The 225,629-nt window shown below is 42.1% G+C and overlaps 2 protein-coding genes and 2 long non-coding RNA genes across 8 annotated transcripts; 2 read left to right on the forward strand and 2 right to left on the reverse strand.

Annotated features, from left to right (window-relative positions):
- Positions 1–11,572: 11,572 nt before the first annotated feature.
- LOC115645876 lies at positions 11,573–22,118 on the reverse strand. Its single transcript, XR_003998853.1, has 3 exons — positions 22,041–22,118; positions 17,212–17,215; positions 11,573–11,584 (listed from the first exon to the last, which is right to left on the reverse strand). It is a non-coding gene; the product is annotated as an uncharacterized LOC115645876 (long non-coding RNA).
- Positions 22,119–35,178: 13,060 nt separating this feature from the next.
- On the forward strand, positions 35,179–148,546 carry LOC115645873 (collagen alpha-6(VI) chain-like). 5 transcript variants are annotated; one of them, XM_030551086.1, is made up of 38 exons: positions 35,179–35,195; positions 55,061–55,156; positions 57,012–57,620; positions 58,188–58,802; positions 63,433–63,993; positions 65,338–65,895; positions 71,972–72,547; positions 76,578–77,141; positions 80,021–80,370; positions 80,474–80,552; positions 82,662–82,807; positions 83,359–83,451; positions 85,848–85,901; positions 87,913–87,984; positions 88,080–88,106; positions 90,068–90,112; positions 90,201–90,254; positions 98,831–98,893; positions 102,395–102,460; positions 104,127–104,180; positions 105,396–105,431; positions 107,146–107,208; positions 108,251–108,313; positions 110,962–111,024; positions 112,326–112,388; positions 112,589–112,639; positions 114,242–114,277; positions 117,066–117,128; positions 123,071–123,133; positions 124,277–124,312; positions 124,417–124,453; positions 125,766–125,777; positions 131,400–131,893; positions 135,093–135,189; positions 141,018–141,689; positions 143,553–143,649; positions 144,429–144,633; positions 146,350–148,546. In XM_030551086.1, the coding sequence occupies exons 2-38, from the start codon at positions 55,090–55,092 to the stop codon at positions 146,371–146,373; spliced, it is 6,828 nt and encodes a 2,275-aa protein (XP_030406946.1). In that variant the 5' UTR covers positions 35,179–35,195; positions 55,061–55,089; the 3' UTR covers positions 146,374–148,546. The 5 variants fall into 5 exon arrangements, with proteins under 5 accessions (XP_030406946.1, XP_030406943.1, XP_030406944.1 ...); XM_030551083.1 differs by lacking the exon at positions 35,179–35,195 and adding an exon at positions 42,715–42,846; XM_030551084.1 differs by lacking the exon at positions 35,179–35,195 and adding an exon at positions 42,715–42,846 and having other exon boundaries at positions 148,049–148,546.
- A 493-nt stretch (positions 148,547–149,039) lies between these two features.
- PIK3R4 (phosphoinositide-3-kinase regulatory subunit 4) lies at positions 149,040–180,280 on the reverse strand. Its single transcript, XM_030551088.1, has 20 exons — positions 180,160–180,280; positions 178,114–178,886; positions 176,620–176,753; positions 175,900–176,482; positions 172,106–172,240; positions 169,248–169,469; positions 168,035–168,208; positions 166,828–166,973; positions 165,610–165,813; positions 164,440–164,641; positions 162,838–163,031; positions 161,439–161,649; positions 157,916–158,081; positions 156,673–156,837; positions 155,260–155,471; positions 154,850–154,981; positions 153,105–153,205; positions 151,458–151,546; positions 150,844–150,952; positions 149,040–149,646 (listed from the first exon to the last, which is right to left on the reverse strand). The coding sequence occupies exons 2-20, from the start codon at positions 178,841–178,843 to the stop codon at positions 149,476–149,478; spliced, it is 4,080 nt and encodes a 1,359-aa protein (XP_030406948.1). The 5' UTR covers positions 178,844–178,886; positions 180,160–180,280; the 3' UTR covers positions 149,040–149,475.
- Positions 180,281–180,486: 206 nt separating this feature from the next.
- Positions 180,487–207,180, forward strand: LOC115645875. Its single transcript, XR_003998852.1, has 4 exons — positions 180,487–180,678; positions 181,292–181,372; positions 200,871–200,960; positions 204,046–207,180. It is a non-coding gene; the product is annotated as an uncharacterized LOC115645875 (long non-coding RNA).
- The last annotated feature ends 18,449 nt before the right edge of the window (positions 207,181–225,629 follow it).

The raw sequence follows: 225,629 nt of genomic DNA on the forward strand, positions 1-225,629 counted from the left end.
AATACTGTCTAAACCATCCCTAATAGACATTTATCTAACCTACTCTTAAATATCTCCAGCGATGGAGATTCCACAACTTCCCTAGGCAATCTATTCCAGTGTTTAACTACCCTGACAGTTAGGAACTTTTTCCTAATGTCCAACCTAAATCTCCCTTGCTGCAGTTTAAGCCCATTGCTTCTTGTTCTATCATTGGAGGCTAAGGTGAACAAGTTTTCTCCCTCCTCCTGATGACACCCTTTTAGATACCTGAAAACTGATATCAGGTCCCCTCTCAGTCTTCTCTTTTTCAAACTAAATAAACCCAATTCCTTCAGCCTTCCTTCATAGGTCATGTTCTCAAGACCTTTAATCATTCTTGTTGCTCTTCTCTGGACCCTCTCCAATTTCTCCACATCTTTCTTGAAATGCGGTGCCCAGAACTGGACACAATACTCCAGTTGAGGCCTAACCAGCGCAGAGTAAAGCGGAAGAATGACTTCTCGTGTCTTGTTTACAACACACCTGTTAATGCATCCCAGAATCATGTTTGCTTTTTTTGCAACAGTATCACACTGTTCACTCATATTAAGCTTGTGGTCCACTATGACCCCTAGATCTCTTTCTGCCATACTCCTTCCTAGACAGTCTCTTCCCATTCTGTATGTGTGAAACTGATTGTTCCTTCCTAAGTGGAGCACTTTGCATTTATCTTTATTGAACTTCATCCTGTTTACCTCAGACCATTTCTCCAATTTGTCCAGATCATTTTGAATTTTGACCCTGTCCTCCAGAGCAGTTGCAATCCCTCCCAGTTTGGTATCATCCGCAAACTTAATAAGCGTACTTTCTATGCCAACATCTAAATCGTTGATGAAGATATTGAACAGAACCGGTCCCAAAACAGACCCCTGCGGAACCCCACTTGTTATACCTTTCCAGCAGGATTGGGAGCCATTAACAACTACTCTCTGAGTACGGTTATCCAGCCAGTTATGCACCCACCTTATAGTAGCCCCATCTAAATTGTACTTTCCTAGCTTATCTATAAGAATATCATGCGAAACTGTATCAAATGCCTTACTAAAGTCTAGGTATATCACATCCACCGCTTCTCCCTTATCCACAAGGCTCGTTATCCTATCAAAGAACGTTATCAGATTAGTTTGACATGATTTGTTCTTTACAAATCCATGCTGGCTATTCCCTATCACCTTACCACCTTCCAAGTGTTTGCAGATGATTTCTTTGATTACCTGCTCCATTATCTTCCCTGGCACAGAAGTTAAACTAACTGGTCTGTAGTTTCCTGGGTTGTTTTTATTTCCCTTTTTATAGATAGGCACTATATTTGCCCCCTTCCAGTCTTCTGGAATCTCCCCCGTCTCCCATGATTTCCCAAAGATAATAGCTAGAGGCTCAGATACCTCCTCTATTAACTCCTTGAGTATTCTAGGATGCATTTCATCAGGCCCTGGTGACTTGCAGGCATCTAACTTTTCTAAGTGCTTTTTTACTTGCTCTTTCCTTATTTTCTCTTCTAAACCTACCCTCTTCCCGTAAGCATTCACTATACTAGACATTCCTTCAGACTTCTCAGTGAAGACCGAAACAAAGAAGTCATTAAGCATCTCTGCCATTTCCGAGTCTCCCGTTACTGTTACCCCCTCCTCATTGAGCAGTGGGCCTACCCTGTCCTTAGTCTTCCTCTTGCTTCTAATGTATTGATAAAAAGTCTTCTTGTTTCCCTTTATTCCCATAGCTAGTTTGAGTTCATTTTGTGCCTTTGCTTTTCTAATCTTGCCTCTGCATTCCTGTGTTATTTGCCTATATTCATCCTTCGTGATCTGACCTAGTTTCCATTTTTTATATGCCGCCTTTTTATTTTGTAGGTCACGCAAGATCTCAAGGGTAAGCCAAGGTGGTCTTTTGCCACATTTTCTATCTTTCCTAACCATCGGAATAACTTGCTTCTGTCACTTTACTTGTTTGTGAAGCACCAGGCAGACATATAGCATTGTATAAATAATACAAATAAACTTTTTTGTTAACAGTAAGATGTATGACATTGGTAAGTATTGCTGCTTATTTCACTAGCATCCACCATGTGCTAGGAACTGTGAACACACGCTCAGGAACGGACTGTCCGTGTCCTCAAAAGCATCCACTCTAATACACCAAACCATATGTGAAGGGTGGAGGAAATTGCTACAACAATTTTTATATACACTTTGATATTAAGTAAAAAAAGGCCTGCTATGCCTGACTGCACGTCAGTGTTTACAAATTCCCATTTGCAAAGAGGAAAATACTTTTCTGCCTCATTGAAGCTGATAGAATAGTTACACTTATTCAGAACATGATTTTAATATTTCCATGTGCTAGCATCAATCCCCTGTTGCTCTCAGCACATTGGCAGTCACACTGTTTTTATTGGGTTCTGTGATTCAGAAAAACCAAAAATAAATAGGGTCAATAACCTGAAGAGAAACACCAGAATGACATTTGTGAATACAACTGTGTCTGTACTTCTGTAAATTATGAGGACGAGAAATCAATGGGCTTGAGTTTCCCACTCTGTTACATGCTGTCATAAATATGAAGGGAAGGGTAACAACCTTCCTATATACAATACTATAAAATCCCTCCTGGCCAGAGGCACAAAATCCTTTTACCTGTAAAGGGTTAAGAAGCTCAGGTAACCTAGCTGGCACCTGACCAGAAGGACCAATAAGGGGACAAGATACTTTCAAATCGGGGGTGGGAATGTGGGGAGGCTTTGTTTTATCTGTTCTTTGTCTGTCTGTTCTGTGTGCTTGCCGAAGACAGATCAAGAAAGCAAGCAATCCAACTCCATTAAGATTAGTAAGTACTAGTAAGGGAATGTGTTAGCTTACTTTTATTTTGGCTTGTAGATTTTCTCTGTGCTGAGAGGGAGGTGTATTCCTGGTTTTCTTTTGGAACTTTAAAGTTTTGCTCAGAGGGAAATCCTCTGTGTTTTGAATCTGATGGCCCTGTGAGATTATCTTCCATTCTAATTTTACAGAGGTGCTTCCTTTAACTTTTTTCTTCTAATAAAGTTCTGTTTGTTTTTTGTTTTTTTAAATCTGATTGAGTTTTTTTAGTGGTCTGAAAAAACCCAAGGTTGGTTTGTGCTCATCGTGTTTATTCTCAAGCCTTCCCGGGAAAGGGGGTATAGGGTTTGGGGGGAATATTAGGGGAAAGTAGGAACTCCAAGTGGTCCTTTCTCTGAGTTTTGTCTAATCACTTGGTGGTGGCAGCATTACCTAATCCAAGATACAAGGGAGAATTTGTGCCTTGGGGAGTTTTTAATCTAAGCTGGTAGAAATAAACTTAGGGAGTCTTTCATGCAGGTCTCCACATCTGTACCCTAGAGTTCAGAGTGGGGAGGGAACCCTGACACATGCTCATGTAACTGCAGTTAACAAAATTATACTAGTTTACCCCGAGTGTAAATAGGTTCAATAGCTCTTTAAAAATGGAAACAAATTTCCAGGGCAGATTTTGGGCAACAGACCCTTTCCTTATATTGTATGAGAAGAATACAAAGAGCTCTTGTAAATATGGAAATCATCCATCTTTGTTCATCCATATTAGCAGAGCAAAAGGGGAAGCTTTTCAGCATGATGCACTTATTGCTTGTCATTTTAAAGGGAGCTGGCATACTTGCCTTCCCCCATCCTGCCCTCCAACACTGGGGACAGAGGGACTAGAAGGGGACATGGTTTGCCAGGGGAAATCGTGTGGTGAAGGCTGCTGGGGGAAAGAGGAGGAAATAGAATGGGAGACAAGCCATGGGATACCATATTGAAATTATCTGTGGGGGACTATCCATTAATTGTTAAATCCAACATCTCCACCAATGTACTCACCTTAAGGACCCTTATCCAGTAACGCAAGGGAGTTTTGAACTTAGAAGTCCACATTGGCCATGTAAACGCTATTATCATCATCAACACCAGGCATTTTGTCTTACTCTTCCCCCTATATCCTGATGGCTGGCACATAAGTGGGCAGAACCATGGAGGGAGGATGGAGTATGCAGCCTCTGCTTCCCCTCGCCACCCAGTACCTTGAGCCACAGTCCAGGCAGCATTAACATGGTGTGGCCATGTTAAACCAGGGTATAATCTAGCCTTGTATTGTTATAAACAGACCTTTAGAGAGAAGAGAATTTATTATGTAAAAAGTCAAAAATACTCAGATTTGTGGAAGTCAGGAAACAAAAATCTGACAGTGCTTAACTCTGCAATCACAATAGTCTGTTAACATCACGTTTTAGCAGGAAAATATGTAAGACTAGAATCAATAAATAGAAAAACTGTGATTGGTTTTCATTAATTGATTTGGTAATTGGTATTTTAATTGATATGATATAAAGATTATTTTAAAAACAAAGTAATTTTGAAATGAAAAATTGAAATATTCTGTTCCAAAAAAGTCAAAACACTACTTTTCATTTTTTTAACTTAATGAAAATATAATTGAAATCAAGATGTTCCTACATAATGTTTTGATTAGACTGATCAATATTTTCAGATAGAAAAATATTCTACTAGAATATAATTTTTGACTACCTCTAATTCTGTTTTATGCATTTAATAATAATAAAGTTAGAAACTATATATACATTGTAACTGACCACAGGCTGAATTACTGGAGGAACAATAGATTTTAAATTTCCTCATATTTGCCCCTTATTTTTACTGTGCAATCTTAAAGCTGCATGAACATAGTTTTTGTAGTTAATATTAAACACAGTTCCTGTCTAGTTACCTACCTGGTTCTGTGGTGTGGCTCCCAGTTATCTTACATCTCTAATGTGATAATGGGATAACTTTTCTTGAGCTAAAAATTGCTGGCTTCATTCATGTAATTAGTCATAATCAGGGGCAGCAAGTTATATGGGCCCATGGTGCCCGGGCTCTAGCAATATTCAGGGTCCGGGGGCCCGGCTCCACCAATGTTTGGGGCTGGGTCTCTCCCTCAGCCCTCCTCTGCCTCCCCTGCATGCCTCCCCCAAGTGTCCCCCAGCCCACACCTGCTGCCCTCGCACGCCTCCCCCAGGTACCAGAGCATCCTTGCCTCAAGCGGGTGGCTGCCCCCTGCAGCTCCACACTGCACTCTGCTCTGTTGGCTCTGGGCATCAACTGCCGCCTCAGGGTCCTAGTGCCCTCCCAACCACTAGTGCCAGGGCAGGCTGACCCTGCCTCTGCTCTTCTGCCTTGGACCCTTCCTTTTTCCAGGGGGACCCTCCACCAGCACAGGGGCCCCACTGCCTGTAGTCACCGCTCCACCCCATGCTGGGCAAGGGGCAGCCCCATCCCCCACCCCTAGTGAGGCTACAGTGAGGGGCAGCAGCAGGGCAGGAGATGCACATGTGATGGCACCCCTGCCCCCACCACAGGGCAGGCGAGGGGATTCCTGGATTTGAGAGGGGCCCTAGGAGCATGTGTGGTGACAGTGGGGAGAAGGCTGGGGGGAGTCGTCCTTTCTGGCTCCAGCCCCAGGGCAGCCTGCCTGAACCCCAAACTCCTCATCCCCACCTCACCCCAGAGCCCACACCCTCAGCCAGAGCTCTCATCCCCCCAGCCCTGAGCCCCCTCCTGCATCCTGAACCCTCATCCCTCACCCCACCCCTCAGCCCTGCATTCCATCCCTCTTCCCTAGCCCTGAGCCCCTCCCACACCCCAAAGCCCTCCTCCTAACCCCCAGCCAGAGCCCACATCCCCCCCGCACCCTAAACCTCTGCCCCAGCCCTGAGCCCCCTCCTGCACAGTGAACCCCTCATCTCTGGCCCAACCCCACAGCCCTCACCCCTCCACCCAAACCCTCTGCCTGAGCCCCTCGCACACCCCAAAACCCTCATCACCAGCCCCATCCCAGAGTCCTCACATTATTTAAAATATATATATTGGCTTACAAGGCAGGTATAGGGGGCAGGATTGGACCGTTCTGGGCTCCACCAAAAATTATACAAGCTTGACACCCCTGGTCAGAATGACATAGATGGGACTACTTGCCTGAGTTAAGTAACCAGGCTGTGACACCTTATATCACTTGCATTACATAGTGTTCTAAAAATTAACTTTCATTTTAGTTATTCTGTGGTACAATTTCTGCAGAAATCATTCTTTTTGACCTCATTTGCTGGAAAGGAGAAATGTCAGTGGGGATTTCATAGCTTTAGCATTCTGACTTTTTATCTCTCTATAAAAATATATCTACAAATACATGATTTCTGTATCCTGTTATGAATTTCTTAGGAAATTATGTAAGCTTGTGAAGAGAAGGGCAGGAATCCAATTACAGAAAGATAATGAAGAAACTCTTAGGAAACAATAGTTTTAACAAATGTGTGCAGAAAAAACCAAGCAATAACTGCAGCATTTGGTTTTAGAGTAAATCAGGAGCTAGGTAGTTGAGTGATCATAGAAGGGTTCTACATTAAATACATCCAAATCCATGTTTCTGGTATATCTGTGTAGACCTAAAATAAAATTAAACTGTAGGAATAATAATAGTACCCCCAAGTTTATATGTAGCACTTAAGGAAGTGTGCTTGATGTTCTAAAGTATGACCCCTTTTCCCCTATGCACCCCATTACAATTAAAAACTAGTTTGTGTTGTTCTGAATTTTTGAAAGCAATGTCTCCAGATTTTTTCACCAGCAATACACCTCTACTCGAATATAACACTGTCCTCGTGAGCCAAAAAATCTTACCGCGTTATAGGTAAAACCGTGTTATATTGAACTTGCTTTTATCTGCCAGAGGGCGTAGACCTGCCCCCCCCTCCCCCGGAGTGCTGCTTTATCATGATATATTGAAATTCATGTTATATCGGGTCACGATATATCGGGGTAGAGGTGTATCTCTATTCATTACCTTCAGATCTTTATGTAAATATGTACGACCATCATACACCACCATTCTCTCATAGTATCAAACTGCTCCTCACTCAACCCTAATTATCCTCTTAAATTGTTACTGACTCTGGTGACACTCACAGAACAAATTCAGACCTGCTTTAATCTCAGTCTATATCACAAGCCTTTTGTGTATCCATAATGTAAACCTTTGTCTTTCTTTTCTACCGTTTCTACAAATAGGGGCTATTTTGTTACATTGTCAAACAGTTGGAAAGGGTCTCAGGCTAAAAATGTCATCTCTAAATGTAGTGGGCCATATTTATCCAGGACATAACTGAAGTACATGGAGGTATGTCCGGATGAATTTGGCCAGCTATATTTTCATTCTAGCTTGTATTTGTAATACGTGGCTTGTAAGGCTATTAGATAACAAATGTGTCTGGGACAGAGATTATCAAACCAAATTGAGACTGAGCATGAGACTGTGTCAGGTGTAGTGTGTTTTCCTGTGAAAACACTCAAGGGTGCATTTCCCCACTAGCAATGGATTATTCCATCCTATTCATGCTATCCCCTGACATCGTCTCTGCTGCAGCTGTTATAGAAACCTAGTTCCAGTGGAAGCCTCTTGTGGCTGGGAGATAGAATCCAGCAGTGTCTGACCTGCAGTCTGTTGAAAAATTTATTTTCCTCTAAAAAGATCTTTGTCCAGTTGGATTTAATAAAGATACTGACTAATTCTGCAACCCCCTTATGTAATCCTTCTGTTAGTCAAGTTGGCAGCAACAAGGGCCTGTTCAGTGTCTAGGGGTTCCTTTTCAACAATACAACACAAATCGGCTCGAGCCCCCACCCAGTGACCTGGGACAATTACATATCACTCCCTGGGCGCCTCTAAGAGGCAATACTTCCCCTCTCGCAAGCACAGAGTCTGAATGTAGCAAAAAAATCTTTTAATAAGAGGAGGGAAATAAAGCAGAATTAATTTGGGAAAACACCACAAACAGGGTATATAAACATGAACAATGAGCAAAAGACCCACCACCAAGTAAGTTGGGCAGTGTCCTTTTCCCCTCAGATTCTTAAGTAAAGAAACCCAAAAGTATCTTTAACGTGCCTGTCCCTTCGCTACACCCCACTCACAGTTGCTGTCTTTGCATAGTGCAGACCCAGAGTTCAGAGGTGCATCTGCAGAGTTCACCTCCCACCCTGGGTGGAGGGGGAATAAGGAGACACCTACTTGTTCTGCTGTGGTACTCATTTGCTGCCACTCTCTGTGGGGCTTTACTCCTGCCCTCTTGGCCAGCTTCCCTGCTGGCCACTCACCGTACCTCTCAGCCAGCTGCCCTGCTGGCTGCTTGCTGCACCCTCTCTGCCAGCCGCCCTGTTGGCTGCACCTCTCCGCCAACTGCCCTGCTGGCTGTTGGCCATACCTCTCCACTAGCCAGGCCTTTCCACCAGCTGCCCTGATGGCAGCACCAAGATGTCTTCAGGGCTCCCCACTTACCATAGCTCTCAGTGATTTCAGCTGTTAGTGGGGGAGCCTCACTGCTGGTGCGCACTGAGCAGTCTCTTACATCAGAGACATTGTACCAAAGCAGGTCTAATACTTAGACACAGGTATCAGTGATTTCAGCTCTGCAGCATGTAAGAAAACTCTCACCTAGTCTAAATTAGCTCTATTACACAGTGGAGAGAGACAGGGTCAAATGATGTCTGGGGACCTTGGCAAAGGCAAACCACCAGGTACAAATATATGTCCCAATCCTCTCTCTACTCACGAGGCTTTGGAACCATGTCCCCTGCCTAATGAATGCTGTTTAGTTGAGAATCAGTCCCTCAATTGGGAAATGCCAAGTAAAGTTCTGCTACCCTTGATTCACATAGCAAGGATAACAACCTTTTATTACTCCTGCCCCAATAACAAGGAGACTGTGGATCTCACACCAGCCAAAAGTGGCAAGCAATCCCATCATGCTGAGCACCTAGGCAGGGTGGGTGTGCCCATGCAAACGAGATTAACTCCTGAAGTCCTTTTCTACAGCTCCCCACTAGATGTCAGGGGAGAGCTCATTCAGACCCTGCTTACCTCTACATAGTGGAGTCTGCTGCTTCATGCAAACTACCATGTCTAATGGCGGACTCTAAACCATCCAGATTTAAACCTTGTCCATCTTGTGACAGACTCATCCCACGCAGATGGGCACAACAGACAGAAGAGACAGCTTCATGAGAGTTGCATTCCAGATGGATGCTCAGTTTCCTCTAGGAACTGGAAGTCCAGAGACTCATCTCAAGCTGAATCTATGAGACCCGTCTGTGAGGGTCACTTGAGACAAGAAGGAACTGGCAGCTGCCAAATTGGAGAGACCCCTCAAGCAGGCACCCCACACATGGGTCCAGCCACAAGAAGTCAAAAAGGGCACTGAAGAGACTGACAGCCCCAGTATCCATAGCCTTGGCACTGGCAACCTCAGCTTTGACTCCAAGGATGACAGACCTGGTGCTGAGGACAGAGCATGAGCAAAAACTTGGCTCCAGGCACCAGTGCAGATCCTATGGTAATGAAGGACCTAAACACCAGTTTTCCAGAGACAAACTCTCCAAATTGTCTGTGTCAACTGCTAGAGATAGACGTTTAACTGCCAATGTAGCACAGAGAAAGTGTGGCCAGGTATCAACCTTGACAATGACATTGTCAACCTTACATGTGCAAAGCAGGCACTGATGTTTGAACCCACCATGGTCCCATAATATATACTGGCTGAAAAAGTCTGTATCCCTACCAGAGACATCCTCTACACCAAGACCACAGCTGGCACCAGCTCCCTCAGCACTGAGGTCTTGCTACCCTAGAGAATCAGCATTTGAAGAAATATACACTTCATTGCCCTCACCGAGACACTTGTTGTCACCAACATCAACTGAAGATTCATCCACCTGTGGTTGGGAGGGAGCACCATTGGAGGCTTCCTGTTCAGGGTCTCATCACAGACAAGGTTCAAGAGATGGTGGGCTGGCCAATACCCATACAACATGTCACTGTTTGCCCCATTAGCCATATTGGGGACCACCATCACAGATGCCTCAGTACAAATCCCCCTCACACTTCTCATGGAAGAGGAAGAGATCTCCCTCGGCCTCCCAGGTCTCTTCAGATAGATTGAGGCAACACTGGAGGAACCTCAGCAACCTCCTCATCTGCTGACACTCTTCATCCTCATCAGATGAAGCAGTGGCACTGGCACCTGATAACTTGAGAGTTCCAGGACCTTTTGACCCAAATCACTGAGACCATGGACATTGTTGAACTAGGAGAAGTTCCATGAGCTCATCAATATCCTGAGCTCATCAACCCTAGATAGGGCTGCTCAAACAGGTAATCTAGGACTGCATCAAAAAGGGCATACTTGAGCAGTGAAGGGACTTTGGCAAACCACAGCCACTCTTCCTCGTCTTCAGCTCTCATCCAAGAGGTTTGAAAAAAGGCCCTGTTTGCAAAAATATATATTTTTTTCATATGGGAGAGAGTGGCTGCCTTTCTATCAAAACTCCCATATGATAGTAAAGAGGAACTGAGAGATGTCATAAAGGTGGGCCAGGTGATCAAAAAAATCCTTTTAGATTTTACAACCATCATCATGAGACAGGCCTTGTGGCTTCAAGCTCTGGAATCCCTAGAAAAGAGCAACACAATATAGAGGACCTGCCATTGGGAGAGCTGGAGCTCTTCAGCAGCCAAACAGATGAAGCGCTTCTCTCTCAAAGGTTCTAAGGTCACACAGCAATCTCTGAGGATTTACACACGAGGGCCTACCCATACAACTACCAGCCCCAACAGAGGAAGAGAGCTCCCTTCTAGCACTAGATTCAACAACTGGAGCACTCTCAGAAAAAGACCCTGTACTCCAGGAAGCAACAATCATTCTCCTCTATTGCAAAAATGGTACACTCTCAAAGGCAGCACGTTTGTTGGGAATATTGGGAGCCACACCAGAGGAAACCTAGGGCTTCCCAACATCTGTTGGAAGCTACCTTGCACTCTTTCATTGGGTTTGGTCTACAATCACAGCCAACAAATGGGCACTGCACATCTCCCAAGGCTACCCCATCCATTTCCACTCCTTTCCCCTTATCTAGCCTCCCCTTTCCCATCCGTCCTCATGGACCTTTCTTACAAGAGATACTGCCAACATAAGTAGCCTCATGGCTTTGTCTAGGCACAATAGAAAATTACTGGAGGAGTACAAGAGAAGAGGTTTTCATTTCCAATATTTCCTTATTCTGAAGAAAAAGAGGGGTCTCTCTTCTATCCTAGACCTGAGGAGTGAATTACATAGGCTGCCTTTAGAATCAGGATGGTAATTCTTGCTCCATTATTCAGGCCTGCCGACAGCAATTCCGGACCCCAGGGCCAGGGCCATCTCTAGGGGTGTGTGGGGCCCGGGATGGAAGTGACGAATCCATCACTTCTGGGACTGACCATGCTGGCCAATCTCGCCGGTCTCTGGGGCCCCCCAAAGTGTGGAGCCTGGAGTGGTTGCACGCACCTAGAAGCCCTGCAGCCCACATGGGCAATTTAAAAGGGCCTAGGGCTCCTGGGTCCTTTTAAATCTCCCAGGTCTTTGGGCAATTGTCCCCTTTGCCCTACCCCTGCCATCAGCTGGCATGCCATCATTCCATCTCTTCAATCTCAAGACTGATTTGTGGCCCTGTCGTGGGGAGGTCACCCCTCTCCTGCCTGGAGGGGTTAAAAACAGCCCTGGAGAGGGCTGTGGCTGGGGAAAGACTGAGTGGGGAAGCAGCCACAGCTGAGGCCATGCCCCAATCAGGCCACAGCTGGCCCTATAAAAGGGCTGTGAGCCAGAAGCTCAAGAGGACATGCTTTTTCTAGCTTCTGAGAGAAAAGGACCAGGTTGCCTGGAAGCTGAGAAGGGTACTTGAGGTGGTGCAGTGCAGAAGGAGCTGGGGAGCTCCAGCCTAATAAAACACCAGGCTGCAGGCCTTGAAAAGGGCCTATGAAAGGTACTGGGGCTGGAGAGGGGCAACCCAGAGATAGACAAAGGCAGTTGGTCCAACCCCCTTTGCAAATAATGAGTAGTTTATAGACTGCAGTCTTTCCCAGTGAGCGGGGGCTAGATGGTGACTGGCAGTAGCCACTGAGGCAAGGTGGGGATGGGGGTTAGGGGTTCCCTGGGGAGGGGAGACCCAGCGAGACTGCGGGGTACTGCAAGGGGAAGAACCCCGAGAGAAGGGGCACTGGGGCCAGTGGCAAGTGAGACATCTGCCAGCAGAGGGCGTTCCGGAACTGGAAAAGAGCTAATTCCCTGGATGACCAGCAGAAGGCGCCACGCTGGTGAGTCTCAACCCCGCCACAGGCCCTCAACTTAGAAGTTGCACACTTCTACATAGCCATCCGCCTGTCCCACATGAAGTATCTGAGATTCACAATAATTCAACCAATATCAATAGAAGATATTGCCTTTCAGATTTTCCACAGCAACAAAGGTCTTCACAAAATACCTACCCAAGGTGACACATCTGAAGATAATTGCATCCACATCAACTTTATCTCTAGAGACTGCAAAGCATCAGAGTTGAGGCCTCTCTATATCTATGTCTGACTTGGCACATCAAGTTATCATATGAAGTAAAGGATGGTAGTCACTCCAGAGAGAGGGGTTGCTGCAGGAAGAAGGGGATTGCAGGATCACCAGGATTTGTCAGTGTAGAAGTGGATTCGTCAGTGTGGAAGCCATGTAAAATTGTCATTGGCTATGTATGACTCATGTTTGAACGTTTATGGGACTAACTTCTGTTAGTGAAAGAGACAAACTCTTGAGCTACACCCGTCTTTTCTTCAGGACTCAGTTGAGGTAGAACTTCTGGCATTTTTGTCATCGGAGTTAATGTGTGACTCTCTGAATGCCTGAAACATGATTTTATATTATATCAGGAAGTGATTGGGTACAAGCGTATGTGTGTAAATTCTACGGTGTTTTCACATCACATACCAGATTCAAAAACCAACCACACATAGTGCATTCTCTGAGTGTGGCCTCTGATTTTCATCTAAAAGTTTCTCTGAACACTGCAAGGAGGGTGGGGGTGTGGTGGACGGGTGTGTGCATGTGTGTGTGGTAAAAAAAAATCCCTACACAACAAAAAAGCAAAACTCACCATCTGTCCACTAATAAATAATCCACTAAAGCGTTCTCTTGTTGTTACTAGATGGATGATTCTGGTTTCTTTCAAGTAATAAATATGCCTCAAGAGGGAAATGATAAACCATTCTTTAAAAAATTCAGTTGAACAAATGGTTTATCATTTCCCTCTCACCATCTGTCCACTAATAAATAATCCACTAAAGCGTTCTCTTGTTGTTACTAGATGGATGATTCTGGATTCTTTCAAATAATAAATAAATGGTTATGGTAAGATCCATATTCTGTGTAAAATAATAATGCTAGATAACAATTAGAGGAAAACCACTATTGTTTGGTGGTGCCTGGGAAAGAGAAAGACACACTGGTAAAAGTTAGACAAAGCATTGAGGGCTTCCTGGGATTTTTAAATACCCATAACTGGATTATATGGCCCTGTTTTGTTCTTATGTTTTCCAAGGAATACAGTGCTTTGTAATGATTTACAGGCAATCTCTCGTCTCTGTTATCTATGTTGCCAAGTTTTTCTTATTAGGAAATAGGCTCAAAATTATAAAAAATGTTTGAAATTCTCTTTTATCTGGCATCACTGCTGGGTGGACTGCTCAGTACATCTGTGGATAGGGAAGGCAAAAGTGGCTTTAAACCACAATCCCCAAGGTTGCTGGAGTTCACTCCTGCCTCTAGTGCAATATAGAGCAGCCCAGAGATGCTCGTAATTACGTTGGCTTTTAACCCCCTATAGGCTTTTGCACCAGCTGCAGATTGCTGGAGCTGGTACCTTGTGCCACAGTAGGAGGAGGACATAGTGTCACCTCAGCAATTCTTTGTCACCTGATTCTATCCCTTTGTCTTCTGAAACATTTTTGTGAAGCCAGTCTTTTAAATAATGTATTGGGTCCTTTTCCAGAGCAGAAATTAGCTTGAAAACTTCCATGACCAACATGAATGCTTCACAGCTAATTCTCTGTGTAGTGTGTTGCTGATTTACCCTTGTATTTACCTTACAGAATATACAGAAAAACATGCCCATGAGTAGAGCGGATCAGAATTAAACAAAAAAAACTAACAGTTTTCAAGGTATTTCATGTCCAGGACAGAACTGAGAGAAAGTGTGTAAGTCTTTGAGAGAGAGAGGGAAGCCACCCACCAGACTCCAGAATAGCCACATGGTTAGAACACTCACGTGGGAGACCCTGTGCTGGAATTTGAACCTAGGTTCCCAACATCCCAGGTGAGTGCCCTAACTGCCTGCCTATTCTGGGGGTGGGGTCTTGTTCTGATTTTCTGTGAAAAAATTATAAAGGTCTCATTTTTGCCCCTTCCTCCACCTATGGAACAAAAAATCTTTTTAATATGTTGACAGTTTTAGCAGGATGAAAAATCCTTTGCACACCCTGCTCTACACAAAATGGGCCATGAAATACAGAAGCTGTAATAACATAAAATAAGAGGGGAAAAAAGATGTTCATCTGACAGTGGACTGTGATTCCCCCACCAAACTCTTATATTTGCTTTGCACACCTGTTTGCATGTAAACAGAGCTGGTGAGCAGAGCTGCCCAGCTTTCTGCAGTTCCAGGGGTGATATTTCACATTGATGCAAAGAAGTTACTAATGTGCCCCCATCTCCTCCTTCTTCTGTGATCAGTGAGAGCAAGTGTGAGGGAGGCAGGACCAGGGCCAGCCAATAACATTTTGGCACTTGAGGCAAGGAGCTCAAATGATGCCCTTGTGCTCCCTCTCTTGGGCCAAAACTTTGAAAGGTCTCAATTCTGCCTTATTCTGGTCTACTCCTCTCATGGTACTGCTCTGCTACCTACCCAATAAAGGAGAACTAACAACTTAAAATGCCTTGTTCAAAAATTTTAAGTAATATTTAACTTTCAAATGCCTGAACAGCAAATGAAACTTATTTTCTGAATAGTAAACACTAGCATTTTTATCTGTTTGAATAATCAAAGTGGTGCTTTCTGTGCCTTCTTGGTTGCAAAGATTTGAACTGCTTCCTGCTGAAGATCCACAGTCTGGGCCAGCTCATGCGCCATTGAGATGGTTGCAAGGCCAACTAGCCTCTCCTGTGTCATTGTGGAGCGAAGATGTGTTTTTATTAACTTCAGCTTGGAGAAGCTATGTTCTCACTGGCAACTGTTACAGGAAGTGTTAACTATGTGCAGAGCAACAAAAGCATTGGGAAAGAGAATGATCATCTTATTTGTGCACGTATATTCCAGAACAGCCTTTGAAGTTGATCCTGCTGAAATGTATCTTGAAAGGGTTTCAGTTCATCTCCTAAATCTCTCTCATCAATATCGCACATGTCATCATGTATCAATACTGTGTCTAGTGCCCTGCATTGCTGGTGTAGGTCTTCAGGTATAGTGAGGAGTTTTGGAATGTCATACAACATCCCAAATATACTGCTGTGTTCCTTAAGCTGCATGAAACGTTCTTCAACTGACTGTATTGCACAATCTAGCACCTGGTTAAAGAATTCAACTTTGAATTGTTGTTTGGGGTCTCTTATGGGATTATCCCGTGCCTTGTCATCAAAAAGTCTTTTTCTTCAGTGACTTTTGTATTCTTGAATGGGTGGAAAAATAGCTTCAGTGTGAAGTTCCTCTGCCAATTTCTGTGCACTCCTCAGAATGTTTTATAATCCCTCATATGACTTTGCTTTGTCCAGTCATTCCATTGTTCCACATATATCAAGGTCAACACCTTGGAGTCTCATGCTTATAACATTTATTTCAAACAGTATGTCATGCCACAACACTAAGCCACACAGAAATTTGAAGTTATGTATGTTTCTGTTGATTCCATTTCCTTCTGCCACTGCTCTTCCACAAATAGTTCCTGTCATAGCATTATCCTCCATAATGGCAACTATGGCATCATCTATCTTCCCAATCTGGTGTTTGATAGGCATTATCACCTCCACTCGACTTTCCCATCGTGTGGCACTCCCATCGTGTGGTTTCAGTGTCAGAGAGGATGTTCCCAGATATTGCTTCAAAATTTGCCATCGATGAGTTGATGCAGAGAAAAATACATAGATGCTTTGAATTACATTAAAAAACTTAGCAGCCTTACTAGAAGGTGATGCTGCATCACTAACCACCAAGTTCAATAAATGAGAACTGCATGGGACAAAAAAGCTCGAGGGTTTAACTCTCAAATCTGTGTCTGCTCCTCCTCCTCTCTCTTCCTGCAGCTCCTGCTGCTTTCTGTTATTCCTTCTCACCTTTTCTCCTGCCTGCCTGTTATGTCTCTTGTGCCCTCCTTCCTCCAGCACAGCACTCCACCATCTTGTGCATCTAGAGCAGAGAGAATACATATGCACCAGCAGCAGACACTCCTCTGTTTTTGTTCCTCTGTGCATGGTTACATCCATTTCAGATGGAGATATGAATGCTGCAGTAGCTGCCAGGTCACCTGCACTCTGACTAACTGGAAGATCAGGCAACTCCTCACCACTCACATCCTCACTGGGGCTGGAAGGGTCCCCGTGAACGTTTGTGTCTATGTATCTCAGGACACGTTTGTGTCTATGTACCTTCCTGCTTCGATAGAAATGCTTCCGTTGCTTGCTTTCTTTTTCTGAATGCTGCCCCAGAGGGGCGTTTTCTTCTTTCACTCATAACTGCTGTTCTGTGCCAGCTATAGTGGCTCTCAACATTCAATTGAAGGGGACAAATAAGCAGACTGGTAGCAGGTCCTGAATGAGGGAAGATATCAGCATCTTATGGGCCTAACTGGCTCCTAATACTTCGGTTGACTGCCTGTTCTCCTCAAGTGGGTTCAGGGAAGCAGCAGGAAACAGGAAGCTCCCTGAGAAGCTGGTGTTAATCAGTCCAGGCTCCTGGGGGTGCAAGAGAGGTACATAAAAGGCTCCTCCTCCTCTCTCTTCCTGCAGCTCCTGCTGCTTTCTGTTATTCCTTCTCACCTTTTCTCCTGCCTGCCTGTTATGTCTCTTGTGCCCTCCTTCCTCCAGCACAGCACTCCACCATCTCTGTGCATCTAGAGCAGAGAGAATACTTATGCACCAGCAGCAGACACAATTTTCTACACTCTGAGTCCTAGTGCCCTCCCTCCCCCCAACTGTCTGGCACCTGAGGCAGCCGCCTTAGTTCGTCTCATGGTAGGGCCAGCCCTGGGCAGGATCGTTTTCATCACATACCTCTGATGTAAGGGGACAAACCAGGGCAGTTGGAGGGAGGCTGGGGAAGCCAGCAGGGACCAGGATATTGGAGAAAGTCAAGGCCACTGTGGTGTGTTGCTGCGGGGTGGAGGATATAGGGGGAGAGACTCTGTAAGAGGGTTGGTGGGGAAAGAACTGGAGGGTAGAGGAAGCCTCAGAAGTGTTGGGCTGTGGGGGAACCTGAGATAGCTACCCTCATTCTGCCTATTAGCCTTTTCAGTCCTGCCCCCTTACTCTCTCCCTTCTCTCCCCCTTCCCTGGCACTGCTTTATCCTGGGGGCTCCAGATGTTATGGTTCCAGCAGGAGGAGCAGGAATAAGGGAGGCAGAGAGGACATTGGCTACATGAAGCCAATCACTATAGCAGCACTTAGGGGTTAGAATAAGCAGTGGCCTTGTCTGCCTGCAGCCCAGCCCAGCTGAATGTGTTACATCTCAGCTGAGATGCAGTCAGACATGAGAGGTCTGCCAAATCTATGTGTGTCATGTGAGATGTGTGACACTTGGCAGGCCTGGATAGACTGGCCCAGCTGAAGTGTGAAATAAAAGTAGGAGTTCTGGCGAATTAGGGCAGTGCAGAGGTTATAGAACTCCATTGGCAAGGGTCAGGAAGGGTTACTGCTTAAGAAGGTGGACACAGTAAGACGACAGTAGCAGAGAGCATGGATTTTACTCCAGGTCACTGTACAACTGCACATGCAGTCTTTCTGTAACACAAAGCAGCTGATTTTAAGGGCTCAGAGCTATAGGTTTACAGTTCATCTTATAGCAGCAGGAAGCCACCAGCATGGCTGCTGAGTTTTGTTCCTCATGATCCAATAAATAAACTGAGAGGAGCAGGTGCTTCTGGCTTTTGGGACAGCAAGAACAATATGCTAATATATCACAATACGCAATTATCTGCAATGTTTATAGTTTTCCAAAATACTCTCAGCTACACTTCTGTATTTGTGGCTGTGCTTCATGGCTGCTCTTGCTCTCAATTTCTTCTAAGGGCATGTCTACACTGTGAAATTAGGTCAATTTTATAGAAGTCAATCTTTAGTAACCGATTTTATACAGTCGATCATGTGTGTCCCCACTAAGCGCATTAGGTCTTCAGAGCGTGTCCTCAATACCGTGGCTAGCATTGACTCACAGAATGGTGCACTGTGGGTAGCTATCCCACAGTCCCCACTGGCCATTGGAATTCTGGGTTTAGCTTCCAATGCCTGATGAGGCAAAAATATTGTCACAGGTGGTTGCACATTGCATTTGTGAGCATTGTAAACACCTCGCACATTATCCTGCAGTATGTACAGAGCCTAGCTAGGAGCCGCCAGCACAAGAAAGATTGTGAGGAGAACATGGACACAGATGTTCCTGAAAGCACAGGATGTGGCAATTGGGATATCATGGTGGCATTGGGGTATGCTGATACAGTGGAACTCCAATTCTGGGCCTGGAAAACAAACACAGACTGTTTCTTAAATTTCATAGTGTTGCAGGTATGGGATGATTCCCAGTGGCTGCGAAACTTTTGCATGCGTAAGGCCACTTTCCTGGAACTTTGTGAGTTGCTTTCCCCCACTCTGAAGCCCAGGAATACCAAGATGAGACCTGCCCTGACAATTGAGAAGCGAGTGGTGATAGCCCTGTGGAAACTTGCAATGCCCGACTGCTACAGGTCAGTTGGGAATTAATTTGGAGTGGGCAAATCTACCATGGGATATGCTCTGATCCAAGTAGCCAAGACCATCAATAACCTTCTGCTAACAAGGGTAGTGACTCTGGGAAACGTGCAGGTCATAGTGGATGGCTTTGCTGCAATAGGGTTTCCTAACTCTGGTGGGGCGATAGATGGAACACACATCCCTATTTTGGCACTGGACCACCTTGCCAAAGAATACATAAACTGCAAGGAGTACTTCTCAATGGTGTTGCAAGCACTGGTGGATCACAAGGACCGTTTCACCAATATCAAGTGGGATGGTCAGGGAAGGTGCATGACGCTCGCATCTTTTGGAACTCCAGGTTGTTTGAAAAGCTAGCAGCAAGGGACTTTCTTCCCAGACCAGAAAATTACTGTTGGAGATGTTGAAATGCCAATAGTTATCCTTGGGGACTCAGCCTACCCCTTGCTCCCATGGCACAGGAAGCCTGGACAGCAGTAAGGAGCAGTTCAAGTACAGGCTAAGCAAGTGCAGAATGGTGGTAGAATGTGCCTTTGGACATTTAAAGGGGCACTGGTGCAGTTTGCTGAGTAGGTTAGACCTCAGCAAAAGCAATATTCCCATTGTTATTGCTGCTTGCTGTGTGCTCCATAATATCTGTGAGAGTAAGAGGGAGACATTTATAGTGGGGTGGGAGGTTGAGGCAAATCTCCTGACAGTCAGTTTTGAACAGCCAGACACCAGGGCAATTAAAAGAGCACAATGAGGTGCGCTGCACAACAGAAAGGCTTTGAAAAACAGTTTCATGACTCACCAAGTGTGACAGTTGTGTGTGTTTGTCCTGGATGCAAAGCTGCCCCCTTTGGTGAATGTACTTCCCTGAACGCCAGTTCCCCTCCCTGACTTCAACCACAGCTGGCACAGGAAATAAAGTTCCTATTGTTTTTAATCCATTCATTCTTTATTTATTAACAAAAACTTGAGATCACTGACAACATTGACTAGTAAAAGGTAACCCAGGTGGGGTGGAGGAGGAGGGAAGGACAAGGCCACATTGCTTGTTGTAGCCACACTACAAATCAAAGCTGTTTGAATGACAGCCTTCTGTTGCTTGGGCCATCCTCTGAAGTTGAGTGGTGGGTGCCTGGAGTCTCCCCCACTCCCTCTGCATTCTTGGGCGTCTGGGTGAGGAGGATATGAAACTTGGTAAGGAGAGCAGGTAGTTACACAAGCGATGCAGCAGGGGTCTGTACTCTAGTTGCCTTTCTTGCAGTTCCACCAAACACCTCATCATGTCTGTTTGCTCCCCCATTAGACTCAGCATCTCCTCCTTCATGTTCCGATCATGCTCACTATATGCTTTCCTGGCATCTGTCACTGAATGCTTCCATGATTTCAGCTATGCCCTATCAATGTGGGAGGACCGCATGAGCTCTGAAAACATGTCATCACGAGTGCGTATTTTTTGCCTTCTAATCTGCAATAACCTCAGAGACGGAGTTGATACAGGGAGCACAGAAACATTTGCAGCTGTGGGGGGGGGGAAGGGAGAGTAGAATTTAAGGATACATTTCTGAGAACAAAAGGGAGACTCTTTCACAGTGAATCAAGCAATTCACAGCAGATAGCATGTGTTTTAGGTACAACGTTACATTTTGCCTTCTATATTGAGCCCCTGCTGGTATGGTGGCACATCACACACAGCTGGACAACAGAATTCGGTTTCCAGGCAGCCATAGTAAGCCAAAGGCTATGCGAGATTGGCTTCTTCCATGTTCATAACATGTGGGAATGGCTTCAAACTGCAGCGTCCTCCTTTCCCATAGCAACCAATGCCAGTTGGTTTTGCCATTTAAAAGGAGGGCCTGCGGTTACCTTTTAAAGGAAAAGGCTGTGGGTTTCGGGGTGGATGTGCAGCACACCTGCCCCCCGGCATGGCTATTCTCCAGAATGATCCCTTTTAGCCAAGCGCATACAGCCCAGCATGACTGGGGTCTAATATGTCAGGGATCACCAAACAGAGGGTATTACTGTTCTCTTACAAAAATTTCAACCAGATGACAATGAATGATATCACTCTCCTGAGACTGACACAGAAAGATAAAGACTGAATGTTGCATGAATGTGACCAAAACCCAGGATCATTCTCGGCCATGCTTTGTGCTGCAATGATTCCAACTGCTTTCTACTGGCTTGGTGTGGTAAAGTGTCCTACTGTAGAGGACAAAATAAGGCAGCCCTCCCCAGGAACCTTCTGCAAAGGCTTTCAGAGACCTCCAGGAGAGCTTCATGGAGATGTCCCTGGAGGATTTCTGCTCCATCCCCAGACACATTAACAGACTTTTCCAGTAGCTGTACTGGCTGCGAATGCATCCCAATTGTTCAGGGCAAATCAAACATTAAACACAATTACTTTTAACCCCTGTAGTGTCGTTACAAATGTGCACTCACCAGCAGTGCCTTCTCTGCCTTCAGGGTCTGGGAACAATACACTCTGGGAGGGTATTGGCTTGAGGATGAGGAAAAGGTCCTGGCTGCTGGGAAGAACAGATTCTCCACTTGCCTGCTGCACATTCTCTTTTTCCTCTTCTTCCTCATCCACAAAATCCTCCTCTATGTTGCATGAGGCTGCCACCTTGCAGGTGTCCATGGACAGTGTTTGGGTACTGGTAGGATCCCCCCATAGAATGGCATGCAGCTGATCACGTCTGGGGCTCTGCCCTGGAGTGACCATTTGCCTCCTTTGTCTTTTGGTAGGCTTGCCTGAGCTCCTTAATTTTCATGCAACACTGCTGTGCATCCCTGGTGTAGCCTCTATCCACCATGCCGTGTGCAATTTTGGCATATATGTCAGCATTTCTTCTGCTGGATGGGAGTTCTGCCTGCACAGATTCTTCTCCCCATACTGCAATCAGATCCAGTGTCTCTCATTCACTCCAGGCTGGAGCTAGTTTGCAATTCTGGGACTGCATGGTCACCTGTTCTGCTGAGCTTGCCCGCTGAGCAAACAGGAAATGAAATTCCAAAGGCTTTTCCTGTATACCTGGCTAGTGCATCAAAGATGAAAGTCCTGTCCAGAGCAGTCACATTGGAGCACTCTGGGATAGTTCCTGGAAGCCAATACCATCAAATTGCACAGTGCTGCGTCTGCACTATTCCAAATTCGACCCAGGAAGGTCGATTTTAGTGCTACTCCCCTCGTCGGGGAGGAGTACAGCAGTCGATTTTAAGAGCCCTTTAGGTCAGCGGAATGGGATTGGTTGTGTAACTGCATCACTTATAAAAATTGATCTAATGTGGCTAAATTTGACCTAATCTCATAGTGTAGACCAGGCCTAAGTGTAGCTCTAAAGCATACTTGGCCATGGCTCTGGGCTTCTCATTGAAGTAACTTGAAATCCTCCAGCTGTCAGCCACATATGGCTTTGCCTTCACTGGCTTGAACTGAAATACCTATGCCCTCGCCACACTTTGCCTATACCCATCTTGCCCCCTTTCACCTCTACATAACCATTTTTTGTTACAATTAGGATACTGAGATTTGTTCTCATTTTTGATCACCGTGCACATTACTCCACTCTTTATGGAAGCTTCTCTATGCAGACACTAAACAAAATGAGGGCTAAGCCAACACTTCTGCTTTTTTCTCTCTGTGTATAAATATTTAAAAATAATAAAGCCTAGTCAGAAAAAGTGCCTGCAGGTTAGGGCTGAGGAAGCATTGTTAGGGTGCTAAGAGGTAGCTGGCATACTCCTGTATTGTAACTGTTCTGTGACTACAGAGGGGATTTTGCTGCTGGAATTCAAGGCTGTCAAATGGCACCTTTCAGTTTTAGAAAATCATTTTTTTAAATTACAGTGGACTCCCAGTGTACTACCACTGTCATTAGGGTTGGGTTGTGCATTCCATTCTGCGTAGAGGTTAATCATTGGTTCATGTAATAGCTGAAGAAAAGCTAGGAAGTAATAATTTTGGTTCAATCTCCTTCACATTAGATTAGCTGGGGGTGCATTAACAAAAACATTTCCTATTCCTGGCTTCCGTTTATTCCTAGCTTTGAAATAGGTGAAGATGTGTCAGGAGAAATTGACATAGCTGATGCTCCATTTGCTTCTGTGAGGCATTGAACAAGGATGATGAAGGATGGCAGAAGATATGTTTCACCCAGAAGACACATCAGCCCTTGGTAACTATCAATTTTAGGGCTCAATTTTAATAGAAGCTGAGCATTCGACTCAAGTTGAAGTCAACTGGAGCTATGGGTGAATACTGCCAAAACACAACATGAAAGAACGTTCAGTCTGTTTTTAATGTAAGTAAGTGGGATGGAATAACAGTATTTTCATTTACTTCATCAAGCAGCACTGACAGCTTGAACCCTTAAACTCCTATGAACAAGTCCAGTCATTCGTACAATACTAAACTGAGGCAAGGACTCTCCTTCTTTCCTTGGCTGCTTCCATCATCCTGACCCCTGCTCTTGCTTCCCTGCCTTTCTTGTTCATACATGAGAGTGGATGAAGAGCCTCTTTTCCTTTGCTCCCCTTCTCTCTCTCTCCGGCCAGCCACAAAGCACAGAGCCACTTCTTGGCTCCTTGAAGTTACTCCTGTTCCTCGCAGCCCCATTTCCTTTTGTGGAGGTGCAGATAGGCTGAGCTGCAGGCCAGAGAAGATAGTAGATTCTTGGCTAGAGAGAATACCTGATGGGTGTGTCTGGCCTTGTTCTGAAAGGACTTGTTGACTGTGATCAGCCTTCTTGATTCTTAACCTTCTTTTGGATAAACTAAATAGATTTTGTTTCTTAATTTTCTCATCATAAGGTAGGCTTTCCAGACCTGGAATCATTCTTGTAACTCTTTATTGAATCCTGGCTGATATTTCTGCAACATCCTTTTTGAAGTGTGAACACCAGGACTGGACACAGTATTCCAGTAATGGTCTCACTAATACCGAGGTAATACTGGCTCCTTACGGCTACTTGAGATTCCCCTGCTCATACTTCAAGGATTGTTAGCGCTCTGAGTGACAATATCCTTCTGGAGTCTCTAAAAACATGGTTGTTCATAAAAACTACAGTACATGAGATAGTTTATCTTATCGATAGATAGTGGCAATGAAAAAGTACTGAGCACGAGGCACAGATAGCGGCACTGTGGTGTAAGGGGTAGATCATTGGAACTGAAAGTTTAGATACCTGTCTTCAATACTCAGCTCTGGCTCTCAGTATGTGACCTTGAGCTAGTCATAGACAGGGCCGGCGCTTCCATTAGGTGGTCGCCTAGGGCACCAGGATTTGGGGGGCGGCATTTTGTGCACTCCCCATGCGGTGCATGGGAGCTTCCGGTTCCGCTCCCGTCGCACCACCGAAGAAGGACCTTCTGCCGACGTGCTGCACAAAACAGCGGCAGGCAATTGAGCTGCTCAATGACTGCCGCTGTCGCCTGCGGCATTTCGGCGGAGAGTCCTTCTTTGGCAACGCGATGGGAGTGGAATCAGAAGCTCTCGCGCGCCCCGTAGGGAGCGCACAAAATGCCGCCCCCCGAATTCTGCCTAGGGCGCCAGTAACTCTGGCGCCGCTCCTGGTCATAGAGGCCAAAATATTTAGATTTTCCGGGGTGCTGAGTACCCACAGCTCCCGTGGAAGTAAGTATTTTAGAAATACTTCCACTTTTCTTTTTTAGCTACTGAATTTTCCTTATAAATATCTTTGAAAACTTCAGTAGTACATTCTTATAATGTAGTGTGGATGCTCATTTGCTACTGCCTGTATGCCACCAGTCTTAAGATGTCTTTTGCCTTTGATATTCCTGTTAGTTTTAGGTCCATTTCTGATATATAGTTTTTGTTCACAACCTTAAGAATATCATAGCCCATTGGTTTTGACTTCTAAAGCTGTCATTTTCATAGGGGCCTCTAACTCCATGTCTCTGCACCAGCAGAACCAGAGCTGTTCCTCTGTGTTGGAATGGAGGTGAAATTTCAGCACACTAGAGATAGGTTGTTTGGAGAGGGATCAGACTGTAGGAGAATTTGAGGCACAATTGGTGGATGCACCACTTTACATATGTCACATTTTTCTTTCTTTCCCCTCATCCTGTGGAAGAGAGACAGGAACTAGCACAGACATGAGGCTGCATTAGCAGTGCAGAGGATTTGTTCCCTGCTGGTCCTTCTGCAGAGACAATGCACTCTCCATTACCTCAGTTGATGGGCGATAGCTGGGAATAGACTTCAGTGATTGTGCTGTAAAGGAACAAACTCCCTTAAATGCAAAGGTTATAGGAAAGAGGTACACAAAAGCAATATGATTCAGAAATGATCTTACAGCTTCATAAAGATGGGTGTTTTTTATCTTACATTGTAGATGGCTGGAAAGTTAGAACATTGTAAGTAAGAAGAAATAAACAACTCTCCATGGTTGTAGCATGAAAAGAGGTTGACAGTTATCCCTATTCTCCTCACTGTTCCATAAAATGATTCATTGCTGGGATCACCAGATCAAAGTCTGGGTGTTTGCTGTCAAGTATACCTAGTATCGCTCCCATATTTATTTTTAAAGGAACATAAGAATTCCATTGTCTTCAAAAACTTGAAGATGCCCTTAAGGTCTGGTCTTGCAAAGTGGTAAGTGCCTTAGGATCAGGCTCTTGAAGGACCATGTTCTGTCTCATTCTTCAGTTCAGTTGGGCTTTTTGATGGTCGGTAAGAAGTGTGACATGAGCTCTTTGTGTAACATTTTTATTTCAATTACTAAACTATACTGCAAGAATTGTGTTTCAATGGGACTTTACTTTCTATACTGCTTTTGCAGGTAAAAACTATGCTGTGTAAAGATAGTAAGAAGGAGTTTTTGCACCCTGTCATGCTTTTCCATACACACAGAAACCATATAATGTGTTTCTGAATGTAGTTTCCATTAACCTAAACTAATAAGTATACAACAAACTATTGTATTTATCAAAGAGCACAGCGTGTGTCTCTTCTTTAACATGCATTGTCAATTCTTCCTCACAAAATGGTAGATGTCCTTCCAGACAGGCATACTCCTAAAAATGTAAAGGTATATTACAAAGAAACCCCAAAATCTTATGTTTCATAGCTTCTTTGATCCCACTAATCCAATAATTGTATTTTAATGCAACTCCATTCTGAAAAATAATGTACTGAGATTTTTATATACCACACTATGTTACATTTCTTACTAATGCAATTGAAAATGTCATGAAAAAGAGAAACTACTACACACATCCAGGTTTATTATACATTTACAAAGTTTCAGAAGAGGGCTGGTGCACAGAGAAAATATGTAACAAGAAGTGGGCATGTGCTATTGTCATTTTAACCACAAAGCTAAAGAACTTGAGGGAGTGGTGAGCCCATCAAAATACCATTCTACTGTACAGTCGTTAACATTGCTGAAAAGTTCCTGGATTAAACTCTTGAACCTGGAATTATGTTGTTCCCAATGTAGCATGGAAAAAGTGCTTTAAAAATGTTTATATTTTTATCTATATTTTTACTCCAAAAGGAAAAATAAATTTTATTAGAATTACCACTGAAGTTAGCGGGAATTTAAACCATTGGCTTCAGTGGGCTCAGTCTTTGATCTTTAGTACACTTTAAGAATAGGGCTTCACATCACTACCATTCCTTCACACCTTACCCTTGTGAGTAGCCCCATTGAAGTCAGGTCCTTTTTACATGAGTAAGGTGGGTAGGATTTGAGCCCACGGTGTGTGTGAAAGAATGTGTGTAGGGGTGAATGCAAACATTGAAATTTGACAGTTTTTGGAGGGGCACATGAATACAACCAAAACCTAGGACCATTTGCTGTCATGCTTTGTGCTGCAATGATCCCAGACCACTTGCTACTGGCTTGGCATGGTAAAGTGTCCTACTGTGGAGGATGAAATAGGGCAGCCCTCCCCAGAAACCTTCTGCAAAGGCTTTCAGAGTACCCCTTGGAGAGCTTCATGCCCCCCTTGTTCTGGATTCTGAGTATTTGTATTTTATATATAACAAAATACTGTGGGAGATCGATAGAGGTGCACACAAATTATACTGTTATATAATTGATAAATAGTAATAATTAACCTCGTATATGGTCAGAGCAGCCGTTTAACAATTTATAATACTTCTGATTTTGAAGCAAGAGAAGAATTGTAGCTGTGTGCTCATCATGATAGTTAACAATAGAGTCTTGTCCTATTATCATGCTATGAGCAGGGAAATGGTGAGTATAGTGGAAAGTGAGAAGTTATGCACAATTCAATCAGTGGCTCAAGAGCTCTTTGCAACCACAGGTGAGTAGAGGATCAACAGTGAGGTGCTTAAGGAGTAATTTCTTTTCTGCACAATACCATCTTGCTTTCAGTTCTTTTTTAATACAATAGGCAAATAAAGTGACTACTGATCAGATTTGGCCCAGTTGGATATTGAGAGTCAGTCAACTCAAACAAATCGTCACAGAACGCTGCTAGAATTGACACACAAGGTAGAAACTTGGTTGTTGATGAGACCTCCTAAGACAATGATTGAAGTTTCATTTCTTATGTGATAAACATCATCCCATAAAAGTCATATGATTTCAGTTAAGAGTGTGGACTTAATACCTCACATAACTCTGCAAAGACTTTTCCTTGAAATTCTTTGCACATCAGTTAGAATTAGGGAAAAACTGGATTCTATACAAGGCTCTAACACATCCAATATGGTGGCGGGTGAATCACTTACACCAGAATTCTCAAGGGTGGATGTTAATGGTTTGTTCTGAGCTTTCTGGCCACTCAGCTAGAGACACCTGGAGCCTGATTTTTTTTTTCAGAAGTGCTAAGCATCTGTCCCTCCCTTTGGCTTACACTGGGAAATTTTAGTTAGGTGACTTATCCAACATCACACATGAAGTCTGTAGCAGAGCCAGAGAAAGGTTTGCCTGAGTCCCAGTTCAGTGCCTTAACACTACTGTTCTTTTTCTTGTAGCCCTCTCAGTCACTTGGACCCCTGCATCATTCAATGCAGAAAATTGTAAGGTATGTGTGCAATAGCTCATATTGGCTTACAATGCCACCCCTGGTCATAATGATGTAGATGGGGCTACTTGCCTGAGTTAAGTAACCAGGCTGTGACACCTTATATCACATAGTGTTCTAAAAATTAAATTTCATATTAGTTATTCTGTGGTACAGTTTCTGAAGAAATCATTCTTTTTGGCCTCATTTGCTGGAAAGGAGAAATGTCAGTGGGGATTTCATAGCTTTAACATACTGACTTTTTCTGTTCTATAAAAATAGATCTACAATAACATGATTTCTGTATCCAGTTATGAATTTCTTAGGAAATTATGTAAGCTTGTAAAGAGAAGGGCTGGAATCCAATTTCACAAAGCTCTAGACTCCATTTCCAATGAAGAAACTCTTAAAAAACGATAGTTTTAATGAAGGCGTGCAGAAAAAACCAAGCAATAACTGCAGCGTTTGGTTTTAGAGTAAATCAGGAGATAGGTAGTTGAGTGATCATGGAAGGGTTCTACATTAAATATATCCAAATCCAGGTTTCTGCTATATCAGAGTTGGCCTAAAATAAAAATAGATTGTAGGAATAATAATAATACCACCAAGTTTTTATTTAGCACGTTAGGAAGTGTGCTTGAAGTACTAAAGTATGACCCCTTTTTCTCTTCCCATCCCTATTACAATTAAAAACCAATTTGTGGTGTTCTGAATTTTTGGAAACAATGTCTCCAGTTTTTTTGGCCAGCAATATCTCTATCCACTACCTTCAGATCCTTATGTAAATATGAACAACCATCATATTTCACCATTCTCTCACAGTATCAAACTGCTCCTCACTCAGCCCTAATTATCCTCTGAAATTGTTACTGACTCTGGTAACACTCACAGAACAAATTCAGATCTGCTTTACTCACACTCTGTATCATAAGCCTTTTGTGTATCCATAACGTGAAACTTGGTCTTTCTTTTCTACCATTTCTACAAATAGGAGCTATTTTGTTATGTTGTCAAACAGTTGGAAAGGGTCTCAGGCTAAAAATGTCATCTCTAAATGTAGTGGGCCATATTTATCCAAGACATAACTGGAGTACATGGAGGTATGTCTGGATGAATTTGGCGCGCTATATTTTGGTTCTGGCTTGTATTTGTAATACACATCCTGTAAGGCGATTAGATAATCTCTGTTCCAGACACATTTGTTATCAAACCAAATTGAGACTGAGCATGAGACTGTACCAGGTGTAGTGCGTTTTCCTGTGAAAACACTCAAGGGTGTGTTTCCCCACTAGCAATGGATTATTCCATCTTATTCATACTATCCCCTGCTATGGTCTCTGCTGCAACTGTTATAGAAACCTAGTTCCAGTGTAAGCCTCTGTTTTGCTTTGAATATGTGTCTGTGTGGATCCTGCATGAGATGCACATGTTCCTCATCTGTGCAAAATCCATCTTTGGAATGGCCATATCTATTCAGGCTGCTCATGTGACCTGTGCTGCCTCATGTTCTTGTGTGATGGCATAAAGAGCAGAGCAGCCACGACCCTCCCTCATTTCTCTTACCCCTTGTGGCTGGGAGATAGAATCCAGCAGTGCCTGACCTGCAGTTTCTAGAAGAATTTATTCTCCTCTAAAAAGATCTTTGATCCAGTTGGACTTCATAAAGATACTGACTAATTCAACAAATCCCCTATATAGTGGTGTCTAGTGCTTCATGCCAACTGCCATGTCTAATGGTGGACTCTAAGCCATCCAGATTTGTCCATCTTGTGACAGACTCATCTCATGCATATGGGCACAGCAGGCAGAAGAGACAGTCAAATAGAGTCGCTTTTCAGATGGATGCTCAATTTCTTTCTGCTTTGCCTCCAGGAACTGTAAGTCCAGAGTCTCACCTCAAGCTACATCTATAAGACTGTCTGTGAGGGTCACCTGAGATCTGGAGGAACTGGCAGCTGCCTAACTGGAGAGAGCCCTCAAGCAGGTACCTCACATATGGGGCCAGTTGCAAGAAGTCAAAAAGGGCACTGAAGAGACTGACAGTGGCAGCCCCAGTATCCATAGCCTTGGCACTGGCAACTTCAGCCTTGACCCCAAGGACGACAGACCTGGTGCTGAAGACAAAGCAAAAGCAAAAACTTGGCTCCAGGCACCACTGCAGATCCTATGGTAATGAAGGACCTAAACACCAGTTTTCCAGAGACAAACTCTCCAAATTGTCTGTGTCAACTGCTAGAGATAGAAGTTTAACTGCCAATGTAGCACAGAGAAAGTGTGGCCAGGTATCAACCTTGACAATGACACTGTCAGCCTTACATGTGCAAAGCAGGCACAGATGTTTGAACCTACCATGGTTCCATGATATATACTGGCTGAAAAAGTCTGTATCCCTGTGTGACAAGGTTGGGACTCACCACCCAGCACCTCCTGCTGGTTGTGTCCGAGAATTAGCTCAGTCCAGTGGAGCGCCCTCTCCTGGTGGTGTCCCACCCGCTGTCTCACCCTTGGTTGGCATCTGAGCCTGCATCGCTCTCTAGCTCGCAGTGTCCTTTTCCGGACCACTGCCCTCCGGCAGTGCCCCTCAGTCCATCCACACTCGCTTCCAGGGAGGGTAGGTGGAGGTGATCAGCAGTATTCCTATGCCCCAGCCACCACGTCCAACCTCACTCCCCAAAGTCTAATTCCTCCTGTCAGGGATCTGGCGTAGTCTATGATGGCCGCTTCCCAAGGCTGATGGCTGGGTGTACTGCAATGGGAGAAGGGTGGGGGGGACACAGGCCCACCCTCGACTCAGGGTCCCAGCCCACGGACTCTCTGGCAGCAGCTTTCTTCTTAACCTGCTAGGCCCTTCCCTTCAGGGCCTGCAGCCTGGCAAGCTATGGGCTAGGGCTCCCTTCTGCTCCCCAAGCCCGGCCAGCACTGCGCTGTCCTCGGTGCTAGTCTCCCAGCTCTGGAGATTGATCTTCCCCTGTCAAAGACCTGGGACAGACAGACTGCTCCCTTCCTGGGCAGCCTTTATATAGGGCCAAGCTGTGCCTGACTGGCTGTCTCCAATCTTGGCTACGATTGTCTCCCAATAAGCCTTTCTCTAATTGGCTGTCAGTCTGCGCAGACCCACTGGCCCACTGCAGCCCACACTCTCAATGAGTGGGCAGTCGCCCCATTACACCCCACAAGAGACATCCTCCACACCAAGACTGCAGCTGGCACCAGTTCCCTCAGCACTGAGGTCATGCTACCCTAGAGAATCACCATTTCAAGAAATATACTCTTCATTGCACTCACCGAGACACTTGTTGTCACCAACATCAAGCCAAGATTCATCCACTTGTGGTTGGGAGGGAGCACCATTGGAGGCTTCCTGTTCAACGTCTCATTACAGACAAGGTTCAAGTGACAGTGGGCTGGACAAAACCTATACAGCATGTCATTGTTGGCCCTATTGGCCACACTGGGGACCACCATCACACATGCCTCAGTATAAATCCCCCTCCCACCTGTCATGGAAAAGGAAGAAATCTCACTGTCTAGCAGCATCGCTAGCCAGGCCTTCCATGCCAGATCCAAGATCAGGTCTCTGAAAATAGACTGAGGCAACACTGGAGGAACCTCCACAATCTCCTCATCTGCTGACAGTCTTCATCTTCATCAGATGAAGCAGTGGCACTGGTACCTGATAACATAAGTGTGCCAAAACCTTTTTGACCCAGATCACTGAGACCGTGGACATTGGTGAACCAGTAGAAGTCCCATGAGCTCACCAATATCCTGACCTCATCAACCCTTGATATGGCTGCCCCAACAGGCAATCATGGACTGCATCAAAAAGGGCATACTCGAGCCAGTGAAGAGACTTTGGCAAACCACAGCCACTCTTCCTCATCCTCAGCTCTCATCCAAGAGATTTGAAAAAAGGCCCTGTTTGCAAAAGTATGTATTTTTTTCATATGGGGGAGAGTGGCTGCCTTTCTACCAAAATTCCCATACGATAGTAAAGAGGAACTGAGAGATGTCATTAAGGTGGGCCACATGGTCAAAAAAATCCTTTTAGAAGTGGCCATGGATGCACTGGATGTGGTTGCCATGTTGCTGGCCACAGCCATCATCATGAGACAGGTCTTGTGGCTTCAAGCTCTGGAATCCTTAGAAAAGAGCAACACACTATAGAAGACCTGCCATTGGGAGAGCTGGAGCTCTTCAGCAGTCAAACAGATGAAGCGCATCTCTCTCAAAGATTCTTAGGTCACAAAGCAATCACTAAGGATTTATACACGAGGGCCTACCCATACAAATACCAGCCCCAACAGACAGAGAGAGTTCCCTTCTAGCACCAGATTCAACAACTGGAGAACTCTCTCAGAAAAAAATCCAGTACTCTAGGAAGTGACAGTCATTCTCCTCTATTGCAAAAACGGCACCCTCCCAGAGGCAGCAGGTTGATGGGAAGGATGGGAGCCACACCAGAGCAAACCTAGGACTTCCCAACATATTTTGGAATCTGCCTTGCACTCTTTCATTGGGCTTGGTCTACAATCATGGCCAACAAATGGTCACTGCACATCTCCCATGGCTTCTATCCCCTTATCCAGCTCCCACTCTTTATCATACTTCTTCATGGACCCTTCTTACAAGAGCTACTGCCAACATAAGTGGCCTCATTGCTTTATCTAGGAGCCATAGAAAATTACTGGAGGACTACAAGAGAAGAGGCTTCCACTTCCAATATTTCCTTATTTGGAAGAAAAAAGGGGGTCTCTTTTCTATCCTAGACCTGAGGAGAGTGAATTATTTAGGCTGCCTTAGAATCAGGATGGTCATTCTTGCTCCATCATTCAGGCCTGCTGACAGCAATTCCGGACCCCAGAGCCGTCCCTAGGGGGGTATGGGGCCCGGGATGGAAGTGATGAATCTGTCACTTCCAGGACTGATCATGCTGGCCAATCTTGCTGGTCCATGGGGCCCCCAAAGCAGGGGCTCGGAGCAGTCGTGCATGCCTAGAAGTACTGTGGCCAGGCCCTTTGCCTTCCCCCACTCCTCCCGTCAGCTGGCCTGCCATCATTCCATCTCTTCAAGCTCAAGACTGGTTTGTGGCCCTCAACTTAGAGGCTGCATATTTCCACATAACTATTCACCTGTCTCACATGAAGTACCTGAGATTCACTATAATTCAACCAATATCAGTAGAAGGTATTGCCTTTCAGATTTTCCATAGGACCAAAAGTCTTCACAAAATACCTACCCAAGGTGGTGACACATCTGAAGATAATTGCATCCACACCTACCTTATCTCTACAGAATGGAAAACTTCAGTGTTGATGTACCAAGTCAGAGCCCAGCATAGACATAGAGGGGCCTCAAGTTTATCATGTGAAGTAGGTGGGTGCAGAGTCTGGGATGGAAGTGTCAAATCCATTACTTCTAGGACCAGCCACGCTGGCCAATCACGCCTCCCAGAGTGCGGGGCCCAGAGCAGTCATGTGTGCCTAGGAGCCCTGTGGCCAACCTGGGCAATTTAAAAGGAGTCCAACAGCCTCATTTGACATGCAGACTTGCCTTATTCAGTGTCCATCCTGTACAGTGAATGGTTCTGTGGAAAATACAGCATATGCTCATATAATCAGTAGTTTCACTCAATTCAGTAAATTCACTAGAAACAACATATCCAGCATGATGTACAGAGGCTCACTTTGTAATATAACACCTGTAAAACAGAGTTGATTATATTACAGTGTAAAGTTTTCAAAAGGAAACACAAAAAAGTTCACTATTGTAATGATGATTGTTTTATCCCTGATATTTACATGATAATGATTTGCAAAGCGGTTAAAACTTCCTGAATAAAAAAGAGTGAGTTATTTAAAAATATAATGTGTAGTACTGGACTGAATCTTGGGTCCATTGAAGTCAACCTTTGAAATCAAGTCTCTCATTGACTGCACTGGGGCCAGGATGTACTGAAAGGAATAATGCTGCAAGAGACAGGAGGTCCGGCAGCCTGACCCATGTGTTTTTTCTGGCTCTGACTACAGTATTTGGCTGTGTAACCCAAATTTATATAAAATCTCTAAAGGTCATCAAAATGTTAGACTACTGAATATCATTTCCTTTCTGCATCTCTTCTGGCTATTCAGTTTGCCAGATATATTGGCCAACTTTAATACACACATGTAGATTTCTCTTATAAGTTATGCAAGTCACCTTGGCTCTTAGAATCAGATTCTTAACTCATCTGTCTCCCCACATCACTTCCCACTTTCTGTTTTACAACATGAAGTTCATGCTTCTTGCCTGCACTCTTAAGGTGTTTCACAGCTCTATCTTTCCCTACCTATCCTGCTCTTTTTCTCTCTCGTCATCTCCTGCCTCTCCCACTCTGCCAGCAATGCCAACCTCATCTTTCTGTTTGTCAGTTTTTCCACAGCATTCCCGGTCCTTCTTCCATGGCACCACTAGCAAAGAGAACCCCTTCCTGAATTAATTCCTACTGCTACTACTTTCCCCTCCTTCAAATTCTTCTCACGACATATCCCTGCTATGATGCCTACAAAAAATCAGCCAGCGAATGATGGTTTGTGCCCCAGTTGGGGATATAGGATTTTATTTAATTAAAATAAATTAAGAATAAAAAACTAACAAAATACTTGTTGTACAACAGCTCGCTTAAATATCTGTGATAGTTACCCTTGTCCTTCCTCTCTTGCTTTTGATCGTCATACTTGCAGTTACATCTTGTCTCAAACTCGGTGTGTACTGTGCCTAGTATAATGGGGTCATTTGGGGCCTGGAGAAAATATTTCAGTAGAGATAACAACAAAGAACTCAGTGCTAATATAGAGATTAAATTGTTGCTCCCAGTGCCAATGAACTTTTAGCAGTTTTAATGCTGTTAGCCAAAAGGAGATGTTTTCCCAGTCTCAGATGAACAACAAAGTAGGCAGGGTTGTTCTACAAAATAAACTCACTAACAAATATTTTGCTGTTGAGATAGAACAGCTGCTGTGGTCAGAAACTTAAAAGCCTGGAAGTGATTGTACTCTAAGTGTTAAATTGAGAACTTCTGCCTGTGCAGGGGAGTCAGGGAATACTGTTTCCTTCAACATCATAGCTTATGGGAAGTTCTGCTCTTCCCCTCATCCCCCAGTTCCTATTCCTGAAGTTGATACTTCACTGGCTGCCCTAGCAGAAGCTGCTGCATATAAATGAGCAAATGTGTCAGAGGGCACTTTCATATCAGGAAAAGAAAACTCAGTATCAGGTCACAAAAAGCAGAACTACCGGTGCCATGGGTCACTTGTCACTGTAAGTCCATAGCTCTTGAGGCTTCAAAGGCTATTTTATATCCGTTCTTCTGTTGTGCTCATCGCTATAGTATCTAAGTGCCTTCCAGTAGTGTACAGCACAACTTGACTAACATCTGTGCCATGTTGTTTGTTTTCTCATTCTCTCCTAGGGGGAAGAAGTGTGTGCAGGGAGTGTCTTGTTTTGGTAGGGTTTGATTTGTTTGTTTTAACATACATGTTGCTATGTGTTTGTTAGAGAATTCATGGACAAAGATAAGGGTCTTGCACTTGGAGCAGAAGTGATGAGATTTGTGAAGTCCTTAGCTTTACCCACAATCCACTTTAGTTATCTAAAGTGTGAAAGAGGTAATTTTGCAGAATGAAAGTTAAATTTTGTCCTCTGTTTTATCTGTGTAGTTCACATTGGTTTGAAATTTGGTGGTTTGGCTTAATTTGCATAAAAACTGAGAAAACGTGAAAGTACATAAAACATGCACAAACAAGGTAGACGAACAAAATGTTATCCAAAAAACCCTCAAGTCTGTTTAGCCTTATTTATAAATCAAATTGAGCGTTTGTGTTGAGTTGTGCAATTCTTAGCATTAATATAAACATTGAGATATTTTCTCTAGTTCAAGTAATTGTGGGTGGTCTGAGCTATTGGACCAATGGTGGTCACCCTTAAACTCATGCATTCCCATTCCAATCAGTGCAGTTGCATGGGTGTAAATGAGGACAGAATTTGGCCCTGGAAAGTAAAGCTGTAAAGCATATGTAAAACCTGTTGCTAAGTGAGATTTCGGATTCTGTTGTATTAATGGCATCGGAGAGCATCAATTTTGAAAATTACACAGCTCCACTCAGGTGGTTGATTTACTTTGGAATCCTAAATAGACTTTTATTGAAATATTTTCTTAGGTGCTGTTTGTCTGAACTTTGGAAGCTAGTGCCTTTGATAGCTTCATCCCTCCATGAAGAAGGGAAGGTAGGGCTGTAAGAGCGTCTCAAAGCGGCTATGCAAGAAGAACCACCTCCATTCTGAAGTGGCTCCAGTGCCCTCTACCATTTACCTCCCAAACATAAAGAGAGATCATATCAGCTTTGCTAAATTGTCACCAAAGTTTGCCAACCCAAAATAAAAATGACTAGCTCAGCCTGTTTGATCCAGAAAACTTTAGTGAGGATTTTGCAAGGCTGCCTTTAGTCATCCATACTCTTCATGTCACTGCTGCTTGGAGAGGAGAAAAAGGGAGGCAGGGAAGTGCTGGCGGTTATGGGAGAGTTGCTGGCTGGTGGGGATACAGGAAGTAGATGGGGAGAAGGTGGTGGAGCTGTCTCAGAATGCACAATGCTCCTTGTACAGGGTCTGGTTTCTGTGGGCTTTGGATCAATGGAAAGAGTCCCATTGACTTCAGCAGGCTGTGGATTAGGCTCCTATAGCAGTACTGAGATCCTCATACAGCCTGCCCACCTCCCAAGTCTAGCTATGTTTTGAGAATCTCTCAATATTTGGGTTAGCTAATGATTCTGATGAATTTCTGATTTACAGAATTGCCTGCCTTCATAGGTCAAAAGTCATGAGTCAAACTCCAAACATCGTGAGGTTCTTTTTTTAATTGTGTTGGCTTTCCAATACTGGAACAGTGGGAGTGAACTTTTCTCCACAGCCATGAGGGCTAGAAACTCAGCTTTGTTTTTTTAAGGAGATTCTCATGCAATCATTTGATTACTTGATTAAGGCAGCTGGGACTTTCAGTAAAACAATAAATATTGTGACACACACATTAATACAGCATTGCCAACTCTTGTGATTTCACCATGAGTAATATGATTTTTGGCTGTTGCTGGAGCCAGTCTCAATATGACAGGAGAAGGAGCAGCTCTCATGGAGTTTCCAGCTGGCTCAGGGGCAAAACCCTCTCTGATTGGCTGCCCTCCCCCAATCAGGGCTAGCACAAGAGGCTGGGTAGATTTGTCTTCCCTACCCTGGAGAGTAGATAGGAGATTTTTTGGGAAGGAAGCAGAAGAGGGAGCAGCTGATGATATTCTCATTGGGTGGCCTGGGAGAAGGAGGGAACTGCTGGAGGTTCCTACCCTCCCCCCAGGATTGGGAAGCAGAGAAGGGGACCCTGCAGCAGCTGCACCACCCCTCCTGCCTTGGAGAGGGACACGATGAACCACCAGAGGGACCAGAGGTATACTGGGTGGGGCAAGGGGCAGATGTGGAGTTGGAGGCCTAAAGTTGATGTAGGGGTTGTGGGGTGTATAATTAGTTGAGGGATGGACAGATGTGGGGCAGGGAACAGAGAAGAAAAATCAATGAGAACGTTGGTTTTGGGGGAAGAAACTAGAAGCTCCACACCATCAGGCAGCAGCTAAAGCTCCGTATCAGAGGCCAAAATCACCTTATGCACTATGTTTGAGAGAGCTGGGATCACTAACTGTCTCACACAGTGATTCACAAATTAAAAGACAGACCAAACACCACAACCTAATTTTTAAAAGTCATGATTTTGGGCCTTGTTTAGAGTTTTCAGCCCCCCATGACTGTCCTGGAGTCTCCCAGAATTAAAGATTAATCATGTGATGAAACCTCCAGGAATACATCCAGCCAAAATTGGCAACTCTAGCCTCGTTGGAAATAATTTTCCTAATAATTTTATTAAGGTTTACCATGACTCAGATTCCACACAAGCATTCCTTTGTTAGTCAAAGGCCACATCCAAAATATCAGCTGAAGTATTTACACCCTTACATTCTATATCCATGCAACAATACAGTTATAAGTATTAGCCAACGTACTTACAACAGGATCAGGAGGTGCCTTTCCATCATGGCATGACTCTAGAGCAGGTAAGAAAAGGCCTGACAAAGGATGGCTAGGATACCTTCCATTTTACACACTATAACAAACACGTGATGTTGCTGCTGGTTATTGGACCTTATTTAAAGCCAGCTGAATCACTTTAGGGCTGCACTCTGCTCTCTTCAAGGCTCATTTTTTTCCTTATCTCACTTTGCCATATTTTCCCCTAACTACTAGGCTAAGTATTTCTCTATAATAAATTAAACAAACAAACATATAACCAATTATTTACTGCACATGGTGCCCAATTAACCATGTTTTGTTTGTATTACTTCAGCTCAAACCTTCAATAAGATAATGCTGCTATTCCAAAGTGTCACTATACATTTAACACAAATAACCCTCCTTTCTCATGATTTCTTTTTTCTTTTTGCTCACATACTTTGGGCCTGTTGCTCATGCTAATATCCAAACTCAATTTAAAACCATTGTTCACTCAGGCCTAACATGGGTCTATATTCCTCCAGGCCGAGCTAATGCTATTTTGGAGTCTAACGCCTAACTTTTTGAAATTTTGGGGTTGGCAATACTAATAACATCACTCAAGTTAGTAACAGTGGATTTCTGCCTTCAGACCAGTGACATTTTGTCCTAACCCAAAATGGCCGCCAACTCCAGTTGCTATCAGTGGGACTGACTTCCCACAGCATGGTGGCTGCTGTTTCCCTACAACCTTTACACATCAAAGCGATGCTGCGCCCATTATAGAGGGCCACCATATCTGATTGTTTTTCAGGGGACTGAAGCCAGGTTCCCTAAGGGAAGTCAGGGTGACTCCTTAGTCACCATATGGGGACCAGGCAGGGGGCAAGAGAACATGAAGGAGCTGGAAATGAGATTGTGGTGGTGGTGGCCATAGGTGAGTGTTAAGAAACTGTACAGGAAACTGAGGAGTCTGAGGGAACAAAAGTAAGGCTAAGGAGACGCAGGAATATGTCTGGAATATGTGGAGACTGAGGGGGTGCAGAGGAGTGTAGAGAGCAGGCAGCAGATTGAAAGTGAGTTCAAGGCAGTGGGGAGGCAGATTGAGGGGGACTCAGCAGAGCATGGGGTCAGACTAAGAGGTGCAGAGGTATGTGGGGACAGGAGGAGCCTGGGGGGGCAGGAGAAAGTGGCATGACAGAGAAGGAGAATATGATGAGTAGGAGATTGAGAGGGGAAAGAGAAGGAATTAGTAGGTGTAGGATATAGGTGGTGGACAGGAGACTGGGTGAAAGGTGAGTGGCTATCCCGTCTAGTTAAGGAGGGAGACTGGCCTCCCAAACTGTACCATATTTCATTGTAGTTTTTGCCGTGGGGTATTTAAGGCTCATGGTTGTGCTGCTACACTCAGGCTAGGGGTCTTCTGGGGCTGGTACAACAGTTAGCAAAAGCTAATGAGAGAACAAGAGAAGACACAACCAAACAGCACGTGTCCTTTGATATGTGTGTGTGGTGAAATCACCATGAAGAGGACAGAGGCACGTACTAGCAGCACCTCTTCTCCTTGGGCGTTTGAGAGGAGCCACTGCGAGCCACTATCTGCTGCCAGCCTGTAGCTGGGGACAAGAGGACCGCAGAGCTGGGAACACTCTGTGGAGCTGCCCTCCACAACCACTGTCACTGCCTGATACAAGCCCACAGGCTGAGAGGGGGAGCGAGGAAGCCTGAAGAGGATCTGAACTACCACTGCCTTTACTGTTGCTGCTGCTCCCTGAAGGATTTGCAGGTAGTTTCCTGGCTCTTTTGGGGGTCGGGGATGGAGAGCAAAAGTAAGGGAGTTGGGGAAAACAGGAGGCAACAACGGTCAGTAAGGGGAATAAAGGGGAAAATAGGACTGGGGAGAGGAGGTGAGGGGGGCAAAGGATACTGTTTGTGAGAAGGACGTGGATAGACCAAAGGGGCTCTTTGGTAGTGAATTGTGCCATAACTGTTGGATTACAATGGTTCTTAAGTATAAAACCTGTTTGGGAAGGATGTTTTTTCACTGTTTGAGTCCAAATAAGCCAGTTTTGCAATTTAATTCAGCTAACGAGAAAAGATCCCTAAAATCAGGTTTGATGGCTAAAAGCCATTATAATCCATCACTTGCTGCACAATGGGCAAAAAAGCTCAGGTGTTTCACACATTGATCATTTGTCATGTATTTTGATGGCTTATGCCACATATTGGCAGGTTGAGAGGTTTGCTTGCATCCCTAACCCTCCCTTTCTTGCATGACAGGGAAAAACTCTAGGAGGAGCTCAGAGGTGATATCAGGGAACAACCTGCGCTCTGAGGCAGCTTCCAAGAGTGGTTGACACAGGGCTGCTCCAGGCTGCACTGCTCCCTGAGGCCTCCAAGCAGCCCTGGAGAGAGATGCACTGGATTTACCTCAAAGTAGCAAACAATACTGTTGGGAGATTAGCAATGAGAACCCTTCCCACACCAACCTCAGTGAACACTGAAGGACCAAAAGAATTTCCTAATGCAAAAAAAAATTGTGGGGAAAATGTAATTTAAATGACTGTATGGGAAGTTTCTAAACAAAAGGACACTTTCCATGTAATTTTGAATTGAATTTTTTGTTGTATTCAAACATGTTGGTTATTATTTGTGTTTTCCCTTCTTTGTCCCCTTTTCATTTTTGCCACTAAATGCAAGAGAATGAATAATTTCCAGCATGTGTATTCCCCACTCCCCCCTCGACTCCATAATTTTTCAAAATTTATCCCAGCTTTGAAAAAGTTAAGAGTGATAAAAGGAACAATAAAACACTGTTAATCTGCCCCTCTGTAACATCTCCAAATGTCCTTAAGTTTTAGTGGGAAAAGGAAAAAGGAAAAAAAAAAGAGAGAAGGGAAAACATTAATAAAATAAAACAAACCTGTAGATAACATTCATTCATTTGATTGCATTCAGTGGCAAAAAAGGAGGAGGGCTGGAAAAGTGGGGGCGGGGGGAGGTTGGGTTAACATTTAAAATTTCCATATAAAAAATTAAATCAAAACAAAATTTCTGCCATGAATCAAAACAAAAAATTCAATTTGAATCTAAACAAAACAAAAATTTTGATCTGAACCTTTTTGAAACTTTCTCACAAAATATTTTTTAAAAAGGTTTGCTTGAAATTTTTTTTCAGAGGAAGAAATGGGGTTTCTATGAGTTCTAGCTCAGTCCCCTTCCATCCAAGTGCTGGTTACCTCTTCACCAGCATCATGCCCCTGCAAAGTGACAATTTCAAGTTATGGCAGCGCGATTTATTATTTAAAAATATAAAATAATCAAAAGAAAAATATCCCGAAAGTCCTACAATCCCATGACAGACTGACTTAGTAGTAGGCTTAGCAGGATTTTATTTTCATTTTTTTTCATAATTCTGACTGATATCGGTGTTTGTTTAAGTATTTTTTTATTTTATTTAAATATTCACAGTTGCACAAATACATTAAAAACTTTGTAATCTGGCATGTTGGGGGGATAGGGGGTGCCATTAGTCAAAAATTCTGGTTAACTAAGAGTTATTGTTACCGATGGAATACCAATTTTCAAAGAATTAGAATACAATAAAATGAATCAAGTATAAAATAGTATACAGGTACTCACCAATCCAGAGCTTTCTGGTTGATAAAGTGCCAGTTAACAGAGCTTTTACTGTATATGGTTTTTAAGCATTTTTTTCAAGTGTAATGATTTAAATTTTCACAGAAAATTAGGGCGGAGGATCAGAGTGAGAGGGGTCCGACAATTATTTAATGACAGTACATGTTGAAAAAATTAAAGCTTTGTAACCTTTAAAATGCAATTTTCAACACCATATGTCAAAATATACAAAGTAAATAACTTTAAATCAATCTCTAAGAAGTTCTCAAGCAGCATTTTTCTTACTTAGCCTATCTGTGCATTTTGATTATTATTAGTGGAAATATTTTTTGTGGGTTTGTGTTTGTGCGCGTATGATAAAATCAATGTTGAACAGTTACTGATTAAAAAAATCTCCTCTTTCCAAGCCTACTTATCAGCTTAGGGCAGACTCACTTTCAAATAAACATTTAGTTTTGGCTTTTGTTAAGCTTATCCACTGTTGTTAATTAGCGTGTCATACTCTTTATCACAGATCTCCTCCTCCTCCTCCTAAATTCTAACTTAGGTTTGGGGCACCAGAAGTATGTTGTAGTAGGGCAGTGTAGCTTACACTGCTGCTGCCCTTAAGTGAACCTGTTTTGTGAATAAATGACTTCAGTCTTTCAGGGCTGCCAATTCCATACCTTTCAACAGCACTCAATTTAAAAATGCAATGTATGACATGCAACTGTAACATGTACTGCATTATCTATCTATCTACCCACTTTTTAAATGTCCATTTCCTCACTCTATATGTGGGAAACTTTCTCTTTAGAATTATTATTGCTAGAATACACAATAGATCATGGCTATCAGTTTCTGACAAATTTCTGTGGACCAGCAGGATATACTGTTGTTTGTATAAGTTACAAATAGAAGCTGGAAGAAAGCCGGAAAGTGCTTTCCAGCTAATTATCCCTTTGTGAGCAGTCCAAAAAACATGTGAGTCAGCTGGGGCAGAAAATTCACTTGGTACATCATTAAGCTTGTGTTTCTGCATCCTTGCAGCATTACTCCCTCAAGGGGGATGAGGGTCACCTCATTATCCTGGCAGTAAAAAGAACTTGTGATAAGAAGCAAGGGAGGGGATTAATACAAATAAATTAAGAAAATATCAGCACCTTTCTAAAAGCTGCTGAGGAAAAAAAACCTTGCCCAAGGCTGCTACCCAGCCCTCAGCTGTAGAATTTACAGGAATAACTGATGCTCAAAGTGAAATCAGGTTAGTAAGAAACCCAGGAGAGTGATGATGCCCTGAGCTTCACCCTCCCAGCTGCTGCTGCTGCTGGCAGTGAACTCGGTACTGAAGACCAACCTTCTTCACTGTGTGAGGAGAGCGGGAGAGATTATTTCTAGTGGTTTGGAAGCCTTTGAAAGATACATATTTTAATTGTCATAATGGGAGGGCTTTTTTTTGGCAAACTACTGATAGAGTTGCTTTAAAAAGGGGTTCAGTCTTTCCTGAGCCACTTTAGAGGGTCTAAAGTTTTGAGCTGATAAACATCTTCCCTTTATGTGGTAAGTATCACAAGCTGTCTTCTGTATTACCAAGGAAAGGTACAAAATTACATTTCACTCTGTGGCAGGTTTTGCATTTAAATATACTGTTAGTCTGAAATTTTCACTCTGAAGTTTTGGTAATATACAAATTTTTCTCTAAAATCTCTTGAACTTTGATTTGTATATAAATCTATCAGTATAATCTTTTTCTCTCTCCCCTTATTTATATCATCATATATAGCCAATGTGTGTATACATATTTAAGTTAACTTTTGAACTCTGAATTTCTTGAGTATTCAGTGCTTGTTTTTAAGATAGTTACAACCTTCCTATAATGTTTTAGACTCTTAAATTACTGATACATTTGCACAACCCTAGTGCCAGATAAATGTTTTACTTTTTTTTGTCTACAGCTATAGTAAAGGGATAGGATGGTCCAGTGGGTAGGGCACTAGCTTAGGATATAGGAGACCCTGCTTCAATTCCATTCTCTGTGGTGGACCTCCTGTGTGACCTTGGGCAAGTCACTTAGCCCCTCTGTGTCTGACATCCCCATCTGTAAAATTGGAATGATAACACTTCCTCATAGGAGTTTTGTGGGGATAAATACATTCAAGATGGTGATGTGCTTTGAGCTTTATAGATAAGAAGAGCTATATAAGAAATAGGCATTATTATTAACACTTCATAAGACATCCACTTCTTTCTCCATCAGATACTTATAAGCCATATGTACTCACTCACACTCTTAACATAAAAATCAACCTCTGTGATGGTAAGGTGGAATGGTGTTACATGTATACGGATTGCATGAAAGTCAGATGTGCCAGTTTCTTGATATAAAAGTGTATGAAGTTGAAACTAAGATTTTGCGGCAGAGCACAAATTTGCTAAAATGTGGCTTTTCAGTATCTGCTAGAGATGGAAGTGAAAGTTATTGATGATGTTGAAGGGTATAAGAAAGTGGCAATGAATGCCAGAGGCTTTTCCCTTCATATCTTATTTCAATGATTTTAAAATTTTGGGTGAGTCTGATGTGTCCTGCTGCAATCTTAACTACAATGAAAGTTTCTGCTTGTGTTAATGTATCATGTATATATATCCATACATATACACATTGTACTTTTTTATATTAAAAGATGCTTGTTTACAAATGAAGGTGTTCCATCCTTTGAAAATCTAATATCCCCAAGATAATTTCATTCTTATTCTGACCTAGATATTACACAAAACTCCAGCATTTATTATTTTTTTAATATTTTACTTTTACAAATCAACTTAACATACAGATTATGAAGAATTCTCTAGGTTTGTCTTATTTATAATCACACATTTTTTCTATTTATGCTCTCTCTTGAAGATATTGAGGCATGGTGGTAATTTATATATGAGAAATTATTCCACTAGAACAGTGGTGGGCAACCTGCGGGCTCCATGTGACCCATCAGGGTAATCTGCTGGTGGGCCACAAGACAGTTTGTTTACATTGACCATCCACAGGCATGATCGCCTGCAGCTCCCATTGGCCACAGTTCACCATTCCCGGCCAGTGGGAACTGCAGGCAGCCGTGCCTGGGGACGGTCGATGTAAATAAACTGTCTTGCAGCCCAACAGTAGATTACCCTGACGGGCTGCATATGGGCAACAGATTGCCCACTACTGCACTAGAAATATATGCATCTAAAGGAAGGATTTTTTAACCTCCTCTAGTAAATGGATATTTCAGACTGATGACTTTAAAGGCAGGGATTACTAGGCTCCTCAAAACTGCAATAAGACTTGGTACTAAAAAGTGACAAGTGTATTTCACTTTTCAGGTCTTGATAGGTCAGTGGTTCTCAACCTTTCCAGATTACTATACCCCTTTCAGGAGTCTGATTTGTTTTTCATACTCCACATTTCACCTCACTTTAAAACTACTTGCTTACAGAATCAGACATAAAAATACAAAGGTGTCCATGCACACTATTACTGAAATTTTAGTTTATACTGACTTTGCTAGTGTTTATGTAGCCTGTTGTAAAACTAGGCAAATATCTAGATGAGTTGATGTACCTCTTGGAAGACCTCTGTGTATTCCCAGGGGTTGAAAACCACTGCTCTAGGTGATCCTAAAATTGCCATGTTTACAAAAGAGCTAGACTTTGTCCAGGACTGCATAACCACTCAGGGGAACACAATCTCCTTCATGCCTCTGTCTGGATCTGGGCATGGAAGGGAAAAGTGATAATGTGCCTGACTTGCTCTCCCAGAGTGAGATGTGTGTAGAGACCAGAAGGAAAAACAGGCACATTGGTGAGCCGGGCCAGGAGAATAATTTACTGGTGATTGTAGCTGAGTGGTAAAAAGCAGAATCCTCAATAGTATTGTTCAAGCATTTTGAAATAGTATTAAATGTTTGCTATAACATTACATTGCCATCATCATTCAGTATAAAATGTAGTATTAGAAATTAATGATCAGCCCCCTTTCCTCCACTGCATAATCCCCCCCTTCCCACTACATGCCAAAAGCTCCTTCTTGGGTGCATTGCAAAGAATGGGCTCTGCAGGGTCTCACGGGGACGGAGGTCCCATTCAGGAGAAGGAGGGACCCATATTAGTGGAGGCATTGCATAGTTCTAGAGAAAATGCAGGAGTTTCCCAGGGGGCAATTTCCTTCCATCACCTTCCTTGCCTCCTCCACCCAGAGGCTTTTACTGCTCCAACTCTCCTTCCTGGAAACTTTTTCTACCTTACCCTTCCATTGTCTTCCTGTTGAAAAAGCCTACCATTACGTCTGCCCCCAAAACCTAGGTCACCAAAGGCAGACTCCCAGAAGGGTGTACTATGTGAGACTGCATTGTTTGCACATTCCTGGGAGGAGCAGTTCTGCTCTCCTCCCGTGCAGCTGCTTTTCCCAGTAAGTATCTATGATTATAGTAACAGTTACTTGAAACAACATTTACTTCCACTTCCTGCTTGAAACCCTGTGGTGAGGGGTCTGTTGCTTAGTTGGCATGTTTGTTTTGTTTGTAGTAGAGATGCCTGGCCAATGGCAGCCTGGTTCCTGCAGAAGGAACGTTGCCAAGGGGTAGAGGGCTGCCAGAGAAGCAGCACCAAGAAGCCACCCCACTGTGGGACAGGAAGCTTACTCTTCCCTGTAGTTCAGGAGACTCTATGGGGTTGAGAGGCAGCACCCTTCCCTTCCTGATGGCTCTACTGATCCCTCCAGGTGAGGGGACAATTCAAAAGTAACCCCCTGAGTTGAAGTTGAAATGTATTGGCCCCCTCTCTGCCTTCACATGAGCATTTCTGGGGAGTGTACACTTTGGCTCTTCGAGTGTACATTTCCTGAGGTGACAGATACAAGTTAAACCCTTGTCCTTACGGCTTTATCAGTCTGTCAGTTGGCTCTCCCATTTATCTGTCAATTTTACTTAATTTCTCCTGCTTCTCCTTGTGGAAACCATCAACAACCAGCAGAGTTATGTTGTGAGGAGCAGAGTTTAGCACTCTCTAAACAAGATTGCTGCAGCATATTGGCTACTCCCGTTATGGGGTAGAATATCTCTTGCTTGATGTGACCTTAAATTAAAATATTTTCAGCATCAGAATCCATAATAGTGCCATGTGGAATGTGCCCTTCTTAAGCTGGTCACACACTCCTTTTTTTTTAGGAGCTCCATTAACTGGTTTATGAAGCATCTGCAGTACTATTTTTATACTGCAACAATGTTAAATTATAACTGTTCCAGAACCACAATGCAGAAGTGACGGGAACATATGCATCTATTATGCTATATTCCTGAATTCGGTACAATATTTTTTAACAGGAAAAGACAGCGCATGGAGTTGGGGGAAACATTTCATAGATTTTGTTTTTCTTGGAGTTTTCCTGTAAAAAAAAAAAATATGAAACAGGCTTTGGCTAGTCACTTCCATTTTCAAAGAAATCTGAGTAATGTTTGGCAACAAAATTTTAAGTAAATAAGCCTTCACATCTGTCATAGCATCACACTTTGAAATTCATGATTAGTTTACTCTACAGCAAGATGTTATGCATAGTTTCAAAATATCATAGATATAAAAAAAATCTGGATCATGGACCTATTTTGCCTACATTTTGAAACTATGCATAACATCTTGCTGTAGAGTAAACTGATCAAAAATATTTAAAGAAATAGTATTTTATTATTAACAGTGTGATTAATTGCAATTAATTTTTTTAATCATGATCAGGAGCAAGGTCAGGTAAATAGAATTTAATTAGGGCTCTCAAGTGATTAAAAATTAATCATGATTAATCATGCTATTAATCTCACTGTTAAACAATAATAGAATACTATTTCTTTAAATATTTTTGGATGTCTTCTATATTTCCAAATATATTGATTTCAGTTACAACACAGAATACAAAGTGTATACCGATCACTTTGTATTTATTTTTTATTACAAGTATTTGCACTGTAAAAAACCCCAAAATAAATAGTATTTTTCAATTCACCTAATACAAGTCCTGTAGTGCAATCTCTTTATCATGAAAGTTGAACTTACAAATGTTGAATTATGTAAAAAAAACTGCATTCAAAAATAAAACATTGTAAAATTTTAGAGCCTGCAAGTTTACTCAGTCCTACTTCTTGTTCAGCCAATTGCTCAGACAAACAAGTTTGTTTACATTTGCAGGAGATAATGCTCCCTGATTCTTGTTTACAATATCACCTGAAATTTCGAACAGATTCTCATGGTATTGTTGTTGCCAGCATCACAAGATATTTACGTGCCAGATATATTAACGATTCATATGTCCCTTCATGTTTCAATCACCATTCCAGGGGACATGCATCCATGCTGATGATGAGTTCTGCTCGATAACGATCCAAAGCAGTGTGGGCCAATGAACGTTCATTTTCATTATCTGAGTCAGATGCCATCAGCAGAAGGTTGATTTCCTTTTTTGGTAGTTTGGGTTCTGTAGTTTCTGCATCAGAGTGTTGCTCTTTTAAGACTTCTGAAAGCATGCTACCTCATTGCTCTCAGATTTTGGAAGGCACTTCAGATTCTTAAACCTTGGGTTGAGTGCTGTAGCTATCTTTAGAAATCTCACATTGTTACTTTCTTCACATTTTGTCGAATCTGCAGCAAAAGCATTCTTAAAACGGACAACATGTGCTGTGTAATCATCCAAAACCGCTACAACATGGAATATATGGCAGAATGTAAGCAAAATAGAGCAATTATACCCCAAGGAGTTCAGTCACAAATTTTAATTAATACTTTTTTTTTTAAACGAGCGTCATCAGCATGGAAGCATGTCCTCTGGAATAGCGGCCAAAGCAGGAAGGGCTTTATGCATGTTTGGCATATCTAACATGTAAACACCTTGCAGTGCCAGCTAGAAAAGTGCCATGCAAATTCCTGTTCACATTCTGGTGACATTGCAAATAAGAAGATGGCAGCATTATCTCCTGTAAATGTAAACAAACTTGTTTGTCTTAGTGATTGGCTGAACAAGAAGTAGGATTGAGTGAACTTTGTTTTCTTTTTTGAGTGCAGTTATGCTACAAAAAAAATCTACATTTGTAAGTTGCACTTTCACAGCAAAGAGATTGCACTACAGCTGGGGTGGCCAACCTGAGCTTGAGATGGAGCCAGAATTTACCAATATACATTGCCAAAGAGCCACAGTAGTACATCAGCAGCCCTCCATCAGATCCCCTCCCCCATGTTCCCAGCGACTCCCACCCACTGGCAGCCCTGCCAATCAGTGCCTCCTCCTCCCTCCCGATCAGCTGGAGGCTCTGGGGGGGAGGGGGAAGAATGAGGGCACAGCAGACTCAGGGGAGGGGGTGGAAAGGGGTGGAGTGGGGGCAGGGCCTGTGGCAGAGCCAGGGGTTGAGCAGTGAGCAGCCCCTGGCACACTGGAAAGTTGGCACCTGTAGCTCCAGCCCTGGAATCTGTAGCTATACAAGGAGCTGCATAGTAACTTCTGAAGATCCACATGTGGCTCCGAAGCCACAGATTGGCCACCCCAGCACTATAGTATTTGTATGAAGTGAATTGAAAAATACTGTTTTTTTTTGTTTATCATTTTTACAGTGCAAATATTTATAATAAAAAATATACACTTTGATTTCAATTACAACACAGATACAATATATATGAAAATGTAGAAAAATATCCAAAATATGTAATAACTTTCAATTGGTATTCTATTGCTTAACAGTGCAGTTAAAACTGCGATTAATCTTTCTAATCACGATTAATTTTTTTTGCATTAATCACGTGAGTTAACTGCGATTAATTGACAGCCCTAACTTTAATGCAATGAAACTCACCATGAATTTGTAAAATGTCTCACAAATTGCAAGATTGAAAAAAGTTATATCTAGTTTGCCTCCTATTCTAAAGCTTTTTCTTCTTATAAATGCAATCGGACAGTATTTGCGTGTACTGTGAAAATTTATATTGTCTGTCAAGCAATAAATTCTGTCTGTTTTCCATAAGATTAGTATTCCATTCGCTATATTTTTCTACGCTATATTTTTCTACAGCTAAACGTAGTTTTCAAGCCACTGACAGTGTGTAATTGGACTACACTTTTTTCAGGTGTTACTTGAGACTGTTCTGATTATTTAAAGAAAGATAAAGTCAGAAAACAAAGCGTGGAATCTAAACTATGCTGGATAGGGTCGTTTTGATTGACCTTCTTAGAAATTGGCTTTGTCACACAGATTCCAAAGATTCCAAGCCTGAATTCATCTCTAGGATACTGATGCAGAGCCCTGCAATGGGATTAAGAAGGGAGGCAATATGATTCCTCTCCCCTGGGGCTTCAAAGAGCCAGTTAGACCCCCAATACAGTTTAGGGAAGCCCTTAGCTTTGGCTTAACTTGAACCCAGCTGACCATGGTCCATGTGGGTCTTCTGGCAGCTAGGAAATAGCTGTCAATAGGACTGCCTCTGACACACCTCCACCCACCCACAAAATGCCCTGATACACTCCCTATGCTGGGAACTTAAGTAACAGGGACGGGGACATGCAGAGCTTGCTGAACCAACTCTACAACTGTCAGAGAGGCTTCTTGAACACAGGATATTCTCTGAGGGTCATTACAGATGTTTTGCTTAGAGGTGTGGCCACAGGAGCAACTGTTCATTCTGTCACTGCCTCAGCCTGTTGGCCATTTGGCAGGGCTCCTTCTGCTTGTACTGCCCTGCTCCTCATCTTGAGGCTGCCTGCTGGGTCCCATTCTCCAATGGACAGGAAGGACAAGGATTTGTGTTAGGACTGTTAAGTGTGCTGCAGTTGCAGGTACAGATCAGAGTGGAGTTGTTTGAGTGTGCATACACCCATAATGCAACTTCCCTTTACAGATCAGTAGGGCCAGTCTTATGCAGCTTGTCCCGCTCCCTCCGCTCTTCTCCACTGGAAGGACCTTGAAGGATGCAGACTGATGTTCGATTCCAGTGCTTGTGGAAAGGAGGTGGGGGATGCAGATCGTCCATGCAAGGAATCTGCACCAACTGCGTTTCCCAGCACCCCAGGAGCTCCCTGCATCATGAGGCAGAGAGCTTTTCTGCTAGGGATGGTGGTTCCAAAACAAAGCAGATTCACTAGGTAATATTCCCTGTGAGAGTGACTGCAACTGGTGTACAGGTGATGTAGCTTTTAGTCTGTGGTAGTTGCTGCAAAGTGGTTCATAACCAGTCTATGATCTGTGCAGAGGATTCCATCTCCCATATGCTTCCTCTAGAGGGTAGTCTATTTACTCCCAACTGTGCAGTGAGTCCAGGATTTGGACATATGTGGAGATTGTCATAGTAAGTGTAGCCACAGCCCTTACAAAGTAGACATTGATTAATACAGGAATAAGCTACAAACAAAACAAGTTGGCTTCCATCTGTTGTGGGACCAGAGACTGCACCTTGCTGGGCACTTTCAGGATAGCTCAGAGACATCTAGTGGCCAAATAACATACCTACAAGTAAATATCATGACAGAAGTTAGTACTTCCATAGACAAATAACTCAGCACAAGTTGTTATGGACTCACAGGACTCATGCTCTCTCTCAGCTCTGAACAGTCCCTGGAAGGAACTCCTTCAGTGTGACAGTCCTTTTCAGGAGTCCACTGTGTCTCTCGGGGGTTAAGCTGTAGGCTCCACTGCCTCCTGGGACCGCACCTCTCTGAGCTTTCAGCATGCCTGTCTCTCGCCATGGGCCTCCTCAGGCAGTCCACTCTCTCTGGATCCCCAATTCCACATCCAGAGGGAATAAATGCAACCCCGATCTCTAGACTGCAGTGACTCTCAGCTAGCGTAAAACAGAAGGGTCTATTGAGCATCTATAACAATCATAAGAGGCTCTCAGGCCTCTAGGGTCTAACATCCCTCAGCAAAGTACATCTAGGTCTCATGTCACAATGGCATGCAGAGAGCCATTTCACTGTACAGCTACCACTCTAAATCCTTATTCTCGTGTAGCTGATTTTTATTTTGTTTTAAATATTATGTTTTAATAGCTATACACAAGGGGCACATAAAACATGAACTCTTAGGAGTTTCTTTATATTAAACCTGAAATGCAGGGAAATATGTAGTTGGAAGGAACAGTGGTAGCATTTTAAGCTGCCTTTCATCATTGTAGAGAGCCTGATGTGCAATAATAGTCCATTACATTATAAGGCAATGTCCAAATCTTGGCAGGCCAACAGGTTCTCTCTAAGGCCAAAGGGCTCTTCAGGGTTTGCTCTTTAGTAAAAGCACAGCAATTACTGATTCTGTATGAGGAGAGATTAATAAGACTGGGACTTTTCAGCTTGGAACAGAGACGGCTAAGGGGAGATATGATTGACGTCTCTAAAATCATGACTGGTGTAGAGAAAGTAGATAAGGAAGTGTTGTTTACTACTTCTCATAACACAAGAACTAGGGCTCACCAAATAAAGTTAATAGGCAGCAGGTTGAAAACAAAATAAAGTATTTCTTCACACAATGCACAGTCAACTGATGGAACTCCTTGCCAGAGGATGTTGTGAAGGCCAAGACCATAACAGGGTTCAAAAAAGAACTAGATAAATTCATGGAGGATAGATCTAGCAATGGCTATTAGCCAGGATGGACAGAGATGGTGTCCCTCGTTTCTGTTTGCCAGAAGCTGGGAATGAGCAGGAGGGGATGGATCACTTGATGATTACCTGTTCTGTTCATTCTCTCTGGGGCACCTGACACTGGCCACTGTCGGAAGACAGGATACTGGGCTAGATGGACCTTTGGTCCGATCCAGTGGGGCTGTTCTTATGCTTTATGTTGCACAGGCACCTGATTAAGCGCCTGGTTGAAAGTGTACCCCTTTAAATTGAAATGTGTCAACACAGCCTAGCTCCAGTGTGTTTAAATGGAAATGAAAAAGATTCTAAATGAAATACATGTGAAGTGCATTTATCCAAATGACTCTGGGGATGACTGATGCCTTTGGGCATTGGGATTAATGGAAGTGATATTTTTAGCTGTAGTTTCACAGTGAAATTTCATTCAGTCACTGACCATGATGACAGACTGCAGTGGGAGTCGAAGTTCTGTATACAAGTGAAGTAGAAATGTTTGATACTCAAATAACCAAAAATCCTGATGATCTGAATCAGCGGGTTGTCCCCCATGCTCATTCAGGTAATTAGGATTTTCAGTTCCTGGCGGGGGAGGGGGAAGAGATAGGGAGTAGTTGCAGGAGACAGGAGCCTACTTAGTGCTCCTTGACTGAGGGGAGCTGGGAGGAAGATAGAGGCAGTACACATCCAGGGAAGCAGGATATGATGCCCCCCTAGAGCCTGTCTTGTCTCTGCCTCCTCTTGCCTGTGCCCAGCTCCTGCTCCCAGCTGGGGGCTCTGCTGCAAGGTTGGCCCCATGACTCATCTCTGACTCTGACTCTGGGTCTACCCTGTGCTCCTGGGAGCTCTGACCCCCATGTTCCCCTGCTCGGCCCTGGCTGCCGTGTGCCTGTGCTGAGCCATCTCTGAGTGCAGATCAGCATGAGATGCTGCAGCTGGACTGGGCAGCAGCTGGAGTTGCTGGGAGCCTGCTGTCCAGGGCAGAGCTGCAGCCAGGTAGTGGGGCATCCTTATAGTAGAGCTCCCAGCAGGGAGCAGGATGGAACAGCTGATGCACAGTGGGCCAGCGGGAAGGCCCTCTTGGGCCAGATCTGGCCCCAGGCAGGCCACTGACTGAAGAACACTGCAGTATTTCCTAATGACCTTCATCAAGGGTTAGGGCCCCATTGTACTAGGCAATGTCCCTACCTCAGAGAGATTGCAATGTAGCAGTTAGAAAGTACGGTACAGGCGAATAAACTGACAAATGGGAGGGGCAGAGAGAGAAGGGAAAACTAACAATAGAGCTAGGGACAATGGGAGCTGCGGAGTCGGCGCTTGAGGTGGGGGCAGCATGCAGAGCTTCCCTGAGACACGCTGGCACTTCCAGGAGCTGTGTGGAGCCATTGCAGGCAGGGAGCTTGCCTTAGTCCTGCTGGGCCACCCACTGGACTATTATGCTGACCAGAGCTGCCAGAGTCCCCTTTCAACTGGGCGTTTCAGTCAAAAACCAGATGCCTGGCAATCCTAAGCCAGGCACATTTGCATAACTCAGTGTGGTCTCAGTAACAGCTGGCTGCCAACCTAATCAGTCCCAGTTGGCAATGGTTTGTAAGCTTGTATCTTTTAAAAATAGGTTTCAAGGAGGAATCTCAGTGAGAATAAGGTGATGGCTTGTGAATGTTGTCAGAAGGTTCTTCCCCAGCACATGGGGTGGCATGGGAAAAAGCAGGAAGGTGCTTCTGTGACAAGCAGATAAATGGATGCTCAAGGTTGTCACTGGCAGAGCGAAGGTGAAGGTCAGGCCATAATAAGAAACTAGATTTAAAAGGTAAGGTGCCACTGATTCAGTGGAGAAGGGGAATCCAGTGGAGGGGTACAAAGGGGAAATGATGTCATCAAAATCACCTTGGAAACATTTTAAATAGCTATGAAGCAGGAAGGTTGGAGGCATCAGTGACACACAGGTGAGATTACAATAATTAATGTCTGATTTCATGGTGTAGTGGGGAGGTCACTGCGCTCTGGTTCAGAAAGGGTTAAATGCTACCCCTTGGCAAGGGCTGGGGCTGGGAGCCAATCAGGAAAAGGCTGGGAGGCAGCCAATCGGGGCCAGCCTGAGCTCTATAAAAGAGCTGCAGCCTTGGAGAGAGATGGATCTGGTGGCTGGATAGCAAAAAAGGTACCTTGGACAGCGCAGTGCTGGGGAAGGGCAGTAGGAGGAGTGCCACCCTGGCAATCCCCCAGGCAGAGGCCTTACTGTTGGGGCCGGATAAGGTATTAGGGCTGCGGGGAGGCAGCCAGGGAAGGAAAAGGCAACAGGTCCAACCCCCTGGCTGATGATGAGTGGCCACTTCACACTGCAGTTTTCCCCTGAGGGAAGGGACTAGATGAAGACTGGCAATGGGTCATTGAGGTGAGGTGAGTTTAGGGGATTGGGGTTCCCCAGGGATGGGAGGACCCCGTGTGTGTGGGCACTGCTAAGGGGCAGTACCCAGGAGAAGGGGCAATAAGGGCCAGGGGAGACGCAGTGCCTGAATTACAGTGAAGGAGATAATGGTAAGACAAAAAGCAATAGCAGGAGGTGCTCTGACGCTGGGATGAGCTAATTCGCAAGGTAACCAGCTGGAGGTGCCGCAGCAGTGAGTGTGTGTCGTGTTACACATGGATAAAGAACACCACAATGTATCCTTTACCATTTTCCTGTTTCTTTGTCTATATTGCTTTAGGTTCTTATAACAGCATATTGGGATTAAACTACATCTTTCCCAACTCTGTAAGTTTCCTTATACTAGTGCATTACGCAGTCATCTTCCAGGGTCCTTGTGATACTTGATATATGAGATTTTTATTTTATTTTTTCCAGAATTAAAGCTTGGAACATTCATTCATAATATGAAGATGCTGCTGACTTTGTTCCTCTTCCTTATTGGGAGTCAAACTTCAATAACTCAAACACCTGGTATTTCAGTATCTTTTGTATTCTGTTGTATTGTGTGATTTTTTTTCTTTTAAATAAAATAGTTAGTCCCCAGTTTTCCCAATAAAAATTGAGGTGAAGCCTGAGACTCTTGAGTCAGGATCTCTATACCTTATGAGACTTTGTATAATAGACTGAAACTGTGTTTGGATAATGGAGATGGACATTAGATTTACATATTAGGTTGATCAGCGCTATCATAAACCTTGACAGATTTATACAGACTAAAGCCAAATTCAGAGGCGAAAATGGAGATAGCATATAAATGAAGCCCACACATGTAATTTAGTTATTTTCAGGTGGCTACCTGGGATTTAATTACTCAGCATGTGCAAAAGGAGGATCTAGTCCTGAACCCTACTCAGATGGGTTCTGTTGGGCTCACTGGGATTCTACATGTAAATTCTGCAGAACTGGGTCCTTGGTATAAATCCTAGGCACAGCAAGAGCTAAATTGTGGCGTTGCATGTGTTGTACATTAGGGCAGAATTTGGACATGGAAAGGGGCCAGATCAATGTGACTGACAGGATAGGCTTGTTGCACAATTTAGGAAAGTTGTCAGTAGGAAAGTTGCTCAGGAGGAAAATGAGGCCCGACACTGCAAGGTGATCTGAGAAAAACTGAGGGCTTTCAACTCCTATTGCCTTCAATGGAGGTTAAGGATGGTTAGCAACTTGCTGGAGGCAATCAGCACTTGTGATAGGCAGGTAACTAAGCATAGAGGAATCAAGATAGAAAGAAAAAGCAACTTTTGCCACTTTGTGGCATACAACACATTGAGACTCTGAAGAGGGTCGCACACTTAGTCCACAGTTGCCATAGGATTCCATATGGGAGAGAATATACATTCTCAGGAATGTGACAGATATCCTCTACTGTGGTGTAGGTGTAAATTAAAGTAGGAGGAAGGGTGCTTTATTTTAACCCTTCTGTTAGTCACTTAAGGCTGTCTGGATCACTGACATACCCTTGACATCTACTGTGTTAAGGTAAAATAAGACTGTGCCAGTGAAGAGTACAGGGATGACAGGAGAAGGTGACATGACATTTCCCCCCATCCAAACTGGAGTAAGCATGTAAAACTGCAGCTCCTCTTCTCTCACCCCAATACCTTGACTCCTCCATAAGAGGTAGTCATAAGTAGTTTTCTCAGCTCTTCTTAGCTACTAGCACTGGGAGTTGAGGCCAAAGGATAAAGGATCTGCCTACATGTGGATTTTGGCCTCCAACTTCATCCCAGCCTCTGCAGTAGACTTAGTATGGAGATTCTTTTTGCAGTGCACAATTCCTTGTAATTCCTGAGCCTAAGTGGTTCAGGAGACTTTGCATGGGTCCTCCACACTAAGGGTGAGCTGCACTGTGCCATGTGCTGAACTGAATGTTAGAAAAAATAAACCAGAGTGTATTGTTTGTGACTATGTGCCTGTAGTCACCACCACCTGTGAAAGAAGTTAGCACTTAAGAGAGATTTCTCTAACTGGAAACACTAGATAATGTGTGTCCCATTCAGTAGAAATACCAAAAAAAATTAAACCTCAAAAAGGAAGTAGGCATCCAATCCTGAGAAGTGCTGAATAGCTACATCTCCTGGGAAGTCCTAGGTACCAAACAGATGCTGAGCACTTGTAACTTCCTACCTTTATCTTTTATGATAATAAAATAAGCTTAAAATATAAAAGAGAATTCTTGGGTTTAGAAGGATATTTTTCAACTTTTGGACATTTTGTTTCTGGATATCTCTGGATACAGTCTTTGGTGAAGCATTGCCTTTATCATCAGAGTATTGTAGAGATAAAGGTAAGAAATATGTAATATTTAATTTTCTGATTTTTGCAGGCCCTACATCTGCAGATATTGTCCTTTTGGTTGACAGCTCTAATAGCCTGGGAAATAAAGCGTTCCCCTCTATGAAGTCTTTTATTAACAAAATGATCAGTCATTTAACAGCGACTCCTAACCAATACCGTATCGCACTTGCGCAGTACAGTGATGATTTGCACGTTGAATTTCGGCTGGACACCTATAAAGCAAAGAACCCAATGCTGAACCATGTCAAAAAGAATGTTGTATTCAAGGGTGGTTCAATAAAAACTGGCAATGCCCTTCGAGAAGTTCACGAAACCTATTTCAAAGGACCAACTAGTGGAAGAGACAAAGAACGAATTTTGGTAATCTTGACTTCAGGGAAATCAGAGGATGCTGTAGGAGAGCCTGCCAGGATCTTGAAAAGTGATGGGGTAAAAATCATAGCTCTGGGGATTCAGGATGTTTCTCCTCGAGAACTGCAGTCAATGGCTACACCTCAATTTTCGTATACATTTCGCACAGTGAGGGATCTCAGTATGTCTTCTCAAAACATGACCAAGATCATTGAGGACGTTATTCAAACAGATATTAATGACATAATACCAACAGTTAAAACTACAAGTGTTCCTGAGAGAGAAGGTAAGGAATGCAAGGCTATGAAAAAATTGTGATCATATTGGTTGGAAGAAGTAATTCAGTGTTGGACAGAAAGACACCTTGAACATTTGGGTTAAATTTTCAAAATATTAAATAAGGAAGAGAACAAACATGTCCATGACCAGGTACATGTGTATACAGAGAGGCATGTAACACTGACATTTTGAAAATTAGTGCCTATCTGCTCATGACTTTATGCATGACTAACTCCTGACTCCACAAAAGTGAATAGAAAGTGGGTGGAGTGAAGCTGTAACTATTCTTGCAGATTTGGTAATTTTCAAGAGAAGATAGCTCTTGTTGTTTTATGCCCTGAAACAATTAATTAATGGGCATTTTCCTTTGGGCTTCCTCTGACGTGGCTGGCATTGACCACTGCTGGAAACAGGATGCCGGAGTTAGGTGGATGGCTAATTTGATTCAGTATGGCAATTCCTCTGTTTCTAGATAAATCTGAATGAGGGAAACTATTTTAGAAGACTGTTCCATGGATTGGCCAAGAAATAGACAATTAATATTGTGTTCTTTTCCTCTCTCTTCCCACTGCAGTTTGTAAGAGTGATTCCGTTGCTGATGTTGTGTTCATAGTAGATGAGGGTGTTTCAAAACCAAAATCTGAAGATATTAAAAATTTCCTGCAAGGTACAGTCTCCTTTCTTGATGTGAAGAAGAATTGTACAAAGATTGGCCTAGTGACATATAGCAGTGAGCCACACGTGTTAGCTTTACTGAGTGAAGAAACAAACGAAACTGCTATTCTGCAGAAAATACAGGGCTTTTCTCCGAGGGAAGGGAAGGCCAACACCGGTGCTGCCATTAAGGCTACAAGGAAAAACATCTTCAGTGTAAAATATGGAAGCAGAAAGGCCCAAGGAATAGAGCAAATAGCAATTCTGATCACTCACAGACCCTCTGAAGACAATGTAAGTGAGGCAGCTCGTGATCTTCGGAGAACTGGCGTGACTGTATTCACCATAGGCATTGAAAATGCTAACAACACTCAGTTAACCCAGATAGCATCATATCCTCCACAGTTATATGCTACTAAGCTGACAGCATTTTCTGACCTGCCAAAACAAGCCAGAACTTTACAAAAGAAACTCTTGAATCAAATTCAGGACAAGCAGTATGTCCAGTCTGAAAGAAGAGAACTACTTAAAACAGGTAAACCTTTCCCAGTAATGGTATTTATCTTTTCTCTATGTGGAAGATTTTTAAGTAGGGATGGTCCTGAATCAAAACCTGGATCTGAACCTCCCTGAACTTTTAATCTAGTTCCAAACTTTAGCCTTTGAGGAAGTGCAGTTCCGCAGCTGAATCTGAATCCAAACTGCAGCTCAGAACCATCTTTTTAACATTGACTGGTTCATGTTATTTTATTGAATTCATGTAAAGATCCTGCATCATGGTCTCCTAGTGGAGCAATTTGTGTCTTTATGGAATCCTCTTGATGTCAGTGGGACTCTGCATAGCTGTAAATGAGGGTCCATGACAGCAGATCTCAGTGTAGGATTGGTGCCTAAATTTTATTTTCATTGGGTTAGCAAGGCAGGCTGGTGTTTTTTTGTTTTTTTTCTTAAGTAAATGGCTTTTTAAAAAAAACCAAAACAGCATCATTAATATGCATAGATGTTCAGGCTGCATTTCTGGTGTCTGCAGGCATGGTTGTGGACAGTTTTTTGTTTTGTTTTGTTTTTAATAGTCCAAGCAAACACAGCCTGGCCAAGCAAGGTTTTACAGCTCCAATCCCACAGAGTTTTGTCATCACACTGGTTGAAAAACAGAGACTGTGTGTCTGGGGGTTCCCTTCATCCCCTCCCCACCCATGAAGATAATTACAGATGCCTCTGAATGGCGTTAGAGAGCTCACTTGAATAAACATGTGGCTCAAGGCTCTTGGACCCAGGAAGAATCCAAACTAAACATCAGCCTCCTGACACTGTGGGCAGTCCATGAAGCCTGAAATAGATTCCTGCCACTCATCTGTATCATGCATGTCCAAGTCACATCTAACATGACTACAGTACACTATATATCAAAAAACAGGAATAGGGAGGTCCACCCTCCTTTACAAAGAAGCAGTCGGTCTCTGCAGTTGTTGGCCAGAAGAGTAGGTGAGCTTGGGACCCTTAAGGTGGACCTTCCTACACAGTCCCCCATAAGGATAAGATTTCTTTGAGGTTACACCCTATATTAATTCAAAATGTTACCTCTGAATACCATTTAAATCAGGTAAACTAGCTATCTTCCACCCAAAATATTATGCCACCAAAAGAGACAGGGAGCACCATTCTCTGGATGTTTGTTGAGCTGAGCATTCTATCTGCAGATGACAGATCCCTTCAGGGAATCTCCTAATCTAATTATTTCCTTTGCTTCCCCTTTGATACATTTAAGATTTTCTAAATGGATTTCAAGTTGCATCAAGCTGTGAGTTGATGGTGAACCCTCTGTGGCAAAGTACCTGTTTCTTCTCTGCTGGCTCAGTCCCCTTTTTCCCTGGAGACACCGGCTTGGGAAGAGTAAAGTCCTTCCCTGTCACACAGGGGCTGGCTGATCCTTTTCTCAGTCAGTCCCTTGCTCTGTTTTTCTCCCCTTCTGGGAAGAGTGCAAGTCTTCCTGGCTGGAAGAATTCAGAGTCTTGCTGCACCTACTTGCTGGCAGCTCCTCTGCTTCTCTCACTCCCCCACACTTCCCTGCCAGGGAGGATTTAAAAAGGTCTCCAGCAATTTGGGCCAGCTGAACCTAATTAGTTCCCTGGCAACCCCTGTTCCAGCTGAACCTTATTCCTCCATGGTTATCTCCCCTCAATGAATAGGGAGAGGCCTTTTAGCCCCTCTGGGACTAATTACTATCCCTACTTTGGTGGCTATTTGTCCTGGGTTTGCCACACTACCCAAACAAGGTGTATAGGTTACATCAGTGGCTTTGCTTCATGGAGTTCCCCTTCTGGAGATCTGTAGAGTGACGACATGCAGCTCTATGCCATTTTACTAGGCATTATGTCCTAGAATGAGTTTCATAGAATATCAGGGTTGGAAGGGACCTCAGGAGGTCATCTAGTCCAACCCCCTGCTCAAAGCAGGACCAATCCCAACTAAATCATCCCAGCCAGACCGTTGTCAAGCCTGACCTTAAAAACCTCTAAGGAAGGAGATTCCACCACCTCACTAGGTAATCCATTCCAGTGCTTCACCACCTTCCTAGAGAAAAAGTTTTTCCTAATATCCAACCTAAACTTCCCCATTGCAACTTGAGACCATTACTCCTTGTTCTGTCATCAGATACCACTGAGAACAGTCTAGATCCATCCTCTTGGGAACCCCCTTTTAGGTAGCTGAAAACAGCTATCAAATTCCCCCTCATTCTTCTCTTCTGCAGACTAAACAATCCTAGTTCCCTCAGCCTCTCCTCGTAAGTCATGTGCTCCAGCCTCCTAATCATTTTTGTTGCCCTCTGCTGGACTCTTTTTCCAATTTTTCCACATTCTGCTTGTAGTGTGGGGCTCAAAACTGGACACAGTACTCCAGATGAGGCCTCACCAATGCCGAATAGAGGGGAATGATCACATCCCTCAATCTCCTGGCAATACTCCTATTTATACAGCCCAAATGCTGTTAACCTTCTTGGCAATAAGGGCACACTGTCGACTCAAATCCGGTTTCTCATCCACTGTAACCCCTAGGTCCTTTTCTGTGGAATTGCTGCCTACCCATTCGGTCCCTAGTCTGTAGCAGTGCATGGGATTCTTCCGTCCTAAGTGCAGGACTCTGCACTTGTCCTTGTTGAACCTCATCAGGTTTCTTTTGGCCCAATCCTCTAATTTGTCTAGGTTCCTTTGTATCCTATCCCTATCCTCCAGCATATCTACCACTCCTCCAAGTTTAGTGTCATCTGCAAACGTGCTGAGAGTGCAGTCCACGCCATCCTCCAAATCATTAATGAAGATATTGAACAAAACTGGCCCTATGACCGACCCTTGGGGCACTCTGCTTGATACCAGCTGCCAACTAGACATGGAGCTGTTGATCACTACCCGTTGAGCCCGACGATCTAGCCAGCTTTCTATCTGCCTTATAATCCATTCATCCAGCCCATACTTCTTTAACTTGCTGGCAAGAATACTGTCGGAGACCGTATCAAAAGCTTTGCTAAATTCAAGGAATAACGCATCCACTGCTTTCCCCTCATCCACAGACCCAGCTATTTCATTATAGACGGCAAGTAGGTTAGTCAGGCATGACTTGCCCTTGGTGAATCCATGCTGACTGTTCCTGATCACATTCTTCTCTAAGTGCTTCAGAATTGATTTTTTGAGGACCTGCTTCATGATGTTTCCAGGGATTGAGGTGAGGCTGACTGGGCTGTAGTTCTCCAGATTCTCCTCCTTCCCTTTTTAAAAGATGGGCACTACATTAGCCTTTTTCCAGTCATCTGGGACCTCCCCCGATTACCATGAATTTTCAGAGATAATGGCCCATGGCTCTGCAATCACTTCCGCCAACTGCTTTAGCACCCTCGGATGCAGTGCACCCAGCCCCATAGACTTGTGCTCGTCCAGCTTTTCTAAATAGTCCCGAATCACTTCTTTCTCCACAGAGGGTTGGTCACCTTCTCCCCAGGCTGTGCTGCCCAGTGCAGCAGTCTGGGAGCTGACCTTGTTTGTGAAGACAGAGGCAAAAAAAGCATTGAGTACATTATCTTTTTTCACATCCTCTGTCACTAGGTTGCCTCCCTCATTCAGTAAGGGGCCGACACTTTCCTTGATTTTCTTCTTGTTGCTAACATACCTGAAGAAACCCTTCTTGTTATTCTTACATCTCTTGCTAGCTGCAACTCCAAGTGTGATTTGGCCTTCCTGATTTCACTTCTGTATGCCTGAGCAATATTTTTATACTCCTTCCTGGTCATTTGTCCAATCTTCCACTTCTTGTAAGCTTCTTTTTTTGTGTTTAAGATCAGCAAGGATTTCACTGTTAAGCAAAGCTGGTCACCTGCCATATTTACTATTCTTCCTACACATCGCGATGGTTTGTTCCTGCAACCTCAATAAGGATTCTTTAAAATACAGTCAGCTCTCCTGGACTCCTTTGCCCGTCAGCAGATGTATCCTTTCAGATTGCAGGATCATGCTGCCAAACCATCAGAGTTCCCTGCACCCTCCTCATTGAGTACTGCTTGTGAGCCACTTTGACAATCTCTAGGTGTATTCTATGCATTTGAAGAAATTCTGGTTACTTACCTTACAGTAACTGATGTTCTTCAAGGTGCGTGGTCCCACTCTATATTCCACTTCCCAGCCTCCTTCCACTCTGCTTCTGATCCTTTCCTTGGGTTATTCATGGTAGAAAAGGAACTGGAGAGGTGGTCAGTCCATGTGGTCCCTTATGCTCTTGACTTGGAGCACAAGGAGGTGATGGGCAGAGATGTGGACTAATAGACACTGCTGTTGAAAAATCTTCTGGTCTTAGGCACGTGGCGTGCATGCACACCTTGAATGGTGTACAGATAGGGATCACATAACCTGAACTCCTGTTATCATAAGATAAATAACCAGCATTTCTCAGACATTGTTACTTTACATTGAGGTTACAGCCACTTTGCACTATAATAACCTCACTCTCAGGCAGATTTTCTTCCGTTGTGGAACTCCACCTGGGTTTGTGTCATTGTATAAATACTGGTTGATTCTGGGCCATAATTACATGTCTGTATGCTTTGGTGCTTGTCTGTGTTTCTCTCTTTACATTTTGTTCTTGCACTAATACTGTATACACTTTCTTTTTCCATGTAGGATGTGTGGACACAGAGGAAGCTGATATTTATGTGCTCATTGATGGCTCAACAAGCATTTATCCTGTTGACTTCGGAGACATCAAAAAATTTTTGAAGGAAGTGATTAAGATGTTTAACATAGGGCTGAATAAAGTTCGCTTTGGAGCTGTGCAGTTCTCACAAAGCAGAAGCCTGGAGTTTGAACTTGATGAATACAGCAAAAGAGATGATTTAGAGACAGCCATTGACAACATTAGGCAAATATATGGGAATACCTATATCGGAGAAGCTTTGACTTTCATGCAGCCACTGTTTAAAAAGGCAAGGGAGCAGAGAGCTGGCAGGGTGCCTTGTCACCTCATTGTCCTAACAGATGGGAAGTCACATGACAGCGTGAAGGAGTCTGCTGAGAGACTGAGGAGTGAGATGGTCAATATTTATGCCATTGGTGTAAAAGATGCAGATGAAGCACAGCTCCTTGAGATTGCAGGGTCAAAGAGCAGGACTTACTTTGTGCAAGAGTTTGACTCCTTGAAAAACATAAAAAATGAAATTGTTCAAGGGATCTGTTCTGGAGAAGGTAAGGGAAATTTTGATTTTTGCCCTTTGAACTCAGAGTGCTAATTGAACATGGAGCCTCCTGTTGTATAACAAACAATTTCAAGTTTTAAAACATGATAAGCATATTACTCCAGTCTGAATAACTGAAATGTACAAATATACTTTGGGCACATGTTAAACTGAGATGGCTGTTTGCAAGCCAATTATAAATAATGCAGTTTTCTTTCTTAAATCTATTATCTGTATGTTCAACATATGCTTTAAAAAAGCATAGGTATTTTTATTTGGTTTCAATCAGAGCATCAAAGTGCACTGCTTTTCCTTCCTTCCTTTTTTTCCACCTCAGCTCTGTAATAAACAAGGTGGCTTTTCAATTGAAGAGGGTAGTCCTACATCAAGCAGTGTGTTTCCAACTTGTCATGTTGTGTTGCTATTGTCCCAGTGTACATACCTATGTCATGAATTGTTCAGGTGCCCACAGAGCACTAACCCTCCCACCAGGCTGCAGGGTGGCATTTAAGATCATTGTCTCTGTAAGACTGTGATGCTCAGTAGCCTTCAACCCCCGCTCTCCCTCCACACACACACACACACACACACACACACACACACACACACACACACAAAGAGGAAAACAAATGCAAGCTACATTCTCTAGCAGTGAGCGATGTCAAGTTGGTGTTTGTGATTAATAGGTATATTATTAGAATGCTAGTGTCCTATGCTTATACACAGCTGTAAACCCCTGAATCTTTTGTGCCTCTGTTGATTTGTGAACCACTGAATCTTTTTCTGTTCGGAACTGGAAGTGGCTCAGACAACCAAGCACAAGCTATATCTCTCGTGTGTGTAAATGCATGTGCCTAGCAAATCTCACCTTAGCAACCCTACTAAACTTATAGCAGTACTGTCCAGTGTCATGCAACTCGTGTGGCACTCACACAAGCAGCAGCCCTGTCATACCTGCGCTCAGCCCATCCGGATCCTCATGCACCCAGTTAGGCTGCAGGGACAGCTCTGCAGTTGATTCTCCTGGAAGCTGCTGTGACACTCAGGTGACCTCTCTGCCTCACTTCTAGCTGCTCCCCAGTAGATTCTAATGCTTAGCAGCAATTGGAGGAGGGGGCAGTAACAGCACATGAGAGAGGCCCAGTACTGGCCCCAGGCTCCCCGACCCAGCTATTCTCCAGAGAGCACCCACCCATCCATCCACCTACTTCACTATTCCCCCATTTACCCAGCACAGCCAGAAATCTTAGCATTCACCCATCTATCCCAGACCATGCTGTCCCAGTTAAGTCTATTAACTTATTTTTAATGTACAGCCTGGATTATACTAATATAAATATGTTTTCTTCTATAGCCTGCAAAGAAATGACAGCTGACATCATGTTTCTAGTGGACAGTTCTGGAAGCATAGGACCAGAGAACTTTTCAAAAATGAAAAACTTTATGAGAGAACTGGTCAACAAATCTGACATCAGCAGAGATCGAGTGCAGGTTGGGGTCGTCCAGTTCAGTGACATAAAGAAGGAAGAATTCCAGCTTAACCAATACTCTTCAAAAAGTGACATTTTCAGTGCTATTGATAAAATGTCTCTTATAGGGGAAACTACACTAACAGGAGGTGCATTGACATTTGTGGCTGATTATTTCAGGCCTCCCAAAGGTGCACGTCCAGCTGTCAGAAAGATTCTTATCCTGATTACAGATGGGGAAGCGCGGGATGCAGTAGAAAGTCCAGCAAAAGCCCTACGTGATCAAGGTGTTGTTATATACTCTGTTGGGGTGTTTAATGCAAATAAAACTCAGCTGGAAGAGATTAGTGGGAAGCATGAGCTGGTTTTTTACATCGAGAACTTTGATATTCTGAAGCACATAGAAGATGAGATCATTTTTGGAATATGCACCCCTCATGAGGGTAAGTATTGCAGTTTTCAATAACTCATGTCAATCTGTGTCTGTAGGAATTTCGCTCTCTCCAGATAGTTGACTATTGTAATAAAGTAAGTAAAGAGGCATTCTTTCTCCTTAAAATGTCATCTTCTCTTGGAGACGCCTACAGGGATGAAAAGCGTGCAAGAAAATGAAGGTAGAATTTGGCTCACAGTACCAGGAGGCCTGTCCTACTAGCTTTCAAAGATGCTATATTTTCTCAAACAAATAATATAAATTTAATAACATTTTAAAAGTACAATATGCATGCTAATGTGTGTAAGAAAAGACTAAGAATCTGATTCTCACTTATACTAAGGCTCCTTTGTGGTGATCTGGCAGTGTAAAACATCCTTGGGGAATGATTCTTGTTCACACTAATGGCCTAGTTCTGCCCTCATTTACAAGAATGCATCTTCTATTGAAGTCATAGAAATTGTTCACCATGTAAATGAGGGCAGAAATGGTCTCTATAGGTTATATTTGTCTAATAGACTTTAGTATTACTCATTTACAGAGGAACCCTGACTGGCCTAGAAGACAGTCAGTCAGTCTCTCTTTCTCTCTCTCGCCCCATCCATGTTTCCAGCAATACAGCACCAGAAACTAGTTTTTCTTGGAACCGTATTTACAAGTTTCAGTTTGGGTTCCAGATGTGGTTCAACCCCAGAGTACAGGGGCGACTCTAGGCACCAGCAAAGCAAGCACATGCTTGGGGCAGCCCATTTGCAAGGGCAGCAGCCAGCAGGGATCCAGCATTGGAGCTGGGAACCAACAGGGGGCCCTGGGAGCTGTAGTTCCTTGGTTAGCTCCCTGCCTATAGAGCCAGCCCTGGAGCAGGGAAAGAACTACATTTCCCAGCATTCCCCTGGCCACTACCAACAGGAAAGTGGGAGGGGGACCTCATGCTGCTGTGAGTGGAGAGCTGCGCTGTGAAGAGTAGGGATATCATATTTTAACATTCAAAAAACAGGACACTCCACAGGGAGGAAGGGTAGCCCCAGCCCGCCACCATCCACTCCCTCCGACTGCCCCCCACAGAAACCCCAACCCATCCAACCCCCCCTGCTCCCTGTCTCCTGATTCACCCCCTTCAGGACCTCTGCCCCTAACTGCCCCTTGGGATCCCACCCCCTATATAAGCCTCTCTTCTCCTTGTCCCCCACTGCCCTCTCCTGAGACCCCCCTCAACTTCCCCCCAAGGACCCCACCTTCCCCTACCTGTCCCCTGACAAACCCCTGGGACTCCCATGCCTATCCAACCACTGACTGCCCCCATGAACATCTGACCCATCTAACTCCCCTTTCTCCCTGCCCCGACTGCCCCCCCGAACTTCCACCCCATTCAACCCCCCCACTCCCTGTTCCTTGACTGCCCCTGTCAAACCCTAGTCCCAGATTTGGACTTTAGCGTCCAAAATATGGGGGTTAGCATGAAAACCTCCAAGCTTAGTTACCAGCTTGGACCTGGTACTTGCTGCCACCACCCAAAAAATTAGAGTGTTTTAGGGCACTCTGGTCCCCCTGAAACCCTTCCCTGGGGACCCCAAGACCCAAACCCTTGAGTCTCACAACAACGGGAAATAAATCTTTTCCCTTCCCCCCTCCAGGTGTTCCTGGAGAGATACACAGACACAAGCTCTGTGAATCTAAACAGAGGGAGTCCACTCTCTGTAATTCCAATCCTGGAAACAAAAGCACTTTCCTCTTCACCCAGAGGGAATGCAAAATCAGGCTAGCAAATCCAACACACACAGATCTCCCCCTGATTTCTTCCTCCCACCAATTCTCTGGTGAGTACAGACTCAATTTCCCTAAAGTTCCCCACTAAAAAAAAAAACTCCAATAGGTCTTAAAAGAAAGCTTTATATAAAAAAAAGAGAGAAAAATACATACAAATGGTCTCTCTGTATTAAGGTGACAAATACAGGGTCAATTGCTTAAAAGAATATTGAATAAACAGCCTTATTCAAAAAGAATACAATTCAAAGCACTCCAGCAACTATAGACATGTAAATACATGATCTCTGTACTCACAACTTGGAAACAGAAGATTAGAGAGCAGGAAATAGAAATCCCCTCATAGCTGAGAGAGAGCATACAGGCAGAAGAAACAAAGAACACAGACACAACCCTCCCTCCACCCAGAGTTGAAAAAATCCTGTTTCCTGATTGGTCCTCTGGTCAGGTGATTCAGGTGAAAGAGACATTAACCCTTAGTTATCTGTTTATGACAGCCCCCCAGGCCCCTTACCATGCCACTCAGACCAACGTGTCTGGCTCCGCGCAGCGCCAGACACACTGCTGCATACATGCTGCCGTGCTCCCCCATGGAGCCACAGCCTTCCCACCCACAGCACCTGCCTTCCAGATTTGAACACCTCAAAATTCAGGAGTGCTCAAGCTCAGTTTGGGCAGCTGTTACTTCATTTCTCCCAAATCAAATATACTGGTCCACTGTAACTTGCTGTAGAAAAAGTAGGATAAAATTGAGCAAGAAATGCTTCCCAGTGGTTATTAGGACTGGAATTGCAATTTTCAACAGCCATTGCCTTTGTTTTTTTGTTTAAAAGGAAGACAGTGATGCTGCATTGGCAGATTCCCCATAGAAAGAAAGAGTGGAACAAAAGAATAATAAAGGCACCTCAACTTTTCCTCATTCATGTAGGACAGTCTTATAATATGCTTCCAGATATCCTCCAATCACACAAGCTGAAAATTGTTCCAATTTACTGCAGTTCTGTAACCATATGGCAACCAATCCTCATAGAATCATAGACTCTAGGACTGGACGGGACCTCAAGAGGTCATCGAGTCCAGTCCCCTGCCCTCATGGCAGGACCAAATACTGTCTAGACCATCCCTAATAGACATTTATCTAACCTACTCTTAAATATCTCCAGAGATGGAGATTCCACAACTTCCCTAGGCAATCGATTCCAGTGTTTAACTACCCTGACAGTTAGGAACTTTTTCCTAATGTCCAACCTAAATCTCCCTTGCTGCAGTTTAAGCCCATTGCCTCTTGTTCTATCATTGGAGGCTAAGGTGAACAAGTTTTCTCCCTCCTCCTGATGACACCCTTTTAGATACCTGAAAACTGCTATCATGCCCCCTCTCAGTCTTCTCTTTTCCAAACTAAACAAACCCAATTATTTCAGCCTTCCTTCATAGGTCATGTTCTCAAGACCTTTAATCATTCTTGTTGCTCTTCTCTGGACCCTCTCCAATTTCTCCACATCTTTCTTGAAATGCGGTGCCCAGAACTGGACACAATACTCGAGTGAGGCCTAACCAGCGCAGACTAAAGCGGAAGAATGACTGCTCGTGTCTTGTTTTCAATACTCCTGTTAATGCATCCCAGAATCACTTTTGCTTTTTTTGCAACAGTATCACACTATTGACTCATATTAAGCTTGTGATCCACTATGACCCCTAGATCTCGTTCTGCCATACTCCTTCCTAGACAGTCTCTTCCCATTCTGTATGTGTGAAACTGATTGTTCCTTCCTAAGTGGAGCACTTTCCATTAATCTTTATTGAACGTCATCCTGTTTACCTCAGACCATTTCTCCAATTTGTCCAGATCATTTTGAATTTTGACCCTGTCCTCCAAAGCACTTGCAATTCCTCCCAGTTTGGTATCGTCTGCAAACTTAATAAGCATACTTTCTATGCCAACATCTAAATCGTTGATGAAGATATTGAACAGAGCTGGTCCCAAAACAGGCCCCTGCGGAACCCCACTTGTTATACCTTTCCAGCAGGATTGGGAGCCATTAACAACTACTCTCTGAGTTCGGTTATCCAGCCAGTTATGCACCCACCTTATAGTAGCCCCATCTAAATTGTACTTTCCTAGTTTATCTATAAGAATATCATACGAGACCGTATCAAATGCCTTACTAAAGTCTAGGTATATCACATCCACCGCTTCTCCCTTATCCACAAGGCTCATTATCCTATCAAAGAATGCTATCAGATTAGTGTGACATGATTTGTTCTTTACAAATCCATGCTGGCTATTCCCTATCACCTTACCACCTTCCAAGTGTTTGCAGATGATTTCTTTAATTACTTGCTCCATTATCTTCCCTGGCACAGAAGTTAAACTAATCCTGTCTGTGTTCTGTGTACATCTAAAATTCCTGCTCAATGACCTGCCCTGGGAACAAGTTACCAGTGACCCAGGGCTGCGGCGGAAGGAGGGTGCAGGTGGGGGGGCGCGGGGGAGAGCCCAGGGCTGGGGCAGCAGGAGGTGTGTGTGTGGAGCAATGGTGAGGGGGAAGAGGGGAGCCCAGAGCTGGGGCGGCAGGGGGTGTGGGAAGGGAGGAGAGCCCAGGGCTGGGGCAGCAGGGGGTTGCAGCAAGGAGCCCAGGGCTGGGACGGGGGGCAGCAAAAATTTTTTTTGCTTGGGGTGGCAAAAAACCTAGAGCTGGCCCTGCCAATGTAGCCAAGACTTTTAAGAAAATGTGGCGACAAGACACATTTAAATAGGTGCCAAAAGAGGCATAAAACTGTGAAAATGGTAGTGAGTACCACATGCTACTCATTTTTGGGGGGCCTAGTCCAGGACTCTTGTGAAATGAACTCTCACAGAAAATAACGCCCATCACAAACCTCTCCACCTTCCGCTCCAAGTGCAAGGTATTTTCCTTTGACCTTACCTTTTCTAACATAAATATATGGGGAGTGGAGGTGACATTCAAAACAACTCACTAAACACATTTTTGCCCCTGAGGAGAAGATGAGAGGAAAAAATACACACTGCTTAATACATGGCTGGAAGGCACACAGGTATATTAAGGCAATGATTGTAGTACAAGAACCTAAATAGAATAAAATTGCACAGATGGTTATCATTCTAACACTTCCCTGCAGAGGCTGCTATCCAAACCTTGCACAGCTTGCTGATGCACAAGAACCTGAAAAATGGAATAGCCCAGGGCCAAGTTATCCCTGACCTCATACCCGGTTGCGCAATGTGGCTGGGGAGAGCACAAGGAGTCTCCTTCCTCTTTGCACATTGCATTTTCCATTTCACAGGCTTACAGCACTGAGTTCTGGGTCTCTTTTGAACTCACCTATCCAATTACAGAAAACACATTTTTGCTGTTGCAAAGTGAGAACAGATACAAACCTGCCACTGTGTTATGCCCTAAAAGGTATATATGTTGTTCCATGTTTAGGAGCTACAATGTTAGCTGTTAATCAGGTAACTGACTTTACGAAACTGTTAATCAGGTATTGACTTTCCATCTCCTCATCATAAATGTTGATCTTTAGTTTAGGAGGAGTTTTAATGGGTTTCACAAAAGTCCCGTTCACTCCTTTTTGGTCACTGCAACATAGGGTCTTAGGGGCTGTGCAGGGATGGTGGGGCTTCAGTCTCCAAATTGAATGTCTTTCCTACACAAAGAAGAAAAAATTGCAATAGATTCAAAGCACAAAATAAATTCTGCTATCATTGATGCCTGGTGGGTCTTCATAAATTTCAGTGTAGTTGCATACATGCAAATGGCAGCAGAATATGGCTCATTTCATTAGTAGACAGTACATAAAACTGTGTGTATGGTGACTCTGTAGAGCAGGGGTCACAGAAATTTGATTTGACTCCCAAAATGAAAATCTTAAAATATGTTTTTTGGGGAAAACGTAAGCTTTTAATTGGTGCTTGTATCTGAATAGAATACAGATTCATAGTTTTTTTGGTTAGGTTTGGTTTGTTTGTTTGTTTTTTAAGGCTGGAAGAGGCCATTATGATCGTGTAGCCTGATCCCATTCTGTTGTGTTACTATTCATTTCTTCCCTCCGTCCATCTGGATTTTAACTATCAGTTATTTTAGGATTAGTGGTTAGACTCTTCTGTTGTGGACTGATGGATTTTCCCAAAACATGCCTGACATAGGACGTTCAGTTGTGTTATTGCCTCCAAAAAGTGATCCAAATTCACAAGTTTTGCTTGAATGCTAGAAGGCTAGTAAGAAACATCAGTAAGAGTCTGTACTTACCTGTTTGGGGGATTTTGTTTTTTTTTTGTTTTGTCATTTGTTCTTTTACAGAATGCAAAAGGATAGAAAGATTAGATGTTGTGTTTGTGATAGATGGATCTGGGAGCATAAATTCCTCAGAATATCAGACCATGAAAGACTTCATGATTGCCTTGGTGAACAGATCTGATGTTGGTCCAGATAGAGTTCAATTTGGAGCTGTAAAATATTCTGGTGAACCGGAAACTTTTTTCTACCTTAATAAGTACACAACAAAATCTGAGATTGTTAAGGCTATCCAGAATGATGCAACTTTAGGTGGTTCAACGTATACAGCCAAGGCGATTGGCTATTCGGAAGCTCTGTTTGCTCAGGAGCATGGCGGCCGCAAAAGCAAGGGAGTTCCACAGATTCTTATAGTGATAACCGACGGTGACTCCCATGATAAAGCTCAGCTCGGTGATACAGCCAAGAGATTAAGAGACAATGGAATTATTATCTATGCTGTTGGGATAGAAGGAGCAGACATTACTGAGCTTTTGGCCATGGCTGGATCAGAAGACAAATATTACTATGTGGATACATTTGAAGGACTCAAAAACACATCTGTAGCAATATCAGAAAAAGTATGTAATGATTCAAAACCAGGTAAGTGTGTGTTTTTACTTTTCTATACAGTTTAAATTTTCCTCATCATTTTATTTAAAAATTGGCGAAGATGGGAAGACGCATCTCTAAAATTTCAAAGTAACGTATATGGCTTCATTTGTATATCTAGCTTCCTATGGTATTTTTTTCTCATTAGCAAGCCAAGCTGTAGGCCAAAAGGGAAGTTTCTTAAAGTTTATCCTTCCTTGATCCTACAATTGAGGATTTGCATTGCTTAAATGTTTGATATTATTGTTAGTCTGTGCAGGTTCAAAACTTTCATAAAGGTAATATTAGGGCACTAACCTTTCACTTTAAAAGGCCTGAGTTCAGGTTTCACTGATTAAACTAGTTGTTGTGGGGATAGGCATTTATCTACATCACAAAAGCACTACATGATTTGGCCTGATTGATGAGCTCTGCTGAGGAAATAGGTAAGAACAGGTAGATGGGGACTATTGCAAGTGGCAATCAAAATGCAGGGGCTACTATGAGGAAACTTACACCATACAAACTGCACAGTGGCATCCTCTAGTCCAGGGGTGGGCAACCTGCAGTCTCTCAGGGCAGTCCGCTGGCAGGCCGTGAGATTGTGTTTACATTGACCATCCACAAGCAAAGCTGCCAGCAGCTCCCAGTGGCTGCAGTTCGCCATTCCTGGCCAATGGCAGCTGCAGGAAGTGGTGGCATGCACATCCTTGTGGCCTGCAGCTTCTCGCAGCTCCCATTGGCTGAGAATGATAAACTGCAGTTACTGGGAGCTGCGGATGATCAGGGTAAACAAACTGTCTCGTGGCCCACCAGCGGATAACCCTGACGGGCTGCAGGTTGTCCACCACTGCTCTAGTCCCACACAGTTACACACTGGTCTACACTTTCCAAACCCCTGTGCTGTATAAAAACACACAACTAGTCAGTGACCAACTAGTCAGATTCATCCTCATTTGCTGGTCCATGCTTCTGTTTGCCCACATGCCACAGGAAGGATCATAGAGATCTTTACACTCCAAATACTCACTTGAATCTTTGCAAAGAGACTGTAAAATGCTACTCCTACTATGAGGAAATCCAGTTTAGTAGCATTCTATGCCCACAGAGTGTGTAATGTGGAAGTCAGTGGAGAATTAGGCCTCATAATTTCTACTTTTCCTAATACCCTTCTCTGTCCCTTGCTAAAAACCAGTACTTTAGCTGCACTTTTTAGGTTGCTGGTCTGTGCAGCTAGTTAAAATTTGTTACAAATAAATTGTCAAATTTGGTCCTTTTTTAGAGTTCGGAACTGTTTGCAAATAAATCCTGTTTTCTGGCACACACTCCTAAATGTTCCCTGAATAGCCTCTGCCATTGAAACAGGGTGGTTGGCCCCATGTGCTGGATAGTCTGGGACTAAGCCAGCCCTGATTGCAGGATGAACCACACCTGGGTGGAATCAGGAGCTGGCAGGATAAAAAAGAGCAGGAAGCCTCAAGGGGATGGGAGAGAAAGTTGTAATCAGGTTAACAGGCTCCTGTAAAGGCCTTGAGTCAGTAGGGAAAAAAGCTGAAGTTGGAAGAAGGTCTCTAGGCAATGAGGCCTGGGAGAGACCCTGAACAAGCAGGAGAGAGACTGCAAAGGCCAGCTGGGATGAAGACTGTGTGAGTTTGTGTTTTGTGTGTTCATCTGGAGAGAGACAAACTTCTTCAGATCGTCAGTAGCATGACAGCTGTACTGCACCTCAGAGGCAAGCACTATAGGGGCTAGGTCTTCCTCCCAGGAAGTACTCACAGGCATGCCTTTGTGAATGAATAGTTGAGTATGGCTGGGAGGAAGGTTATACATACTCTTATTACAACACCTTAGGCTAGATCTACACTGACAGTGGGGTGCAGAGTACATACACTGCATGCCCCTCTACCACAGGTACAAAGAGCATGAGGCAGAGAGGCTCTGCTTAGGTAAATAAAGACATGCCAGAACCTTAGGGCATATATCCTACACTCACTCCATGCCCAAGTTGTGCCTCCCCGTCTACGCTATTTTTATCAGTATAGTTTCTTGCCTGTGAGGAAAGGCTCCAGCAAGCATCAGGCAGAGCAGAAAGGCTCTGGCAGCTCTCTATTGCCTGAGCCTTTATCCTCCATGAGAGCCTTTCACCGTGGTGGACAGCTACACAGATCCTATATACCACCACCAGTGTAGACAAGGCTTTTGTCAGTTCCAGCAATGGCAATTGTTAATTTGGCTGTAAGGGGAAAGTCCAGTAAAGGGTTAGGGCTCCTGAAGCCTAGTAGTTGAGGTTCTTCTAGTCCATTTTGTTATGAGGACAATTGCAGAACATCTGCTGGAAATGTGTAAAGTCTGCAGTTCACTAGCTTATTCGGGGGGGGGGGGAGAGTGTCCTTCCATGCTAGCATCCAGCTGTTGCACAGACTGCTTTCCCTGTTGTGAGAATTAGGCTGCCCCTGCATCGCCCCACATGCCTTGTTTTATATATGCCTGTATGACTGTCCCTTTACAAATACTTTGGAGGGTTTCTGCTTCTGGAACCTCCTCCAAACTTCCCTGTATTCAGCAATGTCCTTCGCTTGAATCTCTGCTCCTCCCCTTTTTGGCCTACAGCTGTTTTGGTGGGGCAGCGCTGGGGAAGGAGAGTTTGTTTCTGCAGGGCTGGGCAGTGCTGGGGCGGGGTGTTTCCACGGGCTGAGAGGTCCTGGGAGGGGGATGTTTCTGTGGAGCCGGGGGGGTTTGGCCCTCAGCTGTTTTCTTTGGAGTAATGTGGCCCTCGCCGCTTTACGAGTTGTGCAGGCCTGCTCCATATCATTAATAAAGATATTGAACAAAACTGCCCCTACGACTGACCCTTGGGGCACTCTGCTTGATACCAGCTGCCAACTAGACATGGAGCCATTGATCACTACCTGTTGAGGCCGACGATCTAGCCAGCTTTCTATCCATTTAATCCATTCATCCAGCCCATACTTCTTTAACTTGCTGGCAAGAATACTGCGGGACACCATATCAAAAGCTTTGCTAAATTCAAGGAATAACACATCCACTGCTTTCCCCTCATCCACAGACCCAGTTATCTCATTACAAAGGGCAATTAGGTTAGTCAGGCATGACTTGCCCTTGGTAAATCCATGCTGACTGTTCCTGATCACTTTCTTCTCCTCTAAGTGCTTCAGAATTGATTTTTTTGGTTCTGTGTGAGCCTGTAATAGCCCACTGTTACTCCAGTCTCAAAAACCTCACCTCATGGACCTCTGCTCCCACCAGTGAGGAACAGAAATCCCTATTCCATGCTGGATCCAACCAGGAGATGCCTGGGAATATGGGCTCATAGCCACATCTCCCTGACTACTAAGAAAAAACTGCAGGAGGAGCTTTGGAGTGTTCTTAAAGCTCCAGCTCCAGAAACTTTTCGCATTCCTCAGCAGCAGAGCAGGGAACAGGTGGAAAATGCTTTCACTCACCCCCAATCAGTGTCCTCATGTTATCAGAATTTTTGTCCTCTAAAATATGAACTCTGATCTGCCTTTACACTTGTTGATTGCCCAACTGATTTGCTGTCTGTCCTAATCTCCTTCCATCTCTCTTCAACTACTACACTTATCCTGTCTTATGATGTCAGCCAGCCTCCATCTCTTTCCTTTTTCCTCCTGAGCTTTCCTCCTCCTTGTTCCCTGAGTCTTCCTCTGCCCACTATCTTTCCCCTTCCACACTCTCTCATGCTCTTTCTCTCCCCAAAGTGAGTGTAACCCCCCTAATAGGATTGTGATTATTTCCATGTAATAAAAATATACATAAAGTGAATCAACAGGATGTGTGCAGAACCACCAAAGCAATCACACAGTCTTGTACTTATAAGCCTTGTCCTGCTCTCACCTTCCCCACTTCCTTTGGGTTTGTCTGCACTTGTTTTGTCTTGTCTCTGTTTAGACTGAAAACTCTTTGAGGGCAGGGACCCTGTCTTTTATTTGTCTGTGAGGAGCCCAGCACATTATGAGCACTATATAAATAATAAGCTAATTCTCCTTTTTTTCCATTTCAGAGTGTGAAATTCAAGCAGACCTTGTCTTCTTGATTGATGGTTCCAGCAGTATAGACCAAACTGACTTCACCAGGATGAAGGATTTCTTGAAAAATGTACTAGATCAGATTTATTATGATCACAATGTTCAAATTGGCATTGCCCAGTACAGTGACAAGTATAAAAGAGAATTCGGCCTGGGTACTTTCCAGAGCAAATCAGAACTGAACAATCAAATTCAGAACATTAAGCAGATGACAGGGACTACTTTAATTGGAGCTGCACTTAAGCAGGTGAAAGAATTCTTTGCACCAGCACGCACCAGAAGAGTAACAAGAAACGTCCGACCAGTTTTGCTGGTAGTCACTGATGGGAAGTCATATGATGATGTTGCTGAACCAGCAGAAGATCTGAGAAAAGAAGGTGTTAATACATATGCTATAGGAGTTGGGGATATTGATCACTCGCAACTCATGCAAATAGCTGGCATCCCAGAAAGGAAGTACACTGTTCGTGATTTCAAAGAGCTGAAGATTATTAAAAAAAGACTAGTTGGTGACCTATGTAAACCTGATATTCCTACAAGTAAGTATAAATTAATAAGGGGGAAATTCAGATTTCAATCCTAACTTCTTGTCTCTGTCCCACCTCTAGAGGTATTTTTCTTTGAACTTGTATTGTTTTTGACGATCACTGAGGACTAGTAAAAGCCAGGTTTGAATTTTCTAGCTACAGCATTTATAAATTACTAGGCCCAACATTACTGATTGGAACATGCAGGGAAAATGCTCTGTTTACATAATCCTGTAACACACAAATGGCTGCACCTGTTTTGCTCCTACTTTCAAAATAAACTAGGGGGTTGCACACTTTGTCGCTTCCATAGGTCAAGCTCATTGGTCCTCTCCCATCCTCTTCTAGTTCAGGGATTCACTGCAACCCAATCCTCATGGCAGGGGCTCTGTGTGTCCCCTCCTCCCCTAGCTTCCTCTTCCCCGCTCACCGTTCTTTTTTCTTTGTCTGAGAGAGAAGTAATTGCAGACTTAGTTGAAGCTGCCTTCTTAGCAGATGCCGGTTCAAATGTTATTGTATTTCATCCCAAGAGACAGAAATGTCATCAAGTTGACTGTAGGCTTCTTACTGTGCCCAGCCAATAGAAATTCACCTTTGGGCAAAGTCAAAGCATGCTGGGACAGCTCCATGCTGAGAAGTTGTAACAAGCTCCCTGGTGGCCCCTCCTCCTTTCTTGTACTGAGTGGATCTTGGTAGAAGGCAGAATCTGGCCAGCTAACCTCCACTGCCTTGAAAACAGAGCTTCTGATCCTTTACAATCACTTTCCTTAGGCTTATATGCTTGTATGCCAAGGTTTCCCCCACCCCCACCCCTATACTTCTTCCCTTTGCTTCTAAGGTATCTGGATCCCCTTGCTACAGCTATTCTGATTTTTAGCCTGCAAGTCATTGACTCAGAGGAGCCTCCTTTTTACTTTCCCATTGAAGAAAGGAGTTTATTTTCCTTTGCCTCGCCTGATATTTTACTCTTCACCTCCTCTTTGGGCTGGCACTTTCTCTGCCCTCACAGCCATTGTCAGAGCACTGAATTGCTCTTTCCTTTTCTTTCACTAGAGACTGGTCCTAGAGCTTGAGAATAAAGAAAACAAATCTTCTCCAGATTGAGGAAGAGTATCACTTGCTTTCTTTTTCCTGTATGTATGCCTTTGCCCTTTGTCCTCTTTCTCAGGTGTGGGAGTGCAGCTGCTCTGACATTGTCTCTTAGTAGCACTGACAGTAGCAAGAACATAGAAAGATGTAATTGGTGGCAAAAGAAATAAGCGATTTGTTCACAAGTTGAAGACCTACCATAACTTATTCAAATTTAGATTAGTTTTAAAAAAAATATTTCAATTTAACCTTTTAAATTGAATCATATATTTTTATTTACACATTGCAAATTCTTTACTTTCTTCCTGCTTCATAGCTTTAAATTGCTAAAGTGGATGTTTTATACTTGTTGTTTTTTACTGTTTTAGATAAGTTTCCTAACTGTTGGAATTTGAGGTTTTACACAGACTTTTTTCAATTGAGAGATTTCACTCTTAAAATACTCATTTATGCAGAAAATAATAATTCCAGTTCCCCATTAACCCTTACTGTGAGAACAACACAAACTCAACACAAAATAGCTAAGCTATATTTACAACCAACACAGTCTTGGATATATTGAGTTTCCATAAGCCAAGAAGCTGAAATGCTTTGACCAGGCTGTACTCTTCCATCAGCGGTTGCAGTTGGGAGCCATTGGGACTTGTGTTCTTGAAAATTTCTTTGATCCTTAAGCTCATATTTAGGTAATTAACCTTAAGATATTTTTTTAAATGGTCCATTTGTATAAATAAAAGTTCATGCAGTCTAAATAACTTCTCTGTTAACACAGAAGCTGTTTTGTGCTGAAGTGATAAAGACTGTCACTAAGAAGTGTTTCATAAAAAATACAAGTGCTCATGCATATATTTAAATTTAAAAGAGTAGCCTCATTGTCTATTCATATGAGTAAAGTTAGATACCTGCTTTGATGCCTGCACAATCAGGGCTTTAATTTTCAATACTTTTCTTTTGCCTATAGCAGTTTTGTAAGACTCAAATAAGATATCCCACATGCACCCGCATTTAAAAAAGCAGCACTTACAATCAAGTGCATTATAAATTTTATTCTAAAGTTGCAATAGCACAAAATTTCAAATTAAATTTATAAAGACTTAACCTAACTTACATCATTTTAAAAAAAAGTTGTCTTTTTAAATCATCTTGATTTAATGTGTTCCATTCTATTTGTTAGTGTTGACCTGCATGTGAAACAGAATTGTCAGTATGATTTCTAGGTGTATTGAATAGGCTATTAGTACAGCATCATTAACTCTTAAAGCATCTTCCAACGCAGTGCACTATTAATAAAAAATAAGTTTCAGTCTGTTTAATTATTATTGGGGATGGTAAATAATATGAAAGTGAGCCAAGTTCTGCTCCCATTGAAGTAAACAGCAAAACTCACATTGACATCAATGAGAGGAAAATTTGTTAAATGGTACAATTATTTTTTCATTTGAAACTTCAAAATACTTTTTCAGTGAATTACAATCACTGTTTGAAAATGTTACCTTTTTCTTGTCAGCAGAAGTACATATATTGAGGAAAGGTCATCCCTGGAATAACTCTGCTGGTGTAAAAGATGATGAATTCAGGGTGAATTTTGTTCAGATATGGGTTAAAGACATTAAGGACCTCTCTATACATATTCTGTCCACCAGCTATTGTCTTGTTTTCCTGTCCGTCTCTGACTGATTTCTACAATTACCATGATTCTTTTAGCTTAAACTTTGTCTCCCTCTTTCTCTCTGTTCCTCTGCCTACATTTGTTTTTGCATTAATTTGTGAAAATTTTGTTTTTTTATTCTTCCCTACTGTAGCTTGTTTTGTGGATATTGTTATGGGATTTGACATCTCTTCACAAAAGAGAGGTGACCGTTTATTCCAGGGACAGTACCAGCTGGAAACATATCTTCCCAACATGCTAAAAGCCCTCACATCCCTAAGCAGTCTGAGTTGCAGTGTAGGGACAAAGACACAGAGCAGTGTGGCAGTTTACCTGAACAATACAATTACACCCGTGTCTTCAAAGTTCCAATTTGACAGTGAGAAAATATGGAACAGCTTGAGAGAGAGCCTGATTGACAAACCATCTCATCTCAATGGCAACTTCCTGGAGTCACTCTGGAAAACATTTCCAAGCAAAGCTGATGATCAAAATCGAAGGAAGGTAACCTAGTCTCTTACACTGAGACTTTGGACTGAAAATAAGTTCTTTTGTTTTAATTTTACTGTTGACTTCCTGTGATTTCAAACTCCTTCTATTTCTTTAGGTTTTACTTGTATTTTCAGATGGTTTGGATGAAGATGTAGAAGAACTAGAACAAAAGTCGGAAGAACTCAGAAAAAAAGGTATCTTAAAGCAGACAAATATTTAAATTAAATTACTTTGGTCTGAATTAAATTACTCAAGCCAGAGCTCTTTAGCTGAAGAAAGGCAGGTGAAAAAGGGACAGAAGAAAAACAAATGCCTTCCCTTTTAGCAGCCAGGATTTGGAGATAGAAGAGAGTCACCAGTTCAGAGTGCTATGTCCTAACATTGCTTTTTGTTTGCCTTGTCATGAAGCTTCCATGCATGATGGTGATGATTGTGGGTTATCACACTACATCAAGTGGTACAAAGTCATGAAATAAATACAGGAAAAGCACCAGATTTGCTCAGCACCTGTCACTGGAAACAGATGTTCAAAAGGGCTGAGCATGAGTGCCTCGGATTGTGGTGCTGATGGCTTGATTCTCAAAAGTGCTCACGTTCCCAATGTGCTGAGCTTTTGTGAAAATCTGGCTGCTTATTTTGGTGTGTATATACAGGAGCTGAGTGTGTGTGTGTGTGTGTTTGTTAAATATCTAGTCCTAAATGTGGGTGCTGAGCTCTTCTGAAAATCCTGGCCATAATACAGGGATATTTGTTTTCAGTCTATTGTATTCCATTTCTGGATTTACTTCAACAGATGATATAGCCCAATGTGTTTCTTCTCTTCAGCTTTAAACTCAATTTCAGTACAAGGAAGTATTATTTTGAAAATTTAAAAACTTGGTTTCAGGTGGAAAAGATAAAATATTCTAGAAATAATTGTGCTGACAGCCACAGCAGTCACATGTTCTTTGATGCTCAAGCTCCACTCTGAGAATTCATTCCACAGTTGCTAATTGGAGAACACATACTACAAACAGCAAGGATGTCATGGTATAAATCCCCACTCTGAACCTTAGCGTCCAAAAGATGGGGTACCAGCGTGAATCCCCCTAAGCTTAATTACCAGCTTAGATCTTGTAATGCTGCCACCAACCAGGACTTGCCGTGCCTGGTAAACTCTGGTCCCCCCAAAACCTTCTCAGAGGACCCCAAGACCCAGACCCCCTGGATCTTACGCAAGGAAAGTAAACCCTTTCCCCCCACCGTTGCCTCTCCCAAGCTTTCCCTCCCTGGGTTACCCTGGAAGATCACTGTGATTCAAACTCCTTGAATCTAAAAACAGAGGAGTGCACCTTGCCCCCTCCTCTTTCCCCCTCCCTAAGATGTAATACAGATTCAAGCTCCATGAATCTAAAACAAAGGGATTCCACCTTCCCCCCTCCCTTCTCTCTCCCTGTCTCCCACCAATTCCCTGGTGAGTACAGACTCAATTCCCTTGAGCCTCAACAAGGGGAAAAAATTAATCAGGTCTTAAAAAGAAAACCTTTAATAAAAGAAAGGAAAAAAAGTAGAAGTTGTCACTGTTATTTAGATGGTAAATGTTACAGGGTCTTTCAGCTTATAGACACTAGAGAGGAGCCTTCCCCCCAGCACAAATACACATTAAAATACTTCCAGCAAAATACACATTTGCAAATACAGAAAACAATCAAAAGACTAAACTCGCCTTTTTCCTGGTACTTACTAAAATTAGAACAGAAGAGATTTTTTCAGAAAGATTGGAGGAATCTGCTTACATGTCTGGTCCCCCTCAGAACCCAGAGAGAACACACAAACAAAGACTTCCCTCCACCGAGATTTGAAAGTATCTTGTCTCCCGATTGGCCCTTTGGTCAGGTGTTCCAGGTTCACTGTTTGTTAACCCTTTACAGGTGAAAGAGACATTAGCCCTTAACTATCTGTTTATGACAAGGGGGTTTAATGATCATTGTTCTCAGTTATATTTTTATTATGACTTTTTATTCTACAGCGATTAGGATACTTGATGCTCTCTAAAGGTTGTTGCCTTGCATAGATATCCACTCTTGGGTTACTTGATCTCCAGCAGCCCATTTATTTTCTATAAATTTAATTATGGACTCTTAAAAACAAAATGTGAAGATAAATCATAATTTTCATTCTATAATCTTTATTTTTACTATGAATTATAATAATCTGAATTCCAACACGCAAGGATCCCATCAACTAAATAATTGTCTAAGATTTTCATTTGGATAAATGTTTTATGTTTGTTTTTGCTCATTTATGGTCAATGTTTTAAATAGGATTGGATGCCCTGATAACTGTCGTTCTGGAAGGAGCCTCTAAAATTGATGAGCTTCAGTACATTGAGTTTGGAAAGGGATTTGAATACATGACTCAGTTAACTATTGGCAAGAGAAATATTGACAAAGCACTGTCCAAGTATGTGGTAAGTCATTCAGAGAAGCTCCAGTGTGTCTAGTTAGTTTTGATTAAGGCCCTAGTCATTTTCTTGAAGAACTAAATAAGGCTCACAAATGAACTTAGAGTACAATAGTCACGGAGAGCAAGATTCTCTGGTATGCCCAGGCTGCTTTGTGCCAACACTGGTGGCACAAAACAGGCCTAGAGTCAATTTTCTCAGCCAGCTGAAGTTTCCCCGCTGTGTGAGAGAATCTCATGGTACTAGAGCAGCCCGCTTCGCTTGGCAGCTGTTGGTGCAAGGAGTGTGGCTGGGGGCCGGAAAGGAGTGAGGCTGCTCTAATTTAGCCTGGGACCAGCCCTGCTTGCCAGATTGCAGCACCCTGATCCTGGGGCTAAGACCTGCTGCAGTGAGTGCTGCTCAGCCACAGCTGAGAGTCTAGCCCGTAGAGCGCACGGCACAATCCTGCTCCTCCTGAATTAAATGCAAAACTCGCAATGTCTTAAATGGGCTCAGGATCAGGGAAATATGAATGAAAAACCCAAGTTCATTTTGCGCATCTTGTTTGTTTTTTCAAGACTAACGTTGCTGAAAGGACGTGCTGCGCTGTTTTTTGCAAGTGCATTGGAGAGGAAGGTGGAATTGGACGCCGAGGGAAACAAGGAAATGAAGTAAGAATGTTTTTGTGACGCTTCATTTAGATTGTAATCAGGGCCAGCACTTCCATTAGGCGACTCTAGGCAGTCGCCTAGGGTGCCAGGATTGTGCACTCCGCATGGGGCGCGTGGGACCTTCCAGTTCCGCTTCCGTCGCACCGCCGAAGAAGGACCTTCGAGCAGCTCAATGACTGCCACTGTCGCCTGTGGCATTTTGGCGGAGGGTCCTTCTTCGGCGGTGCGATGGGAGTGGAACCGGAAGCTCCTGCGCGCCCTGTGGGGAGCACACAAAATGCCACCCCTTGAATTCTGCCTAGGGCACCAGAAACTCTGGCGCCGTTCCTGATTGTAATTATACGGGGGCAGCCAAGTCCAGGAAAATTCAAGTGTTAGAGCTTTATAGGAAGACTTTTTTTTTTTTATTGCCTTCGCCTGTATCTATTCTCAGGGCTTGTGTACACTTAAAATCCTACAGCTGTGCCACTGTAGTGCTCCAGTATAGATACTCCCTATTCTGACAGAAGGGATTGTCTCATTGGTGTAGATAATCCACCTCCCTGAGAGGCAGTATCTAGATAGACCAAACAACAGGAGATATATTTAAAAAAAAAAAATTCAAAGTTGAATTGGCAACTAAGGCATTTAAAAAAAAATCTGTGGTGAACAAACACAAAATACTCTTACGACGTAAATAGACCGAATATACTACTGACTGGCACCAACCATGCTGAAAAAATATACTCTAGTACAGGGGTGGGCAAACGAGAGCCCACAGGCTGGATCCAACCTGCCAGCCAATTTAATCTGATCTGTGAGCCTCACCATGTGTCTCAGCCCCAGTCCGGCCACGGCGCTGGGTTGGGGGCCATACCGCGTGGCTCCCAGAAGTCACGGCATGGCCCTGCTTTGACTCCTACACACTCCAATGAGAGCTGCAGGGGCAGTCCCTGCAGATGGGGAGCGTGCAGAGCCACCTGGCCGCACCTCCGCATGGGAGCTGGAGAAGGGTCATGCCACTGCTTCCGGGAGCCACTTGTGGGAAGTGCTGCTGAGAGCCTGCACTCTCTGAGCCTCTCATCACACCCCAGCTCTCTGCCTCAGCCATGATCCCCCTCTCACTCTCCAAACCCCTCAATCCCAGCCTGGAGCACCCTCTTGTATCCCAAAGCTCGCATCCCCAGCCCCACTCCAGAGCCCACACCTCGACCCCAATGTTGTGAGCATTCGTGACCTGCCATACAATTTCTATTCCTCGATGTGGCCCTTGGGTCAAAAAGGTTGTCCACCCCTGCTCTGGTAAGTCTAGTTGTATAAAATCAAACCAGTTGTAAAGCCTAAAGAAGATAGTGATTTTTCTCCTGTTGCTTTATTTGAATTAAAAAAAAAAAACCTGCCCAGATACTACACTTGTTAATGTTTAACACTCTTTTAGGTGACTTAGATGCGGCTCTTATTATTCATAAAACAATGATTCTCAAACATTTTTTTCATGGACCACTTGAAAACTGCTGAGCGTCTTGGCAGACCACTTAATGATTTTCCCAAATGTTGTTTGTACCATTAGCTAACTATTGTAAAACTCTTTGGGTAAAAGCTCTGTATTTAAAAAAAAATCTTATGTTTTTGTTCTACAAATTAAAAGCACACAACTCCTATTTTAATATCAGTAGTCTTAACTTTCTAATGGGATGGATGTACCCTCCCTCCCCCATCATGGCAGCCCCCAAGTTGGGGCTGGGAAGGAGGGGGGGTGTCTTCCCACACCGCAGCAGCCCTTGAGTTGGGGAAAGTCACCTTTTTTTTTCCTCTGGCCATCTCAGACCTGTACATCTCAAATTCCCCCCACCCCCTCTTTTCATCCCACTACCTCCTCCCACCAATCCCCTATTTCCCTCCCTCCCCCCATGGCCACCACCTCACCTTACATGTGTGTCTTCTCCAGGCTCCCAATTAGTGAAGCCACCTCTGCGCGGCTCCACTAATTAGGTGGGTGGCCCTTCATTCTCTTGTGTGCAGCTGCCCAGGTGCACTTCTTAGAGGGAACTATCTGTGGACCACCTGAATAGACCTTGTGGAACACTGGTGATCTGCAGACCACAGTTTGATAACCTCGGTCCAAAAAGAAGCTGAGCTATTAAGAAATTAAAATGATTCCTCCCTGCAGATTATCCATTTATCCTGCTGTCTGTTGCTGAACCCATTTCTCCAAAGTTTTTTTTTTTTTTAAAGAGTGTTTTGAATACACAGTCAACAAAGGAATGAAAATTGTAACGTGCAGAATAAAACTGCCTTTGGCAAAATTTTAGCTGTTCCTAAATAAAGTACTCCATTAGGACAAACCTTAATAGTTTCACCTTTTTAAGCAAAGAGTATTTTAGTATTAATCTTTACTCTTACTGTCTGAATTTCAGGGACCTAAAGGTATAAAAGGCAGTCAAGGACACTTAGGAGAAGAGGGAGAGCCGGTAAGTTATAACATTTGACTACATTTTACTAAGAAAAAAATACTTCAAAACTTTGTGCCCATAAAGACTTTTTTTGGGGATCAGTATTTTAAAAAAATGCAATAACCTGATAGGGAAGGGGGGATTTCCTAATCTTGATACTGAAGAAATCATTCTGATAAAATAAAATGGTCATATCTTTTTTTAAAGAACTGTCAAGATTCAGCACTTTGTCAATGTTTAATACTTTAGAATTGTAGGTAATTTAGAGTTTCTTCTCTTTTTTTAATTTCTAAAAGAACTTGCGGGTCTCTTGGAGAAACTTTTTTACATAAATTCATGATTAAAATCCTGTTGGTCTACATGAGAATTCAAGGCTTATGTTTTTTTCCGAATATTAAAGAAATTAAAATAATTCTTCTCTTGATTCCTGCCTCAATGCAGGGACTGGACTTCATAACTTCTCAAGGTACCTTCCAGGCCTATATTTCTAAGATTCTATAAGCAAAGGGAAAAGAGAGAAACCTAATTTTCAGCAAGTAAGCAAGCAAGTATTTGCATGTGAACTAAATACTTACATGCAAAGTATGTGTACAAACTGGTGCACATGCATTCCTGTATAGGTGCCTATTTACTTAGAAACTTATCTAGCTGTGTGTGTAAATAATATCCTCAATAGTATTCAAAGTAGGCAAGTATCTGCATGCAAGTAGATTCTGACACATTCACTATTGGACCCAGAGTATACAGTTATGGAATCTTTGCTGTCTGCAAGCTGCTGAAACAGAGCACATGGCACAAGAAAGACACTAGGAAAAATTTTCTACTGATGTGCACCACTCCATTTATAAATAATGGGGCTTATGCCTTCTGTTTTTCCATATACACAGCTTGATTCATCATTCAATTACTCCACTATGTAACCCATGGAGTCACATGGGCATAAAACTGTGATGATTCAGGCCTAATTAAAAAAAACAGTATTTTCAATTTTGATTATTTGTTTCAGATTAAGAAACACAACAGATAGGACGGATTATATTTGTGCTTTTTTTCCACTCCCTTAAACCACACCTGTTAGTGGTGTGGCTCCTGGGTTATTGCTTGTAGCGGAATGTGCCTGGGTGCATTAAGACGGAAAATACCAGCACAGTGCATGACTGTGGTCTGACAAGTAGAACTGCTTGAGTAGCAACATGAGAAGAACACCAAAGAAACTGTTCTAACACTTGATAAAAAGCAAGTTAGATTGTAAATTGTCTAATTTGAGGTTAAGAGTAGATTCACAGCCCCACTTGCTTTGCACTGCTCCGGTGGGGCAAAGGGAGTAGGCTCTGCCCTCATCTCCCCTTGGAAAGTCCCACAAGGATGCAGATCCAGCATGGCTTCTGCATTGCACCACACTCCCATGTAACTGAGAGCAGAATTCGGCCTTTGGACTGTACTCACTTAAAAACACATGGATTGATCATTTTTCTTGCCCACTGGGCCTAGGCCTTCATTGCAGCAAAACCCTCTTCCTCTCTGGCCCTCTGCTCTTGTTGCACCTTCTCTTCCCCCACAGAAGGAACTCTCTGAGTAGAGTAGTATTAACAGGAGAATGAAGGAAAGTGCCCCACCCCTATCTATAGTGGAGATGAGCAACATTAATTGGCAATTTCCTTTTTCAATTCAGTACTTTTTATTGCATTATGCAAAGTGATTATATAAAAGTTTCATGCCAAGTGTAAATACATGACCATAAGCTTGTAATATTTTGTAAGCACTCTGGAGAGAAACTACCGCAGCTTTAACTGCACAAGCACTTAGCTCAGTCTGAGTCTGCTCAGGCTTCTGAAACACATAGCTTATGCGGGGGCTTTCTCAGAGATTTACCATATTCATTAACATACACGCTCCCTTTCTAGTATTACATCATCTCATGAATATAGTCATCCCCTGATCAAACACTTGATCACTCTCCTTACAAACTTCATGTTTCATTTACTAGACAGGATATACTGAGATGTGTTTTTCATTCTCTCTCTTTCAGGGTTCAAGAGGACTGCCTGGACCAATGGGAGAGCAAGGGAATAAGGGGTGTGATGGTAGTAAAGGTCCTAAAGTAAGAATCTACTGACATTATTTTAACTCAGCAAAATGTCTTTACATTTATTTTTCATTTACCTCATTTAAACAAATATTTGTTATTCTTTTCAGGGATACCAAGGAATGCCTGGTGAAAAGGTACAGTACTGATACACTTGTTTTCTGAAAAACTTTGTGTTGATTTGACTACAAATCAGGTGAGATGGCTGAAAGCATAAATAAGAAATGAAAGTGCATTAAAGGAGGAGGGAGAAGTGAAAAGGTATACCCTCACCTTCATATAGACACGTTGTCTTAATTCATCTTCCCGTGTAAGTATCCTTAAGTTTAAACAGAATCAGGCTCATCCCAAAGATCTTCAAAGGTTCAATCCTGTGGTCTTTACCCAGGAGTAGTTTTGTTGACTCCCAAGAGAATAGAGCAGATGCTAAGTGATTCTTGGATTCATCACACTGCAAATTCTTTTTGTGTTTAATTCAGAGCTTAGGGATTCACTTCTGCTTTCTGCAGTAAGATAGTAAAAACTTACTGTGACCCCTGGTGCCTAAGGCAGCCCTCACTGGAAATGCCAAGGTCAGGGCAGGCTGCAAAAAAGAGAACAGATTCTCCCAAAGACTGGTGGTTAACACTGAAGTAAACTCACCAACCAGTCACAAACTGTGCTTCTGATCCTCCCTCACTGGTTATCAAGAAGACCCCTTCATTGCATTCCAGTTCTCTGGTTCCATATCAGCACCTAGGTCCAGTCTAGTGAGTTATTTTAAAACTCTGCTCACATATACAAAATGTTCCCCTGACCCCAAAGGGCCAGCCACGTTACCGGGTCAGTATAGGTTTGGATCTTACCTGAAATACCACACTGCCAGCCAATCTTTTAGTGCAGGGGTCAGCAACCTATGGCACGCGTGCCAATGGTGGCACACGAACCGATTTTTAATGGCATGCCAAGGTCTCAGCTACCGGCCCTGCTGGTGAAGGTAACCCTAGGCCGGTACCGGGCTGAGCGGAGCCAGCGGCTGAGACCCCGGCTGGCAGGAGTTGGCGGCCATTGTACAGTGGGTTCATTGTACAGTCATTGGCCAGTCAATGGCCGTTGATGGGCCATCAAACAGGCGAGACAGTGCTGATGCCAATCTGTCTGGGGGTGTCACCCATAAAAGCAGCATATGTTTGGAAATGGAGAGATACCTTCATATCTATAACTTACGATACAAAGGTGATACAAACATATAAATAAGATTATCATACTTGGCAAATCGAAACTCATTTGCAGAAACCTCACACATCATGTCTGGTCAGATTCCTTGCATTTTAATATTGGGAACACTATGATATTGTTGATACCACATAATCCATACAGCATCACACTTACCTTGAATTATGGAAATATTCACGTTACTGAAAATATAATATGACGTGACCATTGCCACACAATGCCAGCACCCTATTAGCAATTATGCAGGGTGATTATGTATTGCTTGTGTTTTAAGACACCAGTCAAGAAAAAAACAAGAGTCATTAAAAACAAAATACTTGTCCCTTTTAAGGCTTCCATGTGACATAAAGAAAAAGAAATGTACTGGAATGACACAAAAGTTGGGTACCATTTTGACTTTCAGCTTGTATTTATCTTACTGGTCTTTGTATTGGCAAATACTATTCACGTTGGTCTCTTCCCCCCTCATTCATTTTAGTGGTCGCTTTAGCTCTGGAAGTCTATCTGGACCCTTAAAGTTGACCAATAGCCTGGACCATCAAAGGAAAATAAATGCTCAGATGCATTATTTTAGGGCCTCATTCTGCTCCTGTTAAAGTCCATGACAGCCAGGGACTTCAGTGAGTGAACTGTTGGGGTTTTAATCCGTTTTAGCCTGTTTTGAGGATTGGACATAGTGTCTATTTTACTGTTGTACTTAGGGCAGATGTAAGAAATGAGATATTAAGTGTTCATTTGCATATTTTAAAATCTGTGGATTACTTTGGCTTTCATGATCAGCTACAGTGGTTCACATGGACACCATCGTTGCTGGACTGAGAGCACATACTGGTCATTTAGATCACTGGATCTTATATAATCCCTGTCACTTTTGCTACCTCAGGGAGACGATGGGGACAGCGGGATTGATGGAATTAATGGAGAGCAGGTAAATAGTTTTCCTTCTCATTTTCTGTTGATATCAATGAATATTTTTTTAAAACATGAAAACATTACAACTTTTTCTTTTCATTAAGGGATCGCTTGGGTATCCAGGAAAGATGGGAGAAAAGGGTGATCCAGGCTACATGGTAATGATTTTTATTTCTTATTTGAGAGCAATCAGATAGGTATCTCAGGAGGCTGTCCAAGTGAAAAGAACTTAAATACCTGGAGAGGGGAAATGGTTTGACACTGTAGTAAGATGAGGCCCTGACACATAAAGGCTTATCAGAGGCCTGGTATGAGGCCTAAGGCCTGAACTGAAGTAATGGTCAAGGTGTCGCTAACATAAAGAAGATTAAACTGTGAACCAAAGTCTTGACCATTATTTTCGTTCAGGCCTTAGGCCTCATATTGGGGCTTTGATAAGGGTTTGTATTTCAGGGCCTCACCTTACTACAGATACCACAAATTTACTGATGTATTTCAGCTTATTAGAACTGGCATCAGAACACTATAGGCATAATTCATGTTGCATTAGAAATGGGGTGATTCATCTCTTCTTAATCTCTAAGATATTGGTTTGCTTGACAATTTCCATTGTAAAGTTGTTCCATACAAAGTGTTTCTACTTCAGAGGTGTTAGAACAAATGTGGAATCTGAAAATATCATTTCTTGACACCAAAAACCTCCCTTTTAGGGGCAGAATTGATCTATATTTAGTGATTCAAAACTACATTTAATAAACTCATAGACTCATAGACTCTAGGACTGGAAGGGACCTTGAGAGGTCATCGAGTCCAGTCCCCTGCCCTCATGGCAGGACCAAATACTGTCTAGACCATCCCTAATAGACATTTATCTAACCTACTCTTAAATATCTCCAGAGATGGAGATTCCACAACTTCCCTAGGCAATCGATTCCAGTGTTTAACTACCCTGACAGTTAGGAACTTTTTCCTAATGTCCAACCTAAATCTCCCTTGCTGCAGTTTAAGCCCATTGCTGCTTGTTCTATCATTGGAGGCTAAGGTGAACAAGTTTTCTCCCTCCTCCTGATGACACCCTTTTAGATACCTGAAAACTGCTATCATGTCCCCTCTCAGTCTTCTCTTTTCCAAACAAAACAAACCCAATTGTTTCAGCCTTCCTTCATAGGTCATGTTCTCAAGACCTTTAATCATTCTCGTTGCTCTTCTCTGGACCTTCTCCAGTTTCTCCAGATCTTTCTTGAAATGCGGTGCCCAGAACTGGACACAATACTCCAGTTGAGGCCTAACCAGCGCAGAGTAAAGCGGAAGAATGACTTCTCGTGTCTTGTTTTCAATACTCCTGTTAATGCATCCCAGAATCACATTTGCTTTTTTTGCAACAGTATCACACTGTTGACTCATATTAAGCTTGTGGTCCACTATGACCCCTAGATCTCTTTCTGCCATACTCCTTCCTAGACAGTCTCCTCCCAGAGTTAAGGTTATTTGGTGGGATGTCATCTCTTGAAGAGTATTGAGCTGAGCAGAACTTAAACGTCTGAAATGAAGGAAATGCAGAGTTGGGCTTGCATGGGCAACTTTATTCAGCATTGTGCCCCATTAACACACACAGCTTCATTCTGCCAGCCTGATAGTCCACCTCCTTTTACAACCCATTCACCCTCATTAACTCTGCATTAATGGAGTTTTTTGCTATTTAATTTCCTAGTTTTTTTTTAATCAGGAAAAAATATGAGGTTAGTAGTCATTTGGGCAGTTGTAAATACCGGGTTCTGCAATTAGTTGGCAATCCTCATGATGTAGTGTACTCCTTTCTCTACAACAAACTCCTGCAACCTTGTGATCTAGGTATTGCCCAGAATCCAATGTTGGCAACCATGGCAGTGCATGTATATTTCTCTTCCCTCAGTGGTCTAGGTACCTGTGCTGTGAGTTTCAAACCTCTGCACTGTCTGTCTTTGAAAACACCACGGTATTCTGACCTAAGAAGAGGAAGTGGCCACTGGCACCCCCACTGGCTAGTGAAATACAGATTTTTTTTTCCAAGCAATCAATCCAAGGTTTGGCTACCACCCATCCTCATTATCCAACCGATTTGCAAATGCAACCTCTTCCTCTGTCCCTCCCATTTCACCTACACAGTCCTCTGCTTCCGTCTTCTCCTCATCCAATATAACACAAAATTTGGTTAGATAGACTGCTGATTATTATGTTGTGTTCACTGTAAGCCTTATTGGTGACAGGGTGTTCACCAGAGCATTAGCACATGCCCTCAGACTACCCAAGCAACCATAAAATGGCTGCATGGAAACCCTCTCAGTTTTTTCATTGTTGGCTGTAATCCTTCCATGCTGCATGTCTGTGCAAGCGAAGAAATGAACATGTTCTTAAATACCATTCACAGTTTGGGTCCCCCAAAGACTTAATGGGGCCATGAACTACCTTGGGTAAAAACTGACCAATAGAGACCATTTTGACCTGCATCACAGCAATAATTTGATCTCTAGCTCTGCATAAAAACAATCCACCTAGAAACTTTGGGAAAATGGCTGTTTTCTTCAGGGCATATAGTTCCAGAACCCCAGGCTCAAATGTAGGGCCGGCGCTTCCATTTAGGCAACCTAGGCAATCGCCTAGGGTGCCAGGATTATTGGGGGGCAGCATTTTGCTGGGGGGGGGGGCGGCAGGCGGCTCCAGTGGACCTGCCGCAGGCATGCCTGTGGAGGGTCCTCTGGTCCCGCGGCTCCGGTGGACCTGCTGCAGGCGTTCCTGCGGACGGTCCGCAGGAATGCCTACGGCAGGTCCACCAGAGCCATCAGACCAGCGCGCAGGGCAGCGAAATGGTCGTGTGCCTAGAGCACCAAAAACACTGGCGCCGGTCCTGCTCAAATGGCCCCAAACGTGGGTCACTCCCACAAGTCCTAGCAAAGTGCAAGAATATCCATGCAAACATTCAGACTTCAGAGCACTTAGAAGCCTCAACTTTAAAGAAGGGTAGTGGGATGATGGCGGGAAAGGGCTCTCCTGCACATCCCTCTGCAGCGTAGGAGGCTCTGAAAGGTGTGAAGTGGCCTGGTCATCTGAGGGTATGTCTACACTACAGGATTATTCCGATTTTACATAAACCAGTTTTGTAAAACAGATTTTATAAAGTCGAGGGCACATGGCCACACAAAGCACAATAATTCGGCGATGTGTGTCCATGTACCGAGGCTAGTGTCGATTTCTGGAGCATTGCACTATGGGTAGCTATCCCGTAGCTATCACATAGTTCCCACAGTCTCCCCCACCCATTGGAATTCTGGGTTGAGATCCCAATGCATGATGGTGCAAAAACAGTGTCGTGAGTGATTCTGGGTAAATGTCGTCACTCATTCCCTCTTCTATGAAAGCAACGGCAGATAATCATTTCGCGCCATTTTTCCCTGGATTGCCCTGGCAGATGCCATAGCTTGGCAACTATGGAGCCTGTTTTGCCTTTGTCACTGTCACCGTATGTGTATTGGATGCCGCTGACAGAGGCGGTACTGCAGCGCTACACAGCAGCATTCATTTGCCTTTGCAAGGTAGCAGAGATGGTTACCAGTCGTTCTGTACCATCTGCTGCTGTCATGGGTGCTCCTGACTGACCTTTGCTGAGGTCGGCCAGGGGTGCAAAGACAAAAATGGGAATGACCCCCTGGGTCATTCCCTCCTTTATGTTGTATCTAAAAATAGAGTCAGTCCTGCCTACGATCTGGGGCAAGTGTACTAGAGAACCAGTGTATCAGAGAACCAGAGAACACAGCCGCTCTGTGTCAGATCCCACAGAAATGATGAGCTTCATGCCATTCTAGGGGGTGTCCCTGCAACAACCCGACCCATTGCTTCCCTTCTCCCCCAACCTTCCTGGGCTATCGAGGCTGTGTCCCCCCATTTGTGTGATGAGGTAATAAAGAGTGCAGGAATAAGAAACACTTAGTTTTTAGTGAGATAAAATGAGGAGGAGGCAGCCTCCCGTTACTATGATAGTCCAGGCAGGACATTAAACGGTGAGGGGGAGAGGAGCCCAGCATCCTGCTGCAATGATAGTCCAGGCAGTACAGAATCTTTTCTTTAGACATGAAAGTTGGGGGAGCTGATGGAACTCAGCCCTCAGCTGCTATGATGAGGACGGTTACCAGCCATTCTGTACCATCTACTGGGAATGACCGGGAGTCATTCCCATTTTTACCTAGATGCCCCCGGCCGACCTCACCTGAGGTCGGCCAGGAGCACTCACAGGACAATGAGGCCAGCTATCAGTCCTTTTGTACGGTACTGTCTGCCACCGGGGAGGGAAGGGGAGAGGATGCTGCTATTCATTTCCCCAGCACCGCGTCTACCAGCAGCATGGAGTAGACATACTATGACATATAAAAAAGATTTTTTTCCCTTTTCTTTCATGAGGGGTGGGCGGGGGGTAAATTGATGACATATACCCTGAAACACCCCGGACAGTGTGTTTGACCCTACAGGCATTGGGAGCTCAGCCAAGAATGCAAATGCTTTTCGGAGACTGCTAGGGACTGTGGGATAGCTGGAGTCCTCAGTACCGCCTCCCTCACTCCATGAGTGTCCATTTCATTCTTTGGCTTTCTGTTACGCTTTTCACACAGCACTGTGCTGTGGACTCTGTATCATAGCCTGGAGATTTTTTCAAATGCTTTCTCATTTCGTCTTCTGTAACGGAGCTCTGATAGAACAGATTTGTCTCCCCATACAGCGATCAGATCCAGTATCTCCCATACGGTCCATGCTGGAGCTCTTTTTGGATTTGGGACTGCATCACCACCTGTGCTGATCAGAGCTCCACGCTGGGCAAACAGGAAATGAAATTCAAAAGTTCGCAGGGCTTTTCCTGTCTACTTGGCCAGTGCATCGAGTTCAGATTGCTATCCAGAGCGGTCACAATGGTGCACTGTGGGATACCGCCCGGAGGCCAATACCGTCGATTTGCGGCTACACTAACCCTAATCCGATATGCTAATACCGATTTCAGTGCTACTCCTCTCGTCAGGGAGGAGTACAGGAACCGGTTTAAAGAGCCCTTTATATTGATATAAAGGGTCTCGTTGTGTGGACGAATGCAGCGTTAAATCAGTTTAACGCTGCTAAAATCGGTTTAAATGCGTAATGTAGACCAGGCCTCAGTGTGAAGTTCTTGGCTAAATGAGAACACCTCATGGAGGTGACTGCCACTTGAAACAGCTGTGTGTGTCAATGGCTCCATTCATTTTAGTGGGTTTTCCCATCCCCCTCCTGAGTGCTTTCCAGCCTGTGATATTCATGAAGTAGACTTGTTCTCAGCTCCCCAGTCCAAGGGGCAGGACTTCCCCAGATCCTGGTTCGTGTGGGGTGCAGCAGGAAAGAGCACTCATTCACTTCTAAAAGGGCAACATCCCCCCCCCCAACCTGGCTTACATGATGCTGGAGTGAGGGGAGATCCAACCCTCATAATTAGTACAGGGCCCTCAGATCCTGGCACACATGCAGGGGGCAGCAAGAGGGGTTCAGACACCCAGAGGGGCATGGCATCTAAATTCCAGATCATAAGGGGGGGCAGGGTGGGGGGCTTAGATCTCCCTTAGAGGGGTAAGAGCCCTCCAGCCCTGGGCATACAGATAGGTGGAGAATGTGGGGCTGACAGTTCAGCTGCTCCTATTGTCCCCTAGTTCCCTGCCACACACCCTCATATCCCCCTGCCTACTGCCTGATCCATTCACTCCCCCAAGCCTTCCTCAGCTGAGACCCCAGCCTCTTCCCTCTCCATTCCAGTTTATTCCCCTCCCCATAAAACCCCTGTCTTGCTGCAGCTCCAAACTCCTCACCCCCTAATCTCCCACTGGTTTGCCCCCTGCTTTCCCCCTCATTGCCCAGGAAGCCTTTGTGTGTCTGGTTTTTCTTCCAAAGACTTTGGGAGGGGGAGTGTGGGGGGATGGTGTGCAGGGGCAGAGCTGGGGCTCCAGGGGTTGGGTGCATTGGGTGAGCTGTGGAGTACACAGGGGTTAGGGTGCCCTGGTAAAGCTGTGGCTGCAGGAGAGTTGGCTGCTCTGGCATAGCTGGAGCATGCCATGCCTTCCTCACCTGAGTCTCCAACATCCCCTGCCTGCCCTACCGTCCACTACTCATTACAGCACCAAGTCCCTATTCCTGCCCTTCTCCACTCCTACTACATCTCCACATCCAGGACCAGATGACTGGAGGGTAGCTAATGCAATGCCAATTTTTTAATTTTATTTATTTTTTTAAGCAAGGCTCCAGAGGCAATGCTGGCAATTACAGGCCAGCAAGCCTAACTTCAGTACCAGGCAGCTTGGTTGAAACTATAGTAAAGAACAGAATTATTAGGCACCTAGATGGATGTAATTTGTTGTGGTAGAGTCAACATGGCTTTCATAAAAGGATATAAAAAATAAGTTTCGAACCAGGCAAAGCATGTCACAGGGCTGAGAAATAGAACCCTCCCCTGCAACTGGCTCAGCTGCCTATACAGATGGGCTGCACTCGCTACTATAGAGTGTACACTGATTAATGTGGCCAGCTTTCCATTTCTCACTATGCAGGATTTGGGCTAATGGAGCTACATAAACTTATACATCAGTGGCTGTGTCCCCAGTTCAATCCCTTCTTACATGGGGTTTTCTGCAAGTGGGTCCCTCTGGAATTGAATGTTAGTCTGCTGAAAGCAATGTCAAGATTTGATCAGTTGAATATCGTTTCACCTCAGGCTGGTTCTGAGAGTTCACTATGATTAACTGAAGAGGGTACTCACTGTTTTTAGGGAAACCGATAACATGCAGAGCATACAGCTAGTGCAGAGTGCTGATTTTTACAGACTTCTGAATGCAGTTTTATTATTTTTATTTATTTATTTATCAAGCACCTCGGTGTGTGTGACATTGTGTTAAACACAAGCTTGATAGATCTTCCACTGGCTGGATCTCTCACTTAGACTGATTTGCTGAAAAGCAAAAGTATTTAATGGTATTAAATGTTGGGAAGGCTTGTGTAATTCAGTAAACATAATTATAAAAGCAAAACTGGGTTTAAAAAAAACAGATTCTGGACTGTGCTTGTTGAGGAACAGATTCTGCTACTCTGAAATTAATTACTTTACTCTGCAAGTGAATCCAATGGGACTAACTGGATGAAGGTACAACACATGGTGAATAAAGATGATAGTATCTGGTCCATGACATGTAGATTGAGGAAGGCCTTACTTACTCTGAAGGCACTTGCTAAATTATTAGAGTTACTACCAAGGGATCTCACAACACTGCGTGTTTGGGCAACAAAATGGCAGATGAAATTTAAGACTGATATGCACAAAGTAATGCTCATTGGAAAAAATAATTGCAGCTACACATATACAATGATGAGTTCCAAATTAATTGTTACCACTCAAGAAAGAGATCTTGGAATCACCCTGGATAGTTCTCTGAAAACTTCAGCTCATTGTGCAGCAGTGGTCAAAAAGGCTATCAGGAAAGGTTAAAAAAAAAAGTCTGAAAATATCATAATGCCATTATCTAAACCTATGGTGCACCCTCCTCCCTTGAATCCTATGTCCAGTTCTGGTTACTCCCTTCTCAAAAAGGGTAGAGTGGAGCTGGAAAAAATTCAGAGAAAGCCAGCAAAGATGATTAAGGGTATGGAATGGCCTTCACATAAGGAGAAACTGAAGAGACTAGCGCTGTTCAGTTTAGAAAAGAAACAACTAAGGGGGATGTAACAGAGGTCTATAAAAGCATGAATTCTGTGGAAAAAGTGAATAGAGAAGTGTTATTTACTCTTTCATACAATACAAAAATCAGGAGTCCTAAGATGAAATTAATAGGCAGCAAGTTTAATATAAACAAGAGGCCATACATTTTCACACAATGCACAATTAACCCGTGAAACTCATTGCTGTCGGAAGTTGTGATGGCCACAAATGTAACTGGGTTCAAAAAAGAACTGGATAAGTTAATGGAGGATAGGTCAATCAATGGCTATTAGCCAAGATAGCCAGGGTGCAACCCCATGCTCAGGGTAACCCTAAACCTCTGACTAGTGAAAGACTGGGTGGATCACGCCAGCTACCCTATTCTGTACACTCTTTGTGAATCACTGGTACTAGCCACTGTCAGATGGGATACAAGGCTAGATGGACCATTGGTCTGACCCAATATGATGATTCTTGTGTTCTGAAATAAACATAATTAGTAAGTGGTAACTTTTTTTTTTCCATTTTGAATAGGTTTCAAGCATCAAATTGAAATGTATTTTCTCATGCAAACATTAATGCTGGGAAATCTGGCAGCTGAAGATCATCCTTTTTTAGAATGTATTTACTGAACATGGTTAATTACAGCTGTAGTAACTGCTTTAAGTTTAATAAATTGCAGTTAGTTTTTTTTACCTTTGTGCCAAAAGAAAATTCAGAGAACTTGTTGCTGTTTTCTTTACATGTGAGCCTGAACCAACAGTAAGAGCCAAGCTCATGCAAAGTTAGAGTTCCGAATAAACTCCACAGTCTGGAACTGTATTCTGTGAAGGCTGGTGACTTGATAATAGATTAAACAAAATCCTGGATGCAAACAACCCTGAACCTGAGGAGTTTCAAAACCTGTATTAAAATGTTGAAACTTGTTCCTATCTCTTGTTTTGTTAACATCAGCAGGAAAATGATGATTGTTTAGATTCTCACTCAGCCATTTTATGATTTCAGGGCAGTCCAGGGCCAAGAGGACTCCCTGGTGATCGTGGTGAGAAGGGCTTACGAGGAGATCATGTAAGTTTTCCTAGTGCAAATCTATTCTATTTTATACTGTATGACTCTCTGGGGTTCACCCAGAGCGGTAAGGGAGGGAGGGGTTGTCACCCTGGGTGCTTCTGTGCTGTGCAGCTTTGGCTCAGAGCCCTGGCACCAGCAGCCTGTTCACAGCATAGTGTCCTCACCCTGGCTACCATCAGCCTGGTTACTCCTTGCAGTGTGACACCAACAGCCCTTCCAGTCCTGATTCTCCCCTGCAATGTCCAGCCCCTCTCACTGGATCCTCATACAAGTATCAAGTTTGTTGCCTCCAAAGAGCAGAACACATACCAGCCTGGTAGTTTGGCTGAGGGATTTTATCCTTCAGTTTAATACAGAGTGTTGAGATGGTTTTGTAATAAAACAAGAATAAGTTGATGAGCAAAGAACAGAGCTTTAGGTGATAATAAGTAACACAAAACAAAACCTCCTTTCTAATGACTACAACTTAATTTCAGCAAGTTGCAATCATTGTAATCACTAAGCAGGCTTCTCCCCTGTAGTCAGTTTCCTGCTACTCTTGCCTCGTGAGCCAAGGGGATCCACCTTTCATGAACTCAAAGGGTGCTGCTCCCCTCTGTCCCTAGGTGATGGATACCCCAAAGTCTTCAGCAGTTGCTTATATCCTCAACGTTTATCTTTGTTTTCAAAGTCAGGAAGCCCAAATGATCTTCCTGTGATCCTTCATGCAAATGATTAGCCCGTTGTTCTTGGCCACACCTGTCTTGATTTGCAATTGAGCACAAGAGGAATTGGCCGTTCTTCTTTGTCTGGAAAAAAACTTGTTTTGCTTTGTTGGTCTGTTTCCCAATTCTAAAACATAATATCAGAGAGTATCCATAATTTCACATACGGCGTTATTACTATCACTGTGAAATGTAAGTAATCACCAGCATGGTGTTTTCAAATGATACATTACAAGATACCTTTTAGATAAATATTGTGTGTGAGGTGTAGAGAGCTGGCCAGGACAACTGACTCTTAGTTCTATACCACAGGGCCCCTTGGCATTGGGGTGCTCTTAGGATCACAACATTAAGGATCTGAATCTAGTCTTGGAACCTCATTTATGGTGCACTAGAAAGTGAATAAACTTGCAGGGAGTAAAAGCCTCTGTTCAGATGTGCATGGGGATATGATATTCTTTGGTATGCTAGGACAGATGTGCATGACTATTGCACTGTAATCCCAACGATGAGGATAATAGCTAAACCTAGCAGATCTTAGCCTTTCACAATAATTATTTTCACATTCCTTAGCTGAGACTAGTACATCTGGAACATTTCATGAGCCCAAGATATTCCGTATGCTAAACTTTCTGGAATAAAAAGTGCACATGACCCTCCTTAAATGCCTAATCTCAAGACAACAAATTTGTCTACATGTGGCTATGCAGATCTGTCAGTTGCCTGAGAGAGCTACAAGAAAAATCTAATACTATGGGACATCCTGTGGATTTATGATTCTCTCTGTGTGGGGACTTTGTATCCATCCCCTACTGAATGAATTATGCTTATTCCTACACCAGTATGTGATGGTATTGCCCTAAGCAAAGATACCATGATGATAAGCACTGTATAAAGGCTGATAGGCTGTTTAATCTTTGTCAGGCATGACACAGGGCTAAATCTTGCAGTCTTTTCTATTCTTCTTTCAGGCGCCAGTGCTGAAGGATGCTGAGCATCCACTGTGACATACGAAGTGCCATCAGTTCCCATTGAAAGTAAATGGGAGTGGGGAGCACTTACCACTATTCCTTCCGTGTGTTGGTATTTTTTTGAATCAGGACCATTGTAGGATTTAGCCTTTGGAGGGTGATCTTGTACTGTTGAATGATTACTTATAAAACAGAAGAAAAAAGTACAGCTCAGGATGAGGGTTTTTTTAAAAAATAAAACAGAATATTCCTCTGTTTCAGAACATAATATTTAGGAGAACATTGGTGAATGGAAATTACATGGTGTGTGAAAAGGGACTGCAGTGTTTTCTTATGATTATGGTAGCATGCCTCTCAGGGAATTGAAAGAGCTCTCACTCTGCTTCTTGAGTGGCATACCCTGAGGGCGTGACCTGTCATAGTCCACAGGCCAGCTTGTGAGAGTCTGACTTCACTGAAAGGTGTGTCATATGTCATGAAATGCTGTAGCCCTAGCTGGTAATCGTTGACTTATTGGTCAGGTATAGCATTGCTGGGCTAGGTGTAAATTAGGAATGCAACCATTACAAATAGAATATGAGAAATGGAGGAAAAATATTACAAATACCTTGTATTTCCTGTTCGTTCACATCTTGAATTAGCTCCCCAGACTCTGTGGATTCAGTCGAAGATAATGCATTTCTCTCATAATTCCAATCAGTTGTTTGTCATTGCTATAATTATTACTATTAGTTTATAGTAGCACGCACAATTTGCTAAGGACTTCTCGGACATTCTAATAGGGGTGGTCCCTGCTCCAAGGAGCTCACAGTCGAAGGATAGAGGCAGACTGGCAGGCAGAAGTTAGGGGAATGAGAAAGGAAACAGCGAATAGGGATGTCTTTTTAAATTCAAGTCAGTTAGATGCACTGTAAACAGCTTGGCAAAAGTGGGACTTTAAGGGTGAAAGAGGAACAAGGTAGAAGGCTTGCCGATGGTCTCATGGAGGTTGCATAGGCGCTTCATGGAAAAAGGCAGTGAGGTGGTTGTGTGAGAAGCTGACAGATGAGCAAACAAGATTGAGGACATTAGTGGGATGACGTGAGGGCAGGACACATTGACAAGCTTGAATAAATATGGAGATGCAGAATTCTATGATGCCAAAGTGGATGGCGAGCCAGTGGGGGGAGTGACATCATCAAATCAGTAGGGAATGAAGATGCATTCTGTCTGGTGTGACGAGGGCCTGACCAAGCAACATGGCTGTGGAAATCACTATAAAAGGACAGATGTTGTAGTTGGTGAGGAGGAGAAAATACCAGGAGAAGGCGGCAGTGCTGCACTGTACTTCCAGTGTGTTCAAAGAGTGCAGTGTCACCTGTGACATTTCTAATACTTGGGATTTTTTCGTGTTTGTGTTTTTTTAAAGGTGCCCTTGTGGTTAAAGTTTGCCCCACCACCAAGACTTAGTGCTGTATGCTCCCTTTGAGCTGCAGTTTCCACACAGGACTTCCACTGCTTTGAGTGGGAATTCTGTCTAGTCTTGAGAGTAGAATAATGACTCTTAATGTCCCTTTTGTCTACACAGCATATCATAGATTCTGTGAAGTCTCACAACACTGCAATTTCATAAAAACAAAAACTACAAATATTTTATCAATATTGCGTAAAGGCTGATAGGCGATTACTCTTTGTTAGACATAAGAAATGGTTAACTCCATCCGCGTTTTCCCATGCTTTTTTCAGGGCCCAATGCTGAAAGGTGCTGAGCATCTACTGTGAGATATTAAGCGCCATCAGCTCCCATGGGAAATAAATGTACTTAACTTTCTGTCTTTGTTTAGGGTGACCCTGGATTGGACAATGACATTGCAGGGACCAAAGGTTCAAAAGGAGAACAGGGAAGCCAGGTAACTATTTAGAAATATGTGACTTTGTTTACAGTACATTGTTTCAAATACTAACCTACAATCCTTTTAAAATATAGCTATATAGAGCAAATTAAAATTAATCCATTAATAACCAAGACTGTTAAATATAGCATGACAATTCTATCATTCCTAATTTTATACCACACAATACATCTGAAATCAACGAGATGACATTCAGTAAAGACAAGTGCAAAGTACCACACTTAGAAAGGAGAAGTCAAATGCACCACTATAAAATAAGGAATAACTGACTAGGTAGTAGTACTGTTGAAAAGGTTCTGGGGTTATAGTGGATCACAAATTGAACATGAATCAACAATGTGATGCAGCTACAAAAAAGGCTAATATGCTGGGATGTATTTACAGGAGAGTTGTATGCAAGACACTGGAGGTAATTGTTCATTTCTACTTGGCTTTGGCGAGGCCTCAACTCAAGTACTGTGTCCAGTTCTAGGTAGAAAGATGTGGATGAATTGGAGGGAGTCCAGATAAGAGCAATGAAAATGATGAAAGGTTCTGAAAACCTGACCTACAGGAAAAGGTTAAACAACCTGGACATATTTAGTCTTGAGAAAAGAAGACTCAGAGAGGGACTTGATAAGTCTTCAAATATATTAAGGGCTGTTGTAAACAGGATGACCATCAGTTGTTCTCCAGGTCGGCTGAATGTAGGACATGAAATAATGGGCTTAATCTGTAGCAAGGAAGGTTTAGGTCGGATAGCAGGAAAAACTTTCCACCTGTAAAGGCAGTTAAGCTCTGTGATAGGCTTCCAAGGGAGGTTGTGGAATCCGCATCACTGGAGGCTACCTGTCATGCATGGTCTAGGTTTACTTTGTCCTGCCTCAGCAAGGGGCTGAGTTTGATGATCTGCTGAAGTCCCTTCCAATCCTACATTTCTATGGCTCTCTGATTCTAGCCTTATGGGTGACTTGAGATCCATGAATCTGCGCTCTGCGGTCCAGCTTTGGAAATGGTCTTAAATTTTTTAAAGAGATGAAAAATAACTAAGGTGTGGATATGTGATGAATAATCAGACCTACTGTCATCGATGACATACCTATTATTATTAGTATTGTAAATTAATGAATTTCCACAGAAAATCTTCCAAAGTGTGTGTGCAGGGAAAGTGCTGAGAGTTATTTACGTGCCTAATACTACACAGTGCCAAGCCCTCCTGAACTTCTATTGATGTCACTGTAGAGCAGTTATGGAGCACCAGTACAAGACTTGGATTGTCTGCACAGTATGCTGGAGATCAGTGTTGATATACAAAACAGAATGGAAACTGTAATGACCAACATGCAGCACCTTCCAGACAAATATTATTTGAGGGCAACATCATTGATTATTTTGATGGTACTTTCTGAAATGTACCATAACACAATGGCATTTCTTTGACATTATTTGACAGTGTTGCATAGGTGAAGCCGTGCAATTAAAATACTATGTTTCAGTTCTTAATTCTGACAGGGGTAAGCAGTTACAGAGGTTGTGTGCCCAAGTGTTATGAAAATTATTTTTCCCATTGGTTTGCATGTCCACTGTTCATGACTAGATGGCTTAATAATCTGGAAAAATATAAAATGTTTGGAATTTGAGTGACAATTGAGATATAACATGAAATTAAATTTCCCATTTCCAGGGTGAAAGAGGACCAGTGGGCTTACCGGGGTCACCAGGCTCTTCGAGAACCACAGTAAGAACCCATATAGACAAGGAGACTAAATATGCAAAGGAAATGCTTGAAATTAATCCAAGGTAGAAAGAATGATCTGAGAGTCCATAAATTTAATCTTGATCGATCACTCTGTCAGCCTCCGTTCACCGTAGGAAGATGAGGTAAATAAATCTCTGATAGACTGCCCTGAAAAAATTAACACTAGCAATAGCCTCTGATTCCAGGCAAACTCTTTCCTCCTGAATAGGACTACCCAACACAACTGTCTAACTATCAGAGACAAAATAGCTTCCTCATTTCTTTCAAATTCGGAACCTATTGCAATACTGTCCAGCTTCTGTCCCCCAACTATTGCTGTCCCCCAACGCTTCTTTTTTCTCCTTCCAAAGAAAATGTAAATCCTTATCTTTGCAGAATTTCTCTAACATACTCTTTCTTCTGGTGTGGCAGTGTAGTGGGGCCACCAGGCTCCTGCCTCTGTCCCAGTCAACAAACTACTCAGAGATCCTTGTGCTGGTCCAACACCTTGTGCAGTTTATTTACAAATGGATTCCCATGACCTTCATAATACATACATCTCTTGTAACAAGTAGGGGAACACAATCTCTCTTTCTGCCTGCTTTCCCCTTTCCACTTTCTTCCTGTACCTATTTGTAGGCTCTGCCTAAGGGCTTAATTAGCCTTCTGCCCTTCCTTACCCACAAATTAGGCACAGCTGTGCTTAATCAGCTCCATTCTGCCTTGCTTGACTGGAGCGGCTGTGAACAGAGTGCTGACTCTGTCTTTCTTGCCTAGCACTCTGTCATAGGCAGTTATCGATAAGAACAGATGAAAAAGGTGGGAACCTTTCCCTCTGCTTGGTGGGAAATGTCTTTAAGCTCTACTGCCAAAACCAATTCTATTAACACATCTGTTTTGCCAGGGCATACGGGGCCTGAATGTTTTAGTCCTTCTCTTGGCACAGCAGGACTGAAGCCTGTGAGCATTAAGAAAAAGGGATAGCAAAGTAATATCCTGACATATCCATAATGACATTCGCATTTGCTTTGCTCTCAGTCACCGTTCTAGCATGTACAATAACTTGAGCCTGTAGTAAGCATTGTGTGAACATCAAATTATCTGGAAAAAAAATTGACATAGTTGCCACAGCTTCTCTACTGTTTGTCATTTAACTGAGAGATATAACTGGGGTCTAATAGATGTCTAACAAACATCTATCTTGTCTTGTGTCAGGGAGCAAAAGGTCGACGAGGAACACCAGGTCCACAGGTAGGTTAATTTCCCATATCTACAGTAGGACTAACGTGGGAGCTTTCCTGCCTTCTAAAATATTTGCAGAAGGAGTCCAATATTTATTTTAAATTTGTTATAGCATATAGGATAAAGGACAAATCCTGCTTGCCTTACTCATGCAATTAATCTCAGTGACTTCAGTGGTACTACTTGTGGGTCCTAGTTCAGCAGTGCGTAGGCTGCACAAGTCCCACTGAAGAACTAGTCCCATTCATGAGAACCAGGATGAAAGCCCATGCTGTTGCCTCGGTGTAATCCGTAAAGTCGTATGTATGTATGTTGTTGTTTTTTTAAAAAGGCCAAAAATGGCTGAGAACTTCAAAATTGAATGATAGCAGACTACTAATCTCAGTGATGATCGAACCTGATGGTAGTATAAACAAAAAGAGCTTTTCAGTCATGCCTGTAGTTGTTTTCATCTCTTCACACTGATTATACAGACATTCTAGGCTTCGGAGTGACACACAAGAGTGACAATCATGGAATGTCATTGTACTGAGTAAGCCTGTGCTGAGATACATTGCTGAATAGACTTGGACTATTGAATCTGAGCTTGCCTGTATGAGGTGAGCGGGATTGGGCCCTCATACTATAACGAGCACTATAAAAATCCAAATTGTACAAAATATGGCATTGTAGAGCATTAATAATGAAAGATTATGGATGCATAATATTTTATTTGAAGGACATTTTCAAGTCAAACTTGAATCTAAATGAGATCTTGCAACAAGAAGTTTTTACAAAACCTGAGAGCAATAAAAAAGTTTCCGTAACTTGCCATCGCAACAAAAATAATCATTTCCCTGCAGTGTTTTCAGTTCAAACAGCACTGAGACACTAAAAGTGAAACTGAGATTTTTGTTGTCAAAGGCAGAGAAATGAAAAACTGAAAATTAAACCAGAATAAATATTTCCAGTTTTAATCATCTGAGATATTAGAAGTGTGTTTGTTTCAAGAAGATTTTTAACCTGGTAACATTTCTTTACAAAATACTTTTTGCTCTGTAAACAAAGATAAAGACACATTATGTTGCACGGTACCTAGTACTGGATTGCATTGATTAGACACTGCCCCATGTTAGGAGCAGTATGGGATAGAATCCAGAAGACATGCACATTCTGCTTGCCTCTTTGAAGTCTACAGATGTGCTAGCCTCACAGAGTCCTCGGGCTGAGGTGAGTGCAGAGTTGAAATTGTCATGTGCCCCTAAAGAGAGGTAAAACATGGACAGGAGGCTCCTTGCACTCTCCCTCAGTTATGCACAATTGTATGGCAAGGGACTGTCCAACTGCTAAACTGAAAAACCATGTCTCAAAAACCACGTTTCAGGAGTTTTGTCTTATAACAGCTGCCTTGGTTATAAGTTCAGCCTGCTTTGTGGCAATAAATAAGCTTCACTGAATTTCTGGATTTTAAAAACATTTTTTTAAATCCATGCGTTGCAGTGACCAACTTTTTAAAAAATATGGTGGGATATGCTGATAGTCTGTGAAGACACTATGCTAAAAAATGTAATTTGATCTAAATGCTGACTCTTTAGAAAAAGGTCACTTAATGAAAAGAAGAGAGGTGTTCAAATGCCAAATAAATGGTATTAGAAATTTAAAATATCATACTGTTCTCCTGGCAGATCAGTCACTGTTATGATTACTTGAGAAAATTCTTACAAGAGTCTGTCTCTTAATACAGGGGGAGGAAGGAGCTCCTGGTTCAAAGGGCTTTCCAGGAGAACCAGGATTTCCAGGATCCCAGGTGAATATTAACATTCATCTAGGTCAGGGGTTCTCACACTTCATTGCATCGTGACCCCCTTCTGACCACAAAAATTACAACACGACCCTGCTGAGCTCTCAAGCAGCCAGGCCTGTCTCTCTCCACAGCTTGAAAGAGACTGCCTGAGCTCCGGCCCACAGCCTTTTATAGGGTCAGCTGTGGCCTGATTGGGGCATAGCCCCAGCTGTGGCTGCCTTCCCCATCTGGCTAGTCTTTGGCTCACAGCCCCATCCCTTTCCCAGGTCTGGCTGTAACCCTTTCAGGGCCGCAGCGAGTAACCACACATCCCCTCCAAATTGCCCCATCTTCTGACTACCAGATGCTGGGACTGGACGTCAGGGGATGGATCACTTGATAATTGCCTTGTTCTACTCATTCCCTTTGGGGCATCTGGTATTGGCCACTGTCGGAGGACAGAATACTGGGCTGGATGGACCATTGGTCTGATCCAGCATGGCCCTTCTTAAGTTCTTGTGTGCACCTGGACCTCTTGAGCAGGAAGAGACTTGTGGGCAGCTGAACTCCCATTCTTGGCTGACTGTCTGCTATGGGAACCCAATGTCTGTAACTGTGTGTGCTAGAACTCACTGATTACTTTTTTTCCCCATTTTTATTGCTTTGTGTTTTGCTTTGGTGGGAGGTCCTGGTGCCACCGGGGACCTTTGCTGACATCTTAGCAGCCTCCCTTCAGAGTGTCTTGCCATCTGGAAGGATTCCTCCCATCCTTCCCCCTACAGATCTCCCTTGTCCTCCCTGCTTCCCCCCACCCCCACCTATGCAGCTGGAGTGTAGCTGTGCCCCTGAATGTTTGTTTCCCCGTATGTAAAATGGGGAGAATACCTCTCACACCATAATGATATAAGGATGAATCAGATGTTGTTTTAAGAGCACTTGCAAGACATAAAGCCTATATAAAGGGCTATGTGGTGTTATTTCTTAAGACAGGGTATTTAATATTTCTGTTTGTAATATATGCATTTGTGTGTTAACTGGATTTTCTGTCATCTAACATACCTTCTAGGGACAAAGAGGGATTAGAGGTGTGAAAGGAGAGAGAGGAAGTGAAGGAAGTAAAGGTCTTCAGGTAAAAATACTGTGTGAAGTTCACTTAGTGTTCTACTCACTGTGTGTGTAACTAGTGGGAGACTTACATTTTTGCTGCTGTTTTACTGTGTTTTTTGTTTCAAAATTTCTGTGTGGTGTATCATGATATTCTGTCAGAGAGAAATGTATTCATAACGGGCTAAAGGAATTTTAAACATCTCAGAGCAATGCTAAACTGTTTGACGTTATATGAAAAAAAATCTGCAATAGCTATATAACAATTTTCTTTATATTCTAACATGACCCACCAGTTTATTTAGGGGTACAGGAACATGTGTGTGTTTGCATAAATATTGCAAAACATAGATTAAAATAATGGTTTTAAGATTGTAAAATGAACTACTCAAGGGTAAGAAAATAACAGAATTTTTGCTTTATGATAGTATTTAATTAAATGACATACAACTATGAGACTCAGGAAGCTGTAACTGGTACCTTGACAGTCACAGTAACTGGACCACTGAGTCTGAACCACGGTACAATCACCGAATCTGGACCTATCTACTAGCTAATTTAACAAGAAAGCTATCCAAATCTGGCAGATGGAGCCACTATCAGTTTGATTTTTCTAGGCTGAGTTTTTCAAACATTGGGGGGAATTCCCATTGAAATCAATGGGATGAGAGGTAGGCCAGTGCTGAGTATGTTTGAAGTCTCACCTAACGTTTATATTTGCTTGGTTGCCATACTTTCCATTCTCTTGGCAATACTGTCTACAAGAAATGTCTGATGATTCTGTTGCTGTTTTTGCTTTTTGTATTTGGCACTGTCAAGGTTTTTTCCCCACTTTGAACTTTAGAGTTCAAGAAGTGGGGACTTCTAATGAACACTTTTAAGCTTAATTACTAGCTTAAATCTGGTACGCTGCCACCAGCCAGAATGTAGTGTCTGGCACACTTTCTGTTCCCCCAAAACCTTTCCTGGGGAATCCAAGACCCAAACCCCTTGGGTCTTAAAACAAGGAGAAATTAACCTTCCCCCTCCTTTTCCCCCCAGACTTTCCCCTCCCTGGCTTGCCTTGAGAGGCTTACACAGATCCAAACTCCTTGGATCTTAAAACAAAGAGGAATTAACCATCCCCCTCCTTTCCCCCCCACCAATCCCTGGTGAGTTCAGACTCAATCCCTTGGATTTTAAAACAAGGAAAAATCAATCAGGTTCTTAAAAAGAAAGCTTTTAATTAAAGAAAGGAAAAAGTAAAAATTATCTCTGTAAAATCAGGATGGAAAATGCTTTACAGGGTACTCAGATTCATATAGACTAGAGGGACTCCCCCCCCCCCAGCCTTAGATACAAAGTTACAGCAAACAGAGGTAAAAAATCCTTCCAGAAAAAACATATGTTTACAAGTTGAGGAAACAAACATAAGACTAATCCGCCTTGCCTGGCTATTACTTACTATTTTGAAACATGATTCAGAAAGATTGGGAAAGCCTGGGTGTCCGTCTTGTCCCTCTCAGTCCTGAGAGCGAACAATGAACAAAACAAACAGCACAAACAAAGACTTCTCTCCACCAAGATTTGAAAGTATCTTGTCCCCCTATTGGTCCTCTGGTCAGGGTCAGCCAGGTTCACTGAGCTTGTTAACCCTTTACAGGTAAAACAGACATTAACCCTTAACTATCTGTTTATGACAGGCACTTTGCATCTTAACTGAGCAGCTGTATTTTGCATGTTTCCGAAGTATTTACAGTCAATTTACCAAGCAGAGAGGCTACATTCCTAATTTCTTTCAGGATTTTCTCTATTTCTGACAAGTTGCCACCTTTCCTGTGACCAGAGTCTCTGGAAAACCATTGCACTTAAAGAGCTAGACACACTGAGCTTCAACAAAAGAAGAAACTGTATTAGGGAGTTCCCTGAAGCTAACAATAGGTCTTCTCCTGGTTCTCTCTTGTAAACTTCCTTCAAGCCATATATGTTGTTTGGGTTTATTTGTGTTCGAAAGATGTGGCCACTGTGACAAAATAAAAAAGTGAGACAAAATTCTGCTTCTGTTTATGATGGGAGTGGGAAACTCCCATTGAAATCAATATTATCCATATAAACCAGCTACAAAGCAGTGGAAATTGTATCCATTTAACTAAAGATAGAATTAGGCCTTTTTGGTTTATATATGACTACTATAGAAACTATGTGGATGAGAAGCCAGTAGTAACTTTATCTGGATTCTTTTTTAAGAATAGGTTTTAAGTCTACAGTATAATTACTTTATAGACACATCTCTGTCTGGAATTGAGAAAGCAATGTTTGGTGGATACTGAAAAAATGTTCTGTACCAGTCAAACCGTAAATGGCCTTCATCTTGTACAATGTTGCTGCCATGCTGGTAGGAAAATAAATGTTTGGTCTAGACTTGAAGCAATGACTCTAGGCATTATTTATGCTGACTGCTTTTGCTGCCTGCCAGATGGCTATGGAGAAAGCACAGGTGGCACAGCTGAGACTAGATTCTTGTCATTTTACATGAAGTGCTAATGTGGTGTTACTTGTTGAAGCTGAGCCATTGAACATTATATGGTGGTTACCAGTTGCAAAAAGAAGCAAAGTGATTTGGTAGTGTGTTTTTGTTTGTTTGTTTGTTTTTTCCAAATTCTCACTAGATATCATATATTCATTTAATTTCAGGGTGAACTGGGAGCTTCGGGTCCAAAAGGGAGTCCTGGCAGTCCTGGGATGAGAGGAAATAAAGTAGGTTTCATTCCATTAATGACTTCTGTTTTAAAAGTTTGTTTGTTCCCACCTGAAGATCTTGCCTTTGAGCCTGCTCCTAAAACAATCATTCAGGCAAAAGTCAATAAACGGGTGTTTTTGAATGACTACCAGTCTTTGACCTCAGTGGCAGCTGTGTGCATAGTTCAAGGGCCATGCATAATCCTAAGTAAGACTGCGTTTCAGTCACAGGTATTTTTAGTGAAAGTCATGGACAGGTCACGGGCAGTAAACAAAAATTCACAGCCCATGACCTGTCCATGACTTTTACTATATACTCTTAACTAAAACTTGGTCCAGGGATCCTGCGGGAACTCTGTGGGGGCAGGATGTGGGGAGGAAGGGAGTGCTGGGAGGGGGGTGGCCCGACTCCTCCACTGGTGCCAAGGGCAACACAGCTGGTGGTGGCTGCGGCGCACAGCCCGGGACCCCCACTGATGTTGTGGGGGAGGTGGGCAGTGGTGGTGCACAGCCTGGGGCCCCCACTGGTGTTGTGAGGGAGGTTGGCAGTGGTGGTGCACAGCCCGGGACCCCCACTGGTGTTGTGAGGGAGATTGGCAGCGGCAGCACACAGCCTGGGACCTCCACTGGTGTTGGGTGGGGGAGGGGGGAATGCGGGCAGCAGTGCACAGCCTGTGATCCCCACTGGCACTGGGGGGAAAGGATTGGCCAGGCTGCAGGCTCCCTACCTGGCTCTGACAGGCATGTCCCTGCAGCTCCAAGGGGCAGGGGCATCCAGGCAGGCTCTGTGAGCTGCTCCTGCCACAAGCGCTGGCTCCACAGTTCCCATTGACTGGGAACCGCATCCAATGGGAGCTGCTGGGATGGTGCCTGGGGGCACGGGCAGTGCGCAGAGCCACCTAGTCCCTATGCCTGGAAGCTGCAGGGACATGCCAGTGAGAGCCGGGGAGCCCCCCCATGCCGAGGTAAACGTTGCTTCGCACCCCAACCCCTGCCCCAGCACTGAGCCCCTTCCCACACACCCAAGCTGTTGCTGCTGCTGGCCAGGGGCTGCCCGGCTTGGGTAGCCCCTGAGCCAGCCGCACTATCTACTGCAGAAGTCACAGAAAGTCATGGTATCTCACTTCCGTGACCTCCATGACAGACATGCAGCCTTAATCATAAGTAATGGCGTGAGATTTACTGTTTATATTTATTAAACTTTTGGATTGTAGCTTCTACAGTATTCTTAAAATCAGTTGGATAGAAAGATTAATCAGGCTCTGTGGTTTAAAAGATATTACTTACAAGTCTGAGATCATATTTATTGCATTTAACAGGGAGAATATGGTGATCCTGGAGAGACAGGACAGAGAGGGCCACCAGGTCAGCGGGGAATGCAGGTTTGTGTGTTATTCTCTCCATGTGCAGTGGTAGCCAGAATCTAGTCCTTAATTTATAAATCACCAATCCTGTCGCTTCTTTCTGTCCTCCTGACATTTGAGTTGCTACACAGACGCTTAGAATTAATATAGACATTAATAGCTGGAGTAAAGCACAGACAGAAAAAGCAGATGATTTAAATATAATGGTTTATTCACAGGGAGACGATGGTGCTGCTGGATATGGTGGACCAGGAGAGAAAGGAGCAAAGGTAAACATGAAAAAGGAAAAATAAATGGAAACTCTTAACTTGTTTTTACATTATTTTAGTGAGAGTGAAAACTGCAGGGGAAAAATGTTGTTTCATTATCATCTCTGACTGTAAATCCTGCAATCTGATCCACACAGGCAGATTTCTGCACCCATTGACTTTGCAGGGGATCCATAAAAATCCACCGTATGGCTCAAGTCGTAAGATTAGGGCCATAGGTTGTAAAGTCATTGGGATTGTTTTTCTTTGTCTGTCAATTGCCATGTGTGCCTATGGCAACATATAAACATTAGAAAATAAGTTATAAACTCTTAAAATTAGAGTAAAAGATAAAAATATAATAGTAATAACTCTATTATTTATTGGAGCATTATTTTAATATTGTTGTTATTGTAAAAATATTTTAATGCTGTCCACACTCAGGAAGATATTGTTCTTGCCCTGAAGGGCTTCCGGTCTAAAAAGACAAGCAACACATGAAGTGTGCAGGAGAAGGATAGAATCAGATGATATATCCTTCTGTAGATATATTTTTATATAGCTTAGATATATTTTACAGTTAAATAAGTTCACATTTACATTTATCATTATTTACAAAACTTCTTTTGAAATGAGAGAGAAAATTCTGCCACACTAAAACTAATCAAAGAATAGTTCTAATTTACTCAAAAAAAATGCTTCCAATATTGATTCCCCTCTACTCTGAATTGTGAGGTCTAATATTTTGATATATCAAATCTTTCTGTCATAGCCACAGATGCCTGACAGCCTAGCCAGTGCCTGTTCACTGTACAGTTCCTGTCTGTGTTTAGGAAAAACTAGTAAAGCTATTCTGGAGTATTTCATCTTTACATAGTCACTTCCTTTTAATATATCGACGCAATTAGGAGCACATGAATAGCCCAGTAAAGTACAGTGCTTCTTTATATTTTAAATGATATATGTCTGAGTAAAATAAGGGAGAACAGAACACTTTTCAAAAGCTTTTTGTCTTTGCTGTGGGTAACTACTGCCAGACTCCCTGAACTTCTCCATCCATGTCTTTTAACCCTACTAATGCAAACCTCATCTTTAAATACCCTTCTTCTGGCAAGCCTACCCCACTTTAGTAACATACTGTCACACCCCTACTATGCTTCTTGCCATTCCCCCTCCCCAAATACCTCATATGTTCTAGGACTTAATCCAGAAAGGTGCTCCCATTGGGAATTTAGGATAACCAGCACATTGCAGGATTGGGCTCTAAACTTCTTTGTCTGCAGATATATTTTGGGTGCAACCCAACTCCCATTAAAATCTACGGCAGTCTTTTCATTGACTCTAACAGGAGTTGGGTCTGGCCCTTTATGCATCAGTTGTATCATTCAGCTTACATTATAAGCTTCTTGCATCAGGGGCTGTGTCGTCTTCTGCATTTTGTACAATGCATGTCAGCACATCAAAAAATAATAGCAACAATAATACTGTTTTCCAGCATATTGCCAGTTTCACTGCTTATTATTGGGTTATGTGTCTGCTTCTGAAAAGTCAAATATAGGAGAAAAAACTGAGTAGAAATATCAATGTAATGGATAATTTTATCTTATTTACTGTAAATAACAGGGACAAGAAGGATTCACTGGAGATATTGGACGGAAGGTATCGTACTTCACATTAATGTTGTAGCTTTCTGGTCAGTAGACTGGAGTATCCTCTCCATTACACCACTTTTGCACCAACAGAATTCTGCACTTAACATTATGTTGGCATAAAAACAAGATAACAGAGTGGAGACTTTAAGGATGGAAATAAGTTTCAATGGTAGATTTTTGGTAGAATAAAAGAAACATTCTTGATGTTTCATGGGAAGAAAGTTCTGATTTATCTCTCAACATCTGAAATTCTTTATGATACTAAAGGGTTAAAAAAAATCTTGTTTGATCACCTTATTTCTTGGAAATTTTAAAGTTTTTTTTTAATTTATCGCTTTTAATTATTGTGTCTCATTTCTGAGATTGTTGTTGGAGTCAAATCTTACATTTAGAGATGTGCTGAAACAGCCTCTGGGAACATGATTCTCTAAATATAGAAATAGCTGTGTATTGTGCCTGCTGGTTTAGGAGTGTGTGTCCCACTTCTTCCTGTCAGTAACATGGAGCAGGTAGCAAATAGTGTCAGCAGTTACAAAGCACAATTATCCAAACAAAGTGTCAGAAAAAATCCCCAGATAATATCTTGCACAGCCTTAGATGCACTTTTGCGTTTTGTCTTGTAGTGTTGTATATGAATCTGTGTTTGATATACATAGTCTATTGAAGCTATGTGTATGAAAAATACACTATTGACTAGACTTTTGTGCTGTGCATTACATATGAAGTATGACATCAATGTGTTGCGTAACTGATGGTGAAAATATGCTGATATCTATGTATAGACCAACTAAATTCATTGCCTCATCTCCTGAATTACACACAAATTACAGATTGAAAAAATAATATATAATAGTACATGGCTGATCAAATTATCAAAATTACCCATTTTGGGGAGAAATTACCCATTTTGACATATTAAAAGGCTCCAGTTTTTTTTAAATGTCAGCCCTAAAAGCAAGTCTGACATGCTCATCCTTAACTATTAGCACTTCTTTGCAATTGTAAAACCAAACACCCAAAGTCATGTACTGCTGACATAGCTTCTTTGAGGGAGAATATATAAAACCAGAAAGAATACATGGGGAAACTGTAGGCCTAACTAGTCACTTTTAAGCAAAAAAGACAAGTTGTTTCTTCCATTCTTTTGTTTCTACTGCAGAATGTGTTTCTGTTGATATTTTAATTGCTCTAGAGTTGAATCAGGGTGAGGAAAGACGACTTTATGCCACCTTTCTACTTTTCTGATCAGTTGTGTCCGAAGGAAACTAGGAGCAGGCGAAGAGCTACTCTAAGGTCTCGATCCTTCTCCCGTTGACTTCAATGGTGCCAGATTTGTTTTATCCTCTGCTGCACTGACAGGAATAATCTCCTCTGACAGAGATCACCAGAACATGACCAGAATCCACCTTATATCTTGTGCTCCCCTGACAAACACCCTATCCTGAGGGAAGTAGTTGATATATTGCCAGTTACTTCCACTTTATACCACCAGGGGATTCTCCTGCACTAGGGTTATCATCCACCAGCCCTGTTAGGATAGATCTCCAGCTAGTTGATTCTCTTTTGAGCTGCTCAAAGTAGCAGGAGAGGGCTAAGTGTCTGATGCTGGGAGTCTAAATATAGTAAGGAGATATTTGTTCCATACCAATAATCTTGCACAACTGGGAATTAACACAGTAAAATAGTCAGCATGGTATGCTGTACTTTATAAACTTTCTCACAGGTAGATGCCAAAATAAACCTGGCACAAAGAGCATTTTGATATCTTCTTTTTAATTTTAGTAGTGCAAAACAAAGCGTTTTCAGTGGAAGTATCAATGAAAAATACTGTTAAAAAAGATCTAAAAGTTTTTACATCTTCTCTAACCCTTATACAGTAATAATATGCAATATGGATCAGTTGCTTCATTTAATTAAAACTTAACTAAAATAAAGACAGCATTGAGCCAACATCCAATTAAGTTACAGAAGGGCCTGAGCTAAAAAATTCAAAACAGAATCTAGAGTTTTGGTTCAGCCCATAGTAAAAATAGAGACCAGCTGTGAAATATGGATCTTTATCTGGGTTTGGATTGTGAACTTGTCTCCTCAAAATTCAGACATGTTTCAGATCCAGACTCTTAGGTTGGATCCATCTTTAAAAATCAATGTTTCCCAAGCAATTAGGTTAGGGGCAAATCGCCTCTTGCTTTTCTGCAGGCACAGAGGCTGTCACCATAGCCAGACCAATAAGGTTTCGCTGCCCAGGTGCTGTGATAGGATATGGGGATTGTATGCTGAGGTCTGCATCCCAATACTGAGAAGTCCCTGATAAGTTCTCAAGCAGCATTTTTCTTACTTTGCTGATCTGTAAATGTCTGCTGTTGATGGAGATACTTTTTTAATCAGTTTGTGTATGTACGGAGAAATTGACATTTACCAAAATTTACATATAAAAATCTAATGGTCAGTGTTTAGGACCATTATATGTTAACAAAAACCATCAGTGGTAGAGTATTAGCATTCTAAATAGAAACACTTCCACATGGAAAGAATAAGAACTTAAATATTCCCCATTGACTCAGCAAAATGTGTATTTTCTGAAAGAATCTTTTGTTGGGGGTGGGTGAGACCACACACAGTGCTACTTGTATATATTTTTGTATATACCTATTTCGTATCAGTCTTTGCATTCTTAAAAGCGAGATGTATGAATGGAAGAATAAACAGCAGGAGCCATTTCTTGAGTTATTCACATTTTTGTTTTAATGAATAACCATTTTCACACTTTAATTTTGCTGTATCCAATTAATTAGGGTGGAATTGGAGACCCAGGACCTCCAGGAGAACCTGGACCAAAAGGAATCAGAGGAAAAATGGCAAGCACTCTTTTTTATGAATATTGATTTGTCTTGAGATTGACTTGTTGTTAATGTAGAAATCACATGTCATTTTACCTGCCCAGGTGATAGAAATCTGTTTTAAATAGATATCCTTTAACATGCTGAATTTATGTGTATTACATTGGTTGTAAGCACAATAGTCCAGATCACGCGCTCTGATGCAGTTGCTTTTGTGTATCACGAGCACATCTAAAACTGGTGTAGCCAGCTATGGAAGGTCAATCTAGCGCAAGGGGTGGCCCCCAGTGGCCTATTGCTGGATGCCATGTTGTCGTCTCTTCGGACCAGTGTAATGGGCCACTACCTTGAATGGTCCCTTACAATCTGTGCTAACTACTTATGCTAAACAATCCGTACCACCTTACCTTTTGCTGTGATGCTGGGAGTACCTTTCCCAGACCTGAAGAAGAGCTCTGTGTAGCTCGAAAGCCTGTGTCTCACCAAGAAGACTTGGTCCAATAAAAGATATTACCTCATCCACCTTGTCTGTCTTTGGACCTGGAACTAGATAAGCTCATAGAGGAGAGGTCCATCGATGGCTATTAGTCAGGATGGGCAGGAATGTTGTCCCTAGCCTCTGTTTGCCAGAAACTGGGAATGGGTGGCAGGATGAATCACTTGATAATCACCTGTTCTGCTCATTCCCTCTGGGGAACCTGGCATTGGCCACTGCCAGAAGACCCAATACTGGGCTAGATGGGCCATTGGCCTGACCCCGTGTGGCCGTTCTTTTGTTCTTATGACCAATGGCAACCTGAATAATTTACACTGGAAGACTGGTGTAGCACAGAGCTGGCTCCAAATCAGGGAAACACGATGTCAAATTATTTTATACAAATTCTGTGGGAAGAGTCTGATAGATTTGCCAAATCTTCTTCATTTAATAGGCCAAGGTAAACAAAACACTTCTTTTGGGGTAATTGTTTCCTGTTTAACTGTATTTTCAACTCCTCTGACAAAGGACAGGCAAAGGCATAGTAGTAGTTTTGTACTATAAGTTAGCCATGCAAATTGCTAACCTTTTTCAACTCTTGTTTTTTGTAGTTATCACACTGTGACTTGTTTTTCCCCTCACTTCAGACTGATCTTACTCCCTCTGAAATCAGAGACTTTTGCCTTTAACTTCAATGGGAGCCAGATTGGGTTCTTGACTTAGGGGTTTTTTTTGTTTTTTTGTACATGTAAAATGTTATTGGTTAGATATTACATGTGACATGGTGCCTATGATCCATTAATTTCTAACAAAGAGTAAACTTTTCAAAAGCAGCCAAGTGATTTAGGAACCTCAGTCCCATTGAAAGTCAGTGAAACCTTATACTCCCAAAAAATTTAGAACCTTATGGAAATTTTGCCAACGGACGTTAATAAACCAAAAGAGGCAGCATACCATTTGGATTATAAATGTGTGTGTGTTGTGCTATGGTAGTTTAATTTGTAGCACACTCACTTCTGGGCCAGAAGAAGCTTTTCTGAAATACAGTCAGTTCCCTTTTCAAGAGCCAGGTGCTTGGTCCTGCTAAAGTCACTGTCTGCTGCTGGAGCTGTGCAATATGACCTTTAAAATGGTGTTCAAATGGTGTGTCAGCATGAGAGGAGAACCTTGGACCAACATAGCTAAGAACATAAGAATGGCCCTACTGGCTTAGACCAAAGGTCCATCCAGCCCAGTATCCTGTCTACTGACACTGGCCAATGCCTGGCGCCCCAGAGGGAGTGAACCTAAAAGGCAATGATCAAATGATCTCTCTCCTGCCATCCATCTCCAACCTCTGACAAACAGAGGCTAGGGACACCATTCCTTACCCATCCTGGCTAATAGCCATTAATGGACTTAACCTTCAAGAATTTATCTAGTTCTCTTTTAAATCCTGTTATAGACCTAGCCTTCACAACCTCCTCAGGCAAGGAGTTCCATAGGTTGATTGCATGCTGTGTGAAGAAGAACTTCCTTTTATTTGTTTTAAACCTGCTGCCCATTAATTTCATTTGGTAGCCCCTAGTTCTTATATTATGGGAACAAGTAAATAACTCTTCCTTATTCACGTTCGCCACATCACTCACGATTTTATATATCTCTGTCATATCCCCCCTTAGCCTCCTCTTTTCCAAGCTGAAAAGTCCTAGCCTCTTTAATCTCTCCTCAGATGAGATCCGTTCCAAACCCCTAATCATTTTAGTTACCCTTTTCTGAACCTTTTTTAATGCCAGTATATCTTTTTTAAGATGAGGAGACCACATCTGTACACAGTATTCAAGATGTAAGCGTACCATGGATTTATATAAGGGCAATAAGATATTCTCCGTCTTATTCTCTAGCCCTATTTTAATTATTCCTAACATCCTGTTTGCTTTTTTGATTACTGCTGCACACTGCATGGACGTCTTCAGAGATCTATCTATGATGACTCCATGATCTCTTTCTTGATTAGTTGTAACTAAATTAGCCCCCATCATATTGCATGTGTAGTTGGGGTTATTTTTTCCAACGTGCATTACTTAACATTTCTCCACTTAAATTTCAGTTGCCGTTTTGATGCCCAATCACTTCGTTTTGTGAGATCTTTTTGAAGTTCTTCACAGTCTGCTTTGGTCTTAACTTTTTTTGAGCAGTTTAGTATCATCTGCAAACTTTGCCACCTCACTGTTTACCCCTTTCTCCAGATCATTTATGAATAAGTTGGATAGGATTGATCCTAGGACTGGTCCTTGGGGAACACCACTAGTTACCCCTCTCCATTCTGAAAATTTTACCATTTATTTCTACCCTTTGTTCCCTGTCTTTTTAATCAGTTCTCAATCCATGAAAGGATCTTCCCTCTTATTCCATGACAACTTAATTTATTTAAGATTCTTTGGTGAGGGACCTTTCTAGAAATGTAAGTACACTGTCCACTGGATCCCTCTTGTCCACATGTTTGTTGACCCCTTTAAAGAACTCTAATAGATTAGTAAGACATGATTTCCCTTTACAGAAACCATGTTGACTTTTGCCCAACAAGTTATGTTCTTGTACATGTCTAACAATTTTATTCTTTATCGTTGTTTCAACTAATTTGCCTGATATTGACGTTAGACTTACCGGTCTGTAATTGCCAGGATCACCTCTGGAGCCCTTTTTAAATATTGGTGTTACATTAGCTATCTTCCAGTCATTGGGTACAGAAGCCAATTTAAAGGATTGGTTACAAATCCTAGTTAATAGTTCCGCAGTTTCACATTTGAGTTCTTTCAGAACTCTTGGATGAGTGCCATCTGGTCCCGGTGACTTGTTACTGTTAAATTTATCAAGAAATTCCAAAACCCAGGGCCGGTGCTTCCATTTAGGTGACCCAGGCAGTCGCCTAGGGCACCAGGATTTGGGAGGGCGGCAGACTGCTCCGGTGGACCTCTCACAGGCATGCCAGCGGACGGTCTGCTGGTCCCGCGGCTCTGGTGGAGCATCCACAGGCATGCCTGCATCAGGTCCACCAGAGCCGCTGAACCAGCAGACCATCTGCAGGAATGCCTGAGGGAGGTCCACCGGAGCCGTGGGACCGGCGAGCCGGCCCTGCGCCTAGGGCGCCAAAAACACTTGCGCCGCTCCTGCCAAAACCTCCTCTGGTGACACTTCAGTCTGTGACAATTGCTCAGATTTGTCACATACAAAGGACAGCTCAGGTTTGGGAATCTCCCTAACGTCCTCAGCCATGAAGACTGAAGCAAAGAATTCATTTAGTTTCTCCGCAATGACTTTATCTTTTTTAAGTGCCCCTTTTGTATCTCAATCATCCAGGGGCCCCATTGGTTGTTTAGCAGGCTTGCTGCTTCTGATGTAATTAAAAAACATTTTGTTCTTACCTCCTTGAATTTTTAGCTAGCTGTTCTTCAAACTCCTTTTTGGAATTTATTATTATATTTTTACACTCAATTTGGCAGTGTTTATGCTCATTTCTATTTACCTCACTAGGATTTGACTTCCACTTCTTAGAAGATGCCTTTTTATCTCTCACTGCTTCTTTTACATAGTTGTTAACTATGCCACGGTTAAGCCACGGTGGCTCTTTTTTTAGTTCTTTTATTGTGTTTTTAAATTTGGGGTATACATTTAAGTTGGTCCTTTATTATGGTGTCTTTGAAAAGTATCCATGCATCTTGCAGGGATTTCACTCTAGTCACAGTACCTTTCTAATTTCTGTTTAACTAACCTCCTCATTTTTGCATAGTTCCCCTTTCTGAAATTAAATGCCACAGCGTTGGGCTGTTAAGGTGTTCTTCCCACCACAGGGATGTTAAATGTTGTTATATTATGGTCACTATTTCCAAACAATCCTGTTCTAGTTGCCTCTTGGACCAGATCCTGCGCTCCACTCAGAACTAAATTGAGAATTGACTCTCCTCTTGTGGGTTCCCGAACCAGCTGCTCCAAGAAGCAGTCATTTAAAGTATCGAGAAATTTTGTCTCTGCATTTCATCCTGAGGTGACATGTACCCAGTCAATATAGGGATAATTGAAATCCCCCACTATTATTGAGTTCTTTATTTTGATAGCCTCTCTAATCTCCTCCCTTAGCATTTCATCATTACTATCACTGTCCTGGTCAGGTGGTTGATAAGAATATAACAGTAGGGATCTATTATTAGAGCATGGAATTACTATCCATAGAGATTCTGTGGAACATGTGGATTCATTTAAGATTTTTTACTTCATTTTCTTTCACATATAGTGCCATTCCTCCTCCTCCTCCTCCTCCCTCCCCTCGCCCCCACACAACCTGTTCTGTCCTTCTGATATATTTTGTACCCTGGAATGATTGTGTCTTATTGATCGTCCTCACTCCACCAGGTTTCTGTGATACCTCTTATATCAATATCTTCTAACATGAGGCACTCTAGTTCACCCATCTTATTATTTAGACTTCTAGCATTTGTGTACAAACACTTTAAAAACTTGTCACTGTTTATTTGTCTGCCCTTTTCTGATGTCAGATTAATTTTTATTTGAATGTTTCTCGTGTGATCTGACCCATACTTTATCCTCTTCCAGCCTCTCCTCCTGACTAGAACCTAGAGAATCTCTATCAATAGACTCTCCTCCAAGAGAAGTCTCTGTCCGATCCACGTGCTCCACTCTGTTCTGCAACCTTTTTAATGTTAAGTGCCAGCAGTCTGGATCCACTTGGGTTTAGGTGGAGCCCATCCTTCCCATATAGGCTCCCCCATCTCAAAAGTTTCCCCAGTTCCTAATAAATCTGAACCCCTCCTCTCTACACCATCGTCTCATCCACACATTGAGACTCTGAAGCTGGCTTTATTTCCACTGCACTTGCCCTCCTGGTGCAGGGATTGTGTCAGTGATGGTTGAACTTGTTTAGGGGTGCATAGTTAGGGATAGAGGGAGTGGGACACTTATTTGGCACTTCCTATCCAAGGATATCAAAGCACTTTACAAATATGAATGAATTTAGCCTCAGTGTCTTTGTGAGGTGTAGGCAGGCAAGGTTTGTTGTTCCCGTTTTACCATGATGAAACTAAGTCACAGGGAAGTTAAGATTCTATCCCAAGATTACACAAAGAGTCCATAGTAGAGATGGGAGTAGAATCCCTATCTCTTGAGTCACTGTGCTGTAAGCATTGCTAGCATTCAGCTCAACCACCCAAAGAAAAGCAGTGGTATGCTGCCATCCCATTTTTCTTTTCAGAATAGTTCTATGTAAAAATATATAGGGCCTGATTCTCTTCTCACCAAGCTATAAATCAGGAGTATATCCATTAAACTGAATGGAGTTAAACTGGTATAAAACTGGCATTAATGAAATGGAGAACTGGGCCCTAGAGTAGAGAAGTATGCAATAGTATCATAATTGCTGTATATACCATTTGTAGATTGTCTGTCTGTCTGTCTGTCTGTCTGTCTGTCTAATTTATCCCAATGTTTCCAGGGTACTGCAGGTCCTTTTGGTCTGAAGGGATTTCCAGGAGACAAGGGATTTCCAGGACACAGGGTATGAATTGACCACATAAAGTGTATGTAATTTTATTTGCATAAAAGGTACTCCCTTTAAATTTTAAGGCAAGTATAGGAGATTTTTTTTTCCTGTCTCAGGCTACAGTATGTGTTCAAGAGTCTAAATCATTAATACACTCACATTTTGGGATGCCAGAGGTAGGTATATTGTAAGCTGCTTGGTGATGTCACTTAGAAAATGCCAGTTCTGTATTTTTGCCAGCAATAGGACAATAAGTTTGTGTGTTTGTTTGTATATCAAATTATGTTACAATATTTGAACTAAAATTCTAAGGGTCAGATTTTGGAAAAAGAGACCCAAAGTCTATGCATGTAATTTGTGTGTCTAAATTTTCACAGTACTGCAATTAAGAGCACAAATCGGGTATTTGCATGTGCAAATGACTATTTAGATGCCCAAACCTAATTTTGCATGCAAATCTAGACAACTCTTTAAATGCCTAATTGTACTTAAAATGTAGGTGCAACCTTTTTACCTTTGGACCTTGGGCCTCTCCTGAAAACTGGCAATTAAAGAAAACGTGTTGCATTTTTTTTTTAATTAGGAACGTATTTCTGGTTTTTGGAATTTTTTCTAGCCATGTCTTAAGTTTGCAGCTTTCTGTTGTTTTCTGATAGTTTTGTAATATCAGGCTGGAATTAAAAGGTCCCAATAAAAGTGAGCTGAGATTTCACTCCTCTCAGAAATTGAATCTGGACTCCACTCAAATCTAATTTTTGTTTGTAATCATTACTTGGGCATAAGCGGCAGTAATGTCACACAAAGATATATTGGACTGATGCTTAGGGGCAGCAACATTGCACCTGATTTTCAAAGGTGCTGAGCACTTGGATTCCCATATATATTAATTATTTATTCTTCTCTCTCTCTCCCCAAAGCCCATTAAAATAAAATAACTCTTTCTGTTTCTGTTTGGGTATCATGATCCCACCATTCTGGAACTTAAATTGCCACCACAGCACAATACATATTAAATGAAAAGAAAGAAAATATAGCAGAACTCGATTGTACTATACGATTGTCTCACTGTATAAGCCATTCTTGCAGTTTAATAATTATAATTATCCAGGCAGTTGAAAGCTTTAAATTATTTAGTAATCTACAATCTTGTTCTTCTAGGGCGCTAAAGGAACAATGGGACTGCACCCTTTTCCCGTATGTATCTCTGGCGTGTTCTATAGTCAGTATACATTTAGAAATAAACTACTTCATCAGCTAAGAATTTCTTTCTTTCTCCTTGTTTTGTTTCTGTTCTGCAGCCATGTGAAGTCATTGACTATGTGCGCAGACACAGCCGTAAGTACATATCTTGCTTTATAAAATTGCATCACCTAAAGGGTCAGCACTTGAAGTGATATTTTAGGGAAAGAAAATCAAGTTCTAGTTACCACTTATTTTTCAATGCACAGACTTAACGGCCATTTACATGCAAAAGAGAGAGTAAGTGCTTGACAAGTAAAGAGCTTTCATTTCGAAAGAGTATTTTTAGCTCATAGTAGATCCTTTTTACCATGCTGTTTTAGCTGTGTTTGTACCATGCACTAAGTGAATTGGTGAACATCTATTGATTCTAGTAATCAGTCAGTAACTCTGCATGATCATTTCTAACATGCTTCTCTGATTTCCTTTGAAAGTTCACAAATTATGAAACAAACAAAAGCCCTCTTTTGAAATATAAGACTATTTTAAATGGCAATCACTGTTCTAGGGATCTGTGTTCCCTTTGTTGTGTATAAAATAGACTTCATGGGAATTAGGTGCTTGGGGCACTTGGAAAGGGCTAGTGTCCAGATTAATAATGAAAATGCCCTGAGTGTCCTTAAGGGAAGATAAGTAAGTAAATTACATTATTTTATGTAAATCAATCTTAAATACAGATTATGGACCCTTACTCATGTGACTAATCTTGATCTTCAGTGAAAGTTCAGCTGAGCTGGGCTAAGCAGAGAATATTTGAGAAAACGTTAGAATGTTTCAGTCCAGTGTCTCGAACCATGGAATTTGTCGAAACAAATTCAGAAGTTTGGATAATTTGCTGAGTTATATCTATTTCTCTAAACTCTGTTAGACACCAGGGACCATAGACATCCACAGAAAGAACATGCAATGAAAATTAAGGGACAGAAGCTGAACTCCCTGTGCACCTAACAACTTCCACTGAAACCAATGACTGTTTTGCATGCACAGGGAATGCTGTAAAATTATAGGTGTGCAATCCATGACACTGCAAAAACAACAAGGAGTCTGGTGGCACCTTAAAGACTAACATTTATTTGGGCATAAGCTTTTGTGGGTCAAAACCCACTTCTTCAGATGCATGGAGTGAAAATTACAGATACAGGCATGAATATATATTTGCATATGAAGAGAAGGAAGTTACCTTACAAGTGGAGAACCAATGTTGAAGGCCAATTTAGTCAGGGTGGATGTGGTCCACTCCCAATAATTGAGGAGGAGGTGTTAATACCAAGAGAGGGGAAATTGCTTTTGTAGTGAGCCAGCCACTCTCAGTCCCTATTCCCATGACACTACAAGTTTTCTTTTTTAAAGAGATTTTAAGATTGTTTTAAAAACATGCTATATAATATTTTTTCCCTTTTTTGTTTAGCTTGTTGGCAGGGTGAGTACTGTTTATTATTATATTGTTTTAGGTAAAATCTTAAAATGTATCAATGTTTCTGAGAAGATGGTTTAGGTAAAGACCTCACTTTTGATCTGGAGTTTCACCCCTTTAAGATCTCCACCTGTTGATAGATCAGCCACTATTTGTCTCTGGCTAACTAAGCAGAACAACTGTAGTTCTGCAATTCTGTAACGAGAGCATGCCTCTCATTCCCTGCCCATCATATCACTGCTTCTTAATTTGTCTGACTTCTCTTCCAATAGGCATACCCTTTCTGCTTTATTTCCTCATTGATGGCTTGTCCCTGAACATGCTCTACTCATGCAGATTTTAAAATAAATATTCACCCTGCTTCTCCTCTTCTTTTTTTTTTGAGAACTTCAGGTCAGCTAGTGCTGGCTATGTGAATTCCCATTACCTAATATTGTATCGGCAGAGTTCAGTGACTAGATAAGACAACGTTAACTAGAGTTCAGTTGATCCCAGTCTATTTTGATATCTTGCTTTCCAGCTACAGCTAGAAAAAACAAAAAAACACTTAGCTCCTGGCCTATGTCCTTCTGAGTTATTCTAGTTCCTTTGTGACCTGATTTTAAGAGGTTCTGAACATCTGCATTTCCATTCAGTGCAGTGGGAGATGTGGATGATCAGGACCTCGGAAATTTAGGCCATTACCGTAAAGATATTTCTGGTTCATCTCTCTGGATTACTTGTCTTTTTAACCACTAAAACTGTGAATTATGTCACTTACTCATGTGAGGGCTGCAGGGTAACTTTTTTGTCATGTGAGCTGTCCAATTGACTGACTATAAAGGTTTTACCTCTGTGGTTCTTTGAGGTTTGCTCACGTTTGTGGGAATTACAGGATGATTTGGCATTAAAACTTCATTTGTCCTCCTCAATATCTGATGAAGTACCTAGCATCTGAGGCAGCTTTGCAAATAAACATACTCTGAGGGGAAATCCCTTGGGAAAACCTACCCCATTGTTTTCTTTTCTCACACCCAGAAGTTCTCATTGACCTTCTCAGAGTGCTACTTTTGTACTCTCAATTTTCAAAGCCCTGCATTGAGTCCTCCACTATGGGATAAAGACAATTGGACATGTGATCAGAAAGGGGCCATCAGTGCTTCTCTTTAAATAGTCATAGTGATGGTTGTGTGGTGTGATTCCTGCATCCACAGCAGGAATGAGAAACCAGTATTCTTCCTTTAATCAAGAATTTCTTCACATTGAGTGTCAGCCTTGACAACTATTCACACTTATGAGTTTGCTGTCTTCACAGTCTGCATATATTTGCAGTTTCAGATGTATCGGAGTTGGTAGGATCATGCACTGAACCAAAAAGGAGGATATATTCTTCTTTTAGTTTAATTTCCACAAATCTTTTAAGTTTACGGTCCAGCCCATCACTGATTCCCATTGTATGACTATTTTCAGCTTATATTCTCATGGCCTTTTCTTTTATGTTTCTGATTTGCTTCTTGGTGTATTAGCATCCTCAATTCTTTGCATACTTTGTCTTTGATAGTGGTAAAGCCCCCACAGAGTTAATCTCCTGGAATGTTACTGTTACCAATTCCAAAGCAGTATATAATCTGCTTTTGTATCTTTTCTTTCTCTTATATCTTTGTCTTGTTGCTTATCCTGTGTTGGCCTCTCTTAGGGACACAGACAGGGCTCCACTCCCTACATATTCCAGTGTTGCCTCACTTCTTCAGACTGATGATGAATTTTATTCTCTGACTCTGTGACATCTCCAGGGTACAATCCAGACTAACGAGTATCTCTGTCACCCCTGCCCTCTAACCTGGGATTCTCTTTACAACGTTTTACTGCTCTAGCCTCCAGCCTGGACTGCTCCCAAACAGCCTCCAGCATGGAAGCTGCTCCCAGCTATGTCTGTGTGTGTTTCAGCCAACCACACCTTGGCTTTTACCAGTCTAAGTTATACTGCAGGGTGACCCCCAAACACCCCCAGTCCTAGACTTTTCCCCTGGAAATGTATGTCCTGTACTGCCCAGCCCAGTCCCGCACAATAGAAGTTTATGTATAGTCTGTTACTGCTTTAATAGAAATAATATGCATTTAACTTTGATCCCAAATGGCATTTAAAACACAGGATTAAATAAAACAATAAAACAAGTTTATTAATTACAAAGAGAGATTTTAAGTGAATACAAAAAATGAGGCATAAAAATCAGAAATCGTCACAAGACAATAAAGTTCAAATGCTACTGCTGCCTAACTTAACAAACTATATCAGATTCAAGCAAAGTTTCTCATCATATGCTTTCAACGGTCTTACTGACCAAACTTAGTAGGTTAGGACCCTTTCTCCAGTCCCAGGAATGCTGCTTTTGTTGCTTCTGGTGCCGTGAATGTATCTTGGGGTGTTTCTCTTTTTATAGTGTTAGTCCTATTCTTGAAAAACATTTCCAGGTGAGATTCAGGAGACAAAGTCTATGGGGAAGGACATTCCCTGCTGCGTTTTCCTCACCTTTCTGATCACCCTTGCCGCTTTACATCCCACTTGCCAGAAAACACATCCCCAGCCTTACCAAACCATAGTGTCTCCCTCTGTGTTCTGATCTTGATTTGCTTTTCTACTTTTGTCTTCCCTCAAGATCTGTTTCAGTTCCATGACTTTATAGCCTGACCTCCAAGTCTCTGCTGCACTCCATTGCTGATCCGCACCCTATTAAAAAGCTAGCTTGCTTTCTACAGTTAATTGACTCACCATTCCAGTTGTTACCTCATTACTCATTGGTGACAGATTAATCATAGAAATGTTGTACTGGAAGGGACCTTGAAAGGTCATGTAGTCCAGCCTCCTGCACTGAGGCAAGACCATCACTGCTAGATATTTGTCTAATCTGTTCTGTTCTGAAAATCCTTCAATGATGGGGATTCCACAACCTCAACTATCTTTATAGTTAGAAAGTATTTTCTAATATCTAACCTAAATCTCCCTTACTGCGGATTAAGCCCATTATTTATTGTCCTACCTTCAGTGGACATGGAGAATAAGCTATCACCATCCTCTTTATAACAACCCTTAATATATTTTAAGACTTACCAGGTCCCCTATCAGCCTTCTTTTCTCAAGACTAAACATGTCCAGTTTTTTAACCTTTCTTCACGGGTTAACTTTTTTCTAAACCTTTTATCAGTTCCATTGTTCTTCTCTGGACACTCTCTAATTTGTCCACTTCTTTCTTAAAGCATGGTGCCTAGAACTGGATGCCATACTCCAACTGAGGCTTCACCAGAGCCAAGTAGAGCAGGACAATTACCTTGTGTGTCTTACATATGACACTCCTGTTAATATTTCCCAGAATATTAGCCTTTTTTGCAACTGCATCACATCGTCGACTCATTCAATTTGTGATCCACTATCACTCCCATATCCTTTTCAGTAATACCACCACCTTGCCAGCTATTTCCCATTTTGTAACTGTGCATTTTATTTATTCTAAGTGTAGTTCTTTGCACTTGTCTTTATTGTGTTTCATCTTGTTGATTTCAGACCAATTCTCCAATGTATCAAGGTCATTTTGAATTCTAATCCTGTCCTCCAAAGTACTTGCAACTCCTCCCAGCTTGGTGTCATCTGCAAATTTTATAAGTATAACCTTCACTCCTTTGTCCAAGTAATTTAATGAAAATGTTGAATAGTGCTGGACCTAGGTCAGACCTCTGCATGACCCCACTAGATAAGTCTTTGCACTTTGACAGTGGACCATAGACTCTATTCAAAGAATAGTTATCATTCAACTAGTTGGGTATCCACATTTTAATAATTTGATTTAAGTCATTTTTTCCTAGCTTGTTTATGAGAATGTCATATGGGACTGTGTCAAAAGGCCTACTAAAATTAAGATATATCTTGTCTGCTTTTTCCTGCCTATCCACCAGGCCAGTAACCCTGTCAAAGAAGAATATTAGGTTGGTTACACATGATTTGTTCTTGACAAATCTATGTTGGCTTTGATTTATGATCCTGTTATCCTCTAGGTGCTTACAAATTGTTTAATAATTTGTTCCAGTATTTTTCCTGATATTGAAATTAGGCCTATAATTCACTGAGACTCTTTGTTCCCCTTTTTAAAGATAAGTGAAATATTTGCCTTTCTGCAGCCTTCTGGGACCTCATGCAACTTCCATGAGTTCTTAAAGATAATCACTAATGGTTCCAAGATTCCTTCAGCCTAGTTCCTTAAGTACCATAGGGTGAATTTCATCAGCCCCTGATGACTTAAATACATCTTACTTACCTAAATATTCTTTAACTTGTTTTTCCTCTATTTTGGCTTGTGTTTCTTCCCCCTTTTTTGTTAATATTAATTGTGTTAAGCATCTGGTCACAGTTTACCTTTTATAGAGAAGACTGAAGCAAAACAGTCATTAAACACTGCAGCCTTCTTGATGCCATCCAGTACTAGCTATCTTTCACGGCTAACTAAAGGACCTACACTTTCCTTCATCTTTCTCTTCTCCTAATGTATTATTAGAAGCTCTTGTTGTTGCCTTTTATGTCCCTTGTACATTTTGTGCCTTAGCCTCTCTGATTTTGTCCCTATGTGCTTGCGCTGTTCTTCTGTATTCTTCTTTAGTAATTTGTCCATGTTTCCACTCTTTGTAGGATTCCTTATTGATTGTGAAGTTATTAAAGAGCTCCTCATGGAGCCATATTGTCTTATTATTCTTCCCATCTTTTCTTTGCATCGGGATAGTTTGCTGTTGCACCTTCAATACCGTCTCTTTGAGAAACTTCTGTTTTACACTTCTCCTGTGAACTCCTTTTGCCCTTAGATTTTCTTCTCATGGGACCAGTTCTCTTCATTTGTTAAAGTCATTTTGGTGTTTCTCTTTTCTCAGAGTTTTCTCTTATAACAACCTTTTGGGTACCCTCATGGTCCTCTTTATGGCCCGTACCATGAGCTTAGATTGCCATTTTCTTTCCATTCGCTAGCTTTCTTTTCTGCTGTCTTTCCTAATGTCATGTGTCTCTACTACCATTTGGAGTCACTAAACACATTGAAATGTATTTCAACATAGAAGTACCCTATGCTTTTCCATGGTTTAGTGTTGCATTTAAGTAAAGTACAATAGACATGGTAGGCCCCATTGTGCCTGATGAGCATGGAGCTGGGGCCAGTACAGAACCACGTTACCACAGAGAACGATCCAGGAGGGATTGTGCATCAGGAAACACAATCCCTCCTGGATCTTCTAGACAGGAAGAGAAATGCTCAATAATCCCTCTCTGCACCCAGCCAGTTTCTCAGACCTGTATATGGTATGGGAGGAGGCAAGATTATATGACTTTGGCTTCTCCCTGCCTGTTCCTCCATGTTTGAAGGAGTCCAGGGACTGCAATTGTGTCCAGCACATGTACTCCTCACTGCAGTGTCTGAAAAAGTCTCATTGCATTCCTGAACTGTGCCCCAGCATGACCTGCCCTTGCATCCTTTTCTGTAGAGTGAGTCCCTAGATAGCCTGATATAATGCTGCATGCTATCTAGGGGAAACAAAATTAAATGGTTATTAATCACTTTAAAATAGCTTGCATTTTTATCTTGTGTGATTTGTATAACAACTGTTTTTATCTTCTAGAAAAACCAGAATGCCCAGTATATCCAACGGAACTAGTGTTTGCTTTGGACATATCCCAGGATGTCACATCCCAGTTATTTGAAAGAATGAGAGAGATTGTAATATCAGTAGTGAAAGCTACCAAAATTAGAGACAGCAACTGCCCAGTGGGAGCTAGAGTCGCCGTTGTGTCCTACAATTCCAACACTCATTATCTGATCCGCTTCTCTGAGTTCTACGGCAAGAATCAGCTCCTCAACAAATTTAATAATCTGGCTTATGAGAGATCCTCAAGTGAACGGGATATTGCCGGAGCAATGAGATTCGTTGCCAGGAATGTTTTCAAGCGAACTCGCCAAGGTCCTAATGTGAGAAAAATAGCAGTGTTTTTCAGCAATGGGCCATCAGCAGATGAATCTTCTCTTAACACAGCAGTTCTGGAGTACACTGCATTTTCTATTGTTCCAGTAGTTATCGCTTTTAATGATGTTCCCCTACTCCGTCGTGCTTTCACGGTAAGAAATCCACTAACGTTTTCTTTTTGATGTTCAGTAACAAGACTTTGTATTTCATAGCCTTCAGAACGTAGTGGGCCACATTCATCCTTTGGTGTAACTCCATTATCTTCATTGGAGTTACACCCAGGACAGATCTGGCCCATTGTATTGGTTATTTGTGATCATATCAAGGGGTCAAATCCTGCAGCACTTACATGAATAGTCCTTATTAATGCTAGTGATTCCATTCAAGTCAGTAGAACTACTTGTTTAAGGACTATGCAACCTGTAAAAACTGTAGGACTTGGTGCTTAATCAGAGTATTTAATAAATTCAAGAAAACTCTGCCTGATTCTCCACTCCGCTTACTTTGTCTGTCATTTACCCCTGTACAAAGTGAGCGCAGACTTGCAGTAAAACAGTACCAAACCAGAACAGCGCTGTTTTCCACTCACTCTGACTGGGGGGATAAATGACTACACAAGGGGCAAGGCAGTGGAGAATCAAACCCGATGTACTTGAAAACTGTAGAGTTCACTACCAAAGCAATGTGTTTGTGGAAATATTAGTATTTGTGGCAAGGAAATCCTTTAAATAAATAACAGTGGGAGAGAGAGAAGGGCATCTTATGAAGAAAAACACTATGATTCTTAATTATCTGGTGCCTTGCAGAGCTTTCACTGATTACATAATCGAAAGATAACAGGGTCGCATAGTTGTAGCTGAGGGAATAATTCAGCCTGCAGAACCTTTATTAGCATTGACGGGGTGTGAAATGGGAACAACCCAAGTTGACTGTCAACAGCTAAGCTGAGTTGGTGAGAGGCAAGACAGTTTTCTTGCGAACTGTGCAGACTTGGTATGGAAATCATTGAGACTCACTGAATATGGAGACCCACACTTCAGTCATTGTTTTAGGGTAGCAGAGCAATTTCCGCTCTGGATTTAGCAACAGCAGCAAATCAAAGAGCCCTTGTAGCACTCGTTACTTGGTGTCTAAAAGTGAATTCTGAGCATAGTTGTGCTGCAGTAGGTTCTCTGAAGAGATTGTTCTTTTGCAGCATTTTTTGCTGGAAAGGAGAAAAATCAGTTGGAATTTTACAGCTTCAACATTCTGTGTTTTTGATGTTATTGTAAAAATTACTTTACAATATAGCATGTTGTCATGGATTTCCTTGGAAACTCTGTACTCTCTTTCAAGGAGAAAGACTAGAAGCTTAACAAAGATATAGTTGAAGACACTATTAAGAGAAATCAGTTGAACAAAGGGATGTGGAGTAGAACGGCCCCCACACAGGAACTTCAGTTTCCCTTGGAATCCATTTGTGCATAGGAACATTGTGTCTCTCAGCAGCAAATTCAAACCCTTTATATTAATAAAAGGGTCACAGTCCACAGATCCCTCATAGTAAAACAGCTCTTCTCAAATGCCCAAAGGTTACAACAAGGTTACAACGCAGCAGCTCGTCAATCCCTTGCAAAGGTCACCATTCCCCAGTCACCCAGCAGAGAGTCACTAACCACTCTGTCCCAGTTCCTTTAGCCCCTGTTCCAGGGCCCCACTCTCCAGGGCATCTACCTGGATGTTCCAAGACCCACAACTCTTCTCCCATAGCCCCAAGGCAGGTCTCCTGGGACACAACTCTCCAGTGTTCTACTGAGCCAGGCTTCCCTCCCTGAGAGTCCTGCCTCTGCTCAGGGAACATCCCTCCAGGACAACCCTCTTGTTTTGGGCTCTGCTTCCTGCAGCCCTCGACTCAGGCTTGCTGCAAGGAGGCTTCCCCTAGTGCTCTACTCACACAGGCCTCTCTGCCTGTGACTTCTACCTCTGGGATCCACCCTCCAGTATCAACCCTTCTTGCTTTGGGCTCAGCTTCTCCCAACCAGCCAGGTTTTCCCCCTTCTTCATAGAGGCTTCTGCATGAGCTCTCCCTTAGCTCCACGGGATTCCCCAGCTCTGGCCAGGCCCCAACGCTGACCTCTTGCTCTTTCCAGTGTGTCTCTGTACAGTTCTCCGTTGCTGCTGTTTCTCCCTGTCTCTCTCCTCTTCTCGGGCAGCTCGCACCTGCCCTTCTCTGCACTTTTCAGTCAGAGCTCTTGAGCAACTCCGACTCACTGGCTCTCTCCCTGCACTAAGGCCAAAGTTGAGGTGCCCTTTTTTAAGCCTAATTGGGGGTCAACTGACCAGTCATAAGTGCATTGGCATCTTCTCTCTTAAAGGGCCAGTGTCAACCTGTGACAGTATCTTTTTTTAAAGGCTACAGGTTTGGGCTTTATAGTAATTTAAAGGCATGTTTAAAGGGTGAACGATGGAAGCATGGAGTAAGAAATCTAGAAATAGGTAGTTGAGGGATACATGGCATGTTTCTTAAATATATCAGACCCAATAGTCTGCCAAATCAGTGTTGGCTAAGAATAAAAATTCCTAAGCAAGCCCAGAAAGTGGGCATAGAATTTTTGTGCATCACTCTCTTCTGCCCCTTTTCCCCTCTCCCTTTACATAATAACTCCTAGCTTGCGTTATGTTGCGTTACATCAGTGGAAAGAGAACTATTTCGGAGTAGAATAAGATGCCTGGTGTCATTGATTCCCCGTTTCAGCATGCAATCCATTAACCCCTCCATTGAAGTCAATGGGAATTCTGTTCAAGGAGACACTGAAGGACAGGCCCCGTTGCTTTGTAAGGAGTAGCTAGTGTTTGGAAACACTCAATGTAGCATTTTTGTTTTGAGAATTATTCTCAATCTGTACTTCTGCTTGGAAAACTAGAGTATGCAGTGTCTTGTTTTTGGACACGCATCTAAAGTCACACCAGTTTTCTGCTGAATTAACTGTGTCAAATGAAATGCTCCAAATCATGCAAGCTGGCCGACTTTGGATTTGGAACACTCCAGCCCCTACAGAGGGAAAAACTTCAGTGTGGAGGTGCCAAGCCAGAGCCCAGTGCAAAGACAGCCAGACCCCAAGTTCATCGCTGAAGGGTAGTTGAGAAATTGGAGGTTTCTCTAGAGGTTTTCAGGGTCACTGAATTTTGTCACGCTGGACAATATACAAAATTGCTGTTGGTTGTGGGTGGCTTAGGTGTTGAATGTCTGACACTTAGGAATGAATGTAATTCTCTATGAGTGCCTGTTGTACAGTATTCAAAGAAACTGTTTTGAGGTAAAACTCACCACTTGCCTTCTGCACTAAATACTTTTGTTGTTGTTCTGTCTAGATGGACGATACTGGATTCTTCCAGATAATAAATATCAATCAAGAGGATGACTATGAGCCATTCTTGGAAACATTTCAGCGCTGCACTCTTTGTTATGGTAAGAGCCACATGTATTAGAGAAAAAACACTGTTATTTAGTGCTGCCTGGCAAAAAGCGTGAGAGAGATTGGCAAAAGCATTTAGACAAAGACATTGACATTTCAGATAACCCCAGCTGAATTTTCTGACTTTATTTCTTCTTCACAAGTTAATCCCTAAAAGGAGGGATCTTTCCAATGAGTAGCATGTTGATCATGATTTACAAGAAACTGCTTATCTCCACTATCTTTGCTGCCAAGTGTTTCTTAGGAGGAAATGTACTCAAATGCATAAAAATTAGGACTGTCGATTAATCACAGTTAACTCACGCAATTAACTAAAAAAAAATCACAGTTGATCACAGATTTAATCGCCCTGTTAAACAATAGAATACCAGTTGAAATTTATTAAATATTTTGGATGTTTTTCTACATTTGAAAATATTTTAATTTCAATTTACAACACAGAAGACAGTGTATAGTGCTCACTTTATATTATTATTACAAATATTTGCACTGTAGAAATGATAAACAAAAGAAACTGCATTTTTCAATTTACCTCATACAAATACTGTAGTGCAATCTCTTTTTTGTTATGAAAGTGCAATTTACAAATGTGGATTTTTTTTTGGTTACATAACTGCACTCAAAAACAATGTAAAACTTTAGAGCCTAAAAGTCCACACGGTCCTACTTCTTGTTCAGCCAATTGCTAAGACAAACAAGTTTGTTTACATTTACAGGAGAGAATGCTGCCCTCTTCTTATTTACCATGTCACCTGAAAATTAGAACAGGTGTTCGCATGGCACTTTTGTAGCCAGCATTGCAAGGTATTTACGTGCCAGATATGCTAAACGTTCTTATGCACCTTCATGCTTTGGCCACCATTCCAGACAGGGCCGGCGCTTCCATTAGGTGACCCTAGGCAGTCGCCTAGGGTGCCAGGATTCGGGGGGCGGCATTTTGTGCACTCCCTACGGGCCACATGGGAGCTTCTGATTCAGCTCCCGTCTTGCCACTGAAGAAGGACCTTCTGCCGACGTGCCACGGAAAACAGCAGCAGGCAATTGAGCAGCTCAGTGACTGCCGTTGTTGCCTGCGGCATTTCAGTGGAGGGTCCTTCTTCGGCAGCACGATAGGAATGGAACGGGAAGCTCCAGCGCGCCCCGTGGGGAGCGCACAAAATGCCACCCCCCAAATTCTGCCTAGGGCACCAGGAACCCTGGCACTGCTCCTGATTCCAGAGAACATGCTTCCATACTGATGACACTCGTTTAAAAAAATGCATTAATTAAATTTGTTGCTGAACTCCTTAGGGGAGAATTGTATGTCTCCTGCTCTGTTTTACCTGCATTCTGCCATATATTTCATGTTATAGCAGTCTTGGATGATGACCCAGCATGTATTGTTCGATTTAAGAATACTTTCACTGCAAATTTGACAAAATGCAGATTTGACCTATGTGAGATTTCTAAAGATAGCTAAAGCACTTGACCCAAGGTTTAAGAATCTGAAGTACTTCCAGAATCTGAAAGGAACAAGGTGTTCATGTTTTCAGAAGTCTTAAAAGAGCAACACTCCAATGCGGAAACTAGAGAACCTGAACCACCAAAAAAGAAAATCAACCTTTTGTTGTTGGCATCTGACTCATATAATGAAAATGAATGCGTGTCAGTCTGCACTGCTTTGGATTGTTATTGAGCAGAACCGTTCATTAGCATAGAAGCATATATTCAGGAATGGTGGGCAAAGCATGTAGGGACATATGAATCTTTACCACATCTGGCATGTAAGTATCTTGTGACGCTGGCTACAACAGTGCCATAAGAATGCCTGTTCTCATTTTCAGGTGATATTGTAAACAAGAAGCAGTTTAGTTTGGACATTAGGAAAAACTTCCTGTGAGAGTGATTAAGCACTGGAATAAATTGCCTAAGGACGTTATGGGGGATTTTTAAGAGCAGGTTGGACAAACACCTTTCAGGGGTGGTCTAGATAATACATGGTCCTGCCTTGAGTGCAGGGGACTGGACTAGATGATCTCTCAAGGTCCCTTCCAGTTCTATGATTCTCTGATTATCTCCTGCAAATGTAAACAAACTTGTTTGTCTGAGGGACTGGCTGAAGGAGTAGGACTGAGTGGACTTGTAGGCTCTAAAATTTTACATTGTTTTATTTTTGAACTCAGGTTTTTTTACATAATTCTACATTTGTAAGTTCAACTTTCATGATAAAGCAATACAGTGCTTGTATTAGATGAATTGAAAAATACTTTTTCTTTTATAAAGTGCAAATATTTGTAATAAAAATAAATATAAAGTGAGCACTGTACACTTTGTATTCTGTGTTGTCATTGAAATCAATATATTTGAAAATATAGAAAACATCCAAAAATATTTAAATATATGGTATTCTATTATTATTTAACAGAGCGATTAATCACATGATCAATTTTTTTAATCACTTGACAGCCCTAATAAAAAAATTTTAGTTCATCAAAAGCTTCATCTGTTATATTGCTAACCTGAAAGTAATTTTGTGGTTTAATAACCCAGTGAATATTTCTGTCCACATAAGAGGCTCTTCTGCTATTTGGGATCCAGGGTCAATGTCTAATTTGGTAACTAAAAATAAAATTTAGTTAATTTAATTTTCCTGTCAACTCGGGTCCGTTAAATTAATTGAAACAAGCAACGTTTCCAGCTTCCAGAAGACGCATCCAGGCTGTGTGTAATACAACTTTCTCTAGGAGGTTCCAAAGTAGTCTCCACAGAACTTCCAGGGAGGGGGCCTACATTGAATTGAAAAACCTGCGAGCTACACTGAAAGACTGAGCAGCACTTTTGAAAATTTACCCTTAATATGAGTGCATGAGCAACTAAGAAAGGTTGCAGCATTTGCTAAAATTCTGATAAAGTTGCCATGTGCTTGGATCCTCCCAGGGGGAACTCATAGGTGGTTTTAACCTCAGGAGCTAGAGTACTGCATTGCTGGAGGCCACTAACGCCCTTGATAGACAGAGCTCCCCAGGCAGAAGGGCAAGTGTGCAAATTGAACCATTCCTTGGAATCAGGCAGCCTGCCCAGTCAGGCATGGATAGGAAGTGGGGCCATAGCCCTGACTCCTCCTTATCCCTCTCCACCACTTTTGGGCTGATTTGCAACTTTGGGGATGCATGGAGCGCTCAATCCCTGCATTCCCTGAATGCAGTGATCTTGATTGGCCCTTGCCCTGGCCCTTGCATGGGATGTTCCCTGTGCCTTCCACAATCTGTGTGTTCACATTAGGGCTAAGGACAATCTGGTCCTAGAATAGTCCTTGGGAAATGTAAAGCATATGAAGTATCAGCAGAGCAGACACACACAACTCTTGCATCCGATGAAGTGGGTATTCACCCACGAAAGCTCATGCTCCAAAACGTCTGTTAGTCTATAAGGTGCCACAGGATTCTTTGCTGCTTTTACACAACTCAGTGTGACTCAAACAACACACCTGCCTTCACAGACAGTGTGAAATTTTATAATGCTTTTCTATAATAAATAAAAACATTGTAGGAGGTGTGTTTCAGCAGTTTTCAATGTGCATGTCTTGTCAGTGGAATGACTTATTATTCCATTGGAATGAAGACAGAGTAAGGGGCACTTCAGATTTCTTGGTGGTCTGGAATTTGGTATATAATTCTGGAAGGTACTGAGCACTTTAAGCCTTTAGGTGTGGTGTGCAGCATCCAGCATGATCGATATGTGGAATTCTACATAGAACCTTGCATCCAGAGTGCTGATTGGAACATGCACAGAGGTATTCTTTCAACAAAGACATTTCTCCTTTCAGTTATTTCTCATTCAGTGCCATTAAATACACGTTTTCCCAAATAAGAATTCAGTGATAATTGCTAGTAGTATTCCAATGTATATTTGGTTACTGTAACATCTGAACAGTTTCTTATGTATTTCTCAGTGCTGCGATAAATGTTGTTTTTAGAGTATTGTGTTTTAGGAATATTTATATGTATTACAAAGTTGCTTCTGGCTCTACATTTGCATCCAAATAAATAATGCCACAAATGTCACCAGTCTCCTAGAACAAGTGAATAGGAGGGAATTTTAATGTAATAAGCAGGGCTGTCAAGCAATTAAAAAAATTATTTGTGATTAATCGCACTGTTGAACAATAATAGAATACCATTTACTTAAATATTTTTGGATGTTTTCTACATCTGCAAATATATTGATTTCAATTACAACACAGAATTCAAAGCTCACTTTATATTTATTTTTTATTACAAATCTTTGCATTGTAAAAAAAACCCCAAAAGAAATTGTATTTTTCAATTCACAGATACTGTAGTGCAATCTCTTTATCATGAAAGTTGAACTGACAAAGTTTGTTTACATTTGCAGGAGATAATGCTCCTCACTTCTTGTTTACAATATCACCTGAAAGTGAGAACACATTCTCATGGCACTGTTGTAGCTGGTGTTGCAAGATGTTTACGTGCCAGATGCACTAAAGATTCATATGTCCCTTCATGCTTCAAACACCATTCCAGGGGACATGCATCCATGCTGATGATGGAGTCTGCTCAATAACAGCCCAAAGCAGTGTAGACCAACACATGTTCATTTTCATGATCTGAGTGAGATGCCACCAGCAGAAGGCTGATTTTCTTTTTTGGTGTTTCGAGTTCTGTAGTTTCCACATTAGTGTTGCTGTTTTAAGACTTCTGAAAGCATGCTCCATACCTTGTTCCTCTCAGATTTTGGAAGGCACTTCAGATTCTTAAACCTTGGGTCGATTGCTTTAGCTATCTTTAGAAATCTCACATTGGTACCTTCTTTGAATTTTCTGAAATCCGCAGTGAAAGTGTCCTTAAAATGAACGTGTGCTGGGTTATCATCCAAGATTGCTATAACGTGAAATATATGACAGAATGTGGGTAAAATAGAGCAGGAGACATGCAGTTACCCCCAAGAAATTCAGTAACAAATTTAATTAACAGATTGTTTATTTTTTTTAACGAGCATCATTGGCATGGAAGCATGTCCTCTGGAATGGTGGCCGAAGCATGAAGGGACATATGAATCTTTAGTGCATCTGGCACACAAACATCTTGCAACACCAGCTACAACAGTGCCATGAGAACGCATGTTCTCACTTTTAGGTGACATTGTAGATAAGAGGACAGCATTCTCTCCTGTAAATGTAAACAAACTTGTTTGTCTTAGGGATGGGCTGAACAAGAAGTAGGACTGAGTGGACTTGTAGGCTCTAAAATTTTATATTGGTTTTGAGTGCAGTTATATAACAAAAAAAACCCCTATGTTTGTAAGTTGCACTTTCATAACAAAGAGATTGCACTACAGTACTTGAATTAGGTAAACTGAAAAATACTATTTCTTTCATTTATCATTTTTACAGTGCACATATTTGTAATAAAAATAATAGACTGATTTCAGTTATAACACAGAATACAATATATATGAAAATGTAGAAAAACATCCACATTATTTAATAAATTTCAATTGATATTCTATTGTTTAGCAGTGTGATTAAAACTGTGATTAATCATGATTAATTTTTTGAGTTAATCATGTGAGTTAACTCTGATTAATCAACAGCCCTGGTAATAAGGCCTAATCTTGTGAGGAGTGGATTATTTCACAGGATCAGTCCCTTAGCTTTCTGATTTTAATTATACGTAACTTTCACAGAGGTAGAAGATTGTTAATACTGTAAGTTTAGGCTCTTTGATCTTCTCCAGAACTGAGAGCTCAGATGCCCTTTCTCTTGTCACACTTTCAGTTTCTTAAAAAGAGAAGTATAAACTAATTTTCTGTTTATTTGCAGACAAATGTAAACCAGATGAGTTTTGTGAACGCCGCAGACCTCAATCACCACCGGCATATGTGGATGCTGCTTTCCTTTTGGATAGCTCACAGAAAATCAGTGGTGCCGAATTTGAGAATGTGAAAAACTTCTTGAGCAGAGTACTTGATAACTTTGACATTTCCTCTGAGCCACAGACTTCTTCCACAGGTGATAGGGTGGCTGTGGTGAGCCATGCTCCACCAGGTTTCAAACTCCGCCCAGGGAGGAGCCCTGTAAAGAAAGAATTTGACTTTGTCACCTACAGCAGTAGCCAGTTAATGAAAGGACATATCGAAGAATCTGTTCGACAGCTGAATGGAGCAGCTGCTCTTGGCCATGCCATACAGTGGACAATTGATAATGTTTTCTTGACTGCACCCCACTCCAGACAACACAAGGCTATCTTTGTTATATCTGCTGGAGAAACAAGTCAGTGGGACAAAGACATATTAAAGAAGGCATCTCTGAGAGCCAAGTGCGAAGGATATGCTCTGTTTGTAATTTCATTAGGACATGTATATAACGACACAGAATTGGAAGACCTGGCTAGTATTCCCCTGGAACATCATTTGATTCAGCTGGGCAGAGTTCACAAGCCTGAACTTGAATACGTAGTGAGGTTTATAAAACCATTTGTGCATCTCCTCAGGCGTAAGTTATTATATTAATACTGTTTCATTGTTCTTCAGTGAATGTCCAGCAACTCATGAAAGAGGTTAGGTTGATAATCTTAGACATTAGTCTTCCATAGGTTCACAAATGTGTTGAGCATGGAGACTTCAGCGCAAGTTTCCCATTCCAAAGTCCCTCAGTGGATCAACTTAAATACGTAAGGGGTGAAAGAGTGGTTCAATTCCATGCTGCTTCGTTCCTAGGGCTGTCTAATGAGACTATCAACACTGGTGATCTTGTAGGTTTTATGATGGGAAATCTCTCTACAAGGAATTGACCTAAGGCCACCAACCTTATTTCACGTAGACCAGCTATCAACTCTCAGATGGCAGTGACTTTAGGTCACTTCTAGCTTCTGCCACAGATTGGACCAGTGACGTAGGCTGAGGGCTTAATATCCTATTATCAGTTCCCTGGGCCTTCCATTTATTCAATAAACAGAAAAAAATGCTGACCTAGTAGTAGTAGATCAACACAGTGATACGTCAGAAAGGTGGTTGTGTTCTTGGATCACTTGACTACACATCAGAAGATTCTGCAGATGGGGGATGTATTTAGTACAATCTATGCTGCTTACATGTCATAGCAGCCCTTGCAGACTCATTGATGGAATGATACCGGAGGAGACTACAGAGCATAACTGGACTATCATCCTTTAGTCCTCACCTTAACATAGACAAATTTGAATTATTTTTAGATCCCTAGGCAAAAGCAAGTCTTTGAGAAGGACTGAATTGCACGGGTGAGAGAACAAATGTACTATAAACTAACCATAGCTTGTAATAGCCTTATGGTGTGACTGTGTCTAAAAAATGATGCCTATGCATAAAGAAACAGAAGGTATTTAAACTGAGTTTGCCAATAGGCCTGTTCTCATTCTCTTATTGAACCAGTAATTACAACATTACTTTTAAAGCTTAAACATACTGGAGAGTTGCACACTTGTTACTTCTGTAGGCGAAGCACATTACCCACACCAGGAGCTTCTTGCATTCCTCCAGACAGAATCCCTATGTGCCACCATCCCACTTCCTATTTCAGAAACTCCCTGCAATCCCCCTCCTCCATATCAGCAGCTCTCATCTCAGGAGCTGCATGTGTTCCCATGCCACTCTTCTGATTCTCTCTCTCTCTCTCTCAAGTCTGCATTTTAAAACTGGACTGGGAGGATGGGCAGAGCTGAGATGAGGGGGTGGTGTTATAATAAAAAGCATTAATGGCAGTCATCAAGTAGTTCTTTGATTTGTAGACAATTACAGAGGTACTTGAAGCTACTAGGTCTACAATCAGATACCAGGGGCTACATGTCATTCCCCCCCACCCCCGTTCTGATTTTTTCCCCTTGTAATTTTCACCAAAATCAATAAAACTCTGTCCATTGATGCCTCGATAAATCTATGGAGGATAGGTCCATGGATGGGCAGGGAGGGTGTCGCTAGACTCTGTTTGCCAGAAGCTGGGAGTGGGCAGCAGGGAATGGATCACTTGGTGATTGTCTGCTCTGTTCAGTCTCTTTGGGGCACCTAGGATTAACCACTGTTGGAAGACAGGATACTGGGCTAGATGGACCTTTTTTATGTCTAGACCATTCCCTGAGATTTTGGAATTGCTTGACTGTGACATCCAAAAGTTATTGTGTTACATCCAAACAGAAATGCCATCAAGCTGAGTATAAGCCCTTGCAAGCTCTGCTAATAATTTGTCTTACTGCTTTCAGTATTTAGTACAACCCTGCTGGGTGAATGAAGATACATGGGGGCAGAAGAGGAAAAGTTGAGTGAAAACTGTTTCAAATTGCATTGAGTCGGTACATTTGGTTACTGTGTTTTGTTTTCTTGACAGGTGCAAGCAACAAATATCCACCAGTAGAGCTCAGGAGAATTTGTACCAGAGCTCGCTCTCTGAAACCAGAATATGCACTAAGGAGCCAACAACATGTGTGAGTCCAGACACTTATTTTATTATGACGTGTTGTTATATATGGGCAAATTGATGAGAGTGCCTAGTTCTCCTGGGTTGGGATTCTTATCAAAGGCCCTGAACCTGCAAACGCTCACAGATGTGCTTCACTTTATGCACATGAGTAGTTGTGTTGGGCAGTAATTTCATGTTCTGCCATCAAAACTATTGGTCGTTTAAAAAAATTGAAAACTATAGAATTGCAACAAATATTTTAAAACTTTATCATTAAAACCAGATTAAAAAAATTCTCCACCTGCCTGATTTCTGCTTGTCCTGCAGAGCTAATTTTTGCAAAGCACCACCTGCCCCAACACCAGTGGTTGATTGTTTTGGGGGGTACATATTGTTCCAGATCTTAGGGCTTGTCCACACGAATGTTTAGTTTGCAGCAGGCTGTGGTGTAAATCTGACATTCACTAGGCTGCTGCTCGCTGTCTGTGTGGACCTTGCTGATGCACACTAACAGTTCCATAGCATGCTTTCAGCTACTCTCTGTGTGCACTAGCGAACAGTTAGTGCACAGCAGCAGGGTCTATAAAGATACCTACTGCAGGGCAGGGTAGAGTCATACCCCAGCTTGCTACATATGGTGAAGATGAGCCCTTATTGAAATCTGAATACCTTTGTCCCTGAGATGTTCAGTCTTAACTCAACCTAAGGAAAAGGGCAGACACTGAAACAGAGGAAGTTAGCTAATACCAGCTCTTTCTGAGTCCTCCTGCCAGGCCAAAATGTTTCCTGTTCTTTTATCCCCAGTTCTATCATAGATGAGGATTGGTCAGGAGGTGATGCCATAGCTGATGCTGAATACTCTGTTTCTGGGCATGCAACACTAATGTTCCAGGATGATGTAAGAGATGGTCCTCTAAACACCAACAGTTTTGCCAGCAGTACACATCAGTCCTTGGTAACTACAGACATAATGGAGACTGCTGCCAAAACGCACGGCAGGGAAGATAACGTAAGTTATGTCTGATGTAAGAAAAGGAAGGGGGATGTCTGCTTGAACCTCACTGAGCAGGGTGGACAGTTTAACCTTTGGAACCCTATGGATCACTTCACACCTTCTAAGAAAATTCAGCTTAGGGAAGGGAGCCAAATATACCAGTTCTTCTCTGTCTCCTCCTCCTTTTCCTGTCATCAACCTAACCTCTTTTCTGCCCCCTATAGACTCACTGATTCAGCACCAGCAGGACAGGAAGATGACCCCTATACAAGCAGGCAGAATTTCCTGTTGCCACTCACCTTCTCCAGTCAGTTAGCCTCCAAGCAGAGCTGTTTCATGGCTCCAGGCCCATTCTAAGCGACCTTCTGCTACACATGATCCTCTTAATCGCCCTCCTGTGGCTCTTTTCCAACATGAGGTTGAACAGCCTCTTATGTGGTTCTGCCATGGCCTCCTCTTACCCCAAACCCAAATATTCTCACTGAAACAAGCACCCTCAGTAAAATCTTAAGACCTGGTCCACCTGAACTGTTGTGACCCTTCAGAATGAACTAATATTAAGGATGTGCACACGACTGTGTTCAAATAATACAAGGCAAGAATGCCAAGGCTTATGTATTATAAACACAATTAGGATTTTGGTTGGATCTGCAGCCACTACGGTTTACTGGTCATCAGCACATTCTGTTCTCAGAATGCTGTGAAGAGAACTGCATGTAAAAGCTCATGGATAAATATGGCAGTTAGAAGAAGTGGGAAGTAAAATATTCTTGTAAAATATCTAGCAAATTGAAGAGTAAATGGCTAGCATTCACTACTGTTTTCCAGCTCCCTTAACTACAATGCTTAGCACTTACACAGCACCTTTCATCTGCGGGTCTAAAATGCTCTACAGGAGCAAAAACTCCTATTAATGGATGGGGAAACAGAAGCCCAAAGAGGTTAAGGTTCACACTTTCAAACTTGGCTGCCTGAAGTTAAGCACGTAAATAAGTGACCTAATTTTCAGAGGTATTGCACATCCACTGCTCTGATTGATGTGTTTCTGAAATATTTTTGTTTCCTTTATGGCCCTTGCAATATCCTTTGAAAATAGCTATAGAGATTTCCCTGGAGAGCAGTGTCATGTACTGTTGTGATGGGGATTGAACGGATGCTTATTTGCAACTGCAGCTCTACTAGATAGCAAACATGCATCATCTTTCTCTGAACTTATTAGTTTTATAAACTCTTTTGCTGTATAGTGCTTGTTCAGATCCTCAGACATCTCCTCCTCCCCTGTCCCCATGATGGATATAGTCCATTGGTTTTGTTCTCAGAGATGGAAACCCTACCCATAATTCCACATTTCTGTCAACTGCAGAAGCAGTGTATGTAGTTTGGGGGCTGGGGCAATTGGCTTAGTCTGAGGGAGAAGTGAGGGCACTAATAGAGCCACTGCATCTGGCCATCTTGCCGCTCCTCCTGACTGAGGAAAGACTGGCTTCATCAGCTGGCTAGAGGTTTGTTCTCATCCTGGCCCACTTGGAGAGGTGCCATTGGCCCATGCTCAGCCTGTGTCAAGAGGCCAAGATTTGACCATCACTCACTGTTTTGAAAAGATATACTCTACCTTAATACAATGCTTATAGGAAAAAGAGAGAAGCAATGGTATTGAAAACAAGTTTTTTCAATGCTCTGTATGGACAGTCTCATCCTAAAGAGAAGGCCCTTTTTGTTTTTGTTTTATAGATGGCTGGAACCAAAGTGTTTTAAACAATGGTTAAATATGGCACTGGGCTGAAGAAACTAACTTTGCTGCATGGTTCTGACCTGTAAAAATTTCCATCTCTACCTCCTACAATGGTTTATTGGTGGAAATCATGGAAGAAACGTGGACATGATCTGTCAGATACAAAATCATTTTATTCATTTAAAAAATGGACAAGACTGTATTTTAAAAAACGTGAATATATCTATCCTTATGCATGTATGGTTTGCTCCTGTATAGTACTGAATCTGCTCAACTCTCATTGACTTCAGTGGGAGGTGATGGCACTTGGAAATTAACAGAGTCAGGCCCCTGAGGAATGGTCTAGTCTCCAGGTCTGTTGTGCTTTGTTGGAGTTAGCTGGCAAAAATTGAGGCATGAATGTGTGTAACACTCTCCTCTTTCAATGAGTAAACTGCAGTGCAAATTCTTTTCAGTGAAACTTTACTTTCCATTCTCCTTCTACAGGTGTAAGTTGCATTGTGTAAAGATAGGAAGAAGGCTTATTAGTCACTGCTGTGCTTTTCCAGATAGAGTAACTATGCGATTGGTGACTAAATTACTTCCTTTAGACCAAGGGGAACTCTAAAAGAACAGCGTGTCTTTAACACAGAGCACCTAGTCTGCCCTAAAACAAAACACAACACCAAAGTCATAAGCATAGGGCTTGTAAAAAACAAAACAAAAAAAACCTTACATTGGAAAGTTTTTTCCATCAGAAAATGATGAGTCCATGGAATTGAAGCATTCTACAGGAATGTCTCTATTCCATCATAAGTTTTGATGGAAACCAAGCAGATTGACTCCTGACAGTCTGGCCAGTGTGCCGGTCTAGAAGTTTTCAAAAAGTCTATTCCACAGAAAAAAATTGTATTTCCAACTGCTTGTTCTGATTTGGAACAACAAAAAAAAAATTCAGAAGTGCAGGTTTCATGGGACAGAACTTGTATAACTCTACTTGTCTTCATAGCTACATGGACCCTATTCAATTTTACAGTCTCAATATTAAAAAGTGGCTAAATGAAATTTAGTTTCATATGTCACAATATACCAAGTTTCAGACTGTGATGTCTAATAGTCACTAAAAAATATTGCAACATCCAGGTTTGTTGTACCTTTACAAAGTTTCATTTCAGTGTTAGTACACAGATGTGTAAAAATAGACAGCATAAATCTTCAGTAGCTCATTGCATTTTAACTGGTACGTTAAGTACTTTGAGCAGGTAGTGAGCCCATCAATCTACCCTTCCCATAGAGTTGTTAGTTACTCTTGGAGTAAACTTTTGAACCTAGAATTATGTTGTGCCAGTTGTGGAAAAGAAGAGATATTGGTTAAATGTATTTTTTCTCTGTGTATCTTTATTCCAAAAAGGAAAATGTAAACACAATTACTACTGACGTCTCTGAGGATATAAACCACTGGCTTTAGTGGGACCAGGCTCTGAATAACAGAGCACTCTGAGGAACCAGAGTTCCATTTCTCAGACTCTTATGACCAGGCATAGGTGACTCTTCACAGTAGTAAGCATGCCTGATAGTCACTGTTCAAAGCTTCAGACCCCAAATTCTTACAAATAAAAATGGTCACAATTTAGACCAGTTTTTTGGTCTAGAGAGTAGTATAAGAACATTTTATTTTTCTGAATTTTAAGACACCTGTGAATTTTTTTTTTTTTGCAGGAGAAAGTTACTGCTGCATGAGTGAGTGCGCAAATAACAGTACCTTGATATTAGGAATTGAAAAGAGATTTGCTGAAACTGTCAATGTTGTCTGGCAACACATCAGTTGAGGATCTGAATTTTGGCTCACCACTATGTTCCTCTGACTAGCACTGCTGAAGTCAACAAAACTTCTCATAAAAGTATGAAACAATTTATGGCTACAGTACCCAATACTATGCATTATTTCTGAGAGCCACATGCACATATTGCATTGTATACAGGGTTCAGATCTGCTTAGTGGTTTCACCCTTCTAGTTTTGAAGTTGCCATGCGTGCCTCTGGTTTTTTATGTTTTTTAAATGTACCTGTAACCTCTAATTGGTGAAAGACATTTAAAAACTGTATGGGGACAATTGTAAAATGTACATTCTGTCACACTGCTGGCATCATACTGAGCTTTAATGCAGATTATGCAACACATCATGGTACCAATTAAACTATCTACCTGAAACTTCAGATGGTGTCTTGTTTCATGTGATAATAGCTAAAACTAATACTCAGTGCTATTCCCCTCAAACTTTGTGTTAAGATGCAGTGATCATGATGGGAGATCTTTGTTCCTTTACAAGTCATTACTTAGATACAAGAGACAAAATTGTCTGCTCATGATGTACCTAAAAACTCCCTGCTACCTGGATATAAAAATCACTTTACTTACACAAAACAGAGATGTGTATAATGGAATAAGAAAATATTACACGTCAATCATTCTGTGCTTTATACGTTCAGTACAGCAGGAGAGCGTGGGGGAGTACTAAGACATGCAGAGGAAAAAATACTTTTTACGCACAATACCATTGGGCTTGCAATCCTCTCTTATATCACATGCTCAGATAAATGTCACTTGCCTGCAAATGACACAGTAAAGCAGAAGCCTGGCAGGTTTCAAGGTTCAGGACACCATAGACATAAAGGGACAATAGATATTGCAGACAAACTACTGTACAAGTAAGCTCAAATGGAGTTTATTCTCTAGTATTAACTGTATATTTATCAGCGTATACATGGACATTAGTGCAACACATTCTTTCACTCTTCTTCCAGATTCAATGTAAAAAAAAGTCAGACTTCATAAATACTGTCTATGTAGGAGTCAGCAGCTTTCATTATGTTTATAATCGGCAACATGAGATTTCATAAACTATTTTCTTATAGGTTCCTGAAGAATAGTATGGTTACCATGAGGCTAAATTCAATTTCTTCATAAACTGCTTCTGCTTGTTACTTTCAGAAAGTGCTACAGAAACCAAGCAGCTGTAATAAAATAACTCAAAGGGCCTTTAATAACCATAGTGATTGACGTATGGTCACCTTCATATTCTTCAAAATCAGTGTAATACTATTCTTTGTTACAAATATATACATACTATATATTAGTGCAACTTTTACTTCCACACTTTAACAATTCCATCTCTTGATGCAGTTACTATAAACCCTTGAGTAGTCTGGAAAGTAGCAATATCTGTGATGATATCATGGTGTCCAACTGGTAGAGACTCTGGTCCGCGACGAGGGGTCTCATCTGTGGGGCCCACCTTCTGCTTATTTTGAATTTCCTGTTTGAGAGTGGAAGTATTAAAATAAAACAAGTCTGCAAAATTACATAAATTTAAAAGATGATGTTTCATACTCTGGCAAACGAGAAAGACCGTTAAAAAAAATCAACGTCAGTTGTCTTTTGCCACAAGTTCTCCTCCTATTACTGAAGAGGATGGAGGAAAGAGCCCTCTTCATTCACAATCTAGCTTCTTGATTCTGCATTAGTGATTTGGGAAACACCCTTAGTTTGCCAAATTCAGGATTACAACTTCAGTAAAGGAAAAGCTAAAAAGAGAAAATGCATGCTTAGTCGTCCTCATGGAAAAATCCTATAGAAAAGATATTAGTTCATGTTTAAACTAACAGTTCTGTAGCAGGGATATCATTTATGTTAAACTCTATACAAAGGATATATTCAAATTCTACAGATTTTTATAGTAATATCTAGAGAATCCAACCAGTTTTGTACTAATTGTATAGGAGTTTTCCGTAAGAGGAAATTCTCAAAATTGGCTTACAGGGATGAAACTCTACAAAAAACAAACCTTGGCAACTGATTTTACATATTAAGGAAATGTGTAAAAATGCCTCTTTAGAAGCTTCTGAAATAGCATTTCTTCAGTTAAATAATCAATACAAAACATTACAAAGCCGTATTTAAATCAGTAGAGCTGCAAGTGCCAGAGGTCATTCTGAGTGACATTAATTGCAGCAGAATTCTGAAATGAAAAACATTCCTGTACTTTTCTGGTGTGGTTTAAGTTGTGCTCCAACTGTTTTTAATTATCCCAGAAGGAATAAATAGTGTACTTACAGCATTGCATAAATAACTGATTCAGTTCTCAACTTCTAGCTGCAGGACAAATTCCACACTAACTGTGTAACAACTTGCAGTGGAAATGCTTCAGTGACCGGCAAGCCAAAATATTAATTTTAGAATTACTGAGTTTCAGGATCACAAAAGTCATCCCAAGGTATCAGGCTTCCCCTACTGAATATTATCAGGTGGTATTGTTTGTCAAAAGCAAGCACTTTTTGTTTTTAATCGTTATTACTGCCTCTAAAACGTAGCTCGCTGAGAGACTGAAATCCTTGGTCCAGAGAAGAGGTAAGGCACAGCTGCCAGCAATGAAAGCTTCCCTATCATCATACTGGTGTAACTTGAACTCTGGCCTGGAGGGGCCATAGAACAAAAACAAAACAGAACAGGATACCTGAACCACCTCTGTGCCTTCAATTATCTTCCTGTAGTAGGATACAGATGGGTAAGTAGCACTTCCTGCAACAATGTACGATCTCTCAGGGTAAGCCATTTCCCAAAACCTAAGAGAGAGGAAAACAAACACACGCAACCCAAAAAATCCAAAACAAAACATGATAAATGCTTAACGCTGCTCAATACAATTGTGTAAGAGCCTTCTTGCCCTTGAGGTAAAATTCAGTTAGCCTAGACTTTACAGAAACATTGAATGGAAGAGTTACAGGTTATAAATATGAAAAATCAAAGTTAATATCACATTTGCTCACAAGGCATCACTAACTGCTGCTTCCAGCACAGCGTATCAAGCACTTTACAAAAGGTGGGTAATTATTTCAGTTTTGCAGATGGGAAAAATGAGATGCGGGAAGTTAAAAACACTGGCCTAATATAACAGGCAGCAGCAATGAGGAATAGAAGAGAGAGTACAGATCTCTTGACTCCATGGAAAAAGCTAACATTCAACTGCACAAATTTCTAACCTTGCACTGAGGCGGGGAAATGGGTGCTTTAGTAGTAGTGGTTTTCTATTTGCAGATTGGTTCAAGAGATTCTTCAAACTATTTTTACCTTATTTTCATGTCTGAACCAGCAGTCAATAAAATGGGATTTCCATCTGCAGGACTACAGTATATTCCATGAACACTGTGAGGCGAAGGCTAATGGGGGAAATGCAAACATGTTACTATCTCCAAAACCATTCTTGTACTAAATTCCTAATTTATATTGCCATACTTCACAAAACAACACCGATATCCTGTACAATGGTGACTCAATTACAGACAGGCAACTTATTTGTAAAATGTTGGCTTTTGTTTAATGACAAACGAGGTGTGGTGTTTTGGTGTCTTGGTAAATGGTCAAATCTTAAATATATAGAGGTAAAAGTGATTTCTCTTTTTGTTCCTGTTCACAAAGCAATGCAAGAGAATCTAACTCTTCCTACACTTCAAATGAGAGATGACAAAAAATTCTCTGACATTTCCATAGAGATGTTCTCAGCTGAGTAAAATTAGAGTAATTATCTCTTACAGAATTGGGTAAAATGAGTAGGTTGAAAAGCACAGAAATACACACAAAGCCTTGATGACCTGGCAGTTCCAAGGTTATAGGAACCAGCACAACAGACTGCCAGTTAACAATCACAAAGATCTCAGTTATGAAAAACTACAATTACACGGGAGATACAAGGTGGATGAGGTAATATCATTTATTGGACCACCTTGTCGCTCAAATTAGCCTTGGATCAACATGGTTACAACAACACTACCAACATCATTACACAGGGGTATTTAAGGTCCCAACAGTGAAGGGAACCTAGGATTTTTATTCAGGAGAGAGAGGTCATTTAACTAAGTACAGTGTATATTGCAATATGAATGTTTAACATTTATTAAGGACGGGAGGAGGAGGGCTTAGTGATATTTTTTGCTTGAAGGGTTTTATTTTGTTTCGTTTCTTTTGCACTCACTGCTAGATATGGAGGTGCCTCTGACTTATGAGCAACTGTGAAAAAAGCATCTGTGTATTGCTCCATGTGAAGGTACATTTTCCCTACTTAATATTAACTGCTAAACATGGGTGGGTTTACTCTGTAAAGGGAAAGTGTGATAGAACGGAAGTATTGTGATCACAGGAACAACATTTAAAGGTCATTAAGTTATGAACAATACTATGAATTTGCTATTTTGAGAAAGATCTTTACAGTTAACATCACAGCACAGACGGCTGCTTAGTTTGTTTTGTGAGAAAAGTAGGGTAACCAAGCATACCAGAGAGTGAGTTAAACATCATTAACTCCTCCTCTACAATAGACGAAGCTGCAAGGGGAATCGGCAACATACCGTACCCTAAACTACCTGGTCTAATTCCCTGGTGCCAAGGTCACTTCACAAACACACTGCGGCGACAGAAAGGAATTTAAGAAGTTTAATAAGTAAAAATCCAGACAATTGAAATCAATTAATTCCCTGGAGACCACAGCTGCCTTGTATCTTTCATTTCTGCAGGATCCTAGACTTTTTTGGAAAGCGGATTTCATTTTGACAGCAAAACACGATTAAGTTGCCCAAGATGAGCACATGCTGAGAAACTACAGAAACAAAAAGGCAGGAACCAAACACACAGGCAAAAATACTGAAGTACTGTTTGGAGGCTGAGGAAATTCTAAAGAAAACTATAAAGCACAGTAATGGGAAAGGAAAAAGGAAGGCTGACCTGTAATTCTGAAAGAGGAGGTGCACTGCTGGCCCACAAAGTGAAGCGCCTGTCTCCAGTTTCCATATCCCACATGGAGACTTCATTATTGCCTTGAACAGCTACAAAAAAGACATTGCCAACACAGTTACAACTAATCCAGATGACCTGGCTCTCTGTTGACAGAGCCTAAGTGTACAACGCATTTGGCTTGTTCTCCTTGGGAAACATGTCAGCCTCACTCTGTTAGTAAGTTCTGAACATATTTTGTTGTTTTCATCTCTACAGTGATGGCTCCACTATGGTTAAAAAGGACCCTAAACTTCACTTTAAAACAAAGCATCCTGTGGCACCTTATAGACTAACAGACGTTTTGGAGCATGGCATGCATCTGAGGAAGTGGGTATTCACCCACGAAAGCTCATGCTCCAAAACGTCTGTTAGACTATAAGGTGCCACAGGATTCTTTGCTGCTTTTACAGATCCAGACTAACACGGCTACCCTCTGATACTTGACTTTAAAACAAAACTATCAAAACTACCTTAAACTCTCCATTATTTCCTATATCCTCTTGAAAATATATAATCATATCACTTACTTCCTGGGACCTCTGCCCCCAGTTTGAGAATGGTAAATGGTGGTTTGCCTGCATAGGTATCAGCGTCAGTTCAGCACTCTTGCTAGGGAACTCGGAGCACATCCTTCCCTTCCACCTGTCAGATGAATTCTAAGTCTATAGAAATTCTTGTAGACTATTATGGCCCTGATCCAGTAAAGCACTCACAATGTACTTTACTTTAAGCATGTGAATACCTCTTTTTAAATTCAAGGGATCTACTCCCATACTTAAAAGGCAAGCAAATGAGTGAATCCTTTGCTGGATCAGAGTCCAACAGGACAAACGTAGCTATTTCTGTACCCCCCCCAGCAGGGAACGACTTGCACTGTTTGTGGATGTTTCCCACAAGTGGCAGGCTTTTCAAAGAGATGTTTAGAATCCAGATTCATCACCCATTAAAATGAAATAGGTGACATTTAAGGAGTAAGTTTACTTGAACTCTGAACCCCAAATTTAAAAATATTTTAATTTGCACTAGGTGAAAGAAACTTTAAATTTTATTCTTACTATACTGTAACTTTGTATGCTCTGTTACTGCACAATATTTTAAGCATAAAAACAATCCCATTACAGGAATGGGCTGCTGCAACATTACTTAATAAAATATTTGCAGTATTATTGCAGAGTACTACAATTCTGTGTATATAAAAACAAAACAACTGTGGTAAGAGTCTTGGGAGATTTTCAACGGCACAAATGAGTTGAGTTCAATGGGATTTGGACACTGAACTATCCTTCATACCTCTGAAAATCTTTCCTAATCTGAGAGAAAGCCTGACCCCAAATGAAGCCAACAGCAAAACTCCCATGGTCTTTAATGGGGTCAGGATTTCACCTCCTGTCTTTTAAGCAAATTCCCCCTAAGCAGCAATATGTGGCAAGCAGCGTGCTGGGCTCGTAACCTCTTGAGAGTTGTACTATCCAGGAACACAAACTAGAAATTATAGTTTTCATCAGGGGATAAAAAAAGAAAAAGAGGTACAGTGTTAAGTCATTACAAGGCATAGAGGCAGAATCCAACTGTGACCCTCATCTGCTGAGCAGAAGCAAGTCTGCAGAATCAAGCATTCAGTGCACCAGAAAGTGAAGAACAAGTCTTAATCACAATCTTCAACAATAAGGTGGCAAGTAAGATATCTGTTTTACCTGCAATTACCCATGACTGAGAGAGGGGATGCATCAGCAGACGTCTGATACGAGCCCTGGAAGGATGGCAATGGCTGGAGATGGGTAACTGGAACCTCATGTCCCAGCATGCCATGGTACCATTGCTTGTACCTGGTGAGAGAGATTTGTTGTCGTCAGAGGGACTGTTGCACCAGTTTATCTATATCCTTTCTTTCTGTTCCTAAGGAAAAGGGACTGCAGTCTTGATTAGGTATACAATAGAATACCTACTGCAAAGAAATCTTCTCTTTACCTTTTTGGAGGCAAGAGTATCTGGAGCTATTATAAAACAAGCACTCTATAAGGGACAGCTTTAATTACATAGTTATTTTAAAGGAACTTCACTAAGTCTAACCAACAGAATGAGAATGAATAATAATTAAGCTTACCAATACATAGCCAGCACTGGTGTATGTCCACAGCAAATGAGGTTATGAGACCTAGCCTCAAATCATGTTTTAATGTCCAAGCATTACTAGTGGATCGCAGATCCCATCCAACAAGGGAACCATTCACAGTGGCATAAGCAAGCACTGACTGTGCTCCTGAATTGAAGTGATGCATATCTACCACACACCCATCATCCTTCTGGTCTAGCAACCTGGATAAATAAAGCAAATCAGAAATAAGACAGATATTATTCCTCTAAATGTTTCTTTAACACTCTCCCAGACTGAAGATGCTTTACTGCCATTCTCATCCTCATGTTTTCATTCACACTGCCTCCTGACCTTTCCGCAATGAACATCTTCCCTATTTCTCCTCCAAATTCACTTCTCCTTCGAGGCCTACATATCTTAATCAGCCCAGGAAAATGCTGTCAGTACATTTTTAAAATCCATATCTACAGCATTGACTTTTGGGTCTCCCAGCATGTCTGATATTTGTCCAGATTGTGAGGGCAGGAACTGTACATGTCTGTTTCCTGTACCAGTATTATTACAGTGCTGGCAGCATAACTGACAGTCATCTACAGCGTATGCAAATAAGCACCTATTTCATACAGAGATGCAATAGACACAAGGATGAAAATTAATCTCTAGTTTATAAAAGATGGAACACTGACCACATTTGGGTTATGTTATTTATTAAATTAATCCCAATCAGAGGATGACATTTGAGAGACAACCTTGAGTTTATGTATCAGACAAAAAACTACATTCAAACAGTGAATTTTTAACCAGGACTGCTAGAATTTAGGAGACGCAACCTAATGTGGGACTGGTAGTCAGACCTCATCTAAGGATCAGAAGTAACAGAATCATAAATAATATGAAGAAATACTAAATATTTAAGACAATAAAAACTCATTTGGCAGAGATGTAGCAAAGGCCAAAATCACCTCCCACCCCTCCACAGTTTACACACTCATCTATTCATCCCTTCACCCAAGTAAAAGCCTGGAAGAATCACTTATAGGTCTGCAGCAAAACCACATGGCATATATTTGCAAACACGATGTAAAACTGTAAAATCTGTACAAATCGTAATATTCTCCATTTATTTAATGCCTTCCCTGAGGACCTCAAACAACTTTATGAGAAAAGTAAATGTCATTCCCATTTTGCACAGAGGGAAATAGGAACAGAAAGTTGGGTGAATAACTCACGATCAAAAGCATGTTAGTGACAGTGCTGGGTATATAACCCACATCTCCCAACTTTCTCCTGTGCTAGAACCGTTGACATGTGCATCTTTTCAAGCACTCTTTACTCAAGAGGGAGGGGATTACTGTTAAGTGCATGCTAGTACCTTACAGTACTTGAATTCTCCAGTAGAAAACAGACACTGTTGACATGTACCTGCTTTGTATTGGATGAATTTTAGGAGATTTCGGAAGCTTTGACGCTTCAATCCCAAGAAGCTGGATCCCACCATTATCTGAAGCTACAGCCAGGTAGTGTGAGCCTTGGCAAAAAGTGAGTGTCTTGACACTTCCTCCAATGCGAGAATATGTCAAAATTGATCTAAGAGGGGAAGGGGAAGAGATAGGAAACAGTTTCAAGTAGTAGCCCAGTCTCTTAGCAGGCTCAAAAAACAATATAATAGTTTTTTCACCTCTCCCACCACCTTAAAACAACAACTCTGCATCAAGACAATATTAAGGTTGCACAGTTAAGTGCTCCAAAATCAGGAAGTGTCAAAGTCTAAGTTGCCCGCATAACCTTAATTCTCCCCCTTTGTGATATGCATTATGATACTCTTCAATTTCATGATCATTCTGTGCTACAGGTACAGAATAATAAAACCCCTCCAATCTTACATACATATATGTAGCTTTTTTATAAGATCTTACTCTATGAACATACATACTCTAATTTCATTATCATAATGGTCCTGTGCATCTTCACTGACTTCATTTTTTTTGTATTAACAGGACTTCTCTTCTCTGTAAGATATGCATTTCAATAAATTATGTACCATGCATTTTCTCTTCAACCAACTGTACAAACTTCCTGAATTGCACTTCAGGGAATGAGGCAGGTAACTATGAAGCTCATTTAACTGTAAACGTAGATGATCTTAAGGTATCAGTACCAGCATATATTTCACCTATACATCAGAAGGATTTGCAATTACTTTGCCTATATAATATTCCCCTTGTAGTTTCAATTAGATAGAAGGGAACAAAGATTCCTAGAAAAAGAAGTATAAAATGTTATAGTTGCACACTTACATGTTCCATTTGAATATTTAAGATCTTCAAAAGCAGCAAAGAATCCTGTGGCACCTTATAGACTAACAGAGGTTTTGGAGCATGAGCTTTCGTAGGTGAATACCTACTTCGTCAGATGCATGACGACATGCATCTGACAAAGTATGTATTCACCTACGAAAGCGCATGCTCCAAAGCCTCTGTTAGTCTATAAGGTGCCACAGGATTCTTTGCTGCTTTTACAGATCCAGACTAACACGGCTACCCCTCTGATACTTAAGATCTTCAGTATACTGTAAGAGTGGTTCAAGCTTAACTCTGAGAGCGTACTTAAGTATTTTTGGTTAAAGAAAAAAACATCCTACATATTCCAAGGAATTGTAAGTTACCTGGTCGTAGTGGTTTTTCCTTCCATTTTTTGACTGTTCCAGATTTTCACCGTGCCATCATTAGAGCATGTGGCAAAAATGGAATGTTCATCTGAGACTCGAATACGGTTCACTGCAGACTTGTGTTCATGAAGGTGAGCAACTAACAGCCCTTTAGGACGCCATCCTATAGAAACAGCAATAGGAAATCAACCCCCAAAACCTAACACAAAGGAAATATGAAAATTCCCATCCCCATCCAAGTGATAAATTGTGATAGGTTGCAGGCACGTATAACACTAAGAAGCTACTAGGCAGACTGCACATCAACACACCAGATTTAGGCTCTGTTTACTGATGCCAAAGAGAATGTCTTTAGGAGACCCAAAAGCAAGAGCAGCATTATTTTATTTTACACACATTCAAATCTACAGTCACTGGGACTGGCCTGTGATGCTGGACCCAAAGGGTCCTAGTGTGGGATTCCATACAATAGAAGCACATAAATGGGATTTAAAATATTTTGTGGGTCAACAACCTCTTCTCTCAAACCACTGTCCCTCTCACCATTTAATTCATGGGTGCTATATTTAAAACCAATGAATGATTATGGGCTTTCAGACCTCTGAGATCTAAACTGACACTACTCCACTGGCATTTAGAACAGCAGCAATGTGGAGTGCTGTTTTCACACTGTCATTACTTGACACAGTGGAATAGAGGAAATGGCAGCAACTTCTGACAACAAGGCTCTTAAGCTGTTCTGCTGAAATCCTGCTCCAATAAAGCAAAGTGAAATACTCCCAAGCCCGCTTGGGGGGAGGGGAGGGGATGCTTTGCAAGGAAGCGAAGAGACAAAAGACAGCTGCTTACAGGCAACTCTAAAATTGATGGTGGGGCTGCTGCCAGCAGGAAGCTTGAAGAAGGGATAATTGACTGTTAGCACCAGTAGCTTAAAGCACATTAAAGGGACTAACCCAACTCTATTTCTATCAGAGGTTAATGCATCCTTCCTGCCTCTGATCTTAGAAAGAGCAGTACCCTGCCCTCTTGCTTCCAGTCATGTGTGGGCTGGGTTCCTGCTGCCTGGACTCAGCAGGACCGAGGGCTGATAGAATCACACCCTCCCCCGCACCCCTTAGCATTGCTAGAACCTAGCAGGAGGGATTTACTTTTCCTTTATAACAGGCACCTAGCATAGTAACTGGAATCCTTATTATCAGCAACAGCATCTCTGTGCGAGTCCTTATTGCTATCTCCTCCTGCCTAATGTAGCATTATTAGCCCCTCCCAAACGTGGCTGGCAATCAGGAAGTGAAAGCAGGTTCCATAAAACTGAAGTAGATCTAAAAACTAACCTGGGACTTTTTAAAAACAAAACACAGATTCAGAGTTATTACTAATAGGTTTTTAGCAATATGCCAAATTACAGGGGAAGGGTATAATTAAAGCAACCCAGATTCTAAAATAAAGCAAATTTACCAGAGAGTCTGGAGGACTGGAAGGGAAGTATTTTCTTTCAGAGATGTAACCTATGCATTAAATAATGTTACACAGAGCCAGTCAAAGCACAGGAATATTGTAAAGTTATTGATTAACAACTGTTACACAAATTCCCTGTTCTCCAACTGGCAACGGGGATCTGATTTGCATAACTATATTATTCCTCAATAACTATACAGTATGCAAATTACAATACTGCAATTGGCAACTGTCCTCAGAATGCCATAAAAAAGAGAGGATGTGCAACATGGGCCAGTTAATTTAGCCTGAGCAACCTGAACTTCTGAGACTAACTCACTTAAGAGTGTTTGATCTTGCAGCCTTAATGTTGTATTAACACTACGTTTTCTGCACTATTTAGATATTTGATAAAATGCATGACAACTCTTCTAAAGCCATCTGAAATCCAGTAAAATCCTTCCAAAAATGGGGGAGGGTGTTATCAGAGCTTCAATTCAAGCAATCTTTTCCTGAATGAAAGCAATTCATCATGTAAATATTAGCTTCTTCTCAAAAACAGCTAATCAAAAGTATCTGGATCAACCTCTTACACACTTTTGTTGGGAATCTTTCCTTGAAACAAACAACAACAATTTGACATGTGAGCATTGTTTGGTGCTCTTGATCACTCTGAGAGGAACAGCTCAGCTGTGTCCTGGGACGCATTATGCATTTCACAGGTCGCACAATTCTCTTCAAATGAAAAATATATGCCTGCATAGACAATATTTCTCTCAAAGGAGAAATCAGTTTAAATATCAGTCAAGATCACCAAGATTTAAATATCATTTGGTGGCTCATTTCTTTGTAAAATACCATTAGAGCTACCATTATACATAGCAATATAGGAACAGTGGAGAGACGTTAAATCCTTTACTTACAAGGTACAAGAGGAAAAAAACGCAAAATACCCCTACTCAAACTTGAGTAGAATATTTAAATTGTTGTAAAATTTTAGCTCTGTTGTTTAGGTTTTGAAGGTTTAACACACAAAAGCTTTCCAAAGGGAGTGAAATTGTTAAAATTACCTAAGCAACTCTTTGGGCAAGGACTGTATCTTTCTATACATTTATACGCTGCCTAGAGCAATGGAGCCCTGATCTGGACTGGTGCCTTTGGTCACTAACACCACACAAATAAATAAAATGTTATCGCTAATATGGCAATGGACATATCCAAATGATGTTAAAATAGCAGTCATCAGAGAGACTAGCAGAGTCAGGAAGGCCACTTATTTTATAAATTCAGTTAATTGGACACAGTTTCTCCAGCAGAGAGATTACCACTGTAAGCATGCTTTGAAAAAAATCACATTTTGTACTAGTGAACCTCACCACAGCACGGGTCTAACCCGAGCCAATACTAAAATTTTAGTAGTTCCAAGATGGTGCTGAACTGTAGATTAAGAAATTAAAATGACTGTTTTATCTGCTGCATCAGTGTCAGTCAATGTCCTTATGCAATTGGATGTCCTTTAAAAATAAAAATCAGATGCCACAATAAAACTGCCTCCTCAGTACAGAGAGCCTCACTCAAAATGCTAAACAGATCCCGTCTCCACGTTAAAGGTGAACTGAAAAGCTTGCTGATCAGAGTTCAATCTCTTTCCCCGCAACGGTTACTGACAAATCAACTACACTAATGGACAACTGCATTCTCTGTACTGCATGAAGTATTAGCAAGGTCATCTGTGATTGCAAGAGAACAACTGATGACTAGGTCTTAGCAGGCAGATGAAGAAACTGATTTTAAATGAGCATTTATAATTTGCATGTCTACAGGTTCAGTGACATAGAATATAAAAATGGTTTCCCTTTTTTAAAAATAAGGCTTTTTTGGTGACCTTTAGGAAAAAGGTTCTGTTTTAACAGTGGAAATACTAAAAAGGAACCAGCCCAGATCAGCTTCTTAAAAATCACAGGATTCCCTAACCCAGTCATTTCCTGTGTTCCTGGCATTTCAAAATTTCCCTTATGGTGAATGTAATTTGATTCAAGAGGTTTTACCTGTGGTCTAATGACACCTTGGCCCTGCTCTTTACCTGTAGGAGGTGGTTTGCTCTCCCATTCAGCGTTCTCCATCATCTGTTTGGCCATTCTTTCTGCATTGCACTGTTCTCGCTTCTGTTGGACTAACTGCTGAAGTTCAGTTCTGCAAGTAGTGATGCGTAACTGGTACGTGGAAGGTGAAGCTGTACTGCTTAAAACCTGTATGGTTGGTTTCCTGGTCTGGACAACTGTTCCATCAGTTGCCTGTATGCCATAAACAATTTAAAAATATGTTCACAGCTAAATCAATCACGCGATTAGCATGTCACACTGACAAGAGCATGGAAGAATCATTTATCCTTTAATCTATTAGTGATGAGTAAAGATATAAATTCAAAATTAAGATCTGAATATTTGTACAGGTGAGCAACTTCAATGCAGACACACAATTCGCCACAAGCCAAACTGCAACCACGTTAAATGAAAGGGTTCCAAAACCACCATAGAGAGTGGAGTCAATGTCTTGATTGCATAACAAGTTTAAATACAAATTACTGTTCAAAACACAGCACACAATTGTCTATTTACTGTACACATTTTCATGAAGAAAATATTTACTAATATTTCCTCAAGCAACTGTTGTAGGAGCAGTTACTGCAAATATTCCTGTAGTCACTATTGCCAACAAAGTGACAAATTAACTAACAATTATTTGTTTACATAAAACCAAAAATGTTAAACTTCCATTAGAGTTCCAGAATTAATATTGACATCATAGCTAGTTAGTAACGCCCTAATCCTGCAAGATGATCCAGCCAGGCAACCCCTACCACCCACACCAATTTTGGAAATCCTATAAGCACATTCTCCAGAATACAAATCAAGCTGCAATAAGGGAGGGAAATATTTTCCCTATGAACAGGTTATTCTATCCATGTTTACAGCAAGGTTTCTTGCACCTTCCTCTGCATCTGGTACTGACCACTACTGGGTACAGTATTCTGTACTGTAGACAGACCACTGCTACGATCTGGTATGGTAACTGCTGCATTCCACTAAAGTCACAGACAAAAGGGGTACACCCAAAGGGAGATTACAGGGCCTACATTCTTGAATTCTCAAAGAGTTTCCAAGAGCTTTAGTGCCAGCATAATTTTCTCAATGCATTGGTTAGTCTCCCCCAACACATCCCTTAGAGAAAGCTATATATTCACTTGTAGGATCGTGCTGTTCATAAAACTAACCCTTATCTTTCCCATTTTTTTAAAATTTAAGCCCCAATATTTTGTTGAACAAAAGAGCCAAAAGAAGAAACATAAAATGTCTAAACAAAAAATCCCTTTTAACACTGGTCCCAACACTGTGTTCAGTGAGTAGATATTAAAGCGCTTGCTGCTATTTAAATATTCAGATTAGATAAAAAATGCAAAAAAGTGAGGTCTTCCGAAATACCTGTGGAGAGGATGACAAATTGGCACAGATGCCAGCAGCGGATTCGGAACGAAGGGGTTTTCCGGTCTGAGCTGCTTCTTGATCAGCACTTTGCCCTTTAGGTATTGGCTGGGAGATGTTAGAAGGCTCCAAAGACCCAAACATACTTTTCCATTCCTCATTTACATTTGCTTCTTGTTTTACATTTTTTCTAGCTATAAGAAACAGACCAAAAACAAAAGAATCAACGTAAGATTTAATTCGTTACAACAATCATTCTAATTGGTCATGACTTTAGCACTAGGTGTAACCCAATAAATACATGCAGATTTATTATGGAGTTACATTAATCAAAGAAAAAATGCATTATTGGGTTATTTAAATCAGCTGGTAGGGATGTTAGAAGAAAGAGATTTAGACACCTAACAACTGGAAAATTCCTACTTAGCATTAGAAGAGCTTGACTGAAATAACACAATATTCTATTTACACATTCTTAATCCTAAAGCTGACCAATTCAGATCACTCATACAAATCACAGGGAATTTTTTTTTAAACATAGAAGGGATGTAGGATCAAGTCATAAATAATGATGTTCTTCCTACAAAAATTAATCCAGTATTGGCACAGGAGAGAGATTAGTTCAGTGGTTCTTATCCTGGGGTATGTGTACCCAGAAGTCTTCCAGGGGTACATCATCTAGATATTTGCCTAGTTTTACAACAAGTTACATAAAAGGCACCAGCAAAGTCTATACAAACTAACATTTCATACAGACAATATCTTGTTTATACTGATCTATATACTATACCCTGAAATGTAAATACTATATTTATATTATTTATTATATAGTAAAAATGAGAAAATAAGCAATTTTTCAATAATAGTGTGCTGTGATACTTTTGTAATCTGATGTCTGATTTTGTAAACAAGTACTGTAATTTTTAAGTGAGGGGGTATGCAAGACAAATCAGACTCCTTAATGGAGTACAGTAGTCTGGAAAGGTTGAGAACCACTGGACTAGTTTATCATATGACACTAGACAGATTACTGCTGGCATCAAATACTGTCATTTTCCAGCAAGACAGCAGCCACCTTCTGATGGCTCAAGAATGTAATTAAGAAATTTATTTTGAAGATTCCTTTTTGGGTCACTTGAAACTAAAAAAGTAGAAGAAACATGGGGCAAATTAAACCCAGACTAAGCCAATGCATAACAACTAAAGGCAAGATGCCTAATATTAATCAGTTTAAGGGAGAGAATTTATTAAAAGCATTGATTCTGCATATTATCTTGTAAACCCTCTCAATGACTGACTCCACAGGACCCAACATTTGTGCTTATGTTTCTCCACCACCACCTAAATTTATGAGTATATTATACATTTTTTATAATATACCACAGGGAGTTGATAAGCATTGTGCTTTTAAATGTAAAAGTCAGAAATCTTGAGATTCCCAAGGTGCAATAAAAATGCAGGCATGTGTGTGAGAGAGGGGAGCTGAAGTGTTTGTTGCAGGGCAAGTTGGATTAGTGAGCTTGGAGGAGTCAAGAGTCAACTGCACAACACTCCTGAAAAGAAAACAAAAAGAGATACAGTAAAACATGAGAATATACCAACCACGTTTGTCATCAGGCTCCTGCTTTGTTTTAACAAGATCAACTTGTCTTCCAGTTATTCCCAGAGCTGCCAAGTCAATAACCCCTTTTTGAGTGCTGTCATGCAGGTGGCTCTGGTCCACTATATTGGCCTTGGCTTTATTGGATTTTAACATGAAGTCTTTTAGTGCTAACAGTTTGTTTTCCTCCTCCTCAGTCATACCCTACAACAAAACACATGGAGATAATTTTAAACAGAACTTCCATCAAGATATGGAGATACAGAAGTGGGATACATTATTGGTTCTTAATGAAGAGAGAGAACTCAAGACCGACTTATATCATTTCAAACATTTTGGAGAAATTGCTACATTGCAAGGACAGTATTTTGCACCCCTGACCCCTCCACACAACACCACACCACACACACAAGCTTGGATACGGAAAAAAGGGATATAAAACTACTAAAGAATGGAACTACTAACTGATATATCTGGCTTGTTGGCCTAGCATCAGGGATTTGAAGTCAGTGCACGCTAGGAAAGAACTGACATAGGCTGAGTCTTCTCTACAGTTTCCATCTCTGCAGATGGGAGGTTCTCAAGGCCAGCCATTTCCATAAGGAGGATTACAGTGCTCCATCATTAGCAAGTCTCCTCCCCAGTTATCTGCCGGGAAATACAAGAAAGGAGATGGGCTCAAGGGCCTGTATCCCACAGCTCAGCTGCTTTAGCGCCTGGGAGGAAAGGGATTTAAAAAGGGACTTTATACTCCTTGTCCATCCAGTACTGCAGAGCCAGCTTACTTCACCCCAAGCCATCTCTCTGGTCAGGTGGAGGGACATGTCTCTGGGGCCTTGGAGTGATTATGCCCTCTTTGGAAAGCTCTTTCCCTCTTTCTTTTTTACATGCAAGCCTCTCAACACCACAGCTCTCTCTTACCCTAGCCTGGTTCTCTCTCTCTATGGCAGACCTTTGTTAAAATGCCTCCTTACCTTCTCAAGGCCCTCATTCTGCAAACTCAAGCACTGAAATCAATGGGACTGTTCGAGCAGTTTTTTGTATGATCAGAACCTTGGACTGTGAGTTCGTTGGGACAGGGCCTGTATCTACCTGTGTGTCTGTACAAAACCTATCACACCAGGGCCTCACTGGCATGTACTACTGCAGTACAAATAAAGAATAATAGTTACTTGGGAAAGTAACTTCTTTAGCAGCTGTGCAATGGCTGGGTCCTCAGGGGGAGGACAGTCAGGGCAAGTGCCATTCCTTTTCTTCTGACGCATATGAAGATGTCTGAAAAGGCTTGCGATGTCCTTTGATCTTAAAGCATAATCAAATATGGAACGGCTTACTGGCTCTTTAAGGACACTCAACAGGACTATTTCTTTATCCATCTGCAATTCAGAAAAAGGGAACAAATCAACAAGGAAAGCATCATATATCTGTAGAAATACAAGACTTGTCCAATAGCTTTTGGCTATCACAGGAGGAACGAGTTGTGATCATGTCTGTCGGGTTATAACAAAAACTACTTTTAAAGCGAAATAAGTGTTTTTATATATTCAAATCTTACTTAATACCACTAATTTTTGTAGTTACCCTTTCATGAGCTGTAGATGTCTTTTACAGCATAAAATATGATGTCTATGTATTATACCAGGAAGTGAAAGATTATCAGAGTACTTCTAATTTGAAAATGTACACAATATAAAACTTCTTTAAAAAGGCATTGCTTGAAATTATATTTTAACACTGTAAGGAAACTTATTGTTACCACCACCATAGTTTATTAGAACAAAGAATATTAAGAATCAAATGTACTTTCAGAAAATATGTTGTGATTACGTTTGGATTTCTCTTTGCTCAGACAACTGGGGCAAGCATTCAAAAAGAAACCTACAGTATTGTGCAAAAAGGTGCCACTGCACACCATTTGGGCAGGCAATTATTGCAAACTGGATAATCTGCAACTGCTTCATCCTGCAAGGTGCTGACTATACTGGCCCTGATCTAGCACAGCACTTAAGCATGTGAGTAATCCCACTGAAGTCCCAAGTGCGTTGATGACTAGCTAGCTGAAGTCAACAGGACTACAAGTTAAGCATGTACTTCAATGCTTTTCTGGATCAGGGCCAGAATGCTCAGTGTCTTTATTGGACTGAGACTCTTTGAAGTGATATTGTTCTTTGAACAAAACAAAAAAGTTTCATGTTCACTACATTGCCAGTCTATCAACATCTGCTACAAGAGGTCAAAAAACTGAACTGCTCCTAACTGAGCATCTGATTAGTTTCCTAATCTGAAAACTGAATTGAAGCTTTTAAAATGTTTAAACCAGACATTGTTGCAAAGAAAATGTAAATTTATGAACATACAGTATATATTCATGTCACTACATTATCAATTACCTGTATTATCGGCTGAGTGATAAAAGGATGGAGATAAGGCATTAGCTTGCAGTAGACATCAGCAATATTTAAGTGCTGTGCTACCACAGTGATAAATCCTACTGCACCATAACGTATCCAAAGGTTTGGATGGCACAGGAAGGGCGCTGGAAAAAAAATTAATGTTAAAATGTATCATTTCAAATCTGTTGTTCAAACTGGAGAGAGAGGACTGTCCTGTATTTACCAGACAGGGAATCCTCATTTCCCCTCCCTAAGTTCAGTCCCTCCTCCTCCAAAGTACCAAAGATTTCACAGATAGGGCCTGAAGTCAATGAGCTTCAGAACAGGCACTTGGGCCCAAATCCTCAAAGGTATTTAGGCACCTAACTCCCACTGATTTCAACTTAGGTGTCCTAAATAGCTTTGAGGATCAAGGCCCTCACTAAGGACCAACATCCTATGCTGGAAGAGCACTGGTGACAGACTTGAGAAGGGAGCCAGGTCCAGAATAATAGGGAAAATAAATGAAAAAAATTGTGGAAATTCTGGGTGCACTCTTAAAAAATAAGATGAGGGAACATCACCACAATCATTTGGGAAGTATGAGCCTCTGAGTCATGCAACCTAGTCCCCTGAATCATGGCAGGGCAGACAATCCTCTCTAAGGTTTCTCCAAATTTCAGTTACAGCCTTAAACATTTCTAATGATTATGCAATTATAAATTTCAAATTATTCTAGAACCTTCTTTGGCAGCTTATTCCCTTGTATAATCCAGTTTTTACTAAATTTTTCACATAAATGTTCTTTGCTGTATACACGTTATTCCTTATTTAATCATCTGAAACTGACAGGTAAAGTTTCAGGTTGGTAAATTTATTTAAGCAGAAAGTGAGTCCTGACCTTAATTTTGGCAGCACTTCTACTGGAAGTATTGATTAAAAAGAGAGAGGTCTAATCCAAGCGAATCAGCATCTTAATTGATATTTTACACTCTAATATTCACTTTGGATTATTTGTTCCATCAAAATGATTACTTAAGCATTCTAAGCAACATGTTATTGCATTAGCAACAGCTTATTAAAAGTTAGGAAAATAATTCCCACCAGAACCTAAAGAAATTTGAGGTAGGGTCATATAATGGATAACTAAGCTAACAGTGAAACTTTACAGAATTAAGATTTTCTGTAGAAAACCATGGTATTTTGAGCAGTTTTTTAAACTTACCTATATCACAAGCAAATTCATAGATGTGTGGTTTCTGCAACAGCCCTAACTGGCACATGCAGGTAAGAGCATTGAGGGCTTTAAAAATGACAAATTCTTCAGCATCACTGAGACCTTGCTGGAGTAGAGGTTTTAAAATTGATGAGCTTTGCCAGCCAACGTAAGCAGCAACACCTAAAAGCCATGAAGAAAAACTGTTATTGTAATGGGCAAGGTAACACCCCCCAAAAGCTAAGGCAGCAGGGTAACAAACACTAGATACTAAGGCAGTCCACATCTTCCTGGAAGTGACAATCATTTTTTGGAGGGGGGAGGAGGGAGGGAGGGAGGGAGAACATCTCTAATTCAAACACAAAACTGATAAGCTCATGCTGTATTTGCAAAAGGCAAAGGCAAAACTCACAATAACTTCAATGGTGCAACATCAGGGCCATACTGAACCTCCACAAATCAAGAAAGCTGAAATGCTTCATACTTCGGGCTGCTCTCCATCATCAGTGTTTGCAGTTGGAAGCCAAAGAGACTTGTGCCCTTAAAATTACTTAGGCTTTTAAACACATACCTAGGCACCTAACTTTCAGTTCCTATTTTTGAACATTTTGGCCTGTGTGTATAACAAAGCTGGCAATAACTTTGTTAATGTATGGGAAGACTAAATAACTTTTAACTGTTAACAAGGAACCAATTTTGTTTTGAAATGAGAGATCTTATGCCACTCATAAAAGTTTAATAAAAATACAATTTTAGCCCCCTGATGCTGCAAACACTTAAGCACATGCTTGAATTTAAGCACATGAATAATCCTATTGAAGTGAATGGGTTAATTGGGTTAACAGTTTTGTGTAATTCAAATACAATACTTTTTTAAAAGAAACAAAACAGCATTTACAGTTAAGTTCATTATAAATTTTAATCTAAAGTTGCAACTGCACAAACTTTCATATTAGTTTTACAGAGCCTCAACCTCACCTAAATCAATTTTTTTAATCAAGAGATTTAAAAGGTCTTGATTTAAATCACTCCATCCTGCTACCAAGAAGAAATAAAAAGACATGCCTGAGCATTAAATTGCTTGCCTCTATGTCAGAGTTACTAAAATCTCCACAGGAGAAGCCCTCTTCTGTAACTTTAAAAATCTCTAAGAACCTGCAGCAGTGTAGGCAATTAACTGATTACATCTAAGCATGTTTCAGCCAAGAAACCGAGTACCTACCAACTATGCTGTCAAAGAAAGCTCCCCGAAGATGCCAGTCATTCTTATCATTCAAGAAGGTGATCATATGAGATAGGAGGACATCATTGGCTTTTTGACGTCCAAAGAAGACACAGAGACGTGTTATTCCATTTTCCATTAGCGTCTGTTTCACAATGTTTTCTGGGTCACTCAGCAGAGTAACAACTTTCTGCTGGACCATTTCATGCAAAGCCTGAAGCTCTGCAAGAGAGACGCAATAGAAAATTGAGTCAACATGACACAAAACGTGTATTTGTCAGCCACCATTAAATTAAATTAAAATAATATGCAATTCTGAAGTACAGCTGACTTGGTAATGCATACAGTAATGCAACAGAATGACTAGGATTCTGAAGCCATGCTTACAAATGGATTCATACTCAGGCTCTGAATTGACAGAACTGGGGAAGCCAGAGAAGCGTACTTCTCTGATATGGATAAAAACATACCCCAAACAGTCTAGTCTGTGCTTCCATTGAGGTGACTCACTCATCACACTTATGGCTGAAGTAAGGATGTGGGAAAGCATCAAAATGAGTCAATTAGAGTATGTCCACACAGACCAAAAAACAAATCCCGCAGTTGCCTTGCACCATCTGACTCCGGCTCACGGGGCTCAGGCTGCAAGGCTGTTTCATTGTTGTGTGGTTTTCCAGATTCAGGCTGAAGCCCAGACTCTAGGACCATGAGGGGTGGAAGTGTCTCACAGCTTGACCTCCAGCCTGAGCCCAGAAGTCTACACAGCAATGAAACAGCCCTGCGAGCCCAAGTGGGTTTTTCTTTGCTGTGCAGACATACCCTTAGAGCAGGTCTACACTTACCTCTGGTGCAATCGATCCAGCAGGGATCGATTTATCGCGTCCAGTGAAGATGCGATATATCGATCGCCAAGCACTCTCCCATTGACTCCAGTACTCCACCGGAGCAAGAAGCAAAGGTGGAGTCGACGGGGGAGCGTCAGCAGTTGACCTACAGCAGCAAAGAAACCATAGTAAGTAGTTCTAAGTATGTTGACTTCAGCCATGCTATTTTTGTAACTGAAGTTGCGTAACTTAGACCGATGTAGCCCCCACCACCCCAGTGTAGACCAGGCCTTAGAGATAATGGTTCAACAGCGAACACAAAATGCTTTGTGGCAACAGAGTAATTGAAAATTCACTTGCTTGTCAGTAGCTTCACCTTTCCTAAACTGATGGCAGAGTTGAGGTTGTGTATTTTTAACAATCTAGACGGATTATCTTTTAGGAATATAGAGATAGATAAGCAGCATTGGAAAAAAATCAGATTTCCAGTTTCATTAAATAAGTGAGCCATTATCCTCAAGCTACTAAGAGTGCTCTAAAACGGTAAACCACTATAAGCATTCATTGCCAAGTCATGTGCTTGGATATTTCTAGTCCACGGTTTAAATAAAAGTGTAATTTTACTAAGAATTTCCTAACTCTTAGATGGAACTTGATAATACAGGGCCAAGCCCCAAGAGATAATGACTAATGCTTTTATTTGGTTGCGGAAGTCACAGAATCCATGACTTCCAGTGACCTACATGACATCAGCCTGTGTGATCGGGAGCTGCAGGATCCCCCGTCACCCCAGGTGAACCCTGAAGCTCCCAGAACGAGTCCAAGTCCCGCTCCCTCCAAGCCTGTCTTGTAAGACGATACATTTTTACATTATTTTAAAAAAATATAAGGGCTCTGGGGTGGGGCTGAGGATGAGGGTTTGGGGTGCGGGAGAGGCTCGGGCAGACAGATAGGATAAGGGGTTCATGGTGCAGGAGGGGGCTCAGGGCTAGGGCAGAGGGTTGCAGTGTGTGGGGGGGTGAGGGCTCCGGCTCAGGGGTGCAGATTCTGGGGTGGGGTGGGACCAGGGATGAGGAGTATGGGGTGCATGCAACTCCCCCAACCCTCTCCCCTCCGGCAGCACACTCACCTTGCACCACTGTCACTGCACATGTTCCTAGGACCCCTCTCAGGTCCAGGAAGCTCCCTCGCCTCCCCTGTGGTGGATGCGGAGGATGCCATCAAGTGTGCGCATCCTCCTACTGCTGCTCCTCTCTGTAGACTCACTAGGGATGGGGAATGGGGCTGCCCTTGCCCAGTGTGGGGCAGGAGCAGTGACTGTGGGCAGGGGGGCTCCTGTGCTAGTGGAGGGTCCTGCTGGAAAAGGGGAGGGTCCATCCAAAGCAGAAGGTCAGGGTCAGCCTGCCCTAGCACTAGTGGTTGGGGGGTTGGGAGGGCACTAGGACACTGCAGCAACTGATGCCAGGAGCCAGCAGAGCTGAATGCAGTGTGGAGCTGCAGGGGGAGGCAGGGACACTCGGTGGAGGCGCGCGGGGGTGGGGGAGAGACCTGGCCCCGAATATTAGTGGAGCCGGGCCCCCAGGCCCTGAATATTGCTGGAGCACGGGCCCATATATATTGCCACCCTGGGCCTGCAGCTCCTGGCTGACATGGGAGGCGGCAGCACCCCACAGCTCTTGGCCCCGTGGGCAGTGGGGGAACCCCGGAGCTGCAGTTAGCAGGGATACCCCACAGCCCCCAGCTGCTGCAGGCAGCTCCTAGCCCCTGTGCAGCTGCCCTGCTTGTTGAAGTGTGGGACCCCAGAGATCCTCATTTTGTCACTGATATTTTTAGTAAAGTCATGGACAGGTCACGGCTTCCATGAATTTTTCTTTTTTGCCCATGACCTGTCCGTGACTTTTACTAAAAAATATCTGTAACAAAATCTTAGCCTTAATAATGAGCACCCAGAATTGAAAATCAATAGAAAATATAAGAACTCAGCACTTCAGGCTTTCACCCATAAGTAAACAACCCATACATAAGTTATTTTACCTGTGTCATAGTTTTCACTGGGATGTGACACTTCATCCATTTCTTCACTGGTCGGCTCATTTTCCATGTTCAGATTTTTCAGCTGTACTAGTTCCAGAAATCTCAGAGCCGTTTCTGCTAACAGTGCTATGTTTTCTGTAATGATAAACATTTACAACCATAATTTTTTTTTCCATTTTAAACTGTGTAAATCTGGTGCTTGCAGATGGAAAGAATTATTACTACTGACAAGAACCAGGCACTGTGGGCAAATGCTGTACTACATGCTCTGTCAACACAATGTGACCTGGTACATTCCTGCAATTGTGGCTCCAGTAAAACTGCCAGGTGAATCAACCTGTGTGGTACTTTAGTGATGTGAGAAGTTGGAGAAAAAAATGGAGAAGTTAAAACGAAACCAGGTTCACTGATAATATAAGCTAAACTATTTTTACAGAAGCAAAAAACTAACAGACTAGCCCAACAGGTCACCTAACCTCAGGCTAATCATTAATAACCTGATAGAATTAAATGCCATTAAATTCAAATTAACCAACAGGATAGTAAGTGCTTGCATCACAACAAATTTGTTCAGAGACATTAATGTTTGTGGGTAAAATGCAAACCTTTGTAGAATGTCTAGACTAGCATTTACTATCAGGTTGGTTAACTTGAGTTAATCGATAATCAGTTAATTCACCTTTAAAAAGAAGACCACAAAGCCTGGGTATGGCAGAAGAGTGCAGCAGGCCCTGCTCACCCACCCAGTTACAACTGGACTGTTGGGGTAAGTACTGAGAACTTCCCTTGATAGCATTCCTGCCTCTCTGGGGAAAGAGGGGTTCCCTGTTGCTGCCTCTAGTGCTTCCAAAGGTCCCTGTTGCCACTGGGGGGGAAGGGGGGGAACTTGCCTCTTCTGTCACAAAGATCCCTGTGCTGTAGTGTTCCTAGGGCCTCAGTCCAGCTCTGGCAAAGGAACACTGACATTACCAATATGTAACATTCTACAAGCTGCTTTATTAGAAAACATTATATGGTTTCGCATGTACAACTGAAATAAAAGAATAGTTTCAACCAAAAAGTTATTTCACCTGAAGTAGTGTTGCTGACAAATTTTTACACTTAAAAGCATGAAACTCCCACTAAAATCAACAGCAACTTCATTTATGAACATAAGAACAGCCATACTGGGTCAGACCAAAGGTCCATCTTGCCCAGGATCCTGTCTTCTGGCAGTGGCCAATGCCAGGTGCCCCAGAGGGAATGAACAGAACAGGTAATCATCAAGTAATCATCAAGATCCATCCCATCGCCCATTCCCAGCTTCTGGCAAACAGAGGTTAGGGACACCATCTCTGCCCATCCTGGATAACAGCCACTGATGGACCTACCCTCCGTGAATTTATCTAGGTTTTTTTTTTTTTTTGAACCCTGTTATAGTCCTGGCCTTCATAACATCCTCTGGCACAGTTCCACAGGTTGACTTTGTGTTCTGTGAAGAAAAACTTCCCTTTGTTTGTTTTAAACCTGCTGCCTATTCATTTCATTTGGTGACTCCTAGTTCTTGTTGTGAGCAGAAAACAACACTTCCTTATTTACTTTCTCCACACTAGTCATTATTTTATAGACCTGTATCACATCCCTGATAAAAGTTCCCATCTTATTAATCAGTCCTCACATGGAAGCTGTTCTATACCGCTAATCGTTTTCTTGCCCTTTTTTGAACCTCTCCCAATTCCAATATAATCTTCTTTGAGATGGGGCAACCACATCTGCACGCAGGATTCAAGATGTGGGCGTACGATGGATTTATATAGAGGTAATATGATATTTTCTGTCTTATTATCTATCCCTTTCTTAATAATACCCAACATTCTATTAGCTTTTTTGACTGGCTCTGCACATTGTGGATACTTCTCTGAAAACATCCGCTCAATGATGCCAAGATCTCTCTCTTGAGCAGTAACAGCTCATTTAGATCCCATCATTTTATATGTATAGTTGGGATTGTTTTTCAATGTGCATTACTTTGCAGTTATCAACATTGAACTGCCATTTTGTTGCCTAGTCACTCAGTTCTGTGAGAGCCCTTTGTAGCTATTCACAATCTGCTTTGAACTTAACTATCTTGAATAGTTTTGTATCATCTGCAAATTTTGCCACGTCACTATTTATCCCTTTTTCCAAATCATTTATGAATATATTGAACAGTACTGGTTCCATTATAGACCTCTGGGGGACACCACTATTTACCACTCTCCATTCTGAAAACTGATCATTTATTCCTACCCTTTGTTTCCTATCTTTTAACCAGTTAATGAACCTTCCCTTTTATCCTGTGACAGCTTACTTGCTTAAGAGCGTTTGGCGAGAGACCTTCTCAAAAGCTTTCTAAAAATCTAAGTATACTATATCCACTGGATCCGCCATGTTTGTTGACCCCCTCAAAGTAGTTTGGTGAGGCATAATTTCTCTTTACAAAAACCACGTTGACTCTTCCCAACAAATTATGTTCATCTATGTGTCTGACAACTCTGTTCTTTACTAGAATTTCAAACACCTTGCCCGGTACTGAAGTCAGGCTTACAGGCCTGTAATTACCAGGCTCATCTCTGGAGCCCTTTTTAAAAACTGGCATTACAATAGCTATCCTCCAGTCATTTGGTAGAGATGCTGATTTAAATGATAGGTTACAAACCGCAGTTAGTAGTTCTAAGGAACTCAAAATGTGAAATTGCAGAACTCTTGGGTGAATACCTTCTGGTCCTGGTGACTTATTACTCTTAAATTTATCAATTTATTCCAAAACCTCCTATAATGAATCTAGGACAGTTCCTCAGATTTGTCACCTAAAAAGAATGGCTTAGGTTTGGGAATCTCCCTCATGTCGTCAGCCGTGAAGACTGAAACAAAGAATTCATCTAGTTTCTGCACAATGGCCTTATCCTTGGGTGCTCCTTTAGTATCTCCATCCAGTGGCCTCACTGGTTGTTGAGGCTTCCTACTTCTGATATACTTAAATAATTTTTTGCTATTATTTTTTGAGTTTTTGGCTAGTTGTTCTTCAAATTCTTTTTTGGCCTTCCTAATTATATTTTTACATTTCACTTGCCAGAGTTTACTCCTTTTTATTTTCCTCACTAGGATTTAACTTCCTTTTTAAAGGATGCCTTTTTGCCTCTCTCTGCTTTTTTTACTTTGTTGGTTAGCGACAGTGGCATGTTTTTTGTTCTCCATGTTTTTTGAATTTGGGGTATACAGTTAAAGTTGAGCCTCTATTATGGTATCTTTAAAAAGTTTCCGTGCAGCTTGCAGGGATTTCATTTTTGGCACTGTACTTTTTAATTTTTGTTTAACTAACTTCCTCATTTTTGTGTAACTCTCCTTTCTGAAATTAAATGCTACCATGTTAGGCTGCTGTGCTGTTTTCCCCACCACAGAGATGTTAAATTTAATTATATTATGGTCACTATTACCAAGCAGTCCAGCTATATTCACTTCTCGGACCAGATCCCATGCTCTACTTAGGACTAAATCAAGAATTGCCTCTCCTCTTGTGGGTTCCAGGACTAGCTGCTCCAAGAAGCAGTCTTTTAAGGTGTCAAGAAACTTTATCTCTGCATCCCATCCTGAGGTGACATGTACCCAGTCAATATGGGATAGTTGAAATCCTCCATTATTATTATATTTTATTTGTATAACCTCTCTAATCTCCCTGAGCATTTCACATGACAGCATGTGGCCTAAAGCTTTCAAGACAATGGAGAATATGTAAGTGGGGATCATGAAAAACTGAAGATATGTTTCCCTCTTACCAGCATATGCCAGCCTCACAATAGTGGCTTCATCTTGGGCTAAATGTGCTATGCCTGGCAAAATGTATTCTGGGTAAATATTGATATCATTGCGTGGCACCTCCTTGACAAGAGCAAGAACTTTAGTCAGTGTCCTTACAGCTTCTGCCCTCACCCTAGGCACAGAGTCATTGCTGAAATGTAACAGATAAGGCATAATACGATCCAGCAGAATCTCCACACTTAATCTTGGTGCTAAATGCAGAATCAGCTCCAAAGCAGCCAGTTTTGAATCACAGTATTTGAGAGTCTGCAAACAGGAAGTTATCACAGACACTAGAACAACTAGCCCATTCTCTTTGGTCTCTCCCTCTGCTTTCTCTGTTCGGTCATGTCCACAGAGATTATGAATAATGTTGTCCAGATCTTTACGTATGACAAGTATACGCTCATCTGCTGATAGGAATGTTTCCTTGGCAAACTGTGCCATGTAAGGCTGGAGAAAGGTGTAAAATATTTCAGGAAATGCATTGTTACGTTGTTGCTTTAAGTAATCGTCTGCTCCTAAACGTTTATCTGGCTCACAGTGGATCATCTGAGTGACCTGCAGGGAGGCAGGGGTGGAGGGAAAGTGGGAGAAAAGATTACAAGGTTTAGAAATGAATGTTAAGTTATCCCCAAAGCAGTCAAAACCAAAAGCAGAAGAAATAAGATGGCTCTAAAGAATGCAGTGTTATTTACCAGTTCTCTGATACTGCGATCTTCAATTTTGTTCAGGACTTGATCAGGGGAGAAAAGACCATTTCTATAGGCCAAAAGCTGAGATAAGTCGAACAGTGGTACACCTTCCGTGAAGAGCTCTGCTATTACACAGCCTGGAAAATATCAAATATGGTGTCTGAGCATTACAAAATAGGTACTCCTCCTTTGCTATCAATGCAAAAACAAAAATAAGTTTTACACAATTCAACTGAATACAAAAATTTAAAGGAATAAAAGAGTGTGTCCAAAGAGCTATTTTAAGTTTAACATCTCTGTATCAAGAAAATGCCTACAGCTGCTTTAAATTTTATCCCTACATTTCAAGAGTACAACGTCTTAGAAGTATATTTCATATATTTCAACAGCCATAGGGCGACAGCAGTAAGCAACATAAGGCACTTGCATTTTTTAGCTGGCAGGTGCTTGAAGCAAGACCAGAAAAGGAAACCACATCAATATCATGTGGCAGAGTAACCAACCAACCAACCAAGAAAGCACAGAGTAACCAGCTCTCCTCAGGAAGTGACTGAAGGACCTCTGCTTCTGTGCTGCTCAGTGATGGTGTTTGTCAACTATGGGTATGTCCACACTGCAATTAGACACCAGTGGCTGGCCTGTGCCAGCAGACTTGGGCTCACCAGGCTCAGGCTGTTTAATTGTGATGCAGATGTCCAGGCTTGGGCTGGGGACAGGCTCTAAGATCCTCTGAGATAGGAGGGTCTCCCAGCTTGAGCTGCAGCCAGAGCTGGAATGCCTACATCCGAGTTCAATAATCCCGCATCTTGAACCCTGCGAACCCAAGTCAGCTGGCAGAGGCCAGCTACTGGTGTCTAATTGCAGTGCAGACATACAACTTTACTTGTTTTAGGATATTTTGAGCAGTAACATTAAGATTGGGGCAGAAACCACCCAAGATTGCCAAATAAACACAATTATTAGGTCATGTTGCGTACACAGAACTACAAAAGTATTCTTTTCAAAGACTTGAATACCAATCCTGCAATCTAATCCACTTGGGCAGAATCCCACTAGAGTCAATAGGGCTCCACAGATGTCTGCCCATGTAGATCACACTGCAGGATTAAGGCCATAGATTTTTAAATTCAGATCCCTAGTTACACAAAAAAAAGAAAAATGAACAGAGACTAAACCTTTCCAGGTGGTCTCTCTAGACCATAGTTGAAGCATATTAGCGTGGCAGTTTGGAGTTCCACTTCTCAGATACATCACCATGGTATCAGAGTACCTTTGTAAGGTTTCATATTGCACAAAAATATATAGATTTTGTACAGTACTTATCCTGTGAATAGAAGGCCCTGGGGTCAACACTAAAAAGTTGGGGTGGTGGGGGGGTTGTTTTGTTCCCCCCCAATCTCCCTAAATTCTTTAAGCTTCTTCTTCTAAAAAAAATCCCTACCAAGTTGATGCAAAACTATAAAACATGTATAGTTCTTGGATGATCACCCCAAATACCTGCAGAAAAGATATCCATTGCACGTTTCAATTCTCCTCTGGTTCGCTGATTGCTGTTTGCCAAGTCTACCAGTGGCATTGAAGGATCTTTCATATTCTCCAGCTCTGTAGAAAACATACTGCCATCAACAAAGCGCTCAGGGGCAATATAACACGTCCTTCTACGCGATGTGTCAAAGAAATAATTGAAGTCAGCAGGATTGTCCTCAGGAAGATAAGTTGGCTTAAAACTGGCAAAGTCAGTTAGAAGCACCCAATTCCAGCTAGTCACCATAACGTTTTCAGTTTTGATGTCCCCATGACGGACTCCAGACTTGTGTGCTTGGTCCACAGCGGTCAAGATCTGGAAGGCGATCCACCTCTTTTCAATGTTATTTAGGAATGGTCTAGTACTGATTCGATCATAAAGGTTGTCCCGCACATACTGTCTGAACAGCATAGCTGCTTTTTCAGACAAAGTGGCCTTCTGAAAGGGAAGACAGTTCTGTGCAGAGTGTAGCCTTATCTTTAACTCCTCTAGCTCTTGCTTGTAGCTAGTTAGTGGCAAAGTTGGATCCTGAATTGCAAACACCTTTACGACCACCAGGCCTTCCCTGTGCTTGGCCCGAGCAACTTTAAAAAACCGAGTACTCCCCAGGCTTTTGTCATATTCAAAGTCATGTATGTCTGAGAAATAGCTGTCAACAGACAGGATCTGAGATGGGGCAATGCCAGCCAGCTGATTCCCCATGATGGCACCTCCTATTGTAGGAGTCAGCACTTCACAACTGCACCTAGAAAACAATTTTAAAATGCTATCTTATATTTCTATAGTGTCTTTCATCTCAAAGTATCCAAATATTATTTATAAAAGGCAGAGACATGCAGAAATCATTTCAAATGACACACAAATGCTGCCATTTCTTCTCTGGAGTGGAATGTGGCAACTATTTAATAGCTCCTAGAATTGAAAGCTATTCCTTGCCTTTTTATTCATAGTTCATACTCCTGTAGTACTGTACTTGTTTAAAAAAATGTTTTCTTTGTGTGTTTCCGAGAAACACTTAATACAGCTACACCCTCATTGCTCCCTTTGATGAGCCCAGGATTTGGCCTTTCCTTATGCAATGAAATTAGAGTTTGATTAACAGCTACGCAGGACCAAGTTCTGCCCTGGCATAAGCAAGTGTATCTCCCAGTGAAGTAAAAAAAACCATTTATTCTGGCAGCAAATTTGGCCCAGACTCTCCAGGGAAAGTACTGACAACTGCACTAACATGTCTAGAAAGCCCTAGGGTCTCAAGGGATCAGCATTCCTACCCACATCCTACCGCTACTCCCTCAGTCAGTGAATTAGAGATTAATCTACAAAAGGAAGCTCCATCCTTTGGGACATTTGCAACAAGCCAGGCACAAAGAATGAGAGAACAAAGGGAGCCCATTGGAACATTCATCCTCAATCCTGCCTGAAGAAGCAGGGCTGGAATGTGTGCCAGACTAAACAAGGTTTAGTGTCTCTATTAGATTTGATTTCCAGAGTCACCTCCTCCCTCTCACCCTGTGCTCATATCAAGCATGACCTACACTCCTCTCCCATGCGACACCCTACCCAAGTCTCACCTGGTCCACTCCCCAATACTCTCTGCTGGCAGCAACCCCCACGCCCCCCATCTCAGCCAGCGCCTACCCAACCCAGCTCTGGCAGCATCCCCACCCAGCTCCGCATCGCCCTCCTCTCTTCTGACCCCCTCCCCAACACCAGCCCCCGTGGCAGCATCCCCACCCCACCCAGCACCCCACCACCCAACTCCCATCTGACCCTCTCCTCAACACCCCCCACCCGTGGCAACATGCCCACCCAGTTCCCACCTGAACCCCTCCCCCGTGGCAGCATCCCCACCCAGCTCCTCACCCTGTTCTCCCTCCCCAATACTCCCTGCCCCCCATGGCAGCAGCCCCCCCGCGCTATTGCCTTCGCTGCTGCCCCCCCCCCGACACATCTACCCCCTCGCGGTAACTGGAACAGGAACCCGCCAAAACCCCAACCGACCCCTCCCGGTCACTCACCCGCGGGCCGCCCCCCGCCGGGCCTGAGCGGACCCGGGAGCCCCCGGCTGCGGGCTGGAGGGAGCCGGGGCCGGGACACCTCCGGGGAACCTCTCAGCTACGCGGAACCGGCAACCATGACACAGAGGGGTGGAGCAGCGCTGTGAGCTCACATCCGGCTGGCCTCCGTCACCGCCCTTCAGGCCTGCGGGGGGTGGGGCCTCCGGCTAGAGGGACCCTGCCAGGCCACCGCCCCCCCGCCAAAGCCCCGCCCCCTCCAGCCTGTGGCGCGCGTGACTGGCGAGCTAGAGCAGGAGGTTGAGTGACACCCCCCCCCGGAGGCGGGATTAGCCCCTTCCCCGAACCGAACCCTGGGAAAACCGGGGGGTGTTGCCAGCTCGCCTGCCCTGGCCACCTGGGGGGGGTCCTGAATCCCCTGCTCCTGGAGTCCTGTGATGAGGGAAGGCTCTCAGCTTTCATTGCAAAGGGGGTCTGGCCCTGGGGGTGGCTGAGACAAGCTGGGGAAGGTGACCCTCGAAAGTGAGACACCAAGTTATTTGTTTCCTTTATAGCATGTTTGTTGTTGTTTTGTTTTAAATCTCATTATTTTGGAGCCTAAGGTAAGTGTGAAGAGCTGGGATGTAAGGTCATGTTAACGTGTGTGATACTGTTCCGCCACTAAGCATCACATACCTGATTTCAGCTAGCCCCAGCCCAGAGCTGCCAGAGCAATAAAACAGTGAACTCATCTGGTGTCTAGCTCCCTGTGTGAGACAGAAGCTCTATAGTCAGTCTATAGCTGATACAGGAGCTGGGCCTGCTAATAGAAACCTATCACATGCCATGTGGAAGTGTATGACCCGGAGCATGACTAGTGATTTTTGAACACGTGGGATTGGCAATGTTGCTGTATGCAAACACACCCTTCAAAGTCCTTGCTTCTTTCTCCTAGGGGGAGAGGCTGGATCAGAGAGATTACAGCGCATCTAACAATGTTCTTTCACCAGCCTTGGGAGGGACTGTAACACTAACAATACCTCTCCCCCGTCCCCAGCGAGACAGGATGAAGAGACTTTAACAGTCAGCAAAATTTCCCTTCTCTCTGGGGATTGAGGATTCTGTAACACTCTTTTATTCCTTTTTTCCCTCTCAGGGTGCCCCTTCTGCTTCTGACAGTCTTTGCAATAAGGAACAAAAAAGCAGCATCGACTAGTCTCCACAGCACCATTTATAAGTAAGCGCTGGTCAAAATGTTTTGAGTGCAAAGCTTTTTCAGCAAAAAAAAAAAAAAAAAAAAGGCGGGGGGGGCTTTTTCTTTCTCAAAATAGAAATATTTTGGGAAAGCATGTCAATATTTTGAAATGTTTGTTTTATCAAAAAATCACTTTAGAAACTTTTCCCCGTATTGCCATAATGTAATTTTGATTGGTGCATTTAGTCACATGTGGGTATCTTGTTTTCTTGAGTGGATAGGTATAGTCATAAATACTTGGACAGCATATAATTAATCTATGCCTTCCAGAAGACAAGCTGATTATTCTGGCTTCTTTGTGAGGGAGCCAACCAATCAACAAGGCCAGGTTATATGATGAGACTGACCTGTTAGTGGTTACAGGGCTGTCAGTTCCCCCCCCATACACACCCCAAACATCTTTATAGGAGCAGGCAGTGGTGGTACATATTGTGTAGGGAACTCACAATTTTTGTTGGGCGTTTTTTGCCTTTAACTCCTCTACTTGCAACTTAAGAGGAAGGGCTGCAGCAGTGAGGTGCAATACAGCACATTCTCCTCTCCTGCAGTTGATGCTGAAGTTACTGGGATCAGGATGAGGAGATAGGCATCTTCAGCATTCCTTAATGCATGTCATGGGTGCATCTGTGCTCTTCTTAGGTCAACCAAATGGGGAATTAGCAAGCCCATTTCCTTCTCCCCATGTCCAAATTTAGATGTTAGAGAAGAAATTATCTAGTAGAGGCCTGTGCTTTTACTTTAGTCCTGGTGGATTTCCAATAGGTTTGTCCTACTTACTCCGCTGTGAGGCTTAGAGGAGAATTTGTTTTCATACGTTTGAGATATAAGGAAGAGTCTCTTCAGGTGGCTTTTGGTTGTTTTGGGGAATTGTGCTGAGACTTGTTTCTTTTTAAGAACTGTTTTGAATGTAAAAATCTCCATTCTATATTTTTAAAACTGAGAAACGGGATTAATTCCGTCCTTGAAACTTTTCTTCTTTCATGGCATGGCTCTTCTTGATGAATTTTCTCAAACCTAGAATGAAGTAGAAAGGGATCTTGGTTACTATTTTAGCTTGAAAACAAATGTGAACAGAAAGAAGCCTGGGATAGAATTAGGGAAACTGTTTTCTGTTTTTGTTGGATTCTTCCTTCAGCTGCCTGTCTGTTTCATGGTGTAGTGCTCAGTCCTCTGGACTACCATTTATAGTCCAGGTTTTGGTATGGTCTGATATGTAGAGCAGGGAATGTGGAGCCAGGTCTCTTGGGTTCTATTTTCAGCTTTGAGATCAAGTGTGATCCAATAGATTCAAATTTCCTGCTCTGATCTCTCTTGCCTCTAATGCAGGGGTGGGCAAACTATGGCCTGTGGGCCAGATCTGGCCCACCAGCCGTTTTAATCCGTCCCTTGAACTCCTGCTGGGGAGTGGAGTCTGGGGCTTGCCCCGCTCTGGAGCTCCAGTTGGGGAGCAGGGTCAGGGGTCACTCCATGTGGCTCCCGGAAGCAGCAGCATGGCCCTGCTCCGGCCAGGGGGAGCAGCGGCGTGGCTCCCCTCCGACCAGGCAGCTCTGCATGCTGCCCCCATCCCAAGCGTGACCCCCGCATCTCCCATTGGCCGGGAATCACAGCCAATGGGAGCTGCAGGGGCGGTGCCTGCGGACGAGACAGCATGCAGAGCCACCTGGCCACACCGCCATGTAGGAGCCAGAGAAGGGACATGCTGCTGCTTCTGGGAGCCATTTGAGGTGAGCACTGCCTGGAGCCTGCACCCCTGAGCCTCTCCCTGTGCCCCGATCCCCTTCCTGCCCTCCAAACCCCTCGATCCCAGTCCAGAGCACCTTCCTGCACCCCAAACCCCTTATCCCCAGCCCCACCGCAGAGCCCACACCCCCAGCTGCAGTCTGCACCCCGTCCCGCATCCCAACCCTCTGCCCCTGGCACTGTTCCCCTTCCAGCCCTCCGAACTCCTCATTCACAGCCCAGAGCACCCTGTTACACCCCAAACTCCTCATCCCCAGCCCCACCCCAGAGCCTGCACCCCCAGCCGGAGCCCTCATTTCCCCCCCACACACACACTCCATGCTCCTGCCCTAGCCCAGAGCCCTCTCCCACACCCTAAACTCCTCATTTCTGGCCCCACCCCAGAGCCCACACCCCCAACCAGAGCCCTTGCCCCCTCCTGCACCCCAATCCCAACTTTGTGAGCATTCATGGCTCACCATACAATTTCTATTCCCAGACATGGCCCTCGGCCCAAAAAGTTTGCCCACCCCTGCTCTAATGTCATGAATCTGTTTTCTCCTTTAGATCACCATTCCTACTCATATGGATTAACATGTTGTATTTGAAATGGAAACAGCTGAATTGGGATAGTACTACCTAGGGAATGATGATGAACATGGGCCTGTCTGGCAAATCTTCAGTTTTTGTTCCTTCCTTGCCCCTTAAAACATTTTAACATAACTGGAATGATGATGCTTGTACTTGTTGTGAAGTTAGAGGGTGGTAAATCCTGTGGTTTAATAATCTTCTTTGTTTTAAAACAAAGCCAAGTGTCAAGTGGCCTAGGAATGCAATAGATATAGGTAAATAATGTTAAGTGGCATAGATATTGTTCTGTAGCCTGAATGACCTTCATTTCTTCATTTTTAACGTCATTAGCTGAAGAGTAGCTGCCATGATTTTGTTTGTCCCATTGTATAATCTTTTAAAAAAGAGAGAGAGCATTTAATACTTGTTTAGAAAATCTCCATTGTCTTTTTTCTATATAACTAACATATTTAATTGATAGGCTGTCCCATCTACAGAGAAGTAATTGGTATTTGAAAACAAAGATACTTATCAATTAAACCAGATGCATGAAGCCTATTTGAAAATGCAAATTTGTACATGTAGGCTATCAGAAAAAAATAACTCTGTTTAGAACACTGAAATCACCATGGTAACTATTTAATCATCTCTTATATTTAATATCCCTAGATCATTCTTTTCCCAAACCAATTAAATTATGATAGTCTAAAAGAAATATCCTTTTGTAGTTAAAGAACAGGATTAGGATCCAGGATTCCCAAATTCTATTCCCTGTTCTGATCCTGACTTCTTTTCTGGCCTTGGGCAAATCATTTCTCCTCTTAACATCAGTTTCCCCAACTGTGAAATAGAGTTAATGATACTCACCTACCTGGTGCCTCAGGAGGACTAATTCAATAAAAGTTGTAGCTCGCTTTTAGGGTCTTTGGATGGAAAGTGCCGGATAAGGGGTAAAGTATTTAATAAGGAAGTTTGGTAAGCAATTGGGAGCAAAATGTTGGATTCTGGAACCTGCTTTGAAATCACCATCTTTATGCCACTGTTTCAAGTCTGAGCCTTCTATTCTAGAGTGTTCCTGTCTTCTCAGGAGACCAGCAGATGCTCATGACAAGGAATGTTGTTGTGAAGCCCAAAACTATAAATGGGCTTAAAAAGAACTAGCTAAGTTCATGGAGGATAGGTCCATCAATGGCTATTAGCCAAGATGGTCGGGGATGCAACCCCATGCTCTGGGTGTCTCTAGCCTCTGTTTGCCAGAAGGTGGGAGTTGATGACGGGATGGATCACTTGATGATTACCTGTTCTGTTCGGTCCCTCTGAAGCAACTGGCATTGGCCACTTTTGGAAGACAGGATACTGGGCTAGATGAACCATTGGTTTGACCCAATATAGCTGTTCTTATGATTTCTGTTCTTTTCATCCTTGAACAGCTCTTGCACAACCTGCATTGTCTGACATCTGAACGAAAATAAGATCTACAGCTTTCTCCCTTATTTTAACTGTTTAACATAATAGTGAAATATGTATTTTTCATCCTAGTTCTCTTTCTGGATTTATTTGATATTTATTAATCTCTTCTTCCTGGGTGTTGTAGGTCTGAAACACCTCAACCATGTTTTCAGCCACAGAGAGATAAGAATTGTCATAGTATTATCAATATAACAACTAAAGTCATACAAGGACACTACGCACTCTAGGATATAAATACTGGGAAACCCCAGAGAGTTGCAGCCTTGGCCAGCAAGTAATTCTAGGACTCTTTCTTTGGGAAATGTGTCTTTGATGCATACCAGTGGCACAGTTTTTTGCCCTTTAGAAGTACCATGACAAGGCAGCAAAAGCTCTCTTGAGTCAGGATGCCTCCTCGCTGGGAACTGCTATATCCCCATCTTTTCTTTGCTTCTAAAGATGCTTCAGCGTTTGGAAGAAATACATTCACTGTAGTCTCTCAGGCTTTTCCAATTTGCTAGAAATTCATTTAGACTTATTCCTTTTTCTCATTTAGCTCAAGTAATCGAGATCCTGGATTTCTGAGCAGTAGATCTAAGTTCTGTCCCCACTGAGCTTTATATTATCTCATCATTGCTCATGATGAACCTCTTTTTCTGTTCCAGCAGAATGAGAGACTCAGGCCATGTCTACACTATACATTTTTGTTAGTATAGCTGTGTTGGTTGGTATGTGCAGAGGTGTGATTCCTGACCCTCTTAGTTGAAGACTCTCTTTAGCCTCCAAGATTAAGCTGTATTTCATCCCTCCCATCCTATTATCTCTTCACTAGAAATCATGAGAAATGATCTTTATGCCGGTGACTGGCTGACAGACTCCAGAGAACTGACTTCAGGCTTCTGTATCATGCAGAATCATCTGAGCATTTTATGTTTGAATTGTTTTATACAGTATTGTTTTTTAAACCCCTAGTTTAATTCTAGGCACATAAACAAAACAGTTCTCTTCAGGGATGCATCACTTGATCTGCGAGTGAATATTGCAGGATAGCACAGAAACATTTTGGCTGGGTTTTTATCTAAAAACAGCACGTATGTGCTAAATGAATTAGAACTGATAAGCTTCACTTAGGGAGAAGGAGCCACCTGAAACTTGGCTTAAACAGACTGGTTGTCTTTCATACAGTCAACTTTCTCCATTCATTACAGGAGAAAATGGCGCTTCATAGCCTCTAGGTGGCAGTGGTTCTTTACCACTATTAATCATTACCAGGAACAGCAGCAGAGCTTATCCATATTGTCTCTCCTGCCCTGAGAAGTATTGTCCTGATGTGCTCTAGTGTTACCAGCCTTACCAGACAGCTATATTTGGAAATAATCCATGCCTCACAGCTTCCCAGAAGGCCAAAATCTGGCTAAAAATTTAAGTTCCATGCTTGTTTGAAGAGATGTAGCAGTAGCATGAAATATATTGCTGTGAACAGAGAACCAAACATTCAATTCCTGTATTCCTAATTAGCATTTGGAAAAGATTAATTCAATTACTGGCATCGCCTCAAAATTTGGTTAGAGAATGCTTTCCACAAGCTCTATAATCTTCCAAAATATGAATAATTCACCAGTTCCTGTGGTTTTGGCTCAATTTTTTCCTCACTGGGCTGGAATAAGTCGCTGTCTCAGTAAGTAATCACTTCTACTGTCAGTACTACTGGTAGGTGGTTTAAACTGTTCTAGTGCCTAACTATGAAAGTCGTATTGGGAAAAGCATGAAAAATCCCTTGTCAAATGCATGAGTGCATGCTGATTCAATGAATTACCCACCATTGAAATTCTGTGGGAGGGAGAAATAGATGAATTTGTTACCAATTAACCTGAGGTAGCAGGTGTTGCTAGATACATGACTCAATGCTGGTAGATGGGCGTTGGCTGGTGGCTGTAAAACTTGAGCCAAAGTAATGGTAATCCCTTGGACAGAAGATCGGTGTATGAGCTTTTTGGGATAAGCACAGGTTGGAGAAGGGCTACTGAGATAGCCGCAAGGTAGACAAGTTTTAACTGATTTACTGCCTCAAATCCTATGCATCAAAGCAAACTTAGAACAGCAACAGTTGAATACAAACTTCAAACACCATCCTCTTTCCTGCCCCTGCTCCCCACCCCCAAAAAAAGTTTCAGTGTCCAAATCTGGAGTCTTGGTTCAGCCTATCATAGAGGCCAGCCACAAAATTTGGCTCCAAACCCAAGTCTGAAACCCAACACCACCAAAGTGTATGGATGTTCAGGTTTGGGAGGACAGGGGCTGGTTCAGGCCCATCTCCAGGATAACTGTTGATGGTCTGCCATTGGATCCCTGGGAGATCCAATGCAAGAGAGAGCTAGTCACCTGGGATGCCTGTTTGCCATGGGGATGGTGCTTCTTGACTTGTTATATTGAAATAGAAGCCCATATTTTGATCCCAGTCTCCATAATCTTCTGCCAATAAACAGGGTTTTTTTTAAGCAGAAATTTACATGCAATTTCACCTCCCACACAATCCGGTCACCCCACCTGCTTCATCTTGTGCAGTAACTAATAAAAGAACAGCTGCCATGGCTACTGTAGCTATATAAACTCAGGGAAAAGCTCTTCAGATTTTAAGGCGTGCCTAGAGCAGATGATTAAACATTTTATTTATTACAGAGAAGCCATAAATTAGAGCAGAAACATGCCATGCCTCTGTGTGGGTTTCAGGTTTACAAGTATGTACTTTAAAAATAAATGCAATAGGGGTAAAACAGCAAAGGAGTGAGAGAATAAGCAGGGTAGAACTCTGGGTAGAACCCTCATTATTAAATCTAGTTATAATTAATCTAGTAACGGCAGCATGTAGTTTTCTATGTAATAGTATACTGGTCAGAGATGACGTGTTTAGAGAACCTTTTCAACCCATTTCCAGGCCTTCTCATTCACAGTAGTCTCATCAGCATTCCAAGAAAATATCCTCTAGTGAGACACATTTGCAATAGTGGTGACTGTGTTAGCTGTAGCAGCCAAACATCAAGGTCATCCAAAAGATTCTACAGACTTACTAAAGTGTTGACCTTATTGTCTTGAAAATGGTTGACTTTTAGGATTGTTATGGTGTATATCTCTTGCAATATTTTATACATCTGAATAATACAGTTTTATTGTTCTGCAGAGCTTCCAATCACATATTGGGTTGTTTTTTTAAATGCTGAGTAAATTGCATTCCTTTGCTTTTGCATTATTCTTCTCCTGCTGCTTTCTTACCCCCACCACCTTCATAAAATGCCTGATCCCATGCTCTCTACATTCAGTGGAAATATGCTGGTTGGCTTTAATGGCAGACAGGCTAGGTCCAAGGTAAGCATTAAGGATTTCACCTCTCTGTAATTATTGCTTCGCCAGTCTAGGGAAGTGTCACCAGGATTTAATTCATGCCAATCCACTTGCTAAAAAATCAATGAAATTCTTGTATAGTCTATTGAGACATGACAACATAATAGCTTCTAAGACTTTTAAGGCCAGAATCCCCTGTGATCATCTAGTCTGGCCTCCTGTATAGAACATCACCCAGTAATTCCTGCAGCAAGCCCATAATTTCTACAGTACTTCTCTTACTAGCACCGTGGAAATCTTGCTGGCCAAATAATCCAGCCTCCTGTGCCTCAGTAATGAAGCTGCTTGGATACTGTCACTGGGAAAGCTGTTGGCATTGGGTTTTTCTTTTCTTACCCTAAAAGTAGACACAAAAGAGTGTGTCTACACACTGCACCCGTGGATTTGATTTGCAGCTCATGTAGAAATACCCACACACAAGTGAGTATGTTCCCTAGGGGTCTGGTGGGCTTGTGCAGCCAATACCAAAGCCCATACAGCTAGCTTGTACAGTTACATCTACATGAATTGCCATTCGTACAGCCAGCTGTAATGTAGATATACCCTTAGGGTATGTCTACACTACGAAATTAGGTCGATTTAATAGAAGTCGATTTTTTAGAAATCGATTTGATATAGTCGATTGTGTGGGTCCCCGCTAAGTTTATTAAGTTGGCGGCGTGCGTCCACAGTACCGAGGCTAGCGTCGACTTTCAGAGTGTTGCACTGTGGTAGCTATCCCATGGTTCCCACAGTCTCTGCCACCCATCGGAATTCTGGGTTGAGCTCCCAATGCCTGATGGGGCAAGAACATTGTTGCAGGTGGTTCTGTTGTCAGGCCCCCCTCTCTCCCTCCCTCCATGAAAGCAACAGCAAAAAAAATCGTTTCTCGCCTTTTTTCCTGGGTTACCTGTGCAGACGACATACTACAGCAAGCATGGAGCCCGCTCAGCTCACTGTCATCGTATGTCTCCTGGGTGCTGCTGGCAGATGTGATACTGCAGTGCTACACAGCAGCATCCCCTTGCCTTGCCTTGCGGACAGCAGATGGTACAATATGACTGCTGGCCATTGTCATCCTGTGAGTGCTCCTGGCTGAGTGCTCGGGGGCACCTGGACAAAAATGGGAATGACTCCAGGTCATTCTCTTCTTTAAGTTTCATCTAATGGAGATTCAGTCCTGCCTGGAATATCATGCCAGCTGGAGGCTTCTGCCTCAGGCTGCTCTCTCAGTCAGCAGCACCGCGCAGTCGCACTTACCCCAAGCCTACCTCTTGCTCCCGTGGCTCATGAAGCCTGGACAGTAATAAAGAGTAATTCAGCTATAGGCTGAACAAATGCATAATGGTGGTAGAATGTGCCTTTGTACGTTTAAAAGCTCATGGGTGCAGTTTACTGACTCGATTAGACCTCAGCAAAACCAATATTCCCATTGTTATTACTGCTTGCTGTATGCTCCACAATATCTGTGAGAGTAAGGGGGAGACGTTTATGGTGAGGTGGGAGGTTGAGGCAAGTTGCCTGGCCGCTCATTACGCGCAGCCAGATACCAGGGTGGTTAGAAGCTGTGCATCAGAGCAGCTTTGAAAACCAGTTTCATGACTGGCCAGGCTACGGTGTGAAAATTCTGTTTGTTTCTCCTTAATGAAAACGTGTCCCCTTGGTTCACTCTACTTCCCTGTAAGCCAACTGCCCTCCCCTCCCCTTTTTGATCTCCACTTGCAGAGGCAATAAAGTCGTTGTTATTTCAAATTCATGCATTCTTTATTAATTCATCACACAAATGGGAGGATAACTGCCAAGATAGCCCGGGAGGGGTGGGGGAGTAGGGAAGCACAGGAGTGGGGTAGTTGTAGGGGCACCCCCTAGAATGGCATGTAGCTCATCATAGAAGCGGCATGTCTGGGGCTCTGACCCAAAGCAGCTGTTTGCCTCTCTGGTTCTTTGGTAGGCTTCACGCAGCACTGCTGCAGGTCCCTGTTATAACCTCTGTCCTCCATGCCCGTGGAGATTTTTTCAAATATTCCAGCATTTCATCTTTTGGAATGGAGTTCAGATAGCACAGATTCATCTCCCCATACAGTAATCAGATTCTGTACCTCCAGTTCGGTCCATGCTTCAGCTCTTTCGCGATTCTGGGACTCCATGGTCACCTGTGCTGTTGAGCTCTGCATGGTCACCTGTGCTGATGAGCTCGCCACGCTGGCCAGACAGGAAATGAAATTCAAAAGTTCCCAGGGCTTTTCCTGTCTACCTGGCCAGTGCATTTGAGTTGAGAGTGCTGTCCAGAGCGGTCACAATGGAGCACTCTGGGATAGCTTCCGGAGGCCAATACCATCGAATTGCGTCCACACTTCCCCAAATTCAACCCAGCAGGGTCGATTTCAGCGCTAATCCCCTCATTGGGGAGGAGTACAGAAATCAATTTTAAGAGCCCTTTAAGTCGACAAAATGGCTTTGTTGTGTGAATGGGTGCAGGATTAAATCCATCTAACACTGCTAAATTCAACCTAAACTTGTAGTGTAGACCAGGGCTTAGAGTTTACAGATTCAGGAGATTCTGAAGTTTGAACTGTTTCTGATTGCTCTGAGAGGACAATCCTTTCTTCAAGTTGCTATGAAATTAGTCCTGGAACTGCAGCTTCACTTTCCTTGTGCTTGTGCTATTATTCGTATGTTTTAAGTATCTAGAGTTTCAGGCTAAGCCAGGGGTAGGCAACCTATGGCACCGGTGCCAAAGGCAGCACACAAGCTGATTTTCAGTGGCACTCACACTGCCCAGGTCCTGGCCACTGGTCCGGGAGGCTCTGCATTTTAATTTAATTTTAAATGAAGCTTCTCAAACATTTAAAAAACCTTATTTACTTTACAACAATAGTTGAGTTATATATTATAGACATATAGAAAAAGACCTTCTAAAAACATTAAAATGTATTACTGGCACGCAAAACCTTAAATTAGAGTGAATAAATGAAGACTCAGCACACCAATTCTGAAAGGTTGCCGACCCCTTGGCTAAACATTGTGTTAAATCAGAATAAATATCTGGCTGAGTTACTTGGGTTTCTTTTTGGCATTCTGTTTCTGAATCCCTGTTTGGCTTTTTTTGAGGATGAAATACTTTTTGTTGTTTGTTTGTTTTTTCCTTACCAGATTTCATAGTGGCTTTTTCTTTCTTATTATATTTTGCTTTAATTACAAATAGTGGAAGCCAGAAATGACTTGCTTCATCTAGTCCAGCCTCTTGCCTTGTATAGGATTCCTGAATACTTCATTTCCAGGTCTGGTGCCTTAAACCTCCCTTGTTTCTTAGAGCTTTTTGGTTTGGTTTGGGTTTTTTTGTTCCCGCCTCCCTCGATCCACTTGTTTCTTAATGTCCAGCCTACAATTCCCTAGCTTCAGCTATTATTACATAATGGGTTTTTTTTTTAAACAAATAAGGGTATGCCCCTGCAAACCTTTAGTCACAAGGTTGTTCTACCCATGTCAGATGTCCTGTTGACTTCAATGGTCCTATTTCCATAAAGATTGGTTTTCTGAGAGGGTGTGCAGGATCAGGCCTTAATACCCTTCCATTAAAGTCTTTACAGGGCATGTTTCGACTCTATTCTGTTCTCCCACTCCAGCCACCAGACTTGCCCCTGCCCTCCCACGAGACTACATACATTCTGGGCCTTATCTTAAGATATGCCCAAGCCTTGCTTAGCCCAAAACCCAAGAAAGGGGGAGGTAAGGTGGCTGATTCCCTCAGGTAGCCAGAAACTGAGGTGGTGCCTGTGGTAATTTAGAGCAGGGATCTAACAATATAAGGTTCTGTCCCATGACACATCCTGAGTGCACGCTCTGTAACTGATGGAGACCCTGGCTGCCTGTTTAGGGCAACTTTACAGAACCTTTGCACCATGGGAGTGGTGCAAAGAGGCCTCCTTGTGGGGCAACATGTGGCCTTCTGCTTCCATCCTCAAATGTATAACCTCCAATTCATGTATCAGCTTTAGTGCCCTTCTTTGTAGTCCTTTCCATTTATCTCTGCTGAATGCTGGGGGAGGGAAACCAGAACGTCTCCACAATATTTCAGGTGCTCAGATAGCAATGAATGTGAAATAATAATTGTCAGCTCTTTAGCAAATACGATTATGAAGTTAAAAACATTCCCACAGTAGTTTAGCCAGGCTCTGGGAAGGGTTAGCTAGTCCGATGCAGCTCTGTGTTGTATTAGATGGGTTGCTGTTACGAACACTGGAGGGCAGCAGAACAAATGCAGCTAAGGATTTAAGCACTGAACAATAGAAATGAGCTGAATTCTGAATTACCATAGCATTCTCCCACAGTAAAGTCAATACAATGACTTAGAAAAATATCACATGCCAAAGTACCTCTTTCTGTAAAAAGCATAGGAGCCGGAACTAGGGGTACCGGCTTGAAGTAGCAATAACAACCTAAATACATGGTTTCTGCCTTCAACGCCTCCACTATGAAAATTGTTCCAGCACCGCTGGTAAACAAATTAATTCAGTGAATAAGAATTGCTTTCCCAACCTGTAGTAAGCCTTTTAAAAGAACTATCCGCTTACCTCCTCTTACAAGAGAGTTCATTCAATCACAAGTCTTACTGTTTTCTTGATGGTGAAAATACACTGGAAATAACCACTTTGCAAGTTATCTCAGATTTGAAAAATTAACAAAGGTACCTTTTTGTAATGAAGAGTAACAGCTCCAGCCAGGTGTAAGGAGGATGAAAGTGAATCTGTTGCTGGGTTCTTCATGTCTGGCTATTTGCAAACGGGGGAAAGATTGCAAAAATCCCTCCTCTGTTGTGCCACAGACACAATCACACATACAGACTCACACAGTCTTTGTGCTCCTAAAGAGCAAGGATAGCTTCTGCCAAGCAGTGCCAAAGGAGGCAGGGAGGAGCAGTGTTGGGGCAAGGCCATCACTCCACCAGTGCCCCTCTTCATCCTAGCTGGGATCTGTGAGGAGAGCACATGCTGCCCCTTGCCAACACATGCCAGAGATGTTGCTCTAGCATCCATTGCATTTGGAGTCCAGGAGGTCTTCTTAATTTTAGCTGTAAATATACATATATAAACACAGTGAGTTCATGGAGGATAAGCCCAGCAATGGCTATTAACTGGGATGGACAGTGATGGTTTCCCTAACCTCTGTTTGCTAGAAGCTGGGAATGAGCAACAGGGAATGGATCACCTGATGATTACATGTTCTGTTCATTCCTTCTGGAGCACCTGGCATTGGCCACTGTCAGATGACAGGATACTGGGCTAGATGGACCTTTGGTCTGACCCAGTATGGCTGTTCTTAGGTTCAGTACTTTTAAAGCTGGATTCTTCTTTGCAGACAGGCAGAGGCACCCAGTTTCCAGCTACTGGAAAACATCCTAAGCCAGCATTGCAGTGAACCCATTTGTCAAGGCTGATTCCCAACTCTGGCACTTTGAGTTCAGGAAGGGGTGGGGGGCGGGCCGTAAGGACCCTAAACATTAATTCTGGCCACTCCAGGCATGTATTAAACTCCCAAAGTTACAGCTTTTCTCTGACTTTGGATGAGTAGATGCTGCCACCCCCCAAGGGCAAAAACCCCTTTGAGAATCCAGGAAGGTGCCCTTGGGAATTCCTTTCTGTCAGGTGGCCTCAAGCCCTTTCACTCCCTCTCCGGGGAAGAGCTGAGAAAGAAAACAGAGGAAATAAGCTGTTGCCACCAGCTAATTAAACAACATGTGCACAAACCTCTTAGGACACAAAATCCAATCCTGTTCTTAAAAAGGTACATTTTATTAAAAACAAAAAGAAAGAAAATACATTTGAAAACTTAGGCCATTGTTAGATTTTAAAAAGAGCAAATACAAAAATTAAGACTCAAGAATAGCTTTCTTGAGGCCCAGCTTAAAAGTTACAAGCAACATACAAACATTTGGGGTTAGCACAGAGGAGTCCACAAGCCATAAAAAAAATAAACAAGATAAACGTAATTGCATCTTCCTAGACATTTCCGGAATGACTTACATATCTGATGACTTTTCATACCTGGCCCAAAGTTCTTACAGTGTAGCTGCTCTGTCCCTTCTCTCCAGGAAAGCAACACAGACAGACAAAGGGGAAGATTTTTCCCAATTTTAAAAAGTTCTAGCCTTCTCATTGGCTCTTTTGGTCGGGTTCCCACTCCTTTCCTTTTACCTGTGTAGGGAGACTTTTTAACTCTTTACAGGTAAAGCAAGTAGAGAACAACTAGTAAGAGGGACTTTATAGCTAGCTAACTGGCTGGCTGTTCATAAAAGGGAGCTACACGCCCCCCCCCCCCGTTCATTTATCACACCATTTATATAAAAATTGCCTCATTACTGAGACTACTACTCATTACTACTCATTACTTGAGACTATTCCTAGTAGTCTCAAGCATGGAAGGGATGGAGACTAAGTTATCTTTTCAGTCTTAGAGGTGGCCCTTCCAGAACATGTTACACACAAACCTGAAGAAACTTGTACTGTGGTTGTCCATGCCGTGTGTGTGCTATGAATAAATAGAGGCATGCAATTTACTAAGGCTGCTGAGCTAGAACTTTCCACAAGAAATGACTTCACTGTAGAAAATATTAGTTATAAATTGTATAACTTCCCAATCATTGGGAATTAGCATGTGCAATATAGTATATGTAAGCAGATATTGCTACATAGTACTAAATGTATATACAGTATTGTTTATAAACCATGCCCACAAAATGTGGGGAGAGTGGGAAGAGCTATGACATAGCTGATCATTTATCATTTTCAATGGAAAATTGTTTGGCAACTTTCATTGTCCAGGCAAATTTAGACAGATGAAAGGGTCGACTAAGCAATTATTATATATGTACATAAGTTCAAATACATTACTGAAAGCTTTCATGTTTTATCTGTTAAAATGCTTCTATGACTTTGGCTTAAAAGAAGGAAGAGCTTTAGAAGGATCAGAAGAGAGTGTCTCATCGGAATAAAATTACCCATGGAAATAACAATTTGTTTTTTAAACATCACAGAGAAACAAAGGTTTTTTACAGATGCAATAACCGTATCTCTGCAATAGGATTTTTAATAACCAAAGGCAGAAGAGTTATGACTTTGCATGTAATGGAAACATTTTGATGGTTCACAGAGGTGAAAGTAAGCCGGTATGCCCCGGTATGGCATATCAACAAGAGCCGGTGCGCTATACCAAGGCAGATTGGCTTCCCCAGCAGGAATGTAAAGGGTCTGGGACTCCCAGCAGCAGCTGGAGCCCCGGGCCCTCTAAATAGCCACTGGAGCCCTGCTGCCGCTACCCCAAAGCTACTGCAGCGGAGCCCCGGGCCCTTTAAAGCTCCGCCAGAGGCCTGGGCCCCCTCCGATGGTGATTTAAAGGGCCCTGGGCTCCACTGCAGTAGCAGCAGCTGGAGCCCTGGACCCTTTAAATCACCCCGGGGCTCCCAGCTGCCTCTGCAACTGGTAGCTCCAGGGGTGATTTAAAGGGCCCAGGGCTCTCAGCTGCTGCTTCCATAGCCCCACCTCTTCTAGTAGAGGCCACGCCTCTTCTGGTTGTGTCCTCACCCCCTTCTAAGGACTCTGGAGTAGTGATAAGTCCTTTAAGTTACTTTCACCCCGATCCTTCATAACTTTTTCCCACAAGAGGCTTATTTCATAGAATATCAAGGTTGGAAGGGACCTCCGGAGGTCATCTAGTCCAACCCCGTGCTCAAAGCAGGACCAATCCCCAGACAGATTTTTTCCCCAGTTCCCTAAATGGCCCCCTCAAGGACTGAGCTCACAACCCTGGGTTTAGCAGGCCAATGCTCAAACCACTGAGTTATCCCTCCTCACCCCATTTCAAACAGCAGTAACCTACCAATGCTATTCTAAGCAAAATTAGTTAATAGTTTTCTGTTAGCAGAACACAAATGGTGGTGTGGGAGGGCTGTTTTCTTTATATTCTAGAAAAGAGCTAAACTGTGTTATCTATTTTCTGATTTGTGAGAGTTCCCTCTCCCCTAATATCCATTTAAACCAAGCAGTGTCATTAGGAGTCTCTTTCTTTTTCCAGTGTTTGGCCAAATATCACTCCATTGCTCTCAGAAAGTGTGAAATTAGTCCAGAGCATTTCATCAGATAGGCCCCGATCAGTAGGGACTCCAGAATGTTGAGGGGCAGTCTGTTTACACCCATCTCAAAGATAAAGTAGAAGATTTGCGCAAAAGTCAGCCACCTCTGGGCATTCCTATCAGATATGAAGGGAAAATGCTGTTGCTTCTACATTCCTTCCAGAAAGCATGTAAATAATCAACAGATTTTTTTTTTAAACAAGAAATGAAATGTATCAGTGGATCATCGTGTAGCTGAGTTCCATTACGTCAAGTACCTGGGCAAAAAACTCGCCTACACGCTTTTGAAAACTTAACCCACAGGGAGCATGTATGTGTAGTTCTAAAGTACTATTTATACTGTCAGCTCTCTCATCACAAACACACTTTGAAGTTAGAGGACATCTTTCACAAGCATTAAATTCAGTCCCATGTTCGGAAGCTAGTAAGTGCTGGCAGTGGACTCTCCTCACATACATTCCCAAAGTGTGTTTAAATTGGAATTTCAGTACAAATATAAAATGAACAACATGTTATTGGTAAATGCAGGTGTCAATTAAAATGAGAGCTCACCCATATAAATCAGAGTGGGAGAACAGTCTGGGCATTTGGGAATTGCATAAGTGTCCATGACATCCAAAAGGGGATGCCAAGTACCTGGCCTTGTCAGAATTAATAGATTATTTTTCCATTTAGGCTATAAACACCATGTTTCTTGTTCAATCCAATAATTAAGAGTCATCATATTAACTATCATCATAACAACTCAGCATGTTTATACATTGAGTTTAAGCCAATATTTTAAGGGTTTCTAAGCAATTTCTTTTAAGGATTCCATAACTGAAACATTGTACTTTTTCTCTTCTTATTCTGCTAATATGTTTCCATATTTTTTGTATTGTAGGTAATTCTCACATTACAGGGCAAGCTGATGTTTCTGCTGTATGGCATTTGGGACATTTAAACATAGCTATTCTGGCGTATAATTTAGGATAAATCAATCCGTGTTCCACACGCAGTTGTTATGGGGCTTATTTTGTTACATGTGGATGCTTTATACATGTTGGATGTGACCTGGTTCTATTCTTCAGCAGTAATTTCAATTTACTTTTCATTTTGCAGTTTCCCCATGCCACTGAGGCAATATGTTGGATAATCATCTCTTAGTAGTTTATAACATCTGCTAGTCAATTTAGAAGTGATGGAGCTGCACAGCTTCATTTTTTCAACGAGTGAGAAGTGATTGGTTTTCCTTTTTTGGTAAAGATGCAGTGATGGGAAGGCAATGCAGACTGCCCTGATGGGGAGACATTGCAATGATTCAATCTCTAGTGCTCCCATCCAGGAATATGTGTAGACCAGAAAAGATAAGCTCTGTCTGTCTTGTATCAATTAGAGGGGATTTGGGCTTGATATGGGGGCCTTGCAGGAAAGGTCTGGGGCACGGTTAAAATGGAGATATTTATATGCACTATGTACTCTACAGACATAAATACAATTTAGTCCCTGACCCAAAGATCTTATGGTCTAAGGATGATTAAGTTTATGCATGTCAGTAGTCCCACTAAACCTGTGGCCTAATGAAGATAGAACAGAACAAGGAAAGACAAGTGAAGAGTAAGGCGCAGAGGTTACTCATACAAGCCCATGGACTTGATCTTATGCTGTACCCCAGCTGTTTTGGAGCTCTGGAACAAAGTAACCTCATTGTCTCACCTGAAAGAAGCACTTCCTTGAGCTGCTTCTAAAAATTACTGCTGGGATTTAACAGACAATAAAAAGCCATTCTCTGGTTGGAGAAGGACTCTGCTAGGAATACCACTAGGTGAGGTGCAGTGGGGCTGCAGGCCCCTCCAAGGCACATCAACGACCTGTACTGCCCATCTCAAGGTGGGAAAATAAAGTTTTGTGTACCTCCATGAGAAGAAAGTGATTGCACATCATCATAAGAATGGCTTAGCCTCCAAGAACTGAAAAACACAGTCTCTGGTGAGAGAAGAAAGGTCAAAGATCTGTCAACTTAAACAGGCACAAAATGATCTACTGGGTGACATTTCTTTTTCCTTTCCCTCATGGCCATGTGGCTCTTTTCTCATTCCCAATGAGTGTCACAGCCTGACATCTACCCTCTACAAATCAAAAGCTGCATTAAAAAATATCATTTCAGTTGGCTATTTCTATGCACATAAAAATCATTAATAATGGTAAATGGGTTCCATCTCAGTTACTTTGTCATTACAGGTTTGTTAGATGTATCCAGAACGGAAATGGCAGCACAGTTCTGCTATTTTAAAAGTGAAAAGAACTACAAGAATAGTGATTTTTAACTCTTGAGAATTTGAGTTACATTGGGGAATGCGGAGAACTTCTAAGGCAGGCAGAATACCTCCACGGGCATCGGCAGGGAGAGTGATGGTCAGGAGCAACTCCTCTCCCTTCTTTTTAGAGCTACAGAATGCACTCCTCCATTCCCAGCCTCAGGCTGCCCCAAGGGGCTGGGACTTGGACATACACCCTCCCCTACACAACCATTTGGGATTGCAATTTTGTGGTCACACAAACAGTCTCTCTTCTCCCACAACATTCATTGGTGCAAGAGCTAAAATGTTGACTGTCCTTGCACAAGTGCCTAAGGGAGGTTAAGCAGCTTCCTGTGCTTTCTCATTCCTTGGAAATCTCCATAGAAGCTGTCAGAATCTGCCCTTATGTACTGATATTTATACTTATGGCAGCTATTTTCCTACAGTTAATTTATTGCACTCTTAATTTTTTCTCCATAGATGTCTTTTCCAGTGTTTTTGCAACTTCAAGGTGCCTTGTGTAGGTGAATGGAATTTGGGTTTGTGCCCTATTTATGTTTTGATTTTGAGTGGCACTGTATCACCAAAAAGGATCAGACCCCTGTTCTAGGTACCTTGCTTCTTTACTGAAAGGTTCTGGGTTTTTTAATTTCTTTTCCTGTATATGTTTGACCTTAGAAAGTGTATTTACTGCCTTCCTGTAAACTTGCTTAATGTAATTATTAAAAAGTTAATGAATTTGGACAAATCACAGAGAGAGAGTTCTTTTTCAAGTGATCTCGTAAGTTTGAAATTTGAAAGAAGACAAAGTGTACGATCAATTACAGTAGGGAAGGCATAAAGTCTGCAATGTTCTCTAACCTTTTGCTTTAGCTTACGCTCTTCAGCACGTAAATGTCTCTTTTCTAATGGAGAGAACTGCAGAAACGCCACACCGGGGCCATCTCATTAACTAAACCTAGGCAAACTGAATGTTAATTCAGTCAAATCCTCTTAGCAGGTGGACAGTCAATTCATTTAATTAAAAAGCTATTCTGATCGAGAATGACTTATAATGACAGAAAATACTGAACAAAGAAAAAATGCAGTAATAAAAATTATATTTGTTGCAGTTCATTTTATTTGATCTTTATTTCTTATGTTTTTTTATTTGGAAATTTCTTCATGAAAAAACTAGAATTTGGCATTTCAGATCTATTTAATCTCTTGATAAACATCACTTAACTTGTTGGGTCTCTGGCTGAATATACCCTTTTTAAGCAGTTTCATTATCATTAAGTGCAATTATGCTAAACTAGCACCGTGGGAGATGTCCTAGTTAAGTGGCGTGTACAGTGCCTGTAATTCTTTGTCCCAGGTCTCACGTTGCACTTGGTTAGCATTTTCCTTCCATATATTTTGAGTTGCTTGCTTGAATTTTCATCACATATGTTCCTAATTACAAAGATGTGAAGGTTAAACAATAAACACACCAGAACGCAGGAATGCTGTGGGATACTACACACCCTGCTGTGCTTATTATGCAAAAGTCTATTAATATAGGTCTAATACTTAGTGTGACTATACTATAAAATGACCCATTTGGGTATTAAATTATTCATAAATATGGTCTTTAAATAAAAAATGAGTTTTTGTCTTTTTTATATTATGTATAAAGAAGACATGTTTTTTTAAAGGATTGGCAATTGTTTCTGCTTGTGTTTTACCTTAGAAATTCAGGTCTTGCCTATTGAGTTTCTCATAGAAGACTCTATGGACAACTGGAGAACTTTTATGGTTATGATATCAAAAGTGTCAAGGTGAAATCTGAGCAACTGAGAGAGGAAGGATTCTTTAGTCAAACTGCTTAACTATTTTCTGTTGTATTTTTTCCTGAACACCTGTTTAATACAAGAGCCTAATCAATGTGCTGAAAAGATGTCTGTGTTAAAGATTCACCATCCTCTCTTCCTTAAAGGCTGTGGGAGCTCTTATTCCAGTTCTCTGATCCATCAGCGAGACCTTCAGCAAAATCAGGGAAGACTTGATAATTCTATCTCTAGTTATGGTACGGAACAAAGAATATTTAAATACTGTATTTCCGAATGTGCAATTGTGCATGATTTTGTTTAGAAGGGTATTTTAGGTAGCAATGTATCTCTGGAGTTAAAAGCTAATATTCAGGGTGAAAGAACTATAGGATGTGTCATCATTAACGAGATACTAATTGGGTAACTTGGTGAGACTGAGAAGTCAGTTGGTCAGAAGTATTGCTCTGAACCCTCCAAGGCTCAAATGCAATGGCAAATACACAAAAGTCCCAGTCGTGCCAGGTGCTGAGGACTTCCTTCCAGAGCTGATGCTCCCACTTCCAGTCAAGTGTCTATGTCGGTTGTATGCCACCGTAAGATACCCCTGCACAAGGAGGCTCCTCAGCTGGTTACTTAAGCAGCCATAACGAGGCCAAGAATCCAGCCCTATGTCTGTCTGCTCTATTCTTTGCTGACTATTTGTTTATTCTGCACCATTACAAGAGTTTCACTCAGTGGTAAAATTTGTGCCTTATTTCTAATTTCTAATTTGTCTGGCTTCAGCTTCCAGTCACTAGTTCTGGTAATACCTTTTTCCAGGAGATTAAAGAGCCCTTTAATATCTGGCATTTTCTCCCTAGGAAGTTACTTATACACTATAATCAATTCACGTCTCAGTCTTCTTTTTGATAAACTAAACAGATTGAGCTCTCTAAGTCTCCTGGTGAGGCAGTTTCTCCAGCTCTAGACTAATTTTTGTGTTTCATGTCTGCACCCTCTCCAGTTTTTCAACATCTGTTTAAAAATGTGGATACCAGAACTGTATGCAGTATTCCAGTACTGGTCTCACCAATGCTCTGTGCAGAGCTAAAATCATTTCTGTAGTCCTACTTCCCTATTTATACATCCAAGGATTGCTTTAGCCCTGTTTGTGACAGCATTGCACTGGGAGCTCAGGTTGTTGCTGCTATTTTATTTATATTTTTATTATTTTATTTATATTATTGTAGCAATGCTCTCTTATAACATTGTTTGGCTGCCTGCTTGTAAGATTTTGTGGAAGAGCAGCGATTCTACAAAGGACCATTGCACAAGTTCTGCTTCTCTGCCTCCTCCCCCTCCCTCCCAGCGCTTCCCCCACCACCAAACAGCTGTATGGCAGCACTTAGGACTTTCTGGGAGGGAGGGGCAGGAGCAGGGAAGTGCCATGTCTCTGTTCCTCCCCCTCCCTCCCAGAAAGTCCTAAGCACCTCCAAACAGCTGTTTAGAGGTGCTTAGGATTTTCTGGGAGGGAGGGGCAGGAGTGGAGATGTGGGGCTTCTCCGCCCCTCCCTCTCCTTCCCAGCAGTTCACACATAGGACTTTCTGGGAGGGAAGGAGGGAGGGGCAGGAGCGGGGAAGCACTGCATCTCCACTCCTCCCCCTCCCTCCCAGAAACTCCTTAGGACTTTGGGGGGGTGGAGGGGGAGGGATGTGGCATGCTCCAGAAAGGAGGTGGAGTGGGAAGAGGTTGGCCTAGAGTGGAGCAGGGACAGGAAGAGGCAGGCCTGGAGCATTCCTGGAAAAATCTGAGCCTGTTCTCCAGGGAAGCTGCCGCTGCTGCTGCAAAGGTGCCTGTGTGAGGTAAGCCAGGGGCACTTCCCAACCACAGTACACTACAGTATACAGTATAATGCCTTTTGTCTGCCCCCCCCCAAAAAAATTTCCTTGGGACTTAAACCCCCATATTTACATTAAATCTTATGGGACAATTGGATTTGTTTAACATTGTTTCACTTAAAGTTGCATTCTTCAGGAACATAACTACAATGTTAAGTGAGGAGTTACTGTATCCGAAACAGCCATATAATGGTGACGGGATCTCAATATGGAACTGATTTCTCAGGGGGAAGTTTTCACACATTAAAAGTTCTTGCAAGAGTGAACATTGTGGTGTTTTTTTCTTTTAAGCATTTAAAACTGAGTGAGTAAACCTGTTTAGCTTGCCCCATATTGCTTTGACTACAGCCCTGTGGCTAAAATAGATGTAGGTGTCTTAGCCTGTGGCTTGGCAAGCATTCTAAGTTTTTGTCTGAGAGGCCTTCTTCCTGGATGGAAATCGCGTGTCATGTGCTTTTTTCCTGCTTCCAGTGAGCACTGTGCTCAAGAACATTGTTTGCCGTACAAATCCTACCCCAAAGCGCCCTCGTAGGAATTAGTGTTGGACAAGGAGCCTTATGAGTTGTCATACTTAATTTCTAATTAGCCCAAGGCATCAAAGCTGACATAATCATTGTTTAGGCCACACCTTCTCGCGAGGAGAGAGGAATAATTTAAAGCAGGGGTTCTCAAACTTCTGACAACAAAAATTACTACACGACCCCAGGAGCCAGGACTGAAGCCTAAGCCCACCCGTGCCCCGCTGCCCTGGGTGGGGCAATTCCAAAGCCTAGTGGGGCCAAAACTGAAACCCCAGGGCTTCTGCCCCAGATGGGGAGCCTGTAACCTGAGCCCTGCCACCCAGGGCTGAAGCCCTCCAGCTTTGGCTTTTACCTTAGGTGGTGGGACTTGGCTTTTGGCCCTGAGCAATGGGGCTCGGGCTTTGCCTCAGACCTCTGCAAGTCTAAGTCAGCCCCGGCAACCCCATTAAAATGTGGTCACAACCCACTTTGGGGTCCTGACCCACAGTTGAGAACCGCTGATTTAAAGTAAGCATTAGGAGCTGCTTGGTCCTGAAAACAAAACTCTTTCTCTTTATTCATAGCCCAGACAATTGCATTACATTTAGGGCTTGTTCCTGCAGTTATTACACAGATGAAACACACGTTGATTTCAATGCTGTGCAGTACACGCTATCACCTGGATTATCAGAATATAATGCCAGCCAATGAACAATTTCACGTAACCGATGTTTTGATAATTGAGGGAATTTTTAGGTGCAATTAATAGACATTGGGAGCCAAGAACGCATTTTGGATAAGAGGAAGTTTTAGTTAATTGAATTTCAGAAAATCAAGGTTACACTGTATGCATATCTCTTTAACTCAGTCTCATATGGCTAGAACTGAAGCTTTATTAAAATTCAAAGGACTCTTAACTATCCTTAACTGCTAATCATTTGATCGTTTCTCATTTTATTTCCAGAAAACCACATTGACAGAACATTTTCTTGCTTATGCATGCAAAGGGAAAGAAGAGGGGATAAGAGCTGTGTCTTATCACCTAAAACGACCCAGACACTGGAAACTTCACATGACAAGTCATCACTTATACTGACAGAGAAAAATGTTTTATTTTTAGTTCTATTGTGGGGTGGTGGTGATTGTGGGCTTTTGTTTTGTTTTATTTTCTTCCCCAACATGATTTTGAAGTGTTTCAATATGAATTGTAAAGTATATAGAAAAACCTTTTTGAGACTGCTCTGCCATCGTCTATCTTCAGCATTCCATACTCTTTTTTATTTATTCTATAGCAATGTTTCCTAAAGGCTGGGCTATACACAAACTTCCACTGAAATAGCTACATCAGTTGTAACTGAGACTTCTTGTTATTTTGGTGCCATCTTGTGAGCTGACATTCTTATTTTGGTATCAGAGTGCCTGTATTGATTTAGCTTATATTGGTGTTTTACTGACTTCAGCTAAATTGTAGTAGGACACTTTAATTCTGAAATACACAGACTTCCACCAAAACAACAAATGTGTCAATTACAATGATTGAGGCTATGTCTACGCTACCGTTTATGTTGGTATAACTTATATCACAAGGGCAGGTGGGTAGTTAAGCCGACGGGAGAGCTCTACACTAGAGAGCTTACGATACAGCTGTGCCACTGCAACGTGTGTGGTGAAGATGTTCTATGCCGATGGGTGAGAGTGCTCCTGTTGGCGTAAAAAAACCACCTCTGTGAGAGGCGGTAACTATGTCCACAAGAGAAACTCTCCCGCCAACGTAGCGCTGTTCACACTGGTGCTTAGATTGGTGTAACATATGTCGCTCAAGGGGGTTGGTTTATTTACAGCCCTGAGAGACATAAGTTATGTCAATATAGGCTGTAGTGTAGACATAGCCTGAGTTATTTTGGTGCAGGTTTACATGAGAATGAGGCTTAAAATTTCTCTAGCCGTATTAGAATCTTTGGCCTACCTGCACCATAAAATACCTTCTAGATTGATTTTGTTTTCTTTTACTTGTTTTATAGAATGGAATTTTCCTTCCAGGGACAGACTTTTCATTTTGTTTTTAAATTTGTGAATAAATTGGTGAGAGACTAATACCACCAGCATGAGCCAGGCATGGCCAAGGAAGGTGCTATGCATATCTTCACACAGAGACAATGAAGGATGCATTTCCTTATGTAGTGAGAAAGGGCAGAGAAGGCAAAGACTCTCAACAATCTAGTATATAACTATGCTGTAGCAAGTGAACATCCAGTCATCAGGAAAAAATCTAGTAACCAACAGTGGCCATTAAAGATTGCTAAATCCTGGGTAGACTTGTTTGGGAATGATGAGAAGGAGTGTGCTGCTGTAGATGGGGCAGCATCCAGAGCAGGAGCTAGTGGTGCCCAGCCCCTGTGCAGCAAGCTTTGCCAAGCCCTTCACAATCTGAAATGAAGTAATCGATGTCATCATTTCTAGGTAGCTCCTCAGAGCTTAGAAATCCAGAGAAGCTAGAGTGCTGGTAGTGAAGTTCCATGGCTAAGCTATTTTGGCTGTAGCATAAAGATATTATTAAGCTCTTAGACCAGGAGAATGCAGGAGTCCACCACAACATCCTCAGAATGTCCGACAGCAGATTATTTTCAGAGGACAGCTAGGTAAATTAATGTTCCTTTATGAAATGTGCTCAGAACATAGTCCATGGATTAGAAATAATACATCCACCTCCTCACCACAATCACCTGCCTCAGGCCAAACTCAGGAAAAGATATGGCCGTTTCAGTTTTGCCTAAAAGTCAACACATTTGGATTTTGTTAGACCAGAAAAGCAACTTCCAGGATGAGGCCCCATCGTGGACCCCGTCCCTTTCCAGCCACTTAGACATTCAAGTCTAGGGACTGCATCCAAGAGCCCTACAGCTGACCTTGACTGTAATGCCAGGAGGAGAGAGAGTTTCTCAGATAACCAGCAGGCAAGCCACATACCAAACAAAGACGTGGATTTCTGTTGTTAGCAAATACCTGCTGCTCGGAGAAGCAATCATTCTTGTTAACTTTTCTGTATTAAGTTGTATTGTTTTTCCAAAGAATCATACCAGTGTGCAGCAAATTTGGGTTTTTCCTGACTCCTATGTTTCCACAGACCACCCTCTATTTGTGCTTTTTGGAGACACTTGCCTTGGAGCATTTTACTGCTGTAAGTTGTATGACATGATACCAAGTAGAAAGTTTGGGGTTGTGCTCAGAGGTCAGAGGTAGGTTTTATAGTATGGTCCTATAGTTTTTAATGTACCAGTCACGGGAGCATGTGCCCCAAATTCCTGGCCTACAATAGCCATTCTATTCTAATTCTGAACTTTTTCTGAACAGACACAGCCAGCTGTGCCTAACATTATGGTCATTTTCTCTGACATGCACTAATGGGGAGTAGGATAAGACTATCAAACATATTTTCAGAGGTGAAAGGCCAGTATAATCACACCACATCCCCCTTTGCATGTATTTGATCTCATTCTGGTTCCTGGTACTACAAAGTTTCCTTGAGCCTTTCTGGTCATTTTGAATATTTTCAATTGCGTAGTTTCAAAAATGCATCAGTGACTTAGGAACCTAAGTTCTATTGACTTTCAATGCTTTGACCTTTTATAGTTAGTTTTTTCTCATCCATTCTTGATCATTCTCTCTGTAAACAAATGTTCTTTTTCAGAAAGGATTTTAAAAAAATATTTATTACAACTGCACATATTCTGTAGGTTATGGCCTTCCTTTCGCTTTCCTAATGAAACTTACCGATGAATAAATCACTACGGGCTGGATTCTGACTCCTTTTTGTATATTGACTACCACTTAGTCCATGAGCGGTCCCATTGATTTCAGTGGAGTAAGGTACTATTCAACAAGAGTGAGGATATTAGAATCTGACCCTGAGCCATGGGCATATTCTGCGAGTTCTCATTTACCTCTTTTGTTTCTGATAAAAGCCCCTGGTTAACAAAATAATGTCTAATCTGTTGCAAGACCTGTTTGGATGATTACTGCATCCTAGTTAATATATCATGATATTTGTGACCTTTGAGTTGTTTTGTCAGATGCTTTTTCCAGCACTAATAAATAGCTAATAAACCTCTCAGAGGAACTTTCCATTCATATATTGAACCCAATTTGTCCATCTTGTCTATTCTGTACTTCTGTTGTCTAGAAAGAGTTTAATATTTTGCCTTTTAAACTAGAAATAGAAAGTTTAAATGAGTTCAGAAAAATCCAGGTACTTCTTAGGTGAGAACTGGAGCTCTGATATTAGTGCCTCATCTTGCCGTCATTTAAATCAGTGGACATTTTGCTTCAATGTGAGCAGGCTCATCCCCTTAATGCAGTCATTTTGATACCCAAGCACTAGTCCTTATAAATAACCTATCTAGTCTCCTGGGGCCAGACCCTCACCTGATGCCATCCGATGCTGTTGCCATCCCATCGGAAATGGACATCAAAAGTGGTAATCTCTAGAATAATGTTGCAATGTCTGAAATAAAGACTGAGTAGGAAATCCTGACTCCATGGAAGTCAATGAGAGTCTTTCCATGGATGTCAATAAAGGCAGGATTTCACCCTGTTTATGAAGAAATGTAATTTCAGAATCATAGCTCTGGAAATTACTGTATCTCCTTGTTTTAGCCACTAAAGTCCTGGTATTTTATGAGATTTTCCAGTGTTTTAGGAACGTCTGTTTTTCATTTCATCATTCAAAATTATTGGGCTTAGATATATATTTGTATTTATATGAGAGAGAGAATGAGAATGCATCTCTTTTCCATGCAGAACATGAAGCATTCACCACTGCCTTCCATCTTTGCCAGTCTCCTGCTGCAGTCTTAGCATCTTCCCAGGTCATTTTGATTGCTTTCAATTCTGCTTTTAGTGTGCATTTACACACACACATACACACAATATTTGTTCAGCACCTATTACATTGCTATGTAAAGTAGAGTTTGCTCTGTTTTCCAGACACAGACAGACCACTGTAATGAATGTTCAGTACAATCAATGATGTTTGAAGGGTAGAGAAAAGTCAAATGAGTGTAAACATGGTCAGAGCTGTTCTTGTTCCATGTTTCATGACAGATTTATTCAGAACATTAAGGCACTGAAAGAAATTCTCCACACAGAAATATGCACATCATTGTTTGAGTCAAAAGCCAGAAGTAGTGACACCAACATGCATTATTTTAAAGTGCTACTTTGTCTGAATATTTCATGACCTTAAAAATGTTGTCACCAAGTGAACCACTCGTTGATTTTGAATATATAGCTACCCTAGGAAATGGTATTATGTTATGACTTTTGTGAGAGGGTGTCTTGGTATCCATGAGGGTAGCACATCTCTAGACATTGATTCATTGCTAAAGACGTTTACATCTGACTTAATGTGGAATTGTGCCAAAATGTCTTCAGTAGACAAAAAATCTTTTTGGTATAAGAAATCTAAATAACTGATGTAAAAGCATAACATATGGTTCCATTTTTCAAGCTCATTAACCCATCAACAATCAGCATTATCTATTCCCAGAGGTTCAGAAGCCTTTTTTCACATTCTTAGTGTTCGTGCTACACTGTATCCATTACATTAATAAAGCACTGGCAAGTATCTATTTACTCGACCAATCCCAGAACATCCTGCAGGATTTTTATATCAGCTGGAATGGTCCATTTCCTAATCTTTGCGGGGAGGTTGCAGGGCAGTGTTCTGTCAGGGAGATGGGAAGACAATAGGGAACTGAGAATCCAAATAGGGATTCTCTGTACTCCATGCCAAGGATGTGTTGCTCAAACTACTCATTGCCCAACTCTTTCAGTAAGTAAAAGACTATTTCTCTGCATCACAGATTTGAAACTAGCTTAGGTTTATAGTGGTCGGAAGTTCTCAGTTTGTGATGGCAATACCATGACCTCTATGAAATGAGTTGATAGTGATATAATCCAGTTCCTGGTAGTCCCAGTGTTCACATAATTATGAGCATCATCACAAGTGGCATCACCTGACAGCCAAAGACCGAATGGGCCTCAAGACAAAAGAATCCTGTCACTTTAGAAGGAGGCTTTGGGAGCAGTTATCTGGGGAGATCTGTACTTGCAGCTGTTCACACTGTGTCAGTTCTGTGGAGAAGGGATTTTCACAATTGGGGCTGGGACCCTGGCATGTTCACCATTACAAATTCATTTTCAAAATACCTACAAGCAACCCATGACCATACAAATGTGTGAACAGTCACACTGTCTGAAGTAGCTCACGACTGAAAGGGCCAACCTCAGAGCAGACTGCCAAGAAGCAGGCAGAGACCCCAAACTGGTTGTATGTTCTGTAATTAGATTTCACCAACCCAATAACAACTGTGAACTCCTAACACACTATAACAGCAGCACAGGAGTGCCAGGAGTTACCACGGAGTGCCAGGCAGCCCCTTGAGCACTCCAATCTAGCTTGCCACCCAGGCAAGCAGGATTTAGTGATAGATGGTTGCTATACACCAAAGATCAGAAAACATTTAGGCTATTCCCAGTCCCAAAGGACCAGTCACTTACCCCAGATCAATTTGTACCTTAGATCTCACACCAAAGACAATGCTTGTAGATAGTAAATTATCTAAGGATTTATTAACTAAGAAAAAAATGAGAGCATTATTACAAGATTAAAACAGGCAAGCATATATACACACGAGTTACAGTTATGGTTTCAAAAGGTGACAGAGGTGTAGAAATTTGTCAGCCCTGAATGCCTTTTAGGTCTAACCCAGGTTGACCGTGGGGCTCTCTGCTTCTGTTTCGTAACTCCAGCTCTATGAGAGTCCAAACAGCAAAAAAGATGAACAAATTTCTTGTTATTTTTATTTCCTTCTTCCAGAATTCAAGCTAATGGGCTGTGCCCTTTTGCACAAAGCTTGTTCATGAGTGTAAGGGAGCAATTAATAAAGTCTTTGCACTGAGATGTCCCACAATGGCCCATTTAGTTTTGATAGGCCTTCTGGATGGACAGGAGATGAGCCTTCCTCACTGGATTCACAGTTTCAGAGCAAACTTTTTTACAGTTACAAAGGGCTTGTCTACACATACAGTGCAGCACGTCTGGTGAAGATGTGTGATGCCAATGGGAAGAGCTCTCCTGTCAGCATAATAAAACCACCTCTGCAAAAGGTAGTGGCTATGTCAGTGGGAGAAGCTCTTTGCCAACGTAGCACTGTCCACACCGCACTTATGTTGGTGTAACTTATGTTGCTCAGGGGGGTGGTTTAGACACACCCCTGAGTGACATAAGTTACACCAATATAAGATGTAATTTAGACATAGCCAAAGCAAAGACTTAAATATTACCTCATAGCATGTGATAAAGAAAGTATCAGCAAGATCAGTGCAGGCAGCAATCTACCAGTATTCTGTAAAGTCTAAACACAAAATACATTGTTATAAGTCCAATACCCATCTTAACCAAAGTAACATACAGGTGAAACACACTGGTTTCCAGCAATGAATTTGTCAACACTCAGCTGAGGCCTAAAGCCTTGGCAAGAACTGTCACCTGGTCTGCCAGCATCACATAAACCATACACAAATATTGTAGTTACCACAAAAACAGGGACTTAAAAACAGGATTCGTTGACATTTATTTTCCCATTTTCCCATTAATGTGCTCATACAATTCCTGTTACTGGGAGTTGTGTGTGACCATCAAGAGAAACTATACCTCAGACTTTTCACTCCTTTAATACAGAATATAGTAAAAATAAATACAGATGTTTCAAATCTTTTGACTACCCAGGGGATAATTCACAGATTAAGAAAGTATTATTTTCCTGTAGTATTAATAAATCATTATTAAGATTGTGCTAGCACATTTATGTACAAAATCTAACATGTCTTGATAGCAAGGAATATAGTGTGGGTTTTTTAAAAGTCAGCTTGAAGATTACTATTTAAAACAGACTCAAAGGCTTAGGTAGAAGATATGGATTGAGCTCCCTGGAGAAGATAAGGAAAAATTGCATTGAGAAAACAGAGCAAGAGGTTAGTTTACTGCACTCTGGAAATGGCTGATATGAAAAGCAAAAGAAGTGAAAAGTCATTCAGTGAAATGCCCTGGAAAATTAAATGGAAGAAGGAAAGTCGTGTTCTATACACAGGCATTGGGAGTGTCCCCAGTGATAGACTAGTGTGCTGGCAAAAGGGCTTTAAGCAGAAGCAGAACATACTGGCCCTTCACATGCCCCACAACCTGCCAACCTGCCACCACCCTGCATCCTGTGCTGCTGGATTCTGGGGAGCTCTTACAAGCAGCACACCCTAAATTTTCACATGCTAAAATGAGGATAGGCTTAATTCTTCACCCTCAAAAAATAAAATAAACATCATAACAGCTGAAGATCATTTAACAAGTCAGCTGTTCTGTGGCACAGATGTCCTTAAAGTGACTCTTCTAAAAACGAAATGACAGTGTGAGTGTGGCATGAGGTCTTCTTCTCTACCATTATGATAAAGAAAGAGGAATTACTGTGTGCTCCTAGCATCTGCCTCCTGCATCAGAAGGGGGAGTGGGCATCTAGCAACCCTCTGAAGAGGCCCTTTGCAAGCGTAGGGGAGTAAGAATTCTGCCCTTGAAGAGGAAAGCTGTTGCTGGAGGTAACTGAAATAGGTGGTAGGGGAAAAAGTTTTGCTTCTAGGGATCATGCCAGTTCTTACAGTATACAGACTAGTCTGTCCATCCATCATTTATAGCTCCCTGAAGAATTAGGTCAAAGGATGGGGTCTTTTAAAAGTTTCTGTGAAAGCATAATCTATAAGGGATGAGAAATATTTAGTTATATGGCAAGTTTCACCAAACAGTTGTGATCAGTGCATAACAACGCTACATTTTAATCTACAGTATGTCCATTCCCATTGCAGATATATTGGGAAATCAAAATGCAACAACAAGAAAATCTCTATATTATGGTAGCAGCTAAGACATGCTATTGTTGCCCTTGAAAAATATTGGTTTATCTCACCACTACAACAATGGTTGTTTTTTAAATTCTCCCTGTGGACTTGGGAGTTACTCAATTTTTTACGAACTACTACATTTATATCTCGATTAACACGGAAATAGCCAGTTTGTAAACTAATCTTTTTTCAAACATATCTGTATTACAATACTTTCTGATTAACATACACCGTAATGTATTCTCCATGCAAACACTGTTGTGTATAGAAATGAAAGGTTTCTAACTGAGGCATTTGTGCATGTTTATTGTAACATAATCATAAATGGGAGGCTGCCAAGAGAAGGCCTTCTACAGTGAAGCAGGAGATTACAATGGTGATTATATTCTCAATGATAAGTAGCACTGACTGTGTGATTAATCTTCTCATTTATTCTCTGAAGATATCTCCTTCCAACATAATTTCTACTGATATTATGCAATTTACTGCCATTTTTTATTTAATCAAAAATTTGGCTACCAAGGCTTATGACACCAGGACTGAAAGAAAAAGAAAAAAGGAAAAGCAATTTGATTCTCCAACCCAGAGAAGGCAGCCACTCCATCACACCACTCCTTAAACTTCCTTTATGTTAGAATCTTCAAGCCAGGAGCTTTGTGCTTCCATGAGAAGACAATGAAGTCAAATCATTCAAAGCAACTGACTGTACTTAGAGATAGTGGATCAAATTTTGCCTTCAGCTACACTTATGGCTCCAATAATAACATAGTTACACTATGGTAGCATTTTTTTATTGGAGACTCTCAAAATCTTCACAGAGTGGCTAATCATTATTATCCCCATTTTATAGATGAAGAAAATTAGATACAGAAAGATTAAATGACTTGCTTAAGGTGACACAGTAAGTCAGTGGCAGAGTCAGGAATAGACCTTAAGTCTCTTGACTCCCACCTTCTTGCTTTTAAAGCTGAACAATGCTACCTCCATTCACTGGGTGTGGATGAGGACAGACTTTGGCTACTATGCCGATTAGTTGAACTATTAAATGGGAAAGACAATGCTAAAAAAACCATATGAATAATTGTGGAAAAGGAGAACAGTTTCCTATACAAGCAGCAAAGAGTCCTGTGGCACCTTATAGACTAACAGACGTATTGGAGCATGAGCTTTCGTAGGTGAATACCCACTTCTTTGCTGCTTTTACAGATCCAGACTAACATGGCTACCCCTCTGATACTAGTTTCCCATACAGTTCTTTTCTAGAAGCTTGGGACAACACTAATAGAAACATCAACAATTCCATCATATTTGATTACACACTATCAAATATTTCATAGGTCCTGCATGATCCTGTTAAGGCTTCACAAAGATACGCCGCTGAGGATTACTGGAGGGGCTGTAAGATTGAAGGTTGTGATTCTAAGTAGACGTGATGGGGCATCCCAAAGTCTGGGAATTTGTGCACATGCCTGCTCCAAACATTCTGGGAATAATGGTATAATCGAACCTGTCATAAGTCTTGCTAGGGATCCATTGAAAAATGCATCTCCATTTTGGAATTTTTCTTGACTTCTCTATGGACAAATATGGGCCCCAATCCTACAGTGAGGCATTTCTGTGCAAAGCTCTTTGCAGGGCAGAGGTCAGAATGGAAAAGTCCAGACATTCCAGCAGTCACTAGATTTTTGACAAACTATGGGATGGTTCACAGTTTGAAAAAAGTTAAAGAATATGGAATACTTTGCCATTGGAATCTGCTCATCCAACATGTCTCATGACTGGCAAAGGAATACCTGCCAAAATCCGTGTTTATTCTTTCTTTTCTTCCTTCCTTCTAAGAGAATTTTAGTCTCAATGAAAATTATCAGACTAACTTCCTTGACAAATGATGCCCTTTACCTGCAGAACAGATAATTCAAGATGCATCACACTGTTCTGTCAATGTGTCTCAATGCTTTGGGGGAAGGACCGTATCTTAATAATAAAATAATCCACTGTATGAACATTCAGTCCTTGGCTGCTCCATGGAGACTGTGAACAAAGGTCCCTCATTACTGTCAATTGTGTATGATGTGGAGTTATGTGCACTGAAACCACTGGCTTATTTCACCCAGCACTTCAGATGGTAATGACTTTCAGTTTCCACTTACTGGAGCTGGATTTGAGCCAGTGACCTAAAGTTGTAGGGCTCTGCATTGCATTACTGACTTCTCTACTATAAGAATTATTCAGCCTATAGTAATAGATTTTTAACAACATATCATTAGAATCTGCTCCCTGATGTGATACTCTGATTCTTTTTGTTTTAATATAAAACCCCTTCATTCACGGACTCACAGTCTTCCTTCCACAATTGAATTTCCTGTCTTTCTTTCTAACTGTGGTGTCTTCACTAGGGTCAACTATTTGGAACTCTGATTCCCTGCCTCTACATTTTATGATTTTCCATCATGTTACATCTCATCTCAAAACCTCTCTTTTAATGATACAGCTGATGAAATGATGTCCCTTTTCTTGCCTTTTTGAAGACCATTATTCTGTTCACTTAGATACCATCAAATGATGATTCTCCTATTTCTTTTGTAAATTGGATAGTATTATCTTCGATGACTATATCCTCCTGTTTTCCTTTCCCAGCACTTTGAATTCAAGGCACTGTATGTATGTACTTATAAAGAAAGTAAGAAGAAACCCCAGAATGGGCAGTTGTGAAATAGCTGCCCACAAATGAAGAAGTTTCTTTCTAATCCTCTCAGTTGGCTGTTGGCCTGTGCTCCAAAGCATGAAGATTTCTATCCATGACATAAAAAATTGTGTCCCAGCCAATGTAAAACATGGATGTTCTTAATAGCTATGTAAATGTCCAGTCCTTTGTTATTGTTTTATGAAAGTGGCTTATTAAGAGCCTACATTTTCCCTTGTCTATTTTGTATGACTCTTTCCTTTCTCTTATTATTCAACTCCTCTCTAAACTAAACATTCCCAGTCCTTTAATCTCTCTTCATAAGGAAGTCTTTCTATGTCTCTGATCAACTATCCCTCAACTCTTTGTATTTCCGCTACTTCTTTTTTAAGATAGAATGTCCAATCCCAGAATAATTTGTATAGGGGCTCTAAAAGGGAGAAAGAACAGCTTAATATGCAGATACATACTAAACAATGGGCAGTTGGAAAAATCCTTTTTTGATTTATAAACAGAGCAAGAAACATTTTTCACAATAAGTTTTCTGAACTGTACTGTACTTTAAAACATCATTCTTCTAGTCAAACTTCCCCCAATTAATATTATGAAATTCAGGACCCTGTTAGCAAAGCTTTTCTTCTGTTTATCTCTCTGGATTAGCATGCTGCTTCCTCTCACTGCTTTATGAAGTTTCCCCTTCTCTGATCTGAAGGGAAATTAGCTTGAGAACTAGGTGTGTAAAAGGCTAAGTCATGTACCAAGCAGCACCTGATTTGCAGAGGTGTTGAGCCCCCTCAGGTACTATTGTTCAGCTGGACTTTTGCATACTCAGCCCTTCTGAAAATCAGGCCCTTAATACCTGGCCCTTGGTAGCTGGCTCTTAATGAGATGCACCCTTTCTAATTATACATTTCCTTCCAATTAGCTCCTATGTATCCCATCATTAAATGAACACACTCTGGCTAACACAGGATAAAGTCTTTTTGGTGGATTTACATTATTTCTTTTCTTGGTTTGTTTATCTCAGGCTGTCTCAAACCTAAAGGTTTCCAAAAAGAAAAGGAAAAAAATGATGTCTAGCAATCTTTTCCCTAACCTACAGGTCCTGCTAGGTCCCTTTAAGTGGCAGTCAGACTAGCCCAATCTGACCTTTTATAAAGGCAGCATTGCAACATCTCTTCTGCTGTGTTAGCAGTCTTGTCAAAGGCCATGGTTTCAGGGGAAAATCTGAAGGGGTGGCTCCTTCGGAGAAGGAAGAGAGGAAGTAAGGTTGATGAGCAAGAAGAGATGGGAGAAGAGGTTAGTTATTTTTTGTTCTTTGCTTCATTTAATTAGTGGCCAGTGGCAAAAACTTTCTCATAGTTTCTAGGCTATGAGAAAACTTGCCAAGGACCTTCTTCAAACAAGCAGGGAAGCTTGAAGGCTGCTAGAAGGTCACATTTCCATTCTTGTGAATTTTAAAGTCTGCCCTTCTGAAGAAAGGGAAGAAAGCAAAGGAAAACAACATAAATCTTGCAGATTACAGATCAGAAACCCCTCTAAGCTTTTCATTTCATTCAAATATATCTCTTGCAGCACTGTATTGCAGCTATTGTGTATGGAGCAAATAGTCAAGTGCTCAATAGCCACAGCAGGGGCTAGGTTTGAAAACAAGCCCAGCTCCTGTTTGAAAATCTGGCTCTTGTTGTTCGGTACCTAAAGTACTCCATGCTTGGGATCTTCCACTGTAATACTGATGGCCAGACTAACAAATGAGTTTAGGGGACAGATTTTTAAAGTCAGTTAGGTGCCTAAAGATGCAGATAAGCATCTAGTGGGATCTTCTGAAGTCCCCTAAATGCCTAACTCTCAGTGATTTCAATGGGCATTAGACACCTCAGTGCTCTTGAAAATCCCACTATGTGCTTATTTGCATTTTTAGGCCCTGAAACACTTTAACACATCTGTCCATTTGTGCCCACGATGCAGAGATCTTTTGACAATCTGGCCTATTATTTTGGTTCCTAAATGAGAGCTGAACTCCTTGAAAATCTGGCCTCTTGTGTATCCTATTGTTCTCCTTGTAGTCTGGCTTTCCGCAGGTCCTGTTCCCTGCTTTGGTAAGTAGAGCCTCTGCTAAAGGCATATAGTCCAGTTTTTTTGTCTACTGCATGCAAATATCTCCTACTGAAGTCAGAACTGCTGTAAAATTGTGGGTAGGGTGACCAGAATCTCTCAATGAAGAACTACACCAGTTTAGGGAGGGTACTGTGCAGGTGGTGGGTGGGAATTTGAAGTGTATTGATAGCTGGGGAGTTGGGATAAAAGTCTCCACTCTGTTCTCACCCAAACGACATTCTTCCCTGACATCCTTCCATCAGCTGTTCACAGCACTTTGAGTCAGTATGTCTGACTTTATGGGTAGGGTAGGCTGCCTTGAGGACTTGGGTGGAACAATGACTTGCTGAGACAATTTGAGCTGGGTAGAAATGGGCATTGTAACAACACAGGACCAAGCTTGGAGGTGTGGGGAAGAGGGGTTGTCCTAGAGATGCACAAAAGCTAAGATAGCTGTCAATTTCATGTGTGTGGTGGGGGTGGGGATGAACCCAGCTCTATCAGGGTGTCAAGATAGACACATCCCTTGTTCTCAGGGAAATAATTAGATGTTTTCTTTCCTCTTCAGAAAAGACTAATAGCCTTTGTCCTATTTTATAGGTTTGGTAAACAAAGAAAAGACAGTGGATTTGCTTTACCTAGCTCTAGTGTGGCTTTTTCATGCCATTAAAAATGGCAAGCTACAAAAACACATCTCTGGTTCAGAATACTGTAATGTGAATACAGAAGTGGTCGGATCATAATCTAGGCATAATTTATTAACAGTAAACCATCAAAATGGAGAGAGTAATATCCCCTGAGATCCACAGGGTTTGGTATGGGTGCTAATTAACAAATATTAATTAGCATTTCCATTAAACAATCTGGAGGATAAAATAAATTATACATTGATCAGATTTGTAGCGGCTCGGCTGAAGCTACAGAATAATTGATCTGGAGATCTTTGCATAAGAGGCATATCTAAATAGAGTGAGATTTTAATTTAGATAAATGTTAAACAATATGCTGGGGGATGACTCTCAATACAAGTATAAAATGTAGGCTGCTGATTACAGAGCAATAATACAGAAAAGAACTTTGGACAGTGGATAAAAAATGGGACACAGAACTCCCAACTACTATGAAACGGTAAAAATGGAAATGGTCATCTTGATTACATACAAGTGACGGCCCTTTACTGTGTATAACAATGGTGGCCGTGATACTTCTACTCCATGCCATAGCAAGGCTGTAGATAGTTTAATGCTCTTACAGGACAGGACTAGAACATAAAGTAGAATCCAAAGATGAGTGACAAATGACTAAATATGGCAGCTGGGGAGAGATTTAAGACATGATATGTACAAGTGAGCGACAAAACAAAGGAAGCTTTGATAACTGTCAAACTTTTATTTATTTGGTGACTACAAAGAAGGGTTTGTTTCTGGTGGTAATATTTAGAATATCAGTGCGTAATATAACAAAGAGCTTCACTTATCTGGGAACTTGCATGATCTCCTCCCCTCCCCCGCCGTTGTATTTGACCACCTCTCAAGTATTTTAAAACAGAATAAAAAGCTCTTCCTTCCCAGCTTGTGGGGGGAGGAGAGAGGGAAAGTGTAGGCGAAAAAAAGGAGTCTTGAATTGAGCTCTGACAATAGTGAGGCCCATTGGTGGTTATTCTTGCCTCTTGTAGGAGTGAGTTCATACACAAGGTCTTGGGAAAGTTCAGTCTCCCTTACACTTGAACCACTCCTCTTGGTCAACATGTTCCCTGAAATCAGGGCTGGTTCCAGGAACCAGCTCAGCAAGCAGCTGCTTGGGGTGGCACATCCGGGTCTTCGCTCCGAGAGGGAGTGAGGGACCTGCCACCGAAGGACCAGCTGCCGAATTGCCACCGAAGACTGAAGCAGTGGTGGTAGCGCTGCAGATCGCGATTGGCTTTTTTTTTTCTGCATGGGGCAGTAAAAATCCTGGAGCCGGCCCTGCCTGGGATAGTGAATTTGATTGATCCTCTTTGGAGGAGAAGTTGGGTATCTCTTAGCAGAACTGTATCTATAGCAGTCACAGGGACAGTGGTGCTTCCAAATCGTATCATGCTAGCCATTTGCAATTAAGATGCACAGTATATGTATCTATTTCTGGAAGGGCATGGGTGAGTGCCCTGACGTACATATGTATACACATGTAGAGTTTAGGCTTGAAAATAGATGAACATTTCTAACCATCAGAGGAGTGAAGTTCTGGGACAGTCTTCCAAGGGGAGCAATGGGGGCAAAAAGCTAATTGGCTTCAAGACTGAACTTGATAAGGGTATGGAGGGGATGGTATGATGAGATCACCTACAATGGCATGTGACTGATCTGTAAATGCTAGTAGCAAATATTTTCAATGGCTGGTGGTGGGCCATTAGATGGGGAGGGCTCTGAGTTACTACAGAAAATGCTTTCCCAGATATCTGCCTCTTGGGTCTTGCCCACATGCTCAGGGTCTAAATAATGGCCACATTTGGGGTTGGGAAGGAATTTTCCCCGGGGTCAGATTAGCAGAGATCCTGTAGACTTTTTTCACCTTCCTCTGCAGCACAGGGCACAGGTCACTTGCAGGCTTAAATTAGTGTAAATGGTAGATTCTCTGTAGCCTGGAGTCTTTAAACCATGATTTGAGGACTTCAGTAACTCAGCCAGAAGTTAGGGGTCTATTTCAGGAGTGGTGGCTGAAGTTCTATAGCCTGCAATGAGCAGGAAGTCAGACTAAATGATCATGGTGGTCCCTTTTGACCTTAAAGTTTATAAAGAAGCATTCTGAAAACTCAGATGTTGCTTTTCAGCGATTGTAACATCTGTCTTTCAGTAAAAGTGTAAATTAAAAATGACTTTAAGTATATCCACAAGTTTAGGATGAAGTTTTTGCCTTTCAAAAGTAAACAGGAAGCAGACTGGGGTTTAACCAGATTCAAACAAATCATGCTGCTAGGAACAGGAAATATGTTAAACCCTACACTGACGTTCTGTACAAGAACACATGCCACTTTAATCAAAGCAATATATGCGAAGGAAATTATCTGCAAACCATACTACTTACAGGACTGTTGTGTTCCTTACTATTTGTTTGCAATATAGTTGCAATCAAAGATCAGGGTCTGTTGCACTAGGCATTCTACAGACTTAGTTTAAAAAAAAAAAGTTCCTGCCCCAAAGTTACGATCTAGGTTGTTACAACATGAATTGTGGATGAGACAAACGGGATGGGCAGGAAAAGGAGATAAAGGAAGGGACAGCCCACTACCATTGGCTAGTATTGTTCTATAGGTACTGTGGCAGAAGTGAATCTTTGAATGTCACTCATTTCCTTACCTTGTAAGATCCCTGTGGCAGAAACAGTGTCTCTAGGTTTGTAGTTGAACTTTTTTTGGGGTCTTTCTATAAATGTAAATAAATTTCATGTCCTGATCCTATGGGGCCTATGGCTGCTATTGCAATATAAACATTTTAATGACAACAATAAACTTCAACTTGCAGCTCTCTTTAAATGTTGAGAATCTAGTTCCACGGTCTGGACCTTGACTTGTACTGTGCTAGTTGAACAAAATGGAAGAATGTTACTCTTGATGATAGTGGATGTCAGCCCATTCTGGGGCTGATGGGTTTATTCTGCATTATTTGCTGTTATCTGAACCAAATAATGGATCAATATTTCAGTATAAACTTACTGATTTCTGCCGCACTCCCCTCCAGTCAAGCTGAATGCAAGTTTATTATAATTTCCTTTAAATATATTGTGGGGCTTGAGGCCACTGAATAACTATGAGAAGATCTTATTGAACAGCTACAAGTAACTGGTTTTCAGATGACATAATCTAGTTTGCGGGGAAATATACTAAAGGAGAACAGAGAGCCTTTCACCAGAAACTCTTGCGTTAATGCATTGTGACAGTGATGTATGTTTAAAAACTCGTTTTTGCTTTCCTTAGCTTGTAACCCCTTTTCTTAAAGAAAAAATAGTAATAACATTTGCATCACTAGTTTATTCATGTGAATTACATGAGCTTTCTTGGCAAGTAGAACACTGCATAATTTCATCTTTTGTACGTTGCTTAAGTGTCTAAGGGGCTATTAAGAAAATTTGTAGAACTGGGATCCTGGCTATGGTGAAGCTATCCAACAATGAGATGAGACTGCTTCCTATGCTTTCAGACCTCCAGCCATCTGGGTTACTGCAGATGTCTCCCCTTGTGCTCAGTAAATACCCATCTGTATCATACACAGCAACTGGCACACTTGGCTTACAAAGGATTAATGTAGGCATGTCCTGAAACAAGTCCACACACAGGAGACCCATCACTCTTGGAGGAAAGCATATTGGCTTGTTAAGGTATTTCAGGGCTTTGAAAACAGGCAGTTGTTGGTTCTGGATCATGGTACATTAGTCTATGTATTTCTGTCCATTCTATAATACTACTGCTCCTTTGCTCTTACAGGAGCTAGGTGATAAAGAGGTTGCATGGAACCGTTGTGTGCAAAGTCTGTTTTCACCCATTGTGGAAGAGCAATGTTGAAGCAAGCTTGGGGGGAGGTGCCTAATTCTCAGAATGAGGGCACCACTTGTGTTGATGGCTTTATTATGCTTACTCTGAGCATGAGCTATGGGCTTACCATTGCAGAATACCTATAACAATGATTCTTCCGGTATGTCAGAGCAGTATTAATACACTTCATCTGGGTGTGCAGCAACACGTGTATTTGGCAACCTCAAGTAATTACTAATAAAGTTTTCCTTTTCTTCGCTGTTCAGGTGGGCAGGCTAGTCGCACGAATGATGATGTCTTTGATAAAGAGAAGCAGCATTTTTTACTTGCAAGGACTTCTGACCAAAGTGGGGGCATGAGATGTGTTGTGCAGGATGCCCCCCTCTGGCTGGCATCTTTATGCAAATGAAACTGGAATATCATCTTAAGTGGGCTCATTGACATCCAGACACAGGGGCTGAAGCATAAGCAGCCAAGCAGTCATTCAGGAACATAAAATGCATTCTCCATGGGCAGGATTCCAAACATGAGATAGCAAAATGGCTGCTTGTGCAGTGTTTCCACACCTAGAGCAGAGGGATGTCATGGCTAATCACTTAAGAGCTGGATTCACAGGCACAGTCTGAGTTGCTGGGGGGTACTTGACTGCTGCTCTGCCCCTGCTCTGTTTCACCCCATCCCCCTGAGTGCACCCTGCCCTCACTCCTCCCCCTTCCCTTAGTGCCTCTGGCACGCTGCTGAACAGCTGATTCTCTGTGAGAGAGGCACTGGGAGGGAGAGAAGGAGCTGATCAGCAGAGCTACTGGCAGGCCGGAGGTGCTGGGGGCAGAGGGAGGAACTGACTGGGGGGGCTGCTGTTGGGTGTGGAGCACCCATGGTTTTCTTTCCTGTGGGTGTTTCTCCCATGGAGTCAGTGCCTATGGCTGGATTAACTTGAAAACAAACTACAGTATTCTGTAGATAGCACACTGTGATCCTGGTCCATGATGGGTGATTCTAGGTGCTATGGCAATGCTAATAACAGAAAAATCTCACTATATAACCTAACAAAGAGAAGGCCTTCCAGGAAGGTCCGCACAGGGTATGTCTACATTGAATTGTACACTTGGACTCAGATTTGAGCCCAAATCCCCCTACTGTCCATATACACATCTGCCTCACTCAGATCAGCAAGCACTCTAGGCTCTGATTCACTTAGAGGGGTGTCTGAGCCCAAGTCCCACTCAGACTGTGGCCCAAATGCTGTCATTTTGCAGTGTGGAAGCAGATCAAGCCACAGATCTAAGTCAGAAGGTCTGCGTAATGCAGTATGGATGCACTAGCATGATTTATGAGACCTGTGGGGTCCAGCATTCGTAAGCCCAGGTTTACAATGCAGTGTGGAAGCTCACATGTGGGCTTGGAAACACTGAGTCCATAGGCACACAGTCCCCCAGACCTGGATTTACAGTGTGGTGTATACATAGCCATAGAAATAGCAAAATATTTGTCAAATGGATCAATTTCTACTGAGATTCACACAGTAAAGAAATCAGTTCTTATATTATGTAACCTTCAGTGTGCAGAAAGCTGAGTATTTCTGGTTAATTGGCCTTTGGTTGCTGTATTGCTACTACCCAAATCCTAGTCTTTACTTCAATGCCCAAGGAATTATCAACATTTACCCAAATAAAGACTAAAAGGATTTTGCCCAGTAAATTCCCATTGACTATAGTATGTTCTGAGTAAAGACTACAGGATTTAATTAGCAGCTAACCCCCTCTTCAGCATTATAAGGATTTTGTCACTTCTAGCAGAAATCTTCTGTAATTCTAAAAGCAGAGGATTCTAGTTAAGATATTCAACTGAAATCTTTCACTGTTTTTGGCATTCACCATAAAAGCCAGAAGAATGCTGCTACTTGTCTGTTCAAATTTATATATTTGAAGGGTTTGGAAGGAAGGTGAATACAGTAACTTGAAAGAAAACATGATTGCAAGGATTACTCAAAGTGAAGGTACTAGTTGCAGCCTAAGCTTTATATGAGCTTAAATTGTTATGTGCTATAACCAGCATTTGTGACATCCAGCAATTCCATATTAGAAAATGGAGACTAAAGTAACACATGTGGATTTGAGACCAATAAATAACAAGATTTTCTGTGGAACAAAAGTGAAATCAGACCTTGCAGTTGATGAAATGCAGCTGGGGGAGGAGTGTGTGTGTGTGTGTGTGTGTGTGTGTGTGTGTGTGTGGCGGGGGGTCAGGACAGGTGCTAGAAACAGCCAACTATTTACTGGAGCTAAACAAGCTTTAAAAGAAATTAAGATTTAACTTCTGTAGTGAGGGGGATTGGAAAGTCACCAGCTATCTAATAGCTGCAGCAGAATAGTCTTACTAGAAATAGAATAGTCAGATCACTGCCGGAGAAGTGACTCGCATTCTGCGTGACTGCCCTGCTCATGCTGTCCTTGTGGCATTTTAACACTGGTCATTTGTTGTAAACACTGCATTTGATCTTCTGGTTAACACCAGTTGCACTGCAGAAAAGGGTGTGTGCAAGACTAAGGACTACCATGCTTTACAAGGAGATAGAAAAAATGCATTCACATTTCAAGTTCCAGCCTGTGGAGCTTATTTAACAGTGCCCTAAAGAGAAGAATTGTCTAGCTGACTTTAATTGTGGATAATCTATTGCATAAATATCATTTCTCCTATTTCTCAGAGCTTCCTCTCAATGCAATTGGGAAACTTTTTTATATTAGCACTGAAAGAAAAGAGGACTCAAGAACAGGTAAAAAGAAAAATCTCTTCAGCTGTAACCTGATAGATCAACTAGTTTGTGGGAATGTGAAGTTTAGGTGTAATAATTTCTAAAGTCATTGTTCCTTTATGGCAGTTGTGTTTTATAGCTTCACAGGAACTATGTAGTTTTTTGTCAGGGGAAAATTGACCACTTTAGCCAATAATGTGTGGCTTTAAGGTAACTACTGAACACTTATAGCAGTTAGGGCCTGAGTCCATAGAGCTTTTTAACAAGTCCTTGTCCATCTAGTAAGGATTGCAAAAAAAAACCCCAAAAACCAAACCATGCATCATTGCTGTATTGAGCCATATTTATAGCCATTTCAGTTCTTGAATCACTGCCTCAATTCAAGCTAGCTGAATGAATGGTTTGATTCATATTTTTGATCGTTTTGAATCTAGTTGCTATGCTAATGGAAGTGTATTTAGACATCTGAAATTATTTCTCTCTGTGTGACATATGGAGAGAAGGATGTTTGTCATAGCTTTTGCAGCTGGCCACAAGCTTGCTTATTTGATGTCTTAAGGTTGTAAGCAAATTGAGCAATCAGTAAAATAATGTGCACATCTGATCAGTTCAGACCAATGTTTAGTCCCTACTTGGAAACAGACTTCTGCCAAAGAAATGATGGGTTTCTCAGCAGTAGATTTATAGCATAATTCACTAAGCCTTCTAATGTGAAAGTTACACAACTTGCATTGCTCTACAAATTTTTTTTTAGAAACTGATTTTATAAATGTAAAACTGTTAATCAACTCTACTGCTAGTTCAAGGATGGGAAAGGTGTTGGGGAAGAGATGAGGTGAGTGTGAAGTTGAATGTCATTATTCAATATATGATCAATATCAAGGTACATGATCAGCATTCATGAGATGCTGGTAACAAGCTGAAATCTTTCATTCCTGTTAAACCTATTCCTTGTAAAACACTGTTAGTCATAGCGCTCTTGACTTAATGAAAGGGGTGCATTGTTTTTTGTCTGACCTTTCAACATAATATTTTGGACAAAAATACCAATGGTATCATGTGGAAGAGAAGAAACTACTTTTGAAGGTAGTGTTTTCCCCCTCACTAATGGTTTTTACAATAGCTAAAAATCCCAACTATGCACAGAAAGAATAGCTTGAGTTTTCTGATTGGTTTAGTCCCCATGTTTATGTGGTGATAGTCAGTAAAGGAAAAAAAACATAGGCAGGAGCTGTAGACCAAGCTGGATGAGCAAGCATCTCAGAGAGGTGATTAAGAAAAAGCAGAAGGGTGGGATTAGCAAGGAAAGCTACCTTAGTGAGGTCAGAACATGTAGGGATAAAGTGAGAGAGGCTAAAAGCCAAGTAGAGTTGGACCTTGCAAAGAGAATTAAAACCAATAGTAAAAGGTTCTATAGCCATATAAATAAGAAGAAAACAAAGAAAGAAGAAGCAGGACCGCTAAACACTGAGGATGGAAAGGAGGTTAAGGATAACCTAGGCATGGCCCAATATCTAAATAAGTACTTTGCCTCAGTCTTCAATAAGGCTAATGAGGAGCTTA

This window comes from Gopherus evgoodei, chromosome 2 (genome assembly GCF_007399415.2).
Source record: "Gopherus evgoodei ecotype Sinaloan lineage chromosome 2, rGopEvg1_v1.p, whole genome shotgun sequence".
NCBI classification, from domain to species: domain Eukaryota; kingdom Metazoa; phylum Chordata; order Testudines; family Testudinidae; genus Gopherus; species Gopherus evgoodei.

What these genes read in the sequence shown, in the direction of transcription:
- PIK3R4 (XM_030551088.1), bottom strand. Translation starts at nt 178,843, where the DNA reads ATGGGGAATCAGCTGGCTGGCATTGCCCCATCTCAGATCCTGTCTGTT. An exon ending in TGAATTTGCTTGTGATATAG is followed by an intron (nt 166,974 to 168,034) that starts GTAAGTTTAAAA and finishes TTTTTTTTCCAG; the next exon opens with CGCCCTTCCTGTGCCATCCA. An exon ending in CCAGTGCTGGCTATGTATTG is followed by an intron (nt 154,982 to 155,259) that starts GTAAGCTTAATT and finishes CTCTCTCACCAG; the next exon opens with GTACAAGCAATGGTACCATG.
- LOC115645873 (XM_030551083.1), top strand. An exon ending in AATATGCACCCCTCATGAGG is followed by an intron (nt 65,896 to 71,971) that starts GTAAGTATTGCA and finishes GTTCTTTTACAG; the next exon opens with AATGCAAAAGGATAGAAAGA. An exon ending in TAGGAGAAGAGGGAGAGCCG is followed by an intron (nt 85,902 to 87,912) that starts GTAAGTTATAAC and finishes TCTCTCTTTCAG; the next exon opens with GGTTCAAGAGGACTGCCTGG.